The sequence below is a fragment of the Anser brachyrhynchus genome (assembly GCF_964034855.1).
Source record: "Anser brachyrhynchus genome assembly, chromosome: 3".
Classification (NCBI taxonomy): Eukaryota; Metazoa; Chordata; class Aves; order Anseriformes; family Anatidae; genus Anser; species Anser brachyrhynchus.
This window is the reverse complement of record NC_137696.1, coordinates 45,475,403-45,715,536: the sequence shown is the minus strand read 5'-3', so window position 1 is coordinate 45,715,536 and position 240,134 is coordinate 45,475,403. Positions and strand designations below refer to the sequence as shown.

Below are 240,134 nucleotides of genomic sequence, written 5' to 3'. Positions count from 1 at the left end.
GGAAACAAACAATGTGGAAGAAATGTGTATTACACTAGACATAGATTTTAATAAAGTGACTGATTTCTGTGGATGTACTGATATTTACATTTTCACCATCTGAGCAGGGATTCTAAGTTGTGAAGAATGAGCCACAGCCTTTGAACAAACAAGCTCATTGTGTTCTTCCTGAGGGAAATCTGCTGCCCTCTGCTTCTTCCATGGTAGTGAATACAATTCAGTCATTTAAGTACGCAGCACAGGACTTTGCCCATCCAAAATGTAAGCATTTTCTGCAGCTTATTCCCTGCAGCAGCACTAAAGTACAAAGCAGATTTTCATCCAGCAAGCATGGTGCAATAGTCTCGACAGAACTCCTCATTACTACGGTGTCAAGTCTCAAAACCTCTCCTGCTGACTTAAGAAACATTATTTTTCCACTTCACAGATAGAAAAATGAAAGCACCAAAGGAATACAGCTTGTCCACCTGGCAAATCAGAAGACAGGCAGGAAACTCAGTGGAGATTTCCTGACAACCAGAAGCAGCTTTCTGAAGTGGAGCAGATTGTGTTTCTTCTCAAGACAAATGCCAGTTTCAACTAATAGTAGTCTCTGTGGGTATCCAGAGAGTGAAGTTTTGTAGTTATTCTTAATGCTCAGGAGCTTCTGGAAAGCTCACCAACTTCAGATATTCAAGCGGCTACCACATGGCAGAAACGGACAAAAAAATCATAAGTAAAATTTAGAGTCAGTTTTTTTTAAGGTGAATATGTAATGAAGAATTCTGCTGGTGGCTGGCACATTCAGCCTTACTGCAGGGGTGTATGACTGGTAAGTTACAGCTCAGCAAGCACAGAAAGACACAAAGCTTTTGCAATAGCTCCCATATTATGTAGTGGAAGAATTAAAAGGTTGGTCTTAAATATCTACAAGCTGTTTCTGATCTCCATAAATTGTGACATAACTTTGAAAACAGGAAATATGCTTCAGAGTAAAGTAAAACAAACAGGCTGATTTAACACAACAGCAGCAGCAAATCACCCCTGACAGCGCAGTATTTTTCAAATACCCATCTGTCCAAAGACAGCAAAGTACAAAGATAGCAGCATTAGATTAGAGATGAACTTCTGCTTGGAACAATTCTCTCCTGAATAGCACCTCACCTTTAAAGTCTCCACGACATCAGGCCCATTTTACATGGCAAACTATGACCAAAATTAACCTTGTTGTCGTGTTTGCTAATGCTCATTTTCACATACTTGCCCGCATGCTCTACACATTTCGTGTATCTAAGTGTTCTCAAAAACTTGGAAGAATTCCTGCTTGGGCATTTGCAAACTCGGGGTTTATATTTAGCATCGTATGTATTACATGTACAGAAGAATTTAAGTACATTACTCTTATTATTTCACTGCCACTTACTCTGATAACTTTTTCTATTTACTAAGATTTTTGAACATTTCCTACAGCATACTATACAGTTTTCTCAGTTCCTGACTTAAACTGAAATCCCACCATTTTTTTCAGCCTCATCTAAGGACAGGACCTTTGCCATTTCCAAAGACCCCATTTTTACAGAACATGTTTTTCCCCTCTGGTACCAGATATAACCAGCTGTTGCATGCATTGCTTCACCAGAGTAGCTGAGCTGTTACTCCCAGCATGTGAACCAGCTGCTTTCAGCTGCTGCTAGCTGTGCTGGAGCCAGACCCAGAGCTGAGAATAAGCCTGCTGGACTTCCACTGGCCTCAGCAACCTCACTCCTTACTTTGAGGAGGATGTCTTTTTTCAATTGGGAAGGAACAAACCAGGGTAGGGACAGAATGGATTTCGAAGAGGAGTCAAATGAGGATGGAGTAAGAAGGTGGGAAAGAGAAAGAGAACCTGAGCCTTTTGAGTCAGAAGATACAAAGATAAAATCTGATATTGCCAGGGTCTGTGCACGCATATTATGCCATTCACTTTAAGAAGGCTGATCTCATACTAACAGCAAGCAGAAGAAAAAAACATGGGCTATCCAGTCCTGAAGAAAAACAAGCAGGAGGTGGAGCGTTCCCAAACAATGCATACACTCCCAGTCCTACCAAATGAAACCCAAGGTTTGCTGATCCTGCTGGTCTTCACACCCTGCACAAAAACAAACAAACAAACAGATCTCTTCTTTGACTGAAGATCTCACTTATCTCCAGCAAAGCTCAGCTAAGAAGAGTGAATTCTCAAAATGAGTGTCTGCTGAGCACGAAGGAAGAAATGCTGCCAATCAGTAATAAGCACGGATGTTTGAAAAAGGAAAAGAACAGGCATCCTTGACTCCCTAGGCACAAGTAAGGCACTGGTGCTGGTCCAAGGAGCAAATCATATAATTTCATTTAATTTCCTTCTGTCTTCAGACACCATTCAGTGAGTGTTAAACAGTTCCTGGCATTGCAGGGTTTTTCTTTAGGATATCTGGCAAACTGAAGACATAGTGAAGCAGATGCTGAGGGCTCCAGAAGGTTTTTCCCTGACAGAGGTCCAACATCTGTGAAGTCAACCAAGAAATGCTCCAAGCATATGCTATTCAATATACACAGGCTACAGTATATGATACTTTTAACACTGTGTACCTTGCAACCTCTAAAAGGTGGCTTTTCAAAGTTAGCACCAGGATTGCTTGAAAGCAGTAAAGCAGCTACAACTACCACGAGGGAAGCAAAAGCTCCCCACAAAAGATGTATCTATGCAGCCAACACGTATGCTAAAGGAGGTAAACCCCTGTTGTGCAGCTCTGCAGAAATGCTTCAAAACAGAAACAGAGCTCAGACAAATGCAAACTGCTAGCACGACAGACAGAGTCCAGTGGCCAATGAAAACCTCTCTGCTGTAGTTTCAAGCCGTCCTTTGAAAGTGAGACAAACAACTGACTCCTACCACGCAGCTTTTTGATACTGCAAATTCTTTCTCAATGGCCCCATGTACTAGACACAGATGCTCAGCTCATTGGGATAAGCTTAGCCTCCAAATCTGTACAGGGCGCAAGCTTGGTGCTTGAGAGCACAGACCCCATCTTGTCACGGTATTTGTTGTGCATAGCAGCTGCATCCTGGCTCATGTCCTCCATAAAGACCTCCAGGACTGCCTGAACTTCCTTGTACATTACACAAGATACCTTCTACACCGCCCTGGCAAGCCCTGCAGGAGGTGGCTGACTCACTTATCTTCCCATTGCTGTTTTGCAGAATCTTTTGGTGGCACTTGGCATCCCCTGTCTGAGCCCACAGGCACCCTTTCTGTCACCAGGCCAGCGTTCGGGCTAGCCTGCAGCAAGGAGCTAACAAGAGAGCTGGCAACACACTACTGCAGCAGGACCGCGGTTACTTAGCTCAGCTCCGTGCTCACAACTAAGAAAGCCATTCCCTTCCTGCTCCACCCCATCGCACCACAGCTATCACCCTGTCTTTCAGGCTGGAGATGGTGCTCACTGCCACCGGTTAGCAGTTACTTGGCAGGCTGTCGAGGCTGTGGTGGGTAGGAGTTTGCAAGGATCTGGTGGAAGGAGAAGGTCAAAACTGCACACCAGCACACCGCTTGTCCCAGCACAACGCTGCTCTCAGCTCCTTTTCAGCACGCTGCAGGACAGAGAAGTAGCAGCAGCACCCCCAGCTGGTCCCTGCCATAAAGGCACCTGCAGTAAACAGGCTGCTGGGAGCTGCCGCTAGACCTGTTACGTTAAATCGAGAGATGTATATAGCTTTTTACTAAACACAGCAATCATTCATTTCCTTTGTAAGCGGCTGCAGCTGCCTCCAGTCACTATACACATACATCATTTAGAGGCAGGAGCAGTGATGTGTAAGCTCAAGCATAGTATGAGCACATAATTATAATGTTAATAAGTACAGATTATGCTTCCATATATGAAAAAGTAAATTTCCCAAACAGGTGAATGTTAACTAGTGCTTTAATTACAGTATCAACTTTACTTGGGAGACTGTAATGAAAAATTAAATTATAGGTATTATCATCTTTTTTCTCCAAGTTTTCTGACCGATGGATATGTGTAAAATTCAAACAAAACCAGAGCAATCTAAGTGACTTCTCTCCTCACTGTGCACAAAGAAGACAGGGTGCATGACAGTTTGCATAATTTTTCTTTAATTTTATCCAGAAGTAAATAGTGACTCTCGGTGATTAAGCCCGTTGTAATTTGTTTCTTCTGTGCTGATCTCACTGAATTATTGATCTAAAAACTTGATTTTGTGTAGCAATATACGGTGGTACGCAATAATAAAGACACATGCAGATATGAAAAAAAAACAAGTCAGGAAACCTTTGCTGCTTTGTGTATTCTTAGAAGAGCTATGTAATAGTAAATGCCTACCCAAGCCTATATATATCGCCAAGTCTGGAAAAAATGTAGTAGCAAGGATGTGAAAAGATGTCACTAGGTTCTTCCTTGATACATATCATTCCACGCTCAGAGCATCTTTTAGGAATAAAGGTGTTTGTCTTCCAAAGAGGATACTTGTCAGAAGATAAACAAAATGTCCATATCAGAAATAATCGTCTATCTAAACTAGCTCCTGATCTGACTACATAGTCAATATGTATTTTCTTCTCAAAAAATCAATACTTAGCATGACATATGAAATGGACCCCTGGTGTCAGCAACCTGCTGAACAACTGCAGACAAGCAGTCCAATATGACTACCCCAGCAAGCTGTATCAGTTAGCTAAAGTCACCTTTGATTTTAGCTTTGTCAGTTATCCCACTGACGAAGGTCTCTTTAATGCGTTTCTCTCATTTAAATTGGCAAAGAAGGGGATGCATATCTCAAAATGTTTCATACAGATTCATCAGAATTAAATTTGGCTGCTCTGTTTCTTTCATTAAGGTATTTAGATTTTTTAAAATATATTTTTCTATTCATTAATCAAATGGCCGTACTACATTTGCCTGAGATTTAGTCCTTTTCTTTTTTAATCTGAGCCATCAAAACATGAAAAATAAAACAAAAGATAGAAGTTCTGATGAAACATCCTCTGCATGGCATAGTTAAGAGGAAACACAGCTGCATACAGGAACACATCTCGTAAAATATTTTAACAGCAAAAATGATTGATGCCTTCTTACTGCATGCTGTCCGTTCTATAAGAGGATTGGAAATCTGCCCTTGTATTATACTGGATTTTGCTCCAAAATAAACTACAACCAGCACAGCTGGAGGTGATAGAAGTACGTCCAGGGTAAATACCTACTCCCTGCCCTCCATCCCAGCTGTTCAATCATTCTGTCCTCCCTCCATTCACGGCATGTATGTAGCACTGGACAGCTTCTACCCTCTCTCTGCAAAGCTCCCCATCTCTCCTCATCCTGTGCTTACTAAAAGCCTCTTGATGATGCTCAGGCCAAGAATCCCAAACAGCCTGTAGTTACAAAGAGCTGAAGTGCCCTTATGCAAACCCTTATTTTACCAAATCCCAGTTCTTATATATCTTACACTCTACAAACAGCCACATTACTTTGAAACAACCCAGAACACTCGTTGCACTCTCCACTCTGTCCTTTGAATGAAGCAGGAACCTTGGGGGCAAAGAGTCGCTAAAAAACACTGAAAAACACTTGCAAAGGGGTTTGAATGAAGTTTGCAGTGACAATCTTAATTACACTCTTTCCTAAATTTTAAACAGTTAGTTTATTTTTATTCTGTAAATATGCTTATTTAATAAACTTACACGGACACAGGTATATGAAAAGAATTGAAAAAGACAAAGTTATTGCTACGTTGGTATCTTCAAGCAACTTGCTTCTGAGAGTTTTAGAGAAATCTCCCCAAAGTTAAGGGATCTGCATAGTACTTACTTTCTTCAGGCAGAGATTTTCTTTGATGTAGTTCCTGCAGTAACATCTGCAGCTCTATTTGTTTGAACTCTTTTATCTTTCTTTCACTATTCTCTCTTTCCACACTTCTACAGTTCTCTGCTCTGTTCTATCCACTAAGCCAAATTTTCCAGCTGGGGCATTTGAAGTTTAATGCATTCAAAGCTCTGTCACAGTATAAACAAACATAAACAGTCTGCACAATCGTTAAACTCATGAAGTGATCCTCTTTTCTTTTACTGTGTTAGAAGCAGAAGTAGTTCCGTTTAGAACCATATGATATATTCTTGACCTTTTCCCCAAACAAAAGCAACATTTTGTTAAATAAGCTACCGGTGACTATTTTTCACATATTTTAATGATGTTAAGGAGGATGAGATACAGCTCAATTTCTGCCCCTGAGTCAGAGCTTATGAACACATAAATTCCTTTAGAAGTAAAAAGAACAAAAAAGGGGGTTATTTTGATCACTGCTTTGCAACAAAAAGTAAATCTGGAAAAGCTGCTGGTCTAACAGGAAGCTGCCCGTCTGAAAGCAGCGAGCTTAAGGGCACGAAGCTGTGTAACGTCTTCTGTCTCTTCCAGGAGAATTTTATGCAGAAAACAGACATCTTTACAGGCAATACGAAATAATAATAAAAAGAACAGATGTCCTCGGGACACGCAAAGCCAGAGGAAAGAAGAAAGCTGTGATCTCTTTCTGGTCAGCCCGGCTGCTAAGGGGGGTGAGCAGAGCCCACGGGGCTCGGGCTCTGCCGTCATTTTTCAGCCCAAGCTGTGACGCTTGCCACGCAATGCCTGAGCACAGATTGAAAAAAAATAAACACGAGAGGAATTTAAAGCCATCGATTCGCTGCTGGTGTTCCTCGTTCTCCTCTCACGAAGCGCTGCCCAGCCTTCCGCAGAGCCCGCAGCCCGGCCCACGCCGCCCTGTCCCGCTGGGAGGCGCCATGGTGCCGCGGCGGTGGCCGGGGCGGCGCCGCCATTTTGGTGGCGGTACCAGAGAGGAGACGGCTCGCTGTGGGTTCACCGGTCTCCTTCAGTCCCCTCATGGCCATGGCTTTTCCGTACGTGGCCCTGCACCTGAGGCTTCTCCCTGAGCAGGTGGGCAGGGGGAGGCAGTGAAGGAACCTTCCCTGCCCCGTGGATAATGGAGGCTTAGCTGGTGGCCCAAGCTGAGGGGTCCCAGGCTGCCTTCACCTCCCTGCTGATGGAGATGGTGAGGGCGCAGCTTGGCCTGGGGGCTGTAGGAGCCCTCCTCACATCACCCTAGCTCTCCTCCATTCCTCTGCATTGAACCTCCCCGAGGAGCAAATGGCCAGTGGCCTGGGCAAGCCAGCTGGCAGCAGGACAGCAATAGCATAAATGCATACCTACTAACACGCAATACAGCATACAAAACATACGTGCATATGGAGGAAGGAGGGGTGCTGTTGGCCGAGTCCTCTGTGTCAGATTTTGAATGCGCATTTGTTGTGAAGGTTTGTTTACTCTTTGGTTTTAGCTTTCAAGTTACATTGGTCTCTCAGGTCCTTGCAGATGTCTTAAGTACAGATTCACTGGTAATCACAGAAACCTCATGCTTCAGGAATCCAACCCTGAGCAGTAGGTTTGACCTGTAGTTCAGGAGTTCTGTACAGAGCTACATCACCTTGAAACCCCAGACACAATCCTTGCTTCCAGACAGACTGGTTGCCCCTTCCTGCCCTGTTTTTATATCCCAGAAAGGCCAGACTGGAGTTCTGCAGGCCTCTCACCAACGAAAATGTCTTCATCACTATTCCAAGGCCAGTGCTACAGCTGAAAAGTTTCTCCTGCACACATTCAGCAAGATTCCGGACCTTTTTCTTCCACAGCTGGACTTCAGCTGTTTGAACTACCAGATAATCAGGGCTGAAGCAGGTGATTTCTAACATGTGGGTCTTTATTAGCTGTGAGCCAGATGCTTCATATTGCTTGAGTATTAGAAGCCAAGGAAAGAAAATAAATTAATTTCCTTTACTAGATGTGTCTAAAGCCATCCCTGTTTAAATGGGCTTTTCTTCTCAAGGTTCTTACGAAGAGAAGAAACATTCCCCGCCAGGATGTGTGGTAGATGATACAAAATGGCAGACACTGGAACAAGTGATCCTTAGCACTCAATCTACCTCCCTCTTTTTTCAGTCCACATACAGTCCCTTTTCCAGTCAGCTCATACCCAGCTGACTGAAATATCTAAGGGGATTCCCACTGAAGAGATACTCAGCTGCTTTAGTTCCTCTTGTAAGGGTTTTTTCCTGTGGGGGGTGGGAAGGGGTGCAAAGAATGGGATAAACCTTAAAGCAGAGGAAGCAGTGAAGGCTAGCAGAGGGGAGGATATATACTACTTGAGCTAACGTTGATTTAAAGTATCTGTCTGAGTTATCGAGGCATCCAGGAAGCTGAAGGCCATAAAGACCTATTTAAACAGTGAAAAGCAAGAAATTCTTCTCAGTGATTTATAATCTCAGATCTGCAGATTGCTGAGTCTTCTTTTAAGCTCCAAGGAACGTGCAACATGGACAGAAATTTCAGGGTTTTCAAGACTTCTTTCATGTCTGGAATGCAGACGGCATCTTCAAGCTTGGATCTGCTCTTATTGCACATTGTGCAATGGGGAAGTCTGCAGAAGAGCCTGAAATCAGTTTATAACCACCTAATAGAGCCAAAACTCCAAAATGAAACAGACTCAGAAGCTTAGAAGTTCTCATATTTCTGGTTCACAGAATCTGTCTGTTTCCGTCTTCCACTGAGTAACATTTAATTCTAGAAAATTTTCTTCTGGTCAGGTATTGACTGAAGTTATCAGACCACTTTTTTTTTTTTTTTTTTCCTATTGAGCTACTTTTATTACTCTGTTTAGTGTGTGAGGGTGAAGTCCTGCCTTTGGTAATGCATAGGCATTACTTTATTTGAAGCCAGTGGAAGCTTTGGCTGCCTTAAGGATTATAGGTTAGGGCCCTACATTTGTACTGTTGTACGCCACTATATGACCTAAATGAGATTAGAATAATAAATCCTGATTTATTATGAGGGCTTTATTTAGACATGTTTTGAATATGAGGTCTGTGTCAGGATTAATAACGATATCTAGCATGCCCCAGCATAAAGCTCAACAATGAAAGGACATTTTTTCCCTTGAGAGCACCGGTTCCCAGCCCTCTATTTGCTTTTTGTCAGAGTTGCTAAATGTTGAATGGCACAGAGATGCTGGATCCCAAAGGCAGTGACGTAGGCCATGACTTGGAGATAAGCCCACAATGAGCGAAGGACAGAATTATCCCATCAGCAGCATTTTCCATGCCTAAGTAATCATGCTTTGCAATGCAGTAGCATTCAAAAAAGCTTCCAATATAAGGTTTTTGGAATCCAGAGACAAATGATAAATTACATTTTCAGGATTTCCTGGTTAATTCATCCGTTGTGTTGAGCAGGCACTAGCTTACTTACCCTGTAGTTAAATCAGATTCCCAAACCCGTTAAAAAGAAAGGTCCATTCTTTTCAGCATCCTGGCCACCATCTCTCATCAGGAAACCCGATATCTTGTCATGTTGTGCACCAAATTGCAGTGACCTTAGTATTAGACACAGAGGGTGTGTGCTTATGCAAAACAGTTAAATTTGTCCAGCCTAATAGCCACACTACTAAAGGCTTCAGAGGAATTTGCCTTTCCAAGTAGTTATTTAACCAGAACTGGGGAAAAAATGAAGTCAGTGAACTGCAAAGATGTGGGCTGGTATTCCTGTGGGACACAGAATAAGAAAGAGGACTTTTAAGTGTTGTGGCAAATTCAGGTGAATTAAATCAACATGAAATCCACAGGATCTTTACCTTTTCTCTAAGTCCTAATACTCCCACTCTCCGTCAGCTTGTTGACTGATCTTGTTCGACAGCAGGTTTCTGTCCCACTTGTTCATGGAGTAGATTCTTTACTCAGTACTCCAGATGCAAACCACAAGAACCAGGTATTGTAAGAAACACAATCCAAGAAATCAGGAAACCCTAAAAGGATGAAAAGCCTCCCAGTATAACTGAGGACAAAATCTCTGAACTGCTGTGGTAGAGAATCAAATATGAAGATGGTTCAGGATCTAACAAAATGTAAAATTACTTTTTTTTTTTTTATTCTCTTCACTTCCTAGAAGTGCTCCTTTCTAAAACACTTCTTAAAGTATACACTAGGTAGTGAGAGTCTTTGGGTGCAGAGCGGCACATACTGATTCACTTACAGTGTTGCCAGCAAATTCTTTAAATTCAAGTGACATCAAAGATGAAAACCCTAGACTTCTCTGTTCAGGAGCAGGGCAGCACTTCAGCTTGCAGAATCCAGATACTTTATGTTATCTACTTTTGATCATTTCAGGTCAAATAGCAGTGTGACAGCCTAGCTAAGCAACTTTTTGAGCCCTCAAGCTCCACTCAAGTTTATTCCCTTGGACACTGACCCTTCGAAAGAAAACAGTAACACAAACAAATCCTCTGGAGTTGCCCAACATCCCTAGACAGCAGGAGCGTGATGAAGACCAAGCAGTAGCTGAACTTCTTAAGAGCTGGAGATCTGCGCGGGAAGTTTGGTCTGTTCAGTTTCTCATAATGCTGCGATGCAGAGTTTCCCAGCCAACCTTTGCGCACTTTTTGGCCAGGACACAAATCTGTGATGCTGTCTGTGAAACCGCTGTTCTTTGCAGTCCCTTTGAACACCCGACCAAGGGAGCAGCAGCTCTCCTTGTTTACAGCATGCTGGCCATGAGTTGTGAGTTGGCAGTCATATCCACAGGGGGAGTAAAGGAAAAAGGCACTTTGTTGGGTGGAAATGGGCTTCTGCTTCTCTGTACATTTTATACTATGTGCATGTGGCAATTAGCAAATCCTTGTGGTTTTGCTGATGTCACATCATGGAAGCCTTCACCCTCATTTAGCAGGTTAAAGTCTTATAGCACAAGCTTGAACTGTTGTTATAAGTCACTGATAAAAAGCTATAGCGGGCTCATGGCCGACACAGGTTAATGTTAGCCACAAGCATAATCAGAAAGTTTGTGCTGAGAGCAGAGAGGTGGTGTGCAACCCGCTGAATTTATTATCACTGTACTCTGGCCTCTAGATAGTGTGTGTGCACTGGGGTTGTGGAGAGCAAGGAATGTGTAAGGCAGGCCTATTAGTGGAACTGGGAAAGGCTAGGAAGAGGTTTTCCTTGTCCTCTAGAAGGAAGCATGTATCCATCTAGGGGAGACGTTTTCCTGGTCTGGGAGACAGAGCCTTCTATAGTATGTATTGAAATACTTTTTATTGTACTTATTCTGTTTGTTGTACCTATTATCTAAACTCCTGTCCAGCCATTTATCTTACCCATCTTTGCCTAATGAATGTGACAGTCTGAGTACAGACAGCTTCACTAACAAACTTCCTTCAGTAACTGCTCAGTTTTCTGTGTTCTACCCTGGTATTGAGTCAGTTTTACATTTTTTTTCTTTTTTTTTTTTTCTTTTCTGGGAAATATGCAGGATCTAGGAACAGGTGCTAATTTCAAACAAAGTCCAAGTTATGTTGAAGTCATAAAATTCTCCTTCCCTGCAAGCTATAACATATCTCTGTATATGTATATGATTCTTAGTGTTTTGACATTTCTTATCCTCACTCCTCTTTCCCATCCCTCACTGTGTCTTCTGTGTGTTTCTGTATTTAGTTCGTCCGACAGAGCCACCCGGGGCTGTGTACCACCCTGCTTCCATGGGCTGCTCATCCAGCATTCCCAAAGCTGGCTGCTCCCGGTAAGGTTCTTAATGTCATCTCCGGGCACCTTAGGAGAAGTGGCCTGAGTTACAGAAACAGTGAGAACCCACAGATCTCTTTCCAGTCAATGGGATCTGAGTTTGCTTGGCACCTTTAAAATCAAACCACTTATATTTCAGTACCTAAGCGTGGATTTTGGGGCATAGTTTTAAGTGGCCAGTGTGGGTATTTTTAGGGCAGGATGGGCTTTGCTTACAAATCTTTTGAAGGCATTATCCAAACTTATATGCACTGTATTTATATTAATAAGCACAATTATAATAATTGCCTTTTTCAACAAAATAGTAGTTTTGAACCCCTGTGATGGCAAGGCATTAATAATTTAAATAATTACCTTAGTTAGTACTCTGTGCCAGTATCAGCATCTCCCTTTTTGTCCTGAACATAGTGTTAGCCTTTCCTACATGGACTTTCACTGAAGAAACCTTTTTTTAACTGGGGTCCTCCCCGGGGATTGTTCCAGGTAACAAAGCAATTCTTGTAGTCAGCTTACTATAAATGATAGAACAGAACAGATCATGGCAGCGCTCCTGCCGCTGTATGGTTATCTCTCATGAAAACTTGTTATTCACTTGTATATGACGCTATACATGACCTAGAGATATGTTAAGCATTTCCACCATGCTGCAAAGATCTAAACCACTAAGTTTCAGTTCTCGCTTCTCACCCCATGAGTCAAACCCAGCAGGCTGCAATAGCACCTATTAATTTATAGACTTAATCCCAAGGGCACATCTGCACGCTTGGGAGAAGGCGTGTCTGGTCAGCTGTTGCCACAGCGATGGCACAAATAGGCAACAACCAAGAAGAAAAGAACCTGTAGCTGCATGTATGCTTTGGTGAATTTGGGTATTTAGGGGGTTTTATTTGTTCCCGTACACAGCATATTTGGAAGCCTTATGTGCTTTTTTTCCCATTCTAATTAAAAGTCTTTTGTTAGAAGAAAAATAAGATATTAGATGTGTTAGATATGCTGTGCAAATTTTGCATTTTGCTATAAACACAAAGGTTTCTGCAATGCAGAGCTGAACTGTTACAGGTTATTACAGTAGTTTGAATTTCATGAGGAGGTTAGGTGCTTAAACTTATTCCTAATAAAATGCAGCTAAATAAAGTACTTGTTAAATGTGAAACAAGGCAAAAAATCCTACAAAGATAGCATGTGGCTGTCACTGGGAAAATGCTCAGTACCTGCTTCTTACAGAAAATAGAACATTACTTAAATAATTTAAAATCCAGGTTATTTTCAGTAGGAAAATAAATCAGCAGCAAACCACTTAAGGACTGGTGCATTTCTTTCTTTCCTGAGGATGGTAGAGATTCGTGCACAGACATCAGCAAAGGGCAGCTTTCTGAGCTGTTCCCTGCCAATTGCTGACAAAGGCAGTCCTAATGAATCATTCTGAATTGTGATCATGTGCTACCAGCCCACAGTGAGCTGCCAAAGAGGAAGTGCAGCTTGTTTTCTTTCATTTTCTTGATTCCTATGCTGTAGGAAGATGAAAGGAGAAGGAGGAGGAGGCAACAGCGGCAGCCAAACTTAATAAATAATTCTGACGATTCCAGATATCAAATGGAGGCCCCTGAGTGGGACCCACTGAAAAATGACACCCTTCCGCCGACCCTGACGCCAGCTGTCCCTCCGTATGTGAAGTTGGGCCTGACCATTGTATATACTGTTTTTTATTCACTTCTTTTTGTGTTCATCTACGTTCAGCTCTGGCTGGTCCTGCACTACAGGCACAAGAGGTTCAGTTACCAGACTGTCTTTCTGTTTCTGTGCTTGTTTTGGGCCTCTCTTAGGACTGTGCTCTTTTCATTTTACTTCAAAGACTTTGTCACAGCAAATTCTCTCAGCCCCTTCATCTTCTGGCTTCTCTATTGCTTCCCAGTCTGCCTCCAGTTTTTCACCCTGACCCTGATGAATCTTTACTTCACGCAGGTAAGCAACAGATATTTGGTTGATTAAATCTGACAGAATGATAAAGTATTGTTTTGTAAGATTCGTGCGAAAGATGTAATTTCCTAATGTACTTTGGCAAGGCAAAAAGAATATTTCAAGTTATTTAGCTGGGAATTTTAACTTTTGATCTCGGTGCAAGTGATCAGTTTACAGTGAGACGGGAGCCTAAAGTGATCATTTCAGGAATGGCAAATAATATATCTACTGTCCATTAAATAGGTGTCATTTGATTTAAAGGTAGGAAAAAATCATATAGGAGAGCTTGAAGGCCGGATAACCAAAATGCCGTTCTGTTATTATTCTTTATTATTGTTTTTACTGCTGTTATTAAACCTCAGAAGCCTCCTGGCTTAGCAGACCTTGATCTCTGTGTGCTACCAGAATTGTAATTTGTAATTTTGCAGGCAAACACCCCCCCCCCGTTTTTTCATAAGTTGACTAAAATATTTCTCAGTGAGATTTCTGTGCTGTGTATCAACAATTGAAAGTGTAGATCGACTCCTGTCGCAGGCTTACGTTCCTATAATGATCCATATTAAAAATAGCAGTGAGTCTGGGTCCTGGTAAGTGCTGGTTGCTGTACAGAGGTACATACTCCCTCTGTTTCAAGGACACCGTGATGTAAAGGTGAATTAGCCGTGTAGAGGGGTGAAGGGAACAGTTTCTCTGTATCAGTACGGGGCCTTGAGAATATATCTGTGCTACAGACAGCTAAGAAGCCAGGTGAATTAGGGTGCACAGAGCTCCGTGTTGCTGCAGTTAGATTTGCTTGGAAGTATTTATGGTGAGCTTGGGTATCTCGTCACTGGGCTGCAGGACGGGATGTTGGCATGCTGAGGCACAGAAAGGCTGCTGGGCTTGCCTGAGATCTCACAAGAAGCTTGCAGGAGTGCAGGGGTTGTGTTCAGTATCTCCTCAATCCCACTACAGTGCCCGGAGCAGGAAGCCCAGCCTGCCCTCGGCTGACCCTTGTCAAGGGCAGCTTTCCCAGTGCAGGGGTGGCTTGGCCAGGGGAGCACCAGCCAGCCCCGGGGCACCCCCAGGCAGCGCTCGGGATGTTCTGCGTGTTGCTGTGTGCCCCTCGTGGCACCAGCTCAGTGCCTGGGTTTGGATGCTTCTGGAGTGCCTGCAGCGCTTACCGGGGCCCTGTAGTGATACAGGCCTGCGAGTCCTGAACAGCCACGCTGTAGAGGTCGGGCTGCTTGTGAGAGCTGCTCTCCCAGAGCTGAAAAAGCGGGGATTGGAAGTGTGAAAGCTGTAAGAGGATCACCTGAGCTGCAGAGGGTATTACATACTTAGAACCACGTACATAGTTGTGCGCTTAGGTTTGCTTTTCTGGATTCAGTGGCTGAAATGCCTGTAACTCACCCGCTCCGCTCCCCAGGACTTGAGATGCATTAAAGGATTACAGGAACCTTTCATCTACATGCTGCTCAAATCTGGCTCAAGCATGTAATGACCTATGCTTTATCCCACGGCATTAGAGAATGGTGCAGCTCCCCAGGGGCAAACGTCCATCATCACGCAGTCCGTCACCATCACAGCAGCCGGGACTAAACCATAGCCCTGAGTGAGATTCTTCCCTCAGACACGCAGGTAGGGCTGCGGTGGAGGTCTGGAGGCAGAGTGCAGCATCTTGGCCCTCACCCAAGAGCAGCCAAGGCTGAAGGGAGCCCAGAGCACGCATGGCAGGCTGCACTCTGTGCATTAGGGTGCCAGCTCCGAGTGGCTGATTGCTGTGAGCAACCGATTCCTCTTGTCGGTGGAAGAAGTAAGAAAGGAGCACACGGAACGCACAGATATGTCCTTTTAACTTATTTTTGGCATTGCTGCCTGATATTACTACGGAAGTATGAGACGCTAGTTGGAAACACACAGAATGCTAAGGCTATTGGTTCTGCCTTTGACACAATTTCTGCTTTGTCACCGTGAGTCCTCACAATCTTCCTCTGAGCCCCTGTATAAAAGAACCTAATAGTTACCTGTCTTGAAGAGCTGTTGTGAGGCTTTGGAAACATTATTTGCTTTGACTTTCAGAGTTTGTGCTATGTGTCATAATCTTTAAAGATTGTGAGCCACTGTAGACTGGCATATTATTAGCAGTGTTGTTTGCTTTAGAGCTGGTTGCTCCCATTGAAATCTTATCTCAAATATCTCTCTAGCCAAAACAAAGCCTGAAGAAATATAAGCACAGCCACTGTAGAAATATAATGTAGGACACAGAATCAGTGCACGTATTTTTAATTCACTGTTATTAATTCTCTATTTCTAAACATTAAAAGGTGGTTTGGCTTGAAATTCAGCATCTTCTTAAGACTATATGTTTAATGTGCATCTAGCTTTCCACAGTAGGCAAGCAAGAACTAGTGTGAAAGGGGTGGGGAGAGAGAATTTTGTTTTCAGTAATACCTTATAACTTCACAGACCTGTTCAGAAGCAACATGTACCCTTTTTTCTCTCGAAGGAAGGAAAGAAAAGTCTGCAGCTGTGTCTCGTTGCATGAAAGCCATGCTGTTTAACTGATGCTTAGCTTCAAGAAAAAAAGTGTTCTACGTGTGGTATGGGGACAGAGTATAGGGAGAGACCTCATGGGTCTCAGGAGTTTGCAGGTGTTTACCTGCTGCCCAGCAGCCAGCATTTCTAAATGTGGCACTGCTAAGAAAACCTCGAGACGCAGAGGTGAGAAGAAAAAATGATTCCAAAAAGATTGCAAGTGCTCCTGGCCCAACAGAGAAACTCATTTGGCAAGTGCCTGAGGGCATTTTTTAGAATAATGAGCACCTTTGAACTTGACAGAAAGTTAGCCACAACTATTCTCTTTTTAATAGGTATCCCAAAGCAATGAGGACACAAATTTGGACTGCTTCTTATGTGTAGGAAGACAAATAAGCCAAGATGGCGTTAGCACAGCAGGGGTTATTCCCAGCCTTGGGCATCACCATCAGCAGATACAGAGGAAGCTAATGCACTGGGCAGGTTGCTAAACCAGGGGACCTGTAGCCGAAAGAAAAGCTACAATCAAGATAGTTTTGACTCAGAACAACTCCTGAGAGTTGAGAGTTACTCTTTGGGTTGAGAGTCAAGTTCAGGGTCCTTCACCATGGTCTTGATGGCAGAATAAAAACGGTGCTGTAGAAAAGGCTTGTGTAATATTACCTGCTCTCAGAAATCACATACTGCAGCAAATACTTGTGATTGCTAATGAGAAACATAAATTTCTTAGAATTTATTGGTTTATAAAGTCTATGAATTTATAAATTCATCATCCTGTCTTCTAAAGGAGAAAAATAATGTTAACTACCCTCTCAGGATAACCCTCTGTCTCCTTAGAAATGATTAAAGTAAATCTCAAGTGAAGATGAGATCCATCCCCGACCCATCAGATAGAGCTGAAGTGTGCATTTCCACCTGCAGAGACCGAAAAGCCCACAGATACATTTGCCTCACACCTGCACCTCCCACGGATGTATTTTGGCTGCTTAATAAAGCAAAGGCTGCACATGGGCAAATAACATATTTTCCACTTCAGCTGAATTCAGACAGCGAGGATCCCAGGACTCGAGCAGTCTTTTTTTTACGTCCTGCTTAGCCAAAGCTCCCATTCTTCCCTGCTCCTGACAGGAGGAGACTGAGCGGAGTCCTCAGGCTTTACAGTCAGCGCTGAGGGCAGAAGTTTAAATAAGCTCTGGGAAATAAAAAGTTGTCTTTTTTGGTATGGAGTTTGGCAAAGAAGGGCTCTCTTCACTTTGCTCTGTTTCAGGCTTTACATTTTCCTGGGGAGCAGGATACAAACGAAGGAGGAGGCAGGCTAGCATGGAGGCTTACAGACTCAAAACACAAGGTCAAGGCTGTGAGCCATCGGTGATGCTGGAAATCCCAGTGCTCCTCTGTGGCCAGGCACAGTGAGCCACTTGGTGGGCTGCGGGTTTAACCATTAGGTTGGGAACTTCTCCAGGACCTGGAGAAGGTGGTGCTGAGTTGAAGAACTGTGGGGCTGTATAGCCGGAGGAGGGCTGGTAGGTGGTTTTACCTCTCCGTCCTCCTCCGTAACCATCTTCCCTTTTCTCTGGCACTCGGATTGAGGAGCTTACCCTGCCTCCCAGGCAGGGCTGATAACATCAGGGACTTTCAAATGAGGAGAAATTGTGCAGAGTAAGGCAGTTCAGAGAGGAGCAGGCCATGCTGGAAGTGCCTGGCAGGGTGGGGTAAAACCTGCATGAGGCTGTCAGAGAGGCTGCCTGTATCTCAGTGGAACAGGGGTACGTGTTATCTGTGAAGGAAATTAAGAGGGCTTCTTATGCTCTAATTACTCTGGACAGGATTTTAACAGTAATACCACCAGTGAGAGAACAGAGAGGGCTTTTTATTTAGGAGAAGTGTTTATTTTTTAATAAATATTAATACACTGTATTTTATAAAGCTTGCTATTTGCAGCATGCTTCAGATGTACGCAGAGCTACAAAAGAGTCCAATTAGAGATGGTGAAGCATCAGCAAATATGTTTGGCTTAAAACATTACCCTTTGGATCTGTAGGAGACAAATTGAAACTGCAGACTGGCTGGCTCTCAGCATCTGACATGGAGAACGGCATCATTTGGTTTGGATGATAATTGGATGGGAAAGTACAGATGAGAGCTTGCTGTGACCGCCAGCCCCATGATGGTCCCTGTCCCTTGTTTCTGCCAGCTCACCTCAGGCTGACTGTGGCAGGGGTCTTGTTGCTCCTGTCAGTAGGCTTTACAAAGCAGGTAGAGCTTAGGGAGTAGAGGGAGAACTTGGCATATTTGGGTGGATCTGGTCCAAATGTAGGAACATCTAACATGAAAGAACCAACATGGGAGAAAGAGAGAGAAAGCAAGATGGGCCTGGGACTGGAAAATACACGGCAGAGGAGAGGTGTACACACTGACGGTCAGGAGCTCTGGGAGGTTGTGGCCTATTTTCAGGGTGCAAAGAAGTTTGCACAGAGTGTGAGAGAGGGAGAGAGGGGCAGCGGTGAAAAGGATTGGGAAGGAAAAGAACACGCTGTGCTCCACGTATAGTTCTTTGAAACGAGGACTGGTAAATAAAGCTGAACTTCATTCCTCTGCAGAGGGCCGGCTTGAGACATATGCAAGCACTTAGCACATACCTGAGGCTTTGTGGTGAGCTGAGGCTCCTGGAAAAGTGAATTGATCAGCCAGACCTGGAGGTATGCTGGAGGTTTGTGCCAGTGTTCACATCAGCTCAGCTAAATCAGCATGAATTGAGAATGGGTCCAGTGAGATTTTATTTTAGTTTTTCTTTTGTTCTGGGAGCATGTAACTTGGCTTTGACACCTGTTTCATTGATTCTTACAGGCCCAGAGTGGTTCCTGATGTTGCTTTCATTACCCATAGCTGGAACCCCCTGAAGTTTCAGCAGCCTGGCCCTGTCTGCCTGCCCGGCAGCTCCACAGAGCTCCCTGCAGCCAAGCTGCTGAGGGACTCCTGTGCCATCCCCAGCTCTGCTGCTGGGGGCTGGTAGAATGCCTTTAAGGTCAGCTGTTTACATCACTTGTTGCAACAGAGGAATTTTCCCTGGCTGTATTAAGGGCTTTTTTGGAGTCCTTTTGTACCGCTGCCCTTTTATATGCCAGACATATACCTCAGGGGAGTAGAGGAGGGAGTGTGAGAATCTCATTTGAGGTTTCCAATCCTTCAACAAAAAAGAAAGAGTCAAAACAAGGAATTTCTCCTTAAAAAAAAGAAAATAAAAGTGAAAGGAAAAAAAAATAAGAAGAAAAAGTAGTCCTTTGGACATTGGAAAATCAGCAAGGAATTGCACTGAGTTTTCCTGGTTCCTATTCGTCCTGGGGTTCTCTGAAAGGCCTCTTTTTAAAAGTCTGCCTTCTGCTTGCTGCTTAATCTGTTCATAGGAAAAGCCTGGTTTGCTCTGGTTTGCTGGAAGACTTGCTAAGATGACTCAGATACCGACTGGAAGCTTTCTCAACACTGTTGCAGGGAGGGGCCATTGAGCAACCAGTCTTTTCTTCCAGGGTGCTCTTGAGTTAAATGAGTGCTAAACACAAAGAGCTGCACACACACATCTAAGGTATATTGAGATCAGCTTCAGACATCCCTACTGCCACTGAACAGCCCTTTATTCTGTGACAGTCATCCCGCTTCCAGTGAAGTTCCTCATGACATAAGGCACCATCAGTGTAAGCAAAGGTGGCAGAACATGGCTGCCTGTGTTTCTGTTTAGCAGTGACTTCGTACAAATGCCCGTGCCTTGTACTAAAGCTTTCTTTCTATGTAGCATCCATTTTCAGTTTAGTATCAATTTTATTTCTTAATGGTCATTTTGCTCTGATAGAATTCAGAAGCGTTTGCCTGCTGGGACAGCTCCACCAAACGCAGGATCACAATAGCACAGCTGTTCCAGCAGCCTCACATCTGGAGATGTTGCCGTGCATTTTATCAGCAGCAGGAACGTCATGCTAGGTTTTTGATAAGTTAGCCATGGAGCCTTTGCTGAGTGGGACAGCCTTGGAGTGCTTGACGTGAAAGTAGCTCTCTGTGACATTATAGGGGTGGCTGGATCCTTTTTGGGGAAGCACAGGAGATGGCATTCAGGAACTTGTGAACTTCCCAGGCTTTGTGGACCCAGCACAACTCATTGCCCACCGTGAATTGTCTCGTGCAATTCTTTGCACAGGCTCTGAACACCTCTGTTCAGTGCTCCTCCTGTCAAAATTAACGGTACAGCATGGGTGAGTAAGTGCTACTCAGCACAGGTGAGGATTGTGGAATGGCCCTAGAGACAAGTTTTACTTGTTTAATTTCAGTGAGCTCAGGAATCTGCTCCCTCCCCACTTGCCCATGGTGTTTTCCAGAATAAACAGGGTAGGTAATATACCTAGTACAAAAAGCATACGGAAAGGATTTTGAACCCCAACTCTTCTCTAAAAGCCTGACAGCTCCTCTTTGTGCACCACAGGAACACAGAACATTCACAAGCCTCTTATACCTCTCCTCTAGGTAGCAAATAAGTAAAACAACATAAAACGTGTTCCTGAATTCCTGTGAGAATTGATGATCTGGGAATTTGGAGAATGAATCCCCAAAATCTTCTATAAGGGATACTGCCAGAGATGTTAACTACTTGAAAACAGTGTCAATGGTTGCAGAATATTTTTAGAGGTTTCCCTCCCCCAGTGTTTCAATTTTATTCTCAGCTGTTATTTTTCTAAGGCCTACTGAAAGGCTCGGTCCTCTCTGCTGGTTCAGCTAGTCCTAAGCAGACTGATGTGTCATAAAAATAATTTCCAAGTCAAGGCAGCTGCTTGTGGTGAATAGCAGTTAAATGACAAGTTGTTCCAGGAGCGCTGGAACAAGCAAAGCCTGATTTTCTCCAGATCTGTGTCTCATGCTTGACTTTGAGCTGTGAGCGAGGCTGCTTCCGTAACTGGGGCACTTCTTGTGGTGCTTTGCTATGCAGCCTCTCATACCTGCATATGATGTGTGGGGTCATTAGGCAGGATTCTCCTCACATCAGATGCACTTAGAGGGGTCCCTTACTTCTGTTGGGTCATTGATTTACAGGAGGGCGATAAAAGGATTGTGTCTTTGACACTTATTTTGCTGTCTGTTCTCTGACCAGAGTATTTTGAGATTAGTGGGGGGACAGATAAACAGGTTGTCAGGCCAGACACATGCCTGTACATACCTAGTGATCATGTCATTCCTGTTTCCTTGGGAAAGCATGGTAATCATAGCAAATATTATGCAAGCTGCACTAAAGGGCATGCAAAACCAAATTAAATGGATAAGGCAGGGTGGCTTGAGAAGAAATCAATTAGGAAGCAGCCCACAGAAAGTCATGCAGCATGATTTTTGGTAATTCTAGCAACCAGTGGGCTTCAGTGTTGGTTGCTGAGCTTAAATGAACCTTTATAAAGTTTTATAAACTGACAGTGTTTAGTAACCGTATTAGCTTATGAAAAAGCAGTGGTACTTACCTACATTTGCTTTTAATAAATAAGATACAAAATATGCTAATATATTTTTGTATAATTTCTGATGGTGGTTAAACACCTGTGACTGATACCACCTACCTACATTGTGGAAAACGTGTCAGTATTTTGTCTCTTCTGTTTCAGCAAGGTAACTATTTTGCCTGAGCTTTCTCCGTAAAAATACGTACTGCTCTGTTAGTGAGCAGACGGTCAGTAGAAGCCAAATAAACCTCAGAGTAAAACAATTCCTTTGGTTCTCGATGGCATCCTTTTGGCAATGCAACGTAGGTACAACCTTACGTACCCGATTTCAGGCCAGGGCACTACGGTGAGCTTTTGATGTCATTAAAGCATCTGACCCCATAAGCCAGCATGAGCTGGTGCGTGTGAGAGACGTACTGATAGGATGTGCGAGAGCCTAATAATTACTTACCTCTTTGATTATACTGGCTCTTGTATAAAAGCTGGTATAAAACCTTATTCCCAAGCCAGAATAAGTAAAACTAATGGTGGATACAATTTGTATACAAGTACATCATAATCTCTTGCTGAGTGGTTTTAATACTTTGTTTATAGCTTGCCTGCCACAGATAAGCCATAAATGCAAATCTATTGTGTAAAGAAACCTATCATTACATTTCACGTGATGTGTGAGGCAGGATTCCTGCGGATCACAGTGTTTTTCTTTACTCATGTGTATTCTAGGTCTGATGCAATATTTTTCTGCTTTGCAGGTGATTTTCAAGGCTAAATCAAAATATTCCCCAGAGCTACTGAAATACAGGTAAGAACTGTGCAAATATTTGTTATGGTAAAGAAAAGTAGCCATGTACTTTGAGAAACGCTACATCTCTGATAATTTCGGGTGCTCATATCTCTGCTACTCATATTTAAATACCAGTGTTTATGATGATGATTCTGAGGCCATCTTCTTCCTTTGACTTTTCAAAGTCTGTGTCATTTCCCAACACAAGCACCATTTTCAGACAGTCACATATTTCAAAGGCAAATATTTCAAATACAAGCAGAAAATGTTGACCCTGGTGATTTGTCTACAAAATTTGTTTTGCCTATGTGTTCTTAAATAAAAGCTTTGTGTGTTAGGTGAATCCAGATCCAGCACTTTGGTAAAGGTAGCAGGCTGATGTATTCATTGTGATAGGAAAGAGTGAGACTGGTTATTTCTCAGCCCAGAAGTGAGGTCAGTGGTAATAAAAGACTCCAAAGTTTTGGGAAGCTGAGAGAAGTGTTATGAAGGGGAGGAGCTAGAGAGAACGAGTTCAACATGATGATGTGTTTGGGAGCTCACAGATAGCTTCCCACAACTCCATAGAGTTGAGGCTATGGTAGCTCTGCATTTAGGTGGTGAGATCTGTTTGGGGTCTTGTTTGAGCAGGAGGGATTGTCAGGAGTTCCCTGAAAGCTCCCTGAAAGGCATAAATGTCCAGAAAGCTGAGGAAGAACTCAATAAATTAATGTTTACTGTGGCAATGCCTAAAACCTTCAGACAGGGGCAATGTTGTTTAGGTAGGGTGAGAGAGCAAGGGAGGTTGTCTCCTTCCTAAACAGAAGTATACAGTTTGAAGTCAGGATAGGAAAGCAGAGTAATTTGCAACTGAAATCTGACCCCTTATTTGCTGACTGTTCAGGAGAACGTGGTGCTGTATCAACAGGTCAGACATTCATATTGTCCTTGCCCTGGACAGTGTGTTATCTGGCTGGGTTTTGACACAGCTGGAGCAGCTATCACCTGGAGCAAGTGCATGAGGGACAGAGACGTGAGAGACATGTTTGGCAGAATGGCAGGACAATGAGAGCAGGCTTGGGGTGAGTTGTGCAGCTGGTAAGCAGTGAGGGTATGAGACAGGCAAGGTGTGGAGGCTGACTGAGGGATGGGGACTCCGAGCAGCTGATGCAGAAACAGTGAGGATGAGAACAGAGAGGCTGCATCTGTTTTGGTGGCCCCAGGAATGCTTCCAAGCTAGTGGGTCTGTGCGCATACCTTGGCTGCGTCCCAAACCTCAAGGGGCAAGAGCCAGATGCTCCCTGGTGAGCGCTGCGGCATACAAATACCTTCATCCCCCTTTGGGCTCTGGTTTCTGTGGGAAGGAAATCCAGGAGTGTGGGCTGGCAGACAAGCACAGCACGCACCATCCAGCCCCCATCGCAAGTGACAGAGCGTGCCTGTCCCTGATGGTACACATAGCCAGGAGGAATAAGGAGGAAGGCTTTGCACAACACCTGAGCTGTAGGTTCTGCTGGTATAGGGAAACTCTGTGAACATGTTCCTGGCTGGCTTTAAAGGTGAGAGAGGGACTTTGAACCTTGTCTGTTAGTAGCATTTGTGGCAAGGCTTTATTTATAAAAAATGCATGAAAAGTTCTTTCTGCAAGCAAAGGGAGTTTCTAAGCTTGTGATATTTGTCCAGTGTCTATGAAGTGACCACATTACTGTGGGCAGTGTTTCTCATGTACAGACTACTCTGCTCTCAACAGATCTATGCCCGCCCGGGCTCTTGCCTACTGCATTTCTAACACAGGTCACTCTTGGATCTGGTCTAGCCTTTTGCCTCTTATTCAGCTCTCTTGGTAAAGGACTACAGTAGTATCTTGTTTTAATATCTAGAACGATTAGCATGAATGTGGTTAGCCTGTGTAAAAGAGCCTAATAAATGAAGCCGACCTCATTTCCTTTCTTATAGAGGGCAGCTGAAGTGGTGTAAATACATGCACACCTGCAGCAGAGGTCCTGTATCTTAATTATAACAGGCTAGTGAAAGATGGATGATTTGGGCCTTCATACAAGGGTGGAGTTTATACTTACTGAATTTGATCTTTCTTCTTTTCTTTTTGATTTTTTCACATTTTTTTAATAAGTGGCAGACCATATTGCCTGATGTTGTCATTTCTGTAGCATGGCAGAAATGGATAATGGCAACATACGCAGGTCAGCAGAGAGGTAGGGCTGCAGTCTGTATGTTGACAAAGGTCTCAGAAATCAGAATCATTTCAGATAAGGGAAAAATTGATGAAATCCTACCAGAGAGCTGGAATCTTAAGTAAGCTTTACTCAGCATAGCCTTCATGATATTAGTCACTGTAGCAAAAGATCTCACGGCCAAGCCTGTGCTAGCCCAGCTTCATATTTAAAGTCTCCTTCTGCATCTCCCTGGGCTTGGGGAGTTCTTACAGTCCCTGGGTTTGAATGAGGCTTGCTGTGCTGTGTGTGCATGTGTTGTAGACACGAGCCTCAGACGCTGTATGGTTTCTGAGGAAACCACATACAGAATGTAGTAGTTTCACACAGATTTTCTCATTAAACAAGGCAAAATTCACTGCATTCAGCTGAAGTTTGGTGTTAAGCTCAAAGAAAAACTTCAGAGGTGCGTCCAGCTTGACACAAAAAAAACAAAGAGAACAACCTGACATGTGCCTTCCCTGGCCAAGCCAGATTACACACAGCTCCTCTTAAGGGACTAGCCTCAGTATGGGGATTATGCACAACAGGCTGTTAGAACAGTTGCTGGTGTAATGTGGAAGCACCTCTCCTGTCCAGCTTTCTGAAAAAAAAATGCTTATTTATACCTTGTAGGTGCCCATGTAGTTGAAATGTAGGGACGCATTCTGCCTTTAAGTGAGGCTGTAATGTTTTCTGCAGCTGCACAGACCCTAAAACTGCCCGGAGAGACACAGCCTACATCTCCATCAGTGCTTATTCAGAGGTTCAGCAACAATGCTTCCTTTGTCAAAACAGGCAGCCGTTTCCCCAGCCACATCATGTTAATAAGGGGGATGGAAGCTCATTATGTGAAGAGCTGCACAACCGACTGGCCATGACAGCTCACACTGGTACATATGGGAGTGTGTGGGCATGAGAGCATGACAGTGCTTTGCTGGTGGTGTTTTTTTGGCTAAAACCTGTGAAGGAGGAGCACAGTCTGGAAGCTTCTCAGCCTTGATGGTTGTGAGCCAGCATCTGGGGCATGCAGGCTGCACTGAAGCAGAAGGTCCCTCTGACTAAGCTGAGCACAAAGACTGCGCGTACTTACTGTCCCACACATAGGCAGTGTGTAAGGGCATATCTTTCCTCCTCAGCCCCAAACCCACAAATATATTTTACTTGCACTGCAATGGGGGAACCATACGGGTGGGGGGGGAGCAAATAGGCTGTGGGAGGGCAAGGAAAGGAAGACACCTGACCATAACGTAAAGACTTTTGAAATATTAATAAAATCTGTAAAGGTTCCACCACTTCAACTAGGAGCTGCATCCTCCAAAGGAAGCAGTGTGAGAGAGGAGAAGCTTCAGGACTGTGAGGTTTAAAGGAGCTACCCCTTGTGTATCCTAAGAACAGAGCCCTGCCCTGGAAGATTAAGAATGAGCACAATCTTCCCCCCCCCAGAGGGAATTTCCATGACTGGCAAGGAAAAGACAGCAGACTTGCTCACTGCCAGATAGAGCTGGGGAGAAGGGCATTGATTCATAAACACAAGCAGAGGATTACAGGCTTTCATTTCTCCCTGTTACACATCTAAAAGGTCTCAAAGGTGTACCCCTTCCTTTCCTGCCCTCTGAAAAGAAGCCGGCTACGCTTGTGTTTTGTGGCTGGGTTGGTACTGTCCTAAAACGATATGGACGTGTGAAAGAGAATTATCATAACTGGGCAAAAGTACTTTTGAACAATACCAATTTGATTCTTCAGAGACAATCTGTATGTTTGCTATCAGCCAAATTCAAGATTCTCAGCAGGCATGAAGGGCTGTGACCAAAACCTCATGTTCTGTGACTATAGATTATAAACCTTATCAGAAATTGCCTCGGTCAACAACGATAATGAAGTAAGCAAACACTTAAAATGGAAATGTGTTTCTTTTTATTCTTTTTTTTTTTTTTTAATGAAAAACTCCGCAGCTGTGTGTAGGAGTAAAGAGAAGCAGCCTTCCTTGAGTATATGGTATACTTACATTGCAGGTATCACTGCTGGGTAGGTAGGAAAAAAAACAAATGGGGAAAACCAGTCCAACTGCTAGGCTCCTGACACATGCCTGTTCCAGCTCTGCTCCCATGGTTGTGCAAACAAACCCTTTGCCTGGCATAGATGGCAAAATACCAACCCATAATCAATGTGCATATTTAAATTTCTCTCAAGAGGCTGCCCATAACCAAGATAATTAGGAAAAGGGACAGAAAAAGATGCCGGGGATCCAATAACTCAGAGTTTTTCTACATTTCCCTAATTTAATGTGAAATCTGTCTACAAAGACTGGCAGCGATGTTTTTCATGGCAGTGATGATGTAGTAAAACCAGGATTAAAACCCCCCTTTCCAGCCAACTCGACCTTTTGTGAGGTTTCTCCTGTCAGCAAATAGTCAGAGGGTTTGTGCTGTATGTGAAGTGCATGCCTTAAGAAAGTACACGTGTATTTAAATGATTTGTAAGATGTGCCACAGTATTTCTGCTGCAAACACTTTTCCAAGTTTTGTTGCTTGACATTAGTTTCTTTACTTACTGCTTGTTCTACAACTGCCAAAAAAAAAAAAAAAGGCTTGAAACAAGCTGTGTTCATCTCTCCAGCAGTCTAGAGCACTTTGATTTTGCCTTGGGTGGCTGGTCACTCTGTCAGCCGTGGCAGCCCAAGTGTGGCTTTCAGTGCTCGGAGTGCAACTTCCATCTCATGACTGACACTTGCTGAACGATGTCGCTAAAACTGTTTTCTCCTCACTCTCCCAGGTTGCCCCTCTACCTGGCTTCTCTTTTCATAAGTCTCCTCTTCCTCTTGGTGAATTTAACATGTGCAGTGTTGGTGAGGACACAGAACTCAGAGAGAAAAGTCATTGTCTCTGTCCGGGTGGCAATTAATGACACGTTGTTTGTGCTGTGTGCTGTTTCACTCTCCATCTGCCTGTATAAGATTTCCAAGATGTCTTTAGCCAACATTTACTTGGAGTCCAAGGTAAGGTACATTTTCAGTTCCTTTTAAAGTACCTTCTGAGAGACGTGGGCAGTGCAAAGCGAAGGCACAAAACTCTGTTGATCCCCCAAGAGCTAGAGGCCTTAGACTTCACAGCTTACACTTGGTTGTCCATCCTGCTCAATAAATTGATTAAATACTAAGTGGTAGCAAGGGTGCTTTTGGCTAACACCAGAGACCCCAAAATACCTGTCGTTAGGACAGAGTTTACAGATCTACTGGCTGGAGTTTCTCACAGCTGTTCTTCAGCTGGATACTGCTTTCTCCAGAACCATGTCCGATGACCACTTCATTTCAGTACTGCTACATAGAGGTGGGCTGTACTTCAGGATCAGCTTGTCAAATTATTGACTGATTAATTTAAATGTTTAAGGTAGCAGCGTGCTGAATGTAAGCCAGAAAAAGGAATATGAATCTCCCTTTATAAATTTGCTTCCTGTCCTACAGATAGTAAGAATGTGTTTTAGAAGACTTAATGCATTAGAAATTCATCCAGGTGGGGAGAAGGAGGAAAAATCTCCTACCACTCTACAAAATGTTCTTTCAAGAATTTTCGTTAGGTTCACAGCTTTGGTCAAAGGGCTGGTTTCATAGGTGACGTGATAAAAGGTAGCAGTGTTTGTCATAAAATCAGTGATGATGTTTTGTATCTATACATAATGACACAGGGCTTTGTATTCACAGTACATGGTTACATCTTAAAGTAAATTATTAGTTTAACCAATAGAGCATTACCACTACAAACCTTCCAAAAATGTAAGTTTCAGCTGCTAGTTAGAAAATCCTACAATAAAATCCATCTCTCCATTTAGTTAATCAGATGAGAGGAATACTTTTCCTGTTTAACCAAATCTGGCGGTACTGCACAACAACTGAAAGTTCATGGCTGAACAGAAGATTTAAAAACACAGCTTAGTTTGTTTTGTTACTTTCAAGTCTGTCATTTTCTGACCAAAGGGCATGGGCAATGGATTATTTTTACTAGTAAGAAAAGTTTTTCTACTGCTGCAAATCACAGAAGCGTAAATCTCTGTAACAAAGCCGTGTTAACCTACAAGAGGCTTTGGTGGATTACTTTGTTCCATTTCCTCCTTCTGCTGGGAACCGATCTTCTTTACTTCAAGCTGTTTCACAAAAAGCAAACAAACTCTAGCATTGCTGCGAAGAGGAAAAGACAGGACACTCAGCCGATGAAAGTCTGAACGTGGAAATGAGAATTAAAGAGCACTTTGCTCTTTTCTGCTGAACTGAGATGGGAGTCCTTCTGGGGAACTCCAATAGGATTTCACTGCACATACTTCGGGATACAGAAGGCTGGAGCCAGTGGTGAAAAAACATCCTGGTTTAATCTGTGACCGCCGTGCCGAAAAAACTAGCTAAAGAAGAAGAATCCCTTCTTTGTGGTGATACGACAGAAGTATCACCGGAGATAATGTCCGGGGTGCGTGTAGATAGGGATTGGTACCGGCAGCCTTTTATTTGCATCTCCCTTCTGCCTGCACGTACCTTCTGACCACGGGTGAAATCACTGTTGGAGATGCTGCATTCACCCTCATGATGCGGCGTGGGGGTCAGACCTGGCTCTCCAGCCGTGGCCCCGCCGTGAGGTGTGAGGTGCCGACTCGGCTCGGTTCTCTGCTGGCCAGAGGCAACCTGTGCTGGGGCTCTACCAGCCTGGGGCTCCCTCTGTCTTCTACAGGGACACCTTCTGGCTCTACTCGTATCTCTGCGATCTCCCTTCCCCAAGCCACCACATATATTTGACCGGCAGTGAAAGCAGGACAATTTTATCCCTTTTTTTGCACTTGGTGGTAGAGTTTGCTAAAGCTGCAGCACATTCAGCTATTAAAGAAAGCATATTTATTTAAGAACGACAGCCATATGGGGAAACCGGTATAGGGAAATGCCGACCCCATTCTGCTCTTCACTTCTGTTTTTGAACGCCACCACCGAAGGGGATGAGGTATGCGCCCGTCAGCAGCTTCCCTCAGCTCGCTCGCCCTGGGTTTCCATGGCAGCGCCGCTGCTCGTGCAGGAGGAGAACAGAGAAGTGCCCAGCAAACGTTTCCTCTTTCTGGCATTGCCTGCTTGCTCGTCTCGCCACAGCTTTCACCGCTGCGTGCCGGGTGCCTGGGTCCCATTCCCACACAGCAGCAGGCGCCCCGCTCGCCCCCGACATCGCTGCAGGTTGTGGCCTGGTCGGCAGCACTGCCTCCCACAGCGTTTTGAGCGGGAAGTCAGGCAGAGAGATTGACTGCGCTGGGGATTTTGTAACACCCCTGAGCCTGACCGTTCTCTGAATCGGTGTTTTTTGCTGGGGAAACACACAAGCTCGTTTCCTGCACGCTTCTCTGACAAGTCCCTGAGCTCCTTTTTACTGACTCTCCTCGGGGATGACCCAGGCTGAGGAGCTTGGCTGGCGGAGCCGCAGGGACAGCAGCCGCCAGCACAGCAGAGGCGCCCTGAAGGTCAGGGATTCAGGACGTGGTGACTCGGTGACTTTCCCTGACGCTTCAGCAGCCGGTTGTGTTATGTCTGTGCTCCACCTGCCGCAGCTCTCCGGAGCTCTGCTCCTGGGCTGCAGACCTGGAAGCAGAGCGTTTGAGCGGAGGGGACAGGGTGTAGGCCCGCCTGTCTCCTGCACTGCTGTGAGAGGTCCTGTGGCAGGAGGAGCAGCCTCCCTCTTGGCTTAGCTATCCCAGATAGATGAGAGGAGCCCATTTGCATGGTGTGGGTCTCTGCCAGGAGAGGGAGGGCTAGTGAAGCAAATGGCTGCAAGGTGTTTTGCTCCCCTGAAGTGTGGTTCTCTATAGCATTCCTCTTTTGGCTGTGAAAAGCACTATTGCAGAGCTGGCTGCACAGAATTTACATCGAGTTTCTTCCTTCAGAGGCAGTCCCATTTTGGTACATCTGCTGCCTCCACAGTCAGTCTCACACTGCTCCCTGTAGCCATGGCTCCTTGATTCCTTCCTTTGGAAGTTGGTGCTGCTGCTGCAACTCCTGTGCTGATCCCTCAGCCCCCTGCATCCTGCATACAGTGGCCAGGATGTCATGTCACACTTGTTCCTCGCACTGGATGAGGCTCTGACCTTTGCTTCGACCATTTCCTTCTCTAGGGCTCCGGAGCTGTCTTGACTCCACACTTGCAGTCTCGTTCCTCCCCTTGTGCCCAGTGTCCCACTCCCAGCCTGCCCTGCCATGGTCACTCTGCCCGTAGGCTGCGCTTCCTCTTTGTCTCCTCCGTGTTGACTTTAGGTAAGGCAGGATGTTCTGTTCCTGTCTGGGCTGTGTTTTACTGCTGACTCCTACGATCTGCTCAGTACTTAGAAGGAGAAATAAATAGGTGCACAGCAAGCAGTTGTAAAAAGATGTAAGGTTGCATCATGCTAGTAGTCAGCACCTGATATAGGATGCTTGATAGCTAGTGCACAGCTGGAAGCTGATTTCTCCTGCTCCATCTGATACCAAGTGTTCTCTTGCACTGCCATTGCTGTAAAAAACAGATTCATACAACAGTCACAGGAGTTAGTCACAGCCCATCTTGGTAGGGGCTGGAATTGCTACCATTCCCTGGAAACCACCATGCTGGTAAAATATAGGAATACACATAGTATAGGATGTGCTGATCAAAGAGGGAAAGAGAAAATCAATCTCCTTAGGCAAAGTAGCGTGACAACCCCCTGAAGTCCATGCAAAGCGATGTTCCTGTCAACTTCCCATGTAAATAATAACCTATGTTTAATTCTCTTCCAGGGCTCATCTGTGTGTCAGGTGACAAGTATAGGAGTGACTGTTATACTACTTTATACCTCACGAGCCTGTTACAATTTGTTCATCTTATCATTTTCCCAAACCAAGAAAGTCAATTCTTTTGATTATGATTGGTACAACGTATCAGATCAGGCAAGTATGAAAATATTTGCTAATGAGAAAAACTCATTCTGCATGTGACGGCTGATTTCCTAAATGATATGGCAAGAGGCAATAATATATTAAAATTCTATTGCTTTTTTTCTTTTATTTGATGCACTAGGATTGTTTTGCTCTAGGAATACAAAGAAAGGAGGGAAAAAACATTACTGAAAGAAAAACTGTTAATTAAATCAATCTTTTATAGTGTGTATTTTATTTACTTTGATCTTATTCAAAAAAAATCCTTTTATTAAAAAAAAAACACAGGTATTTTGTTCATTAGAAAGAATGTACTGTGGTTGGAGGAGAAAAACAGTGCTTGATTCCACTGACATGCTAAGTTCTAAAGTAATCGTCAGTTCTCCCATTGCCATCTAGTGCTGTGGAGTTATTATTTACCATAATTCTGTCAGTACCGTGACACCTTCTGTAGGTTTAGGTTCAGACTATGATTCCTCTCAACTTTTAATTGAGACATCAATTAAAATGACAATTCAGGTTGGAAACTAGGAGTGGTAAAAAAAAATGAAGGAAATAAGCAGGTGATTCTTCTTCGAATTTTGTGAAATGTGGGCATCCAACTCCTTTCTCTACTCTGAAGCTTGTAGGTAGGTCCCAGTAGTTTTCCATCTCTGTCAAGGCTCAGCAAAATGGAAGGCCTGGGTCTGGACCATGAATAAATATTTTTTTGCCCCAGAACCCCAGACACATGGTGTCATCCCACCACCCCAGCAAGCACCTGCTGAGCAGAAGCAGTGTTCCCAGCCATTCAGGCACCTCGTAGTACCAGGCTAGCCTAGCAAACCTGGAGCCATTATCAGTTCTTTGTTGAGCAGTAGATAAAATTGTAAATAAGATGTAGGTAAACAGCAGGGGAAGATTGCCCAGAGGTTCTCATTAGGAGTTGCTTGAGCAGGGTTTGTCAGGGGATCACTAATCTCCCCTGCTGCTGTGTGGTTAAGAGGAGAGCAGCTAGGTGGTACCACTCTGTGTAATTAGAAGACACAAGTTTCGAATGGAAGGGCACTAGGCTGTGATTCACCTCCCGAATCCAGCTTTTACCTCCCTGTTACTGTGGCCTGCAGTGGCTGCTGCTGACCCCTTGCAGGGGCTGGAAATCTATGGCCAGAGTATTGGGTCCAGTTTCCCTGCTGGAGGCCATGGTTGTTACTAGGGAGCTGACGGAGATGCTTTAGGCCGTATTGTGGCACTGCCTCAGCTCACCTGTCAGAAACATTGCCCTTTTTTCATCTGTACAAAGCACACAAAAGGACAGGATTTGCCCTCTGCAACTATGGTGAACAGCAGAAGGAAATCTAGAGCGGTATTCAAAGCTAATGCTAGAGTAACAGCATGGTTATTCAAGCTAAAAACATGCACCAATTTGAAGGGATCCAAGCATGAATTTTAAAGGTCACATTGCCAGCAATGCCCTTGAAGACCTGGGCATTGAGTGTTCCTTCATGTGTTATTCCCAGCTCGGAAAGGACTAGAAAACTAGTTTCCCATTACGTCATTTTTATCACTTTCTTCCCAGTCTAAGAGCCTAGCCTGCCAAGCAGCCACTGAACTTTGATTTTCCTGAAGAAAAGATAGAGGGATGAGAAAGAGGGAGGAGAGGAGGTAGAAGGAAAGGGAAAGCATGTACCCAGCAACATAGAATATTGATTATTTTTTTTTTTTTAATATTCCTTTAATAATTAACCAGGTTAATCCAGCTTTACTGGATAGAGTTTCTGGCTACATTGCTCAGTCACTTAAGTATAGGTCTTCATAAGAAGACATGTTGCCTCTTGCACCTTCTAAGCAAGCCGCAATTTTTGTGAACATTTTTCTCTTTGACTTCTCAACAGGCAGATCTGAAATGTCAGCTGGGAGATGCAGGTTACATAGTGTTCGGAGTGATCCTTTTCATCTGGGAGCTCCTGCCTACTTCCTTGGTGGTGTATTTCTTCCGTGTCCGAAACCCTACAAAAGATCTAGTGAGTGAAATCTGTTAATACATTTGGTAGTGTGATGTCCTGGCAGGTCTGGCCTGGCAGGTCTGGAGGGCTCAGTTTCTGAAGGAACTTTTGCTTTTTTATGTTTTAACTTATCTTTTCCAAGGTGTCCTCAGCAGAATAAAAGCAACCCAATCTTACCACTTCGTTATGCCAAGTCCTCATGAGAAAATCTCATCGTATTTACCAAGAAGAAATGGTATTTCTTGGGCAATTTACCTTAAGAAACAGTAATCTTAAATTTAGGGACATCTTCCTTTTGGGTTAATATGGCACCGTACTGGAGTCAGTGAAAAAGAAGTCAGCTTGTTATTCAAACCTGGCATCTCTTGTTACATACAGAGCTGTGAAAATGATTCTGTGCTAACTGTTCAATGGCATATATGAAATAGATTGAATTCTTCAAGCTTTGTGCCTGCTGAATTGTTTCTATGTCAAAAGCCAATAGCCACAGTAAGCACTAGCTGCCATTTTTGTTTCCTATTTCAGCAGAATAGAGAATAAGGTGTGAGTTGTAAGGGTAACCCCCTCTAAGTACTCTTAATATCTAGGCAATTAATAGATGAACTATCATTTAATAGCTGTAGGCAACACTCCCAGGTTAGCATAGGATATGCTGGTTGACAGGTACATGGGGAATATCAGCCTTACACTAGGATTACCTAGGTAATGTTTCTGTAGGCCAATCCAGTCAATAGCTACTATTCCCCCAAGGAAGACATAAATGGTAAATTCACACGGAAGAGAAGCAATTCATGTTTGTTTTTTTTTTTTTTTTAGAGGAAACCATGATCCTCAAACATAGATTTCAGAGATAATGATAAAGCCAAACTGAGTGAGGAAGTAACAAACCCTCACTTCAATAAAGCCCTTGTTACTCTTCGCCTGAGATACTGATTTCACACTAGAAACCTACCTGTTAGCCAGTGTCCATCAAAGAAAAAAAGGAAAAATCCCAGACCATCTCCTGCTTAGGAGTTAGCCAGGATAACTGCAAAGAGAAGAAATGAAATGTTTTAGTTTTGGTGCTGCTCTTCTATAAAGTGACTTCAGAGAGAACTGCAAACGATGTTAGAAAGAAAAACCAAGGCGGCTCGGTAGCAAGGCAAAACTGAACTTCAATGCAAATAGGCCACAAGAGGGAGACCAAGGGCCACAGGACTTTGTCTAACATGGTCAGTAGACTATTAGAGCAGTTAAGTAGTAGAAAATGCTCCTTGGTAGAAAATACTTGCTCAGAAAGCATGGGATTTGAATTAAAACAAACTTCTTTTAGGTAAATAATAATAATAAAAAAACCTGAACTCTGATTTATCAGAAATCCAAAATGTTCTTTATTTGCGATAAGGAAGCTTACCAATGAACAGTTGTGCTTTGGTTTTATGCTTCATTCAGGACTTCAGAAACAAAGTTTGAGTAGAGGGAGCCTGCCTTCAGCACTGTTCAATGTAAAACTCCACGTGACAGATGACACAGCCTGGATTGTGCGAGTTGCCTGTGTGCTTTGGTGCTGCCATAGGGTAACTGCAGTGCTTGGTCCTCTGCCTTGCCATACCTTCACCAAGACCAATGTTGGAAATGGGGATATGACAGAAATTGACCTATTTTTAGTTCATTTCTATCAAAGATACTTAACATCTAAAATATAGCAGGAGGTTAAACTGCTCTCCTACTGAAGGCCAAGGAGAAGACATCATCCTGGCTTATCCGTGGGTGCAAGGAATCCTGTTCCCTGGAGATACAAGCAGTGGATGAGTCAAAGAGGCTCAGCTGGGTCCTAGACGTCCCTATGCACTGTTTTCAGAATCATATGGACCTTTAGAATCTCGTGCACTTTCCATTTTGATTCATAGGGAAATAAAGGCAAAATGCTTTGTAAATTAGGGTGTTGCAGGTACACCTCATTCCCTGTTTTAGCAAGGGACATTTCCTTGGTATTTGGTCCTCACAGCACTGAGTAGATAGTGAAATTGCTGAGGGCAGTCCCAGCGAGCCTTTCAGTTGCAGTTTCATGAAGCAGGGTGCCAAGGTTCAGCACGATCAGCTCCTGAGGCAAGGGAGGGAACGGTAGGAGGAGGGTTACAAACAGGGATGGGGACTAAAACCAAATCTCTTTAGATTCTTTAATGTCCTGCAGTTCCTCAGCTGCTTTCCTACTGCTCACTTCAAGCCAACCGTCTAAAAGCATAAAGCATCCAGGACAGAAAATTCAGCTGACAGGCTGAACACATCCTGGAGGGTGGCTTCAGAAATGGGTCATATCTGTTAGCTGGAAGGCAGGAAGAGGAAAAACTGTTAAGATCACAAGACTATCACTATGGTAGTAGAGAAAAAAACAGAAAATACAAAAATATTTCTATTGTCTACAGCAAATTGAAAATTACCTGTTTTATCTTGGAATCCAGGAGGTAAATTTCCAGTGACAACTTCTAGAAGAGAGGCACCAAGCAGTTTGTGTGTTGCAAATACTGACTGAGGTTTCCCTTCCCTCAGGCCAACGCAGGAATGGTCCCAAGTCATGGCTTCAATCCCAGATCTTATTTCTTTGACAACCCTCGCAGATACGACAGCGATGACGATCTGGCATGGAATATTGCACCGCAGGGAGCCCAGGGCAGGTAAGATACACCAGGTAGTATCTGGATTCCCATAGCAGAAACAGCTGGAGGAGAAGGACAGGGACTTGTTGGAGAAAGTCCAGAGGAAGCCACAAGGATGACCAGAGGGCTGGAGCACCTCTCCGATGAATAAAGGCTGAGAGAGTTGGGGTTGTTTAGCCTCATGCTACTCATGGGAGTAGAGCCAGTACACCAGAGCTGCTGACCAAATCCAGGCCCCTTGTGTGCAGACACAGGTTTAGCTCTGTCACTGATGGTCCATAGCAGCGATAGGATTTGGCATGGAGTAGAAGCACTAACAGTACAACACTAATATTGTCAACCACCTTCTGGATTAGCAAAGCAGAAAGGGTAGAATCTTCACTGAACTAGAAGAATCAGGAAACAGGTAATGAATAATGAGTCAAGAATGCTTGGGTTGAAATATTTGCCAGATAAGAAACAAACCACAGCCTGAAGTGGCTGGGGTTTTATTTTGCACTTCAGTGTGAGAAGCGCACCTGTGGAACTGCATTTTGCACACAGTAACTAGCCAGGCATTTACAGAACCACCCTGCCCATCACTAATTTCTGTTTTCTTTTTAAGCTTCTCTCCAGACTACTACGACTGGGGCCATCAGAACAACAGCTTCATGGCTTACATCGGATCCCTGCAACAAGAGGCAGCACTGGACACAGAGCGGCCAAGCCCTATATAACTTCAGTCAACTACAGCATTCCAGGACATTCCAATATTAAAACAGATGTTCTGAAAAACAAAGCTTAGCAATTCTTCGTCACGCTTTGGTTTTTAGAAGTGTTCCTATGCACAGATAAATGAAGAACTTGTCTTTGCCACAAGCTTTTCACAGGTTAAGAAAGTGTAAGCTAATGATTTAAACTTTGAAGACTGTTTAATTAATACCTTGTTCTAAGCCATGATATTTTTGGCTTTGAATAGAGTTGTTAGGGTATAATTTAATCATTTTATGCTCATTTTAAAGGAGCAAATTTCATGAAGGTAAATGGCAATTATTTTCTAAGTATTTTTATTTTTACACTGTATTAGGTTAGAAATATGTGATTATGATGAATATACTGTAAAAACATGGAAAGGTTGCTCAAATGCATGACAGTAGGGATTCTTACATGCACGTAACAGCCTGTAAGGGAAAAATGTCAACTCCATTAAATATTGTCTTTTGAAGTTATTACTACATTCTTGGAGCACAATTTACTCTGGATCATCACTGCTTTCTCAATGTGGCAAGATAGTTGGAGACTAAAAATATCTATGCACTAGTTACGATCTCAAAACACTGAATTCCTCTAAAAATAGAGAAATTTTATCTTCTCAGCAGCTGTAGAAACAGTCTTAGAATGGAAGAGAGGGTTACCTGCTCTGTGAAACAGGCTGAAAACCTCTAAGTCTGAAAAATTAAAGCTACGTGATCAGTTCTGTCAATCCGTTCTAGGTATTTTATGTAGAAGAGTGATTGAAATGCCTAGTCAATGAGCAGAGAGATGAATACATGTAATAATCCTTATTTTAATACAGTAAGTCTAGTCCTCCTTCTAGTCTTCTAGATAGGGAGAGATATCACTGGTTTGTTAAAACATGTTATTTATAAGGAATCCATCTGAACTCTATGATATTGTTAGATAAGATCTTCGTTCCGTTGGAAAAAGGAGCACTGCAAGATGCACTGACATCCTGAAGCTCATGGCCCTGTTAGAAAGCAGCTTGAGAGACAACCTGAAAACGTGGAATAAAGCTGCCAGTAGCAGCAGCTAGGGGAAGGAGAAATTACACACCACAAACATAGCAAATCTACAGCACAAGTCTTACCAACAAAGGGGAGATAATGGAAGTTTTGGGAGAAACTAGAAGGCGCAATACAATCAGTTGCAGTACCAAAGTTGAAGAGCTATTTTATAAACTTTAAGTGAGGTAATGCTAGTCTTTAGTACATTTACTAATTGAAAATGTTCATAAAGATTAAATGCTAACTTTGCAACACTCTGAACAAAGAATTTTACACAGAAGTTTACACAGAAGTGTAAGATTCTGCTCCCAAGAGGACTGTGAGAGGGGAAAAAATCCTTCCAGAGAAATCCAGGCTTGAGTTGAAGCCTCTGGATTCAAAGCCAGGACGTTTCTAACGAACAAACACCCTCCGCTTTGACACAGTGCTCAGTCCCACAGGGCACCTCCCCTCCTGTGAGGGCACTCTGCCTCACCTGCCCCAGCATCTGTGGGGACGTTCTGACTTGAAGTCACGTCTCAAACTGAAAACACAACTACTACCTCTGAGCTACGGTTCCTGTCAATGAATTAATCCCATACTGCTAAATTGAAGGACAAAACGGCTGTTCTTAAAAGCATATATGGTGCCTGCCTTCTTTCTGAGACAAACAGTAAACTGCTCCGCTGGTGGACAAGCAGGTACTGCTTCCCACCGCAGCACCTCTTCCAAGTTGGTATGAGCACGTTCTTACTGTTTTCACCCACGAATCATAAACACTCCTGGTTACATTAAAAACTTAAATTTCCCCAAAGGTGGTTGTTATGCCAGGTTGGAATGGGAGCCCTGTGGAGTTCTATCATGTTTGAACAAAACTGCTTGAAAGTCTTAGTGCAAAGAAAATCTGCAGGAATTGCATTTTCTTCACAGTAGATATAGCTGCTCTGCAAAAATTTAATTAGGAGAACTCTGCCCTTAAAGCAAGCTTAATCCCTATGCTGCTGTATGCAGAAAAGATGACTATAGCCATAGTAACAAATGAAATACTCTCAAATACAACAGGTTTAGATGAAAATTTCAAAGGTAAGTAACAGAATTATCACTGGTATAACAGGTACTTAGTCACATCAACCGAGGACGAAATGGGTGTATATCAATAACCAAACGGGTAGTAAGGTAACTCGTTAAATACATGCATGGAATGAAACGAAGCTGAGGAAGCCTTCTAGGGGTAATAATTTCACGTGAAGAACCCCACTGTGTTAACCAGCCATAAAAAAGGAATTATAGAAGTTTTTACAAGCCATACTGAGAAGGGGAAAGAACAGACCAAACTTACTTTCAAAATAAGCTTTTTGCCTCTTAATACAGTGGGACTTAGCCAGTGGCTAAATTTAGCCATATTCACACAGAAACATTTTAATTCTGCCACACGGATTTCTAATGCACTGGTATATGGCAGTGCAGCATCAATAGCAGCAGATACGCAATAGCCTTTCTATGAAAATCCAGAGGTTACATTTAGCTTTTAAACTGAATTAAAGTGATAATGGAATCTTGCTCATCATCTTATGCTTAAACGACTGACATGTAAACAATTTACATTGCGTGATTTCTAAAGCATAGTTGAAAAAATTGTACTCACAAAAAATATAGCAGAAAATACTTTAATTTGTATTTTATAGATTCAAACATAGCAAAGATTCAGAAGTGTTTAGATATCAGTAAGCAGTTCCAACATGGATTTTGATTTTAATAAATATTACATTTTAACAGGCTAGATATAGGAAGGAATTGTGAAGTGATGAATTGCCGGATTGCTAGTTTATAAACATAAGCATCTAGATTATTTACAACATATTACAGGTAATTTCCCATGAAAGCACAAAGCAAGGTCAGATAAAGGTGACCCAATCATCAAAACACAACTCTAGAAAGTGTGGCACAGTATTTCATGCATATACAATGACATATAGCACAAATCACCAGCTGAAGTAGGAACACACTTCTTATTCCAGTTTACATAATCTGTATACTTCACTGTTTTAAAACTGCATTCTCACCTTCCTTCTCTGGCACTTTGGAGCAAGTTGTTCAGCAACAGTGCCCTACATTTTGCCTATGCAGTTTGGACCAAGTCTTTTAATGTTTCACTCAAGTGCTTATGACTTCAGAATGATGAAACATTTGTCTTTGTCTTCTTGCTACCTCTGTGATTACAATCATTGTGTCATTTGTACAAGGAAATGTAATTTTACTCTGAAATGAATGGCAGACAATGTTGACAAGCTGATCTCCAATAGGCTGGAATTTAAAATAGTTTACAGCTCAGGGACAGTGTAACTAACCTTATTCTTCAGTATAAAAACAGATCTGTAATTGTATGTTACATTAAGTTTCAGAAAAAGACCTATGTCATCCAACTCACATGGCAAAACCTCATAGGCAGCATAGTCACAGAATGTACATCAAATACTGTAAAAAAAATAGGTGACAGGAAATTTGTTTCAACTAGATTTGTAAAAGGAAAAAAATCTCATATTTCTACAACAGTGAAGTGAAATGCCTTCCATATTTGATCACCAAGTGATATGTACCTTCAAATGCAACAGAACCTCTCTGTACACAGAACTACCTGTTTCAGTTGCACTCCTGTTTTTTATTACAATGCAAAGGAAAAGAAGAAAAACTTCCGATCTTTTTGTCCTCACACAATGGTAAGAACCTTGCCGGATTGTGCCAATGAAATGTCTACGGAGCAGGTGGGCAGGATCTGTATGTCTGAATCTCTCGCTTGTCCCATAAGCAAGTATATGACGCTAGCATGTGATGCTGCTTCAGTGTCCATGGATTTTAGCCAGGCACAGGTGGAAGAAAAGAATAAACTGCATACCCAGAAGGTTGGAAGCAATCCACTTTCTTCAAAAAGCAAGGTGAGGGGGAAAGGAAAAACTATTCTGAGACTCAGGTCCTTCCTGGTGCCATTGTAGACTTTTTTTAGCTAGAAAATCCTGCCTAATGCTTTAGGCACTATGATATATAATACAGTTAAAACTAAGCTGTACAGGATTCTTCACACGAGTGAGCCTACAGGTTCTAGCCCTTGCAGGTCAACCCGAAACAGAAGAAATAAATGGCCAGCTGAAAAATAATACATTCCTTCAATATATATATAACTCAGAAGACTTCGATACTCAGGGCATACATAACTCGTTTGACCAAACACGGCTGTTCACATTAAAGCAAAGACCTAGATTTTCATTTCAGTTGAATACAGAAAAGAAACTCCAGGGTGCAAATTACGGTATCCTAGAGTATACAAATACCAACCTTAGAAAAGGTCAGGCAAATCCACCTTGAAATCAGCTGCTCTCCTCCACTAACCAGAAAGGGAGCCCACGGTGACTTGCTCAGACATGGGTGCCCACAAAAGCACGAGAGGCTGCTGCGTAAGAACGTAACATCCCCAGGCTGGCGTTACCTTTCTCGTTATAACATCACATTGATTTTATCTACTGGCTTGTAGAGGAAGTACAGACTGGACAGTTGCCAATTTGTGCAACTACCATTTTTTTTCTTTCATTTATCTTACCCCAGTTTGACTCAAGAGGGTTTACTTTCTCAGGAAACAGTACTCTTATTATAAGTGCCAGCACAATAGTCTCATTTCCAGTCTGGTAGAAATTTGAGGCTTGTCTAGAAATGAAGGACATAGAGCATATTCCATCTTTCAGGAAAATCTCCGCTGTGAAGGACCACATTATGGAAGCCAGTATCGTTACAATAAATAATATAAACAGGTCACTAAAGATCTGGTAGAGTGAAAAATGTTTAAGAGCACTTTATTTGCTGAAAATTTTTAAAAAATAACAAAAAAAGGTATCTACACTGTACCAGCACTTCCTACATTCATAACTCCTAACTATACTTCGAAATACGCTGGTTTTAAAAAAACAAAATTACTTCATTTTAAATTTAAACCAACATTTGGTTACTACTAATCAGTAGTACTGCTTCTGAATTATGTCTTTGTCAATGATAAATTATCATTGACATTTGTGGACTGTGATTACACAAGTAGTTTCATATTTTATGAAAGTTACATTATTAACATACCCGTTTTATTACGTTGAATATCCTTTTTAAGAAGGTACAGTTAGGGATTGCATAGATAGAGTATGTGATATTAAATGTCAGTATGATTATGAATTTTAAAAAGCCTTTTTTAAAGTGACTATAAAAAGTTTTTTCTTTTTGCACTGACCTTTTAATGCACCACTAAAACATAAACCATTACAAGCAAATCTAATTCCACTGATCAAAGAGCAATATGTGCTATTTTTAATATCTTAGACATTAAAAGGACAATTTCTGGAGACTGAATTTGTGATTACCATCCAGAAGATCAAACGGACTAGATGCAAACCTCACTGACAGACTTAGCTAGCAATGCTCCACTAGTCATCTCTCCATGCCCTTCCCTCTGACCCCTGAAGTGAATGTAGGTAGCCAAGGGTCAAGAAGCCAAGAAGAGTCACTTACAACTGCGCTGTATCAGAGAGAAGGTGGTTATTTTAAAGAAAATAGGAACTTGCAAAAAGCAACACGTAAGGAAAAAAATTGATGTCAGCATATTTCAAAGGAGCTTGGTACAAAGTAAGATTTTCTGTTCAGTAAATTTCCTATTTTTAAAAGTTTTGTAACTACAGTAAGAATACAGAACTCAACAAGAGCCCTATCTCCTTTTCTGGCTTTACTTTTAGACAGCCAGAATCAGCATACTCAGTCCTCAGAACTTACTGAAGCTCAGTACTGGGGAGAGGTGAGGGATGAACCACCTCACTTAGGACCGGCCAAGTCAGGATCGAGGTACCTGTGTTTTCATATAAAACAACTGTCTCAAAGACAAGAAAATAAAGAAAATGTATGATGTGTCAGTACAATAGAACTGTGAGCAGAGAACTTAAAATTAAACAGATTAGCATAATTTACACATTTAAAAACTATATACTTCATTCATAAATATCTTCTCTAATTAACAACCATTCCTAGTTTAAACATAAATATTCAAGTTGGTATTTGATTTTACTTTTTATCAGTTCATGCGAGTCCTGTAAGGATCAGTTCCTTCCGCTCAATGCAGTCCTGTAAATGGTCTTCACTAATGGTTTGTGCAAAGGCCTTCATTACCTAGTTCGTTGCAATAAAACTTTAAAATTCTGCAACTCTTTTATACTTGTGGAAAGCCTGCAAAACAAAAAAAACCCTAAATGTTAGTAGGTCAACTGTGACAAGAAGTGCAAACCACCGTCTTCTGTGGGAGCTTTTTTTTTCCAATAGAAAAAACGCTACACAATTCTGTTCCAAATGTTAACACTTAGGATACTACTTTCCCCTCAAAAGATCTGTCTGTCTCTCCATTACATTTAACATGTTACAGGGATTAAAGTTTGGATATATTTTAAATAGTCCTGATTTCATTAAAGATCTAACCAGAGCTAATGTTAAGTGAATTCTTTTAAACAGAAATAATTATGTTCAAGATCAGATGAATTAGCACAATAAAGACACATTCTACAAATCCTTTAAAGCTGTTAAGTTTTACATCACCATTTGAAGAAGTAAAGTTTTTGTTGTTCCCTCCAAAATTAATCACTAGTTTTTAAACAAACAATTACATCATACCCCCAAATCCCAAAACTTAAGGGCTAAATGACAGCATTGAAAAAAGAAACCCTCAAATATTTTTCCTCCTTTTCAGGTATACATATTTAAAACAGAAATACAAAGTGTACTTCTGGAAGAGCTGTAGTTATCATTCAAGAAGCAGGAGACAGTCTAATGCTTAAGACATTTAGGAGTCTTAAGGAATTCATGAGATTAGAGACAAAGACTGAGTTAGGTCCCAACACAAAATGACAAAGGTTAATAATCAGTACTCCACATGCTGTTTGATGGCACTGGGTTTATCCGTATCACTAAGAATAATTCAGTCTTTAAGAGCTACATCTACATGCCTTTTCCACAGACCTTGAGTGTTGACACTGAAATTTTACTTTTTAAAAAAAAAACTACACAAATCACAAAATCTTACCTTCCAAAGGCATTTACAAGAGCAACTATTTCTTGACGTGTGAGTTGAAAACCTTTTGATGGACTGTTCTCAGGAAGGTTCTGTATTTCTTTCTCAGAAAATAAAATCTTCAGAGCAGTTCCTAAGCCTTGAGTCTACAAGAAAATCCAGGTGTTTTAATGCCAATAAGGTCACTCTTTTCAACTCAGAAAGAAAAACATTAAAATGTTAACTACCGATGCGTGCAAAATATATAATTCTTTTATACTGACACTGTCTCAACCCAAATAGCTATACACAATCCAGGACACCAATGCAAACACATGCCACCAATTGCATACCAAGTTCATTCCCTTATTTAAGAATATTTGTTTCCTCAGGTATACTTTAAATCCTTATGGTTTTAACTTTTCTTTCCCATCTCTTTTCTTCTTAGCCACACTAGACGCATAAAAAACCATGACTGTCACAACACCTTCAGCCCTTCCCCACTACATTAGATGCCTCAGGGTTGTGGGATTTGTCAGATCAGGCCTCCCCTTTCCTTCTCTTCCCCCCTCTTCCAGATCAAGCTAGGTTTTTGTAATGAGGTGTCACAACACTTTTTTACTTCCCCCATCTCCAGTCCCAGTGGCAGACCTTTTATGTTTTTTTTTTTTTTTTTTTTTTTTTTAATATAAAATTGGGGCTGAAACTATATCAGAAGCAGCTAATCTTGTCCCCCTTTTAATCAGTTTGAGGAAATGACTGGATTTTGACAGTGGTTGAGATTGGCCGCAACGAAAAGGAAATCCATCCCTATTTCATTTTGCACAAGAAGAAAGTGGTAATAGATCAGAAGTATCAACTGGTAGAGAATAGGCAGAACTTCAGAAATTTAGCAGAGACCACTACATTTTTGGTGTTAGGAATTTATATGAGATCTGAACCCTGATAAACTTAATGCTATACAACAGTACCATATAGTAGGCACCCGGAATTACCAACTGTTCTCAGTCTACACAATATTACCCTCAAGGGTTAAGAACTTGTTCTCAGTAAAATAAAGATACGTCTCCAGAAACGGATTGTTTTTCAGTTGTCAGCTTTACTGTGCATCTTGCAGTATTTTATAATGGTGAAAATCTGAATTACTTGTTTTTCTTATGGCTCAATTTATGGAGTTAAAAGCTCATTAAGCAAGCGGAGTATTTCGAGGAAGGCTTCCCACAGGTGATTCTACAAGATTTTACATTGAATTATCTGCTCTAAACCAAAATAATTTTTGAGAACACAAATAACAGACAGCTCTTGACCAAAAATGAACGATATTGAACAAAAACAATCAATAACTCCTTGTTTGAAAGTAAACTAAACACACGTCTATTTTTTAATATAGAGGTAAGGATATCAAAGACCTAAACTGTACCTGCAGTTTGCCCCACAACCTGCATTTGTCACATCCAACACAATCCATTATGCGAGATATGTTTTTGAAGTGCAGTCTGAACTCTTCCTAGCAGTTAAAAACAAAGGTAAAAAAGGTAAATTTAAAGTATCTCTTAGCTTTACAACGAGTCATTTAGTACCACTAGAATATCAATCCTCTGTTACTAAAATTGAGCAAACCCACTACCATACAGGGTCAGGCTATAATAGAAGTCCACATATACCCAGAATTTTGTTTCCAAGCCTTTGCTAATAGTTGATGCCTTGAAAAACAAAACTATAGGACATGCAGAATACCACTGGAAACTCAGCATACAGAACATAATCAACTTGCTCAAAAATTTCTGAGCTGTTATGTGTGTCACTGTCCAATTTTAATTCCATTAAGTTATTCAAATCCTTTTTGAACCAACCTGCATTTTGGACAACAAGGCAAAAAAGTGACAACTCACAAAAGGCATTTCCTACCCAAAACTACAGGCAGATTGTTGCTTTGCAGCGTCAGTCCGGGTGGAAGCAATTACAGTACAGAACTAATTAATGTTATCTATATCAAATATTTAAGGTCAGGAAAACGCTAGCAGGACTGATAAACTACTGGTACCACCTTTCAAAAAGCATTCTTTTTAATACTGATCATAAAAAAAATCCAATGCTACTACTGAAATAAGTATTTTAATACTTACTAATATTTTTTTTTAACAGACCTTTACTGCTATGAGCCACACTCCAGTTGTGGAATTACAGCACACAGCAACCTGAACAACAACACTGATAGTTTCTAGATAGTAACAGCATTCGCATTAGGATCGTGTGTCAGAGAACTATACTTTCGTAATGTTAAGTTCATATTCTAGTTCACCAAAATGTGCATAGATTACCCACCTGGTTTTTAACCGAACATCACTTTTTTTATTGGAGGAGATGCCTATGTGAAGCTGATACTCTATTTAAATAACAATTTGCTTGCATTACTAATACCATATCAACTCATTGACCTCACAGCACAGTCCCAATTAGAGATCTTAGTCTGCTTGAGTTAGCACAACACCTTGAATTCAAGTATTGTAAAGAAGATTAAGAGGCCTCAGATACAATTCCGTAAGATGTCATACCTGCCTTTTCTAGTCTTCCTGCCATAAGCATTATGCTGCTGAGAGAGGTTTTTCAAAAATAACACAACTTAATTCCAAAACAGATATTTTGGATGTTTATTAGAAAAGTAGCTTCACCTTTAATGACTTGGCTCCTTTTTTATCTCCAGCAAACATGGACTTTTCATCAAAGTGCATATGGAAGGACCTAATAAAGACACAATACAAAAAACTTAACAACCCCAGTGTGAACTACAGTGTACCGTCAAGCAGCTGTTACAGTTTAAGATGTTTTTCATAGTTCCTACTTGTTCCATTTCAAAGATATCCTTCAAATTTCAAATTGTTGCTATTCAAAAATTTACTAAATGGTATCGACTTTACCATTCAATCACTATAGCCTGTAAACAGTTACCATTTTCTGGAGAATGTTCTTCATCTCCATTAAGACTTCATTCTAATACAAATTGAGATTGTCTTACTATTTGCCTTTCAGTTCATCAGTTGTCTGACCACATCTCAAATACCTAACATGACTATGCCTAGAGGCAACAGATGAAGCCATGCAGCATGCAACTGACCACAAAAATTAGTGAGAAGATAAGCAAAGGAATTGGACTGAAGAGCCTTACAGAACAACCAGAAGGAAGAAGGATAAGCATAAGAGAAATGCAGACTTACTCACTAAAAATTAGAAGAATATATGTAGCATTTTCCTTTTCAAAACAGATCACGCATCTTACACTGAAGGATCAGAAATAAGCCACAAATGGGGAGTAGCTCAGGGTGGTGGTTTTTTTTTCCACCCCCTTTAAAAGATTCACATATTCAAGCCTCAGAAAACCATCTCTCATCCTGTCAAATACACAAATTTCTCTTCTTCCCCACTATTTTATTTCCTCATGTCACTCTTCCTTGTTCTATCCTGTCAAGTCATCTATTCTCACTGAAGAGCATAACTGAGAGTTTCAAGCTATTGATAAAAAAACTCATGCCTTACTTTGTATCCCTGAAGATTTCTAGTAAGAGTGCTTTAGATTCAGCATCCTCATGGCCATTTCCAGTGTAAAGGTCAACAACTGAACGCTCGAAGTATGGTGCAACCTTTGATAAAGCACGCAGCTCTATCAAATACAAGAAATATAAATTTTTAAGCCTTCTTGGTCCTTCTCCTTTTGTTTCAATAGGGTCAAAGCGGCGAGTGAACTCTTTAACATTTGGTCCCCAGCTAGGCTTCCCCCAGGTTTCTAAATAGAAGAAAAAGGAGGGGTGGAGCTTAAGATCATATTTGGAAAATAGAACAAAACAGACAAGAACCAAGTATACACAAAAAATATTTCAGAAAGAAAATAAATACATGCTACAGACATAGTAATCCATTCATCAACTTCACCCAGTCTTAAAATTACCTTCAAGAAGATAATTGGCACACAGATGCAAGTTGATGCTAGCATGAAGCCCAGAAATGAGTTTATAGAACACTCTTTTCTCAAGGCAAAGACCTGTTGAGGAAAAAGAGAAAAGCAAATCCCAAACTAAATACTGGAAACAATGTATTAAAATTAATACATCTTGACATGTCACTGAGGCATGTCTGCACCATTTAACTTTCAAGAGTTACAGTTACAGCACTTGATCATTATTTCTAGCAGCACATCCAGTAAGTTCTTATATCCGTCTTAGGAAAAGTACACCTCTTATTTTTGTACATAAAGTACCACCAAGAATGACATTTAACATTTCTTACTTGGTGTTTCAGCGTTTCTAATAAACGCAGTCAAACAACTATCTGGTCAATTAGCACAGATAAATTGGCACACAAAAATAAGATGCTTACATTGTTTGAACAATAGATTTAAAACAGTCTTTAATTTTGACAGTCTGGAAACCAGAACTATACTGTGACCCATCCTAGTGAGAATTAAATCTGTCATCAAATTAGAGTCGTGTTCTTCTAGGAAGACATCAAAACCACACAGCTTTAAGGCACTGGAAAACAGTTACACTATGAAGGTATTTGGAGATAGTAAAAATACTACTGTGTTGTTTCTAGTGAATTTAAATGATATTAACCCCACCCCAAGAGAATTACCTTCTAGCCATGTGTAGAAAGATTCTCCTGTAAATAGATAATATATAGTTTAATTAAGAGTATTCATTTTTTATCATTATAGTACCTTTACATTACGATGTGTACTAACACTAGCTGCCATCTGGACATAAAGCTAAATAATTTAACTATTAAAGTGAGGATAGACACTGAAGTGGCTAAACTTTGAGGTTAGTTTAAATCTGTTGGGGCCAGAATAAGAGAAATACAAGAATAAGCGTAACTAAGCTACTAGCGAGGGCATTCAACATCAAGTATAAGCCCAATTACATGCACTAGTGGTTGAAAATATGGCGAAGAAATATAATTGAGCAAACAGGAGTATCTGTGGAAAGGTATCTCATTTACATTCCCTGCATCCATCTATGATCACGTATTTTAAAGAAGTCACTTTAAGAACATTTATTTCCAAGAGCAAAGGAACTACTAAATCTTGGTTTCCAACAGACACCAGCCTAGATTCCCTGGGTTTAACAGAACGGGTGAGAGTCCAGAGTCAAATACCGCACTACCAAACTTAGTGTTGGTTATACCAGTTCTTTACTGGACATATTCTTAGACTAAACCTACAGAGAAATTATGCTACTACTAAGTTTCAGTAGATGCAGCTTCATGTCAGTAACAGTACCCTTTCTGCACTACTTTTCTACTTTGGACATGATTAACAACAACCAAAAAAAGGCAATCAATCCCTGTGCTCATATTCAAGCAGAGAAACACTTAAGACAAAGGTATGGAATTCTGTCATCTCACAAGACATCTAATCAATCTGTCAAACTTGGTACAAATAGTAACACAAGCTCTAAAGCCTCACAATTTAAGAAAAAAGATCTGCTGAGCAAAACCAGCTGAAAAATTTAAATTAGCACAAAAAGCAACTGTATACTAATTGATCATAAGCATTACCACCAAGGTAGTGCTTTAAAGCACTATTAGCTTTTTAACAGTTAATAGAAAAAGTGAACATTACTCATTCCATAAGACAAAAGTAAAACATTCATTACTACCTCTAAACAATGATTCTCTGGAAAGTCAGTATCAATTAAATTGAAAGCAGAAGAAAACCCTATAGTGATTTCACAATGACTTCCCAGAGTTCCTTCTCTGTTACGCACAATAATTAATTCATGTCTTTGAAACATAAGGAGGGGGAAAACATCCTACCTACTTCTTTAATCCTAGCCCATAAAGCATCTTCTCTATAAGCATTACTTCTATGGATACAAAAGACAGCTTCTTTTGCTCAACAGGTCACAGGAAATAACTAGTAATTGACATATAAACAAAAAACCACCAGAACACTTTTCTGCTTTGATATTACTGCCTCTACTATTTTTTTTTTTAAACTAGCACTTCCATCTTTCCTCTGCATCATAACTGATAACCTTTACCTTTAACTGCTACTGTCTGAAGGTTTCCAGAAGGATTAGAGCTTTTGCCTGAGAGATCTGAGTAACCAAAAAGAGTATCTCACTGTAGACAGACCCAATGCTTTCTCGCCTCAGCCTCTCCCCACCTTCCTGGCAAAAAAGCAAATGAACACCTGTCCCTCTTCTTTTAGGGGATCTGACATCAATATCAATGGGGCTCTGGAAGAGACCCAAGAATCCTTTATACATCTCCACTTGTCTTGGAAACAGCATTATCACAGCAACTGTTCGAAAGATAAGAACCAGTAACACAACTCCATTTTGCTCTTATTCACCCCTTCCCCTACTCGACCTGAAAGGATTGTACCAATAAAAACATTTTCTGAATAACCAATTATCTTCATAAAAACAAAATGTTCCTGGCCTCTAATGCTACAGCAGTAATGCAAATAAAAAGTTCAAAACTGTACAATGCTTGCTTAATTGCTGCAGGTCAAGCAAAATAAGATAACTTACCATCATCTCCTCCTGGAGGGGTGGGGGTGAGAGAAATAAAAATCCATGAGTATTAAAAACATTTTCACAGCAAAGCAGTAATGAAACACAGGCTTTACTATAAAAACTTAAGAAGTGCAAGAAACTTATTTAATCTCCCAGAAAACAATCTATTTTCCATCCTCTTCTCCCTCAAGACAACCTGAGACTAGACACTTTATTATAAATAGAGACACTAAATTTAAACACTTAGTAGCAGTTGATTTATATGCTCTTGAAAGCCACTTTTAAGCTTCAGAAAGACAGTAAAGAAATCTTGTTCTCCAGTTCACATTGCTCAATGATCTGACCACTGCTTTTCTCTGGAAATTCTAATCCATGAGTTAAGCTACTCTTGCAATTCTTTTTAGTTGTATATACCACTAATGTATTACCTCACTGTTTGTAATTACCAAAATCCCTCTTGAGTTTCTAGTGTCTGGTGTTGTTTTCTAAGTACTTTTTTTTTTTTTAAATGGGAAATGAGACACTGACAGGGGAAAGCTGATTCACTTAGAACATAGTGTTACAGTTCTCAGTTTTGATTTGAAAATTTAAAACTCAAGTCATTGGCATATTTTTTTAAGTCTACATTTTTAAGTCATATTTTTAAGTCTAGATATTGAAAGTTGACAAAGGCCTCTACATAGGAAATTTAAAAAGCAGAAAAATAATATTCTTCAGTCTGTAGGTGTGCTATCACACTGCAAAGTCACTATGTTAAAAGAATTGCATTAAAAAAATAAAATAGAGAAGACCCACCCCTACTAGGTGCCAGTGGATTTAAAGGGCGATAGACAGATCGAGGCCTAGAAAATAAATTAGAAAGTGCAAAATCAGTTTTAAGCTAAATCAAAGCACAGGTATAAAAATAGGCTTCTCCCTCCTGATTACTTGAAGCAGTTTTCTTCATAGATGCTGTTCCACACTCTCCAAGCAGAGGGCCCTTTGTAGCCAGTGTAACGTTCTGGGTTCAGCAGCAAATCCACGTACTGTGCATCTGGAGACCTCTCATCTAAGTAAGAATATGTAACAAAAGGTTTCGAACTGATCATTTAAAAATACTTAAAAAGCCACAGGACTACATATAAATAAGATGTCTGATATAATGCTATTATTTCTCCAGCTGGATTCTAAATCCTCTGTACACAGAAATACAGCAATATAGTCACTAAGCAGAAAACCCCAAAGAACATAATCTATTCCACAGTCTCTTATGCTGCCAAAATCTCCACAATGTCTGAACACTTCCAAGTGGCTTCTTCAACTCTGCCATAAACACTTGTCACGCAGTGTGTTCTCCTGCCATATACTTAGACATAAACAGTGTTTTGTTTTAAACAGGCTTCAAACTCAGGATTTAATCATTCAGCAGTATTCAGTGTGAAGAAGGGGAGAGAAGATTTGCTTTTTTGAAATGGGTATGCCGCTAAGGGGGCTCCTTAATACCTGGAAGATTTATTTATTAGCGAAATCACTCAAATAATCCTTGTATGCTGGCACAAAGTATGGATCCTACTGCTTAATCAAACAAACTCAGCATATCCCAGGACACATCGTTGGTTACAGCACAAAACAGTATTTAAACAGCATTTGAACAAGTTGCATTCTCATTTCTCATCTCGCTTCAAATTCTGGCAACATACCCAAACTAAATAGCTAAACAGCGCTCTTTCTGCTTGAAAACTCTATTATTCTTACTCTGTCCATACAAACTGGACTAAGTTTTCCAGTTACAATCAGTAAAAAGCAGGAAGCACTCCCTCCCCTTCTCTTTGAAATTCCAGGTCAGTAACAAATCATGCTTAAGACCTGCATACAATACAAGGCAGAAGTCCATGGACTCATTCATAGGAATAGCCCAAGCAGCGCAACTGCTCAGATGTTGAAAAAAACCAAAAAACAAAGAAAGAAGGGAAACTGCTCTGAAAAGAAGAGATGATCCTGCACGAGCAGTTAAGCATCGCTTCAGCAGTAGCAGCAAAAACAAAGAAAAGAGACATACAAGACACAAGAACACAGTGAGTGCCAGATGGAACAATGTCAAATTACAACTTGATTTCTTTGACAACATGGCTAACCCAAGCAGTTCCTACACTTCCTGGTCACTTCAGCTCTCCACTTCGTTCTCATTATCCACATACAGCTGAGTCTGTGGGGCAGCACAACAGAAAGATGGAAAACCAACTTAGACTAAGAATTTTTTTTCTCCAGCCATATCAATTCCCTTATCTACCCTATCCTTAAACCCAACAAAACACTAGTAAAAAGTAAAACTGAAGATGTAGCTTTGTGCTACAGCTGAGTGAAGTAAGGGCTCTGACATCACCAGGAAGAGAGGTAATGAAGAGAAAAACAGTTTCTCCCTCCTCCCTGTCACTCCCAGTGCAGTTTTCTTCTCTCTCACCTCTCCCTGCACCAGCTCAGGGACTCACCTAACAAGCCAGTTCACCCCATCAGTCTGGGAGATGGAAAGGAGATGTCAGCTTTCCTGGTATTCAACTAAACTGCAATCAGCTTACCATGCAGTGAGAAGCATGCCACAGCCAGTGCAAAAAAAAAAAAAAAAGCACTGGAAGCACACAGTTGAGGGTAGCACATCATCTTTCAGCAGGGCACAAAGTAGGGAGATAGTATCAGAACTACTTAAGCTAGTATTACTTCTAAAAGAAATGCTCCTAAACTATACCTATCCCAACTGAGTCCTCTCAAAAATGTGAGTGTGCAGCCTGAAGACAGCAGAGACGACAGCAGCTTATTGCACAGAACAGCTCAGATCTACATTAACGCTCACCAAGTATGTATTACAGAAACAGTTCGTACAGAAAGTTTCACAGATAAGATGCAGTACAAGTGCTCAAAGAGAACCGCAATTGCTAAGTCTACTACAGCTACTACTTTCTCAGGTGACACCAAGTATTAGTCTAAAGGTAGATTAAAATGTCTTGCACAATGCCTTAACAGCATAGAAAACTTACTATGGTATTTAATAAAAATGCTTTTAGCAGCCTTCCTTGAATATGACAATTCTCATGTTTATCTGAAAAATACTCCTTTAAGCTTTGAACGTTACACGCAAATAAAAAGACTCACATGTGGAGCAGAGGAAAGACAATTTAGCATCCTAATGTTTTAACAAAGTCTTTACAAATAAAGTTGAATTTAGTGCAGAGATCGTTTGAAATAGCAAGGCTGGAAGAACATTATCATCCCAAGCATAGACGACAGAACAGCAACAAAAATAGTATGGTAGTAAGAAGCTGAATCAAGTGCAAGTATTTGACTTAGATTTGTGCCAGGTACATCTCCTGTGATAAGCAGCTTTTTTCTTTTTCTTTTTTTTTAATAAAAAGGCTAAATCCCTCACATTTAAGTTATTTCTGTAAAAGTCTCCTGTCCACTTACTAGCAGGAGGTAACAATAAATGTAGACTACTAAGTGCTCCTTGTACAAACTGCATTCTCTGTATGTAAGATGATATGAACTGTCACATGCCTGCTTACCACAAAATTAAAACCTTTAAAAAATGGTTATTGGTAGAGCAGCTGTAATCTTCTGTGTTGTTAAGAGACAGTAAATAAAACAAACACTCTGAAAAAGCTTAAATATTTTACCATCAAGTTCACAAAAATGATCCTGTGAATCATCGTATCTTGCCCAGTCAATGAAAGCCTCCTTACTTTGGTTACTGAGGGGAAGAAAATACATTTCGTTTTAAACTTTTAAATAAACAAGGTCAACAAGAGCTACTCAAAGAACACAATCAACACAGTAATTAACTTGGAATTGAAATCCAAATTACTTTACCTGGCACACTAGAATACATGGCACTACCATTAGCTGCACAGAGATTCAAGCAGGCATCAACTTTTAAAAGTTAATTTCATGTCAGATACCAAGACAGATTTCACCATCATTATTTTAACAAACTACACTGGCAGTGACTTCTCTCCCTTCAGTAAAAGCTTGGTAAAATAATTCCATAGCACGTTTTTAACACTTTCTCAAGTACTTCAGCAGCTGTCTGTTCAGGAAAAAAAGATCTTATTTTCTTAACCTGTACTTTCAAAGCGATCTACAATACTTAGCCTTGCTTCTGAGTGGGAGGCTGGACTTCTAAAGGCCTGTTCCAGGCTAAACTACTCTAAGAATGATGTAAGTCTTCTAAACAACATTACTCAGCTCACCCTAGCAATTTCAAGTACTTTGAAGTTCTCTCACTATGAAACACAAGCAGTGCCACGAGCTGAATGCTTCCTTCTACGCATATGTGCAGCACAGAACTACCAATGCCACACTATTGACAGTAAAATGTAAGCAACATTAAAACGGGAACCCTGTTCCAGTAAAGTCCCTGGAAATACTGAAAACAACCTATTTCATTTGACCAGATTAGTACTAGCTCAATTCTACAGCTGCAAATCTTTAACAAGATACACCTTTAACCTTTTGCCAACTCACAATAGGAGACTATACTTAGCAATGGGCGAGGAGCCTTAAAACTTCCCTGATGTCCTTCTCTAGTAATTGTGGGCAGACAAGATTTGATAGCCACGAGAAACACAGTTTATAAAGGAAAATAACCCTAAACCATGAGGATTTTGCACTTCTAGGTATAGAATTGGAAGGTTTGCCTACAAAGCAGGATCCTTTACCTGACCTCTGCCAGCTTTAATCAACTGCCCTAATCTGATACAAGGCCTTCTCTTTAGCGTTCTGTACACGTACTCAGCCTCATTCTTTCATCCTACAGAAGTGGAAGAGTGTTAATAGCTTATTTCCCCCAAAACACCTGGACAAATGCTCTACTCAGTTTGGTTTAAGACACTACGTATCAAGCAGCAGCATTTGCCTTCCCCCTCTTCAAATTGCTGTCCCATTTTGTTTCTAGGCAGGAAAGTCTCTACATTTTCATCAGGTAGAACTGCTGAAATCTATGGCCAAAGGTGCCACACCTCTCCAACAACAGTGATCAACTGATTTTTCTATTGCTACTTCTTAAATGTGAGGTATCTAATCAACTGCAAGTTTTTCTAAGTGCTTTCTTATGTAGGGGCAGCACTATCCTGCAGAGTTCTTCCCACCCAACCATGACTGTGCCATGCAATAAGCAAGATCAGGGAATTGATGGAAGCTAAAAATAACTTTGCCAACAAAAATAACTCACAAGCTCCCTGATCTGGTTCACTGAATGATCACAAACAGGCACATCAGTGTAACAGAGGGACAGAGCAGGACAGAACTCCTTAATCCAGCACAGTCATCAAGAACAAAGAAGGTTGATACTTGTAAAATGTAGAAAAAGCACGTTCATTTGCAAACTTTCTTCATCTCTTGATGCTGTAAGATTTCAAATAAAATCACAGTATACTTTTTTTAAAAAAAAAGGAAAGAGCCTACCTAACACTTTTACCTTGAGATGTTCTTGCATCATTTCACATTTACTTTTTAATGGGCTATGGAAGAATGACGAACAAAAACCAGCACATTGCAAAAACAAGACAGACAAAAAGAAATGCCCCTTTGTTAGTATTTTTATACTACTGTTGTAAATCACAGCATACCTTAAGGTACTGTTAACTGCTCCCAGTTTGTTAGCTTGCTCACAATCTTCCAATTCTTTGGAGTGATTTGCTGCTTTTGAATACTGTAAGAAAGGTCACATTCAACATGTAAGTAAGTGAAATAAAATTTACTGAAAGCAGGTGATGTGAGAAGTATTTCTAAGCTTAGCATTGAATCTGACACTATTAGGGAAAAATCCTTACATTCTGGAAGTGGCAAGTAACTTTGGAACACTTTTTTTTTTCCACTTAATTTTGTCAGTATTTTCACCCTGTGCTTTCAACTGCCACAGAAAATTCAGCTGTGTCAGATTTTCTTTTTTTTAATAGAGTTCTGAAATATTTCTGATACTTATTTACATTCTTGTGAACTGACTTTGGAATACAAGCAATGGGATAGCTGTAAACTTAACTTGGGGTATGATTATGCTTGCTAAACACAAGGTTTGTCCATCATTCCTGTGGGAAAGATTATCAGTTTTGGCCACTTTCCCCATCATGTTTTATTTAATCTTATTCACTAGAATGATTTAGATAATGCACAGGTCTGGAAGTGAGGTCTTTTGATCTGGACTCAAACTGATTGTTTCAAAGCCAGGACTGAAGTCTTTAAGCGGAATGCCAATTTTAAGCTTTATTTTTTTAATGTAATCCAGTGAAACAGAAGCTGTTTTCCTTATCGTCTTGCTAATAGAAGAATTAAATGAAATTCCCTTATTCTACAGTAATATGCTGATGTCAGCAGGAAATCTGTTAGCTTGTCAGCTTATAGCTCAAAAAAACCCTTCTGTTTTACAACATAATACAGTATCAGCACCCTCCTAAAAGATAAACAAACCCAATTTCCTCTTTTGTTTGTTTTACAGACAGAGCCTTTGGTTTACACAGATTTTTACCTTATCACAGCCCTTAAGAAATACGGAAAGTGATTTGATGTTAGGCAACTGATAGCTTTTTATAAAGCTAAACTGCTGGCTTCTCTTACTCTGGGGCACATACTGACAGGAAGGATTACTATCCAAAATAAAAATAGAAATTAAAGACTTGAGTCAACCCTTCAGAAACAGCAAGCAATAATTGTAATAACAGAAGTTTTAAAAGAAAGAGGATAGCATTTTTTTTTGAGGATGGATTTGTGGTCCAGATGTCATACTCCAGTTATTTCCTACGTATATTTAGAAAAGCTGCAGGATTTTTACCTGCAATGCACATACCTTGATATTTCTCGAAAGAAAAATTACAATTGTTTAGATAAGTAGGCAGGACAACCTACTTTAAAATTACACTTGCACTTTTACAACCCCTAAAAATGTTAATCACAGAAATTAAACACTGGCAAGGTCTTCACACTACATTTTGTACTTAATGATAAAAGGATTTATTCAACTCTAAATGATAGTTAACGTTTTATGAAACTTAAACTAAAATATTTAATAGGTTATACACAATAGAGAAGTCTTTCACTATGCTGTTTTTCTTTTTAACATGGTCATAGTTTTAATTTTTTAATACAGTGGTAATTCTGCCCATCACAACTGGAATGCTGTTACTGAAGAGGAGCCTGAAAGGGTTATTAAGTGCCCTTTATCCTTGAGGGTTCTGTACGTGGATAACAAATGTCCATCTTCCAGGTTCAAGGCTTGTGTCATCTGAAAGAGAACAGTTAACTCCTCCCTTCCAAAAAGGGAGTATTTGTCAAAGACAAAGGCACACGGGAATAAACAGGTAGCCTCCTCCGAAAAGGCTGAGCTATCTGTGATCCACGTTCTAGATTTGACAAGGCACGCCTGCATAACCTTGCCTCAAACTTTTCAGTAAATGGTAAAGTTTGTGAGAAAGCTATGAGTAAATGTGTAGACTGGAGCCAAGCAACATGCAAGTAAGACTGCCAACAGAGGTAAGATCATTGATACGTGGATATGCAGCAGCTCAAGGATTTAAGAACAAAAGCTCTTGAATCACTTGAAAAGGTATGAAATCATTATTGAAAATGTGAGAATATTACAACTGAGCACCCCACACCAAGAAGGAAGGGAGGTTAGCACTTGCCCACCTGACAGCTACCAGGCAAGCAAAACTTATTAGATACCTCATCACACCAATATTAATGCTTAGCCTAAAAGCTTGCTAGTCCAAGCTATCCAATGTGCACATTAGCCAGTTACTTTCATGTCATCTATACAGCTTGCAGTCTCTTGGCACACTCCAGAAGTCACCTACAACCACCACGGGAAGAAGGATTATAAAAAATCTTGCATGTGATGCCCTGTATTATCCACTAACAACAGAAGGCTTACTTTGAGGAAGGAGATGAAAGCCTACTGACAACAACATTCATTTTAGAGAGTGTTTTTACAGGTTTCATATTAGCTCTTGCATCAAGCAACCACATGTTCCAACAGAGCAAAACAAACCTGTGCTTTTGTGGTAGGACAGATGAGTAACAGGCCCTTCCACTCACTTGTAAATATGGAAGATGAGTCGAAGTACACACACAGAAACATGAACGATGTTATGAAAACTTGTTGCGATGAAATTCAGAGGAATGTGGTGGGTTGACACTGGCCAGCAATTAAGCATCCACTGGTCACTTGCTCACTGCCCCTCTCAGCCCCCCCGCCAAGATGGGGGAAGAAAGAGTTGGATGAGCAAAAATGAGGACTAGTGGCTTGAGATAAAGGCGGATTACAAAGTGATAGAGCGGAAAACAAACAAATACAAAGTCATGCAAACGCAATCACTTGCCAACTCCAAGAAACAGACTGAAGTCCAGTTGGAAAGAAGCAGGTCCTTTGGACAGCCTACCTGCCTACGCCAACTAGGTTATGCTGAGCATGTTGTTGTATCTCTTCGGTTAGTTCAGGTCAGCTATCCCAGCTGCATCCCCTCCCAGCCTCTTGGCCACCCCATACCTGTTCTCTTGGGGGCCAGAGAGAAGAGCAGAGAGATCAACAGGGAAGATCTCGATGGCCTGCAAGCACTGTTCAGCAATAGCTAAAAAGTGCTTTGTTATCAACACAGCTTTAGTCATGAATCCAAAATACAGCACCATATGTGACTGCTATGAAATAAGCTACAAACAGCAAAACCTACTGAATACCAAAGGAGTGAAAGAGATTAAGAAGACATTGTTAGGGGACTTGCCTGCAACAAATATTTACCCTAGACAGAGCTTCTTGCTCAATTTTCTAGAAATTGCTAGGTGTGAGGCTCATTCTTTCACACCAATGGTTATTAAATGGAAAAATGTGAACAGAGATGCACCTGACCTAGAATGAATGAAACAGATACTGCTGATGAAATAACATACTGAGATGAACATTCAAGACTAAAGTGTTTCCAGGCTTCACTATTTTCCAGTGTTTAACAGCAGCTATGCAACCTCCTTTGCTCTTAGACCAAAGACCTGCTGCTGGCCAGAGCCGACCTAATGAGTGACACTGGTTGGGCCCCTCTGAGTGCAGATTTAAGGGCAAAAACAACTGCTTTGCAACAGCAGCTGGGAGAGTGAGGAGCAATACACAGCCCTGCAGACCCCCAGGTCAGTGCAGCAGGAGGTGCTCCAGGCAGGCAGCAGCAGTTCCCCTGCGGCCTGTGGAGAGGCCCCTGGTGGAGCAGGCTGTCCCCCTGCAGCCCATGGGTCCCACACGGAGCAGATCTCCACGCTGCAGCCCGTGGAGGAGCCCCCGGTGGAGCAGGTGGATGTGGCCTGGAGGAGGCTGCGGCCCATGGAGAGCCCCCGCAGGAGCAGGCCCCGGAGCAGCAGGAGGAGCTGCAGCCCGTGGAGAGGAGCCTGTGGCAGAGCAGCTCACGCCTGAAGAACTGCACCCTGTGGCACGGACTCGTGCTAGAGTGGTTTTTGAAGAACTGCAGCTAACAGGAAGCCCACATACGATCAGCTCAGGAAGGAGGGCATCCCATGGAAGGGATCCCATGCTGGAGTGGGGGCAGAGAGTGAGGAGGAAGAAGCAGCAACAACGAAGTGTTATGGATTGTCTGCAACCCCCACTCCCCCGTGCAGCTCAGAGGGAGGAACAAAACATTTTTAGTTTACTTTTAGTTCTCCCTCATCTGTTATCAATTGGCAATAAACTAATCTTTCCAAAGTTGAGCCTGTTTTGCCCAAAATGGTAATTCTCATGGGATTTCCCTACCCTTATCAAGAAAAAATAAAAAGACTGGTTGAGATAGTTTCTTGCCCTGTCCTCTGAGGACCAGGAACACAACAGTGGTATGCTGGTGCTTAGCTACCTCCTGGTGTTACGCCACCAGCCTATTACCCAAAAATGTTTTCACTACTCAACTGAAGTAGAACTATAGAAAGTAAAACTACTTTGTGACTTTCCAGCACCATCTGAAGAAGCTTACATTGGTGCCAAGAATTTAAAAAGAGATCCTCTGTTGCTAACTGCACTTCTGTGAAGATGCTGTAGAAGCGTAACGCTGGTCTTTGTGCCTAGATGATCTTCCAAATGCAGAACTGTTCTCCCCGCAGTAATTAAGAAACCACAAAATAAAAAACAGAAGAATAACAAAAAAACCAGACCAACCAACAACAAGAAACCCTTGGCAAAAAAAAAAAGCCTTCTGCCTAGAACAAGGCAAAAGCCACAGAAGTGTGAAATACAGCTACAAGTTTAGCAGCTCCTCTACATTAGGAGAGATGCACAATAGGAAACTGTGCAGAAGCCCAGCACTTAAGTCACAGAAGACTTCTCCACAGAATTCTACCCTGAGTTTATGTACCCCAGAGTGTAACTTGCATTATTTAAAGATGTCTTCAGATGTTTTCACCTTTCTAAGTCAGACATGATCAGGACAAAAGAGAAGAATTGGTTTTCCTCTGGGGACATACTTTTCCACTTTCTTTAAAACAGTGTTTTAAGGATAATCCACAAGATACCGGACTTTCTCAAAAGGACCAAGCACATGCACAGTATTTGCATAGTCCTTGAAACAAAATATCCGTACCAAGATGAGTTTGATGCTTCCTTAAAAAGGGATATTAAAGGAGATTCTAAAGGAGATTCCCCATTTTTAACTGGCTTCAAAAAATTTTAACTTAACCACAAGATGTATGGAAATGGCGTAATATTTCTGTCAGTCCCAATGACATCTTTCCTGCAGACAAGAAGCAGATATAAACTCCTTGGTTCTACAACTGATTAAAGTGGCAGAATTGCTGTACTTCCAGTACTGTAGCTGCTTGCAACAACCTGCAAGGCAATTCAAAGGAAACAACTGTACCACATATACAAGCAAATGATAGCTCCCTGAAGAAGTTTTCACTCTTCCTTTATTGTAGGGAAAAAAGTGGCTGATATTTCCCTTTTTAAGTCCAACTCAACATCATTATGTTAAGTAGCATCTTAAGAACACCATTCTCTTCAGTTATTAATTAACATCTTCATTATGGCTCTCAGGATTAATCAGAAGGCTCAAACACCTACTTAAAGGGTCTTTAAAGACTAAGTTTTAGAAGAGATGAAGTTAGAATGCCTGTAAGAGTCATAATGGTATTTCAGTAGTCAGTTTCTTTACTTGGAAGAAAAGAAACTTTACTTTCTTACATTTGGAAAAGAACAGTCAATGAAAAAAAACTCACAAAAGACTTGCCAGCTAAAACTCGAGATCTGTACAGAGAAAGTGCTGAAGTTTTCCCCGAACAACTACTGTGTACGCTGAAACACATTCAGTCATGTCCCTGAGACAGAAGTTTTTCTCTGACCACCGGAAGCCTTTAAGCGAAGGGGCACACTTCAGAGTGAGCTTGCCACTACATACATGTAAACAGGAAATGAGACTTCCTCTTGAGCTAAAGCTTGGACAGACTTGTTGCAATGTTCAAGACAGGACAAATTACTCCGTGATAGCTCTCAGCTACCTTCGGTGATCTTTTGTTGGATATAATTTAAACCTAATACCAACAGTCATTTATGATACAGTAAGTTACACTGAGGTGAAATATGCAGTAACTATGGCTGTCCAGTGAGGTGGAAAGTGCTGGGAAGGATGGAGATAGAGTTAAGCAAGAAACACAGTGAAGTTTTAGTTCTTGCCTTACTGTAATTGCTGCTCTGCAACGACTTTTCAGCTTCTCACACTGCCCTGCCAGCAAGGAGGCTGCAGGTGCATGAGGAGCTGGGAGGAGACAGAACCAGGACAGCTGACCCAAACCAGACAAAGGGATGTCCCATAGCATGGTGTCATGCTGAGCAATTAATATGGGGTGGCAGGGACCGCTGCTTGGGAACAGGCTGGGCATCAGTCAGGAGGTGGCAAGCAATCATGTTGCACATCGCTTGCTTTGTACATTATTATCGTCATCATCCTCTTCCTTTTCTGTCCTATTAAAGTGTCTCATCTCAACCCTCGAGGTTTTACTTTTTTCTCCCCTCCCGATTCTCTCCCCATCCCATCAGAGGTCAGTGGGGTGAGGCAACAGCTGTGTGGTGCTTAGCTGTCAGCCAGGTTAAACCACACCAGGCATTCATTTTTAAGATTTCACATTTGGGCCCCATGGGTACTATTATCCAATCAACTGCTAAAACCTTTATTCTTGGCACTGTGTTTAGGATTTGGGAATGGGAGGTTTGTCTTTTTGCTCTGACCTCTTTTCTAGGCATATATATAATCTCCTTTACTTTCTTGGCTGTGCTAAGATCACTTGATGATCTAAGAAGGTTGGCTTGGACAAAAGCAAGCGAAAACCAACAGCACAGACTACTTAAGCTTGCACAGATGACTTAAGCCTACATCAATTTAAGGCTAATGAGCTGTTCAAGATTAGATGCATCAAAACTACATATAAATGTTCACCTTGTTTGGATTATTACAGGTTGTGTTTATATACAATTCTTACAAAAAAACTGCACTGCTATTCATCCCAGCCTATAGCTTCATAGAAGGTGGCCTATACTCAGTAAGGAACAAAGAATTTTACATCAGGCATTTGGTGGCCATGTGTTGCTGTCCCTCCTGGTTATTCACTGATTCCATCTGTACCAAGTCTCATGCTGTTAAGACTCAGAATGGTGCAATGGTACCAGCAACATCAGGAACACTGTTACTCACACAACAGAAAATGCAAAGCCGCATACAGGAACTGGTCAGTTACATTAACAATTGCATCACTATGCCAAGACTGAAGATTTGCAATAAAAAGCCACACATCTACTGTAATGTTAAGATTACAACAAATGAGATAGAACTTAGAAAATAAATGACTACTTACTTTATTAGAGCTCCCAGCTTTAATTCCGACAGGTATTTTGCTCTAAAAGCAAAAATAATTCAGTTTTTATACTGCTCCTAGAAACAATTATGCTTGATGTAGAAATATTTAATTCCTAGATTTACAGGAGGCCAAACCACACTTGTTTTACATAGTTAGCTTGTTCCTTTCCTTCCTTGGATTTATTCAAAACAGTGCTACATCTTTGACAGACTTAGAATTATTTATATTAGTGGTAAAATGATTAAGACCTTAGACTACTTTGATTATATTTCTTCTTTCGAAATAGTTGTCACCCTTTTACTTAAATTTAACTAGATTCATTAGTAAAAATTCTAAACTAATATGAATTTTGTTAGCTGATGACTGATTAGAAGTATAGATCAGCCTTATAACTGAACTTTGATATAGTTAAAGAATCAGTATATTCTTCAGAATAGTTAAAAGCCTGCCAAAAACAATTTGCCATTTCTCAAAAGCCAAGGGAAGACTACCTTTTCTCTGAATATGCAGGCTTTCCAAACAGGCTAAGAACCAATCTCCCATGCCTTCTGAAAACCCAAGCCGTACATTATATACCTGCCCCGATCAGTTACTTGGGTGACAACAAAGTGCCAGTTACTGTAAGCTCTAGTGTCTGACATGAAGTGTTATAAAAGTGACACTAAACATTGGAAGTGTCTTGCAGTTTACGAAATCAGGCGTTTTTTCAAACTATTGTTTTTCATCACTACTTGTTGAATCCTTGTTGAATGTGTTAAGTCACTGCACAGAAGACTTAGTAAATCCAAGGAAACAAAGACCTAGACTCAATGCTACAAATACACTGTTGGGACTTAGTATACATGAGAACCTTAATCACACCTACCCCCAGTCTCTAAATATTAGAAAATGAGATGAGAATGACTACCTCTAGGAATCATTTTCTCCCCCACAGGTAAGTTCCCTATTTTACAGCTGTGTTTATTTTGAAAGAATGAATGTATCAGTGTCAGAGATTTTGACTAAGATAGTCTTGATTTTATAAGAGAGCTGAATCAAGCTACACATGGATGGGAATACATAGCTATAATTGCTGACATTCTAATAATTATTATAGCACTTCACTTACATTCTGTGCTACCATTTCCTTGAGGACATTATACAGCCTGGCTGGAAAAGAGATTTATTCTAAATGAGAGGAAATAACAGAACTATGTCTACTTACCATTGGAACTATGAAGTATGTATGTTTTTACATAGGTTTTAAGTTTACTATAGCAGAAAAGTACAGCATACAGTATTACTCACTGAAAATAAGCAAACTGCTTAGTCAAATGTCCCTTTTCTATGTTATTTGATCCATACCTCAGGACAAGGCTCTACATGACAATCTTTGATAGAACAATGGCCATCGTCAGCCCAGAATGGACACGGTCTCTTCAGATTGACCTAAACACACAAAAACCAAAGGATACAATCAATATGATTTACGGCAACTTTTAAAACAGAGAGCTCCCAGTATCAAGTCCTTTCAAATTAAAGAACGATACAAAGAAAAGGGTTAAATTTAGTACTGACATACATACATTGAACTACTCTCCCTCAGAATACAGAAGCTGAAGCTTGGCGCATTGGAGTTGTTAATAATGGTCTGCAAATGGACACACACACAGAATATTAAAGCCCAAATTAAATCTGTCACTGTTAATGTAACTTAAAAGCAGTAAATAAACTGCTAAAAAGGCAAATCAGACACAGCTATAAAATGGCTGTACTTAATTAGTTGTATTTGTACTAAACTGATCAAGGAAATATATTTCATGGAAGACAGGAACTAGTACAGAAGTTTATAGTTCAAATTAAATGCTTGAAGGATTTCAGATTCCAAGCAGTAAAAATGGACAAATCATTACTACACTTCATTGCTCTAGTCAAGGAATAATGGGTATCAAAATAGTAATGGATTTAAATTAAAGAGTTGATGTTGTACAAGTATAAATAACAAAGAGAAACCACTTCAGAAACATTACCAGCAAATCCTGTCATGCTTTCTTGTCAATGATCCTATTTGTCATCAAATGGCAGAACAACACTATATATACTAGTATCTACTACATAGCAAGAGACTCAAACACTTTGCGATTACATTTCATGTGGATTGTCAATATGAAAGTCAGTTTAAAAAAGTTTTGCATTAGCCATATATACACACACACATACACGTGATAACACACACTTGGACCTCATCGTTCCTACACTGAAGACTACAGACTGAACGTTTTCTTGCATGATCAACCAGAAACACTGTGGAAATACACCATCTTTGAAACCTAAAATTACAAGTAAAATACAAAACATTTACTCTCAGCAGTTATCACTATTTTTGGACAAAAATACAGAAACAGTTTTACAACTTTCAAAGTAAAAAAAAGCTATTGTTTCTCAGTTTTCCTTTAGCAAAGCCTATACTAGTTTCCTTCAGTTTATAAATATTATTCAAAGATATTAAACTGAAGTCACTACTTAACCTCAAATCATTTAAGTAAGTTATTTGATATATTACTTTATATTTGAAACTCTTCTTGCAGATATTTAAGTCTGCAGTTGCACACAGCAAGAGTTCAAATAAAACGCACTGTAAAATTAAGCCTAATACTCCAAGGACGGCATCAAGTCCTTGAACAATTTCAACACAAACTTAAGAACTAAAAACACGCTCAGAAATATTATTTAGGTCTACACATCTTAAGCCAGAAAACTAATCCATATGCTAGCTCATGGGAAAAGACACATACAAGCTGTACAACAAATGGAGTCGTACGCTGTAACACAATTCCTGTTGTAACTCATCACTACCACCACAGTAAGAGCTGCTACACAAAACATGCCCTCCCACCGATTTCTACCAAAAAAGCACACCGAAACCAGCTAATATTGTTAGGATACAACCTTCTTCAAAGTAAACCCTAACATACTTATGCAGTCATGAAGGCCAGCATGCAGTCCACCCATTGCTACACAGTATTTAGTAATTCTAGAAAAGAATTGGTCAGAAAATCAAGCTGAATAAATAATTTGGGAAGTTTTTCATCCTTTCCCTTCTGAATAAGCAGCAGTTTTTTTCTCCCCGCTCAGAATCAAGGAAGTGCTATGGAGTCAGTGCATAATTGGTATTGATTAAAGTACAAGGACTGTACAACCTCAGTTGGGCTCACAAGTGTGTTTTGTGTGTGAGCACAGATATTGCTTAGTTACTTGGACCTTGCATCTTCCTATCTGTTAGTAATATCAGTAATGCAAAAAAGCTTCAACTCCTGACTATTGCCCAGCTCTGTGTGTTAACACACCGCATTTTGCTGTCTCAATTCTCTACCCACTGGAAGAATATACCTATCCACTGAGGGTGAATCAATAATACAGATAGATTCCAACATGATTTGAAGTATTGGTTTGGCGTCTGTCATGCAGGAAAATTGTAAGCATTAACTACTGTTTGTACACTCAAGCATACACTCATTTTGATGAAATCAAAACTGCATGAAAGATGAGGTAGGATTATAACAAACCGTGATTCACAGACTGCTATTGAAATTAAGATAAAACCTGAATTTGCAGGACAAAATTACTGTTGTATAGTTTGTACAAAACCTTGTATACATGCTAGCCCTCTCTTTGAGTTCAATCTTCCTGTTGCCTCTAGAGAAACTAATTAACAGAACCAAGTAATATTTTCCCTCAGGTTGCATATACCTTACTTCTCCTGAAAACTCAAGTTAGAACTGCATCATGTAGCAGGAGGAAATTCAGGATGAAGTTACACATTATTGCTCGCTCAGACTACAAAGGGAAGACACTAGTGCTTCTCCTTTCTCACATTTATAACCCCGTCTTACATTAACTTAATACTTGTCTGATCCCAGACCAAGTAAATAAGTTGCTACATCCTGAAAAAAAACCCAAAAAATCCTGAAAAATCTACCAGGTTAAATGGAAGCGCTGGCATAACACGCAGTCAGACAAGGCCAAGATATAAAAGCAAAGAAGAAACAGGGATGGCCTGCTCTGAAGAGGAACCTCTTTTTTTTTTTTCTCTCCAGTGTCAGGTAACCATCTGATGAGCTCAGACAAAACGTAACTTCATTTTCAAGCTAAACATATCTGAAAATAAACATATCTGAAAATAAAAGTCTTATTTTGCTCAGAGTCTAACAGAGAGAAAACAATTGTTGAAAGACTTAAGTGGTATCACAGACCAATTGAAAATTTGTTCCTATTTTTCGAAGAAATAAAAGCTCTCTAGATAGCAAACAGTAACATCAGAACTAAGCTGATAAGAAAAGGAAATCATTGTAATATTTCAATTTCAAATTATACCAGTTACTTGGAAGACAAGTGCTGCATGCTGTCAGAAAGTTGCTAATATACAACCCTTTCCCAGATGTAGGTGTCTGAAGACATTGCCTTGAAAATTACCACTTATATGTTGAATGAAAACAGTAAATTTGCTGTCACTGACTCCAGGATTAACAGACCAAACACAAGACCTCTTACCAGTATAACTTCCAGGGACTGAAAACCTGCTATAACCAAACAAAAGAACTGTACATTTCTAAAAGACAATTTAATGCAGCCAAGTCGGTTGGTTTTCTCAGTAACCCTCCCTGTATTTTATGGATTTCATTTAAATTATTCAGGGAAAAAGTCACTAATTGTACCTTGTAATATCTGAAGTAATCACGTTCTTGCAGTTTCTGTATTTTGGGGAAGATCTTGAACGTATTGAAGTCATCGATGCTTTCTATGTCACATAAGCAATCATCTAGGACTCCTGTGAGCTATAAAAAAAATACATTGGATTGATTTTTAATCAAGAAATGCAGCATTAACTGTGGAAAAATCCTCTAAAAAGATGACAGTCAAAAGAAATAGTAGCAAAATGAAATTCCGCAGCAAATAATTTATTTCTCATTATGTAACATACTTTACACACCCAAAATTGGAAAATAACCGACCTTTGCACTTTTTAGCTTAAATCCACCTTCAAACACAATGCTGAATCAATGTTGGACTACCATTTTGAGCCCTGAAATTTGTTTTGACGGATTCAACGTATAGAACATTCTACAGAACGAGCAGCAAGATTTTCCAAACTACAAATACGCGTTATCTTAGCACAGAATTGCATACCAAGTATTCAACTAACGAGCATGCAATAGAAGGATTCCCCCAAAAACACAACTATGCACTGTTATCCTATCTTTTTCATTTCTTTTTAAAAGTACAAAAAATTCCAGATAGTTTCTTTAGCAGTATGGGAGAAAGGGGCATAGGTACTTTTGTGCCCAAGAAGTTAGTAACTTCACAGTTAAATTCTGCAAACAAATACAGATGTCTGCACCTGGTTTTGCTAATACTACAAGGCTGTAAACCTATCATGAAATTAAGTCGGAACTTCCCAGGCTCCATCACTCCTGTGCCAGGACCACAAGCTTGCTGGCACTGAACTAGCCCAGGACTGCCCCTGCAAAAAAGCGTGCACAAGTGCCGAGGAAGCCCAAGTGCTGCCAGCACAGGAGAGGAAGTAGCACTGTGCAAGCAGCAAAGAGAGGCCCCAACAACTGAGCAGATTAAGCTACGGCAAGAGTTTTGCTAAGAACCTCACAGTGCCTTAATGAAAGATAGGAACAGTAAAAACATGATTCTATGAACATTTGTGACATAAATTTAATGAAATCTCAACTACTCCTCAGCTTCTTCACCAAATAGAAGCACCTTTGAAAGGCCTTTCAAAGGTACATTTGAAGGCTTTGGTCCATATCTAAATGAATGGAATCAAGCACTGCTGCTAACTACTACTATTCTTCAGCCAGATGTGAAATTTGTCAGCATAACCGATGGCCTAGAAAGCAAATAAAATAGGAAAGCCTGCATATTTTGTATCTTGGGTAGGCTTAGAACTTCTCACTACTAAAAGGTTGTGTGCAAAAGGAGAAGAAAAACATTGTGTTTTTTTCTCCATAGATTTCACAGCTAGATGAGATGAGGTTATGAAATCGTCTCATCTGTTTTATGCATGATAAATCACTCCACTACTTTACAGCAAAGATACCATTATATAACCAAGCTTGATATAAAAAAAAAGTCACCAGAAACCACACTGTAGACTTCTGCTCTTACGAAGCAGAAAGGAGGCCCAGGAAGTGGATTCCCCACCACCCCAAGAGAATACAGCGAGGTTATGGCAATAAAACATTTTAGTAGGAAATTCCCCTTCTATAGATCTTACTTTCCCTGATACACTAAATAGGCTGTCACAATTCTGCAGAGTAGTTACAGTAGTGAAGTAAAACTCATTTAAGGGAAACAACTTCACCCCAAGTCTTCCATGCTGTTACGCTTGCTTTTGTTAATGTTATTTAACTTCAAACCTGCGCAAACAGCTCTGGAAGACTGTATTCATTAACAGGCTTTTAAAAAGCCTAAAGACCTCACAACCCACACGACTGCCAACTTCTACGTGAGAATACAGAGGTTATTGATATTTACAGAAGTAAAACATCCATGCATTTTAATTTATAATGATTTCATTGCAAAACTCAACTTTTCTTATCAATCACACATGCATAAAGTAATTTGGCCATCTTTACAGGTAACACCTTACCACTAACAAACGGCAGTACATTCTGCTAAAATATAAAAAGGCAAAAAAAAAGGTAACTCAACATTTTGCTCAAATATTCAGCTATATTAACAGGATAACTACCTGAAGAATAACAACACATTAAGATGAAAGCAGAGTGAGGAGGAGCTGAGAAATTTTCTTTGGACTTAAAGATGAGGAGTAGGAAATAATTCTGATGCTCGCCTCCCACTGCTTATAAAAATATTTAGACCATCCTTGCAAAACCAAAAATGCTCTAGGGGAAAATGTTCCCAATCAACACGCTGTACTTACATGCAGTATCAAATACCCACGGAAAATAAAGCTGCAGTCCTTTATTTAACTAAGTGAACTAACTGAAGTTACACCTTCGCCAGATGTCTCTGACAACACATTGATTCTAAGAACACCTTTCAAAACGCAGTGCGTTTTACTCAGAAGAATAAAAAGCGCCGAGAATAATCCACCCCCCAAACTAGAAGAGGGCTCAAATTTTTAAGAGAAAAACTAATGCAGAGTAGCAAGAACAAGCAAGCGAAACTCTATTTCCTTGTCATAAGCTTTACAAACCGGAGCAGTTGGCTCCCTGAATACATAAAATTGGAAAAAAAAAAAAAAAAAAAAAAAGCAATGTTTCCTTGGAAGGCATGTTCTAAAATTAAACTATGCTGTATACGTACCAAAATACAATTTATAAAGTCATTTGACAGCACATATGAAAAGCCAATACTGCACAGGAGCGGAGTCAGCTCATGGCACGCTAACTCCAGCCGCCCTTGTCATTAGTGCCGGTGAAGTCTTCAGTGCTCCGACCTGCTTAATGACAGATCACTAAGAAAATGCACAAAACTGCTTTGTTTGTCAGCACCTGGATCTGCCAGTGAATTTTCAGTGCGAAGGCATGAAAATAAGAACAACATATTGCACAGTTAACACTACCTATTGCACGACCTACTTTGCTATTCACACAACTCATTTTTTGCCCTTTTAAACTGAGCTGCACTAGTTAACTTAAACCACAAGTACACAGTCAAACTGTACTGGAAGTTAGCACAACTTGTCTTACCGTGGCCAAGTATCAGGCTTCCTTTTAATCTATCAATTACTTTGAACTTTACGATAAACTCTAGAAGCATTAGCCTAACATAAGTGTGATCAAAGTCAGACACAGACTAGTTTCTATTCCTTGTTTCTAATATGCTTATCAAAGTATTTCCACATATTAAAATTAGTTTAGTTTTTGTACAACTATCAGCTGTACTGGAGATGGCAAACTTCTCCAAGATAAATTGAGCTTTCACACAAAAAGGTCAGTGTTTAACCTGCATCAATGAAACACCAGCCAAGTGTACTCAGCACTTCAACGTTATCAGAAGCCTGAACAAGTGCATATACTAACAAGCAGCATATTTACACAAACAACCTTATTAGTGCTATCAGGTTGCTGCACTTTAATTGCTTCAACAATTAGAAGACCACCTGGGACACCGCTTTGTCCCTTACTGCTTTACCCTGCCGTGGCTGCAGAACAAGAGCAAAACTACAGGTAATACAACTCCAAGGACTAATGGGCAGCTTATCTTTCCTCGGCGCAAGTCGAACTGTAGCTGTTTAAACTCTCAGTACAATGTAATAACAGTCCTACGAAATAGCCGTCTCTCTGCCAAGCGCCGTGAGAAAGCCACGACACTTTAATACCTGCGTTAAGGGCTCCAATTAAGTTAGCGCTTTGTTTCGCTAGGACAGCTGTTAGGTAAGGGATTTTTTTAAGCCTCAGACAACTTCAAGTTACAACCCAAAAACGTGCAGCAAGGTTTCTGAGCTAGGCTACTCGCCGCCTTAGGCGGTCAGCCACACAGCAGCAGATGAAGCCCAGAAGACGCAGTAAGCACAGCCGAGGACCCCAGAAGCGCTCTGCTCCACGTGCTCGTTCCTCAGAGCGTTTTCGTGCGGGCTCGCCGCGACGCCCGGGGCCGAGCCGCAACCCTCCCCTCCCCGACACGGGGCTGCCCTGCCCCGCCGGCTCCCTCGGGACGGCGCTGCCCGGAGGCCGAGGGCCGAAGCCGTGACGGAGCCCCTCCCGCCGGCCCCCCCCGGCCGCCCGCTCCCCCCGCCGCGGCTCCCACCTGGGCCTCCGCCGTGAGGACGCAGCCGAGCGCCGCCAGCAGCCGCAGCGCCGCCCCGCTCCGGCCGGCCCCGCCGCCGCTCATGCTGCTCCCGCCGCTCCGCTCCGCCCGGCCGCGGCCACACGAAGCGGGCGAGGCTCGGCAAAGCGGCGGCGGCGGCGTCTCCCCCTGCCCGCCGCGCCCGCAGCCGGAGCCGTCGGGCGGGGGCGCCGCGCTCGCCTCGCCTCACCCCGCCTCAGCCCCAGCGCGCACCGTCCCCTCGCGCAGCAACCGCCGCCCGCGCGGCCGCCCGGCTGCCAGCCCGCCGCGCAGCGTGCCGGGACATGTAGGCTGCGCGCGCGCGACGCCCTCCTCCGGCTACTCCTCCTCCTGGCACTGCTCCTGCTCCTGCTCCTGCTCCTGCTCCTCCTCCCGCCGCCGTCCAATGGGAGCGGACCACGCGCGCCTCCAAAACAAGCGGCGGGCGGGCGGGCGGCGGCTGCAGCGTGTATGAGGGGGCGCGGGCGGCGGTTGGCGGCCGTTAGCCGCCGACCGGCCGCTGCGTGGCAGGAGCCAGCGGCACGACCAAGGGCAGCCCGCACGCCTGGCGTGAACGGGGGCGAGTAATCGGGGGCGAGTAATCGGGAGGGAAGGTTTGATTATTTATTTATTTATTTTTCCTCAGGTTGAACTGTTTCTCTAAGCAGAGCTTCTTGGTAAGAAGCCGTCGATATTACGAAGGGAACACTTCCCCGCATCCCCTACTGAAAGACAGGAAATAAGAATTTACCTCGTCTCATTTTTTTTACCTGTATCCTTTGAGAGCAACACCGAAAGCTGACGAAAAAGCTTTACAGTAGTCATTCACTGGCTTTAATTTTTTTTATTTTTTTTTAATTTTAATTTCAGTTGTAGACAAAAATAGAAGCACAGGCTCCTGTGTAGCAAGTGAAAGCCCGCAGGACGAGAAGGCACTTCCAGGTGCAGGTTCACCTCACAGCTGGGCTTAGGAAATCCTGAGTGGCCTTGAGAGGCAGTCCTCTAGCTCCCTCTCCTCCTTGTTCCCCACCCTATAGCAATCCTGAAGCTGCATGGTAAATTAATTCACAAGGTACTTGAACCATTTTATTTATTTATTTTTCAGGTATAGTTTTCTGCCAGAGCAGCCTGCTGAGCTGACACACGTTATGGCTGCTTCATCACTCAGTCTGATCAGGGGAAGAGGCCAGGTCACGCATCCGGAGAGGAAGAAGAGAGGGTAGGACTGTCCCTTCTGGTATCTGCTTACTGATAGATCAGTTTAGGTACACCTAATTATATTATTATATATTATTTATTAAGTATTTGCTGGTCCCTTAGGGTGTACTGGTTGGCAGTTGAGAGGTTGAAAGCTGTTATATTACATCAGCTGAATTTGTGAAGCTTTGCGTTGCCAATAGCTGTGGGAACTGATCTAAAACTTACTGCTGCTTCTTTTCAGTTCCTTTTAAGTGCTTTAAAAAAAAAAAAGCTCAGAAACAAACAGTCTTTGGTTCCCAACCGTTATCTACATGGCTGTAATTCACTTGCAGACTTGCAAAAGTTCATATTTTTGTGGAAAACCATGAGTATTGCCCTGATTTCATGTGCAAGGTTGCTGGAACTAGGATTCTGTTTTTCATCCATCCGTTAACCCAGGTTTGTCTCATATCCACTCTGTTAAAGGAGAATATTCTTTTACTGGAGTATGGAGACAGGCACTAAGGTCAGGGAAACTATTTTTGTGAGCTTAAAAGTTTTTAAATTGGGCATGATTATTTACATTTAATTACAAATTCAAGATAGTTTTCCATTATCTTTATCCTTAAGTACCAGTATGTGACAATTTTTTGCATTGCTGAAAATGGCTTAAAAAGGTGAAGGTCTGATAGCTATGAATTCCAGAGAACGTGAAATGAAGTAGGCAGTAGTTTTATAGTTTGGTCACTGAGAGAAGATGTAACCGTTCTTTCCTTTCCTTTCTGGAGTGCAGACAGTAGACATAAAATTTGGGAAGGATGAAATAATCTATGCCTACTTTCAGCAACAGTGGACCAATATATTTGCTAGATATTTGAGAAAAAATGGCAGAAGCGCTAATGCTGATGTTTACATTGCCACAACTGGCTCGCACTGTTGCTACTCCATGACTTATTGCAAGTAGTTTGTATTTCTCACAAAGATATGGTTTCTGTTTGGTAGATCCAGGTGAATTCACTGTATTTGTTTTAATTTTATAGGTTTGATTCTGGAGCACAATTTTAATAATGATTAATAAAACAAAAAAACACCTTAGAAGTACCAAGTGCTTGCAACTGCCACACACCTGCACTATATATGAGACTATGCAAATTAGATGTAAACTCCCGTATTTTCCAAGTCAGTGTTCACTCAGTTGTTAGTTCAGAACATTTTATGTGAGTTACAGAAAATATTTTTTCACCTCCAACAGTCTAATCCTGCTTGCGTTGAAAGTCAGCAACAGTTTAGTTTTTGACTGCAGTGTCAGCAGCATAAAGCGTTGGCTGTAGAAGTGTACGGAGTAATTGTAAGACAACAACAAAATGAATTCCTTACACAGTAATTTTAAGACCAAAAAAAAAAATCCTTATTTGCATATGTATTTACTGTATCAGCTGAATTTTGCTTACTACAGTTTTCTAAACTCTATTCTTATATTTTTGTGTCGATTTCAACCTATGGATGTTATTTTGGTAGAGGAATGAAGCGTGGAAAAAAATTCTAACAGAATTTCTTTGTGAAATCAGTTTCAGGGAAACATCTGCAGGAGAAATGGTATTATGGTTGCAAACAATGTTACACAATTGGGAATATGTGCTAAGCCCCTTTCCTTTAAAGAAACTTGCTGTGATGTTACAGTATTTTAGCAGGGGCTGAGGCAGGCCTTGCTGGGCAGACGGTTAATCATGTCTTCTATCCAAATAGTTTACAGCATGCTGGGTTCATGAAGAGAGCCTGGTATATATATTTAATTTTTCAAGGTATATGTGTGTTGCTTAGCATAAGAACAAGCATCTTCTATGATTTCACAACATGCATTGCTGGTAAAAATGTTTTCTTTGCAAGCTCTAATATTTTCTTTCTGTCTGCATGCAGAGAACACAGGAACTGAAAACATTATTCTGTAGTAGTAAATAAGAGTTAAATAACACACATCAGAGTCACCTCTTCTCCATCACAGCATAGTTCTCTAGAGTGGACAGAGCTCTGCGCCCACAGAGAGTAGCATGAAGCCTTATAATGGATGCAACAGATCTGCAATTACATGGACTCCCTGGCCAAACTTGCTTTTGGCTTTCAGGGAGGGCACAGTGGGAAATGGTACTGATAAAGTTCTGCCACTTTTCTTCTGTTAGTTCACTTGGTGCCTTTTGGTCAGGTCTTATTTGCCTGAATTGAGCTCATGCACTCTGGTTGTACACAGAATTTGTGTGTGGTCACCTGCCATGTAAAAATGTATCTTAGAAATTATTACACTTAAGTGAGCAAACAGACAAAATGAGGTGGCTTCACATTTCACCTTACGAGAAGCTTGGTAAATCACAGCTGCTTTGCCAAGTTCGTGAACTAGATTTCAGTAACCTGACACATGGCTTTCTGGAAATTTTTTGCCCTTGAAACTTTTGCCTTTACTTATTTATTTTTCTAAATTAACATTTGAATGACTCATTTCTAAAATTAGCAAAAGTAAACCAGAGGAATCAATACGTCACAAATTCCTGTTCAAGTCTGGCAAACACAAGCAGTGAGAGTGCAGTGTCTGTTGGGCAATGGAGTATCTTATGGTATACTAACTATGAAGATCTGAGGATGCAGCAAGGCAACAACTTTTGGTAAAACATCTGATCTAAGTACAAAAAGCAGACAAGATGTGGGGCATGTGAGTTCTGTGGTCCATTAGGACCACTACAGCTGAAGGACCTGTACACCCGAAAACCTGTTTTTTTCCAGCTGTGTCATTAGGCCTACTACAAGTTCTTAAATCTCTTTGCAGAGAAGCTGCAGATGCCCCATCCCTGGAGGTGCTTAAGGCCAGGCTGGATGGGGCTTTGGGCAGCCTGGTCTGGTGGGAGGTGTCCCTGCCCATGGCAGGGGGCTGGAACCAGGTGGTCTTTTAAGGTCCCTTCCAACCCAAGTGGTTCTGTGATTCTATATCCTGTTCTCACCTACTGGTGTCTGTTGCAAGTAATTTTTCAAAGTACCCACGGATGTCTAGATAAGCAAGAGAAATATGAGGACTACAGCCTGTAAATGGACAAAACAGTAGGTCCAATGCGATAAAGTGATAAAAAGGGAAATTGCTAATATAAAAATAGCATACAGCAACATCTTCACAATAAGAAAAAGGGAAAAAAAGAATTAAGTAAAAATAAAAAATAGCAAAGTATAAAAGGGGAGCATGCAAAAAAAAATGTTTTTGTAGGTGATGGAAAAATTAACTACACATCTTAGCTATGCACCTGTATCTTGATTCCTATGTTTCCTGTGCATGTATTACTGCTGAATGCTTACAAAGTGCTTTGTGTCGTGTATGACAGCATCACCTCAGTCAAAAGAGCAGATGTAAAGTAGTCTCTGATGGCTTACTGTCATTCCTGTAGTACCTGTCATTTCTGAAGAAGGAATATTAAAGAAATGACTCTACTGACTATGTCAAAATTCTGAATATAGCAGGTGCAGATGAACGTAAGTAATCTGTTTCCAAAAACACCCCAAGATTTGTGCACTTTGTGTGTGTGTGCTTATCTGTCAACAAACCTGATGGTGCGGTAGAGGTCTCAACTAAATTACTGTATGTTCCATGAAAACAAGCAGCCAGGCAGGAAGCTAATGCCCCTTCAGAGGCGATAAGCTGCAGCCTAAGCCAGTCATATTACACTCAGATTCAATATTTTCATCCAGAGAAAGCAAAGTTTCACTGTTTCTGTGGCTTGTGTTTGACTTGGACACAGCACAGCCCCCGGAGTGGTGGGAACATTCCCGTATCGTGCAGGCCTATAAGGCAAACAGATTATCCGTGGGCTTACATAAGGTGGTCTAGGTACGTCATTTCTTATCTTTTCTCCATATAGTGTTGTTACTGTCAAATAAATGTCTAAATTGTGACATTCCTATGCAACTGTAAAAGAACAGACCAATATAATCACTGGCAAAGAAAGTAATTTTAACTTTTTAGCTGCTGGTTAATTATTCCTACTCCAAAACAGCCTGAGAGCTTTAACAAACTGGTCTTGCAATGTATTGAAGCTGCTGACAGTTGAAAGCTATAGAAGGATACCTGGGAAAGAAAATGCCAGGATACATTTCCTAACTACTGAAATATGCTAGAGATGAAGAGTTTATGTTGAAACAGTAGTATTCTATATAATAAAAACTCCCTTAAAGATTCTTGAAATGTACAAAGCAAATGAAGAAGAATAAAAAAGGTCGCCTCACGGTACTGGCAAGCCCACAGCTAGCATCATTGTTAGCAACTCCTCTCAGTGAGGGGAAGATTATCATTTCATTATGTCAGTGGTGTGGCAAAAAAAACAGTGAGGATCAGTTAGAAGACAGTTTTATAACATTTTTTTGGGGGGAGTTAGCAGTAATATTTTACTGGACAGGAATATATTCTCCATGGGAGGGAGAAAGTTTCATCTGCAATCTTGTGCTCAGAAGACAAGAAACCCCTTTGTCAGTGTGAGTTGTTATTTCAAACACCAAGCTAACTGGCAATCTGTTATATTACCAGATAATTTGAAGACCATTGGGAAAAGTTCTGTCCTCATCAAAGTTTTGTTTGGTTTAGGGCTGGGGAAGGGATGAGAGGAGGCAAGTGTAGCCTTGGTTTGTAAAAACACAATTTAGGAACATTCATATTTGAGTGTAAATTTACAAAACCCTGAACTCTTTACGTTATCATTAGTTGCACTGAATTTAGCAGCTTACAGGGTTGCAGCAAGATAAGATATAGGTTGTCCTTAATACAAAAATTTGGTTAGAGAGCTAATCTGCTGTTTTAGAGAATGCCATTGCTTATAGTTATCTTACTGTTTTTTTAATTTTTGTGATATGGCTGTATTTGGTTTTGACAAAATATTTTCTGTTTTTCTTGACTGGTCATTTACTTAAGTAGCAAAGATCTTTGTGTATCTCATTAAAGTATGATGCAAGAACAGGCACCTAACAGCCAAATGAATCTGTACTGTTGACAGTGCACTAGAGATATTTACATGTAACTGCAGAATCTTCCTTAAGTACTAAGTAAAAAACGTTAAATTATGATGACTAACCTAGGTTTTGAGGCAGTAATGTTGTCTAGACTATTGGCCTCTATTACCAAATTCCATTATTTTAAAGAGTACTTTACAAATAACTGTAAAAAAAAAAAAAAAAAAAAGAAAAACTAATCTGGTTTACGGATACACTTAAAAACAAACACACATGATTTTTAACAGCATTAATCAGTTTTGACTGCTGGTACAAGTGTTTCTCTGATAGAATTATTCTGTTATTGTTTAATAAAATTATTTCTGAATACTAACGTGGGAAGATTTCAGGGTGTAAGTTATCATAACTGTACATGCCATGTTCTTGGTAAAACCTGGCTTAGCCCCTAACACCAATGATTAATAGGTTTTCATAGTTTACAGCCACCTGTGTAACAATAGTACCCTAGGGATATTTTGAAGGATGTTAATGGATACATTTTTATATAGCTTATACACATATTCCTGGAATGTGTTAGTAGTCACTGACCATATCTGCTTCTGGGGTTAAGACCAGTGGTCTTCAAACAGCACACAGCGACAATATATATGTGCAGGTCCTCGGGGCAGATATGGTACTCATTTTGTTGAGGCATAAGCTTGGCAAGTTTAAAGCACAGAGAATTACTAGCTCTGCTGTGGCTTTGTCACAGCTTACAATTACAGGAGCAGCTCCAATTGTTACTCCAGCATTTCTGCAGATCTCAGTTGGTAGTAATACATTTTCTCCGCAGTCTCAGCCTAATTATCCATCACCAAAAACATTGCCTCTCTAAGGAAATCCAGGGCAACCTACAGAATCAGCAATTTTATTTCTAATTGGGCTCAGGGTTACCCTTTCAACATAAGAAATGCCTCCCTTTGGGAATGAGTTTCAGTAGTAACATGGAAGCAGTCAGTCAATCCATACAGTGAACAGCAAGACTCAAATGCTAGACCTAAAAAAACAAAACAAAAAAAGTTTATCTGGTGTTTTTTTTTTTTACCTATTATGAATGAGAGAAATATTAGTGATCTGTTAGCTCTACCTTGCAATTAGGATTTCTATATGCAGAGAGAGAAAGATGTGTACGTGTTTGCGTGTGTGTAAGACTCAAAGGCAAAAACTCCATATATGTCAGGCCATAAAAGTTATGTCACCATAAAAGTTATCCTCACAAAAACTTCTTTCCTGAGAATTCACAATTTCACAATTAACAGAATTATTGAAAACACAAAAATTCCAGGTATTAGCAAAAATCCAGATAGCAGCATGAGCTGCTGTTTTAATTTATATTCTGAATATGAGTAACTTAATCATTCTCACATTTTTTTAAATTTGTAAAATGCATGAGATAGAAAATAAACTCTGCAGGAGCACTCAGTTTGTAATGTTTTCTGGACCAAGGCTACTTCTAGTTCATCCAGCGTAAGTCGGTTGCCAGAGGTGAAACTCTGCTCTGGTGAGGCCACACCTTGAGTACTGTGTTAGCTTTGGGCCCCTCACTACAAGGACATCGAGGTCCTGAAGCATGTCCAGAGGAGGGCTGCAAAGCTGGTGAAGGGCCTGGGACACAAGTCCTGTGAGGAGCGGCTGAGGGAACTGGGGGTGTTTGGTCTGGAGAAGAGGAGGCTCAGGGGAGCCCTTATTGCTCTCTACAGCTACCTGAAAGGAAGGTGCGGGGAGCTGGGGGAGCCTCTTCTCACAGGTGACTAGTGACAGGACTAGAGGGAATGGCCTCAAGTTGTGTCAGGGGAGGTTCAGGTTGGAAATGAGGAGACATTTCTTCTCAGAAAGAGCAGTCAGGCACTGGAACAGGTTGCCCAGGGAGGTGGTGGAGTCACCATCCTTGGGGGTGTTCAAGGAAAGGTTGGACGTGGTGCTTAGGGACATGGTTTAGCCGGTGACATTGGTGGTAGGGTGGTGGTTGGACCAGGTGATCTTGAAGGTCTCTTCCAACCCTAATGATTCTATGATTTGGCTATGAAGTGACCTCACTGATGACAGGAAAAGGCAGCTAATGCACAAATGTAGCCTGTGAATTGGCAAGCTGACCAAATTCAGTTCTGCTCGTTTCTTTTGTCTGTATTGTACAATAAGTAACTATCTGATCTTTCCTATTTAGAACCTGACTTTATGCATGGACCCCATTTAAGAAGTTTGCATTACTGTAAGCATAGCAAAGCCCTAAGTGAGAGAATGCGGCTGAGGTGGCAGTGGGGACCTAAAGCGATGCTACCAAAGCACTGGGCATCAGCCCGGTATCGGAGGTGCCTGTGGTGCAAGAGGCCGGCCTCCGGCTGCCTGCCAGACCCGGTGCGCTCTGTGCCGGGGCTCCTCAGCCCCGTCCCGGCGAGGGCTCGGCGAGCCGGGGTCGCCCCGCTCCTCCTCCGCGCCCCGCCGAGCGCCTCCCGGGCCGCCCGGCGCCTACCTGCGGCAGGAAGGGGGCGGCGCGGCGCGGGGCGGCGGTTCCGGGCACGTCGGCGGGCGCCGCTCGCTCCTCGTGCTGCGCCCCCATGGCCGCGCCGCGGGACCCGCTGCCCCCGGGTGAGGACGCGGCGCGGACGGGACGGGAGCGGGGCGGGGCGGGGTGGGATGGGGCGGGCGGCGGCGGCCCCCCCGCGGCCGCTCCCTGCCCCTGCGGCCGCTCCCGGCCGCCGCGGGGTCGCCACGGGCGCTGCGGCCCGCGGAGCGCGGCTCGGTCCGTGCCGCGAGCCGGGCACCGCCGCCCTCCGGAGCCCCGAGGGGAGCCCGGCCCGGCAGGGATTAAAAAAACAAAAACTCGAGGGGCTGTCGGCTGCTCCCTTCCCCCCCCGCACGCTAATTAAGCTCGGGAATAATTTATCATGGGTCGCGCTGGTGTGATTTAGTGCAACTTGTCTTGTCAAGCCTGCTCCGGCGTTTAGGGTGTTAGTCGGGCTTGCTAGCAGCGCCTTAAAAAGCCTTTCGTTATCTTTCTTTTTTTTTTTTTGAGATCCCAGACTCTGCGTGGTTAGCAAGGCAACACTTCTTAACTGGCGTGGCTAATGCCACTTGCAACTTCGGAGTGCCTTTTCTCAGGTGTCTCATGCTTTTTCTCAGGCCTGCCAGTTTTAACTTACCTGTCTGCTCATGCAGCGACAGAGATTTGAGTAGTGAAGAGTAAACAAAAACGCTCAAGCTTAGAAGCTTGCTGCTCAAGCTTTAGATTTTTTTCAGAGAACTGAATATTCCAATGTAACTTGCTGTCTTTCCTCGTCTTACTCAAATCTGAAATTAATGTGCTTCCTGTCAAAACACGGTTGTTGATTTGTGTTTGATCAAGGGGTTCATCTCAAGTTGGGGTGATCACTTTGAGTTGTACTTTGAATGCGTATGTCCTGTGTTGGTGTGAAAGAAGTCTTCTGCGGGTGTGGTTGGGTTACAGAAGACGGTAGGCCTTACATTCTTCACTCACTGCTGGTGGTGTCCAGGTTACATTGCAGGGAAAAAAACGTAGCAGGGGAATGCTGTATCCACTACGTGGTGCTTTGTGAACCTCTGCCTGCTTAAAGGTCAGAATTCTAGGGTCTCAGAAACTCGCCTTCAGGCTTCCTTCCCATACACAGACAAAGAGCAGAGGTAGGGCTGGAAATTTGCAGGTGTGTGAGTAAAACTGACGCTGTTCACACCGCTCTCGGTGCACAGCGCAGCATCCCTGTTAGGGTAGCAGTACCAAACAAACTGTGCTGACGGGCACGAGCTGGCTGCTCCCTCATAGGCTGCTTGTGCTGGACAGGCTCGGGCAGAAGAGCCTCGAAAGCTGCTGGGCAGCTGGCTTCAGGTGCTGGGAGCAGAAGGGAGCCTTGGGAGCAACCACTGAACCTGACCTATGTGGGTCTGGGTCGATTCACATGAGAATTGTGGGGGAGGTAAATGCACACCAGTGGCTGAATGCTGTCAGTGGGGAGAATGGTGATAGTGAGTTTTTTGAAGGATCCCAGAAAATGATGTTATTAAGTTGTCTGTCAAGGTAACTGAAATCAGGTGGCCTGCACTGAGTAGTCAGATGATATCTGTATTTCCTGTCAGCCTTTCAACATGCAAAACTGTGGATGAGATAAACAGAGAACTTTCCTCCCTGCAGTTCTATGCACCTGTATCCAGCTGTATGAAATGAATTGCAGACTACTGTTGGAGATAAGTGTGGGAAGGAGAGAGGGGACATGGCATTTTAATTGCCTTATTCACAATTAAGCATTAAGTCTGTGGTTCTCTAATTATCCACCAACTACCAGTGGTCAACGAGACCGTGGTGACTCATCTGCAGCCAGCATACAGAGCATTCATTCGTAGGTACAAATCCTCATACGTGTTCATGCTACCTGTAGAAAACGTTGGAAACTGGTCGTGCTCTGCAGCCTAAAAAAAAACAGAGAATTGGAGTTCTTCATAAAGAACTAGAAAAACAAGCGGGAAGGAATTTAGGCATAGGGAAAGCAATACAGTTTTTAAATAATATTTTCTGGGATGGATAAGAAAGAAAGGTGCAAGTCAGTTTGCAGTTGGTGTGTTTCTGTGTGAGACCTAGAAAGCAGGAGTCAGTTAAAGCCACCACCCAGTACCCTGTCACCTCTTGTAGGGTCACCCTGGGGTCTGCCAAGGCTTCATTCCAAATCCCCGTATTTTCAGACCTTCACCCATTCGCTCAGTGCTTCCCTCTGGATCGTGGAAAGTAAATAATTGCTGGTGTCGCAATCTACCTTGGAGGTGTAACGGCAATAGGGGAGGAAGCTTTCTGTAGTTACAGTAGCCACAGAGGTTCACCAGGGCATTGATCTTTTGGGGAGTCTGCTTTCATCTACATTAAGGTTCCCCTTAAATTATGAGGGCAAAAGAAAGTGTTTTTTGATTTTTTTTTTTTAATTGCAGCCAAAAACTTGTAAGGAATAGTTGTAAGCCTCCAGAATAAACAGAGTAATCTCTTTGCTAAGGGATTTGTTGGGTCTTCACTGACAGTAGAAGGAACAGTGAGACTTTGGATGTCTTTGGCTTTGCTTGGCTCCCTGTGCCTCCTCATTTTTCTGCTCTCCTTTGCAGGGTGGGTCCTCTCTTTGCCTCAGCTTCGTCTGCAGCTCCACAGCACACAGTTCCCACCTGAATCCTCTGCTTTTGGCCCAACTCTAGCAGCACCTTACTCCAGCTTATTGTCAGACTCCTATCCCAGTCTGACTCTCACCCTCTCTGCATTCAAGTTGGGAAGCTTATGGCCATTTGTGCTGGCCCCTGCCGTCAGGGCAGGCTCCATGCAGAGCGACCATGTTTCTGGATGCCATGTTTCTGGAGCAGGGATTTAATTCTGAACAGGGCGTGTGCGACTGCAGTATGGCGTTTTGGATTGGTTTCCTCTTTTGGATGTGTCTTCCTAAACTTTGTGCTGCAGTGTGCTCATAGGAAATTTAATAGAGCTTTGCCTTTTAAAAATGTTTAACACACCTGTGTGCAGAGGATGTGCTCTAGCCTCGTGGAACTGCTAAATTTGAGTTAAAATAGGGTCGGTGTAACTTCAGTGCTGTTTGGGGGCTCAGTGTTTATACTGTGCATTTTTATTTCTGTATTTGTGAGGAGAAAAAGATAGTCACTGAATACTGATTTGAAGCACATCTTTCTGGTTGAGGCTGAAAGCATTGTGGTGAGTATAGGAGTGAGAGTGACAAAAATGGAGTGAAAATCCTATCACATCACTTAAAATGCTTTTCATAGTTTTTGAAAACATGATACTTAGCAACGGAACAGATCTTCTGTGAGGGATGGAGATGAAGGCGCTAAATGAAGGAGCACTGTTGTGAATCCTGGCTTGTATATGAGATTTGTTTCAGGTTCTCTCTACACTTTTGGTCACTATTCCACTATTATTTGTCAATTTAGACATCAGTGTAGAGGGGTTGACAGTTAACGATTCACCTGCAAGTGCTTTGAAGATTTATTTTTGTATGCTTTTGATGTTAATATAATTGAAGTTTATGATTCAATTGTATAAAAATAATTGATGTTTACCTCAAATGGGGCAGTGGATATGTTTACTGTTTGAATTATTCTTTTAAGGAAAAAATGGAGTGCTGCCACTTGGAGAACAAAACTTACCTTTTAGCAGATGTGTTGGATTTTACTCTTTACTGCTGAATCGCCTTATGATTTATTTATTTATTTTTACTAAAAATAATTCAGAATTTTCATTTCAGTCCATCTTTTGTTAGCTTAGAGTTGGATTTCCCTGTTGCACATAGTTTCTCATCCTTGTGGTAGTATCTTGGACGTTTTCTAGCTTGTCATGTTTTCTTGTGTAAATGAAGCTTGACATAATGCATGTAATGGCAGTGTAGCTATGGTTTGCCTTGGTCAGACAAATATTCAAAATGTGAATTCCCAGACAGAAATATTTTGAGGATTATGCATCGATAAAACTTACTTATTTCCAGCAGATCACGGAGCAAAAGAGCCAGTAGAGGATACAGATCCAAGCACTCTTTCCTTAACAATGGTACGTGTTTTTGCTCTAACAAAGTTAAAATCATTATAGTTCTCTACAGTTTTGCAATGCAGAAATGAGTAAAATATTTAAGAAACTCAAACCATGTGTGTATATATATAGGGTTTTGCTTATCTGTATAATTGTGTTAACTTACTAACCCTGTACATTTAAAATGTGAATAAAAAAAAATGGCAATAGGTGTATGAGCTGAGTTGGGTGGTATCAGCTGAGCTGTCCATTGGTTAGCCTTTAGAGAAGCTATGACTACCATTTTTTTTCATTTAATAGAAAAAAAGAGATTGGTGCAGACCTTCTTCTGTCTGTATGGGTTGGAAGAAAACCCAGCTAAGGCTTAAAATGTAGATTGTATTAAGTTGTTATTCCTTCCTGTACCTATTTTGTCTGATGAGTTCAGGTGATGGAAAGATACAACCAAAAGCCGGTGACTTACAGCTGACATGGGTAAACCTAGGGAGAGACCAAACAGTGCTCTCTAGTGCTTGCTGACAGAGTAACACCATTTATGACAAACCTTTGTGTTGTACTATAAGCATGCCAATGTTATGCTGGAACAAGGCCTGTATCAGGTAAAGGGAATATGAAATTCTGAAAAGATTTGTAAGGGGAGTTCTTTTTAAAGTTGCTATGGATTACTTCCTGTGGGGAGAAGTAACAGTGCTGTGTAGCCAAGAGAAGACCATTCTCTAATGCAGTTATATAAACAGATTCAAATGCTCTGGTTTATTTTGTGGATGGTGTCTGAACAAGCTATTGCTTTCCCTTGGTGCTTTCTTCTCATTTTGAAGCTTTGCAACAGGGAATCAGCAAGAAACTTGGAAAATGTCACTTTAAATGCTGATCCTTCCCTAGGATCCATTATTGCAGCCTGCGTTAGCAGGCTTTTATAAAATATACAGGCTTCTGTGACTGGTTTTGTTAATAGACTAAGTTAGAAGCTGTTCTTTTTTGCTAAGGGGGATGTTTAAAAGGTGTGGAAAAGTTTGAAAACAGATGCAAGTTTGCTTATCCCTACCACCTTAAATTAATATGTCTTTAATCTGTGTGCTTGGTTATCAACTTGTACAAAATGTTTCACCTATTTTTATGTAAAGATAGGGGTCATAGGGAAGGAGGTGGATTTTAGGTTTAGTAGCAAGTTATAACAGGTGCCTGAAAATGAGTAGCTATCTTTTGATAAAGGTATAATATCATTTTAATAAAGGTTTATGTCTGTTAAAAGAGCTTTTGAAATCATCTCTGTTACTCTTCATTTGCATTACCTTTTCTAGATTGCTATCTCGCTTTTTAAATGCAAAATTTCTTTTCCAATCTCTGCTTCTTCACTGAACTGTAATACCTTTAAAAATACTGTAGCAAACCCAAAAGCTATTACTTTTGCATGCAGTGATCAGTAGCAGTGGTGGTGTCTCAATTTCTGCATAAGAAGCACAGTACTCTATCTGACAGTAGATAGATCAACTAGTAGCAATTTTAGAGATACAACTATAATTATGCAGTTTTTATATACTCTTTCTCCAGCAGAATTACACTCAAGATAACAAACATTTGTCTCTTGCCTTTTTGTGACAGACTGAAAAATATCCCGTTCAAGATACAGGAGTACCTAAAGGTAAGCACTGTGAATTTTGTCTTTTAGGTTGTGTGTCATAAATCTGTGTTGTTATACACAGTAAGATCATCCGTGTTATCCAGGAGATTGAAATACTCTTATTTTTTCCTAGACGTTTATATTCTAAATGTAATGTGTCATCTTCTATGTTTTAAGGTCAGTAGAGGTTAGTAGAGTATTATAGGTTCTGAATTTTTCTGCCCAGGTTTAGTTCCGATCTGAAAGTCACAGCTATCTTAAGAAGATCTTGACTCAACATGCAAGGAAAATATAGTGGTGCCGCCAAAAAAACAGTGTTCAGAGAACAGAGGATAGAGATAAAATAATGTTAAAACGTGGCTTTGAAGAGATTACTGGTGCCTTCAGATTATCAGAAATATAATCCAGAAATACCTTGTAGTTCTCTTGCCTCCAATTGCATTCCCAGCCCTATAACCAGTTAACTCTTTATGCCATCTTTACCTTGAGCAGCAGGTACGAATACCACTCAGTTTGGAACCTGTCACGTCCTGTGCAGGTTCTGTATTGCACTCAAGTCAAATACTTTAGGCTGTGTCAATATCCTTTTTATGGATTCCTTGACACATGTAGTGTTGTTTTTTGTTATCCCTGTCTTTGCCATTGGCCGGATCTCCTTTGATAAGTACTGTGCAGCTGAAGTGTTCTGCACACTGCATTGCACAGCAAGCCAGCACTGGGGCAGACACAAGAAACAAGGCAGAAGCTAGTCACAATGGAAACTTTGCTGAGGAGTGTGGGCAATACACCACTAGGGTTAAAGAAAGGTTAGAGGGTTATTTTGGGGGCTTAAGGGATCCAGCCAGAGAAAATGAGCATCTTCTCAGAAGTGCTCAGTGGAGAAGTAGAATGTGGGATGAAAACTAATTTGAAATTATTAATTGCGTTCTGTTTCATTGCAATCAGGTGGTTTGTTCCTTCAGAACTGTTCACTAATATTAAAGAAATTTCTCTGCAATGTTCTTTTCTTCTTCATATTCTTAATTCCACCCATGACATTAGGTCTCCCTCAGAATTAATTAGATAAATTCCTACATTTCTAATATTGCCAAACTTGTTTGAAATCCACTATTGTGTGTTTTAAATGCATTTAATTTAAAAAGGAAAGCTGAAAGGGAGTGGAAATCAGTGCTTTTTGTAGAAAGGAGATGGACTTGGTGTACTTTTAATTTTTTAATTTACACTCTTGCCAAGTGTGAAGAGATGTAAATAGTAACATAGCTTGAAAAGATATAAGTACTAATATAGCTTGACATTTCCTCTTTAGAGTAGGAAGTGTTAAAAATACCTCTTAATTCTCTGTTCATTTCCGGAATCTCATTTTTTTTTAATTATTACTCTTGTTTTTTATGTTTCTTGACTTTATTTTTCAAAGTATGTCTTCCTTACTATGGATTTAGAAACTTGCATGATATCAGTGCTAGATAGTTCCTTATGTGATAACTTCTCAGTTTGCTCAATGAGAATGTATTTTCATAACTCTTTCTATAAAAATATAGACTGAGAAATACGAGCCTGTGAGCTAAAAAAAATGTCACAGATGTGCAGGCCTGATTGCGTGTAATGCAAAATTCTGTTTGCTTCAGATTTAATGGTTGAATAAACAGTACATTGGCCTTGAGGAGTGGGGGGAAAGTTTTGTTCCTTTTTTGCTCAATTAATTAAGGGACCATTTGGGGACCTAACTTACCCAAGGTCTTAGCACCCTCTACTGATGATGAATTAAAGGTGAGTTGAGTGAGCTTCTCATCTTGCAGGATTAGGCTTAATGTTTGCATCATGCTTTGACTATAATTCTGCTTCCACTCAAATCCTGAACAAATTCGGCACGTAGTGTTTTCACACAAATAAAGTGGAATTTTGATGCCAATAGGTACCTTTTTCAACCAGACTTTTGGGGGATTTTTTTCCTTGTCTCTGGACCTATGGTTGTAAAGAAAAAAGATGATGCGTATTAAACATTTACCCTGCTGGCAGTGGAATGCTATTTGGCTTTTAATTTCAGCAGTCTTATAAAAGAAGAAAAAGAGGAGAACCATGGTTTCTTTATTTTTTTTTCTTCACAAGTGTAAGGTTGAATTCTTTGATTCAGATGAATTTCTTGAGTGAGATAAGGAAATACGTCGTCTTTCTGTTACCTGACAATTCATAAAAGTAATAGCAGTTCTTCTATGAGATCATACCTCTTAAACAGCAAGAAGAAATGTACTTGTACTACAGATGCAGTCTCCACCATGGAGTGTTTAGATATGTGTAGAATATAACCTCTTTTAAGCTCCTGTTAACGGTTAGTCAGCACCTGACCCATGGGATTTGTGCAGATGGTTTGATAATGAGGCCCTTATTAATCATGCAGAGTGAAAATTTCTGTTTGCATGGGGTTCACAGAGGGTTTATGCATTCCTTGTATCCCATTTTGAGGGCTGAAGTGAATCTTGAAAGGTAATCAGTTTGTGTAGTATTGGGGAATGTTGTGCTTTTCAATGGATTACCAAGGCAGGTGATAAATTCACTTTGAAACAGATTATTTTAGTGTTTCAGGAAATTCCTGTGTAGTAGGGATAAGTAGGATGAGCCTAATTCACAAAGAGGCAGAAGAAAAAGTACACATTTATGTAGTACATATTTCAACAGTGATCATTATAATTGTGATGAGAAAAGCAAAGCAAAAAGGATTATACTGACTTGTAACAGTCTTCTTGAGTCTGCTTTGATGTATTGGCTCAGTTAATATTCTCTTGGTACTATTCCTGGTCAGCTTTCTGAAAGAATATAACTCTTGCCTCAAAAACAGCATGACGGTTGTTTCTTAAACACTAATACACTAATATTTGATCTCTGCAAGGGTTGTTTTTCTTCACACAATCATGGACTGCATGACTGTTGTGGTCACTACCAGTTTATTGGTTTGGGCTTTTTAATCCTGCATCTCCCAGTGACTGATCATGATGTGGAGTTACAGGTGTCCAGCATACAAAATTTAATGCATGTTTGATAGTCTTTAAGTTTGTATTTGGGTGGAAGACCAGTTTCTCACAATCTTTGTCTTAGATGAGGAATACCTAACAGATCAAGTAACATTGGAAATTGCATCTGTGAACATCCGGAGTCTTACGTCAGATACTGGCCTAGTCCAACAGGTAAGAAAAAATGATATCTGTATGTAAATTAAGTTATTGTTGCTAATTAAATGTTAACAACTGAGTATGTTTTCAGACTGTATGTAGAGAGCACAGAATTACTCAATAAAATTGACCAGAAATAGGCTCCCTTTTCCAGAGTTCAATGAAGTGAGCTTTTGAGGAGAAAAGTAAAAGAAAGGCTAAATAATTATTAATGTTTGCTTTGTAGTTTAACTAGGCTTTCATTAGCAGTAGATGCTTTGAAGAAGAGCCAATGCAGAGTTAAGGCTTTGTCATGCATGCTCTCCCTCTTCCCTGCTGAAAATAGAGCCAGAGCAGAGAATAAGTAAAGGAGGCTGAATCCCAGGTTTTGGACTCCTTGTGTCTTGTCCTAGGGAGGCATTTGATTGTTCTGCTTTGACTTTGGGACACTGCTCTATCCATAGTGGAAATACTCCCCACTGAGTGTTAAGTCTTAGGTTGCCATAGGGTGGGCCGTGCTGAGTGACCGCCATGGTTACCGTGATGCTCCATGGTTACCATCTTTCAGGTGAATGTTATTTCCTGAATTTCAAATTGATTCTCTTTGCGTTGAGCAGAAAACTTGGATAAGAGAAATGAATGAGCAATGTCCAGCGAGAAGAAGAATTAAAAGGAGTTCCTTATGCCAGAGTCCCAGCTGACTTTCATCAAACAAACATGGGTTTGGTATGCATTTCACAGATGATGGAGGTAACTGTCTCATTCCCATCATCAAGAAGAGAGCATTTGTTGCCCAATTAGAGTTACTATAAAGATACTTCAGCATACTAGGCTGTTAATAGTACTACGGAGCTGGAAAAATTTCTGCTTATTTTCAGACTGTGCATAGGCTTATAGCTTTGATTAAACCTGTAGAAGTTGATTGAGTTTTAACTGTAGGCAAAAAGTGCTCTTACCTAATACCTTCATTTTATGGACAGTGACAGTACATTGTCTTATTGCAATTACATTACAAGAAAATAATCTTGACTAAACCTGAGTGCATTTGGCTTGACAAAAGTGAATAATAACTGATCAGTACCAATACCAATTTTGGAAACATATGAATGGCACAGGTAAGTATCCGAAGTATTTCTTTGTACTTGTTGCAGTACTAGTCACTCCTGTTATTTTTGTTGTGAGACATGAGTATAATGGCATCTCTAAGAGGCATTTAGGTATTAGCTTTCACCATGAACCTGGAACTTTCATGAATTCACAAAGTCTGGAAAAAGTTATTGAAGCTCAGGACAACAACTGAGCTATTGTAAACTAAGTGAAAAATACCTACCACTTTTCCTTTTCTTTTTTTTTCTTCCCTTCTCTTTTGTTTTGTTTGTTTGTTCCTCTTTAAACAGAGACCTGAGAAGGCTGATCTGTGATGGGCAACTGCTTGTTCTCCCAATAGCTTACCTTTCTGGGGATTTGTTCCTCAAGACTCAATACTGTTCTACTTTGAAAGAATTAGAGGAAATGGAGACAATGGCTATAATTGGGATTTCCATATCTAATTTTTCTTGAACTTTGGGTGCTCACGTGGCAAAAAGGCCAAGATCATAAATTTAAAAACCTCTGTCCAAGGAAAGCTCGTGTGGTGTCACTGGAAAAGCAGACTACTAGAAGATAATGGCAAGGATGATTCTGTTACAAGCGGCATGTGCAACCTCAGATCTCTTCTGAGCAGAGATCAGTCGTTGTGGGATGATTTGAAGTTGTACACATGTCCTTGCGGTTTCCAGGGAAGAAAGAGATGCTGAAAACAACATGCACATTTTTCCTTTCCTGACGAAGTGTTTAAATATTTTGGGGATAACGTGCCTTATTGATCATTGGACTCTGCATGTATGTATGTTCACTACATCAGCTGAAATTACCTATTTTTAGTGGATTTCCTAATACAAAAGGTTTAGTAGGTAGGAATAGACTGGTGGTCTTGTGTTTGCATGCACAGCTTGCAAAATGCTAAGAAGCTTGCTGTGATATTTTTGAAAGAATAACGCAATACAAAAATCAACAATGCTTTATTGCAGTTATCTAAGGGGAAAATCCCCTTCTGCTTTCATCTTTAAATCCTCAATAGAAGAAAGCTATTTCATCTGGTTCCACACCCGCATAGATTAAGTACGGGCAGCTGCAGTTTCCTACAGTCCTAGGATCAAGGTGCTGTACTTCCAGTTTTTAGATGTTGCTTTCTAAATAGTAGAATTGAAGTGTTAAAACGTGTGTTGTAGTCTCAAGCTGCTGAATATTTTTGCTGTGTTTAATTTGTGGACAAAAAGCCCCGGAGGGAATGTTTGGTTCAAACAGGAGGATGGTTAGATGTGAGCCAGCAGAAATGTTCAAGCCCACCTGCTGTCCAGAAAAAATCTCTATGTATGTGAAGAAGTTTGTAAAAGAGCGCCTGCACTTTCACTAGATCAATGAAGCATTCCCTTACTGTTGCATGTTACAGGCAAAGATCTCAGGTTTCTCATTATAAAACTTTTAAATCTTCTTAATCAAACCATATGAATTATTGAACAGCTTTGTACATGTCAGCAAAAAAAAACCAAAAGCTATTTTTCAAGTGTACAGTATGAACAGTATTTCATGACTGTGTACAGTGAGGTCACCTTGTAAGAATTGGTAAGTGCCCAGACTATAATTTTTCAAACAGTGAGGGCTGTAATTGGTGTTAACAACAGTCAAATAAGGAAAACTAAACAAAAGTGAAAAATGTGGACAGGAGGAAGGAGGGAATAAGAGCATATTATTCAAAAGATGTAACCCCATAGCATATGATTAATAAGGATGACATTCTTCAGTAGATAAAACCATCCAGGCTGTTTTGTGAACCAAAAACATAAAAATGCTGCCTGAAAAGTCTGCATATTGTCAGTAATTTCTCATACCACGTATGTTCCCTGTCTGACAGGTAGCTTGGGATTCTTCTAAGTAATCTCCTGCCACTTATAAATTAGTCAAATAGTTATTCTGGTGTTCAAATACATTGTTTTGATTTATATTTATTCTCTGCTTTGTAGCCAGAAAACAAAGACACGCAAAACCATACTGATGAATCACTTTCAGGTAATATATCAGCTTTACTCTTCTACATATTTTATTCCTATATTTTCTTTGAGAGGACTTTATTAAAAACTGCTATTCATCGTAACCTAGAACTTCCTGGATAATCAATGCTTGTGCTCATTTCATTACCAGTGTCATTTACAGCTACCTCTGTTTTAAAGGGGCTGGTGATCAATAATGCAAACCATACAAAATACGTAAGTTAGGCTGTCCAAATGCATCTAGTACATCCACTTCTGAAAGAAATCTGTAAACAGCTATTTGGAGAGAGCAGAAGCTGGCTGTGCGGGCTTATCCCGTAGTGGTTTGAGCTCAGCCGGAGGCAGGCTGAGGGGTGGTGGCCAGTATACAGCCCAGTTGATTTAACAGCGAAGAACTGTAAATCAACATTTAGTAAAGAAGCTTGTCGTGTCATGTAACGTTAAGATAATGCAATTAGGTAGGTAGGTCATCATTTTATCCAATGCAAGGCATCTTAGAAAACCAGAATTCTGTATAACCCTATTGATAATCTAGTACAGCAAGTACCAGAAGCAGGTATCTACAAGAAGCAGGTCGGTTTAGTTTTGTTTACCGGTAGTTGAGCCCTTTGCTTTCTTTACCCTTTCTTCCCTACTTCTGTTGGAGGATAAAACATACTCTGGCATCCTTGCAAAGCAAAATAAGATGAAATTAGATAGGGCGTTCTCCTGCCCTTTGAGCTCAGCCAGAACTTTGATAGGTTTACATTCATTTTGCCTTGTCAGTGTAAGTAAATCCTACTATGACTGAAGCGAGCAAGTTTTGTCTCACTTCAGTAAGAGTTTAGAGTGCACAAGAAGAGCAGAATACCTAATATATACATTTCTTAGGGGACAGCTGTGAGGCCTCTGGAATACCTGAGAGCAAAGATGTTACCAGAACATGCTTCCCTTTAAAAGGGAATCTTAAGCATTTGTATGAAGTTATTTGTCTGCAGCAGCGTTGTTGCGGCACGTCCGAACTTGTTGAAAACTTAAGAAGTTTGCTTTGGCCTACTTCAAAAAGCAAGCTGATGAGCAAGCATTACAAAAATAACAATAGCCTGTTCTTCCCGTAAAAACAAACAAACAAACAAAAAACCAAAGCGCACGCAGAAGCTATGTTCAGCTCAGCTGCTTTCATCAGCATCAATATTCAGCATAAAAAGTCACTTTCTGAAGGTCTTTCTGGAATTTTCACACAATCTTACAATAATTACTGCGAATGGAAAAAAAAAGAAACTAACACATGATGTTATCTGTAAGAGTAGGCGGCACTGACTGCCAGATTTGCCCTTTCCTAGGGATACAGTTCAGGTCTCTTGACCTGGCACTGATCCAGCACTTATACATCAGAGTCACTGATTTATTTATTCACAGTCATTTGACACCAAAACACTCTCATTGTTTTTAACCAATCTTTTGATCTATATCAGTTTTCTTATTGTAGCATTCCTTTTTCAGTGAGTTTCATCCCAAGTAAGATTATAGTTACTTCCCTATTTCATGCTCTACAATGAGGCCAGAGGGCAGAGGTTTTAGGAAGTGCTTCTAGGCTGCATCCATTATCTACTTCTCTTTGGACATATCAAATTCTCCCTGCCTTCAAAAAGTGCTATTTAGGGTCATATCTGCAGCTGAAATGCTGAAACAATGCCCTAGACTACTGCAGTGCTAAAGGTCTTAGTATTTAACTAGAACCATGGCTAGAACTGTTTTCTGTATGCTTTTACAGGTTATTAATACATAGTATATAGTATAGTCTGATAGCACGGCATTGTTCTCGGCACTGGGCAGATACTGTGTGGAGGAAACCTCTAAATGGCAATTTTTGATATTTCATGTAGAATTTGGAACATATCACCACCTACTTCCAGCAACTCGATATTCTTATTTTTCTACATGTGGAGGAGTACGCTCTTTATTTCCTTCTATAGTGTACATTTAAAATAGGCTTGCTTGACATAACAGTGACAATGTTTATTCTAAGAGCCCTTACAAAACAAAGGAAAACAAAATATTTCTACTTTGTCATCATGTAAAGATTCTCCTGGTGCACATATTTCATATTGTTATGAAAGCAGCAGCTCCGAAGTGTAAAACCTTTGCCTTGATCCTGCAACATATTTATACAAGACGCATGTAATGTGCACATACTCCTGTTGGTGATGTGTGTAGGGGTTATGGCAGATTGAAGGACGCGAGGTAGTTCCCAAAAAAGAAAAATGGAATATCCCAGCTTACACTGGAAGGAACTGCACATCTTTTCTGTAAGAGGATAAATATGATGCTTTCAAAAATACTGTCCTTTTGATTATAGCCCATGAACATAGCCAAGAGAAGTTTTAGAAAGTTAATTTCATGAGTACTTCATAAGGAAAGGCATTAATATGCCACTATTATGACTTCTTCAGAAACGATTCTGAGAAATATAATGCTCTTCAAGCATTTGTGCTTTTACATTTGTTTTTGGTAAAGCCACAGCAACAGATCCTAACTTATCTTCATGTAATGGTTTTAACTGCAGATCTCAAGAAAAGCTGCAAAGAAAATGGCACCTGCTCCTTGTGCTTATTTCGTGCACCGACCATCAGTGACATGCTCAATGATGAAGACTTGTTGTACACAGTGAGGCTAAAGCTGGATCCCTGCCATCCAACTGTGAAAAACTGGAGAAACTTAGCAAGCAAGTGGGGGATGACTTATGATGAATTGTGTTTCCTTGAACAGAAGCCCCAGAGTCCTACCTTGGAGTTCTTGCTACGGAATAGCGACAGGACTGTGGAGCAGCTGATTGAGCTCTGTAAATTTTATAAGAGAATTGATGTTGTGAAAGTGCTGCTGAAATGGGTGGAGGAGGAATGGCCCAAGAGAGGAAACAGAAATTACCAGAATGACTTGTAGGTCAAAGAAGGTTTAGTCATTGCTTGTTAAATGTTGGGACTAGCTGCCACTAGTAGATGGGAAGCTTCCCTTGTGAGAGGCAGAATCTGTACGGACAGATTGACAGTTCGTATACTGTGTAAGCTTTATGTACTGTATACACATATATATGGTCTGTGCCCTCAGGGTTGCAAAGATAACCTTTCAGAAGTGGATGGAATAATGCAGGTTGCGTTCTTGAGTCTGCAAATGCTTCCTAAGCAGCAGAAGAATGAAAAACCTAGACCTCTGGTTTTACTGCAGCAGTTGCAAACCATGTCAGTTGTGTGTTGTTGCTGTTGGGGAAGCCCCAATTAGAAGGCAAGTCTGCCTTTCTGGCAGCCCTTCCACAACTTTTGTGTGTTTTACCTGTTAGAAGATGAGAGGGTGTTTTTTTTTTTTGTCTGTTTGCCTTTTTTTTTGTTCTGTTTGTTTTTGTTTTTTGTTCTTTTTTTTTTTTAAGCTTTATGACACTGTTTTTGGCACAGGAACACCTCAGTGTTCCAAGTAGCAGTTTGGATTTGCATATTTGAATTAATTCAATGTTTGAACATCACATTCAAGTGGCAAAATTAAGTTTTGAATCTCTTTTACAAACAAGACTAGACACTGAAGTAATTGTATACTTATACATCATAGGGCGTATATTTGCTGTGAAGAAATCATGCAATTCAGAGAGACTTTCCAGACCATAACTTTAGGGATTAAAAAGAAAAAAACAACACAGGAGAAGAAAACAAAACACAATTAAAATGTTTGATATTTAAAATTAGTTTTCATAGTTTTGAAGAAACTTCACTACGAGTATTCTTATCTGTTTGTCTCAAATGTCTCTCATTTTGCAGTGTGAGGTGACAGCAAATGCCTCACCAACAGTATATCCTTAGTTTTGAGTATAACTTTCCTGTTTGTGAACTGTGGTTTTCTTCAGAGTCCTTCTGTGGGCTGACCTACTTTCTGTCCTATACCAAAGTAGTTGCACACTTGCATGAAACTAGCACAAGTTTATGTATTGATTAAAGCCACTCTAGTGGGAAATTCACAGGTGGATTCACCTACAGCCTATGTGGATGGTTATTAAAGCACTCTATGGGTTTAGACTGATGTATCTCAAGGGATTTTGATACTCTGAATTACACTGTTTACATTCAAAATATTTTTAGAAATTGTTTGTCTTCCTTCCGTTCTTCTGTTTTCTAATGTCATTTTAAAAAACCAAAAAACTCCTGAAAAATCAATTATATCATAGGCTGTATAAAGTAGACAATACTAATATGTAAATAGGTGTAGATACCAAAGCAATGGTGAACAGTGTTTCAGGATGTTTGGCAAAACTAGAATGAGGTACAGGTTGATGCACTTCTTACTTCTCTCAAGTAGAAATGACCAATTAAGAATTAGTAGCAAAGCTGAGGGAAGTCTAAGTAAGGTTGCATTCTGAGTTTCTTTCAGAGAACGAAAAGGGACTTCTAGTAATATTTATACCATAGATACTGAGGGATGTGGTTACAGAAGAGCTAAATGTAAAGACTAACATTTTCAATTTCAGGCACTAGCTCTGGGGATGATATAAATTAGCTTTGCTGCAATGACTTCAAGAAACTGAAGATCTAGTTTCAAAGTGAAATAAGTGCCCTAAATTTGAGTTTGATTATTTATTATTTTTTTTTAAACCTTGTAGAAGACTGGAGTTTTGTCAACTTTGTTTTTTAATCTTTCCTCAGAAAAGTTGCAGCTCTTCAGAACAGCAAGTTTTCTAGACATATTTTAAAGCGGAAGTTGTATTGCTCATTTTTGTAGGAGCTGCAGTTCAAATGTCTCACATTCCTCTTCTGTGAACAGAGGTTTCCTGATAGAGGTGTGTGAACTCTTAACTTTTGTAACTTTTTTTCTGTCTTTAGTTAGGGGCTTTCAAATCAGCTTTGAAGGGTGCTGCTGTGGCTGGGCTCTCTGCTATTTTCAGCTCATACAGAGGCATCCACTGTGTACGTGCAAATAGCTCGTGCAGCTTGTCCAGCATAATCCCCATAGCTTGGGCCTACCACAACTACCAGAAGTTGTTCTTCTGAGTGATGAGTGCTGGCATGTGTGCCAACAGCTTTTCTCTACTGTTACACACCATAGCTGTATGTGTGTGGTAGTGTAGTATGCTTTGCTGTGGTAAATCCAGTCCAGCAAGAAGTCTGGCTGGAGCCCTTGCATGACGACTCGCAATGGGAACACAAAATGATGCAGTGGCATTTCTGAATCAAGATGTCCTGCTGAAATACCCCTTTTCCTGTTTTCTGGCTAAAATTTGTAAGGTTTTGAACCAACACTGTTGTTTAATGGAAAAGAATTCTGATTCTGTGAAGCTCTTGAAAAATCAACATCAGTTCCAATGATTCATCATAAAAACAAAGCTGCTTTTGAGAGTTCATATGTGGATTCCATGTAAATTCAGCACTGAAGGTTGAAAATGTTAACCTTAATCTTCATTACACACTGGATTACTAATTTGTATACTTGAAATATTTTTTTCCTTTTTGTATGGCATGAGTTGAGGTGTACACATTTTTTTTTTTAGTTTTGTATCTATTTACAAGATACTGGGTCTGAGTGTTCAATTTAAGTATTCTTATATCTTCTGATGTAATGTATACTATATTTAGAAGAAATATAGATTATCCATTTTCAATTTTATTGTATTTGTTTTTATTTCTTGCAGCTAGGAAAACAGCTGTTTTCCTTCTCACCAGCCACCTTGGAACTACTTATCTACTTATAGCTCTACTACATAGGACAACTAATTATCAATTAGTTGTGCTGTGTAAGAATATCTTATATGCAAGATCCATAGCTTCTTAGATTACCGATGATTGCAGCAGATACTGCTGTTGAAGAAAGGAAGATGCACTTATTTTTCATATGGGAAAAAGAAGAATATATTGTGATAAGACAATGAACAAGGCCGTTTATCTAGAAAACATGCAATAGAGTTACGAACTACAGAGAGGTGTAGAACCTACACTGGGTGGACTCTTCCTGAGTTAATAATTAATCTGATAACAAAGGTTAGAGAATCATGTGGACATTGTAAAGGCTCTGCTAGACTACCGATTTTGTTCCATTATGTTTCTTCTATTCCCACACTGGCCCTGCTCTTCCTTTATGGATTGCCATTTTTTGGCTGCCATCCCTGTGCCTGCAGGATAATCAGTGGCCTTTTCCACCCATTTTAGCTTCATGAAGATGTCCAAACTACTCTATTCTTTAGTTTTTGCAGCTTTATCTAAGAGATAGTCAGCTTACTGACCGTTCTTCAGCAGCATTGGTACAGTCCTGTGCTCCATGAGCATTTAATTTTGCTGTGAGGCCAACTGTGTATGGGGCATCCCTGAAAAATCGGACTGACAGTATCCAGTTGCCTTTTGCGGGTTTTGGGCTGTACTTTGGAAGCCCACCATAAAGGATAGGGTAATCAGTGTGGCCCAGGGCGCTTGCATGGAAGCATTTGTATGGAAACTCAAAACTCACTTATTCCTGAAGCACTACTGAGTAGCAGAGCTGCAGTTCAGGCTGGGAACTGAGTGCAAGAGACTGCTTATTTTTCACTCTCGAGCTGACTGCCTCCCACAGATCCAAGTCAAGCTGTAAGCAAGTGGAAAAAATGTAAATTTGGCCTTATAGTAGTGTAAGTTAGGGTAACACTATTGATGTGTGGTCAGACATAGTTTAAAGTTACCAGACAGCAGGATTGTGTAAACAAGGTCCAAGAAAGTTCATGACATTTGTACTAATTTAAAGATCAGCCTACTAATGTATTTTTTTTTACAGCATGTCACGGTCTTCTGCCCTTGAAGCAGAAGTGAATAGTTATTCACAACATTTCAGACATCTTTTAAGTCGTCAGTTTTGGACAGTAAAAAAAGCAGGCTTTTTGCTACCATCCGATTACAGACAGTACTCGAAGCCCAGTGTGACTGAAAGGCATCCTTCCCCAAGCAATCTTTTACGTCAGCCCTTTATGCGAACGAGTCCTTCGGCTCTGATACGGCCTGATGTGTCCTCCCAGCAGCGGTCCTGCAGCTCCTAGCAGGTGGGTGTGCTACGGTATGGGTTGCTGTGCCCGAGTACCCTCCTGACCGCCACACCGGGCGCTGCGCCGCCCCCGGAGCCGCCCCAGCCCCGCCGCGGCCGGGCGCTGGCAGCGGGCGGAAGCCGTTGGGCCGGGCCGCCGGCCGGTGACGCCGCGGGGCGGGCGCGAAATGGCGGCCGCGGCCGGTGTCAGCCCGGCGGCGTCAGCTCGCTGCTAGGTGCCGGGTGAGTCGGGCGCCAGGGTGGGCTGCGGGCAGGGGGTGAGGGGTGGGCGTCCCCCCGCGTCTGTCTGTCTGTCTGTCTGTCTGTCTGTCCGTCCGTCCGTGGTGAGAGGACGGGGCTCCCCGGGGCGCCCCGAGGCGGAAGCGACCCGGGGTTGGGGCTTCGGTCCCGGGGAGGCTGCTGCCGGTCGCCCCGCGGCTCCGGGGGCTGGAGCCTTGGGTTGCTGGCCGGGGGTGGGACGGTGGCACTGCTGGTTAGGGTTTGACTGTCTGCAAACGCCAGGCGGTAGCTTGCTCGCTTTTTTCCTCCCTCCCCTCCAGAAGCCATGTCTGCCTTAGTATGGGATCCAGCCCGAATTATCAAGCCCCGCCGGACTTTTCTAGAGGAAGAAATTTTCTGTGGGTCATAGGGCGATAGCGTAATAGCAGTTGTCCTTGCTGTTTCCTTTTTTTTTATTTTTTCCCTTCTGAACTGTGCAGTGTGTGAGATATCAGGGCAGTATACATAGCTGTTTCAATTCTGAACGTGTAGTTGGGGAACCTTATCTTAGTGTTGCAGAATTGGAGGGGACCCACAAGGATCATCGAGTCCAACTCCTGGGTCCCCAGAGGACAACCCAAAAAATCAGACCCCCTCATGTTCACTGACAGCAGTTCTGTGATAGAAGGTTACAGCAGGACCCCGCATTTCCTTACCCAAAACCTGCGTGGCCAAACACAGCCTGACTCGCAGCTTCCCCTCGTCACTGTGACCCTTTCCATAAAACATACAAACAAATCGCTTTGCCACACTGCCCCTCGTCTGCCAGGATCAACAAGGGTGGGCAGAAGAGCTCAGGCATGTGCTGCTAGATCCTAGAGGCCGTCCTGTCGGTCCTCTTTCGGTAAGGTGTCGATCGCAGTCGCACACCAAGGGAAGCTCAGTAAGCAGGCTGCTGGGCACAGGGTTTAGGTCTGGGTTTTGTTTCTTTGGTCTGCTCTTAGACTTGTCAATGTTGTAGTCAGAATTCTTGCTTGCTTTGGTCTTGAGTTCCTAATTTTAAAAATGAAAATGCTGGAATTTGCTTGCCTTGGCACATTCCTGTTGTGAATTGATGGTGGTATCCCAAGGGGCATATCAAAAGGGGCAAAACATTTGCATGGTGTAAGCTGGGCATATAACACCTTGTGTTCTCTGAAATGCGCTCTAGACCCTGATCATAAGGAGAATTACTGGCCCAAGTCTCCCACAGGATTAGCCAGATGTTGCAGTGGTCTGCACTGCTGAATCATTGCAGAAGGTTAATCCCAGGTCTCTGTGGAATCGGTCACAGACTTTTTATTTACTTACTTTTTATGTGGCTAGCAATTTTCACACAACAACAATACTAAAACCGTCTCCTTTGTCTTTTTCCCTGCCTGCCACTTTTCACCACCCCATTGGCTTGCTACCATAAGATATTTCTCCAGAATATGCAAGAAATAATTGCCTAGCAGTTTTGAAGTTGGCCCATGATTTTTGGTCACTTTGTTAGAAGATTTGATGAAATCAGATTTGAAGAAATTAAATTTGAAGAAATTACAGTGTAGCTGGATATACTCATAAGGTGTTTTTTTCTTTCCTTATTAGGTCTGTGCATTTAATGCAGGTTTTACAGACTCCTGTAGTTATTTGTGGAGTTCAGGGATCGTGTGTGGTGGAGGAAGAAGCAGAAAACACTCTGTGCTTCCCTGCTGTGTCTTTGGCTGGTGTCTCTTATCTGTATGTAAGATAAAACTGGAAAAAGCAAGTTCAGCCCCTAGGGCTTGTTGCCCTTGAGCAACCTTGGAATAGCACAGGAATTGGTAAAAGAAAGAGAAACGGCTGTTTACTTCAGAAAAACGTGTTTGTGCTTTGTGTCTTTTCACAGTCTACAGGCAGGTGTCAGCTGCAAATGGACAGTTGATGGTCATCGAGTTATCAGTGTTGACCTGTGCAATAATGGTATTTATGTGGGATTCTGCCTCAGTATACATGATCTCAGGAAGCAGCTGATAAAATTGTGTATTTATGTGCACTGTCCCTTCCTAGGGTGGCATGTTTTGTCTTTAACCAAGCTTCTAACTTTGATATTTCAAAACTCCATCAAATTTGTTGGAAATATGGTTGCATTTTTTCTTGTAGGTTTTAAAATTATACCTTGGAGGGTTTCACTTCCTGTAGTGTCACTTTGTTTCTTTCTGATTAAAAGTTTTGGCTTTTCAAAGGGATCCCTGCTTTGGTGCAGCCAGATCAGCGAACCTCTAAATACGCTCTACAGTGATCACTGCAGGACTGACAGACTTAAACTGGAGGAGGGAAGATGATGTCCTTGGATGGGCCGCAGAAGAAAATCATTAACCCGGTAACTTTTCAACTATGTCAACAACTTCTCCCTCAGGAAATGGGATTTTGCTATTTTATGCCAGTAGTTAGCAAAGCACTCCTGCTGTTTTGTACAGTGAAGGGTGTTACTGAGAGATCTTGGCGTTGCTCAGATATTTGAGGAAGAACCTCAGGGATTGCTCTGGTATTCTCTAGTATTTCTCTAGTATTCTCATGCTCAGGGACAGTGGCCTCATGTCAGCATGAGGAATGGACCGGAGCTGTACTTTTCATTGTCTATTTAAAAATGTAGTTCTTTTGAGTCTGCAGGAGATGGTATTTTAATGTTCTGCCAAAAATACCAAAGTCTGTAAAGAAACTGTGGAGGGTACAATACCACATACCTGCACAGGACTTCCTTGTCTATTATAGCTTGTCATTGATACAGTCCAGTGCCCTCAGAGTGTCTGATTGTTCAGTCCTGCTGCTTGCTCGTTGCTTGCAAAGTGGATAGACTTATTGGATGATGGGGGAGTAGATTCAGCTTTCTTTACAAGAATCACAGAATCATTTATGTTGTAAAAGGCCATCATCAAGTCCAACCGTAATCCAGTTTGGAGAGGAGGGAAGGCTGTGTGGAGATCAACTAGAAGCTGGAAGGACTGAATTGCAAAAGGAATAGTAGGATGGAAGTTATAGGTAGGGATTTTGGAGCCTAATTTTGGTGGGGGAGGAGAGGAGGTGTGAAGAGGAGGTAGAGGAGGTGTATAGGTGAAATTCTCTGTGTAAGGAAAAGAGGAAGACTTCAGCAGAACTGCATGGCTGCAAGGGGACTGATGAGTGCGGTGGGTAACAAGACCAGGCTGGAGAATACAGAGGGATAAAACTAGGGCTTAGTGCTCAAGAGCCTAGGATGGAAATAAGAGTGATTATTTGGGATTGGAATGTGGAGAGAGAGGTGGGACAGATTGCGCAGATGATCTCAGGACAGCCTTTGGGCAAGGTCCTGAACAGCCCTCTGTAGCTGACCTTGCTTTGAGGAAGGCATTGAGCTAGAGATGCCAGAGGTATTTCCAAACCTCTGCTGCTTCTTCTGAACAAGCTGAAGGGAAAGAATTGGGGTTTGTAGTGCAAGTGGGGAGATCAGCAAAGCGGACTGTGCCCGTGACAGCAAACTTGAAACAGGAGCTAATTGTCTGTTCTTCGTATATGCGTCATACTGCTTTGCTGTTTGTACAAAGTCTCTTTAACTGGCTGGTTCAGTCATTGATGGACTATGTGAGCTGTTGCATGTGTGATGCTCATTGAGCTATAGCTTCAGACTTGCTGTTCAGCTGTATGTGTACCTGTGTGAAGCCACCATATGAGTTCAGTAGCTCTGTGAATATTTCAGTGTTTGAACGAATCATTCCTTAAGTTGCAAAACTGAAGAGCTTTTTAAATAAACTTTTATCTTAGGTGTATTTCTTCACTAATGGACTGTTTTGAATCATGCAGAAAATCCTGCTTTCCCCTTTATGTCCTTTACTCAACCCTGTTGCATTAAAGGGTAAGGAAGTTTGGCAGGACCTAAACCCCTTTGCATTCCAGCTTGCGCTCAGATATCAGAGGGGCTGGGGGCGGCTGGGCTTAGGTTCTGAGCGATGCCCAATTCAGCACTATAAGTCTGGTGACATTCAGTATACTGAATTACCACGATCATGGATGCCAAAATAGCATGATACACCTTCAGTCTGGTAGATTAATGACTGGTGGCATTTACTGAAGCAACAGGAGTACAGGTTCTTTTCTGATGGGACAGCTGTCAGCTACCCAGCAAGGTGGATGAAAGTTGTGTTATCACAGCCCTCTTCTCTGTAAGACCATTATCTGTCGTCTCATTTATGAAAACTGGCAGATATTGGAAGCAACGTGATCTTTGAGATAGCTCAAACTGGGCTGATGTTGTCCAGTTGGCTTCAAAGGAAACTTTAGGAGGTTTTTAAGAGAGCTGGGATGATGATGGATCCTGTGGTATCACATGCGTTGCTCTTAACGGGTGAGGAAAAACTAGCAAGAGTCTTGAGATGTGAAGAAATGACAGGCACGTCCCATGATGACAGAACCTCATTAAGTCTGTAGTATTACACCCAGGAAGTGCTCTGTTATGGCCACGCAGATTCCATGTCTGAGCTTCTGAAGAACAGGTGGCCAACATTCCTTTCTATTACATGCTTCCTTCTGGATGTAAAGAATGCAGTCTTAGATCTTTCCTCACAGAAGAGTCTCATCATCTTCCAGTTTTCTGTTATGGTGCTCCCTTTTGTCCCTGAAATTCTGGGTGCTTCAGCTGGTGGTCAAGGTAGGGCTCCCATCAGCATGTCTGAACCTTTGCTGTGGAGCCATTTTGGGGTGTTTGAGGCTTTTATTTTAGCTGACATGTCCCCATATCTGGTTTAACAACACCTACCATGTTGCCATTTCAGTTCAGCATAATGTACATGCGTGACCTTCCCAAGCTGTTGATAAGGATGAGAAAATAGGGTAGGCTTGGAGATAGACTGCATGCTGCTGTTATCCTAAAGACTAAGACCCCTGAGCAGGGCTAGTTCAGTGCACCTTGCCGTTCCCAGCTCATTAGGATATTTTGTAGTGTATGTTGTGCTGTTCATATTAAGATGCAACTCTGCTCTCTGCCATAGTCGCTTCTTTTCCCATTGCTGTTTTTCACAAGGGAGCAAGAACAAGCAAAAACGCAGCTGCTCTAGTCCGGTGTTAAAAAGCTTGTGGAAGGTGCCTCCTGCTACCGGCAAAGGACTGACTGTTGTCAGACCTTGGCAATGACCTAGTTTGAAGTGAATCTTCTTTTATTAAAAATGAGGCAATAAAATATTGCCATTATTCTTTTCAGAGCTAGAATGAAGGCCGTAACTGTTTATTTTAATGTTGTCTGAGAAGCTTGGTCTACAGTGACAAAAATCTGTTTTTTATCTTTCTGTTGTGGCAGGTATTTAATGCGTTTCTAGTGTTTCTTTTAAATGAGATGCTAGTTGTCTTTCTTTTAATATGCTAGAGCACCACTTAATTGAGTATTAGAATATGATTTTAAAAACTATGTATTTTGCTTCCATCACAAAATGTTATTTCTATCTTTTTTTTCCCTCCTTCTTCTAGGTCATTCCGTATATTGGGACAATTCTTGGTGGCCTTGTTCCTGGAGAGCTGATTGTGATACACGGGAGTGTTCCTGATGATGCAGACAGGTAGTTACTACAGTGTCACTTCTTGAAATGTCAACAGGTGAACAAGCATGTAATGAACAAACTTTTTTTAGGGAACCTATTTGGGATAGTAAACAAAGGCTTGATTTAAATCCTTGTGATCGTGTCACAGTGAATACAGTGAATTAAGTGCTTAATGAAAGTTTTATGATGAACACTGGAGGATAAACTGATTTTTGCTTTCTGCTGATCCTCTCTCCTCTGTTTTTGCTTTGCCTGCTTTGGCATTTTTTCCCTGTCATAGCATATATCTGTTTGTCTGAAGAGGTTATCTGAGACTAACAAAAGTGGTAACTGGATGTGTCGCTTGAAGGAATTAGCTTACAGCTGGGATGAGGAGGTGTGAGCTAGTGCTCACACCAAGTATGGAGGTTCTGTTCCCTGACTTCCTGACATGGCCCAAGGTGCATTCGGTTATTCTGCTGAAGCAGATGGGAGGGAAGGTGGTGAATGCAGTGAGGTGATATGAGTGATGAGCATTGAGTAAATGCTTAAATATTGTAATTCATTGCAATAAATCACGAGAAAACCTTTCATAAATATACAGAAGTTGGATGGATATATTTTTTCGTTATCCAATAACTCATTCCATCTGCATGTTCTGGGGTTCATCAGTAAAACACAAGTGTATTGAACTTGTAGGTCATTTCTTGACAGACTGAGCTGAGTGTGGTTTGTCTTATTTTTATGTTTAGGTTCCAGGTGGATTTACAGTGTGGCAGTAGTATAAAGCCTCGAGCTGATGTGGCCTTTCATTTCAACCCTCGCTTCAAAAGGTCTGGCTGCATTGTTTGCAACACACTGGAGAGGGAAAAATGGGGCTGGGAAGAGATCACCTATGAGATGCCTTTTCAAAAAGGGAAGTCATTTGAGGTTGCCATCATGATTTTAAAGGATAAATTCCAGGTGAGTTTGCGTTGACCCTTGTTCAACTCGAGGGGCCTTATTGGCCGGTTGTCAGGCCAATAAACGAGAGGCATTTTGCATACAAACAGTATAACTGGAAGCCGTGGTTTCTGTTTCGTAGGTACAGTCTGATTACAGAAAAGTTTACAAGCTTTTTTTTAAAGAGGTGCTAAGCAGATCAGACCTCTCAGTTTGCATGGTTCCCTTCAAAGCCGCATGAGTAGACAAGTACCTGTCTGGCACAGCTAATGGCTATTCCACCCTCCCATTCTTACCTGCAAGGGCTGACCGTAACAGTAAACCTGTTTTGTGAATAGTGTAGGACAGTATTTCCTCCCTCTTGGAGGAAACAAGTGCGACACAGTTCTCTTGCTCTGTTAGACTGCAATAATAGATTCTATTAGGTTGGTAAAACCACATTCATAAGCGGTCAGGGAATAAAAACAAAGGGTGTGAAAGGTAAATAAATCGAATAAATCTCCCTCACAGTAATGGAAAGAGAGGCTGTTTCATAGATGATCTGAACTTAGTTGCTCTGAAGTTTCCAGGACACTCCCAGCTCCTGTACCAAAGCACCGTAAAACAGCTGCATGCATACAATTTGATACCTGGATGGTGTTTAATGTGATTCTCCTATTTTTTCCCTATCCCTTTAGGTGACTGTAAACAAGAAGCACTTGCTGCTCTACAATCACAGAATTAGCCTTCAAAGAATAGATACTCTGGGAATATCTGGCAAAGTGCACATCAAAAGTATAGAGTTTGTTTCCAATGTAAGTGTTATTGACAGGTGACTGTCAAGATTCAGTTTCTTTGTCTTGCTAAACTACAGAGTAAAAAAAAAAGCATCTACACAGTCTAATTTCAGTAACAAGGGATTTCCTCCCCACTCCTTCCTCTCAGCTCCTAGCTCTGCTGGAGAAAGTAAGCCAATGGAGTGGAATTGAACAGTTTGTTTTCTCCCCATGCAGAGGGTGAGAGCCTTCTGATGGGAAAAGGTGAGAGAGCAGAAACGGAAGGTGGTAATTAACCGGGGAGGTACAGAATTCAAATGACTTGTCCCTCTCTTCTTCCTTCCTGCCACTCACTGAGGCAGCCTACCTGCTTCTGTGTAACATTCTGTCTCCTCTGTGCGGTTATCACTACGTCGTGGGCAGAGCTTGGGTCTCTTGCTGCCAAACATCAGGTCTGACTCGGAGCAGCAGACTAATAAACTGTTTTGAAGGAAGGTGGAGATTTGGGCCTGGACAAAATAGGGTCCAAGCTTTAAAGATATGTCTACTCACTGATTGTTTGTAAAGCATGTGTGCAGACTTTTTTATGGGCCCTGTCACTTGGCCTTGGATATGTTGCTGCAGAAATGGTGCTTCAAAGCTATTTGAGTCCCGTTGTGGAGGACTGACTTCAAGAATTGCTTGGAGGCAAGGAGGTGCCGTAGGTTGGTTTCTGTCCCAAGCACAAAACAGAGTTGCTTTACTCTGTGGATGCAGGTGCTGAATCCTCTGGGGAAGAAAGGAGGGGAGCAGGGTGGTTGTTTCCTTTTTGTCTGTACTTCCAGTGTGTACTCTTCTGAGGAGGAAGACGGAGGTTATATTGAAATAAACAAGATGAAGATACAGTCTGCCAGGGCTAGGCAGGAATTTTATCTGTGCATGGCCACGTTGTTCATATGATACACAGTGGGAAGGGACAGGGATGCAGGCGGCTGCCTAGAATCCCAAGGCCCCCCTCTGCCCCATCTCTGGGTGACCTGCACTGCTGATACTCCTACCCTGGTGAGGAAAGCTGAGTGGATATCCTCAGATGCTAAGGGTTAAGAGTGCTCCAACTGTAAAATAAGGATTCAAACTATAATGAGGTAGCCTTTGGAAAACTCGATTTGTCTTTCAGCAATTGATTTTCAGGACTTTTCCCTGGTTTGTAGGGCTTTGGCTATCTTTTTCTTCACCATAGTCCTAGGTTTCCACGTTAACAATTTACACTTCAAAGCAGCACAGATCCGTTACGTTTCTAACACACCTTTATGTTCTGTGGTGCTAGCAATGACATCTAAATATCTCTTTTTCTGCAGTCTGTACAAGGCTCACAGCCATCATCTCTAGGAGTAACAAAGATAAGCACAGAAAATGTACGTATGTTTGTAGAAGACTGAGTCTCCCAGTTGTCTGAAAAACTAGTTAATTATGTTTGTTTTCTTTTCTAGGGGGAAATGCCAGATGGTTCACAATTCGTAAGTGTCTCAGGTAGACTTATAGCAAATGTGGATAAAAAAAAGAAATAAAAACTTCTCAATTATTCAAGAAAAAATATGCACAGTACAAAGGACTTGAGAATCTACTGGGAAATGATCAGCAGTGAGGTTTTGTAGAGATCAGCCCTCTTTCCTGCTGCTAGTAAGCGTGAGGCTATTTCTTAAGAGATACAGAAAACCCAAAGAGATAAGCACGGCATCCACAGCCATGAACAGAGGAATAAAAAGTGGGGTACCTGAAGCTTTAAAGGACCAAATCACATCAAAATAAGATGTGATGCTTATTTGTTCAAATAAGCATGCTTAGTTTTCATGACTTTAGGGAATACCTGCAAAACAAGCTTGTGTTAAAAGCATTCTGCAGTTGTATTAAGCCAGGCGGCCTTACGTTAATGCGTGTATCTCAGACCTTGTCTGGCTACATCTTCCTCCTGGTGACTGAGCCATGCTTACCCTGCGCGTACTTCATCTAGTGTGAGTCTTATTTTCTAAAGCATAGCAAGCTATCAGAGAGGAGAGGTCAGTGTGTCTGTACCTGAACGACTGTGTGATGCAAATTTAAATCAGTGCAGAGTTTCATGCTGCTTATAGTATGTTTACTCAAACCAGTTGGCAACTCTCAAATGCATTAAGTTGTGCATTGGAATGTCTGGTGCCAGATCAAGCTTCGGTTTCCTCAAGACACTTTTTTGGTGCTTACAAGCGGCATGACTCTGGATTAAGGCCTGTATAGTGGTGGCAGAAATAGCAGTAAGTGATGTTTATTTTGAACACAAGTTTCTAGTTAAAAAAAAAAATTAAAAAATGACTTTGATACATTCATCTCTATGCAACTTTTTCACTACAGTTTCAGTATCCCAGATTGTATTGGTAGAAAAAATTTGAGCTGTGAGTGCGAATTTGAAACTGTAGGCCAAATTTCTTCTTGCCATAGTAAAGCTCAGCTTGTATGTTGAAAAAAGTAAGTCACAGTCAAATTTTTCACTGCTGATGAACTTCCAGGGAGTTCCTTACACTGGGAAACTTGATTCTGCACTTCGTCCGGGATGCACAATCGCTATTAAAGGAGAAATGAATAAAAGCCCAAAGAGGTAGGTTTTACTGTTTTTTTTTTTTATTATTATGTTTTGTTTTATTTTGCTATTAACTGAGCTGCTTTTGAGAATGTGTAGGCTTTTCCATTGCCTCAGGGTATCCTTACTCACTTGCAACTTTTCATCTGGAATCATCTGAAATTGGTGTGGTTTTCTCAGGAACCTGCAGGATGCTGTTTTAGAAAGGGCTTAAAAGAACAGCTCCACTGAGAAAAATCAAGATAAAACCTGATTGTCTTTTCTGCTTAATCTGCATCATTCGCACGGTTGCATGTCTATTCTGGATTTCCATTGTGCATGGCATGCAAGCACGATTGGCTAAAGTCTTGGTAAATAGCACGGAATACTTTATCATGTTTACAAACTGTTGGTGTAGTAAAGTTTTTAAAAATGTCTTCCAGCTTTGCAATAAATCTGAAATCAAGTGAGTCGAAGGACATAGCACTACATCTGAATCCCCGAATGAAGAATAAAGTTTTTGTGAGAAACTCTTACCTTCATGACAGCTGGGGAGAAGAAGAAAGGGAAGTTACCAATTTCCCTTTCAGTCCAGGGATGTACTTTGAGGTAAGATTAAATGAAACACAGCATCAGATTTACAATTCTGCCAAAATAAGAGTTTGCGTTAGCACTTAAAAGTTACGCTGCTAATGCTATTTAAGTAAGAGTGCTGTTCTTGCATTTCCATGTCTTGAGAATGTTAGGGTTAAATAGGACCATAGGAAGCAAAGATCTGACGTGGTTTTAATGACAGCCATCTATTCCTGTTTCCTTGTAAGTAGTTGCAAGATTTCAGCATAGGACGAGGTTCCACTTTTTTTTTTTAATGTTTCTTTTGCACGAAGGACTTTTTGTAACAGAAGCAGGGCTCACCCAAGTTCAAGCTAGGAACTTAACTGTTCCTCTTCTCTTTTTTCAGCTGATCATATTCTGTGATGCCCACCAGTTCAAAGTTGCTGTTAATGGTGTTCACATTCTGGAATACAAGCATCGCTTTAAACAACTGGAAAAGATCGACCTGCTGGAAGTCACAGGAGATGTTCAATTGTTAGATGTGAGGAGCTGGTAGTGCTTTTCTAATTAGTACTAAAAGAATTAAATATATTCCAATGACAGTTTTTCTGTCAAGTACAAACTGGTGCTGACTCATGCTGAGCCTGCCTTTATCTATGTAGGCTTCTGTATCAGCCTCTCCTGAGTTGGGTGAGTACCAGAGCTGCTGTGAGATTAACTCCTCCAATAGTTTACAGTATCCTGGCAAACTAAATCAGTGTGCTCAGATAAATCACATGTATTACTGAACCTAGCAATATGAAAATACTGCATCATACTGTCTTAACAATTGTGCTCAGTATGATTATGATTAACTACTACTAGTCATTCCTTAATAGCATACATTCAGTAAAGTAGAAACTAGAGTGAAGTAGGATATGAAGATATGATTATCCACCCCTAAAGGGATATTAATCAGTCCTAGAAAATAGAATTATGAAGTCCTCTGTTCTGCTTCTTAATTTATATTAGTGCTAACAACCTTTTTACCAGGGCTGGATTAAGCAGACAGTTGAGCCATCAGTTCTGGTGAAAGGCAAGGAGGAAATGGATTCTACTTCTTAGCCCGCTCCTGCAATCATACCTTCTGTGACACTCATAGTTATGTCAACTCCTGCTTATAGATGGCTTAAATCAAACATATGGCAGCATTTCTAGCTTTTAGTTCTCCAAAGTAAAACAAATGAAAGTGATTTAGCTAGTTCTGATTGGGTGAACTTTTGAAAGCTTATTTGATCTGAACTGGCTCCCAGCTGTGATGAGATTGCTCGGGGACTGAAGCAGATGTGTCTGGCTTTTGTTTTAAAACATGTAAACCCAGGTACTCCAGGCAGGCATCGTTTCAGCTGAGCTGAGACTTGGCTGCTTGTGAATAGAATAGTGAATGAGTTCTTCTTCAGTCTTGTATTCAAATGCTATTTGAAAAAAAAAGCTGTTTATATTTCATCAGTTTTCTTTACAACTGTCAGTCTTAATTTTTATGTACTCTTATTTTTAAAAAATAAGTTGCTACTGGCTATTAATGCCTGCCCAAGGGCTGTTCCTATTTACCTTAACAGCTGCTAAAAGAGTGAAGCAGTTTCAAGGATAAGATGTACCCTAAAAGCCTGTTTAACTACCAGGTTAAACATATAAAAAGCATAAATAAAAATAATATTTATGAACTGTGCTTTTCTCCAAGTGTAGCTAAGTTGCTTTTTTGGCCTATTTTGTCTCATTTTACTTACTGTCTTGCCAGCATCTGCAAGGTGAACCTGATTAGAGGACCATTTCCCCATTAAGGAGTTAGCGAACTGCAGTTAAACTGGGTAGGCCTAGGCCTTGGCCATGCCATGTGTGCGGCATGGCCTTCCAGCCACTGTTGTGCTGTGTATATCCCCTAAAGATAAATGCAGCTGGCTGATTCTTTTTAAGAGAGGAGCCTGGAGGCAGCTTCCACTTAGTTATGGCAATTTTAGCACCTGTGCATCCTTGCCTTTACCTAAAAGTTGAGCAAGATGTTCTCATGTGGACATTGTTTTTGTTTGACCTGAATATAGTTTCTTTCTTTCAAGACCGTCTTGTAGCTACTTTCGTTTCAGAATCTTCAGTGGGTACATTTTTCACTTCCGTAAAAATAACAGAAAAATGCATTCTCAGGATTGCAGTACACAGGTCCAGTAAGTATTATGTTTATGTTGTAGCAGCACAGCCCCTACACTGAGATAGGAACTGCAGACCCCCAATGCAGCAGGGTTCGTGGACAGTCTTGCATGTTATCACTCTGCTCAGCTATCAGAATTTGAGTATAGCTTGCTTCAGTTGTAATGTTCAGGGAAAAGTAAGTTAAGGAAAGGTTTATGCCATCATGTAATGGCATATAATGAGCCCCACTCTCCAGATGATCCAGAAATGATAAAGCCAGATTCTTACAATATTTTTATTAAAAAAAAATTAAGATCTTAGATCTGATAAAAATTGGTATGACAATTTGCCTGTAACACATGGCATCTATGTAGTTAAAACAATTCAGACAAAATATGAAAACAAAGGGGATAAACTTAGAAGTAGCTTTGGAGTGGTTCTCCCAAAATGACTTCCAGTTGCTGAATTGTTTTCTGACACTGCTGCTCAACTTCTTCACATTCATCTAGAAAAAGAAATAAAGCAGGAAGTAAATAGAACAGTTATGACAAAGATACCCTCAAGGCTAGAACTGTCTTCAAACGCCAGGTATGAAATCATTGTTCAAAAATATTTTGTCATCAACTCAGGACTTAGGCAAGTTATTTATACTGTACCACTGATCTAAAATACGCAGCCTGGGAGGATGCGCACAGGATGGAACAGTGAAGAAGCTACCGTCATTTAGGTGAACATTAGGAGGGTTTTGGATACAACCCATTTCAGTTTCCAGCCGGCACAGTTGAAGCTACCATATATGAATTCTTATGATTTATAGCAATTATATTTATCTGAATCTTTAAATTATGTGGCCTTTGTTCTTTTAGCTCATAGGCCATTTGTCTGCCTTCACTAAGACCATTTTAGAGTATTACCTTCCATAAGCTCAGCTAAGAATGGAATAGATTCTGGTAGCAGGACCAGGTAGTTCTCCTTCAGTTTCTCTGCAACTTCTAGCAAAGCAAGCAGAGCTGCAAAGCGGACCTAAAACAGAAGAAGAAAAACAAAAGGAGTCTCTGTAAGGAAACAGTTAAATGTCCCAAACTTCTTTCTATCTCCTAAAACACACTTAGCTTTTAAACTAGTTTTCCTTACTGAAGGAAACTATTTTTAAAGTAACTTAAGTCTCAACATCTGGATTAAGATAGAGTAAAATAAAAAGTTAGTTGCAAGAAGCAGGTACGTTGCTAGCAGTTAGCTGATAGAACAGTCTTTAACGTCCCTTTCCAATGCCACTCTGTTCCACTGTTTCAGCAGGACTTAACCCAGTACAGTTAAAAAAAAAAAAAAACAACAAGAACTCCCCCTGAATACTCGTAACCAGTCAAATAGGTCATGACAAAGCTCTATACATTAAACAGGTCTGAAGGTTGATAAGTAACTATCTTACACTTTCCAAAGCACCCATTTCTTTAGGTACAAACAGGTTAGCTCTTACTCAAACAGCTACCAAAATTAAAAAAATAAAAATAAATAAAACCAACAGTATGGAAGACATCTACTTGCAGAAAATTAACTGCTTAGGGAAAAAACAGAAGGATGCATTGCATGCATCTCGGGAACTTGGTGGTAGAACAGTAAAACATCAGTGTTCTAGTAGCCTAACTTTAGAAGCTAGTATTTTAACAGTGAGTTGGCCAATCCACTTCTGGTTTGGGGGCACTTAACATTTTCTAAAGCAATAGAAAAAAACAGTTCAAATTCTGGTAGCTCCCAACCTTAGAAGAGGCGTGCCTCATTTTCAGCAGGATGTGGTAGTTCAGTGGTTTCCAAAGAGAATCATCTGCCATGGCCACTGAAAACTGCGCTATGCAGGGTACCAGGTGTTCTGTCACTCTTTCCTGGAACTTCTCATCTCCTCCAAGCATGTTTTCTAGCTGTGGAAACAAAATGCTTGTCAGACAGATCCAGGATCAGATGAACTCAGCCAAAAATGCTGCTTCTAGCATAGGCTTTCAGGCAGTCAGGAGATGGGTCAAAGAGCATTAGTGGGAGGGCAGTGGTCTGCATGAGCTGAGCAATGTGCATGAACCTTGTGAAGAAGTTCAGAAAGATGATAGAAGAATTAGTAAACTAAAGCTTTAAGTGAAGCAGTTAATACTGTCTGTAGCTGAAAGAATGAATTAATTCCTCCCTTTTTGTGAAGGGAGATGATTGATAGTTTTAAAAGAAATCCTCATATGGAAAAAATATTTGATATGAATTGCTTTTCTATGTTTGTCAGTACCTGATCAACCAGGGGCATCATCAAGGTTTCTGCTCTTTCCTTACTCAGGAACTTCTGGGTGTCATACAGGAAGAGCTTATGCAGACAGTCCATAGTAAACTGCAACAGTAAACAGCTCTTTTCGGTGCTGTTCTCAGAATCAAAGAAAGCTTCATCTGTATATCAGTACAGGAGGGAAAAAAGAAAGTTTACAAAAAATGAGAAATACTCAACTTCTCTACAAGCCAGAAATGCTGTTAGTTATGAATACAGCTAAAGGATGTACTGCACATTAATTATGTAGTCATCAATCAGAGTAATAAAGTAGATGCTGTTTGTTATCTGACTTTTAGCTAATGCCCTAGCTGGTCTGCCTCTGCAATTCACAATCAGCTGGGGGTAAAAGGGAAGACTCACAGGCTATCAGAAAGTTCACGGCTATACCTGTGGCTGTGGAGAATTTGTGCAGGTCACTACAAATACAACGAGGAATTAGTTCCCCATATAAAAGCAGCAGAATATGTTTTTGCCAAGAAAGCAGAGGAGTCTGAATGTATCAGGTAATAGTAGGTTGGCATGTAAGGTAAGTCAACAAATGAAAAAAAAAAAAAAGGACAGGCAACTGCCAGAAGCAAGTCACCCTATTTACACGCAATTTCATTCCCATGGAACTCACAGGGACTGACATGGAAAATTTTCGTGTGGTCTCAACTTTGTACTGGCAGTCCAGAGCCCATATATGAAAAGTGTCCCTTGGTTCCATCAGAATAAGAAAGACGTCGTATTTATGAGAGAAAGAAGAAAGAGAGAAGTGAGGGGTATGTGCTGTGAAATACACTGCTGTAAGACGAGACATTCAGCAGTTGTAATTAGCCTGTCAATACTTTCCTGTAGCTAGTAACTTAAAACTTACCAGTTTTTGAAACGTTGAGCTGGTTCAGTGTCTCAGCAAATGGCTTCACTAAGTGACCAGCAAACAAGGTGAAGAGACCCTTGAGCTTGTCTGCAATGCAATCTGCTAACCGATGGAACGTCAGGAGCCTATCTTTTAGGGTACTCTCTGTTTTGGACCAGTCAAAGAGCTGAAAGTGAAATGCAAATTAGCTTGTTCCTGTGTGCACACACTGGAGAATACAAAGATGCTGATGCAGATGAATTATCATTAAATTCCTTACCTTGAAGAAGAGGGGTCTGAAGGAAGCCTCAGAAAGTTTCATAACCATACTTATTAGACAATCAATAATGTATGTCTCTGTCTTACCAACTTCCTCCAAATCATCCTAGGAAAATTAAAAAACGTAATTCTAAGTTTGAAATAAGAATCTGAGCTTCCAAGCAAGTTTTAATTCTCTCTGTTTCAAGCTAAGTACCTGACCATAGTACTTTCTACCCCCTTGAACAATTTCAGAACAGAATATTTGATAGCAAAAAAATAACTGATAGAATTAGCATGAGAAGTTGAGCTGCCTCTGCTTGTTCCCCTAAACAAGCTACCTGGGCATGCTCTGTGCGGAAGTCCAGGGCTGTCATGAAAAATGCTGTCAGCTCAGACTGATGGGAAATAAGGTGATCCTTCTCCATAACAACAATGTGCTCCTTCAGAATGTTCATCAGGGGACCCACGCAGTTCTGCCAGAACAAAAGCAAAGCAATACAAAGACAACTGTGACACTGACAGTAACCGAGAAACTTGGCAAGGGAATCTGATTTTGCACTTCTCACATTTACTCATGAAAATACTAACAATAACTGACCTTTTCGCATTATGTTTTCCTGACTCACTTTTGCGGTATAAAAGAAAACAGAGATAGCTGAAGACTGTACTGGTCGTGGCTGGGATGGAGTTAATGGACAGCAGTCCATATGGTGCTGTGTTTTAGATTTGTGATCAAAACAGTGCTGATAATGCACTGGCGTTTTAGCTATTGCTAAACAGTGATTGTACAGTGTCAAGATGTTCTCTGTTTCTCACTCTGCTGCCCCAGTAATAGGCTGGAGGTGGCCAAGAGGTTGGGAGGGGACACAGCTGCGTCAGTTGACCCAAACTGACCAAAATGGTATTTTGTACCATGTAATGTCATGCTCAGCAATAAAACGAGCGGAGAGTTTCTCTAAGGCAGCTATTTCTTGGATCCTGACCAGATTATCTGTCTGCTGGGGGCAAGCGACTGCTTTTGTACTGCTCCTTTTTTTTTTTCTTCTTCCTTCTCTAGTAAAACTCCTGTATGTCCACCCCCTTTTTTTTTTTTTTTCTTCTCACTTCCAATTTTTTCCCCCATCCCACAACAGGAAGGTGAGCAAGTGACTGGTTGGAGGCTTACCTGCCAGACAGGGTCAACCCACCACAAAAAAAAAAAAAAAAGCATATTTTTAGTTACAATGCAAACAAATGGAAAAAATCTCACCTTTCGGTTATTTGCCACTTCACTGTAGCACTTAGTAACTGCAGGCAGGAGTATTCTGGGAGCAAGTTTTGTAGCTAGGATACTTTTCAATGATGTTACGCGTACATTTATCTGGGAAGAAGGACCAAATTCAACCACAATCCTCTCCAAGCGGACAACCTATCAGGAAATCCAGAAAAAGTTAAGTTATTTAAGTTGTTTTAGTTACCTAACTCAAGAATTGATCTTACAAATTTTACCATAGTTGTCTGTTACAAATGTCAGACTGGAATTTTGCTGTATGTACCACTTGGAACACATTACAGGAGGATGTCTGTGTACAGAGCTTCCCTGTCTTCAGAAGGCAAACACCAAAAAAATGCCTGCATCAGTGGCACAAGGTCAGAATTGCCCTCCTGGAGCTGCTGAACTGGGCAGATTCTGTAGGAGTCCGTCCTATCTGCAGGAGTCAGATGGCTCACCTGCAGCAAACAATCCATGAGATAAGGACTGAGGAAGTGTGGTAATGTTTCTGCAACCTTCAGCAGAGCAGTCACGGCACTTAACAAGTAAATCTCATTGGAGATGAGCTCCTTCTTATTTTTTAAAGTCTTCAACAGTGCTGGCATCAGCCTGTGAATAACCAAGCAAAAACACAGAAAGGTGAAACCACTGATCATTTGGAGGAACATTTGCAATCACATAAAATCCAGCCTTTAATCCCGCAGGGACAGTTTTCACATCAACTTTTACATGTTTAATTGGGAAAACTCTGTATTCTGGGCTCTTCTGCTGTATTTTTTTCCAGAGATAATGAAGAATAGTAGATTTAGTTGAAAGATTTAATAACAGTAAGAAATTTATATTTGTAATTAGATAAAACAGTCTTAAAAGCAACAGGTTAGATGCATGAATTCTTCCTGAATAGGTAGAATAAAAGAATGTAGCATGCAGTGTTTCCAACAGTACTGGTTCTCGTGTTTTTAACTACAGTCTATTCTACAGTAAAAAGAAAAAAAAATACAGTCTGACTTCTCTATAGCCCTAAGGACTGCATCTCCCTTCAGGGCAGCACACAGTTCCATAATGAACTGTACCAATTATAAAAGTCTCCTGCAATTTGCCGACTAGCTTCTTAGTTCAATAGCACTTCAAGCACTATGAACACCTTTATTCTCGTCTGCACAAAACACACATGGGCAGACTGCCCACTTGGCCTTCATCAGCATTCCTTCTTTCAGTAATGCCTTTCATTATAACTAATTTCTCCTGCCGCTGATTCTATTAAAAAGAACCCAACGATACCTTGGAAGCTGAGGGATTGTTTGGGCCTTCAGCGTACAGGTGACCTCAGCTATGCAGAGGAAAGCACTTCCCATCACATTCTTTTCCTCCTTCTCTGAAGAAATCAGATCAATGGCAGTTTTCAAAACGGGTACAAATGGCATGGGATTTTCTGTGCCAAAACCTTTGCAGAGTAGTTTGAGGCTGAACAAAGCAGTTTGCCTGTTGATGGCTTGCTCCTCCTCCTCTTCCTTTCTTTTGCACTGCACAATTGCGATGAGCTCAGGAACTAGCTCCAAGAGCTGCCGGATCTGGGAGGACAAAAGAACAAACGCTTGAAGAACACAATTAGAAACCCAGACCCTGCAAGGTAACTGGGCAGGCAGCCTACATCTCACCACCTCTCAAAAGCTGCCTGACAGACAACACTGATACTTGATGTTCCTACACAGAGCAAACCACTTCTACATCAATCTCTCTCTTTTATTTCTGCTAAAGGAACGGAGTTTAATGACTTAACCTCACCTGGCTCTTCTGCCACCTCGTGCGCTGCTGTACCTTATTGTTCAAAAGGTCCATTGCCTTACGTCTCACAGATGGGAGCTGATTTGTCATAAGTCCCCTAATTACAGGGATGAAGGTTTCTGTTGGCAATAAGGCATTGACCTGTAAGAGAGCACAAACAAAACAATATGAGAAATGCTTTCCTGTGTGCTGTGACACAGCCTCCAAGACAGGCAAACTCTTTTCAGCTTTCCACATGGGTTTCAGGGTCAAAGAAGAGGGGATAGGCCAGCCATGTTGTATCTGAGGCAGGCAAAAAAATCCAAAGGAGGTTCCAGTTACAGTACTTAATGTATGTTTACTGGCTACTAACCAGCCAATACCCACTAGTTTCAATATTTTCTCAGCAATTTCCTCTTTCTCACGTCTACACTGGTTTGTTATCCTTCCTTCCCTTAAAATACTTATAATGGTGCCTTGTGCAAAAACAACATGAAAACTGGAACATGCTTCACAGGCAAAAGAAATACAAGCTGTTCACACAGAGACTGAAAAGACTTATAGTTCACAACACCACTGAAGTTACTAGACAGTCAATCCAATTCTGCAAATACACTTCTGATCAGAAAAAGATTAGAAAGAAAAGCATAATGATTTTTCTCCATCTAAATTCCATATAGAAATACATAGCAGCTCCATAAGCATTAGTGAACTCATAAAATGATTTAACATGGAACGCTGCCAAAAGCCACTGTTCTCCACCAAATAGTTACTGAAACGACTGCTTCCAGCCAGTAGAACACAAACAAGAGGAAATAAGCATTCCAGATTTTTTTTTCTGCTTGTTCTGTCTAAACTGTTAGATGTAGTTGTTGAAAGTGCTAGAAGAACTCAAACAATGAGACAGCAGGTAAAGATTAATTAATAAAGATTAATTAATCAATAAAGATTAATTCAGAAAAAAAAAATCCTACATTGGTTATTAATTGCATCAATAAATAAAAGCAGGAACGTCCCACTGCTAACAAGAGGGCTAATGAGACATACTTTATCCATCATTTCATAGGACTTGCTAAGCAGAACCCTCCAAAATTTGGCTGTTGGCTTGTCTGCATTTCCTTCCACCGAGGATGCCACAGTGTTTATATAGTGAAGAACATCTTCTAATAGCCTAGACAGAAAGGAAGAATCTTTTAGTATGTAACAAGGACACTAAAGTAGTCAGCTTGGTTCCTACAATGCCTAACATTTCACAAACAGAACAGCAACAACAAAGGAAAATGAAACACCTACTAGAGAGACTATATATATGTATGTATATATACTTATATATATATTTCCCCACAATTGAAGCAATATATTTTGCTAAGAAATCTGGAATAATTTTAAAGATTTCATCATCAACAGCAAAATATTTATGACCAAGTACGTAAATAAGCACAATCAGAAATACAGAAATAGTGTAGATACTGGACAGAGCAATCTTTCAATAAATACTCCATGTCAAACTAAAAAAAAAAAAAGTAACTTGCATATAATAAATACTGCTCATTGCTGAGGACATTAAAAGTATCCTTGGAAAACATTTGGGGAAAAAAAAAACACTCTGATGGGACTACACTTACAAAAAAATATTCCCAGGTTACAATAAAGGCTAGAAATAGGAGTGGAGCAGATATAAAGCATACCTCTGTTCCAACTTCTGTAGCTCTTCTGTTTCTTCGCATTCAACTATCTGGTTTATAAGGAGAATGAAAATGCTAATTGTGAAAATTTTCAGTTCCCCACATTTGCACTTTATCATTGTTCTAGAAGAAAATCTGAGACCCTTAGGCAATACAGTCACAGTAGCAAACAAACTTTTCATGTTGGTGGATGATGCTCAGTCAAAATATTGGAAACCACTTCCAGCTAGATCCACAGCCAGATTATTAACATTAATTTTTTTTTTTTTTTTTTTTGAGTTAATACTATGAGTCTCACTCCAAACTTGGATTATACAGACTGAGTGAAATCCCAGACTCCATAAAGCCAGTGGGAATTCATTGGGGCCTGAATTTCTCTTTTTAACCTATTCATCAATTGCACAAACTGAGTCCATCTGGAAAGGCACTATTATAAAGTAATGAACATTACTGGGAGGTTTCAAAGCTGTGTAAATAAAGGTGTCAGCAAGATACACTGGATGGCATATTCTTTTATCCTCTTTGAGTATAAAATCATACTAAAAAGCACATTAAACCTCATCTGTTACATATGGCACAGTTACTTAATCTGATCAGTTTAAGAGTAATTACCTTTTTCACCAAACTCTGAGAAGTTAAAAGTTGTGACATGAAGGAGACTGACAAGAACTTGAAATGTCGAAGTTGTTTGCCTGAGTGAGACTCCACATTAAAAAGCTGCCCATCCTGATTTTTTAGCTTTGTCTTGCATGTTCTTGATTTTTTTGGGCCAGGATCATCTGTTGAAAACATTCCCAAAACAAATTCGCAGACATGAAAAAAAGACATTTGATTTCTGATTACAGAAAAAGTTTAATTACAGTGAAGTGGCTATCGAGGACAATCATTCTGCTGTATCCAAAATAATGTCAAAGTTCAAAAAAAAAAAAAAAAGGTTACCACAAAGATAATTTTTCTGTTTCAATAGCCTCAAAAACAGCAGTGCCATTTCACTGCCCTTGCTTCTGATCATTTTTTATGTTAAGAATCTTCATGAAGCTAAAGCTATAGCACACTGGCTACAAACATGAAAGACTTGTGAGGAAGGACCACAGACACTGTGTGTCACATATTTGGAAAAACTGCTTTCACTGTCACTACCAGGCCCTTCCTGGCTGAGAAAACTTATTCAAACACCAAATCCACCACGTCCTTACTTAAAAAGAAAGGACCAACCATGCCCTCCCCCTCAATGCTCTTTGAAATAACAGACTGGAAAAGTATTAAAATATATTATTTACTATATTGTAGAAGAAAAAAAAAAGAAACCTTAAAAAACAAAAAACAATCAAAATACAAACTCCCCCAACAGATAGTCCCTGTCATCTCATGTGCTATGAGTAACAGCTATTTATTTCAACTAAATGATTCAATGGACCTTCTAAATGAGAAGTGCTGTTTGATTCTAAGCACTCCAATCTATAATTAATGTACATCAAAAAAGTAATCACATATCTTAACCATTTTATAAAAAAAAAAGGGGGGGGGGAGGGAAGAAATCATTAGGGCAATTCTGTATGCCCTAGTTCCTACCGAGATAAATAAAGGGAGGTTCATGTACTTTTGCCGTTTTGTTTTGCAGTTACCTTCTTTGTTCTCTGGCAGCTCTGTCAAGTAGTGGATTATTTTCATCATGCTCTGGAACTGTGAATGTATATTAAATTCGCAACAGATGGAAATCCAAAATTCAGTGTCTGCTTCCAGCACAGCATCCTGTTTATAGTTTAAAAGGAGAGAAACGTTTATTTCAAGAATTAAAAAAAGATAAAAAGACCCCAAACTCCTCAGTCAATTTGTGAACATGCCATGGGGAGCTGCATACTGCCAGGGTTAGCACCAGGGTAACAGCAGCAAGGCTCAGAGAGAATCTCAGAGTTCCTGAGGGTGGGGAGAGAAAATACCATCTCACTCCATCTACTAAACAGCATCAGAAATAACCTCACCTGGTGGCATAGGCTATTTGTCCTATACCTCTGCTAGTGACTAATGGTGAAATAATCCATATTTCATCAGGGGTGTCTCTAGCCATTTCATACCCTGATGAAAAATTACTTAAAGCAGAGAGAAAAGTTACCTTTTCCCACTGTTCTTGATCAAGCCCCTGTTTCTTTAAACTAATCAAAACCTAATCTTTTCTAGGCAAAGATTTATTTTCTAAGAATAACTCAAGATCTCATCCTACAGGATGGCCAGGATTGGCACACCTGAATAGTATCCCATACAAAGTTTGTCAAATAAGATGGAAGTAACAGAGTGCTCAAAAATACTTTTCCATATCATAAAAGTAGCTCTTCTCCGCATCTTTAGCAGCTTTCATACATTTAATATAAAAATGCCCTCTAATCAATCAGAATAGTAATCTATGAAGAGTTTGGGGGGATCTTTCCATACATAGAATCATTCAGATTGGAAAACACCTCTAGTCAGAGTCAAAGATCATCTAGTCCAACCTTTAACCCAGTAGTGACAAGTCCACCACTAAACCATGCTACCAAGTTCTACATCTACATATTCCTTGAAGACCTCCGGGGATGGTGACTCAACCAATTCCCTGGGCAGCCTGTTCAGCAGGAAGACCATATCTTCTCACCTGTGTTTTTAGTAAACCCTTTTGTTTTACCTATAAGCAATGTTTTCACCTAATGCTAGGGTCTGCCAACGCTAAAGCAGCAAGAACTTCCACATATTTCTGACATAAGAGAGTTCTTACCTTGATAGTGGGAAGACCAAAATTGTTTCAACAGTGTTTTTTTTTTTTAAAAGTACTACATATCTATCAGATTTTCAAGTCAAGTACTGGTGTACAATATGATCTGACAATATGTCCAGGCTCAAGGACAAAAACATTTTATATCTGCCACACAAAATGTAGTCAACATCACCATCAGGTTCTGCTAAAGCACAAGCTCAGAGCTCACTACTTCTTTTAGCATAAAGTAAGGCCTCATCTTGCACCTTCTTAAAGGCGTGACTACGAACAGAAAGGAGGAGATCAGTCTTTGAGGAAAAGGTCAACTGCACTAGTCTAACCTTGTCTGTGCTTGATGTCGCAGTCACAGTTTTGGTGACGTACTGCTCAAACAGCAGCACCAGGAGAACCCAGAGGAACCTCTCTCCTCCCACTGTAGTGATCAGCTGGGTCAGGATGGGCAGGCGGCGGTGCTCTGGCACATGGGGCAAGGCATCCACGAACACACGAATGATTTTTATCACCACCTCTTCCACACTTCCTGAGGACTCTGACAAATCACTGTCTTCAGCCTATTTAAATACAGGTACAGCAGTTCAAACAGATTATCACAAACAAGTTCTTTCTTGTAAATCCAGCAGGTGAAAGAAAGCACTGTGTGGCTGATAGCTGTATTGCCAAAAGTATAAACTGAAAGAAATTTTGTTATAGTAATTTGCAATGGTTGCAATGAAAGACTTAAAACAAAAACAAAAAACCACACCAAATCCCCAAAACTTCCAAGCCCTTCCAAGCTAACTTGTTAGCAGTGGAAATTTTATTGTTTTTTTTTTTTTTACTAATTTACTTTTACATAAGAAACTCCTGTGTCGTCTTTCATGTTTAAATCTATGAATGACTTTACGATATACTAGGTCCAAGTGAAATCTGATTGAAGAAAAAAAGATTTCTTTTTGCTTGTTTATAACCATTTGTCTATCAAAGATGTCCGGACAAACAAACAACAAGAATACGCACACAAATATCACCTGTGCAAAAAAACAGCCTTTGCCAAATATTTTACCTTTCCACTTAATTCAGACTAGTTCTCTTACTGTCGTGTTCACAATGTATTATTAACCATGACACATTACCATGTGACTATTATAACCTTTTTCTCATTTCTAGCAGCTCCTGTATTGAACTTGCCAGCTGTTTCTACGGTGAAAAACTAGAACACAAAGTACGTTTTAGATCCTCTTTAGGTACAACTGTGGTACTATTTTCCTAAACCTTTTATGAAGTGCAGTTGCTTGTACGATTAAAAAAAGCAGCAGTTTTGATGAACTCAGTTGACTGGATGAGTAGTTTGTTAACATATTTATTACATATAATTCATTATCTAGCTACTTAAAAGTAATCCTAGAATTGGATACAAACATATTCTATTACCAATATTCCAAACTATTTATTCTACTTAATTAATAAACTTACTGTTTACATTTTTCCTACTCCTTTCCATTGTATAGACAAATTTACCTGTATAAGAGCAGGAATAACCATCTGCACTGTCTTATTTATTACTTGAAATGTGTAAGTATCATCCAGACGCAAGACGTTTGCTCCCATGAATGTAAAAATAGGCATAATGTTATGGAGAACTTTATCCTGGAATAAAAAGACAGATGAGATTAGTTTGTTTTTTTTTAAACTGAGCTGCTCAGTACAGTGTACTTTAAGGTATCTCTCATTGCCACAAACATCACTAGATTCCTATATAAGAAAATGAGAATCATTGCTATGTTCCCAAAATCGCCACTAAACTAATTTTAAACATATAGTGTCCCTTAAGACTACTTAATATGTGATTGTCACAGTTCTAAATACTATTTAGAGAACAAGATTGACTTCCAAGCAAATAATTGAAGAGTGGAAATTGACAGTTGAGTTTCATCATATGCTCTGAACTCTTCAACCCAGTGCTACAGTAGTATGACAAGCAAAATCAGCCTTCGGGAGATTTCCAGCTCTTACACAGCCCCCCTCCTTTATATTTCTAAAATATGTACAGCGATACAATAGAAAGCAGCAGTGCTGATATTAACATTTTGGCCTTTTTTGGCTAGATTGTAATCACAATATTACTTTGAGAGTGCTGAATTAGTGGTGTCACTTAGCTCAAGAATTAGATTCCTAGATTTTGTCCCAGATATGGCTACGTTTGTCATTTAGGTTTAGTGAGCTAAAGCAGCGTTATAGATTTAAAGAGAAGGATAAGACTTTTACCAAATATTTGTCTTTATACTGAAATTGAAAATCCTGTCACAGTCAATATTAATGTGTAATAAAAGCTTAGCTCTATAGTAGGTGATAGTAGCAAGATGGTGACAAAGAAAAATAATCCCCAAAATAAAAAAAGCCAAACTCAAATCCTCCAAAAGTTTGATTGTCAAGAACATCTCTTGACTCTGGGGTAAGAAGTAGCATTCCAAACGTGTGGAGAAAGCACTCAGTTAAAGATAAAGATGCAAACTGAGTTTGATACATTTGTGTACATTTTGCTGCTTTTACAGTTCCAGAGCACAAGAACTGTACTTCAAAGAGTACTGTCAAATTTCAATCCATAGAAGAGAAGACCTGCTTGTGGTCAATTAAAATCAGACCAAACCTGGTTGTATCATCAACTACATTTCTCATTGTACAAGATACAAACTTGTAAGAATACACATATTATTGGGTTGGATGCTCTCTCCTCCATAAAAAAGCAGGAGAAAGAAGAAACAATGTACCAGAACTTTGAGAATGTAGAGGTGAGGCAGAGCTGCTGTTAGAAAGCTCTTGCCACTTCTAACCCTCTTCATTGCAAATCATAAATGATGCATGACCAAACTATCAATACAGAGGTTTGTTTTAAAACGAAGTAGAAGACCCTAAAACAGTAGAGAACTTGTAAATTTTGCCTCTTGCTCCTTTTAGAAAAGTTCTTCCAATAGAAAAGCTCTGCATCTTCAGGCACTACTTACAGGAAACATGCCAGCAACAGCACCAAGGAGAAGCAGTGCATGATGATGTGTCTGGGGCATTTTAGATACCCTGATGCACTGAACTATCAGTTCCACATTGAATTTTTCTTTATCAAGGACATCTGCAAGCAAAAAAAAAAATTAATATACACCCTAATAGTAAACTATGTAGGAATAAACTTGAGTACACTCAAACAATGGCTTCAATTTGCAGACCATACCTAAAGGATCTAACAAAAAAACCAAACAACAACAAAATCCCACAATTAGTAGGACGAGCTTGTATACACTACGGGGAACCTATCTCTCTACAACACAATGTAGGCTCAAAAAAGAAAAAAGCTAGAGATTGTTGCTTTAATGATGTACTGGTGAGAGTATCAAGAAATAAGTCTGCAATTTTTACCTGCTGGTACTTTGCTACCATCTGAAGACAATTTCTGACAGATGTTTAGCAGGCAGCTGAGGATCAATTGCTTTGTATATTCCATATTTTCTTCTTCTGATGCCTGAGGTTCCAGACACCTATACATTCAGGAAGAAATTTAGAGATTGGAAAAAGAAGGTAAGTACTTTCCTTTATAAGTCTCTCTTCTTTGTTAGTTTCAAACACAGCAGCTTGCCTAATAAAAGACATTTATCAAAGTGCTGTAAGGAGTATCAGATGATTCCCTGACATATGATTGCCAGTCTACACAAAGGCATAAGAAAAAAAAAAAAACAACAAAAAACACACAAAACAATCTTTAGTAACTGCCTGGATATAGGGCTGGCATGAAGAGCAATACTTTTCTTAGGTTCCACTGGTTGAAAGCAGTTCCACAATGTTTTGGGAGGAATTTTAAAGTTTAAAATATTTTATAATAGTTCTGCAAAAGTTAAGTCCTGTAATTTGTGCCAGTTTTAGCACAGGTGTCATCCTTCTTAACACTCCCAAGAACCTGAGAAACAAAGTCTTCACATAAAAAGCTAGATATCAGATAACCATCTTAAAAAGCTCATCACATTGTTTTATAAGGCAAACAACTCTTAAAAACCTCCCATTCCCTTTAGCTGATTTACCTAAAAGCAGTTTAAGTAAAAAAATACAAGCTACTGAACCTGGCAATAAAGCAGAGAGAAAGCAGCCCACATTTTAATGCTTTACAATGTCTGTTGCAGAAGAGCATGCTCATAGACTCATGTTTTATAGAGGCATCATTACCGGCTCAGCAGGTTAAAAAGTGCAGGCACAAGTGCCTGTGGACGTTTAAGTTTCTTCTTATGCTGCAGTAATTCCAGAATAAGCATAACCCTCTGCCAGCTGAAGTGGCTCGTTTCTGGTGCCAATTCTGCCTCTTGCGGCTTTCTAAAAACGTAAGACAAGCGATCAGGATATACAATTGCAAATAAAATACTACAATAAATATTACAGTGTTTCAGGGAACAGATACATAAGTAAAAAAGAAAAAAAAAAGTATTTCTTTCAAATAATATCCTTTACTGCTTCTCCTGGGAGAGGTGGCAATATGTGGACTTTTGACTGAAGCAGCAAAACATTTTAAACAACTAAATTAAAAACAGGCTGAACTTGAAAAAATAAGCAAGTATAGCACACCTTCTGTGTATACAGAAAGTCTACGTGATGAAGCAGACTTCTGTGAGGAAAAAGACAAATGAACAACTATTATTAAATAATTGTCCAAATTCCAATCTGCTTGTCATACAGGAAACTTACACCTTCTGAACTACTATTTGTCTAACCACTGAGTATGAGGGCAATGGGCATGTGTCTATGTACACATGTACATAAACTCTGATGGATCAATGAGTCAAGATCATTAAAAAAGGTCCAGTGAACTAAAGCAAGAACATAAGAACAGTTATTCTAGGTCATGCCAAGAAAACCAACCCAAAATCCTGTTTCAACAGTGTCCAACAGCTGATGATTAAAAAAAAAAAAAAGTGTACAAAACAGCTTCTTCCTTATGAGAATGGGGAGAAGAAACAAGGTGAAGACTTGAAAAATCACTTGTATTTCTATTTTAACTAAAAGAAAATACTGTCTTTCAGCTGACTAACAGTAACACTTTGAAGCACATCGTTAGGTTAGCCATGTGTACAGTAATCTGTCCATACAACGTTTTTACCAATAAAGTTTAATACCTACAAAACCAAAAGCAAATGCCAACATCAGAAGTTTTATAAGAGGATTTTTTTTTTTTAATTAGGACTAATCTATTCTAAAACAGCAAAATGGGTTAGTTTTCTGCTGCTGAAAATAGCTCACAGTTATTTTATCACACAGGGAAAATGAAAAAGATAGTCATGCTTTCAAATACCAATTATGAAATGTACTAAATGAAAGGTGTTTTCAAACTGTATGGAAAACATTTTTCTATTTCTAGTTATTTTACTTCTGTTGCTGCATTTTCTGCCTTCTAGTTTGCTGAACAGTGGTCAGACTTCTGGTTTTCTCAGGTGGCTCCAGTTCTGTGACAATCTGCTCCGCACACACTGAAATCTGAAACAAAAAGCAATACTTCAATTATACACGAACAATGTGTCACACCACACACCTATGACCCCTCCTCCTGTTTTTTTTTTTTTTAAACACATCCCTTTCACGCACATATGGGTATATAATTCACCTATTTAAGTCTTATCACCTTAATTTCTGAATGCCTGTCCTAAATGTAGTTCTTGCAGCAAATAAAATGAGGAAGTGATTTCAAGTGCAAGTAAAATAATAAATTGCTATATGACAGCTACAATGAATGTATTTCAGGAAAAGTCTTCTAGTAACAGTTAAAAAAAAAAAAAACCACACACAAAAAAAGCAGTTTTTACCCCGAAAAATGAAATCACTGCAGCAGAAAGAAGTGACTTTTACTGAATTCGTTAAAAGAATAACAAATGACTGATGTATGGCTTCTACAGAAACACCTTCTAAAAGCAGCCATTTAACTTTTTATGCCACTAATGCAACTATGTAACAAATAGTTTCTAATTCCTTACATGCTGTAAGTGATATAAACAATGAACATTAATAATCAATGTAGCAGCATGGTACCACTGCAAAACATTTAAACATAATTTTGTGTTCTGGAGTTTGCCACTTACCCCTTTAAACACACTGCTAATTGTCTGGGCACAAAGTGGGTTCTTACAGTTTAGCAGTAAGTCAAACAGTACTTTTAATAGCTTCTGTTGCACCATCCCATCTGACACAGCTGCAAAGAATGGTTTAGTAATCTACAAAGGGGAAAAAGAAAGGACAGAGGTTTACTGTAAGAAGGTAACAAAATCACAAGAAATGAAACTTGGGTATGTTAGATTATGTATTATACACCCAGACAAACATACTAATGTGTATGAACATACATAATAAAAATGTACATACTAACTAGCTATTTGCATACACCTAAAAATCCCTATATACAAAGCACATACTTCTGAAATATCCATCAGACATATTGGTTCCTAAAATTTTTCTAAATGCCTTTGTGAGAGCATACCTCCTGTTGCTAGACTTTTTTTTTTTTTTTTTTTAAAGTATTGGACTATTAGCCTGAATTTGTAGCCTCCTTCAAATTAGATTATTTCTCACCGACTGTATTTTCTTAACATCTTTTCCTCAGAAGAAAAGCAAAGATCCTGAACAACTTACAAAAAACAAACAAACAAACACACAAACCAAAAAAAAACCAACAGTGGAACGGCAGTATCTGCAGGCAATCATACAGGTATTCACCTGCATGCAAATACAATGATATGAAGCAAGCAGCAATTTCTTCCAGGAAGTTTAAGAAGTTTAAGAGAGCTTTGCAGCCTGTTTAGCTGTTTCAAAGCTTTTGTGGAGACCTTGAAAACTTGTAATGAAAGAAAGGGCAAAAACTACGGACTCCTTGCAAATACAATTCTAAACACTGCTATTTGCTGTAAGCACAAAAGCAAATTAAAAACCTTTCTGAAAGCTATACCTGCCCAAGTGCTGTAATTTGGAAAGGTGGAATTTCTTCATAGATTTTCTTGGCAGCATGTAGACTTTTGATAAATAAATCCAGACTCTGCTGATTCTTGCACAAGAGGGTTGCTGAATGTTCATTAAACTTCCCAAGTATGAGATGCAGGAAAACTGCTTCATCTTTTAACATTGTCTCAGGTTCCTTCGAGACCTTCTCAAGTAACCGGTCTAGTGCAGGCAAGAGGTGAGAAAGAATCATCTGCAAACAGAGAAAAATTGTAAGAACAGTTTGCTTTTTATTCATTCTTGTTTTAACAAGCTTCCAATAGTGCAGCTTCATTTTAATGCATCATCTGTTCCCTCTCTAGTACCACATTTCCTACTGTACTTTACGCAACAGCTATTAAAGAGGAAAAATACAATATTTATTGTCACGTTACCACAAGTACCTCCTTATCAGCTCTATTTCTCCTTTGATGGGTAGGTAGTATTTCATGTTTTTAAAGTACAGAAGGCTTTTTTTTTTTTAAACAATTTATGACTACTGTCTCCTACAAAACCTGAGTGTGGGGCAAGAACACTCATCTTCTATGCAGTGTACAATCCCTTCAAGAAACATACAACTGAACAGAACACAAAAACTCAGAACTTCATTCATTTTTTGAACAGTAAACTCACGTATTTTCCAACACTTAGAGAATAGGAATTCTGAATAAACTAGGATAAAATGAGGTTAATATGTACATATAAAACTAATTAAATGAATAGTACTTTCTATTATGTTACAATTCCGTACAGAAAACTCTATTCACAGACACCTAGCCAAGATAATCAATTTCTTCTGCAAGAACTTTCTTCTGAAACTTTTCAGTAACTTCAAGAGAGTTTCCTTAACAACTCCAGCACAATATTCTGCATCCCACACATTCCTGGATAGAGTATGACAATATTTTGTGTTTCATTAGATCATATTTTGCAGTGTAACTGCGTACTATTGAAGGTGTCAACTTAATGCCTAACAATCTATAAATTATGAAGTTGCTTAACAGCATTACTATTAAATGACGTGATTTCTGCTTTTCAGTTAAATGCAATACTGACAGAACAAGTGTGAAAATATAAAGGCTGGACTCACCTCACCATGGACTTCGTGAAGAATTTTCATTAAGCTTCTTGCGACATATGATGGGCAAATAGGGTTTTGTACACAATCGAGTATGCTTTCCAAAGCTTCTGACAATTTTTTCTTCTGGGATTTCTGTTTTGGTTGTGTCTGGAGCTCCTCAAATAGGGTTGCCATGATCTAGTTCAGTAACAAAGTGAAAATAAATTTCTTTCCCTGCCGTAAAAGTGCCTTAAAACAACATTTATTCAATGCTTTTGTAATAATGCAATCCAGATATAAACTGAATTGTTCACCTGCAAATAAACCATGAGTTAGTATCTCAAATTTGCTGTGGGTGCACTCTTTTCCACCATCCAGATCGTTAATGATGGCACTGAACAGTACTGGCCCCAGTATTGACACCTGGGGAATCCTGCTAGGGACCTGCCTCCCAGGGGGCATTGTGCCACAGATCGCAACACTCTGTGCTGGCCGGTCAGCCAGTTTTCAGTGCACCTCCCTTGTCTATGAGAATGTTGTCTGAGACAGTGTCAAAAGCCTTTCTAAAATCAAGGTAAACATCCACTGTTTTCCCTTTGTCTACTAAGCTCTTCTCTTTATCATAAAAGGCTATCAGGTTGGTCAAACACAACTTCCCCCTTCATAATTCAATGCCGACTGCTCCCCATCACCTTCCCAGGGATCAATGTGAGGCTGACCATCCTGCAGTTCTCTGCCTTTTCGTTCTCACATTTCCTGAACACAGGAGTGATGTTTGCTTGCTTTCAGTTTTGAGGAACATCTAATTGCCGTGACTTTTTTTTTTCTTCTTACGATGACTAAGAATGGCTTTGCAGTGCCATAAGCAAGCTCCCTCAGCGCTGTAGGTCAACCCGTTTGGCCCCATGGACATAAGTATGTCCAGTTTGTTTAAGTACTCCCTAACCCAATTATGTTACATCACAGCTTGCAGCAGCCGACGAAACTTGTACCAAAGCACAATTTAACAGCACAAATACCTGTGTGATGTATGTAGGGTCAGATATGATCTCCTCTGTCTTTTGCCCCAGATACTGAAAAATAGGGTGAAATAAAGACTCCTTCACCCCGCTTAAGGAACGGAAGCAATTGAGAGCAGCCCTTCGAACTTCGCTCACAGGACTACCCAAATTAATGAGCAGAGATATCACCACTGTAAAAAGAATGAAGGAAAGCAGAAAAAGACAACAGAATTCCATGGTCAGAATTTTACTGTATCTGTCTCTGAGGAGGCATCAACATTAATTTAGAATTTAAAAGTAATCTCTTTTCACTATAAACATCTAGACTACACAAAGACAACATAAACCTCACAGATTGATGGTTCTGAATTTCTTCGCCATGGTCCTTCCCATGCTTATACTGCACAGAAAGTAAGGTGCTATAACTGACTTATTCAGCGTAGGACCTTGTTTTCTAAGGCCTTTAAGATTAAAAAAGAAAACAACAACAATAAAAGCTGTTTCAACTACTTTCAAAATTGGGCTACCAACTGCAGCAGTGACTCAGCAAGAAAGACAGCTATCTCAGCATAGTGCAGCTGAACATAAATGATTAGAGATACCCCTCCATGGTATGAAATATAGGAAAATGACATGAAATTAAAATACACTGTCATTAAGCCTCAAGTTGAGAGATGGAGAGATTGTATTTTACCGGGAGACGATGGTGATAGTAGCTGTTTCTTCTTTTGGTATGTCTGAGATACAAGCACTGCATAGCCAATATATAAAGCTCGAGTCTGCAGCATTGCATTGACTTCATAATTCAGATGATTTGAAAGGTTAAAGCTGTAAGTCCATAAAATCGAAAGGAATTTGAAGAGAACTTCTGAATCTTTTACATGTACCTTACATGTAAATAAAAGAGAAAAAAAAAAAAAGAACAGTTGGTCAGGACAGCCTTGATTTGGCAAACTAATACTCACATCAGATAAACCACCCAAACCAAAGGAGCACACAGGAGAAAACTAAAGAGTCAGAAACAGTGTTCTTTTGGGAAGAAAACATTCCCAAGATGACGATGTCTGATGACAATACTTGCATATGTAAAAAAAGTCCATGTCTTTCTTGACAAACTGCTTATTTAGTTTAACAGACAACATGTAGTCTATAGGTACATAAATAAAGTATACGTTTCCTTATCATTGCAGACCAAATCCACATCCATATGAACGTTTTTATAATGTGTTAACTGAGCATGAAAATGGTTATATGCAAAATAGAGCAAAATTAATAACTTTCATCTTCTCTTTTGAGTGGCAGTAATGTTTACATTAGAAGTGTTCTAAGGAAGTAATGCCTGGCTTTTTCATCAGTTGTACAAACTGAAAGATTTTTCAGAATTCTATCAGCTACTGTCTTAGGACTGGGCATTTAACTTCTCTGTGTGGCACAGCTTTCTGTGTTGAATATTCACACTAAATGTTACTTTTAGAATTTGTCCTGGATTTGATGTATAGACATTACAATAATAGAGCATCAACCAAAATAAACAAACCCTGAATCATACACATATCACAGGCCATCTCAGATACAGGTCAGAGCATCTCCCACTCCTGTCTCCATCCCCCCACCTCTTCAACAGGTAGCTGCTCCACAAGATTCATTTTAGTTTTTCACAAATCTACATCCAATTATCTCAGCTTTGCTCCTGTCTAAAGTTTAATGAGGAGAATTTCTGATTTTGAAGCAGTTACATTGTCTCCTAATAGTCTTCCAAATCAATTAACAATCACTTGTTTACTATATGGTCTGGCAATAGCTACCACTTTTTCTGTCTGCAAAATGCTCTTTGGAATCCTAAGAGATCTCTATTCATCAAACAGGAGTGCCCACTCAGCATCCTGAAGACTGTATATAGCTTGCAGGAACAAATGATAAAGCTTCTAATACACTCTAGCCTATTGTCTTTTCTAGGATTCCACCAAGATCTAGTTTCTAGTTATATTAGCTATTCTGGAGCAAGCAAAAATAATTTTCTTATCTTTTTCAAACTAAACATCCTCAAAATCAGAGATCAGCAGTACTTCAAAAGCGAAAGAAGCAAATTATTACTGCAGCTATTGCCTTCACTAAATACTAAAGACATGACTAACCCCATCCCACAAACTTTCTGTAGTCTCTCCTACCATCTTTTCATTCATCTCTCTTCTAAACATGCACTGTGTTCTACCAGTTCTTTATTTTTTTTTATTTTAAAAGCTAACAAATTTCAGAGAAACTGTTTGCTCTGCTCTTACGTAGTACCAGAAGCTCTAGCTCTTGAACCTTTGTCCTGCAAATCAGCATTGCATATTCACCTTTGCCTCAACTGGTACATTTATTGATTTTTACTTGAGTTTCCTACCACGTTCAGTTAAGGTCAACTAACCAGTTGAAGCTTAGACTCATGTTTCCTCATAGCACTAGCATGCCACAAGCAGTGTTGCATGATCAATACTCAATTTTTCTCACCTTTCTCTAAAATTTTGTATTTCTGCATAACATTTGATGAATAGTAACTCAGAACAGTAATTAAGAAAGTAAGTATGAAAATAATACCTTAAGTAAGAGATTCATCAGTGCTCTGTACTGAACAACATTGCCTCCCTCACTAGCTCCACAAACAAGAAGGTCAAACAGCCCCAAAAGGAGGTGCAGATAGTTTTGGCTATCTTGATTCAAAGATTCAGGATTCCACCAAGTTCCTTCTAAAAAATAAAAGTTACAAATCAGTCATGGTGGATACATATGAAAAACTTCAGGGACAAATTGAAAATAAACACCTTTATTCAAAGTAAGACAATACATTTTGCTGATTTCATGTTCACAAGACATGTTTACAGATCTCCACACAATATCAACAGTGGAAGAAGACTGGGAAAGCAAGGTTTGCTTTTTTCCAAAACCTCTAAAGCAAGCAAACAAACACACGAAAACTCCTCACTTTCCTTAACTTCAAATTGTTGTATAAAAGATGACATTCGAAACTTTAACACTTACCTTTTGGAAAGGATGAAGGAGGTTTAAGGTGATGAATAAAACTTTTCAATAAAAACACAAACATGGCAGACTCCTCTGCATCAACAGTCTGGTCACTATCGAGCTTTTCTATATATGCAGTTAACAAGTCCATTGGCACCAAACTTTCCTGTGTTGTTTCAACAGACCAATTTGAGGGAGTTTCCTGCGAATGAAGATTTATTGAAACATACATTGTCATAATCTCATCCAACTGAAGACAGAATCTAGCACTAAAGTTCAGCAATATTACATTTCTAACCTCAAAACAGGTATCATTATGAAGTGAATTACAATTCTGATTTTACATTTAAACTTGCATCTGAGGTTTAAAAATTTATACCTGCTCTTACTACCATGATTAAGAGTATACATAAGCAAAGTAACAAAAGGGTACAATAAAACTCCACCTAAAATATCGCTTCAAAGAGATGAGCAGTTAGAGCATTCTGTGGACATTCAGTTTCATCCTTTCATCTAGCTCTGTTTGGGAAACATAATCCATATCTTTCAGATACTTTTATATATAAAAACCCTTTGATGGAATCATCTGAAGTAAGAAAAGCTAATTACCATGTATTGCTACAGATGCATGTGAAGAGGTGCACACGAATAAATACGGCCCTGCTCACCTAGGTTTCTTACACAAGAAAAGAAATGAACTCTTAACATTTTTAAATAAACAAACAACAATAAGGACAACAAACCCATATGGGAAATATGCATGAAAATAAAGAAAAAAAAAAAGCCGAAAGATGCAGCAATACTCTTCTGAATATCATTCCTGCCTGATGGCTCCTCCTTATACCTGTGTCATCTCCCAACAAATGTCAATACAACTGCTTATGGAACTGTGCAATATACCAAAACCCAACAACCCAGGAGCAACACTTTCAATATTGTTCCAAAGACTTGCATGAAGCTGAAATTAATATATGCTCTTTTTTATACTCAGTTGTATGTCCTTCTTTCCCATATTGAACAAGTCATCAAACCTTTTACTCAACAACTGAAAAAAATGGTATTCCTAAGCTCAACAATAACACCTGATACCACAAGGTAGCTGGCAAAAATGCCCCAAACTTGGTGCCAAGCTCAAAGCACTGACACACTGAATCACTTGGTGGGGTGTTAGGCTAACGCACTGGAGTTCTTATTTTTTTTAACATGGACTCACCAAAGCGGTAAAATATAAGAGAAATTCTTAATGGCAACTTCAATTACTCTTGCCAACTGTGCGGCTTCTCTTTGAAAAGAAACAACGGCAATATTTTCAGTCCTCCTCAAGGCTACTAAGCTGCCTCTTCCTCTGATGGAAGACATTTCTCCATTACAAAGAAAACACCTTCTCCTAACTGTTTATATCTCACCTCTGCAGGATGACAAGCTTTGAGATTTCGTATTTTTTCATCCAAGAAGCGGAAGACTCTGATAGCCACTGAAAAATAACTTTCCTTCATCTGTGAATCACAGCAGCACTGAACAAGCACGGAACCAATTATATGAGCAGTTACTTTCTGTTTCACGTTGTCAGATTCTGTTTCAGCAACACATATCAGATCATCAACCTTGGAAATGGAAGGGCAGGAATAACAACAAAAAGTCTGTGAGATAGTGGGACTTCGCTATGACTTTACAGAGTGTTTCATCTGCATGTCTAATTAAATCCTTATTACCTTCTATCATTGGTAACAAATTACTGTCTGCTGTAATGGTACCCTTTGGAACCTGGGAACACACACACATCTGTGTCTATGAACTATCCACAGGTATATTTATTTCTTTATTTTTTTTACCCAGGAAACTTAAAATTCCTGCAATTTGGTTACAGCAATAAGTTCTCCAAATAGGTAATGGCTTCACTTCTTCTTTTCCTATGTTAAAACAGAAATGTCTTTTATCTCTCTTGTACTGTTTTTTTCTTAAATGCAACATGCATACATTTCCATAGCAGCTTGATAATGACATAATAATGCTATGAACAGCACATATAAAGTTTGACATCTTTTCTACTAGTTACCACCTGTAAATTAAGGTTAGAGAAACATGGCGCACATACCATTTGCAATAATAAGGAAGGGTCCCCTGAAGTCATATTTTTAGAAAACAACAGAATCATTTCCTTGTTGACCGCTCCAATCAGTTCTGCAGGCTTGCTAGATTTAATTGCTGCTTGAAGAGCTATTCCAATGGAAAAAAATGAATAAATCAGAGAACAGAGGTATACAAATCTCACTGGCAGCTCAGTAATATTTATAAACAGTCAGGAAAATACTATACAACTTCATTCTTTCAAAGAGCTTTTTAAACAATTCTATTCATGCTCTTAGTATAATACCTTATTAATGACAGCCAGTCTCTCTCAATTACTGTTAAGGTTCAGTAAGCATGAAGTGCTACATTGTCATAATTTTTCTTTCATCAAATTAGGTACAATTAATACACTACCTTCTGGCCAGCCTTTCAGTAAAGGGTGTAAGGAGCAGAGATCAGATTCTGACAGACAAATGGCCATTTTCCATTCTGAAGATTTTGAATTTGCGTTAGTGATTACCATAAACGGCAACAACTGCATTACCGCTTCATCCAGTAGTTCCTTTTTCTCTTTCAAAATCTTCTCTTTGACTAAAATTTCTACTGCTCGCTCCAGAACCTTGTACCTAAAAAAGAAAAAAAGTGATCTTCATAAACCATTGCTCTAGCATGTCTGCTACATGTCTTTGGTTTCTTCTCCATTTTCCATGTTTTTTTTTTTTTTTCCCCTCCAGAATTCAAGTAGCAGTGAGAACAAATAGGGAACTCACTGGAAATGGTACACAAATAATGAAAATTTCTCTTATAATTCAGCATATATATACACAGCGTAGGAAGAAGTATTCAAAGTGAAAAAATAGTTTTTAAAGTATTCTTTAGAGTTACTTTTTAATTTCATTTATGCAGAGACAAAGTAGCCTGAAAAAAGAGACAGAAACATACCACTTTCCATCCTTTGAGAGATCAGCTCTCTGGAAGATATTCAAAAGACTTGATACCACTACTTCTGGATTGACTTGTTTCCTGAAAATCTGGAAAGTAATTAAGAGAGAGAAATGTAAGTATAATAAGCTAAAAAATAATTTACTCTTCACAATGGAAAATGCATCTATTACATCAAGCTGAATCATGGACCAAACAACACTAATTGAACTCTTAATAATAACTAAAAAGTCATCATTTTGTTGATGATCACATGATAAAAATATCCTGGGGATAAACAGATGTTATAAGACTGCCCAGTATGTTCTCTTGAAATCTAAAGTACAAAGACTTTAACGAATGCAGAAATATTTCGTAAAACTGATAAACACACAAAAAGCAAAACACTTGGTAATTGAGTAAGAATTGCTTTCACTTTATGCAACATCTGTATTACAAAAATAAAAGGCACATCAACAAAAGACACTGAAGTTTAAAGATAATCACTCAAATGCTTCTATTCCTATCTTTTAGTGATTGAGAATGAATGAACACACAAGACCAATTATATTACTGCTAATAATATTCTCCACTACTACTAGCAGAAGCAATGAAGACAGACTGTTACCCTAGTTGGAAACAATCAGTACAATGCATACCAGAGTCCCATCCAATAAACCCGAGCTGGCGTTTAGAACTTGGCTACTATCAACTGATCAAATGACTCCCATATGGAAAAACTCAGCTGAGCACTTCTCACTAGCGTAATGACTTGTCATTGCACCATTTTCCATACAAAAGGCAGATGACACGGCTATCATTTTTACAGAGATATACACAGGATAAGCAGAAGGCACACTTTATAATCAAAGCTTAAAATATGCTTTAGTATCTACACAACAAAATATAAATAAAATCTGGCTAACTACAGACACTTTGGGAAAGATGAGGAAACAGAAAGTTGCAGGAGAGGGGTACCTGTAACAGGTAAACAACAATAGCCTACTAGTTTGTGCTGCTTCATCCTGTTAAAGGACAAAAGCCATACAACAAAGAGAGGAGTACAAGACAAACAATAAAGGACAAAAGCTATATATCAAAGAGATAAGTAGAAAAGCGATTATAAAGAATACATTCCAGACACACACTCAGAACCAGCTAAAACCTCACCTGACTTATTGAAAGAAACACACCTACCTCCAAAGCACTGAAAGCAGACATTACAACATCTCTGTTGTCATCCTTGAGGCGCTCAAAAATTGCTTCTTCTATGAAAGACTGATCAAAGCCTTCCTGAAGAAAATAAGGGAAAAAACAAACAGAACAAAAAAATAAATAAGGTTGGTAGCACAATTTATAGGCTATAATGAAATATTTGAATCCTAGTACAAGTGGTAACATCATTGAAATTGAACCACAAATAACAGTCTGACTAACTTTCAACAATAAAAGAAAAATAAAAATAACCATTAACTTAGATTTGATTTTAGTCTACAAGCAGCTTAATAAAAAAGAACTACATCCAGACTCCAGGCTGACAGGAGCCTCCTGAAATCACCATGAAAAACTGTCAGAATGACATTTCTGAATAATTTAACGTATCACTTATCTTCAACTGATATTTCCGTCAAACAGCTTTTAGAAGATTTTATATGCTAAGCACATTCTGTAAGTGAGAGATTCAGGACACAAACCTTTGATGTTTCGATAACATCTTTCAAATGCTGAAGAGCCAGGACTCGCACAGCTGGCTGAGGATGATTCAAACTAAGCAGAAGGGAGGTATCAGAGTCTTCCAGAAACTGAAATACAGATTTCAGAGTCACTCACCACATGTTAAAAATACTTTAGGAGTATGTCAGGGTACCGGAAGAGTTTCTTTCATTATTTTTTCAGATGAGAAACCTTGACCAAAAAGTGTCAACAGCAGGACAAAGATGTTGTATAACAGTTCCAAATTTGGTCTTCCTCATTTTGGCAGACAGTTTTTGGAACGCAACTTGAAAAGTACAGTAAACCACAGATACCTTTCTGTCCTAGAGAAACATTACACTTATCTAAGGATTCTGAGAAAGCTCTAGTGACAATGTCAATGGGACAGACCACAGATAGAAACTGTTAAAAAGGTATCCCTGCCAGTACAATTGCCTGCACTTATCTTTTGAACCTTAAGGGCTAGAAGAGTCACATGGCTTCATTCTGCATGCCTTTTTTCTGTTTCTCTCTTAACCCACTTGCTATTCAGTCACAGAATCCATGCCTTCAGGAAATCAGTACAAAAATTCACAAAGTTCTTCATTATATAGGTTACCATCTTTTCCTAAGCGATTTCAGTCTTGGAATCATTGCAAACAGCACTCACAATACTAACCATCTCTTAATGATTAAAAATAACTCAAAAAATCCTTAAACTAACATGTTGCTCTAGTGGTTATTCTGTTTCTCTCAGTTTGACTTACTCTTCAGAAACTGCACAGAAGAACTTTGAACACTATGTTCTTCCACCTTACTGACTGTAAGCATTCATAAAACCAACACAACAAATGGATTGAGCCACCTTCTCTTAACTCTGATAACATTGTTTGTCAGCTTACCCCAAACGTACTTGCATGACACCGACAAAATCTTTAAGTAAGATCAGACCTTGCTGGGCAGCACCATGCTGTTATCAAACAGTACAGTATTTGCACTGGTCATGTTCATAAGGAAAAAAAGTTACCACAAGAGCAATCAGGTGCAGGCAGAAACGTGTAAATTTTAATGATGACAAAAACTCACACCCATGACTGATCATAATAAACATGAACTTAAAAGATCTGATAGCTTTTATCAAATTTTTGATCAACTCATCACCTCACTTAAGTGTTTTTTTTTTTGTTTTGTTTTTTTTTTGGGGGGTGGGGGGGAAGGGGGTAGAGGGAGGGGAAGGAACAGAGAGCAGACCTTTGGCACAACATCAACCTTCTGTTAGTATAACCTGGTAAGAGCTAGGATCAGGAATTAAGCTTCTACCTACCTTGTATTTGCCACAGCTTTGTGACAGAGAAATAAATTGATGAAAAAGATTTTGGTCAGCCTGATCTGTAGCACCTTCCAGATGCTCCTCCAGCACAGCATCTAAGGCTTTAGGATACCTGTCAACAGACAAAACTCCAACATTTTCCACAGAGCATTACAGAAGAGCAAGTATTTTCTAGAGAAATAAAAGGAAATGCAAGGAAGCTGAATGCACTTTTCTGAACCAGCTATTTTAAGAAGCTTTGCAAAGACAATCCATCTTTGTCTTAACTCAGATGATATGCAGCCCACTAGGGTAACTAACGAGCAGAAAAGGTAAGGTCACACAGCAAGAAGCCATTCAAAGCCAGTAGGTCTGTGCCCAGGTATGACGGTGATGACAAAATGTAAGGTTAGATCAGCAAAATAAAATTCAGACAAAAATTAAGAGAGTCAGTTACTTCTACTGTATTTTTTCAGCAAGATTATTGCGCTTGTGACACCCAATAAACCAAGATCATAGCTGACCTCATCAGCCTACAGGCTGTATATATGTCATAGAAAAATGGAACTTACTTTCTCTCAAGAAGTCTGATAAGAGGAAGCAGCTTTTGATTGATTGCAGCCATTTTAGTGGGATTAGATTCAATCTCTGTACCATAGGAGATAAACCCTTCAAGAAATTTGCTAAAATTACAAATAAAAGAAAAAGCCACCATTTTTAGGTCAAACCAGTTTTCATTAATGTTATAAAACATACTGCTGAACAGGTTATAATTAATATGCATTACTTATTGCAGATTTACTCCTGGCCTTATGTTTTACTCTGTCCCATAAGTATTTCCACAAGTGCTAAAATCGCGACTCTTCTGGATTAGTGAACATTTCAGTTTCAATATCTAAGTTTGGAGTTCACTTGTAAACCCAAATAAACATGACACTAAAAGGGATGCTCATATAATGGTAACAGCATTGTCAGCAATTCATTGTTATTAAACCAGAAATGACTGTAGTACCGCAGAAAAAAACAAAAACAGATCTATGTTAACTCACGAAGCCAATAGGTGATCTAAATCCTCTTCCAGTGGTATAGTCTGAAGAATAGCTTCAAGATGGCTAATGTAAATATGATCCTCTCTCTCCTCAGGTTCTTCTTGTTCCTCTAAGGAGAACGAGTAATAATAGCAGACGAACAATAGCTTGAACATAACCTCCCCACCCTGACTAAAACGAGTAGCTGGTATAGGCAGTATCATCTGGTGAACCAAGCACACAAGTTGAAGACCACAACGTCCACTGATAACTCCCACGCACTCTCAGTGTGCTGCTAGCAATGCTTCACACCAATGTCATTGAAGTGCTAAAGGCTGTACTGCTATCAATAAACTCAAGTATGCTAGGGGGTGTTCCAGATCTGCTACCACAACCTATGCCAGCAACTTGCTAGAGCACTCCTTGGTGTCAAGCTCGACGTTTTCAACTGAAGAGCTTTCCCAACCATGATTTGGCAGTTCAAACAGTCCACAGCACAAGCAGACTTGCTGGTACAGACATGGGCTGCTGCATACCAGTCAGCCTCATTATCCAGGAACATTTCCAGGCACGTTTAATTTACTGGGTAAACACAGATCTCTACCACTTAAACTACATATGCAGTACAAGTAATCTACCTAAAATTGATTTATGTATGGGACTCAAATCATGGATTTTGCAATATTAAAATACTTCTCTAAGAGTAAGAAATTTAGTATATGAAAATTAAGTTACTGCTGCACATTGAAAATCAACATCTAAATCAAAGTGACATAGATATAACAATGCCTAAAATAGCATTCTCTGTAGGACCTGGAAAAACAAAAAGCAACACACACCGAAGCTCAACCACATCTTCATGTGTATTGGTACAGTTTTAGGGGCAGAAACAAAATGAAAACGGCACAGCTACGACATTTAGCATAGCTCTCTGTCTATAAGACTGAAAGTTTTAAATATATGTGCTAACTTACCTGCATCATATTTCATGATACTGCAAACAAGGTGAGGCAACAAGTAACGCAGAAGTGGAGAGATATCATAGCCTTCTGAAAGGCCTTGCAAAAGTGTTACCAGTTCTGGGTTGTTGCACAGATAATTAAATGGCCTGCACAACAGAACAGGGGAAAAAAAGAACAAAAAAAACAAATATAAGCTTATCTGTGTTACCAATACTTGCAAAACATCCCAAGGATTCAATTTTCAGTACTGGGTAACAGCCTCATTGTAAATGCTCAAAAGACTGAAAGGGTACCACTTTCTTGTTGCCAGTTTTACTGGTGCATTTAATGCCCAACAAGAAAACGGAGTACTGCCAGTCATACTGAGCACAGCTGCTGCAAAGGCACAGTGAATATCTCTACGCTTTTGAGAAGTTGGTTGTATGAGAAAAAATAATTGTATGGATTGCATGAAGAGATATCCTCACATTGCATAGAGTGAAAAGAAGGGAAGAGAAATAACAGCTTAATGACAGGAGATCCTCAGAGAGAAGTAAATCTCTTCCTACTAATAAAAAGTTCCTCTCATCTTGTCTCCCTTTAATATCCACGTCTGGATGCTGCATGATACATGAAGCATGGCTGTTCTTAGCTTCCTGCAGCTTTGTTTTTAACCTGTTTTCCTCTTCAAAGACTGCTTCCAAATATCTGGAAGGTAATCGCTGCGTTTATTCCCAGTAGAGACTATTGGAATACCAATGCTAATTTCTCTACCAGAAAACTGAACTCCTTGTAGCGTGCAGGACTTCAATCACCATGTTCAGCTGCACACAACAGCGCTAACTAACTGTTGCAGGGCAGACAAGACTGAAAGAAATGAAATATCACATGGGCATCCAGAAGAACACAAGACTTCTGGGACCAAACCAGTAGTGGTACAGAAGCACTTCAGGTGTAAAATGATATGAACTTAAAGTTCTTCCATGGAAGGGGCAAAACCACTTTTTTTCCAAGCTGTTTAAATAACCCAAAATTTGCACTACCATTATTATGCTAATTTCTCTTCCAAGACTCACACTTTCAAGAAAATCTCTTTCTGACAGGCTTCAGTTTCGCACATTGACAGCAACCCTTTACTGAGGGAAGTGGCAGGAGAGGAACCTAATGATGACAAACTCGTACCACTGAGACTCCTCAGCTGTAGCAACCACAAAAAAATTCAAAGCAAGCCAAATAAACCTCCAAACCCTTTGACACGCTGACTATCAACACTTCTGATAGGGAGGTTTCCCTTTAATGAGCAGGATGAAAACATTCAAATTATCCAAGTGCAGCTGGAGCTTTTAAAAGGAGGAAACTCAATTCACGTAGACTTACTTTTTCCCAAGATTGTCTCCTTTCTGAGTTTGTAGAAGTAGGTTCAAACACGCTACCCCTTCCCTGGCTAATGAGGGCACTTTAGATAATGTTTTGCTTATCTGCAACATCAAGGAATGCACCAAGGAGACCTCCACTGTCACTTTTACTGTCATCTGGCAGATTATCATGTATGTTGCAGCTCTGTAATCCTGTATAGAGGATTTCAAGCCCTAGGAAAAGAGAAAGAGATAAAGTTGTAATTTTGACATACGCCAATAATAATAATAGTAGTAGTAATAACAATAATAATAAAGTAAATTAACATACAAATCATTTCCATCCTGACGTCCATGCAACTACACTAGCTTTTTCTCCAGGTGTTAACTTTTAAGGAATTATAAACCTAACTTTGAACACGAAAAAGCTGTCACACAGGGTCCACATGTAAAGGAAGAGACATACGTTCTTTAACTGCTGCTCTGCTTTTAAACAGAGCAGCAATCCCACACGCTGGAGCAAACAAGTAATATTAAAGCAGGTTGACTACTCTGACTCCAATTTTTCATTGTTAGCACACTAAGTTTCTAAGCCAAAGAGGTTCAGTCAAACTGTATACCCATTTCTCACAGTTCCATTCTTCATGCAGAGTAGGAAATAAAGTTCTTAAAAATGCTCTTCTAAGGCGTGAGAAAGCATTATTAGTCATGGACCTTCACATGCCTAATGCTTCAAACCCTCCTGAACGTTAGCTGCAGAAATCATGTTGGTAGAACACAAGACAGTTCGTCACACAGGAAGGAAAACAAAACTTCAGGTACCTTTTGGATGTAAGGGAGCAGCATGGAGACTATGCTGTCTGTTATATTCTCTGCGGCTCCAAGAGCTGATACAATGGTGGAGGCATAAAATGCAAGAAGAACTCTCAATTGAGCAGAGTTGCCAGGTAACTCGGAAAAGACCTGGACAATAGAAGAATAAGTTGTTCAGACATCAGGAAAAGTGGAAACACTCATATGGTTTCCCAAAAAAGACTAAGATCTCAGAACTCCAGCTTGCAAGTTCTACAAACTCCTGCTGATGCAACCAAAAGCATCACCTCCCCCTAGCAGAAAACTTTGCCAGAGGTTACTGCCCCCCCTTTTCAATTTTATGTTCTCACTAATATTTGAAAGCATACATTTAAAACATCCATGACAATCCCCAAAAGAAATATCCAAATTCAAAGTTACAAACCAGTAGCATGAATAAGTTTATAAAAGCAATTAAGAAAATGAAGTACTTCTAAGCAGCACAGTATCTTTAAGTAATACAGCATTGCCAAACTGTTTTGTCCTGGCTTACTGGTTCTCTGCCACTTCCTCATCTGAATTTCTAGAAACTGTAATCTATATAAGTAATAACACATGTTCATATTGCTTGCTAGTAAATGAGTCCTTTTACTACATGATATACAAATCGAAATATTAATAAATAGCATAACACCATACATACAAAACAACGGGAACAAACAAGTGACAACACACAAATGTTGTTTTAGAATAAAAGGAAAACAACCTTCACGGATTTCGCCACCAGCCTGCAGATGAAATCCATGAAATCCAGATCTTTGTAGCAGTGTGTAATGAGAGTACCCCTTGCCAGTGGGACGCCAGGTTTCTTTCCATAGTGAAAAAAGTAATATTAGAACACTCTAGAGTAAAATGAAGCACCCGAAGTAAAAATTAATAATAACCTCTTTAAATTAAGCCTACTGATCGGTTAACACCATTGAAATTGAAAATAAGTAACAGAAACCCATGCATCTCTCTGGAATTTTTTGTATCTACATTAAGACAGATGCTGAACAGCATTATGTATAATGTATATTCAATTAATCACATATTTTAGTAATTGACATACTTCCTAGCTGCAAATACTTACACCTTAGAAGCACACTCTAACTTTGTCAAAACAAAGAGTAATTATGACTGAAGCTTTTTATCATTGTATTTAAAGAAAGATAGCAGAAACAACAGGTGGGTATTAGGCTCCATTCTTGCAATTAGATCTTTCAGTACTATCCTACAAGTAACCACACAAACAGGTGGACCATATTCACAAATCTAGTAACAGAGTCAGGATATTATTAATAAAGTTCCTCATGTTGCTCCCAACTGGCATCTGTTAAGTACTTTACCCTTATTGGATCCAGCCAATGCCATTTATGAGTTGGGCTTTTTATATTTAAAAGCTGAATAACTCTCACGAATAGTTTAGTCTCATGATACGGCAGAACACAACCAATCAAACTATCTTGATTGTAGAGGTGGATGTGAAATCTAAGAAGAAACAAATAAATACATACAGTTAAAAATTTACTTGAAGGTCAAAACAAAGACTCAGCCATGTTCTTCTCAGAACACGTGGTTTGCTTCCTTTTAAGCAAGACCAGAGAAGATCACACTGAGGCAGACATATGGTCCGCTTTCCATCCAGAATCCAAAAAATGGCCACTAGCCATATGTAGGAAGTCAAGATAGAAACAATTTCTTGCCCTTCAGTCAATGATTTTAGGTCCCTAGTTGACATAAACTAGAACCTTAGTTTATTCTGTACAGATTGTTAACATTAAATCAAAATCTACAATAATGTAGTATAAATTTTTGTACAATATATTAAAAAGAAATCATGATCAAAAGGTTATATCAACAGCAACCACCTGCTCACTGTTTCATGATATGAAACATCACACTTTCTGCATCTGGATCGGTCAATTTATATAAAGACAAGAGCACTTCTTAAAAATACTTGGTTCATTTTTTCTTCACACCTTCTTACATTACCTTGTAATGAGGCTACTTAGCTCTTGTTATAAAACAAGGGCATGTTTCACAGTTCACAGTTTATACTGAAAGTTTGCTATTTTACTCAGCATATTATCTCAAAATATATTACATAAATGCCTCTCTAGATCCTCTGTAAGATGGTTAGAGCTGCACAAATTTGGTGAAATCCAGGCAAATAAATAATTGCTTTTATACAGATCATCATGGTATACTGAAATTTTCCACAGAAATTTATCAAAAACCAAAATCTAATTGGCAAAAAATAACACACAGCCCCATAAAAACCAAGCCCAAATGGATACATATTTTTTTAATATATTTTAACCTTTCAACCTGTAGCTCCACAAAGCTGAGGTATAATTGTTCAAAATTATTAGGAAAGAAATTTCTTGCATTTCTAGAAGCCTTATCTATACGTGTACGACATTCAGTGCATTACCTGTGAATAAGCCATTCAAGGCACTTCTGTGCTGGCTTAAGCATAAAGTAGGGGGACAGGTGAATGAGGAACAATGAAATATTCTGATTCAGCTGCTGATTTACTGCTTTACTCTGAACGCTGCGTTCCAGGCCTTTGGACATGGAACTAAACAGGCTGGATTGGAACACTTCAAAGGAAGGATCGATCCCCATCAGCTCTTCTAATCCAGTGCATCCTGCGGAAAAAAACAGAAGAATGCTTTAAATGCAACAGCTGTAATCACCAGTCCTATCCAGCTACATCCTCACTGGCATACCCAACCTCTCAGCTATACTGGTGTGTCATCCTTATTTAACAAGCCCAACCAAATTGTAAACAGGTCTAAGACCAAAACTTTTACTACACTTAAACTATTTCTTAACTGATAAAGGCAAAAAAACGTCAGCAATGTGCTCTTGCAGCAATGAAGGCCAACAGCATCCTGGGTTTCATTCGCAAAAGCGCAACCAACAGGTTAGGGGTGATGAACTTCACTTTCCATTTTGCATGTGTGAGACTGCATCTGAAGTACTGGGTACAATTTTGAGCTCCTCACTAAAAGAAAAACATTGATGTACAGATATCAATCCAGCAGAGGACCACGAGGATGGTCTGGGAACTAAAAAATGTCATCCAAAGTAAAGGCTGAGAACTGGGTTGAAATGAGATCACCAAAAGGAAATCTTCCTGCTGTCTGCATCTACTTAATGGCATAGCACAGGTTATCAAGGAGATGGAGCCAGACTCTGAGATGCACAATGGAAGGACAGGATAGGATGACAGTAATTCCAATTGGAGGGACCTACGAAGATCATCAAAGTCAGTAGACTGACTACTTTGGAGCTAACTCAGAGTTAAAACTTTTCATTAAGACTGCTACCCTCTTAAATAAGGACAGGTATCAACCACCTCGTCAGAGAGGCTGTTCCAGTGTCTAACTACTCACTTGGTAAAGAAATTCAGATAGGAGGGAACGGATGCATGCTGGAACACAAGAAAGTCCACGTCAATATAGAGATTTTTTTTTTTTTTTTAAACACAGTGATGGTCACAGATCAGAGGCCCAACACTGCATCAGAGATCACAGAACCTCAGTCCCCAAACTCAGCCAAACACAAGCCTGAGCAACCTGAGCTAACTGACCCCCTGATCAGCCAGAATAGTACCAAATGACCTTCAGGGGTCCCTTCCAGGCAAAATTATTCTATGATTTTTATATAGCTGAAGTAAGCAAAGGTAACTCTTTGAATAAATTAAAATACAATATTCCATAGAGAGTGGTAAGAATTGTTTCATTATTTTGCACAAGTTTATACAGATCAAAGGCTAGGCAAAAAGCACATTCTTGGGTAAATATATATTCAAAAAGGGAAACTGATGTGCACAAGGAACCTGACATGTGCCAACACAGAAAAGGTTTTTTCCATTCTTCATTATTTGTGGTCGTAACATTACCAAAGAGTAGGGTGTCAGTACATTTTCATGAAATCACAGAATAATTCAGGTTGGAAGGGACCTTGGGAGATCTCTAGTCTAAGGCCCTGCTCAAAGCAATATTAGCTCTGATATCAGATCAGGTAGCCTACAGAATTATCCAGTTGTGATTTTCAGAAGGATGGATGGCAGTTTACTGTTTAAGTGCTTGACGTGATGAAAAGGCTTTTTGTTACATCCAGACTAATTCTCTGCTGTTGTAACTTATGCTTATTGTTTTCTGTTTTCCTGCCATGCATTTCTCTGAAGAACATAACCCATCTTACTAACATCTCCTCATAGATATTTGCAGCCTGCTAGTAGACCCATGAAAATCTTCTCTTCTCCACACTTAAGCCAGATCTTCCTGCCTCCCCTTTTCAGGCAAGTTCTCCAGCCCTTTACTATGTTGTGTCCTCTGCAATGAGCTCACCCCAGTTTGATGAGTTTCTTATGCTGGGGATGGAGATAAAACTGGACAGTCTTCTAGAATTGACCTAACAAGCACTGAGTAAAGAGAGATATCATGTCCCTCAATCCTCCAGTTGTGCCTGTGGTAGCACAGCTCAGAATGCTGCTGGCCATCTTTTCCAGCAGGACACAGCTTGCTGCCCACCAGCGCTCCCCCGAGTCCTTCTGCAGAACACAGCCCAGCAGCGACCACCCCTGAGCCTGATCACCCAACCAGTTTTTCACCCATCTGGCTGCCCCGTCTAGGCTGGAATGTCTGAAACTTGTCACAAAAATGTTGTGGGAGGCAGCGTGAAAAGCCTTGCTAACTCTAGATAAATGGCGTGCACTGCTCCCTCCTTGCTGTACCACCCCAGCAGGCAATCGCATCGGGCAGGCGTGATTTATCTGCGGTAACACCACGCTGACTGTCCCCAGTCACCTTGCTCTTCACGTGCCCAGAGTTGTGCTCCAGGATGACCTGTCCGACAATTCTGCCGCTGACTGGAGGATCACAGAAACATTAAGGTTGGAAAAGACCCTCAAGATCGTCTGCTCCAGCCATCCCCCTAACCCAACCGGTCTGTAGCACCCTCAGTTATTCCTTTGGCCATTCCTATGGCTGAGGACATGCCCTTACCGTTCACCTTTGTCCAGACACAGTTCGGATAAGCGATTTCTAAGACGACGGACGCGCAAAGACCCCAACTCACCGATGGCGAAGAAGGTGTCCCTGTCGACGGCAGCCGCCTCCTTGCAGTCAAACAGCAGCGACGCCGCCTCGGCGCGGCTCAGGAGGCTGGGGTCGCTCTGCGGGAGGGCGAGCCGCCGCAGCTGCTCGGCCAGGGACGTCATGGCTCGGCCGCTTTCCTCCACGGACACCTAACGGGAAGCAGCAGCGGCAGCAGGCCGCGGCTCAGACCGGCGCCCCGGCCCCGTAATGGCCGCCGGGCCGCGGTTACCATGGAGACGCCCCCCCCCCCCGGCCCCGCCGCCCCGCGCCCACCTGGCCGCGCGCCGCGCCGGGCCCCCCACGTGCGCCGCAACGCGCGCCGCTAACCCGGAAACAGCGGCGGCAGCGGAAGAGGAAGCCCCGCCCCCCCGGCGGGGCCACGCCCCTCGCCCTTCTGCCCTCCAGCGGGAGGGGGGGAGCGGCCCCGCCCCCTGCGCGCGCCGGGAGCGGCCGTTGGTGGCCGTTGGGGGCGCGTGCGCGTGTTTGAGCGGCGCCGTGCGCCCCCGGTGGGGGGATGCTGCTGGCGGTTGGGGGTGTGAGGCCCTCTGGGCAGGGCTGGCCTGCCCGCGTCGTAGGGGTGCGCAGAGCTTGGGCTGCTCCACGTCCAGGTTCTAACGTATCCGGAGCGAGTGGCGCTAGGGAGGGCACAGGCAGCCTGAGCTTTTACCAGGTGCTGGAAGCTGCTGTGCTGTGTGTGGGTGAGGTCCCAGGGGCGGAACCCCAGGGGAACGTGGGTTGGAAGGGCTCTCTGAAAATCACCTAGTCTAGCCCCAGAGGAGGGCCAGCTTAGGGCAAGTTGGGATTGAGTGAGTTGGCACTGGAATGGGCTGCCCAGGGAGGTGGTGGGGTCACCGTTCCTGGGGGTGCTCAAGGAGAAGTTGGAGGTGGTGCTTAGGGACGTGGTTTAGTGGGTGATATTGGTGGTAGGGGGGTGGTTGGACTGGATGATCTTGGAGGGCTTTTCCAACCCTAATCGTTCTATGATTCTATCAGTTGCTCAGAGGTTTGTCTGGACAGATTTAGTGCGTCTGTGAGGGTGTAAGTTCCACAGGTTTGGCTGCCCCCAGGTTACAAACAAATTCCTAAGATGAAAAAAGCATGGTGTCGCCCACCTGTCTGCGTTTAGGGCTGCGGTGTTTTGTACCTTGAAGCAAATGAATGAAGCCAGAAAGACAACATAGGTTTTGGCAGTCTGGGAGAAACCCATAAAAAAGCAGAGATACAACTAATTTCACTTGATGTGAGCTGATGGACAAGATGATGTCAAATATAACAATTCCACTACCAGATGTGTACAAGTATTCCATATATTGTCAAGAAGCTTTATAGCTACAGCAGAAATAACAAATTTGTTTCCAGTAAAACTGCATTGTTTGGCAGTGATTTAGCGTGCAGCAGAAATACAAAATAAAATGGATGTAGATTTAGCTTTGTAGAGAATTATTTATGTGCTTAAATTTATCCATTACAAGTGTCTACTGATCTCAGCAGGACTGTATGCTTTTATTAAATAAAATGTGTGTACACCTTTGTAGGAGTGGGAGCAGGGAGAGAAAACAAAGTTGGATATCTGAGTTTGTGCCTGGTTATATTTACTGGTGCTTTGTCAGTGAGCGTGTATTAACTATATATTTTTGTGTTACTTCTGACAGTATTTGATTGTAAAGGTAATTGCTTAGCTGTTCAAGGTTGATAACATTGCTATTAAAATAGTGTTAAGGTATTTGGAGGATTTTACTGATTTAGGGGATTACTATTATTTGTCTGATTGTTCTAATGCCTTCATTCTAACCATTTAGCAAATGAGCTGGCTAGGGGTGAAGCAAACCAAGATGCCAATTTATTGCACTTGTTCAAATTCCTCATGAATTTTGTGCATCTTTTTCCTTTATGAAGCCTTTTGCAACCTTATTTTTAGTATAGTTCAAACTGCTATAAATATGCATGTTTCTATGTCTAAGAATATCAAACATTAAAATATATAAACTTTGCAAAGGCCAGAAATCAGTTTCTAAAAAAGTACTATATTATAGTTACCTAATTAAAAGCAGTCATTATATAGCAAAATAATTGCTAATAACTCTCTAGCCAGAGAGATAAACTAGAAGTTGCAAATACTGATCTGTGTTTGGGTTTCCAGAGCTCCTATCCCGCTGTATTCTTCCTGTAGAGAGCTGCAAGAAGTATCTTTATAGAGAAGGAAAAATACTTGGTTTTGATTTAATTTCAGAAAAGTGTTCCATAGGAAAAATACAAGAACAGAAAGTCTGTTAAGAACTATGTTTAGCTAGCACTGTAATTCCTCAGTGGTGAAGCTGACTATCTCAGAGGCTTGTTCCAATTTCTATTTATGTGCATTAAGCTCTGGAGACGTACACTGAACTGCAAAGTGATGCTTTTCTGAACTTAAAATCAAGCCTGTTTCAACCAGTCCTTTTAGATTCCCAGTGCCTGCATTATCACATAGCGAGTCTATGTGGGTGGAGTTCTTGTGGCCATACTACATCTAGGGTTGCCTCTGTTGATGGTTGCTTTTAAACTGCATTTGACACATTGAACTGTCTGCTAAACATTTTTGAGTCTTCGAATGTAACTTTTCACATGCTAATTTATATTTGAAAAAAATGATTTGCTTCAAGCATTTTTTGTGAGCCCATTCACTTCAAAGTGCTGGTGTGTTTGAAAACATTTGATTGAGAGAGAGCTATATCTACCTTAGTAAGTAGTGCAACCCAGTAGGAGGAAATTTGTGGAAAGAAATGGTGCAGAGGAACCGCTGTCCACACTGTATACACGTCAGAGGTGTTACGCCGACTGGATCTTGTTCTGCCCTGTAGGCTAAATTCCTGCTAGGTGTGTTTCTGGAACGCATCTGCTGGTTTGGTTTCTTATGTAGGCCATAGACAGGGAGGAGTTTGAGCTAAAGTGGAGAAGAGAATCACTTCTGATGCAAAACAAGGACTGTTCAGTAGAATACAATAGTAATGTATCAAAATGAAGATAAGGAATTGAGTATTGCCTGTACAGTTTACATGCAAAGTTATGGGCTTGGCCAGTGTTTGTATTATTCTCAAGAGTTTATTAATACGTTTCCTAAGATGATTCTTCTTCCTTCTTACACCACCTCCTGTAATCTAGTGATCCACCATGATTTTGGATTATTAAAACAGTTTTGAAGGAGTTGGAAGAAAGACACCTTTCATACGCTTCGCTATTGCTTGCTAATAATCTTGGTAAGTTTACTGACATTTCCCCATGCCATTGCTAATAGGGAATGTGAGAGTGCTTGACATCCAAAATATGGTCTGATTACAACATGAAGTAATATTAAAACTTTTCTAGAGTATTCACAGGAGTCTTTAATGTCCTTAGAGTAAGTATTAAGTTCTCCAGCTTTTGAAGCAGAAGTAGGTGTTAACAAATATGTGTGGTTAGTGGGGGTATATCTATGCAGAGCTGTAAACGAATCCATAGTCTAGAACAGTGGATTGAACATATTTGAAGCTAAGGTAAGCTTGTCAAGAGATGCATTTTGTTTTGCTGTGGGTTGCAGGAGGCATGCTAATGTTTTGTGGTTTTGGAGGCTGTGCAGTTAAACTTGCTACTCCAAACGTATATATGTGTAATGTTTTTAATTCATATACATCTCTGCTACTTATTGGAAGATTATCATTTATAAGCGAGTATCTGCAGTCTCTGATTTTATGGAGTTTCTGTAATTGTCAGGAAGAAGGGAAGAACAGTACTTTATTGTATACTTTAGGGCTGCAGTAATTTATTTTTCTCTATTTTCGGTTCTTTGTGCTCTCTGTAAAAATGTAGCAGTCACCCTTCACATCTGGACTTTGTTATGCAATGATCAGACAGTACCTTTCTGCAGGGTATACCTTAATAGGCCTCGAGGCCATTATTTTCTTGGCTTGACTTACGTTAGAAGCAAAGAAATTGGAGTTATTGTATCATCTAGATATTCAAATACATGAAACTAGAAAGTTGTGATTTATCTTCCCTATCTTATACTACTCAGCTACAGACTTACCTTTTATGCTTACTTTAGGGAAACTCAGGAGTAACTCTCATGAGGACAGTGGAGTTCTGCAAGCGTGCAGCTGGTGTAACTGGAGGCAGAAACAATCATAATTCAATGGTGCTTGAGGTTGCAGAAAATGGCAGTACTCATAGCTGAAACGGGACTGAAAGGAAAATAATTTTTCAGTTGAACTGAATGGCTGGGAGAAACTTGCTTGCTAGGCACTATATCAAGCACATCATCGACTTACTGACCACTGTGGCAGTCAGTATCATGTTTCCCTGGCTTTTCTTGGAAAATGTATTGCAGCTTCCCCCAGCCATAGATTCTCATGTGTAGCTGCATTCCAGATCTAAAAATAAATAGAAACCCTCTGGATGGGTTGGAGAAGGGGCTATTTTGGGGACTCTACTGTATTAAAGGTTTTATGATACGGTACTACAAACTCCGGGCTTCTAATCAAAAATTATTGTAAAGGAAGCTTTTAAATATTTATTCTAGAGAAGAAGAAATAACCCCTAAATAAAAAAACAAGATGCTTCAGCTAGGCACATGCAGTGAAAGCATTGGCTTGAAAACAGTAGGCAATGGCTGTCTTCATAACTCTGTATTCCTACAAGATAGGCCTAGTTTGTTCCTAAAACATCAGGGGTAGTAGAGATCACAAAAACTGAAGGGAAAAAACAGTTCTTCTATTGCTGAGCTACAGATGGATTATGATATTTTTGATGTTTGTGTATTGTAAAAAAATCAGCTAGAAAGTTGGATTTCCATGAATGCTCAATTGTTGCAATGAAAAATAGGCAACTGTCTCATGGTTGCTGTGACTGCGATTGTTCTTTGTCATGATTTGATATTTATTAGGCTGAGAAAAAGTATTCTTTGTGTATATGTTAGCTGCTTACTGTTAAGAAAAGATACCTTTGCTAGACAATCTACGGAGAAAGTAGGTGCCATGGATCTACTGTGGTACTTGTGAGTTGTGGTGTTTAATGTGTTGGGAGAACTTGGGAACGGGAGTGTGGCTATTTGGGACTTGGATGTAATAGGCAATAAGAGGACTGTTGGGTACTAGACATGCCTCATCTTTCATAGCAGGGCTGTAAATGATGAAAGAGAAACTTAACTGAAGGTTGGAAGAAGGAAAAGTGATCAATAAGAAGCATGCTTCTTAACGCAGCATGCTTTTCTTACTGCAGTATACTGTCTTGCTATCACCTCTCTGCTGCCTCTGTTATTCAAGCAAATGGCAAGTGTTGGAATAACAGCAGATCTCATATGGTGCAGCTACCCATTCCTGACCTGCAGCTGTTCAAATCGCTATTTACTTGGCAGGCCAGCCAGTTGCTGTTTTTTTGGTTGTGTGGTTTTATTTTTTTTAAATGCTGAGATGAATCACATCTTTCTCTCTGAAGGAGAAAGTGTCGTTCCTGTCCAGATGCACTAAATACCTTTAAGCTTGTTCTCAGGCTGGCCCTTGAAGCCAGTGCCACTTTCATTTCTTCATTTACCTCAGTCACTGCCAGTCACACCTTTTCCATACCTGGTGGAATATGTGGTTTAAACTAGAATGAGCTTGTGACTTTAGATGATAATGTCTAAAGGCAATATGATTGACATTCAGTGGCAGAAGGTGGAAGATGCACCTGCTGATTTTGCTGTGTGCTTATGTTCAATTACATATTTTTTATTTATCTATTTTCTAAAATTTATTTTGCACATCTTTACATAGGAATGAATTACATGTTCATGTAATGCCTAGCACAGTGGCACTATGAACACTGGCAATGACTGAACAAGTTCCTTTAAACATATGTATGCATATATATGAGATATTAATCCTGTAATATCTAGAGAATATTAAGAAGTGCATTCTTGTGATATTGCATGATACAAAGTATCTGCAATCCCCCCCCCCCCCCCCCCCCCAAAGAAAAAACTTAGAATTTCTTTGCGTTTCAGTACAGTTTTAAAAAATGTTTGGGTTTTGTATTTGCTTTCGTTGTGCCTTGGAAACTGTTCATACTGGTATGTACTTTGGGGATTCCTGGTGGAGAGAAAACTAACTGTTCTTAGAAGAAATAACGTGTTTGATTTAGGTGGCAAGGGTATGCAACTGAGTTTTACAGATAAGCCCAGATCTCTAAATCTGTTAACTTGCTAGAGATACCATGTTGTCAGACCTAAAATAGTGGCCTTGCTGTCTCGAGATGATGTAAAGGCTTGGTGCTCCCTTTCATAAAATAGACTTGACAAATGGAAATGTTCTTGGTAACAGCTAGTAACTGTTACTGGCAGAAGGTTATGTCGGTGTTTTCTGTGATGCATTTCTTGCTCTCTGGCATTCTGCATGTATTGTGTATGCCACTGAAGAGAGCTCTTTGCAGAGGAACTACTTGAGAGAGACTTGGAGATCCAGTGGCATCAGAGGCAGTTCCTTGGACACACTGAGAAGAGGGTCCTATTTCTGCAGAAGGCTTGAGAGGCACTTAGGGGGTAGGAAGGCAGCCTGGCATTGAACATCTCATGAAGGGGAGTGTGTGGCTCTGAGAATCAGGTGATTCTGACACTGTTGCTGATACACCTCCTTTAATTAAGCCTGGAGGCTGGAGGCAAAGCAGTTCCTGTGGCGATGCTCTCAAATACTGCATAGAAGAGGTTCCACTTAAGAATCTTACCTTCATACTTTACCTGTGATAGGACCCTTTTGGTTTGTAATACCTACTAATTGTAACAGTTTGGTGATGTATGTGTCTTGTTTCAGTCTATAGAGGGGGAACAAAGCATTTTAAACAATTTATGACTAATTTCAACTTCAGAATGTGTCTAGTCTGTCTGTGTCAACATAAAAGATTTCAAGACTGTTGTGAGTGAATCTGCAACAGACAGACCTAAGATCCAAAGAAACAGAATGACTCTTGTTGTTGGCCTATTGTAGTAAATCTGGATTAACTTCCACTGCCATCGGGGAATGTAAACAGAAAGCTTTTACCTTTTAGTGTGCGGAACATGATGTTTCTTGAGCAGAAGCTGTAATGGTTTTATTATTGTTAAGGTGCACTGGAAACCTTTATTACTTTTGTTAACATTTTTTATGAGCTGTCTTCCAATTCAGAATTTATTTTTAATTTCTTAATTTATAAAGTATTTATAATCAGTTATAGAACAGATATCTTAAAAAAAAAATATAATTAAGATTACAAGTCAATTAATTGTGGGCTATGCCAGAGTTGAAGTTTTCCAAGCAATCTTAAGTCATATGCTTTGTAGGTTTCACAATGCAAACTTTAACTGCATAGTCACAATCTCCTTTTCTCCAGAAATCAGAAATCCTTCTTTGTTTAGTGTATTGCATAAGTAGAGTTCCACAGCATTATGATTTCTTTCTTCTTTTTTTTTTTTTTTTATTCAGTGGAGGTCTGTTGCATGCAGTTGAAGCATGTTCCCCAAATATAAAATAAATTATATTCATCTCTGGTTGTCACTGTATTTCTACTTGTCTTTGAGTATTCCAAATCTATAGGGTATTCAATTTTCATATGTATCCTTACACTTTGTTGTTATTATTGGCCTACAGAAAGAAAACTGAGGCACATGCTCCCAATTGACAATAGATCCATTTCCCCATCCAGTGGATAGTTTTAGGATAGTGAATGTTGGTCCTGCAGATTTTGTCTCTTCTCTAAGTGCTCTACAGAGTACAGTTATTTTTTTTTTCTTTCCCACTGAATGGGCATTGCAGTTTGTACATTTAGGTCGAGCAGAGTCCTATATTTGCTTGATATTTCCATCATGCATTGTTTTAAACATTTTCTCCTGCAATTGAAAGTGCTTTCTGTGACTCTTGACTTCCACCACTTAACAGTACAAAATTAGCCCCCGTATTTGCAGGGCCCGTCCTGGCCCATCAGTCTCATTTTCCATAGATCATCTGTGTGGCAGGGTGACCTATGAAGGAGGTGTAAGGGGGTTGCCTAGCCATGAGGAATGAGTCGAAAAGTTTCTTGGTGTTCTAGAAGCTCATTCATGACTCAGTGGTTTCCCTTACAGAAGCCCCAGGTATATCTGAATCCATCCATTTCATGGATGAACTTTGATCCATGCAGTTCAATCCATCCATGAAGTGCAAAACCAGCTTTTTGCTGAATGCTTTCATCAGGGGAAAAAAGGCCAGGGAAGATGTGTTCAGCCTGTCTCAACTAAAACAATGAATTCCAGAGTTCATACTATAAATACATGTGGAGCCTTACAGCCTATAGGGCTCATCTTTGTTCTAGTTCCTGACTCTATGTGTATGAACTGTTATCATATGAACTGGAAAAATACCCAGAACAGCATCTGACTTGGAAAAAAAGCAGTTTCAGTTCAGTTAAGAAATTCAGGAAGTTAACAGCTATTTTAGATCTAACTATGGGGCATAACAGAGATCTAGATTGCATATTATCGCAACTCTGCTACATTTATCCTGTAAATGAACTGTCTTCAAAGTGAAGAAGCGTGCAAATAATTTTTCTGCACATACGCTGATCTGAACTTTCACAGAGAGAGAGATGAGCCAATTAAGAAACAAATGACTCATCCACATCCAGACATTGAGAATAGACAAGAGTCATCAGCATGAGTGGATTGTTGTTGGTAGCTTTCAAGAACAACCAGTCTTGTACTGGAAAGTATGTTGTCCAAAACTGATACCCATTGCTCCTGAGATGAGAATATGGCCAAAGTTAGTGAGGGAGGTCATAGCTGGAAAAAGAACAATTGTCTTCAGAACCGGAATTGGAAAATACAGGCCTTGCTTTAACGTCAGGCACAGCAGGAACACTGCTCATTTTCTCCGTGCTGATTCTTAATATACCTAAGTGTCAGAGTAAAGCTTTGTTGGACAGGATGCAAGGACAGGAGTTCTGGAAAAGAAAAACTTGCACAATGTGTTGCAGAAAGAACATGTCTGTGTTTGGCAGTAATTCAGGTTGAGCCCAATGTTGCCTTATACAGGGATGAATTTGCCTGTTTTACTGATCTTTGTGTCACTCCTGTAGAATGAACAATAAGTAGTTAGTATTCCTTTTTACAGACTAGCAATTTGTTCAAACAGGTTGTCTTCTTGGGTGTATTATTTTAATTTCGTTGACGTTAATGAAATTACGTTGGTGTATCTGGAAGGAGAAATGAGGGCACAGAGACGGCAACTTCTCTAAGGTCATTCGGTGAATCTGTACAAATGCTGAGATTAGAACACAGCAGTGTCTGATATCCTGTGCCCATAATCTCTACCTCATACCTCAGTGATTTAAAACCTGCCAGGTCTCCTCTGTGCCCCCTAGATAACTGTTGTCTGGAAACTCTGACTTAGTTGACATCCTTTGGTTCTAGATAAATAAAGGCATGTTGTCTCTGTATTCCTTATCTCATACACACATCTGTGTTCTCTTTTCTCACTGTGACCAAAGCTATTGCTGAATAATGTTGTGTTTAGAAAAAAGAGAAATGTCTCAAGTAAATCAGTCACGGATCACACACAGGCTGGCTGGCTAAGGGGTTTTTTTTGAGCTGGTTCTATTCATGAAGTACAAACTGTGTAGCCAGTTGCAGGCTTCAGCATTGCCTTAGGCCCCCAGTTTCTTCCTTGCTTTGTATCTTTGTGTGATAAGGCTAAGCCAACATAAAACAGGAGCACAGCCAGGGTTCTCAGAACACATGATGGCTGTTCTGAAGGGTTGTAATAGGCCATGCTATACTCCCAGTCCTGCTCCTTACACTCTCATCACTGAACCATTTTTAAAATCCTGGCTCCATCTCACCATTTTTTCCAATCCTATGCCAGCACTATTTGTAGTTTCCACACCTGTTACTGTGTGTATTACGTTGTAACTGCATATTGCTCTACAAGTTCAGTCTGCTAACAGGCTGACTGCAGTGTTGCTTATAAATTACCATATACATTTTCCAGTTTTTATTTGATGTTACATTTCTAATCTCTGCAAAGTGTCTATCAAAACTTCTGATTTTGTTTAGTTCACGATTTATTCTGTTTTTGTGAGTTGCATCTACTCAGACAAGAACCATTAAACAACAGAAGTGTCCTCAGGAAGCTAGCTCAAATGATTAGGGAGTTCTGGTATCATGTTATTTTCTGAAATATTTAATAGAGATGTGGTGGAATTTAAGGGCTGAGGGCTCTTCTCATTCACAAAATGTGTGATCTTGCGTAGTGCAGCATGGCAGCAGCCATGGCTAGAGGGTGTGCCCACTGCTCTGCTGTATCTTTCTGTGCTCACATCCCAGTTTGTGATTGGTATTATGTAGCACATGCTACTACATACTAGTGTAGTGATACTGTGGCAGAGACCAGATTTTGAACGTTTCCTGCTAATGTTTGCCTTGAAGCCTTTCTGAGAACCAGGACCACCTGCTCTGCAGGCTACACGGCTGCAGGCGTGGCTCCAGGGACGATAGGGACGTGCCCTCCAGTGTATGAGGGACCCTGAATGCTGGAGCAAGCCTGGCATACTAGTGTACCGCCAGGCATGTTTGCAGGCTATACACAGGCCTATGAGACAGATGGAGGTGCAGTAGGTAAAGCACACTGTAATTTTAATTGTTCTGTGGGTTGATCAGGGCTTTTAGAGATAAAACGCCTCTGCTCCAAACAATTTGTGTTCTAGGTGGACATTAAAAACCGAAGGAAGCTTTGCTGACTCTATTTTAGAGATGGGAGAGTGCAGCACAATAAGCTTGTTTATCTCAGAGGGAACGGTCTAATGGGTCAACACTTAGCTTTTTAGGATAAATTTACTTGAAGTGACTTGCTGAAGGTTACAGAGGGCATCTTCAGCTGGTGCGGATCACCCAGTGTCTCAGCCCCGTGATTTTCCTTCCGCACAAAGGGTTGGCAACAGCCAGTGATCTCAGTGCAGTCAGCATTTTCTCCATACTCCTGAAGCCCAAGCTATGCTTTGGTAGTATTTGTCTGTCCTATAAATGTTTCTTGCTACACTTCATCCATGGCTGAATTTCAGGGGCAGAGTAAGTTGTTTCTATATATAGTTGATGAAGCACTTTGAGATCTTTTGACGATGGCAGTTGTTTCTATGAAGTCAGCAATGCATTTTTTTCATCTCTTTCTCCATTTGTATTTCTAAACCTGTCACTTGAAGGAGCATACTTTTAAAATACATATATATAGTGCATACTTACTGTTTGTATAGTTAATATTGGAGTTTTTCAGAGTCAAAGCCTGTGTCTCCTGGTACAAGATGTGGGAGAGCTAATAAGCTCTGTGTTCACAGTGCTGCTTTGCCTTAACTCAGAATTATGATATATAACAATCAGAATTTTGGTTCCTGTATGTATGTGTCTTTGCTCTCTTCCCTCCCTTCCTTCTGTATGTGTTAATTCCAGGAATATGAAGTGAGTTTTACATTTATTCATATTTCTTTACATATTTAACACCTTTTTTTTTTTTTTTCCTGAAATGAAAGAGGCCTGTGTTTATTGCAATGGGGGGAAAAAAAAAAGGCTTGTTTCTCTCAAACTCCCATAAATAAACACATAACACTTGTCCTTTTCTGTTTAGGTTTATTTGGGAAATTCATATGTCATTTTTAACAGAATCCAACATTTTGGCCCAATCTTAATGATCTTTAATTCATTTTTTTTTGCTGGTTAAGCTTTAAAGTAGTAGATACCTGCTGCAAGCAAAGGGAGATTCTGAGGGAGTTATGACATGCTTTGAAAATAAAAGGGCTTTTTGATCACTCTTAAGATTCTGTTAGCAGTTTAAGTAAGTGAACAGTCACTTTGAATTTTTTGGTTTCATTGACTTCTTTCCTGAAAAATCATCCTACTGTTCTTTTTCACAGATAAACAAGCTGTGCATATGGAAAGATGCTTGCTTAAAGGCTTCTGATTTATGGAGCTCTCATAAGGTCCTCTATCTTCCTGTGGCCTTTCTGAGAAGATTTTGGCAGATGGTGGTCTGTTGTGTTCCTATACAGAAATGTTAAAAGTGAAAACTAATGGTGATCACTTTCACATCAGCTGATTATTTCACAGGTGATTATTTAAGTAGAGAAATCTGGCTTATTTCTTATTCTAAATCTCATTAAGTTCAAATAGAAGAATAAACTGGAGAAACATCACTGAAATTTTAAGCATTTTTAAAGTTCTATTAAGAAGTTGGATTTTCTGAGAGTTTAAGAGGGAAGAATAAGAAATAGGTCAGAGGAATTGAAAGTCTGGTGAACAGTAAAGATATGGAGGAGTGATTTCTCGAAAGAATGATATGACAGGTTATTGGGGAGCAAATGGATGTTAAAAATAAACCGTGAGATAATTTCTGTTTAATTAAAAAAGGCAATAAAGGCTGACACAGGAAGTGAAAACAGTGGTAACTAAAGGTAGTTAGAAAAGCCCTTTGTCTCTCAAGGAACTTAAAGCAATATGTGCCAAGAGGCTTTTGCTTAGATGATATTAGTTTCAAAGATCCTTCGTAGGTCGTAACTGTGATAAGAAATACTGAATGAGTTCACTCACAGACCTGCTCCTCCTGTTTGGAAAGTTCTGGCTTTCTTGGTGCTCCTCTTGCATGGAAAGTGAAAATCATATCTTGTGGTCATGGTGTTCTTTGGGGGGTAAAGGCATTCTCCTGGGTAAGCCTTTACTGGCATTTATGTTAGTGTGAACTACAACTGCATATCTCTCATCAAATAAAATATAAAAATAGTTGACAATTCTGCACTGCTATCTCCACTTTTGATCTCCCAGAGCCACCTTATTTCTTTTAATACGTTTAGAAAACATGAATATTCTTTTTGCCTTAAAAAATTATAAATGATCGGTGTTATTTCTTGCTCAAATACACGTGCGGGATCTCAAGTGCCATGTCAGCTTAAAGTTCTATATATACGTGAGTCACCTTGTTTCTTCTTCTTTCTGTTCTTAGGACTTCTGTCCTTCCTCTCCTGCTCAGCTTGTATATTTCTGTTTTCATTTGATTTCCTGTCTTCTTAGGGACCCACAGTTTCTAGCTGTGCAACTCTGCCAGCTTTAGTGAGGTTAGTCTTAACCTACCTCTGATGTGGAAATAAGCTGATTGAGCACACTGCTGCCTCTCAATGCCTGCTTGACTCGTACTACTCTGCTGGGCTCAGCTTTCCTTTTCTCTAGGTGATCTGGAAGAGGCAGCTCTCTTTGCACTTCAGATTTGGCGTCACAATTCCATTTTGGCTCTCTTTCCACTATAGCCCTCCATTCATATGCTTCTTATTACCATCTGCACAGTTCGTTTATAAAATTAAATTAAAGTAGTAAACAAAATACCAGATACTCCTCCTAATGCTTCATCTATAAATATCTTCCCTGCCTACTCATGCTGTCTGATTAAGGGTCAGTAAACAGTTATTTAGAGAACCTGAAACAGGTCAGATACCATCAAAATAAACAGTTCTTTTAAAATCAGGATATTGCAGTTAGCTTCCTGTTTCATAGTTAAAAAGCTCATCTCTCTCAAAATGCACATTGGTAAAGTTGAAGCCTCTTATTTTGACATTTCCAAAATGAAAAATATTAACATTTTTCATTCTGAAATATTTTTTCATCTAAAGTGAGCTAACATAACCTACCCAAAGTGGATTTTGAAATATTTGCCCCTTACATAAAAATGTGAGTTTATTCCTGTTTGGAATGAACTTGAGGTATTTTTTTTTTTGTTGATGTTGTTCTCTCAGAATGTCTCAGAGGTTCTGTGGTTCTAGGTGTTAGTTCCTTGGAACAATGACGACAATTTGGTTGGCTTTGTTATTAAAGTGCTAAGTTTACCTACTTGAAACATGAAAAAATGGACATACCTTTTCAGAAGTGACCAGCTCTGTTTTGAGTAAATTCAGTTATAATTTTTTTAAGAAAAAAAAAATATATCATTCATTCAGAATTCTACAAAGTGAGGGTAGATTTTCCTTTGATTTCCAGAAATCTAGGTATGGATCTGATTCCAACATTAATATGCAGTGTCATCAGATATTGTCATCACAATGCCTCAGTTTTTATTTCATGACCCAGGCACTCTGGCCCGTGTTATATGATGAGGGCCAGCAAATAGATAAAACACACAAATTACATCAGCATAGACATAATGTGTTCCTACAAGCACATTTTTTTTATAATTGCTATTTTAGACATGAGCTGAGATTTTCCTAAGAGAGTATTTATCTGTGCACAGCATTCATCACCATTTGCATCATTTGAAATGGAAATACTATAGCAACCCTGAGAATATTTGTATTGAGCAGGTGAAAAGTATGTGTTTCTGACTTTGCTTCTTAGTCCTGGAATTTTATTTTTAGACTATTTATCTTGTGGTAGGTACATCAAACTTAAGAAGTTAAGCTCGATTTGACTGCATGAAACATTTGTGTTAGAAACCTCTCTGAATTCAAATTTGTAATCTTAGTGTTACATTTATGAATTTTTTTTTGAAAATTGATGGGTAGATATGAACTGTTCATATGTGTATGGTCATCTAAATTTCAGGGACTTGCAGGATAGAAGACAACTTGGTAGAAAGCAGAGCTTTAATTAGTAGAACTGAGTGCAGGACATATGCTCTCTAGCTGCTGCTTATCCTAGTTATTCGTTCACATTGGTTTAGGCACCTGTAGTTGCCTTTACTGAACACAGTTCTCTCTTGTGTTTGGCTTTGCCATGGCTTCTGAAAGCTCAGCTTTGGTGAGCATTTTTTCTTTGTAAGGTTGAAATATTATCCAGTATGGACACCCGTAGAGAGGATGACCTTGGCCGATAGGTGCAGGCATTGCTGACAGCCTAGCTGAACACAGTAAACTTGCCAATTCCTCGGGAAACGTCGCTAGGACAACTGACGTGATGTGACACAGGAGATAGGGAATATGGTTGCCAATATGCTTGATCTCAGTGCTATCTTGTCAGATTTTACCTTGTGGAGAACACAGGTGGGTGGTTGCTGTCACACATTTTGAAGTCACTGGTTCTGCAGACCTTGTTGTGCCCTCCTAGGTGTCTGCTTTTGGGGTGCACCGGGCGTGTTTCCTGGACAAAAAAGAGCCACGTTGCTTTTCTCAGTTGTGATGCATACTTTCTCGTTTAACTCCAGACCTGATCTCCATGGCCATTGTTTCATCTCCCGGGTGTCCTTTTCTGCGTTGGCTCTGGTGCCCCTTAATCTGAAGAGGACAGTGACAAGTGACTGAAGGGTCCCCATGGACGGATGACAAACCATGTTGTGCTACGTTATCAAACCGTACACGAGCCTTGAGAAATACAAGGAAGTAGATTTAAAAAAAAAAAAAAAGAAAAAGGTCTCATTCGGCGGGCGGGCGGGCGGTAGGTTTTTGGTCAGAGCGGCAGCGCTGGCGGGTCCCGCGGCCCGCCCTCCCCTCCCCTCCCCTCAGCGGCGGCGGCCCCAGCGCGAACCGCGCGGCGCCGGCGGGGGGCGGCCGGCAGGCCACGTGACGGCCCCGCGGCGATAATAAGCCGCGGGCACGGGCAGCGCCGGGCTTCTCCGGGGGGTCAGCCGCAGGGACCTGCAGCAGCGCGGAGAGAGAGAGAGAGCGAGGGAGGGAGGGAAGGAGGAGAGGGAGAAAGAGGGAAGGAAGGGCACCACCGGTCAGTGCCTACCTGTCAGTTTCAGCCTCTGCTCTCGGCAAGACTCGTCGCTATTCACACCCTCTCTCCTTGGAAAAGAAAAAGGAAAAAAAAAAATCAACACTGCTACCTACGGCCCATCAGCAACTAAACTGAACTTTAACGTATATATATATATATATAACTGTAGTAGAAGCCACAGCAGTTGAAGCTGATCCCTGGGTAGAATGAACAGCATGAACCAGATAGAAACAAACATGCAGTACACCTACAACTATGAAGAAGATGAGTACATGACCCAAGAAGAAGAATGGGACAGGGACCTGCTCCTGGACCCAGCATGGGAGAAACAACAAAGGAAGGTCTGGAAATAAAGTCATGTGTGTCTGTATATGTGCATCTTTGTGGAATTATGGCCTCTCTTGTAGCCATGCTACACCTGGAATTGCAGGGTTGTGCAGTAAGGGGTTCTTATTTTGGGAGAGAGTGTGTATTTTCCATTATATAAAGCATGTATGTTATGTATATCATATTTTGAGGAAAAAGCACAAAATTTTTGGATTCTGAATTGAAACCTATGTAAGATGACACTTATTAATGAGAGTCAGATGTGTCTTTTTATATTTTACTGGCAATATTTTGTCGGTACCTCTACATTTATATATTAGTTGTTGATAGAGATTCCAGTGATTTTTAACTTCACTTCCTGGGTCTTCCTTTTCAGAAAGCAGTTTCTGAATTGACGTATGTGCCTGATTGCTTCTCAAAAGGAGTAAATTGCAATTGTAGACAGGGTGATGCATGAAATTGTTCAAATTTGTGCAAAAAAAAAAAAAAAGAAGTTTGCTTGCAGTATTTCTGAGAGAGACTGAGAGATCACTTTCAAAACTGTGATCTGGCTGCTCAGCTCGTATTATAATTTAGTCTTGAATGCAACTGACTGTTACAAAGAAAATATTGCCTAGAAATATATTCAGGATAGGTATGGATAAGTGTATTTAATGAGCTAGGTTCCCACATGCCATTCACTGTCTGGGTAAAAACAGATCTGTAAACTCCTTGGAATATATTATTGTAGAGGAAATATTTCTCTTAGGTATAGGAAAACTATTGTGTCACCAAGCACTACCTATGCCCTGTTTCTGAACATAGGCACAGATTATAACTCTATCACTATTCTTGTCAATGGTTTGGTACTTTAGTAATTTAAGAAAGATCTAATTTCAGAAGACTGAGTTTTAAACAGCACATAGAAGAGAGATGTGAAATATAATAAAGGGTTTGGTACTTCCTAATGTAAAAGGTGATGTTGAAGTCACAGTCAACAGATCTGGGATTAAAAGGTTATCTGCTGGTTGCAAGAAGGAAAAAAAGGGAAGGAAGGAGAGAGAGAATCAGAGCTCTAAACTAAGGTGGTATGTGTTTTTGCTATAGGTGAGCAGCTCACTCCAAAAACTTAAGTAGAAGTTAACAAGTTCTGTGGAATTTGGTTACGGTAATATTTAGCCCATGTCAAATCAAGAAATTGAGAAAATATAGTTGCAAAAATTATATCTGAAGACAATCTGGCCCACTGTTACAGTCATGGCTTCTATGTGACCGTAGAAGTAAGAGCTATTAGAATTGTTGGTCGCCAATGTGTTTGCTTTTCCATTAAAATTGGTAGAGCCAGTGTTTTCCTCACAGTTTTTACTTGTAGCCTTCCTCCTGCTTTGAGTCTGTGCATTTCATTTTCCTGTATTCACATCTGTTTAGATTCTGGTGTAGTGTGATAGTGTGAAAAGTTCAGGGCTAGGTTGAAGTTTATTTTTCTTGATCAGCTTTTCTTGACCAGCTGCTGCAACTCGTAACCAATTATTACACATGAACAATGATGTCCGTTTTACTTTTACACTCTTTAAATGGTGAATTTATATTTATTTTTATGTTTTATAATTGCGGATGAAAGTGATATCAGAATTAAGGATTTGAAATTGCTCAGCTGTAACGCATTGTGATTACATATGATGAGGATTAAGTGTCCAGCATTTCAGACAATGCTGTGTTTTCAAAATAAAGAAATAATGGACATGGTAGTCGATATTCTAATGTAGTTTTCCTAGAATGCAGATAAATAAGAAGAGAATTTGAATTCTGTAGGCTTTCTTTTGTTGCAGTAAATTGCAGTAAATCTCTTGACTTTTACAGAAGAGCAGGGAGTAGTTGATATAAGACCCCACTGCAAAGTCTTTGTCTCCATTCCTCCAAACAGACAGTGCTTCAGCAGAGTCTGCTTTCCCCATTGACAAATGAAAGCTTACTTCCATAGAACAGAGAGACAGTACCTTTGCTACTTTGTTTCCTGTCCCCAGTGCTTGTTTTTAATATTTAAGTGTTACCGCATTTAAGTAAAATTTAGGAAGGGGATCCTCATTCCTTGCCTTGGAAAGGAGTCTGAATTTACTATGATGTGGAAAATAAGTAGTCTCATGTAAAGGTCCTGATGAACTTTTTTAAGATTTCAAGGCTTTTATCTTTTTCTAAAGACAGTTGCAGAAAGTACGTTCTTTATTACCTTATTTATTAGAAAAAGATTGCAGATACATGGGCACTGATCTCTGTTCAAACTGGTAATATAATATAGAAAAGTGATCTCAGTGGAGCCCTGGCAGTTGGCAGCGTATATTTTCTGTTAGACAGTCTTGGATCACACCAAAAATAAATGCCATTGTTTCTATTGTGGGCTGCCCTCTCCAGACTTGCCATTTCAGTGATATGCCTGGTATGAGATCTGTCAACAGATGCTGGTAACACATGATGACGTCCATAGGATTACAATGGATGTGACACCTAATTATAACCATGGTTCATAGAGTATTATGGTCTGCTGTAATCCAGTCTCCTTGGTGGCTGCAGGTGTCAGAATAAATATGAAGTATACTATATGAAAGGAGGCTCACTAGTAGCTTAGCTGTGTCTCTCTGAATGTTAACACCAATTTAAATACTTTGGTTAGGGTAATATTTAGCCCGTGTCAAATCAAGAAATGAAGCAAATACAGCAATTTGACCATTTGGTGCATTAGACGCTATTAGTAAAAACTTAAGATCGTATGGTTGGAAACTTCAGATAGCAAATTTAAAGAAAGACTAAACAAGAAAATAGTTTGTCTTCATCGTATTTTGGATGGATGTGCTATATTCAGTAGGAACTAATTAGAGAACGACAGCCTTTTGAGCATGTTGGTGGAAACCATGAGACTGGAAGCTTCTGAAGTCTACTGCTTAACCCAGTACACTTCCACTGGCCGTGTGTGCATAGACAGCAGTTGAAAGATCTTTGGCAGTGGCCCCTTGTTTCTTCATTACTACACGGAAATCAGAAAGTTAAGTCTGACTGGCCAGAGGTGGTGGGATTGTCTTCTTGACTCTGTAACCTTAGGCTAAGTCAGTTAACCTCCTTATACCTTTTTAACCAGTTTTCCTACTGGTTAAGAAGAGGACAAGAGTGGTGATTTCTAAACAACTGATAGAAGTAGTTGGTTTTATGGTATGTCAGACTGGTCATTAGCCCTTTTTCAGTCACTACTGTGCTGGACTGGAATGGAATTAAAAATCGTGTTAGCTCCTAGTGGAAGACTTAAAATATGCTCTCTCTTCTCTCCATGTTATATTTCTGTCTTAACTTGCAAAAGAAGTTTGACAAATTCTGCAAGCCTTTTAATTTTCACTAGCCTGTATTTCAGTATAACTTTAACATAGGAAAATACAATATCCCTTAGCTTAGGAAACCTAGAACAACTTTACTTAAAATGCAAATATACTGTATTGTTTGCAGCATGTCTGAACTGCCAACACTGTTTAGCAAGTTGTTAAACAGTACTTTTTCTTTCATTTACATTTCCAATGTGACCTATAAGGATTTATCTGCTTTACCTCCTTTGGCTGGTAATACAACTCCGGTTGTCCTTGAAAAAAAAAAACACCAAACAAAAAAACAACAAACTAAAAAACTAAATATATAAATTTAGAAGCCACAACTATGGCAAATTCTTTGGAAGAAGAGACCAGGACTATATATTATGGATAAAATGCTTCTTTTCCTTGTGTTGGCACAACTTCATTAAGTTCAGCAGATTAGAGAGGTTCACTGCAGCCTGAAAGAGAAATTGACCTTGTGTTCAGTCTGACTTCAGGGTCTATAAATACAGTTACAGTCAGTGTCCCGGATTCACTCTGAAGTCTGTGTGGTCTTCTATGGATGGAATCTAAATACATTTCTTATCAGAAACCTCTTCCTGGAAGAAAGTCTACTGGTGAATGAGAAGACAGATAACTAGTAGAGGCATATGTCTTCATTCTTCAAACAGGAATAGGAGAGAAATGATCAAGCTTGAATTAATGAAAAATAAATGTGAGGCAGAAAAATATTGGCAGGAGAGGCTGGATGCCACCAGGAAAGTTCAGTACTGTAGAACCACATCCTCATGGATTTACAGGCTCTGGGCTGAAGTAATTGGCATGGAGAATATGGCAATATCTATTTTTCATACATATATATATTTTTTAGATTCTATGGAAATAATCAGTGGTGGGTTTTTATTGTTTGCCTTTTTTTTTTCAGACTGTACAAAATTCTTTCCTCAAATAATTAGCCTTGGGATTAAAGTCTCACAAAACATACAGAAACAGTCCATCTCTTGAGGTTTTTCAGTGAGGTGACACTTTTTACCTATGTGGAATCCCAGTGGGATTGTTGAGAAGCTACAGAGATTCCCCTCTGTAAGTGAGCACCAAGAACACGATCTACACAAACCAGCAGTGAACGTAGGATTGTGAGGGAGGGAAGAGGTACACTTCTCTTCCCTCCCTCACAAAGTTGTAGTGTCTCTAGTCCTATGGAGAGTTGCAGTGAGGGTAGATGAACTCTGTATAGAAATATGGATGAGTTTACCCCTTGCTCTGTATGATTGGTCTCTTAGAGATTAGTGCTAGTTAAAATAGTAACATGTTAAATTCCTCTTGCTGATGTTAGTTGCATGGAATGGTGTTCGAGAAGAGCATGCTGAAAGGATAGTGGAATGATCATATTTTGTCAAGGTGCTTCGTATTCTATCTTGGAAACTATCAATGAAGCATGCAGCTGAGAGGGCTCTGAATAAGGTGGTGCTTATATATGAAGGAAAATGCAAGTAAAGCTATCATGAAATTCACACATTAGGAAATGATTATGGAAGTAGATTTTTAGAAAGGAAAGGTTTTCTCTATCAATACCAAATGTGAGGAATCAAGATACTACTAAGCATTATTTTTTTCTATTTAAACTCAAACAGCCCCCTCAATGATGACCCATTGCAGGCTCTATGCTTTTGTCAAATGAAGAATTTCTACAATTCCAGTTTAACTGTTAATTGCCACCCATTCCCAAATATCTGCCAGAAACAAAACTGTATGGTTCTGAAAAGAAGCTGTAGAATCATAGAATCACAAAACGGTTTGAGTTGGAAGGGACCTTAAAGATCACCCAGTTCCAGCCCCCTGCCATGGGCAGGGACACCTCCCACCAGGTTGCCCAAAGCCCCAGCCAACCTGGCCTTGAACACCTCCAGGGATGGGGCACCCACAGCTTCTCTGGGCAGCCTGTTCCAGGGCCTTACCACCCTCATAGTAAAGAATTTCTTCCTAATGTCTAATCTAAATCTACCCTTTTTCATTTTAAAGCCATTCCCCCTTGTCCTATTGCTACAATCCCTGATAAAGAGTCCCTCCCCATCTTTGCCGTAGGGGAGGGCTTTTATAAGGTCTCCCCAGAGCCTTCTCTTCTCTAGGCTGAGCAACCCCAACTCTTTTCCTGTCTGATAAGAAACATTTTGTAATATGAAACAAAGCCTACCAGCTTCATACATACACTCAGATATGCAGCACAGCTTCCCCTGAAATTTGTATGGTGAAAGGTCTTCAGATACCCTGATCCTATTAGTAAGACAATAAGGACTGGAAGAAAGTGTGGATCTAAGTGGGTTTCCATAAGCTGCAACCAAGGTGCTTAAGGGCTAGAGGAAAGCTGTGTGTTAAGCAGTAGACTTTGCTATAATCTCTTGGGGAAGGAAGGTCTGCATCTTTTGCTGTGTTTGGGTCTGTGTTTGGGTCGTTGGAGAGCTGACTAGAGAAATATGGGAGGTATTTGCTAGCAAGAGCACTGAGGGTCCTCAACCCTCAAACTAAGACAGCTTTGCAAGCTGAACTTTGTCTGCTTTTTGCTAATGGGGCAACACAGTTCAAAATCTTCCACCAAAGCATATCCACTGTCTTACAAGTAAGACAAAGGGGTTTCATCGCTGTGATGGACAAATCAGATACCAAGTGCCTAACATAAATTCAATCACTGTTGCACAAATTCAGACCTGTGTACTGATGTTTCGTTTAGGTAGTCATTTCTGTATTGTACTGATTAAATTTCAGTGAGACTGAGCAAAAGGATTTTCTTTACTTGTGAGTACTACGTAGATATTGGTAGTATTTCAGAAATTGTACTACAGAGTCTGCTCATGGGAGAATGCATTTGATTATGCATCTGAAATGCAGGTGGACGTTATCAGTGAAATTTCACTTGTGAAAGTGATATAGAATTAGGTAAGAATTTGTGCTGCTTAGCTTTGTCCAAGTAAACAGAGGTCTCTCCTGAATGTTATTTTATATCCTTGCAAGCAAACAAATATAAAAGCGTTTATATAGTTGGCAAAGTTGAGTCATTTTGGATGGTTTTACTGCTGAATAAAATATTTTCTGAGCCCTGATTGCCCAGATGAACAATGTATAACTGATGTGCTCTTCCTCTGTTGTGAGTGGTGAATTGTTGCTGAGTGAGTGAATACATCTTATGTGGCTATATATTTTTCCTCTCAGTTGATACCAATAGGAAAATGTACTCCCATTGGGCACTCCATTTCACTCTCATAAGAGTGTGTGACGTTTGTTCTTGTAATATTACTGGATTTGGTGGGTTTAAATATGCCTCATGTTGAGAGACTGAAGCATGGAGGTGATCATAATCTTCACCAGTGCTATACAATGCCCTTTTTTCTATCTAATAAAATTAGACAGCTCTTTAAAGAATAGAAGTCAGCTCTTTCCACATCATTTAACCAGCAAATACAATGTAATGATTATCCTCTGTGACTGTTTCTGTACATATTCTTTAGAAGCTCTTCCTGCAGGCACTACAAGTACCTCTTCAATACAAACTGAGATAGCATGGTCCTCGTAATCCTCAAACTACTGCTGTGAAAAGATAACAGAGCAGGTGCTATTGCAGTAATGATTTTCCTCTGTTATTGTAAATGCTGCAACAAAAATAGAGGTGGAAGACTTTGAAATACAATGTTCACCTTTTATGAAAGTGATTACTTGAAATAGTAGCTTGTAGAAATACATTTCATTCTTCAGAAGGCCCATCCAGAGGGAAGCAGAAGCTACCAGTTGTCTGGCTAATGACGTTTAGTTTGTTTTTACACTTGGACCTTGAATTCCCACACATGTACTCAGGTGACAAAAGTAGTCCTGAATTTATGTTCTTAGTGCAAAAGTGGGTGCTGCCGCATCCAATTTTCCCTGCTTCTGAGTTATAAGGGCATATTGCTTGGTCCATGTATCTCCAAAATAAGGTTGTGTTACTTGTGCAGAGGCTTTAAAGACATAAAGTACTAAGTGTTAATTGTACTAGGTGTGAATAAGATACTCTCTGTTTGCTTCAAATGCTTCTTCCCACCTGCTCTTAACTGTCAGAATCTCTTCAACTTGAAATGTAATAGCTGTTGTGTTTTTTTCTTTAAAAAACAAAACAAACAAAAACTGTAAGCAAAAGCAGTCCAGCCATCCATTACGTTGATAACAACTATCAGAACCTAACTCAGAGCACATGGCTTCTACTCTGAACTGCTCCCTGGAACATCGTTGTTCCTCTCCACTACCATAGCAGGAGCCTGCGGAAAGTGACTACCCTAGTCTAAAAATAACACCCCTGATTACTCCTTAAGCATCTAAGGAAATGCTCATATTTTTATAGGTGTTGAACACCCAGGCATTTCCAATGACGTCAGAAGGAACTGCAGTCTTATTTTGCACCTCTGAAAATCATACCGCTATTTTGGCACTCACCGAAAGGCCTAGCCATCTAACATTAAGTGATTTTTCTTTTTTAAACTCAAGTGTAGTCTCGGTTGCAAATTTGCTTTTCACTGCTGCAAGAATTACGACATTGCATGCTTGCATATGAGCTAGAAGAAAACAGGTGCTCAGTTGCACTGAATGCAAATAAAAAATTACATGAGTGATTGTGTACCTTTGGCGTGTTATTTCACCTAGATGGGTTTCTTTAGCCTACAGACAATATCTGTAGTCCAAATCTGTTTCCAGCTTTACTCTGGGGTGTAGTTCCACTGTGCATTTTCTTTGGTGAAGCAGCTGTCCACCTTTGACTCTACTCTTCCGTGGACTTACAGTCCCTTTTGTTTGTGGGTACAATGATCTGCTGTATACCACATCACTGAAATAATCTGAAGTAACCCTGTTCCCCTGGTTCTTACCACTATTTAAATACAAATCATTTCAGTAATGTAGTTTGCAGGGCAGCCTCACAAGCAGTTGTAGGCATACATGTATATATTATGTATAATGCACATATCATGTAGCTGGCGTAGGTATTAAAAGAAAAATAAAACACCATATGAGGCTGAAGATTGCTTGCTTGCCTGTGGCCTTCACTTCCATGACCAAGCACAAGTCCCAGTGTGGTTCTAGTGTCTAGTAACTTGGCATATAGGCTAGAGAGGAACTTTTCATTGTGTGACTGGGAATTAAAGCACAAGTTTTTTTTTTTTTTTTTTTTTTTTCTCTGTAAGAGTGTCACCTGAGACTTTGGTGTAGACTAAAAGTGAAATTAGATCTGGTGGTCTTCAAATCTGCCACATAACACAGTGCAGAGACATAATTTACTGGGTAAATATCTTGGGGTCTGACTGTGACTTTTCTCTATCATATATTGGTGTCAGGGCCTTAAAACAAAGATGTGTGTGCAATTGAGAACCTTTCAGAATCTGTTTTAATTTTATCAAAAAATACGGAAGACATTTTTATGTTTACGGAAATGCTCTAAAGAACGCAGATAAATTGTTGAAGAACATACTTTCATCCCCCTCAAATTGACTGTGTTGACCAATTTATGATGGATTTACTTACAATTTACTTACTCACCTGGCAATGTGGTATATAATTAGTGGATAAAGATAGCACAGTGAAGAAAATCAACAGAGAAAGCAAGGGAAAGACATTTGGAAATCCAGTCAACTAAATCCTGGATTAGCCTACTTTAATTAATCCTTCTATTTCCAGAGGACATACCTTTACTTCCTTCCATACTACAATGTGAGAATGTTTCTTTCATCTCATTCTAGATTGCATTTGATCATTTAAATATCTATCTGCTGAAACAAAAATGTTAGCCAGCACTATCTGTGATAGTTCAGGAACTCTTAAGAAAGCAGGAGGACAATAGGGCACAGATGGTGGAAGAAAGACCTGAGACTTGAATGGAGAATGGGAAATACAGTCTCATAAGAAGGCTCATTTGGCACTGATAGGGCAGTGGTAATGCATTTTCATTGCTTAATATACTTGAGAGAAAGCTTCAAGCAATGTAAAAGGCATGTGCTTCACCTGCAGTTTTGTCCCTTGCAGATCTATCACAGTAGTTGTGATGCTTTTTGGATTACCTATATTCTGTTTTTTAACTCTGTTGGTAGTGGCAAATATAACAGAGATTATGCTTTTATTCTCTAATAGTAAAGATGTGGCCAGTCATACAGCTGGAAAGAATACAGAGGAAGATAAACCCCAGAAAATTGGCTGTCCTCAACCTTTTTATCATTGCTGAAACACTTCCCTTCAAGCCTGTTGGCATTTTCACTGTGAATTCCTTTTCTCCTGATGGACAGCAGTTTTTGAGATATAAATATATATTTTTTTGTATAAATTCAAAGTTGCAATCTTTATTGCATGGGTGATAGTCTATTAAAGCTTTTATAAAAAATTGGCACAGTATTTCTTTGCTGAACTCAACTTTTTGCAGTGTACTGATAAATATAGTGCTCTGACAGTTGGGTATGAACTGGTTGTTTGGAGGTATGGGTTGCAAAGAGCTTCATGGTGTAAAGCACTTTGTGATCAGGAGTACTGTGTAAGATACTAGCTACTAAAGCTGTACTACTCCAAGTTGCAACGTAGAATTACTTGTTTTTGTACTGTAAATTCAAGCTCTGCAAAGTGCAGTGTATTGGAACAGGGACTGTTTGGTTTGCATGCTCTAAGGTTAGACTACCGTATTACAGAAAAATACTGTCCTCAGGTTCAGCTGGGATTCTGAACACTCCTGGTCAGGCTGTGAGCGAGTACTGTGTCTCTATCAAGGCGTAGGTCCTTGTGGGTAATGCTTCTCTGTTTCTGCTAATTTCATTAGGAGACATTTTGAAGTGAAAAATTTGGTTGTGTTGCATATAAAAAAAATCTACCATGTTTTGTTGATTATTAAATGCTAGAAAGAACAATATGGACTACTGAAAGAGATCATGTATGTAAATTTTTTCTCCAACGGGAATACAATATCAACATATGAAAATAAAAGAAAAGCCAGTAGCCAAAAGTATATCATACAAATCTTTCCACTTGTACTCTTCCGTTAGTCCTTTTTTGTCTTGTTTTTAAAGCTTTACTCCTGGCTAATTCTGTGGTTCAGAATGTGCTTGATTCACAGCTATTTTTTCACTGGGGTTTGTTTTTTGAGGCTTTTGAAGTAAAATTTCTTTCTTTTACTACAGTATTTTATTTCTTCCTTTTACTACAGTATTTTAAATTTGGAAAATGTACATAGGACTGTAAGACATTGCACAATCAATTGTAGGGATGAACAGAGCCCTCTTAATGCTGCAACTGGAGCTCTCAGTCTGTGGGGATGTTTATATTTTACCTCTACTGTCAGGTAAGGATTTTGTACAGAGGAATAGAGGTTTGACTACTTGAAAGAAGTTGTACACAAAACTTTGGATGAATAAGGACTCAAATGCTGAATTTTTCAATGTCTTTACTCACTGACTTTCACTCTCATTAGAGAAAGCAAGTTAATATGGAACAATGTAACTCAGAAATCTGTTAGTAATTTGATAACTTCACAGATTATACCATTTATTTTCTATTCTGTAGTGCTAATCTTGTACCTCGAGCATTTTAATGCATCAAATAATGGTATGTAATCCAAAAAATACTGAGGTATTAATTCTGTTTGACAAAGGTCACGAGGAGATATTATCTTATATTAACATACCTGTTGCTTTACATAGAAGGCAGAGAGAATAGAGTCATTAGGAAAGTAGTATACAACTGTAAATTACACGATACGTATTGTTAATGAAGTAGGAGGGAAGATGGAAAGATGGAAAACTAAGATCATTGCAAAACACTAAGGGATTTGCTCCCTGTTACTCTATCTCGCAAGAATAAATTATATAGAGCTGCTATATGACAGCTGGATGTGACTTGTGGACAAAGGCTTATCAAAGAGGGTGTCACCTGGATGCTGGCTGTGACCAGCTTTTTTCAAGGATTCATGCATATGATGTGAATAAACAAACTAAATTGCAAAAACAGTTGTTCCAAGAGAAAGCTGCCGTGCAAAACCCCTGCCCTTTGTCAGTATTTAGCAAGGTGGTGAAAACATTAATTAAAAGTCTTTCAGTATTGCAAAGCTGTCTACATACAATATTCTATTAGCTCCAACACCCCAACACATGATGAAAAATAGTCTTGACCTGAAGATGGACTTTTAATTTATTGGTTGCAATTGCAAGGCTGGGGGGAACCTTTCACTTTTAGGTCACTGTTTTGAAACCAGGCCAGGTGAATAAGTGACAAGGTTGCTAACACATGCATAGTGTCTATGAGATGAGTTGTAGTCCCAGTTTAGCTCTCGAGCAGACAGGTGTCCCCATCACTTAAACCACCAGAAATGGCAGCTTCATTGGAGATGTCCAAAACTGGTCTTATTAGTGAGAGACAGCGGCAGTGACTTTTCGTTCTAGAGGTGAAAGCTAAAACAATTTCTATTTGTAAAAATGTGTTCTCAAATTGCATCTTTGAGGTTATTCACAGTCATTGCTATTCTTAACAATTCCCTGAGCATTTTATTTTCTCCTTACCTAAACGGCTGGCACATTTCATAATTCACTATGAATTTAAGGAGGGAAAAATAACTGGCATGGAACTAGATTTACAGTAGCAGGTAATTAGTTTATGCAAAACAGCTGGCTTTGATTTTTTTTAAATACATAATTAAATTTGGATGACTGAGAACAGATGCTGAAGTTGTTGGTAACTATTTTGTGTTGTTTTCCATGTGTTCATGGTAGGTTCTGATCTTGCTTAACTCACAGTTCTTTATTTACAAGACATTTGTAGCTTTTTCAACTTTCTAACTTTTCTTACTATTATTTCTTTATTGGACCTTTTTTTTTTTTTTCTTTTCAGGGTAGTATTTGAGCACCTCAAACGCTATAGTGAATTTTCCCCAGAACAGTGTTGTGGGATATGGAGGGTATATTATTCCCATTATCCTTGAATACAGGTGTGGGATACTTAAAAGTACCCAGCTATGGCTAACATCTGTTCCTATTGTTGTTAAGTGGTCTTTGGTCCCACATGAGGAATCATGGATCATAAAATGCTCTCTATTTTGGCCAATACGTGTTTTTCAAAATTCCTGTCTTAAATGAATTAAAGGGTGTGGCAAGGCTGGGAAGAAAGCACAAGTGTCAAAATTTCTTCCCCAGGATTATAATATGGACCTTGGGAAATGTATGTACACATTTGCAATGACGTAGAACATGCCATTGCATCCACTTTCATTTTGATTTGCACTGTGTTTAACTTTCCGTGAACACTTTCCTGCCTACTGAATTTGAATCTTCTTTCTCTCTATCCTGTTACATTTCTTCAGCTTTGTTTCTTTATTATTCTCTGTCTTCATCCTTCTACTTTCTTTTCTTCCAATATCCCTGCCAAAGCTTCCCCAGTGTTCTATTTCTCTTTCCTGAGGGAAATTGCAGGGTCATAAAGTAGGAGAGGGAAGGGAGGATCACGGCAGAAAGAACACCCTGACAGAAACAAGGTTTACAGCTATCTGTTGAATGCCAAGTGCTTGGATTACTAAGAGATAATTGTCTTCTGCTAAATGAGTTATGTTGCAGTCTTTGGGTAACGTGTGTATATATAAGTTTTAGGGCCTCTCTATCACAGAATCTGGAAGGAAAAATAGTCTTGCCAATTACTTCTTTTTAAGGCTGTAGTGTAGATGTCAGTTATGATGGGAATCTTCCATGAACACCATAGAAAATATAACTGGGAGAATTTGGGAAGGCATTTAGTCCATTCCTCTACTTTCAGACAGAAGCAAATATGTTCATACTGTTATTGACATGTTTATTCAACTCGTTCTTGATGATCTCCAAGAAGAAGGATTACACGTTTCCCCAGCCAGTCTCTTCCAGTGCTTTTCTGCTCATAGAGTTAAAAATTGATCTAAATGTTCCTCATTCTTGTTTAAGCTCATAGCTCCTTGCTACCTTCAGTGAACACAGAGAACTGATCTTTTATCTGTTCTGATTTCGTAAGTGGTTGAGACAAGTATTAGTCTCATTACAAAGTTATCATGATTAAACTATCCCAATGGTTCTATATTTCTCATAGGTTAGGCTTTCTAGAATTTGATGACTTTCATGACTGTTTGGTGGCTTCTCTCCAGCTGGACCATGTTCTTCTTGAGTTTTGTGCCCAAAAGAGAGGACAGTATTCTAGCTAATCCCTTTCCAGCACTGAACAGAGTGGAAGAAATACTGCAGATATCACAGAATCATAGAATCATTTAGGTTGGGAACCTAAATACATATAAACCTAAATATAATATATTGATACACCATTCCCCTGTTTAGACATTCCAGTATTGCATTTGCCTTTTGTAACATTATGACACTTTTGATTGGGTTTGCTAGTGATCCACTTTTATTCCCAGATCATTTTCTTCAGTGTTACTGTCCTGCCAGTAGTTCTCCATCCTGTTTTTTGCAATTATTTATTACTGGAGAAGAAGACTATTTCAGACTTCTTGCTAATCTGCATCCAGCTTTCTTCAAGTCATTTCACGTATTTGTTGATTAGTTTGAATTGTAGTCCTGTCGTAAGGCATGCTAACAGACCCAGCATTTTGCTGTCATATTCAAACATTATAAGCATACACTCTCTTCTGTCATCTAAATGAGCAAATAAAGTGTGGAAGAGGGATGGTTCAGGACAGCTTAATAGTGAGCCATTACTCACCACTAGTAGTAGTAAACTTCTCTCTGACTCGCTAAAAATAAAAATACATAAGTGGGCAACTCTATGGCGTTGTGTGTAGTTTGAAAAGTCACATGCTTGGAACGTTTAGGTGCCTGCTGCTGTAAAACTTAAATAAATGGTTTCATCAACAGTAATTAAAAAGGAAGGAGCTTCCTGCAGGAAATAGAGCATCAGTAGCATTATACCAATGGTCTGGTGAAGTCCTGAATTCTCTGAAGACTTATCTAAATTTTCATGTTTAAGACTAATGCTTCTGTCTCGCATGTTAGGCTTATGTGCCTCAAAGCTCTGTCTTTTCCAGCCATCTCAGGTAATCTAATAGAGATATTATCTGCCTGTTCCTATTAAACCTTGCAATATTTTAGCTGTTTTGCCCTCTGCAGAGGCCTTACGAAACCTCGTCTTCTTTACTTTCATCCTTCCTGTTTTTCCATTCAGAAAAAAAGGATGATATGAGGACAGTGCATGAAGTGACCCATACTGAATTTCCCTTACATCTTGCTACCTCATGAGTTTTCTTCTGTTTGTACCACTGGGGCAACTTAACCTTTCTCTGTTGTCCCCTCTGAAAGAAAGATGTAGTATGTTTTTGTAACAAAAAGCTCAATAATCTTCTGAACACTTCTCAGGGTTCAGCCTTGCCAAATTATTCTTGAAGGGATATTTACTTGCTCTGTTTGTTTGTTTATTTGTTTTTATTTTTTAATAACGAGCACTGTAAAACAGACATGCAATCATTCAGTGCTGGGAGGGGGTCACATATTTTACAGGAAACCCTAGACTCACACAGGATTAGGCCACCTGCTTTGTAAGGACTGAGGTTTCCCCAGGCTGTTCCATGCAAACAAAATGCTGAAGAATACCCTCATGTCTTGTGCTGTGTTCTTTGTGATGAAGGCATCCCTTTGACAATGTCTGCTATGAATGATAAAATTAAGGAGCTGGGGCCCTTCTAGTAACTGGAGCTGATCCACTGGTAGTGGAGAGTACACCAGCATATCATTTCTAGTGCCATCTGTTCAGCTGTACAGAGGGAGGTGCTGAAGCAGGGAGGGCTTTCCCCAACTTTGGATTTGGGTGCCTAGTGGTGAAGCTTCTATTATATTCCCTTGTGAGATGGTTCCATGATATGCACTCTGTTGTTTCTGGGAATTTGGTTTTGACATACCACCTATGGCTTAAGGGTTTCCTTTTAATGAACTTTTGGAACATGCTAAACATTTCCCCCACCTTAGCCTTGATGTTGTTCTTCAACACGATTTCACTGTACTTCATTTGGGTAGTTGCTGTGCTCTGGTGTGCTTAGTGCTAAAACCACCCTTTGCCTACTAAGCGTAGTGTGATTGACTGGTTTGGTGAACCACCTCTCCTGGTGTAGCCACTCTGGTTATTTTACTAACATGCACCAATACATTTGGGCTTCTGTTGCGGTGGGAAATAAAAATAAGGGGACAGTTAATAATAATTCAAACCAGTAAGAAAGATGTAAGATTTTATTTTCAATTCATAAAAATACACTCATGCACTAAATATAAGAATAGTGCAGCTGTTCTAGATGTTTTAGGAACATACAACAGATGCCATATGTAGTCATTGGTTTACATCACGCTAGTATATCAAGGCTGTACGATTCTCTGCTGTTTTGCACCTTCATGCTCCTTTTTTTGGGAGCAGAATTAAATAGTTAACAGAATGAGGGCCAGCACAGACTATCCCAAGCCCAGGGATCCCTGATCCTGAAGTCATTAGAATGCTGTGTGGACACAGGAGCTAGGAGATCATGTTGCAGGATCATGACTTATATTTTAAAACATGGGTGACAGACAGATGGGCAGTTCTTCAAGGGGAAACCTCAGTCTTGTCTGAAGGAATGTTCTGGCAGAGCTCTCTTTAACACCCTTGCCATGTACTCAGAGGACAGTAATGTTCCATATAACTACAGGGTGAATCACTACATCCCATTTAGGCTGGAAGTAATGAAGACTCCCAGCTAGCACAAGAAGAGAGGAAAAATACCTTAGAAGAAGGGCTGTAGAACAGAGTTTTAAGAAACAACCCTATTAGACTGAGATAATTCAGGACAGCGCACACACACACACACACATATACACACACAAATATGTTGAATGCTTATAATTGAAATTAATTTTCGTCAGATGTGGTCTGCTTTGTGTGGGAAAGGAATTCGCAGGGAGCTTTGTGCTGTTTCACACGTCCCTGAGTTCGAGATAATGAGGAAAACAGCGGCAGAACCAAAAACTTGAGCAAGGTCGAGATAAAGTAAATTAGCTACAGTGTTAAAGATGAGCTTTGGGCAGTGGCCAATTGCTGGCTGGCTCAAGGCGCGTGTCTGAGGGTCTCTAACCAATTGTAAGACAGATTTGGGCACGTGGACAGTGCGTGGGGCTATAGGGAAAGTATATGTAGTAGTGGAAAAGGGCAATAAACGTCTCCTGTTCAAGAGCCATCAGGAGTCCGTGTCGTGCATCCCTTCAGCTTTGGGTATTAGAATTTAAGGTTCACTTAAAATGAGTTGTGCTTTTTCTTTATTTAACAGATACAGGAATTATTATATTTCCTATTGATTCAGTATTTTTCATAAGTTTCATAGGTTAAAGTTGGATTTTTCTGTATATTCTTATGGAAATGTTGCAGAAAGGCTAGACACACAAAACCCAAATGACTTATGCAGGCTAGTAGCCTTTCTGGTAGGGGAACAGACAAGCAGACATGAAGAAATCATTATTAGTTGTAAAACGTGTAAATATTAGAGCAGACAAATTTATTTGAGTTGAAAAGAGTGAAAGGTAGTATTAACCTTTTTTATGAGATACATGTACTAAATATGACAAGAGCCTCCAACCCTTTTTTGGGCCAGATTCACTTTGCAATTTTGCTTTTGAGTGCAAGTAAATAAATCTTCCTGAACTTGTGGAGGGCACCTCCTGTGCACATCCCCGTGAAAGTTGTATGGTTGTTTTGGTGATGTACATTTTAGACTCACTGTCAGTGCCAAACTAGAAATTCACCTTTTACCTTCAGCATATGCAACACACTGTCTTATGCACCATCCATGGGTAACTGGAGAGGGTGGTAAGCGGTGCTGGCTCAGTACTCTTTATCCCTATTATCACTGGCACATACGAAACTTGTTGTTATTGTATCTTCCTGATTTCCTGGTTTTGAAGCAGTATCAAACATAATTGTCATTATGCCCACATAAAAAGGATGTGTGGACTTTCTCAGGAGTGTAGTACTGTTGAGCTTTCAGAGGTATCACTTTTTCTGTCAAAGCATGTCCTTCATTGTGCATGTATAGAAATAGTTGTATTGCAGAGCAGGCATGCCCTGTTATTTCTTGTCATTAGCTATAGTCAACTGATAGATAATTAGGGCTATCTTGTTTTACTGTCCTTGATTACAATTCTAGTTGTCAAGGGCTTGTAAAATTAAGTGGCTTGAGGAAATTAACAGGTAAGTTTATTTTTCTCAAATACATTCTTATAGTCACAGATCTATGAATCCAAATTACGGAGAACATGATATTGGTGGTCTTCACAGTGAGGATAGTTGGGCATAGAACATAAACTGTGCTCCCTTTTCTAGAGTTAGTTTTTCCAAAATATGCCCATGACAGAGTTATAGTGCATTAAGAGAAAATATACCTGTGGGATTGAATTGTTTGACTTCCTGCCCTGCATCTCTTCCTCTGTAGTCTTCTATAAAAGAATGTCAGCCAAATTTCTCTAGTAATAGATCTGGAAAGGAGAGGGTTTGTTTATTTGTTTGTTTGTCTTTTGTAGAGTCACCTATGGTAAATAAATTCTAAAAAGAAATGTCTAGCTTTCTAGGTACTTATCACTCCTGGTATTCAGCTTGGTGCCTTCAGTCCTGCCTTATTTCTCTGAGCAATCTGATACTCTGAAATGTGCTGTACAGTTCACCACAAAAAGGAATTTGCTTTGTCTAAGTCATTTAATAGCTTTTAAATCCCAATGGATTACAAATTTACAGGGTACTGTATACTGGCTGTATCTTGATCTCCAGAACTTACACATGCTTTGAATTGTTTCTTAATGACTATTAATAGAAATGTTAGTTAAAACCAAACAGTGAGAATTTAGGCTTTAAACAAGTGGTATCACAACGAGAATGGAAGGATGGGGTGTTAAATAAAACGTGAGTTGTGGAAAGTGTTAAAATTTCCAAGTGAAATTTTGCAGCAGCTTTTACATATCAGTAAGTCCACTGAAACAAATAGTAAACAATTCCTTAAGTAGTATTCCTATAACCATGTTTAGTCCTAGGAAAGTAAGCCAATTTGGAAGGCTCCAAACTATGAAGCTACATTTGGAGGAGTATGTCCTGAAGTTAAACTTTGTGTGGGGCACAAGACAGCTCTCAGAAAGGGACAGCAGCATTTCATGAACAGAAGTGCACTGGTAAAACAGAAAACTAGGAGAAACTGTCTTTTAGACCTAAATAAAGATCTAAAGACCTAAAGATCTAAATCTCTTATTCTACATATAGAAGATAAAATTTAGACTACCTAGACACAAGAAGTCTTAATAAAGAATCCATGCAGAGCTTCAGCAGAATTTAATTTTCCTCATGATTGGAGGCATGGCAGGTAACTCCAAGTTTATCATTCAGAATGCTGCAGTTCCAATGGCAAACCCCAGTATTGCTGGAAACAATTGTAAATAACCTGCAGATATAAAAAGGCAGCCCATAAAACAAGTGACTGACATCAAACTATTTTTTGAGATTAGCTTGACTCAGCAATAGTAGCATCTTGTTTGTATCATAGCAACGTTGGTTGCTTAGTGTCTTCATAAAATTAACAATATTGAGGAAAGAAGGTGTGCAGATCAGGAGGGAAGAGGTGTTATCTAGCAATTAGAGAACAGCACTGAGTGTTGGAATATCAAGGATGTTTTTAGTTTTTCCACCAAGATTCAGTGAGCTTTTGTAACTCACTTTGTCTCTCAGCAAATTCAGTGCCATAAAAATGTCTGTCTTCAAGAGAAAGTATTTAAATTATTGAAAAACCTTGGGATTTTCGTATAAAACTCATGTTCTGTATCTACCAGTGTGGCATCCAGGAAGTTGAATTGTCTGCTGTAGTAGCAAAGTAGAGGACTGCAGTGAGATTAGAGGTGGACAAGATTCTACTTTGCTTTTATGTATATATTTATATATGCATATATGAGCTAAGAATTGCCATGTTCCATTTCTTCGTAAGAAAGTGAGAAGTAAGTCTTTCACAGTAGGAATCAGATTCATATTTTAAGACCACTTTACTGGTGGGATCATTGCCATTAAACTCTGAATGAAATGAAGAACAGGGAAAACTCATTTACTTGAGTGGTACAAGTTCAAAATGTTCACTATAAATGTCTCAAAGAAGAGATGGAAATGTCTGTGGTTTTCTTCCAAATTCCCCATTCAGTTTAGCACTGTGTGCTTGGAACAGTTCTACAAACTGCAATAGCATCTGGGGATAAGTGCATGTCCATCACTTAAGCAACTCATGAAAGGCTCATTCATTTACTGGTTCAGCTTTCTAATATTTATTGCCAAATTGCTCTTTAAAGCTCATGTACATTTGCCCTTGAGTGCTTTCAGCTCTTTTTCACATATTACCATAATATTGTTCCTTCGAAGAATGCTTGTTGTAATTTATAGTATTTGCAAATGACTTAGTGTGTTAAGCCTTTTAGATACGTATCAGTAGAACAAGATACAGCTCAGGGCAGACAAATTAGTCTTAGAAACTAGATCCTAGCCCTATAATGATCCAAACCGAATACCATCCTAAGACTCCATCATATCCAGCCCTGAGGGTAGAAGTGCCTAGTATCTCTGTTGTGATGCATAACACGCTTCAGTTTCAGATGTCCCATGAGCTCAGGGAAGCTAGTTATCTTAAGATGAGCTATGTTTTACCTTCCTGAATGACTGCTTTTCAAGCTAACATCCCTTTATTAAAATAATTTTATTTGCAGAGGTGCTGCAGCTGAACTTATCTATGTCTGCACACAGCAACTTTCTTATGCCACTGCCTGCAACTCATCCTTTGCAGGTCAACAGGACCACTGCTTAGAACCACTTCCAGTAGTCTCTCTCCTCCTTTCTTTCAGTATCTAGAATTAGCTATTTCACTGCACAACTTCCCCAGATCTATAGAGCTTCTTGCTTCCTTCTTTCAGTTGGACAGGAAAAGTTGATAAAAACAAAGTTTAATGAAGTTAAAAAGAAAGTGAAAATTTGCTGCTATTTTCCAGGACGAGAGGAAGTGCTTCTTTTTAACTTCTAGCTTCTGATAAATACACTTATTTTTCTGCACCAACTGTGACAATCAATTCTTTCCCTCCTGCTGTTAGATATGTTCATTCTTCTGTCATGGTGATACCAAAAGGCTTACTGGGGATATTTCGAAGTGGCACTCTGCAGCCACCCCTCTGTTATGACTGGCCACATCCGCGGGATATTCAGTATGCCCTGTATTATGTCCATAACTCAGTGCCACATGAAGTGACCATATTTTCCATCACACTGGGGGAAAAAAATCTGCATTTTGGTCACATGGTTGGTACCCAACTGATCCTCTAAGTGGCGTAAGGATAAGGATACTGAAGAAAAAAAAAATCAGAGATGAAGCTGCAGATACCAGAACAATGCACATGTCCTGCAAGCTGTTCTTTATCACTGTAGGAGCTCTGAGACAAGATCCCAGTAAGATGCAGAAATTCTTTACATAAATTGAATCAAAGCCTACAATAATCAAAATGTTATTCTCTGACAGAATGTTGCATTTTTAAGAATAGACCATTTCTGAAAATTTAGTCTGTATCTTCTGAAAGTATGAGATCTGTCCAGCATTTACATGACATAGTTCTGAGGAAAGTTTATGCCTTCACCTGTTGTCCTTTCTTATTCTGTTACTGAGAGATCAAAAATTAAATAATCTAAACAGCAGGTGAGAAAAAATAAGGCCAAAGGAAATTTTGCAATGAAAATTGGGATTTATTTTAGTTTTTAAACTAGTTACATTAAAAGTTCTTAAAACTATTACACATTAGAAATAGCAAAAGAAAGGGAATTCTAAATATCTGACAGTTTTAAGTATCTGAAGTCTAACTTACTAAAATATGCGGCCTTATTTTATACCTAGAGTTAAATACCTAGTAAATACAAACTTGCTTTATATATCTTAACAGTCACTGAAAAGCAAGGAGATCTTTTCAGAAGGTTGAGGTATAACAAATATTTGAAAACAGATGAATTTTAAGCACTAAATTTTATAATGATCCCTGTTATGATTTCATTTATGCAAAAGTTTATGTGTATATTGTCTCTATAGATCAATGAATTTACTTCTGCTTTTCATCTTTACAAGTAAAAGCAGACTTGGTTGTTCTCCACTGGGAGAGAAATGCTCGTGGTTGCTTTTATGACCATTTTTACCCTGCAAACTTAAGTATCTTCATTTGTCTGTTTCAAAAAGTTGTAGTAATTTTCTGAAAACTATATAACACAATTTAAAAATTAAATCCTTAATAAGGCAGACCATATATTCAGGGTCTGAATGTAAAATTACCGCACTTCAATTATTGTAAACTTCCAAAATCAGTTTTAATTATCTGTGTCTTCAGAAGGCATTCTGTTTCTTACTGTAGTTAAAGTAGAAGCGGATGCAATTTTGCTGGTATCCTTGCTGTATAAACTCTCTCTCTTCTTCAGTTACTTCATCCTGGAAAGTGTTCTTACATGCATGTTACCTATCCCTGCAACAGATAATCTGTATAAGAACAGTTCATCCTGCCATGAATTAAAGTAGTAGAAGTTTCTGCCTCTGTACATGATATTGTCTATATTTTGCTGTCACACAGCTTCCATGATAACATACCGATATTTATTTTCAGGAAGAATTTCTAAAGGATATGTCCCAACACAAAATTATATGATCACAAAATGTTAAATGTAGTAATGACAAATTTTACCTTCTTGTGTAGATCTCTGGGGGAAGCATTCGCAAATGGAATCTAGCACAAGATTACTTCTGATTAAGCAATTATATGATCTTCATGAGCTAACAATTTTGAACTCAGTGACATGTATAAAATGAATGAGAGTTGAACACCCAGATTTCTTAGCCAGCTGTGGAAGTCTCTGATGCAGCGTTTGCTCAGATGGCTTAGCAGTTTTTTTTTTTAAAAAAAACATGTTGATAAGGTTTTTTTTGTTTGTTTAATTGCTATTACAGACATTTACAGCCTGGTGCAATTCCCACCTCAGGAAAGCAGGCACACAGATTGAGAACATTGAGGAGGACTTCAGGAATGGCCTCAAACTGATGCTGCTCTTGGAAGTTATCTCAGGTTGGTTAAAGTTTGCTATGTGTTTACAGCATGCTTACTGAAATGTTCTTAAAAGAACAATATTTGTTAACAATTCGCAATAGTGAACATTATAAGTGGGTTTAAAAGTGAGAGATGAGACACACTAAAACAAAAGGGAGAAAAAAACTCTGCTTTTTCCTTATCTACAAAGTATTCTGTTCCAGGGTTCTGTGCTTGTGTTCTAGGGCTTCACAGCGTATTGGCATATCACTGATATCACAGTGCTGTTGGACAAACCATAAACCATGAGGACCTAGTCTCAGTCCTCTAACAATTAAAATAGGTTACAGATCTATTTTATTCCACTTTTAGAATAAAAGTTTTGCTTTACTTTTTTTTTTTTCTCTGTTGTTCAGAGGGGCAGTCCCCAAGGTACCCTCAGAATGCCCCTGAATGGGAAGGGGCATTCAAGCATTCAGCTCGAGTTGAAGACACACAATAAAGGTGAAAAAGGGAAAAAAGATTTCTTATGGAGAATAGTTTACATTTTTGCAGGAGATTTCAGTGGGGAAGAAGATCTTAAAATGATTATTTTTCATGGAATGGAGATTATGTTTCCTGAAATTCTTTTTCATAATCATTTGAGAAGGTAAATTTATCCAAACTCATCAGCCTTTGCTCTGAAATTAGCTGCTCTGCTGTACTGTATAAGGTGTTAAAAGCCACCAATCTTGGTCAGATTTGGAAGGATGCCATGGCTGATTTGCTGGATAACATCCAGCTTCTCATTACAGTTCAGCAGGTAATGGTGATGAGAATATCCCACCTTCTTAATATTCAGGTACTCTAAAGCAGACAATAGCAGTGAACCAGAAGTCTAGAAGCAGGAAGCACTCACATATCTTCTAAGTGTTTAGGCCAAGCATAAAAATTTTACTCTGGTTTTACTATTTTATCAGAAAGATGTAAGTAAGGTGCTTTGATATTTGAATTTTCCCTTCAGGGTTTTGTTCAAAGCCATTTGACATTCTTTCAGAAAAATACCTGCTAAAATAAATGCTAACTTTTAGACAGTGTTCAGGGCATGTTCACTCTTGAGTTATGATCACTTGAGTGTCTGTAGTCAGGTGTATATAACAATAAACATAATAAATTTGTTATCCTGTAGGGGAAAGACTACCGAAACCGGACAGAGGGAAGATGCGCTTCCATAAAATTGCTAATGTCAACAAAGCTCTGGATTATATTGCCAGCAAAGGAGTGAAACTTGTGTCAATTGGTGCAGAAGGTATGTAACAGAGCTTATTACAACGTACCCTCAGAGATGGTGCACCTGACTTAAGTTCTAGGTATTAAAAATAAATGTTAGAAATCAGGTTGCATTCTAGGGTATGCTTTATCCAATCTGGGATCTTTTTTTTACCTTTAGGAGATATTTTTCAGACAAGATGAAGGCTGATATCACTGCCAGGTGGCTGGGACCTACCTCTATTTTGTTATGAGACTGACCGTGCATGGCAGCTCTGCTTCTAAAATTCAGATGCAGAGTTAAGGGAGTGATCAAAAGAAATTATGCCAGCTGGGGAGAGACTGAACACTTGAAGAAAGTGGCTTGGGATGTTATTTAATAAGGTTATTACTTTGTTATTGTTGTTCAGTTTTTCAGGCAGTAAAATAAAAACATGTATTTGGCTAACTAAATGCTGATAAATGTAGACTGAGCAAAAGAAAGCAGGCTCTCACTGCAAGTAAACCTATGTTTCCCATGAGATTCGAATGATGGTATAAAAAGGGCAAAAGTCTGTCTAGAACTATCTGGTTTATTGAGATATTTGTACAATGCTTTGCACATCCATTGCCATACAAAGGAGTGATGGGGCTAGCACAATATTCAACTACTTTTGACTTCATAGCTTCAATGATTTTCCGTCCATTCTGGGGGCAACCTCTTATGTGACCTTAGAGCAAAACACTGGCTGTAACCTCAATATCACAGTGAGAAGCACTAGCTGTGTTCTATTCACATTGCTAGGCCTTTTTAGATAAATTTATGAGTCTTTTCTTCCTGCTGTCTGATTTCCCCAGGCTTATTCTGGCTTTCAAACCTTCATCTCAGGAAGCTGATTGTGGCTGGAGGAGGGTTTATTAGATGGGATAGGGGTATCTGTAGAAGTAATGGAAAAATACATCAGCTTTTGGTGATTCTACAGCAGCTTAACCTAGTCTAGTTGCTTCCTCAAGTATCATTCATCAAATACATTATGGCTCTAGATCGAGAACTCCAAACTCCAAAAGAAATCAATATTCTCTGGGCAGAACGTGTTTGGACTCATTCTTAATTCGAGACTGAAGTGGATGGGCCATCTGAGTCCAAATCCATCCATCTATCTATAGGCACGTAACGGGGACCTTTATTTTTTTTTTTTTTTTAATGTATCATCAGCGGGTGTTGTGGTTTAAACCCTGTAGGTAGCCAAGCCCCACACTCATTCACTCCCAACTAGTGGGATGGGAAAGAGAATAAAAAAGATAGAAGTAAGAAAACTTGTGAGGTGCGATAAAGACAGTTTAAAAGGTAAAATAAAAGCTGCACGTGAAAACAAAGCAAGACAAGGAATTCATTCACTAATTCCTGTCGGCAGGCAGACGTTTAGCCATTTCCAGGAAATCAGGACTTCATCACTCAAAAGGGTTAGTTGGGAAGACAAACACCGTAACTCTGAAAGTCCTCCCTTCCTCTGCTTTTCCCCCTAGCTTTTATTGCTGAGCATGGTACCATATGGTATAGGATATCCCTTTGGTCACTTGGGGTCAGCTGTCCTGGCTGTGTCTCCTCCCAGTTTCTTGTGCATCCTCAGCTTACTTGCTTGCTGGGCAGTATGAGGATCAGAGAAGACCTTGATTCTGTGTAAGCGCTGATCAGCAACGACTAAAACATCAGTGTGTTATCAACACTATTTTCATCACAAATCCAGAACGTAACACCATACAAGCCACTGTGAAGAAAATTAACTGTGTCCCAGCAGAAATTAGTACAGGGGAGGGGAGATAAGGTGATTCCCAAAGGCACTTCAGATCTCAGAAGAGCTCTACTGCTTTTCAGAGGTCCCTGGCCCCTCCATCAGTTGTATGGGCAGTGAGGGGCAGCTGGGCCCATTGTTCAATTAAATGAAGCAGGATGGAAAAATATGCCACTGCCCTAAAACCCTCTGCAAGTAAAGGGTATTCTGACAGCGACATGGCATTAGGCAGACAGCAGAGGGTACTGGAGAGACAGTTTATGTGTGGAAATAAAGATCAAACATACGGGAGCCTGTCTGATAGCTGGTGCAGAAATACTGAGAGTACACAGTCTAGAGCAAATGAATGGTAGTTTCTGTCCTGTCATGCTGGGACTCCAACCCTTCCTGTCAGAAAACAAGAGTGTAGCAAAAGGAGGATCTTGTGGGACAGAGAGGGCATTCTCTCTGATCTCAATTTGCACAATGGTCAAATGTTTTCACTCCTAGGTTTTTCAGGCAAGGTTGGAGCATTTAAACTGAGATACAATGGGTCATATCTGCTGCTGAAAGGAGCAGGTCAACCCTCTGCACTTCCATCTCCCTCATTTTGCCCAGTTTATTGCCGTTTATTACTGGTAGGGAGCTCAAGTAGAGGGCAGCATGTGAGCACTTCCTGTATCATCTGAAGGCAAAGCACCTGGGGTATCTCAGATCAGCTATTAAAACAGTTTAAGCTAACCCTGCTGCTCCCCTTGGAAGCAACTGCAGTGAACTTAGATGCTCTGTCAAAATAGGTAATTCCCTCTGGAAGGGAGGCAGTGACAAGAGGCAGTAACCTATTACAGGTGCTCAGCCTGTTGCTGTAAGGTAATGCCCGTCCATGCCTTCAATATTGCTTGCTGCATATAACAACAGGAGATAGTAAGTGAGAAGACTAAGGGGATGTTCTTGGCTGGGCTGCAGGCTTTTATTGCCTGTTTCTGGAATTCTCGATCTGTAAAATGGGCGGATTAAGAGTAAACCTTCCTTCATTAGCATTTAAAAACTGTTTTAAATTCTTGGATGGAAGCACAGGAGAAAAACACCCAGTTACTATCATAGTTTACAAGTATAGAGGAACCTGTCATTGTAAGACATAGCACTATCTCAAGTATGGCTACTAACACACATTAGATTACATCCATGTGGGCAGGAGCAGATAGATTCGTGTGCCTTCCCCTCCTACTCTAAACAGGCTGAACAGAAGTCCAGCTATGCCCAGACATGCTTAGTGCCCTGTTAAGTTTACCACGTTCCCTCTACTACAGTTATCTAAGGCACAATGCTGTGCTGATGCAGCAATGTAATATTACATCTGACTGGATATAATTTCACAGTGTAGGACCTCTGGCACCAGTACCTGTTTAAAAAGTCCCTGTGCCCCTTTGTCCTGCATACTTCCTCCCACACTTATCAGCCCTACCCTACCACCACTTGGGCTGACAACTGTTACTGTAGCGGTCCTGGGGCCTGGAACAGCAACCTGATCTGGATTTAAAACACGCTTCATCTCTTCTTAATTTTGTTGCATTTTTCAGCATTGTTGACCGGATAGTCATTATTGTATGAAGACAGAAATGTGTGCCAGCAAGGAGGGAGAGAGCAGGCTTCTTAAGAGTGTATTGTTATCAACATCCTTAACCCCTTAACTTTCTGTCTGTATGTGTTAGGATGGGCCATGTGGGCTTGTCTGCACCCATCTGTTTTGGCATTCTCTGAGTTACATGGATACTTGGAATACTTTTTAATTTCCAAAGCATGAAAGTTTTGTATCTAAACCTGGTGAAGATCACGTGTTATTATCTGACATACTGTGTGGTGAAGAGCATGTAGTCTCAAAGGGACCAATTGCCATTTAAAATGGGGCCTCGAAACAAAGATGAAATAGTGATTCCTGTGGGGCATCAGCACAAAGTTCAATTTAATATTTTTAAGGCACCAGTAATATTCTTTATAAGCCATTATTAGTGTTCTGAAGGCTGACTTCCTTGGGTAGTTTGTGAAATGGATACGGAGAGGTGACCACCTTTAACTGTGATATTGAGCAGAAGCCCAATTTAACTACTCTGATCTGCACTGTGGAAGAGCATCTCTCTCCATTGGTGATAGAAATGGGGCTAGAGAGTCAAGAAGCTAAAGCTAAAGACATGAAAGTAATCCTTATGAGCCTTTCATAGTCCACAAGTTAGATGTTTTCCCATTAAAAAAATAAAAATGCAATGACTCCATTTGCAAGGTAATTGCATACTGAATGCAAAGAACTAAGATATGCAATACCATAAAAGATAAATATGCTGTTAGTAGGAAACAGTTCTGCCTTGCTTTTTTGGGGATGGAGAGAGATACTGAAGACCAAATGATCTGTAAATCTGCTACAAGAAGGTTAGAATAAATAAATAAATAAATAAAGCACACCCTAACATCAAAGAAGAATTAAAAAAAAAAAAATCACAACCAAAACACTGGGGCCTTGCCACACTGCTTTGCTTAGCTTTATTCCTTGGCAGTTTTTTATTGTGTTGTCTTGTCCTCTTCTCTCCTTTCCTGTTTTCATAGGTCAGCTGTAGCTTTGCCTATGTGACGTGTAGGAACTATTTTTCTGCTAGATTAAACAGGCAATGTGAAGAAAATAATCAAGAAGTTTTTTATTGGCCTGTAGAGGAAAATGATAGGAATGAATCAGTATTTTTTCACCACCGATATTTTTCAGCATTTAGAAACTTTGTTTTCCTTCTGTTTAGATGTTTTTCCTTGTCTTCTATACTTTTTTTTTTTTGGTATCTTATTTTAGCGGTAGATGATGAGAGATCAAAGCTGGCAAAGAGCTTGAAAAGTCTTTTCATGCACAACATTGAAAGTTCCCTCTCTTGCTTTTTCACTGTGTGTGTGTAAATTTGGATATGTATATCAAAACAACAACGTAGTGATTATGCAAATCCATGAATTGATTGTCTGACAATCAGCAATGCCTACTGTGTATTTAAATTCATCTATTTTACATTTCAAAAAATTCTTCTGTACTGTATATACTTATGAGACATCTACAGCTGATCAAAATGCAATGAAATACATGACTGTGAAGGTGAGAGGGGAAAGAAGTAGCTACATGCCCTAATTGCCACTTGATGGTCTTTGGCTAAAAAATGTAAGTTGGGGTATTTAAAGACACTTGAAATATTTCAGGGCAAATGAGATAGTAATAATGCATGGAAGACAAAGTGAGGTAAGAATTCTGGAAAATGGATGTAGAATACAAAGGGGAATGCAGAAAAATAGCCATTCATATATAAAGTTGGGTTATCACACTAACGATGTTAGTATAGACTAGCAATGGGTGAGATATCTCGTACCACATTTGTTAATTCCATAGGTTCAAGTGACAGCTTGTGTCACATACTGCTGCAAATTAGCATGTATCTCAGGTCCTGGGGCCAGCAGCTGCCTTGTTCTGTAAAAGTTGCCCCTGGATTCAGGCAACTTTAAAGTAGCAGAGTGACCGCATTTCCTGCTGGCACCTCCTTTGGCATTTGATGTTAAATTGAGGAAATTCTTTCTGCTCCCTCCCTTTCTGTTCTCCCCAGGAGAACACCAGTGGGCCCACAGGCAGCCACAGCTGCTCCATTTCTTGAGGGGGGCTGGAGGTGACTTTCAAGTGGGAGAGCAGCTGGTGCCTTCCCTGCCCCCCTGCTCATTTGGTGTGAGGTGACTGGAAAGGCAGTCTGCAGTTCCCCTCGCCCCTCCTCCCACCTCCTCCCCTTCTAGTGCTGGACCTGCTTTATAGTCTCACAATGTTCTTCTGAGTCTCTCACCATACTTTGCAGATTGATTTAACATTATCACCACACCCAAGTCTTCTGGCAGTACATTTTCTGGTGTTGAAGTGGTATCACTGTTAGTATTACAGACAATGTAGGAGCACTGGATTGGCTTTGGAAGAGGCTCGCCTGTATATGTGAAAAGGGTTGGTAAAAGCATGTTCCTAGCACTTTGTGTTGTATGTAGACTCTAGTCTACCATAGTACAGTCTACCTAGTGTAGAACTCTCTAAAGGGAAAAGGGACTTTTGAATGTTTTTTTATTAAAAAAAAAAAAGTAGTCTGTGTTGTAGATTTCCAAGTCATTTAAAAATTCCTACATCTCCTTGATAAATTCTCAATTCCTACTTAAAACTGCTAATATCCTGTAGTTTCTTACAATTTAGTATAAAAGTATTTTTTCCCCAGTTCTTTCATATTTAAGAGCAGCAATGCTGATATTATTCAAACTTTAAATATGTAGTTGCCCTCAGGCAATGTCAACAAAAGTCAGTCTAGAAGGTAAATTTCTGAGACAGTTACAACTAGCTGGAGAATAGCCTTTTAGCATGGAAGAGCTAAACAGACCTTAAACTCAGTAATCTTCACTTCTACTGCCAGGGTAGCAGAAGCATCAATTTGTTGAAAAATGGACCCAGGTAAACTCTGTGTAAATAATGAATTATTGTAAATAACAAATTATTGTAGAAATGTAATGTATTTATTTGATACAGTGTATAATTTATACAAATATATGATAAGAATGTGTTTTCTGTTTTTCTCTTAAAATACTGTTATGTCTTTTTTCACCTTAGAAATTGTTGATGGCAATGTGAAAATGACACTGGGTATGATCTGGACTATCATCCTTCGCTTTGCTATTCAGGATATTTCAGTGGAAGGTAAGAGTAATTCAACTAATGTTAAGTAATTAAGAAATTTGTTTAAAACGTTTTTATATAGATTGTATGCAAGTGAGGTGAATGTTTTAAGAAGTAATTATTTTTTCACAGAAAGCAATACTGCAAGTTCCCTACCTTGTGCCAAAATCCATTTCTGGAGGGAAAATCTAATTCCTGACAGAGACCTTGAGACAGCTTTATAAACGGAGAAGTTCTAGGCACGTCCCTCAGTTATACAAATAGAAACATGTCTATGTTCCTGAGTGTCAGTAGCCTGAAACTATGCTGTACCCTGTATGGTTGTCCTATTTCCAACATACTTTTCTAGTCTTGTCCATTTCTATCCTTCTTCTCAAATATTATCCGATTACATGCCTCTTCTTTCTATCACTTCTCTTTTCTCACTGCTTCAGATTTTTTTTTCCTTAATTTTCACTTGGAAACTGGCTCCAAAAAGTGCATTGCAGTTACAATACTCTTTAAATCTAGTCTAGGCTGAGAAAAGTCTAGAATTCTAGAAACTAATCTCAATTTGCAACAAAAATAGAGCCAATTCAAGGTCTGCATGCTGTCCTGCCCATGATCTGTGAAACATTAACTGTGGACCTAGTGGTTTGGTCTTTTTGATCTTTTCAGTCCTTTACTTATGCACTCAGATGCCCACAGGGTGCAAATAACGAAGGCATTTCTTCAGCATTTATACCTCTCTATAAGCAAATGGACTGAGACCACAAGTGTATTCCATGTAGGCACCAACAAAATCTTTTATGTTTAGTTCTGTTTCATTTGTATTCAGTATTATTCCCCAAGTATACATTCTGCTGTCCAACTAATGTAATTTCTTAAACTTCTAATGTCCCAGAAATACTGTGCAGAATGGGACTCCATCTGAGTTGTTCCAGTTGAGCTGATATCTGTGTCCTAATGGAGCCCCATTACTTCACTTGGCTATTTCTTAGGATTAAATGTTAGCTTATGCTAACCAGTTTCAGATGGCTGACCACATTTAAGATGACAAGAAAAGAATTACTTGAGCACTTTTAACATTTTTCTTTTTAACTCCTTGGTGTCTTACAGAGACCTCTGCCAAGGAAGGGCTGCTGCTGTGGTGTCAAAGAAAAACTGCTCCTTACAGAAATGTGAACATTCAGAACTTCCATCTTAGGTAAACTTCCATTATTTCACAGGGTAGAAGCTTTCCAAAGTATCTTAGGTCAAAATTTTTCCCACAGTTGTGTAGGTAGATTTGACAGCAGAATTTCCCTCTTCACTGCTAACCTAGGCTTTTTTCAAATTCTTATGATCTGTCTTGAGAGTCTTACTTTGGTTAGCCTTCTGCATTATTTACCATTGTTTACATAGTTACTACTTAAAAGAAAAAAATCCCTACTCCACACAGAATTAACATATACTATTAGAGGTCCTTGGTATATGGGAATATCTAAGCATAGGGCAAAAAATTGCTTTCAGTTGAGAGGCACTGTAGTTACAGACTGTTCTTGGCAAAATACCAATGTGTTGAGCTTGCAGATATCTCACTATAATGAATCAGTCTTTATTATTTTGTAACATAATTATAAATAAAGAGCCAAAAATATACTCAGTACACCGCAGTAGCACTTTAAACATGTTCATTTTCAGAATCAGGATCATCACCTAAGCTGGAAAATTTAGTGAAGCTCTTGCCCTGTGGTTCTGTGCCTTTAGTAAAACCTATAAAGGATGCTCCAGGCCATATGCAGGCTGCCCGCTTTTGGCATTTCTCCCAGCTACTTCCTATAGCTCTGTGGGTGATCAGTCTAATTAAACTACATGACTTGCCATTTGCACTGTTCAGCCATGGGATTTTGCCTTCCCTGAAGCCCTTGTAGTACTTACAGGAGCTCTGTATTGCAATGTTTTGATGTTTTGAATTCATTCTTTATGTGAAACATCTAAAGCACATATAGCAGTAGAGAAGATGCAGTTCACACATACATCCACAGATAAAAAGAATTGTTTGACTTACGGTCCCTTTATTGCCTGTAAGTGATCTGAAATTTGTAATGTGTTACTTTCCTTAAATATAGCATATATATATAATGTAGCTGGTGTATTTCAGGACAGTTTTATATGGACACAGGGAATATCATAAATTGCAGTATCAGAATTTTAATGTTTATCAGTACATATGCTGACTCTGATACATGGTATGGGAAGAACATCTTGAACAGAAACACCTTGATTGATGTTAGGGTTTATTGGCTTTTATAGATCTACTTTAAAATGGGCTGTCCAGACCATTTTAGTCTATACCTTTTGGAAAATGCTTCTTGTTATTTTGGTGTTCATTTTGATTCAGTTTTACATTCTGAATGAATATTACACAATGTATGTCAATTCTGCTTAGTTACATTTGTTATTGGAGATGGTTCTGTTATTTGAATGATTTACCCAGACATCTCAATGACAGGGATTCTAACAGTCTAACACCCTTATTATCATTCAATTACTGCACAGGATACGACCTCAAACCCAATGATCTCTTTGCGTAAAGTATCTTTAAGAATAATTGCTTCTGGCTGAAAGGAACCTCTCATAATCTTTCCAAATAGATGATATTCACAGATCCATTCATTTCCTGTTCTTGCCTTGAAAGGTAGTGGACAAGAAGTCACACTGAAGTGTCAGAACTCAGGTCTGACCTGTCATATGTATGAAGTGTTCTAAGTAAACTAAGTTGATTTATGACTTCATACTTCTATGAGCATGACATAGTTGTGTCATTAGAATTGTCTGAAATAACAAAGAAAAAGTCAATTACTTAAGTAAACTCAAGTATTGCAGGTTTATTCTTTTAGTATTTTCGCAAATATGGTATAATAGGAAATTACGCACTTTCTTGAATGGATGATTCAAGCTATCCTGGAGCATTGCACAAATTAAGCAATTGAAATCAGGGTCTGTTGTACATAATGTACATTGCCTAGAAAGTATTATGGAATCCTTAAACATGTATGTACCTTAGAATAAGTTATGTACTACAGGAGAAAGAGTGTAGTAACAAAAGCTTAGAGGGATGAAAGTTGACAGAACATAATTGTCAGGATTTAACAGGAGGGTTCCTGCTTGATTTTAAGCCTTGAGCAAGAACCAAACTATAAAATGCCGTGACTTTATTAATTACTTTTTTCCATTCTATTTTTTGTTGTAAAGCTGGAAAGATGGCCTTGGATTATGTGCACTTATCCACAGACACCGACCTGATCTTATTGACTACTCCAAGCTAAATAAGGTCATCAGTCTGGATGGTACAGCATGCTGTCCTGCAGTGATTTGGCTCACTTGTGGTTTGCTTAGCATGTTTTCTATAAGACAAGCTGAGGAGTGCATACTAATTCTAACAGGCTTTCTATGCTCCCTCTAAAAAATGTTATGTGGAGGAAAGGACTCTGTGACTGCCCTGTGTCCTTCTTTCCTTCCTACTACAATGACTTAAGCATTTAATTGCAAATAACCTATTCCTCAGCTGCCAGACAGTTGATGAAGTCTTTTATGCTGCACAATATGGATGTAAAATCAAATGCAATGGAATTTTCCATTCACAGATGATACATAGTATGGTCCATCCTGTTTTATGTCTGGTGTAAAGGACTACATAGACTGCAGAGCAGTAAACAATGACAAGATTATTCATCCTAAGATTTTTTAAAACAAAGACTGCACTTGGTAATCAGGAGTATGTAATTATTAGGCTTACATAGAAAGTATTTACCAATTCTTACTTTGATATTTCATTATATTTCTACCAATACTTGTGGTCAAGTGCCAATCAAATTGATATCCTAACTCCTTAGATAGCACCACATGGGGATTACAAAACCATTTTTGTACCTGGTAAAATGTATGTGTTCTAAAAGATACCAGCTGCTTGGATTTCAGGGGAAATAATGAGGAACATGTAATAATCTTAGAATTTCTGGGTACTGTTACTGAAGAATAAAACCTAGAAAGAAAGTGGAATGTTGTCATTTTCATCTCTCTCTCAATACAGGCATACCATGCATTTTTTATTCCTCTGGAATGAGTGTATCTTGAGGTCTCTCGTAAACCCCAGTGAAACTTAATCATGGTTTTAATTTGTTAAGTGACACTTTTCATTGATGAGAGAGACTGGTAAATCATGGACAGTACTTTCCACTCCATTTTCCTCCATTACAAATTGATTTTACTAGTGGAATCGACTGTTATCAAAAAGCCACTGGTGAAGGAAAAGATGATAGAATGAAATGAGAAGATTTGAAAACTTTGTCTGCTTTATATATATGTTAAATTTATACTGGCGACCCCCAAGGTGCGATGAAAATTAAATGAACTTATTCCTAAACCAACAGAGTTTAACTTAGGCTGTTCTTAAGACATCTGCAGATATGAACAAAAGGACAAAATATGAACTGTCAACACCAGGTTATTCTCTATATACATCCTTTCCTATGGATGAACAGATTCATGGAATAACTAACATACCTGTCTCTGTGTATGTGTGCTCAAGTATGGCCCAAACAGAAGTTAGTCTGATTGAGTTTGCACTTTGAAAAGTGGCACGCTACTAAAAAAAAAAAACAACACAAAAACCAAAACCCTTCATGGTATAACCAGTCTATACGTGAGCGCTAAGAGAAGGGAAAAGCACGTAAGCAAATCTGCTTCAGCATTACTATTTCCCTCTTAGAGGTTTCCAAAATAAGAACAGGTCAGGTTTCAAATTGAGGCTGAGCTGTGGCACGTAAAGCACATGCAGAAAAGTCCTAAAATAGATCAAGCTTTTCTGACCTGGCTGTGTTTGATTGACTATTCATTTTGGTTACATTAACAGCTGTCTTGGTGTCTTGTTTCTTGGTTTCTTATCTCATGCATGGTGTCTTTTCTTTTTCTCACCAATGTGCTCTGTGTGAATTTGTAGCTGGAAAGATGGCCTTGCTTTCAGCGCCCTTATTCATAGACACAGGCCTGATCTTCTTGATTATGACAAGTTAGATGAGGTATTTCTCTAGCCGTAGCAGACATTTTTAGTTACTGTGGCTTGTAGTTTTGTTTAAAAGGATGGGTGATGGGGATCTCCAGAAGATGTTGTAAATAATGCCTATTTAAATACTGATTTAAATAATATCCTTTACCAGTGGAGCACTGTTACTTATGGACTTAGTACCAAGCAAACAAATAGGAAGTCCGCATCACTCATTCGTAAGCAAAGGGATTTAACCAAGTCACTAGATCTTGCTTAGATTTAGTGTATTTTTCTCCCATTTAATTTAAGTAGGAGTTTTTGTGTACACATTTAGTAAATGTTGTATTACACATGGTGTAATGGTAGAAAAAATAAATTAATGGCTTTCAAGTACTGTCCACGTTTTAAGTTCCTCTTAATGTCAACGATGCACAAAACTGCTAAAGGATGATAAAGTGAGAACTTAAGTTTAGAGACATTGGATTCTATTTTAACCAAATTGTGAGGGTATTAATACTTATGATACCTCGCATATATATGCACGTGGAGAACAGTCTTCTGTGAAATTTAAGCACTTGCTCTCATTCCATAGAAAGTAATCTTACTAAGTTCATTTCAAAGTAACAAAAGAAGCATGTCTGAGACAATGAGCATGTCTGAACATGTCTTTGTATTCAAACGGAAGCCCTGGAAGTTCCCTCGAGAAAACCTGGTAACTTTTTTCAGTCCCCTCTTGCTTCTCCAAATTTTCTCTTCTACCCTGTTTTCCTAGACAGTCTCTGTACACATTGGCATTGTTCATAATGGCTACCATCATTTAGCAGTTTGTGAATACTTGAAAATAAGAAGCATTAATGGCACGCACAGCCATTTCCCATAAGGTGTTTTCATTCCAAGCTGATATTAGAAGGCTGACTTAAGAGCAGCCCTAATCTGACATGCTCTTCCATTGTCAGCAACAGTTGTCTGTGGCATATGAAATGAAATATGTGCTGCTTGTCTGAATTTTGTGTACTGCTTCCTTTCTTTTTCCTTCAAAAAACAAAATCCAAAATCTCAAAACAAGAGGAAACTCTTAATTTTCAACAGCTCTAAATTTCACCAAACAGAAGTCTTACACATTTGGCTGTCCAAGTCAAAAGTGGGAGGTTTTGAGCCTTCTGGGTAACTGTTCTGTCTGGGCTTCCCTCTCCTCATGCATTCACCTGACCAACAGAGAACTTGTTAGCTCAGTGAATTCGTATCACTGTAATACAATGTTTTCTAAGTATAAAAGTGTGCAGGACTAACTTTGTGATGAATGGTCTAGTATAGCCTACTGAATCAGTGGCCTTGACTGTATGTATTACTGCAGTACTTCATTCAGAATTAGCTTTTTATGAGTGTACACTGCATATTTTATCTATGTTCCCCTCCAGAATGTGTTTGCAGTAGAGTCCTAGTGGCTTATTGTTTTTATTTGAAAGCAGAGCACTAGGTAGACCCCACATACCCCACTCTGCTATTTGAACAACAGTAGTTGTGACTCCAGTTTATAGTTGGGAAAATCAGAGTAAGTTTTAGTGTACTTACTGTAGTAGTCTTGCTTCAAAGAAAAAAATATATCTTTGACTAGTTATATTTTCTTCTTTAATTCAGGATGACCCCATAGGAAATATCAACCTTGCCATGGAAATCGCTGAAAAACATTTGGATATCCCAAAGATGTTGGATGCAGAAGGTGAGAGTTATATTATACTGAAGTTTGTATCACTCGTCATCAGGAGACAGTAAAAATTCTGTTGTTTTGTGTCTAGCAAATTTTCAACATTCCTTCCACATGAATCGTCATGGAGTAACTTCTTTCCACTTTGTTTTCAAACAATTTTTTCCTTCTTGTTTCCCATGTATTGGATAATTCCACTCTATCTTCATTCCTTATTACTGTTTGTTACTGTTTGTATTTACTATAACACTTTGGACCCTAACCTTAGCACATGGTCCCAGTGTGACAACTGAAGTTCAAATAGGTGATCAGAACATAATCTTTTGCCTATAAAAACTAAGTTTAATGAAGTAAAATACATCTGTTAGCAGCTTAAAGCATCTTCACTTTTTAAAATGTTAAAATGAGAGGGCCAGAAAGAAATAGAGGTACAGTTCAAAATATTCTACTAATAACATGCCTTCTATGAAAGAGCTAGGTTGAGGGAAGCATTTTGTTTGTTTAATTATAAACCTTTTGCAGGGATCCATTTTAACAAATGATTTCATGTTTGGTTTCTCCAATAATCTTTAGAGTGTGTTCACAAATCAGAAGGAAATATTTCTTCAAGATAACCAACCTTTTTTACTTCAGGGAAAACTGATGCCAAAATACTGGAATTTACATACCCTAGTTCAAGGTATTCTTCTCCACGTATACAGACTCAGGTCTGGTGGCACGTCAGTAGAGCACTGGTAACACAGGAACTATCCAAAGCACGCAAACTCATCTTGTCCACTTCCCTTGAGTACCCTTCTTTGGTAGGAAGGTTAGACCAATACAGGATGATTTTGAAAATCCAGGTTGTAACCTCTTAATTGAATGTTTTTCTTGGTTTCACCTTTATGTTTCAAAACTACCTGTTTTAATTTTTTCAATTGCAATTACCCTTTCAAGCACCATTTAATTGTTTTACTATGAAACACTGTGCAAGGAATAAACAGACATGCTTTCTCCTCACTATTGAACATGTACCATTCTTCTTTCACTCATTTTTCTCTTCATATACCATGCAACATCCCCCCCCCCCCCCCCCCCCCGCCCCGTTAAGCTTTCCTGCGTATTCTAGCGCTCATCTTTCTATTCTTGTCTTAGCAGGAGAGGGGGAATGAAATCTTGCTTCTTCTAACATACTCTGTATATTTGCCATCACTTTTTTATTCTTGTGTTTTCAGTGGAAATGCCAAGTTTCGTTCAGAACTATATGATGGAGATTCAAAATCAGTAAATATATCGGTCCTGAAGTTAGAAAATCTCACTGTTAATATTAAAAATCGTCATCTAATTCCCAGGTCTTTTCACACCAATATCTTCCCACTTCCATGTTGGCAGGCATCTTTTCAGCTTGTGCTAGTGTTATTCATCACTCAACCATGACTGCTGTGAAAACAACTTTTTCTGCTTTTGTCTGTCAAGTATTCAGAAATATCTGTTTACAACAATACACTCGCACTTCAATCATACTCTCTCTGTACTTTTAATCTTTCCTAATGTAATAGGGACAAACCTATTAGTCAACCAACTCAAACTGTTCTGTGATTTATACTATTAACAAAATGGACTGGCTCAGGGATTGCAGAACTGTTACTGTCCGAATTATTCTTAGCACAAAATGTATTTCTGGACTACAGGAGTTTTACGGTTTTCCAGTATTTGTCAGTACTCTGACAATCAAAAGGACCTTCTGCTAATATAAGCAGTAAATACTCTTATTTTGTGATTGTCAGTGACTGTGTTTAACTCTGGATTGATTGTAGTGATTTAGATGAAGTTGTTCTGGACTAACAGTAAAACTGAACCCAGTAGATCTGCCAGCCGCACCATCTGCTCTGGAAGTTTCTACCAACCAGAACATGGTAATACCCTTCTGTACAGTCTCCATCTTCAGATGTTTTACCATTGTGGGAGACTATTATCTTCTCAATTTGATTCCTGAAGCTTATGTATCTTTGCACTGATATCAGTAAACTGATGCAAACTGAATGGTGGTATATTTATTTTTAATCCTTGCAGCACTGAGGTGACATCATCAGCATAATCTGATGGAAGTACCTTATGAGAATTGCTGAGCAGTAAACCCTCTTCTCTCTACACAGATGTAGTAAACACTACCAGACCTGATGAAAGAACCATTATGACTTATGTTTCCTGTTACTACCATGCATTTGCTGGTGCTCAGAAGGTGAGGTTGTAGATGGATCAGATCTCACCCTTCACCTTCTGTGTTGTTGTTTCTTTCAGCATTTTTCCTCTTCTGATCTTTTCCTCACTAGTTACTAGAACAGCATCTTAGAGCTGAGCTCATTTCCTGTAGCCTGATTTTCTCTTTGAGGCACTGTCTCTGTAGAGCCAGTAGTAGTAGTCTATCCAGTTGTTTTGTAGAAACAAAACTTCCTGTCTCATTTCTGTGTGTTTACTAATAATATCCAGTAGGTTTTTGACAACTGGTTACTGATCTTCGTAGGACATTGTTGAATGTCCTTTGATTGAACTTCTGTGCATTGATTAGAAGCACCTTTAAAAATGCAAGATGAAACGTAGCTCATAGTGAAAAAGCAATTTCAATAGCAGAATATCATCTTTTTCTCCCTGCTGGATATTATTCCTGTTACAGATGTCAAAATCGTCAAAACAGATGCTCAGAAAATGAATCCTTCTCTTATGCTTTCAGGATTGTTTTTTAAAATGTTAAATGCTTACTGGTAAGTACAATCAGTGACATAAAACATTGCTACTGTGCAAAGTAGGAAAATATACAGGCATCTCAGAAGAGCTCTGGAATCATGTTCCAATGAAAAGAAGCAGTAGTAGAAAAAGCAAGGCAGTTCATAGACATGGACATACTTTAGGCATTAGTAATATAAAGAGTATTGATATATAATGTTAAAGTTGAAAATTGATACATGTGCAGCTTCCAGAGGATCTCCCCAGATCAAAATCTAGCCTGCCTTTCCTGTGTGTAAATAAAAGAAGTGAATTCTAAATCATCAGAGATGTGCATGCTAGTTCTTATACAGATAGTCTGTTTAAAATTAAGGTAATTCTCTGCATGACAGTGCAAGATCAGACTTATTAAAAGAAATTCACATCTTTGTAAGAGCTTATGTTGAATTTCTAGTGTACGGATTTTTTTTTTCTGTCAGCACCCATCAATCTAACACTATTTATTTCAGCTTTGTATAGTTCCTAGAGTACAGAGACAAGAAAACATGAACAAGAAAACGATCGCAGTGACAACTATGTTGTGCTTTTATTTATTTATCCTGTTTTCTACTCCTCGTATCTCTTTTTTTTTTTTTTATTTTCATTTCTCCCTGACCTTGTAGATATTGTGAACACTCCCAAACCTGATGAGAGAGCTATCATGACATATGTGTCCTGCTTCTACCATGCTTTTGCTGGAGCAGAGCAGGTATTAATCAACTGTCCCTTCAGGTTGCTGTGTTTTTGGTTGTTTCACATTTCTGCTAGTTTATATTACAAAACAAACAAACACTAATTTAGTACTTTGCTGTTTTAATTAACAATTGCAAGTATTACTTGAGTACTAATACTTGTTTTCAATCAACACTTGAACCTATTTTAGTTAAATGTTGTGTAGCGAGTTGAACTTGTTTATTCTAATAGGATTTCATGATTCTAATGTTGGGTGTCTATTTGGTGATTGTAAAGACTATTTCAGAAAAATTGTATTTGAAGATACTGTGAAAAGGAATTGTTTGTTGCTACACCAACACCTTACGCTTTTGCTGCATAAAAGAATGACTGACTTTTGGAGATGGAGGCTATTCTAGGCTTACTAATGCTGATTGGTAATTTAGGGCTGGATTTTCAAAGTTGCTTAAAGATGTAGAGAGGCACAGAAGTCATCCAAAGTAGTATTTGCACCTGGCTCCCACTGAAGCCAGCAGAATTATTTGTGGATCAAAGTATTAGTATAAGAGGCAATAACATCAGCAGGAGATCTGTCACACAGGATGGTATTCTCACAAACAAGGCACTTTCTACTGCTTTGCTTCTTACATTTCTAGCCTCCAAATGGACACAACCCAACTTTTGTGGAGAAGAAAAAATGCCTTAAAGTAGTTGATTTTTCCTTCATCCTCAGAATTCAATTTTCCTTCCCATCTAGTAGGCCCCATACACCTTATCACAACACAGCTATGCTGTTGTGCACTCTTCCTTCTGGGTGTGCAAGTTTTGCTATTTATGCAAAAGAAGGGAGTTCCAAATACTATTTGTAACATGAGTTTTTAGTTGACTGGATGTATTTCAGACTCACATTTGTAGGGAAATATAGATCTATCATGTCAAACTATTAATATCAATTTCAAATATGCAGAGCTACAGTGCCTTCACAAATAAATTTGGCAGGATCCAAGAAAAGATTTGCTATGAGTGGTTAAACTGTATATATTTTCAAGAATGTATGTGCATGTGATGTGCAGATACAGAGTGGTCTAGGACTCCTGAATCACTGAGTATCTTTACAGTGTGGCTAACAAACCTAATACCTTTTTAGTGTGATTAAAAAAACTAATCTAATAAGATAACTTTAAGAATGGTCTAAATTGCTTTTGAAAATAAAAGATTTATTAGACCATTACAATGGCATTGTGAAATTACCCCTTGTAAGGTTTAATTGTTTGACAAAGTGATTTCTGTGCCAACCTATGCCTCATTGAGGCCATTGGAATCTGTGAGAACAGGAGGGTAAAGGTGTATCTAAGTAACCTAGGAGCACAAATCAACAACTATAAAACGTGACTTTTATTTGCAGCAGACGCGTTCCTTCTTTCTCCAAACTTGTACCTTTCTCAGAATGTTTATGAGTACATCCTGTTTATTTGCTCTGTTTTATAGGCTGAGACTGCAGCAAACCGGATCTGTAAGGTGCTTGCTGTGAATCAAGAAAATGAGAGGTTGATGGAAGAGTATGAGAGGCTAGCAAGTGAGGTAAAGACAGCTTTGTCTGTAACTTGGTGATAATTTTGTTCGTGAAATACTGAAAGCTGTAAGATTCATGCACTGTCTGCAAGACTGAAGTGAAAATACCACGAGGATGAATCTCACAGTGGTAGTGCACAATGCCCAGTTGCCCAAGGTGCAAGGTTCAGGTCACTCCTTTGCCACAGACTTCCTGTATAACCTCTAGCAAGTCATTCAGTCTTGTTAATGTTAGGGGGTGTTCTGAGGACTTTCATCAGTCTGCCTTAGAACTAGGCTTGCTGTCTCTGTAATGTCCAAGGGTAGCTCATCCTTGACCACATATAGAAAACACAGGATCCTCTTATTCCAAACAAGCCCTCCGAATGTGTACGGAAAACTGTGTCTGGACAGGGTGTCTCAGGGTGTTCACAAAGTACCTGTGAACACAGGCATCAGATTAATGAAGAAAGGGGCACACTGCTTGCATTATTCCTGATTATTACCAGAAAATTGTTGTTTTTTCAAAACATAGGTGATATGACTTTGCTTCACAAAGTATACTGCAGGCTTTCTGAATCAGGTCTTCCTTATCTTTTCTTGGTATATGGCGAATTTGTTGAGTCAGAACTGCAGATATCTAATGTGCAAGTGAGAGCCTCTTTGTCTTTATAATGCACAACCTGCAAAACATACTGAGATCATAGACACAAAGACAGTAGTGCTGGATTGGTATTAACGGAATTCTGTGTAAAGATTTTTATATGACCTGAGTTGCTTGTCTGGTGTCCATGCTGATCTCCATTCTCAACTGTGACTACTTGAGACATCAAGGCTAATTAATACTTTCTGGAAGTGGCCAGGGATATTGGGTAACTTGGGTCTTAATTAGCTAGAGTCATCTTACATTTATGTTCATCTTTGTGAAAATAAGGGCATTTCCAGGAATATTTATAATATCTGAGAAAATTAGGTTTGGAGTTTGTTTTGTTTTTAAGAAGTTATCTCACATTATTGTTCAGTTTTGCAAATCTTGTGATTACTTGCCATTAAGGCACTGATACCAACTGAAGCCAATAATAATAAGATGGAGCAAACACAATTGGGATTTGTGCATTCAATGTTATCTTGTTTTGGTTGCTCTTCCATTACCTTTATTTCAATTGTTTGTGTTGGTTTGAAAGCTTTTAGAATGGATTCGCCGGACAATTCCTTGGCTGGAAAACAGGACCCCAGAAAAAACAATGCAGGCAATGCAGAAGAAACTAGAGGATTTCCGGGACTACCGCCGCAAACACAAACCTCCCAAAGTCCAAGAGAAATGTCAACTGGAGATCAACTTCAACACCCTGCAGACAAAATTGAGAATCAGTAATCGACCAGCTTTCATGCCATCAGAAGGAAAAATGGTTTCAGTAAGTAAAAGAGGCATTAATATTCCATTCTCCTTTTTATCAATATTCTCACAAAAATTTCAATATGAAGGTTGAATTGCTATTTTAAGTCATCCGCAGAAACTTCGGTTTGTTGCACTTTCTCAATATCAAACCACTCTTTAACACATTCCCTTTCATTCTGAAATCGTCCTTTCCCTTAAGCATGCTCCTCCTCACTCTTTGAATTGTCTTGAGACAAGGAACAATACAGAGCTTTCTTTGGGAATGTTTGTTTACTTAAACAAAACTAACACTGGTTTCACAGATATTTTTCTTACCAGACTTATAGAAACAGCCGTGGCTCAATAAACATTTCATTTTTTTCCTACTTTTTAAAATTTGATTTTATATTTTTGTAATGTCTGTGAAGACAAGAATAGTCTGACTGTGGGTCAGAATTTTTCCTGTGGAATACAGTAAACCTGTTCATGTACTGTGTTCTAACACTGTGTTTTGGTTGGTCACATTCGATAAACAGATGGTTGTATGACCTGCAAAGGGTGACTGCCATTGTCCACACCCCTTACTCAGAAAATAAGAGGCCTGTCACTTCAGTTTCCTACTCATGCCGTTGGGTTTCTAAGAAAGCTCACAAAACTTTGTGCAGCACAGAAAGTGAAATGAATTTGTATTCCAGATAAAATACGCATCAAATCCTCATGATACTAAATGTTTTGCTATTGTCAGCTTCTGAGAGTAAAGCATGTTTATTTTGATAACCGATTAGGTACCTCAAAAAAGAACAAGTACTTTGTAAAATTGGAGGTAAAGGCAATGTGTCGTGAAGACACTGAACAAACAGTTATACTTGAAAGCCATTTGTATAGAGGGTCCTTCCATGAACCTATTTGACCAGGATGCTTTGTGAGGAGCAGTTGTTTGGAAAACCTGATTTCCAGAGCTGCCTGACAACTAATATTTTCTATGATTCTGTGATTCGGCAAAATCTGGCCATAGAAACTTCTCTTTTTGGAGCAAAATTGTGAATCAGAAATCTGGAAATTTGTTTAAAAATGGAGAATAGTTTCATTCCATCTCTCCCATGTATTCTCTGTACAGGATATTGCCGGCGCTTGGCAGAGACTTGAACAAGCTGAGAAAGGCTATGAAGAGTGGCTGCTGAATGAAATACGAAGACTGGAAAGACTTGAACACTTGGCTGAGAAATTTAGACAGAAGGCTTCCACTCATGAACAATGGGCATATGGTGAGCAGATATGGCTTTTAACATTTTTAATATTTTAATGTTCAAGGTTGAACTGCCAATACTAGATATTTGCCAGCTAAAAACTGGCATAAGTTTTTATGTTTTAAGTTTTTTATAAGTTTTAGTTTAGAAAACTAGAATAATAACAGATGAAATTGCAGGTTCTGTTACATTCAGTCATGGTCCTAATTTGTAGGCATGTTGCTAATGAAATGTGAGTATAAAAATCATGTTATATTCCACCAAGGTAATCAGTCGAACTTAATAAAAATATCCAGAGTTGAATCAAGGCCATGACTGTTAATGCGTTCCTATGTATTTGTGCACCAGTGATCCAGTCAGGAGTGCAGTGAGGACGTGAGGACAGAAATTCAGTTTTCCAGTTTAAACTCAAAAATAAATTGGTATCTATGGCTTGTTAAATGTGAAATTATTAAGAGAGTTGTTATGAGTTGGTTATCATTTGGCCATCATGATGGTTTTGAATATCCGACATGAACTACATGATAATGGACTCATTTTTTCTTTGCTCCATACCCCAGATTATACCCTGTTTATAGTTCTGTTTTTTAACGGTAGCCTAACTTGCAGTTAGGAACAGCTATAGGACCATCTATTTTGCAACACCGGTGTAAAGTTTTGTGAAGACCATTACAAGTAGATATACTCTACCATCCTGTTGTTTGCCCTGACAACAGTTTTCCTGCTTCTGCCATGCTTCTGACTTTTTCCAGCTAGAATCTTTTCACACTGTGAAAATAAAACAGAGACCATCCAACAACACAGTGGCTGGGAGCATACACAGCAGTATCTGCTACCGAGCAGATACTAGAAAGGAAACTACAGTGTTTGTCAGCCCTGAGAGCCTATTTTCTGATCATCTGCTCCTCATGGTGACATGTTATCGTTGTTACACAGGGAAAACTTCACATAAGCTGGTACATAGCATGTGAAACAGTAGCTCCTTCTGACTCTAGAATCTGCAGAGCTGTGTAATGTTGTGTGGTGAGCTGCAATTGTAGAGGCTGTATAGATTCAGTTGTCCAATCCAGGAGCTACTGAAGAACAATAATTAATTTTTTCTAGCTTTTTGTAACTAGGCTGGCATTTTCCATTTAAAATTCTATAACTGATTTGAAAGACAGCCACACATCTTAATCTTAATTTGGTGGGAAAGTGCTGAAATGAATAATGAATTGAAAGCAGAACACAAAAAAAGAATTGAAAAGCAGAACACAAAAAAGAATAACACTTCATTGGTAAGAGTGAAGCTGAACATAGCAGTGTGATTTTTGGTCTCGTAGGTCAGTAACACACTTCAAAAGACTTATCAAAATAGTTTAGAGCCCTGTTTTTTTGCTAATATACCATTTTATGCCAGTTTCTCGAGTAATGTAGTACTAACTATTTTAGATAAGCATAATCATCCTGTGCAAGAATCAAGGAATTAGTGAGAGATCTTTAAAAATATTAATTCCTAATTAAAACCATTCTGCTGAAGAGTTGCCACTCATTTGTGTTGGGCTGGGATTTCATCTTATACATGTGATTTTGATGATCCTCAGTGAAAAAAGTTGACTAAATTTGCAATTGTTCTAACCAATAAATTCTTAAAAAAGAAAAAAAAAAGACTAATATTTTAATTTTCTCTTTCAGGCAAAGAGCAGATCTTACTTCAGAAGGATTATGAATCTGCTTCTCTGACAGAAGTCCGTGCCATGTTAAGGAAACATGAAGCTTTTGAGAGTGATTTGGCTGCTCACCAGGACAGGGTGGAACAGATCGCTGCCATTGCCCAGGAGCTGAAGTATGTTCCATTTAAAGGCTTGCAGCTGCTGACATTTAACTTTGCGATAAACTCTTTCCAATGAATTTGATAGTGTCATAGGTACCAACGTAAGAATTCCAGAGATAGCTTCATAAGTATATTATCTGTGCTGGTCCCTGAGACCTTTCCCTCTTCTCTCCCCTACCCCCAACCAAATATAGATATTCAACTGACCAAAGCATTTGAAAACAGTCATTTTCAAATTGACTTAACGGTAATTTTTTAGCATTAGCTCTACTGATGAGTCCATTGTGTGTTGATGGGAATGCTGGAGCTGTCTATTTTGCAGTTCATATGGTTTGCTGAGAGGTACTGGTTATGAGTTTTTTAGCTTAGAAAATAATTTCATTTTACCTAAATTACAGATCAGGCATCTTCACTTTGAGATCTGATATTTTCCCACAGGTATATTGGTCCTTTAAAAAGGCTTCACATCCCTAAATTATCTTTTCTATAGCAGTAGTGGGTCATGCACTGAGTTTTCTGAAGATTCATTGTGTCTAGTATGCTCCAGGGTCATACAAGCAACCAAGCACACAACCTCTTCTGTACAAGTGCAGTTTTCACCCACAGTTCCAGCAGCTTAGCTACAGGACCAATACTTGCGCACTCAGTATACTATGCCCCAAGAAAACATAAAGCTGAGAACAACACATTTAATTATGTCTGTATTGTTGACTTCAGCTAGGTAGGTCAGGGGCCTGCCTGACAGACACCTGCCTGTCAGCCCCTGCCTGACAGACACCCTTATGGCAGCAGAAGTCTTGAGTGTTGGTGTAGTTACTCTGGCTAGACTCCATCTTTACTGGCAGAGTTTGCTTTTCTTTGTGGGAAGGCTGTTAATTCACCTAAGTGAAGCAGTTTTGTCAGCAAAGATCTGCCCATACTGACAGTACTGTAGTGTTATATACAGACGTCCCTGTTCTGGTAAAGTCATTTTGGTGTATACACCAACATGTGTACATTTGATTTTTATAATCTTACGCAGTTAATTGCAGTGGTTTTGTACTGTAAAACAGTGGCACTACTCCTGATCTCAGCGTTTGGCACATAATTAAATTCATTGCTCACCCACAGTATAAATCTGCAAAGCCAACGGGAACAAATGTGTGTTAGCTGTTGAAAGAGGAGCCAGCATAAAAATTCCCAAATTCCTGCTCTTGGCTTCAAGCCTCCAAGTTTCAGTTTCTCGACTTCTTGAACAGGCAAAACAGCTACTACTCAAAAAGCCAAGTGTTAAAAACATGTCCTCTTTTTACTTTGTAAAGGACCATAACTCATAAACAGCTCCACATTCATTAACAATTAAAAAATCAAAGTGCTATCTAAAAATGTAGTTCATACCTGGTAGCAGCAGCACTTTCACTAACTGTATAATTAAAATGGATTTAGAGAAAAAAAGGCTATTTTTCAAGATTGTTTAAGGGAGGAAGAGTAAGTACAGGGGGTAGAGGAAATGCTGTCTTTTAGTTGGTATGAAAGAAGTCTGAAAAACGCAGAGGATGCTGATTTCACTGAGTATGTCAGTTTATGAAACACCTTCTGACACGCCCTGATCTCTGTTGTAGTTATTTGTTCTTTCTATACTACAGAATGTAATGTCCTTCTGCACTGGAGAAGTGCCTAATCATTGTTAATTCAGCATCAACTTTGCAAGTGATAAGAAACCTTGGGAATGTAGTATACATAGCACAGCATCTGCTTACTAGCATTTTGAACCCTGTGTCCTTTACCTCTGTTGAGGCCAGTGAACACTGTATCCTGTCTATTTTAGGGTTGTCTCTTCTCAGTTGTTTCAGTAATTTGCTGTGTGAAGTTAAACAAGATATTTGTGGCCTGGGCTGCAAAGGTGCTGAAAATCCACTGCTTTTAGAGATTGTCTACTTCGAATTCTCCTATTATCTGTACAATGGGGCTATCAGTGCCTGGTTTTTCACCGAAACTCAGTAGCTCAGTAAGTCTTAGTGCCCCTGGAGAGCAGTGCATGAAAGGTTATGAATGTCACATTTTATTATTAGCTGCAAGCAAATGGGAAGCTTCTGTTTAAATGTTGATTTTAAGTATTTATCTGTCGTTCTTCAGACAGACATTGAAATGAAGGAGCAAAACACTTATTTCTTTCTCCAGTCATATTTTTTCATTGAAAGATTAAGCAGTGCTTGAATGCTAAGAAACATTCATTGGCTCATGATCCAAAGCTTATTGAAGTCAATGTGGTATCTCTTTTTTTTTTGTTGTTCACTGGATCCACTGATGAGAAATCCTCATCATCCGTGTCTAAATTCCAAGTCAATACACCTCCATGTTTTGTTTTAGACATCTCTTGGCTGCCTAACATTGCTATTTCCAAGTAGAACAATTGCTGTGTGACCTTGAACTGTACCAGTTACAGTTTCCTGGCCGGTATTTTCTGTGGCAGCAACAAAGTCCACCATGAGCTAAAGTTGCTAAAAGATTGTTGATTGGTGTGATAAAGCATCTGTGTGTGTACAAGCAGGAGATTGCAGCCAGGAAGCTGCTGCAGGACTGTAGTATTCCAGACTGTATAGATGTGGAAATCCCTGGCAGTGAAGCATGACGAGACTTGGTTGGCACTAAATACGAAACTGGAAAAAGAGTCAGGGATTTCTAAAATGGGATTTCCCATTTATGACATAGCGAATGCTAAATAGAACTGGAGTAAGCTATAATATGAAGTGCTGAATTCACTTATGGTCTTGTGTGCTCATTTCAACATTTTCAATCATCAAGATAAAATTTTTGGAATGTAGTTTCTTGCATATCCAGGACTTCTAGTATAGCCACTTATTTTCAGCCAAGAAGACCACTGTCTGTAGTGCATACTGATTTGGAGTGTCTTTTTGCTTCTGGAAACCTGGGCTCAAATTATGCTTACGTGCATGATTAACATGAGCCTGGTTCTAAAGCAGTGCTAAAGCGTGTTGCTCAGCAGGTTATTTTTGTGACACTATCACTATTCCTAAAGTGAGCTCATACTTAAATGCTTCTCTGGATCAGGACGAAATCTGACTAAATTTTTAATTCTTTAAATATAAGACTGAATTATGTGTAAGTTAAATAAGAACAGCTTCAGGATTTTTAAATTCCAAAGACTGTAGATTTCAAATGGCCAAACAAACAGAAAAGACTGTTTTCTCAGCAGCTCTGTAACACGTGCAGCAGTGCTTTGTTTATGCTTGATAAGCAAAACTTCTTTTTACAGAATTTGAAATCCAGTCTCTTCATAGCTTCGACGTTGAGACACAAAAATTAATATGACAAGAAATGGTAACCTGTGTCATATTTCCATGTAAACAATCTTCTACAAGTTATTTCTTCCTCTGCTCCTGCATCAAACAGAACAGTGTTTTTTGATGCATATAATAATACACTTATTGGAAGTAAACTACAGCATGCCCAGAAAGGCAGTGGAGCTAAACTGATTAATGCCGCTCAGTGGCATTATGTAGCTTATGATTTTTTTTACCCACTGGTGCCCTTTTTAAAAGTTGTTTTGATAATGTTATTCTCCTACCTATTTGTCCACAGCACATATCCCAGGAAGAAATAGGATAGCAGAAATCTTATGGGGAATGACTGAACCTCCCTGGCAGAGCTGGTGGAGGAACGTTGCACATTACCTTCCAGGACTTTGAACAGAGCTGGTACAATCAGTCCCTCACTTGCATGGAAGGACACCTGCCCTTATCCTAATCGACAAAAGGAGTTAAGTTATCCATTGAAGCAAAAATAAAACTTGCAGTACTCTCAGTAATGTGACTGGGAGTATCAAGAAAAACATCCTGTCCGTTTTCTGGTATATTAGGTTAAGTATGCCAGAAGAGACCAGAATACAAATCTCCACATCCCATCCACTTAGTGTGCTACCAGTGACCTCACAGCTCACACAGGAACATCATCTAATAGTCTCAATATTCTGTAATGCAAAAAAATTAGGTCCAGCCAAAAGGTCTTAGCAATAAAATATGTCTTAGCCTTTTTCATCCAAATCTCCATGCACCTGACTTAAAATTTCTTAACAAATAGATGGCTTTTGTTGCATCCCTTAAAGGCTAACAAAAAGGCTTGCTCCAAAGGAAGAATCAAGTTTTCAAATTAAGGAGTCATTGTGTTTTATGGTTTTCTGGCAGCTTTCTCCTTATACGTAACAGTTCTTTTACTTTACAATTTTAGTTCTTCTTCTTCTTCTTTTTTTTTTGTTATATCATTTTATTTTTACTTGTTTTACCATTTTTCAGTTTCAACAGTCAACTGATAGCAGCACATCTGAAGCCTCTTTTAAACAGAATGGTTTAGATACTTCTCAGCTTTATCCCTAAGCATATTGTTCCTACTGAGCTTAGAGGAGGGAGGATGAGTGCTGCCCCTGGTCTACAGTGTATCTTCACAGAGGAAAACTACGTCTGTTCTCATTTTGTCCTCTGTGGTTCCCAAAGCTACTGGAGGGAAGTGATCTGTACATTCCTCTTGCCAATTGCCTAGAGAAAGATGTTCAAAAGGAGGGAACAAATTATATCTGCATTTAATGTCTTGTTCAAGCCTTAGAGTAAATCTTAGCTTCATATTGCCATGCTGTCACATAATCATGATCTTTGCAATGCTCAGTACTGTGCAAAATGTCCTCAAGGAGCAGCCAAGAGCTAAATTCAGTGAATGATGATAGGCTGAAAAAAGTGAGCTTCCGAAGTGCCAAACACATGTATTTTATTATGGCTGCAGCAGAACCAAGGGGATTATCTGTCATCGAGATCCAAAACTCAGTTTGAAACAGGCTTGGTGCAGAATCTCAGGACAGAGCTTAAAAAGTTACTCCAGGCAGTATAGTAATTCATTTTCTGTCAGGATAATACAAGCATATTAAACCAGTGAAAAAGCAATGCTAACTGCTACATTCCTTTTGGGTGAATTGATTTGCACTGCCGGTACACCTGGGTCTGGAGATTCCTGTTCTCTGAACCATCCAATTCTAGGGCGTAACTCTGTGAGGAATTTCTGGAGAGAAGGAAGAGAACTGTTCGCAGTGCCCCAGGTCTGGGTAGCCCCTGTTAGAGATGGATTATGCCTTGAACACAACCTGAAGTCTGTTTCTCAGTTAAATAATTTCACAGTGTATTAGTATGGATGGTTTTCAGATGAAACTAATATATTTCAGGCCATTTAGCTTAACACTGTACCAACCTTCAGGAACTTGGTAAAGCCTCAGTCTGAAACATTCTGGTCTTCAGGAGATCAAGGTGCTTGTGCAACAAGAAAAGCTGAAACAATGATCGTTACAAACCTTAATTGTCTTTAATACCCAGACATCACAAATGGATACTTGATTTTTCTCACAGCAAAGGAAGTCAATCCTGTTTCTGTGCTGTGCTTCTTGAAATGCTGAATGTCTAGATCACACTTGTCTATACCGCATCAATTGCTTTCCCGGAGGAGAAATATTGCAAAAAAAGGGGATTAAATTACTGAGGGCCAGTGGAAGACTGCATATTGCAACTGCTCCTGTCTCTCAGAAAGTTGCACAGACTTTTGTCTTTGCTCTTTCTTAGTGAACTGGACTACCATGATGCTGCAAGTGTCAATGATCGATGCCAAAAGATATGTGACCAATGGGACAGCTTGGGAACACTTACTCAGAAACGGAGAGAGGCACTGGAGGTAAACCATATAGCAATTAGGAGTTCAGCTGAGGGAGTGGGGCAAGGAACCATTTGTTTGTGACCTGGACTCAGTACCATTGAGCATCCACTTTGTAATCCAAACAGCAGTAAACCCTTTCATCAGATCTCCATTTCAATTTGCTGTGGTTTCATTTGCAAATAGATTTGAAATGCTCAAACCATATTGACAGTGCTTAGCTGACAAGGACAGTTCTAAAGCAGCAACAAATGGCATGTGGTTTATAGTACCACTCTTTGGGAATTTGATGTCCAGCAAGGATAACAAAACACATTAGGCACTTACCTTTTCGTGCTTGTCAGAGCTTCATCAGGTGAGATACGGGATAGTGGTCAGCACTCAGTGAGTTTTTTGGTAGTGGGTATTTGAAAGCACTGAGATATATTTCCAAAACTTTTTTGCTTAAGAAAAGGGGAAGTCACACATATGCATGGAAGGGTGGAAAACCTATGTCTAACTCTTCCTTTCTGTATTTACAAGAAATTACTAAAGCAAGATTAGCAGATTTTAATTGATTTGCAGATAGAGTCCAATAACAAAACACTTAAAATAGTAGGGGTGGGAAAAAACAAGTCATCTAATGTTACTCTTGAAAGGCATACATCCCTTTTTAATGTTTGATATGAAAGTATCCTTAATGTAATTAGTTCTATTACTTTCAAATAGGTGGTGAAATCAGTCAACAATATAGTCAATTGCTTTTGAAAAGATGGGACATGACTTAGTGTGTGTATGTGTTAGGTCTTGGCCCTAGTAACAAAGGAATGTATCTTTCCCAACCTATACAGAGGACGGAGAAATTGCTTGAAACAATTGATCAGCTTCACCTGGAATTTGCCAAAAGAGCTGCTCCTTTCAACAACTGGATGGAAGGTGCTATGGAAGACCTACAGGACATGTTTATTGTTCATAGCATAGAGGAAATACAGGTAAAAGATTGTCTAGTTTGTGGCTTACAGTCATAGGGAAGATAAGAAAGGAAGCTTTTCTTTCTTGGAGAGTAGAACAAAAATATTCTGTCTGGACATTTTCTTTGTGATGGGCGACATCTGCTCTACTATAAGTTCTTTCTTGATTGGTATGAAAGTACTGTAGAGATCATGAAAGAAACAATAGTCTTGATAAAGTCAATGAAGGCTTTTTCATGAATGTATCTACATGTATTATTTCATGTATCTACAGATACATGCAGACAGGGTGTTTGGGAGTCAAAGAGAAGAGATGTGCTTGTTTACAACTGATCCTCCTGATGTTGGAAGAAACATTACCGTTTTCATGCTCTCCCTCTCTGTTTCTGATTTTAGAGTTTAATCTCTGCACATGATCAATTTAAAGCTACTTTGCCAGAGGCAGATGGTGAAAGACAGGCCATACTGTCAATCCAGAATGAAGTTGAAAAAGTTATTCAGAGTTACAGCATGAGAATAAGCGCAAGCAATCCTTACAGCACTGTTACTGTGGAAGAGATTCGTACCAAGTGGGAAAAGGTAATGTATGCTAAATGCATAAAGGACGTTGTAACATAGTATTTTGGTTTATGAATACTGAGAAAATTCAGAGGACTTAATAAATCTGTATTTTTTTTCTAGCTCATCAGATGCCAGAATGAGCCAATCACTGGTTAAAAACTGGTGGAACTGGCACAAATTAAAAATTTCTTCATAAATATATTTAATAATATGGAGAGCAGTAAGAGGTGGTAGCATAAAATTCAGTTATCTAATACACTAGAAGCATATTAAATGCAATTAAACACAATTTGCATCTATTAGATACAGTAAAATGAATAGATCATTTGAAAAGCTGATGTTGAGATGGAAGTAGTAGAGGGTTATGTTAGCTTTCATAATATAAAATATTTCAAAATATTTCACTGATTTCGTATTAATTATGACACAGAATTACAGTTCTTTTCTTCAATCATATGGGCATATAGTTACACTGAGAACAAGAGCCCAGCTCTGGAGACCATTTCTATTCTATACTAAGTCAACAATGGAACTTTAAGAGGTTTCATTTTGAAATTGTCACAGACTGGATCTGCATTTAAATAAACTATTTTCTCTGTGATCAGTAATGTTAATGAAGCTATCTTTCTATAAATTCTATCCTATACCTCACTCCTACTCCAATGCCACTTAGATTTTCCTACTGCCTTGTGACTATTCATATTCTCTATGTCCCTTTACTATACCCTTTTAATTTCCATTACTACTCCACTCTAAAATTCTTTGGAACTTTCTACAGTATCTTATGCTCTCTCATGTTTGGTAGGCTCACTTCACAATATGCCCTGCTCCGTTCACTCAGTATTACCTATGACTTATTTTGGCTTCTTGGTGAGGCAAGAAAAGCACATGTGGCTTGTACAGAGCTGGTGGCTGGCTAGTGGGTGGGTAGGCCAGTGGGTGCCCTCCAGAACAGAATATGATTGCATTCTTTTTCTTAGTATAAGCAGTAGTTTGTGTGTCTTTTCTACTCAGCTCCTGCTTCTCACAAAAGTTGTAAAAATCTAGCATCTTTGGGACCATGCTCTGTCCAGTTAGATTGAAACCGGCTATTATCTTAAAAATACTAGAGAGGGATTAAAGAGAGGCTCTTAGAGCAATCACTTAAGCTTTATTTTCTTTGGAATGAAGACAAATAATATGCTGAAGGTGAAGGAATGTTTAGAATATATGACTTTACCAATTACGTAAGCTTACATGGACAAGGACACAGTCTCAGTGGGTTATAAAAAACAGCGATATTGACTAAATTCAGAATGTCCCAGGGAAATCCAGGATAAGCCAAAAAAAATTTGCAGTGTATTAGATACCTTCAGGTATCCATGAGGGACAGAGCATGTGTTGTGTTAACCTATCCTAATGGCTCTGCTTGAATGAAATATTTTTCACTGATCATTCTTAGAGCTATTACTTAGAAATTGAATATTACCTCTGTTTCCAGAGAAAATCAAAATAACTGCTCTAGTGACAGTTCAAATTGAATGATCACCTTGAACTTGAATCCAGTCAGAGGTGAGAATTTCTTCTCTCTACATGCTAGTCTCTCTGGTCAGGCTGCCCAAGACCATAGTAGCAATTTCTTATGTTAGCACAAAATTGGTAAATAGAACAGTAATATTTTTTCTGGCTTGTCCTGATATCAACCTTCAGACCAATGAGAAAAATTAATAACTGTGGGCTTGTTTGTTCTATTTGTTTTAAAAGGATTCAAATCATGCCTACTCACACTTAGTGCTTTCCCATTGTAACAGGTGAAGCAGCTGGTGCCTCAGAGGGATCAATCCTTGCAGGAGGAACTAGCCCGCCAGCATGCCAACGAGCGCCTGCGTCGCCAGTTTGCTGCTCAGGCCAATGTCATTGGGCCATGGATCCAGACCAAGATGGAGGTGAGCGTCAGATGCTCATGCAAAAGCTGATGAATAAAGTGTTTTATCATTTATTATCTTTGTTGTATGCACAGGACATCAGCCATATCCATGACAGTTTACCAGCATGAAGAATTTAGCACCTGTTAAGATGATTTTTAAAACTGTAAGGTTGTACAAGTGGTATCCTGATGGTTAGTAGGACATGTAGCTTTGAAAAATTTATCACTTATCAACTATTTTGCTTCTGCTCTTAAAAGAAAGATACTGGGATCACTGGAACTTCAGTACTGATTTCAGAAATAAATGTATCACATTTCAGAAGAAAAAGTAAAGTTTATCATCTCTGTATGAAGATTTTATTACTATTGCTTCTTAGTCTGATAATATTACATACTTATGTGAATGTGAGTCAAATCAGAAAATCTGAAACTTATATTTTGTGGGGTGTGGGGGGGTGTCTCTCTTTCAACAGGAAATTGCCCGCAGCTCTATTGAAATGACAGGGCCTTTGGAGGACCAGATGAATCAGCTGAAGCAATATGAGCAAAATATCATTAACTATAAACACAACATTGACAAACTGGAAGGAGATCATCAGCTTATACAAGAAGCCTTGGTGTTTGACAATAAGCACACCAACTATACTATGGAGGTAGGCATTTACTCCATTTTGTACTTGTTAGTTTGTTTCGGCCTCTTCTATCTTATAACGACCTTCCCTGATTTGAAGAGACTACAATGGAAGATGGAAGATTTGGCAGACTTTCTGATGATCTTATAAGACTTATTTTAAAAAACACTGTTTTTTTGTCACTTGCTCATACATTACTGAGAATGACCTAGTGCTGAGTGACAGCTGTTTCCATGACTGAGGCATAAGATATTTTCAAGAGCCCTTCCTAGGTCTAAGAAAGGTGGAACATAGAGACTTATTGGCTTGATTTCTCTTCTAAGTTAATGTAAGCAAAAAGTTAAAAATGAAAATTTAGCTCATCATGACTTGTCTTGTTTTTCTTCAGATAAACACCAGAAGTTTTTTTGTTGTTGTTGTTTTTGTTATGTTTTGTTTTTCTATGATAAAACAATGTTTCTTCTGTATGACAAACTCATAAAGGGTTTGAGAATTTACAGATTATCAGTGAAGGTCCCAATGCTGATAATGTGTAGGATGACAACTGTTGAACGCACGAGAGACTCCTCAGTTTTAAAGAAAACTTTTCATATTTGTAAAGTGACCTGTGAGTTTACTAATTTACAGAATGTAGTAATATAGCTGAAACCGGTAATACTGGAAACAGTGTTGTCTGAATACCTACCTCTGACTAACTCAGGTTATGGAAAATAACAGTGTAAGTCCAAGTCTTGTGGTCCAGAATAAACTCACTTTTAGTAAAGAAGTACCCATTTAGAAACCAGTTACATATTTTCCTGAAGGCCATTTTTATTTTTAATGGTCCTTGGTCGTAATGTACAGTTAGTGGTATGGAAAAGGTATCACAGAAATATTTAGAGCTGTTTGTTTTGTTTTGTTTTGCTTACTGTACTTTTCATAGCTTTAGAAAAATATATTTTATTCTTTAATAAACCAGTATTTTCTCTATTGTAGCACATCCGTGTTGGATGGGAGCTCCTACTTACCACCATTGCTCGAACTATCAATGAGGTTGAGACTCAGATCCTCACAAGAGATGCCAAGGGTATCACCCAAGAACAAATGAATGACTTCAGAGCATCATTCAATCATTTTGACAGGGTACAGTACTCCTGCTTTTTCTCATTTAGCAATAGTCATTGTTCTCAAAAGCAAGTTTCTTTCCATTCCATATGTAAGCCTCTTAAAAATCTGCAAACGCAGTAAAAGTTTTTTTTTTTTTTTAAACAGCAGTGAAGATCAGTTAACAAATAATTTACAGTCTTATGAAATTATAGCATTGTACAGACACTTTAAAGATTGATTTATACTCTTTAAATGTAATGCAAAATTATAGTTCTGGTAGTATTGTTGAATATCTGTTCAAATAACAGGCAAGACTGGATGCACTGTTGTGGAAAATTATGTGCCCTTTTATTTTAAGGCAGTGCAGCACGTTCTATGCACTTGCCAATGGCTTCCACCTCATTAAATTTAGCTGTAATCTTGATTACAGTATTTTTTTTCTTTGAATTGCAATTTGTCACCGTAGAAGTATATTTGTGGGGAATACAGTTAGGGCACTGATAGCAGTCAAAGAAAACCCTTTATTTTCCTGGCTATAAGTGGGAAGTAAGAGGCTGTGCATTTCATTTATTTAATCAGGGATGAATAAGAAAGTAGGAATTAAAACACTTCTGTGAAGAAATTTAGCTTCTTCCATGATTTATGTAGTACTCATGGATAGAGGATTAAAAAGAACTACTTATAGAAACAGTAGCAATATACATGCAGACAGGGTTCTCACATTCCTGGTTGGAGAACCATCTGTACATGAATTAGCTCTGCTGGCTCTGTACTCACAGGAACCCATCTTCAAAACTGAATTCACATTTCAAATTCTGAAAAAAAAAGATTACTGCAGTGCAGGACTAGGCTGTTGTCTTTATGTCAGTATAGATCCCTGTAGTTATCAGACTCTGCTTATACCCTAACTTTTATTCTGTTATCATATGTGTCAGATCTTTCAAATTATTTCAGGCTCTAGCAAAGTGCTACTTTATTTTCACTAACCTCTTGTTTGTCCAGCTCTATCCAGAATGATTACCCATACCTGGAATTATACTGGATGTGTATTGGATGCTGACAGTTATAGTTTGCTAAGTATTCTTTAGAATATACTTAACTGTTTAGGATGAAAAGCAGAATTCTCAAGCCTCTGCTTTTTGAAGGAACACACAAGTATAGAAAAGGCTAGCTGGACAGGAATCAGGAAGAGATTTTATGGAAAATATTACTTTCCATATAATGTTATTCTACTGCAGCATAATTTCTTTTTGTATTTACTGAGGAAGCAGAAGATACCACTACAGAAGCAGAAAGAACTTTCTTGGGTTGGAAGGAAGTAGCATACTAAATGGCTTTCCCAGTGCACAAGAGCAGATGACTGAGCAATTAGAGCTATTAAAAGCGAATTTATCCAGGCTTGGATAAATTACATGGCGGTATTTCAGAGTATTTAAGATATGATAGCTTCCTAAAGATAAGGAAGTGAGGTGACTGAATCCTAGTATATGTTACACTGGATAGCCATTTGTAGCATCCTTGTATCTTTGTAGTTCATAGGTAAGTTGTCTGCCATGCTGGCAGCAAGGCTGGTTCAGTCAATGAGGAGCCACTCTTAGCATCTCTTGGTGCCTCAGAAGGTCTTGAAGGAAGAAGCTAATTCCTACAGCAACCAGCCCTAGTGTTAGGGATCTTCAGGCTTTGCAGAAATAGAAGGACTTTGAGATACCAAAGGGTTCAATAGAGCAAGGACATAGGAAGGTCCTATGTGTCACGTAGCCACAGGCAAGCTGGAGATGGCCCTTGACAATAACGTACAACACAGAAGGGCTTCTCAGCTCCTAGATCATTGCCTACCCCCATCTCTCCACTTCTCCAGGTTATAATGAGACATAGCTTCATGCAGTGCTCCTTCTGCCCTTGCTTCTGTTGCAGGAAGCCTGAGCAGCTGAGTCAGAAGTGCAAGGAGATGGATTCTCCAGTAGCTTCTAGGGCCTCAACATCCTGGGCCTGGACTGCAAGTTTAGCTGCACACCCTACCTGTCTCCATATCAGATATAATTCAAAGGCCTTAAAAATAGGCCTGGAAGGATCACATTAAGAGAAAAACAATTTTGCGAATACCCCCTTTAGCACACTCCTTCCATCAGAGATGGGAAATCAGTCTAGGAGGACTTCAGTATAGTCACAGTACAGCAATTACATTCTTAGAAGCATAATGCAAGTTTAAGAAAGGAGAAAGGTAAGATCTAAAACCACTCAGCCCTCAAGCCAGGCTTTCTGCAGGGGACAGATAGCAGAAACACTGATAAAAGAGAAGCTTATACTGATTAAATTGCCCTGTAATTTAAAGGGCAGATGCGACTTGATCTACACAGACTAGAAGGAGACATTGAACAAAAATGTTTGAGAGAGGCAGGCTTGTTTTTCATTTTTATATCTTCCCTGTCCTTGCACACTTGAATACTTAGCATCAGTGAACAAAGACAGCCCAGGGTACTTCAGGGATACTTCTGGCTACACTAAATAATGAAGACTCTAAATTTGGAATTTAGATAGAGAGGGCAGTAATGTATTATTTTATGGTCTTGATTATCTTAAATAGAAATGAAGAGGAAACTGGATCATCTGAACATAGGCACTAACACGAAAGTACTGACTTCTTCATGTAAGAAGGAAAAATCATTTAGCAATATATGTAATAATTCTGTTGCTCATAGGAGCATTTCTGAATGCCTGACATAGTTTAAAAAATACACTGGAAGAATTAGTCTGCAATTCAGTGATGAATAGCCAAAAAAGATATGAAAAATTAATGCTGCCCTTGACCAGTAGGCTTTAAATGCATAAGCACAACGGAATCATTTATGCCTGCTATAGCTCTGACTTCTGTGGTATTTCTTCAGTTTAAGAAACATCTTAATGTTTAACTCTTAGGCTGTGCTGAGGATGTCAGCAGAGTACTAATGTACAGAGTAGCTCCCTTCTCCATTTTAAAGAATGTATCTTGGTACACATAAATCTAACAACTTTCTTCCACTCCAGGAAGAATATATATATGTGTGTGTATACATACACACATATATATATGTTTATATATATATATAAACACACATACATAAATAATATAGTTTATAATCAATTATGAGGCTTAATTCTGCCATTGTTAGCTCTTTGAAAGAGAGCTAAGTTATTATTTTAAATGGCTTCTCCACCGTGAATATTTGAAAGAAAACAATTCCGTACTTTCCAAGCTTTTGTTTGAGGCTACATGTCTCAGACTCCCAAATTGCACCGAGTAAGTGGGCACAGTGCATATAAGAATTACAAGGGCAGGAAGAGTTTGCATTTCTTTCAGTGCATCCACCAGCACATCTGTGCTAACACAAAAAGCATTACAAGTCATCGTTGTTAAAGGGAGGTGGTAAATACACTGTCTCCCTTGGAGCAAGGGGCAGCCTACCAGGGACTTCTCTTCCCATCAGACATGTATGCATGCTGGTACCCAAGACATTATTCCTGACGATGTTGCTCCTTACCCAGTATTCCTTGCTGGAGGCTATGCCTAAAGGCACAGTCTAGTTGTAGATATAAATGTGAATCTTTACCAAAGCTGGTATATTTCCTTCTTCACTGTGATTGCATAGAGGAAAAAAGAGAAAGTGGGACACCATGTCTGAATCATAGCAGTTTAGAAGTGTTTAAAATGGTGAATAGCTGAATTATGGTATGCAGACAAACTGGGACATTGACATAGACATGTTGCCAGTCACTGGCTTTCAAATCTTTTCATGCAGATTCCTTTTTCAGATTCAGTATATTTAGTACATTCTAAGTAAGATCATGAAGTATGGGATAAAAGATCTGCAGCTGCTTTGCAAGCAATATCCTACTGGCTGTTAATGTATGCTATTGTTGATTTTTGTGCAAACTACAGATTTTAAGAAGGAGCTTTGCATGCAGAACGAGAGCATCCTGCCATGGTATATTTCACTAACAGAAAAACAACAGCACCCTATTAAATGAACCCTATGATCAGCCTTATGCAGGTCAATTAGCACTCAGGAAACCAAGGCATATATTTGAGAATGTATTTCTTTGACTCAGAAGCACACTTTTTTATATAAGGCCACATAAAAGTCATATAGGGGAAGGAAAATTTTTCTGGAGACTAATAATGAAACAAGGAGAGGTTTCAGTGTTTTACTTCATATCTGTAGGAAAAGATAAATGAGCCAATTATTTATATGCTTAAAAAAACTAATTTCAGTGCTGGTGTGTAAACAATGCAAAGAACCATTTTCCATTGAGCAAGCCATTACATGGATTTGATTTATGACTTAATTGCAAAATATCATTGTATCCGATGCAACTCCAATATTTGGCGAAGATGTTTTGTTATGCTGTAGATGATACAGATTAAAAAAAATTAGCTACAAGAAAGTGAGAGCCTGCTATAGCACATGGCACAACTACTTGAACCTTCTATTGGGAAATCCCAAAGGCAGATGCTGTATGTGAGCTTCAGTGCAACCATTGCACTCCTAGAGAAAAGGGTTGCTTTGGTAGATATGCTAGTCTCCCTTTCACTCCTGGCTGCCCTCTGCTACTTGTTGCATGACTACAGCTGCCATGTATGGCTGGTTAGGATGCTTACACATACAGAGAACACCCCCAGTGTACTTAAATATTTAATATTCCTCTACCAAATCCTGTAGGGGGAGGAGGAAGAGGAACAGGATTTGGCTCTTAGTCCCCATTTTTATATTATTTTGTTTGTAGTTACACAGTAATTTCTTTGGCTTTAGAAAGAAGATAAAATGAGCTGACTTCATTCATGGTGTGACTTGCTCCCATTGCCTGTCCTCAGGATGGTTTTGCAGAGTTTCAAGTCAGCGTAGATTAACATTTTCAGTGAATGATAAAACAAACCATTTTGAATGCTTTGTAGCAGGAATTATTCCATAAAATAGAGATGTTAAAAAAAAAATCACTGTGGTTGTGGCTTTCAACTAAATGCTGCTCCAAATGTGTAGCTTTGCTTTATCTTTCATCATTGACTTCCCACTGTTATTTTTCATCTTCCCTTCATGGAGCTGGTGGATATTAATGTAGAGGGAGTCAGTATAATCACAGCATGATATGTCAAAAATGCATGGTGTCATGAAGTTAACCATCACTTAATCCTATTCATTGGTTAAATAAACTCAGTACATTTGTTAAAACTCTTAAAATTTCAGTTATGCATAACTACATAGAAATTTTCAAAAGTAAGTTATTCATCCACCAGGCAAACCAAATCCCTGTAAAAAGCAGACAGAAAACCTTGGATCTTCTGCAAACTGTCAATCTGTCAAATCAATAAAGGCAAAAATTTTTTAGTTTAGGAACATCTCTGTAGTAATATAAATGTTAACTCAATCTGAAGTATATGGCAGATAGGGCACATTTTGTATGAGCAAGAAGGAAGAGAAGAACCAGTCTGTTTTTAAGAATTAGTGTAGATTTCTTGACCTGCAAAATGGAAAAATTAATTGGTTCAAAACAATGATCCAGATAGATGTGATGAAATTAGGAGCCATTTAACCTAGAATTTAATGGGGCTCCTTTAAAGTCAGTTTTCAAACCAAAACCTTACTGTATAGATCGTTAAAGAACAGAAAACAAGATATATAATTTCTAAATTTCTTTTGGATCTAGGGAAAACTCAATTGTTTTGTAGTTCTCTCTTTCATTTGAAATGTGCATGTTCAGTTAAGAAATATCAGATCAAGAGAGAAGTAACAGTGATTGTGCGGGGAAAAAGGTTTTGCACAGATTCAGTGATCTGTTTACTGAATCTCGGATACACTGTTGTACAGCAATAGAAAATGAAGATAGCAAATGATAGTACAATAGAATAAAAACCATTGTATCAGCATAAATGTTAAAAAAAAAAAAAGCCTGTAGAGGAATGAGTGTGAATACTGTGGTTGAAATAAGGACCTCTTGTACCAAGTGAAAAACTAAAACACGAAACTAAAAATGTTGTACACGTTTTAGGTAATTCATTGCAATAAATTGACATTATGTTTCCATGAATTTATATAAACATATGGTTATTCATAAAAGAATAGAATGTTCTTTACTAACCAACTAACCTGATCTGTGATTTTTTCCTTTTTCCTTTCACCTTCCAAATGCATGACCTTGATGGGATGCTAGGATGAATCTGGCAATCTACACTCTGATGAATTTAAAGCCTGCCTCATCAGTCTAGGACAGGTTGGAAATGACCTGCAGGTAGAGGAAACTGATATTGTTTTGTTTTCAGATAGGCCAATATAATAGTTGCCAATCGTGGATTTAAACACCAGTGTATTCAGCACAATGCTGTAAAAAGATTCTGCCTCTGGGAAAGCAGCTGGATTAGATGGACTCTCAGCATACATTGGAGCCACATTTCTTGGGCTGTGCATTTTTTCAAAGATTTTTCAGGTTGCTTCTTTCACTTGATGAGACAACTGTGGGGAACTCCTATGCTTCTTGCACCCAGACTTCTCATTTTCTTTTCCTCAGACTCAACACAAGCTCTCTACTGCTCTCTCCTTATTTAGAATGATACAGTCTTCTCAAAACCACTGTATTATACCACAAAACAGAGGAAACATTTCTTTACCTTATTACTGTCATACCATTTATTCACCTCTGACCCAGGAATAACACGTTATTGCCTGTAAAATAAGCAACCTCCTTTTATACAAGGTCTTTCAGTGACCTTCTTCTAAGTTTTGCAGGTCCCATCCTTTAAGTCAGCGTGCTCATCTCTTTGTTGTAGTCTAGAGCTTGATAGTCTGTAGTCAGAAGAAGGAAAATCCATGTATTTATTTCCAATATATCAGCAGGCAGCTCTTACCATGTACCTTGGAGGTGGAGTGTTTTAAATAGTCAGTGATACACTATTTTCTGTCTGTTTTTAATACACTTCTAGTCACTACTCTGTCCCTTGCAGAGAATTGAAAAGACTTGGAATATCAGGGAGGCAGCTTGTGCATCTCCTCATTTTGACTAGTTTAGTAACAAACTTTTCTCCTTGCTCTTTTCTTTGTCTTCTCTGGTTGTCTCCTCTGTATTTTTGTCTTCTCCCTTATCTCTCCCCTGACCTTTCACCTTGTGGTGAAAATGTCTGTTTCCTGTGTGTAATATGTTAGCTACTTCTTCCTCCTCTAAAACTGATGATGGTTCTGGTGATCTGCTTGGGCAATATCAATGAATACTGATCATATACTGGATCCAATTTCCCTATGGTCTAAACTCATCACCTGAAAATGACCTTGGATGCTTCACACCTTTCCTTCCATATGTTCCTTACATTGTTTTGATCAATAGAGGAAGAATGGACTGATGGACCACGATGATTTCAGAGCTTGCCTGATTTCAATGGGTTATGATTTGGTATGAATTTTATGAAACAATGGCAATTGATTTTGCTTACAGCTTGTGACATTAACCCAGCAACATTAAACCTTATTTAGATTGACAGAATACTAATAATATAATTTACACTAGAGATATTAGTTCCTTGTTTGTTTGCTTTTTCTGTGTTTTCAAATGGTTAAAAAGGAAGTTAAAAGTAAAACTAGACACTTGAGAACCATATTCTATGGTCAGCTGTATTGCTCTTTGAATTATAAGAAAATTTTCAAAGTTGAATTTAACAGTCATTAAATCTTTATTTTTTCTTTCTTTTCTGTATAAAATTAAAATTTTTATCTGCATGAGGAAGGACAAGTTTGATGTTTTTTACTTCTTATTATTCTCATGAACTAGGTTTGGGCATTGCACTCTTTTCCCTCATTTTTTAAAAAATTCCCCCCACCCATCCATGCCAGTTCATTCTTTTTAGTGGAAAAAAAAGATGAGCTGAAGTTGAACTGTCCTGTATGTGGCGTGAAATTTTTAGAATTGTTTCCCTCAGTTCTTTGTTCAGTGAGTCTGCATATACCTTCTTGGGGTATTTTTCCAAGTTCCTGTGCAGTACCTAAATAATAATGGGATTATTATTGGTTTTAGGAGGTGGTGAAAAATGAAGGGTTAAAACAAGGTTAACAGGCATTGAGAGAGAATGGGACAGGGGGGAAGTTACAGAAAGTTAATTCAAAGGTATGTGCTATATATTTGGGACAAAGAATATCTTTTCCAAAAGCACCATGGCTGTTTTACAAAAGAGAGGTAGTTATTTAAGATCCCAGATTTCATCGACTGTGACACTTCTGTTCCTAAGTCGGTAATATGCTTTAAAGACTCTGACCACTGGTACCTAGTGGTTCATGACATGAAGACGTGGGTTTCATGGGCTTTCAGAGACTGATATTACGGTGACCTTTTTTTTTTATTATTATTTTTTAATTCTCTGAAAGGGTGAAGCTGAGTTTGCCCGGATCATGACTCTGGTTGACCCCAATGGACAAGGAACTGTTACTTTCCAGTCCTTCATTGACTTCATGACCAGAGAAACAGCAGATACAGACACGGCTGAGCAAGTGATAGCTTCCTTCAGAATCCTGGCTTCAGATAAGGTCAGTCATCATGCTGCTGGCTGTAAGGATTAAATGGCTCTCCTGTTTAGCTCTTATTTACTGAAAGTCTTGTACAAGCTTTTTAGTAATTATGAAGCTTTGTTTTCAGTTCATAAGAGTTCAGAGAAGGCACTTGCCTTTTTTTTTGTATGGAACCAACACTCTTAGCTGAAATGTGTGCAGAATTCAAGGCTTGTATCGTCACACAGAGATAACAAAATTAGACATCTTAGACAAACAGTTTGTCCATATAATGGATATATTGTACATCAATCAAGCTGTTTCCACACAGCAGCCTTCATTAAAGGGGAACTCATTCTGCCTTTCATGATGTTGTCTGGATGTTTCAATGCAGAATTTGGCCCTCTGGAACGCAGCCTGGGTCAATTGCACAAGATTACACCCAGTTGTGAGCCAGGTTGTGACCTGACATCTCATGCAACAGGGTGATGCAATGTGGCATTGCCCCATCCTAGGAGGAACAAGAGGAAGCCTCCTCTGTTCCTCCATGGGTACATGGAGGAAGCTCCTGAGTTTGGCATGCTCTCCTCCCCACAGCCAGATCCACTGGTGATTGAGCTGTGTTAAGAAGATTAAAGGGAGGATGATGGCAACACAGTAGCCTCTGGAGGAGGCAGGGCCTCATCTGCCAGGAAACCAATCCTGTGCTATTGAGAAAGAAGAGATCACAGCAGTACGGGTCTATTTGCCCAAGCTCGCTCTATTGATTTTCTCATTCTGGCTGTTTGTATTGATTTTGTGATCTCAGTTATTAAGGACCACATTCTGAACTCAGGACATGTTTACGGTAGTCATCACAGTTACTGTGGACCTCATTTTGAATTCCAGACATGTTCTCAGTAGGAATTCATGTGGAAGATGAAAACCAAGGTCTCAGGAAAATACAATTTTCTTTATGTTGTTATTTTAAACAATGCCAAGTCTATTAGTGGTTTCAGAGTGTATCCTTCATATCATAAATGCAAACCATTAATAGCAATAGTGCATCTTTCATTATAAATATATTAGGATGTTGAAACTACCATGAGCTAACTGACAGTGTGTCTGCCCTGTCACTGCAGAAGGGACAGTGAGGCACTCTAGGGATACTGAACTAGCTACCCATGGATGGGCTCCTGTAGTAGTAGCAGTCTACCCATTGCTGCACAGTGATCAGTGGCTAACACACACAGGTACATTTCCTGACACTGGATTTTAATCTGATCAGTTTGTTGGTGTAGGATTGTCTCCTTCATCATTAAGGGTGGAGTTTATCAAGCGGAACATTTGGTTTCAGGAAAATGAGCAGGACATCCAAGCGTATTAGCTGCAGTTACAGAAAATGAATGTATTTTATGTCTTTGAAGAATACATACTGAATTTGTCAATTGTTTCCCCCCTCACAGCCTTATATCCTCGCAGATGAGTTACGTCGAGAGCTGCCTCCTGAGCAGGCTCAGTACTGCATCAAGAGAATGCCTCCGTACACTGGCCCAGGTTCTGTTCCTGGGGCTCTGGATTACACCTCATTTTCATCAGCACTGTATGGAGAGAGTGACCTCTGATTCTGTAATTGGCTGTATTCATAGTAAACACAAAAAATACCCACCTGATTGCCCAGATTGCTTCTCAAAAGGTTTGACAAGCTGATTTAAAAATGAGTTTTACAAATGCAGTAGGTATCTTCAGTGTAAAGTGCTATTACTAAAGCAACTAGTGTATATTAATGTGTGCAGCGCGCTAGATTACTGCATTGTTGGTTTTAGGTTGTCTGTCCTATACAATGCTAGAAAATATTAAAAAAAAAAAAAAAAAGGAAAAAAAAAGGCAAGATACTGACTTTGGAAATGTCCCTTAAGAAGATAGAATGTAAGGCCTAAGAACATTGAAACTTTCAATTGTTTAGACTCACAAAATACTTCTCTATTTTCAGAATGTTTCAATGCCATATGTGCTTCTTTTACAATGTTCATAAAACTATGTTAAAGTCATGCTTTTTTCTTTCATAGAGCAATGTTATTTTCCTCTTATGATTTCTGATTTTATGTGCTTCTACTGGTGAAATTTAATAACATATTAAAATGAAGTTTTTCAGGGAAGAAATATATCAAAGAAGTAAACTACTTAATTACTAGAACAATCCAGAATCCTATGTTTTTGTCTCTTAAAGATGGTTTTCCAATATCACAAAGAATTGTAATATAGGGGAAAAAAAGCTGAAAAGCTAATTAAATTGCAGGTTTAGAGTTATGTTAGCAGTACTTTTAAGCCTTTAACTTTTACAGATGAGGGAGTACAACTTTTATAATCAGAAATAACAAGGAAGCTAATTTCATGTGAGCTGTTTTGTTTTGAAACCCTCTTTCTTGTCTGTGTTGGACAATGTTTGTTTCTCAGTATAAGAAAGCCAGTCCCTTATTGCATTAGTGGGCAACATTCATCTCCATCCTGCATAATGCAAAATCCCATCTGAGCAAATGTAGCATGGTTGTCTTGCAGCTTTAACTGTCCAATGCTCAAATTACAATTTGTCTTGACTTCTGCTGGTTCACAGGCAGTTTGGTCTGTATTATGCTCTTGTGAACTGTTTGTTCTACTGTTTTTTTTCCATCTTGAGAAATAAAATAAAAAAGCAGTAACTTTTTTACTTGAACCTACTGTCACTGAGGAAATGCAATGTAATCAAACAAAACCATTTACAAATGGTGAAGTGAGCTCTGCAGCCCAGTGCTATTAAAGCAATGATGTGCCTATTAAATAAAGTCTGCTTTTCAAAACCTTATGAGACGTCTGTCATTGACAATCATCTAGTGTTTCCCTCTAAGAATTTGAAATATATCTGAACATTAAAGGAGGTTTGTCTACGGAAAGTTCAAAAAATGTCATGCATTTCTGTACACTATATTTGCATGAACAACAGGTGCTATGTGCTGGAGGGACAGGTATGGACTCATGAAGTGACATGGAGCTCAGAGTGAGTGGGACAGTGTTTCCACTCGAGTCACCTGGGCACATGTCCATAGCTTATCGGACTCTTAGTTTAGATTGTTTTCAATGAGATGTGGGCACGAATACTTTTGAAGATGTTGGCCTTAACCTTTCTATATCTCTCTTTTTCCTTGTATGCAAAAAAGCAGGTGTTAAGTACACAATAACACTTTCATTGGCCTTTGCTTCCTGCAAGGTAAGGTGCGTGTGGTGTGAGCAATTTCAAAACAATCCCAGAGGAGATGGGTAACAATCAAATAACTCTTCCTCCTCCACCTTGTGTACAGAGCAATGTTGCTTCCAGACAAATGACTGCTGGGTAGGCTGAATCCTATTAAATAAATCTGTATCTCTCTCATTGTTACAGTTTAATGCAACCAGAAGAATAAGACATCGAACTTCCAAGCAGAGCACAAAAGCAAAATCTCAGTGCTACAGGCAAGATTATGCTAAAAATTGGCACAAAGGCAGACCATTTATGGTCTCTATCTGCTAAATTTTACTGGCAGGAGTCCAATTGTGATATCCTTTCTATTTCTGATAATATGAAAAAGACTTTAAAACTCATCCTTTAACTAAATGTTCTGTTGATCAAAGCAAATGAGAGATAATGTTCTTAGCACCATGAGAAGAAGACTTCTGTAAAGTACTTTTTCCGTTCCCATATCAGGTTTCTAATTTCTAGAGCAAACAAAACCAGTGGCAGACATCTGAAAGGATTAATTACCCATCCATACTTGCCTAAAATGTTATTCCATATTTATTAATTTCTTTCATGTAAAAATAATAAAAAAAAACACAATCAAGTTCTTTCTGCCAGCATTACCTATTACTAGGGTAACTAGGTAAATAGGTAAACTGTTATTTTACCCTGAAGTAGGTAAACTTAAAGGTCTTTAAAATATTATGTAATCAAATTATAGGGCAATGGGCCTGCTAGAGACATTTCCTTTTCCTCTAAGGCTCCATTTTTAGTAACTGGCACTTTCATTTCTCTGTATAATCACTCTGTTCACATTGGAAATTGGCGGTTTCAATGATGTTTTCTGTCTACGCCATTCTGGCAGCAAACTAGTTTTATTATGACAACGTGTAGTAACTGGGCCCAAGGTAATGAATACACCTATCACTGGGGTCAGATCAAGGTTCAACAGGAGAAGGTACGGCATTATTTTGACAATCATGTGAATGAAGGTTATAGGATAAGGTAAAATTCAGAAAGAAAGTAAGGTTTTAAGTTTCTTTAATGACTGTAAAACTGAAGTCTTCTGTGACTTCAGATGGATACAACAGATCTTTGAAAATCTTCCTGCCAGGATTATTTTGATTTTCCGGTGATCATTTTCAGCCAGTCTTTCTGTTCTTCAGAAAGGTGCTGATGCAGGTTGAGAACAGTGTTGTCAGCTCTGTGCTATCTTCATATCTCCTTTCTTCATAAATAGAATTTCCAGAACTTTATTTCTTACCTACTGGCCACAAAAGGCTTAAATGAGAGCAGCAGCTAGTGGCTTGTATTTCCATCAGAACATACTCCATTCTTGGAGAAGGCCATGCTCTTTCATTCAGGTTGTTCCTGGTGTCTGTAGAAGTTATCCAAAACACTAGCAGTCTCAATAAAGGAGGAAAATACTTTATATTAGCAGCTGAATTTGGATGGTAAGCACAGGTGTTTTTTTTTTGTTTGTTTGACTTAAATGACTTGTAGTTTGGAGTAATTCTGTAAGGCAGTAATTGCTTGATAGTTGCTAGTACATGAACAGTGCCTTAGGAGCATGCCTCCAACATTGATATAGTGGTGTCAATATTTTTTGCTGTGCTTTTACAAACAGCTCTAGTAATACTCAGATGAGAGAATATTACTTAGATATCAGGTGACACTGCTTTGAAGAACATTCATCGCTTAATATTGCCAAATTCAATTCCTCATCTTCTTCAGTGAGACTGTACATCTTGGTGCAAGACGGAGTTCTAGACTTCGAAGACAGGAACCAGGCCTGAGGTCATTCTTCAAAAGACGTAAGGAACAAAGTCAATGAAGGTTCAATATACACCGAAAGCAGGGAATCATCTGTATAACAAATACTTAGAAAGAAGGATGAGCTCAGTCAGACAAGAAGGCACATGTATCATTTCCATATATTAAGCACAAAGTAAGAACGATTAAATAGAAGATCTGGCTCTCAGGTTGTGTTCTAACAGAAAATGACTTTAAAGCAGCTGTAAATTTTTCACGGTAAAAGTTTAGTACAATATGCCTTGGCTTTGAATTCCTGACTAACATTTCTAACCAGGAAAAACTATTCAGCAGTCTGAACTATTGTATTTTGTCAGAATTTATATCTGAAAAATCTTCCCATTGGCTACTTCTGGAGAGAGTGCCAGAGTAGGGAGTGCTGTTGTAGTGGAAACATTTCAGTACATTGCACAAAAAGCACCCCAAAAACTCTTTTCAGAAACAGAAAAATATCCCCTGAGGTGCCAAAAATACTCAGATATGCAAAACCTACTATAATTTTACAGTATGATCATTACTAGTGTTTTTTTAACCTTACTGGTCCCTAAGGTGTTTCTCTCTTTGTAAACATTGACTAGGTTTCAGAATAACTGAAATATCTGTTCCTTCCCTGTGTCCTCTTCCCCAGGTTTTACGTTTAACAACCTGTGCACTTACTTGCTTGTGTGTCAGTCTACCTTCTGCTTCACGAAGGAATTTATCTGTGGAGCTGCTTCATTGGGGTAAAGTCTGTGCCACAGACAGCTGTTGGCATATTCTGATAGGAGTCGACTTGTTTCAGACCAAATATTTTAGTATAGGAAAGCTGATTGTTCTAAACTGGATTTCGTTTATTTTGCACTCTCTTTTTAAAACATGTGATTCCTTTCTAATTTTAAGCCAAGGTGTGGGCTGCCACCACAAAGGACAAGTCAATCTCCACTTTTTCCATGATCCCATTTATTTATAAATAGAACAGTTCCCTGTTCTGGTTACCGTGCTGGCTGGGAATGTATTCAGTGTACTAAGAAGGAGAGATTATCCCTTCCAACAGCAGCCTGTATTTACATTATCTTAAAGTGATTGTAGTCCAGTGGAATTAGGGACCCAACCACATGCTTTCACTAGAAGTCCTTTATTATTCCAACAAATGAATGTTTACGTACACACCACAAATACTGAGGCAGTACTAGGAATACCACTCACTTCCCTCATGAAGTAGGAGAACTACATTAACAGACAAGCCCAGTCATTTCCATATGTGAGCTTGACTAGGATTTCATATTCCAATCTTCAAAATAAATTGCCAGTTTGCTAGGTGTTTGGAAATTTCATTAGCATCTGTAATAGTGTGTTGCACAAACATGATTATTGGTGTATTGCTATAATTACTTGGAAATGAAATATATTGGATGACTGTCCTGAGGCTATTTTAACACCCATCCATCCCTCATCTGCTTACTCTTCTCTGTTTTGTTTTAAAAACCTGGCTGTTCTATTTGGCTCCAATTCATGGAAACTTTCTTCCATTCAAGATATCTTTTAACACTTAAATTGAAAGATGCTCTCAAGTGCTGTCCTCAGGAGGAGTGGTTCTTAAATGTGCTTTCCCGAGCTTGAGCCTTCAAACTGAGTAAATGCTCCTTGTGTCGGGAGCTCAGGTATAGAAGAGCTCTAGTGGCAGACCACAATCGCAGGGTGTCCTCTTTCAGGTTTTAGCTAGTCTGTCAGCAAGATGGCAAGAAAAAAATGTTTGCATAAATTGCCAGCAAGTCTTGCCTTGACTGGAACTTAACCGTCAATACAGACAGATTAAATTAATATAATTAAAAACCAACCAACCAAACCCAGACCAATAAAACGTAGCATAACTCTATCATCTAACATCTTGTTTAGACTATTATCCCAGCTCCAACCATTACCGATAGCAGGCACAATGGAAGTGTGTAGAAGCAAGGCAGCACGGTGCCATGTGTGCCCAGAGCATTCTCCCAGCTGCCAGTAATTTGTGGGTCAGGAACTTGTGGAACATTGCACACCAATGGCAAAGATTTATTCTGGTTTTCTGCTATAGCAGTATCTTTGAGAGCTCTTCTGTATTTTCTCTCAGGAAGGACCTGCTATTCCTCCTATAAATTCTCAGCAGGCTATTGGATATGTTTCTTTGAAAAAAAGAAAAAAAAAAAAAGAAAAAAAAAAGAAAAAGGTTTACTGTTTGTGCTTTTATCTTTTACAAAGTCTTTGTTTTCCCTTATTATCTCGTTACATTTACCCTGTCAGAATTTATAATCCTATTTTCTTCACGTAATCTAAGAAATCCTGTCTCCTGTGAGATAAAATTCACTACCATCACCACCAAAAAATACAAAAACTTAGTCCAGTCAAGCCTGATTATTTAACTGAAAACCAGACACCCCATGGTGGCTGGTGGATGCCTGGGTGACCATCACGACTAGGTATGGCAGACACAGCGCTGTCAGACATGAAATGCCTGAGGTCCTATTTACTGATAATGTGATTAAACCAAAGATACTGAATTTAATGTCATGCAGCATGTTGCATAACAGTCTTGCTGTTGGTTGTTCCTCATCTAAGGACAACAGTCCGTGGCAGTTCTAACTTTTAGCTTTGTTATTTGCTAACTGAAGGTGACAAAGCCTGATGTCCACAGCAAGCTGGAGAGCACCTGTGCAGGCCAGCAAACAGTCCCGCCGCTTGGAAACAAAACTGTGTAATTATCTGAAGTGACTTGCGGAAGAAGGGGCTGAAACATTAATAGTTTGATATACATATATATATATATAAATGTACAGGTATTGTTACATTATTTAGCCATTGTATTATGTTTCATTTTTTTCCATTTTTCATTTGAATATAGTTGCACATGCATTTGTAAGAAGTTGAACTTATACTTGTGGAAAACACAAATATAAACAGAAATTAATGAAAACACATTTTTTTATAGTTTTAATTCTTCCTCATAACAATCTACATTTCTGTCATCCACCCACACTGGCCTTGTGAACACTCCAAATTAAATATATTGATTATGCTTATGTCACACATTTCCTTCCATCAATAATAA

At 39.5% G+C, this 240,134-nt stretch overlaps 6 protein-coding genes and 1 long non-coding RNA gene across 33 annotated transcripts; 4 read left to right on the top strand and 3 right to left on the bottom strand.

Annotated features, from left to right (window-relative positions):
• Positions 1-13,049: 13,049 nt before the first annotated feature.
• GPR137B (G protein-coupled receptor 137B) lies at positions 13,050-37,285 on the top strand. Its single transcript, XM_080588319.1, is given in 9 exon segments — positions 13,050-13,121; positions 13,123-13,143; positions 13,145-13,591; positions 22,326-22,375; positions 27,322-27,544; positions 31,316-31,469; positions 33,332-33,456; positions 35,968-36,092; positions 36,679-37,285. Coding segments are annotated over 9 exon segments (1,314 nt in total). The 5' UTR covers positions 13,050-13,064; the 3' UTR covers positions 36,791-37,285.
• A 2,184-nt stretch (positions 37,286-39,469) lies between these two features.
• ERO1B (endoplasmic reticulum oxidoreductase 1 beta) lies at positions 39,470-72,289 on the bottom strand. Of its 3 annotated transcripts, XM_080588316.1 has the most exons (16): positions 71,993-72,273; positions 67,921-68,040; positions 64,571-64,654; positions 63,224-63,265; positions 55,990-56,072; positions 54,040-54,113; positions 51,320-51,440; positions 51,188-51,234; positions 50,408-50,419; positions 48,504-48,530; positions 47,821-47,913; positions 47,412-47,658; positions 46,550-46,619; positions 45,298-45,384; positions 43,911-44,044; positions 39,470-43,063 (listed from the first exon to the last, which is right to left on the bottom strand). In XM_080588316.1, exons 1-16 carry the CDS (start codon positions 72,074-72,076, stop codon positions 43,003-43,005), a joined length of 1,386 nt encoding a protein of 461 aa, XP_080444442.1. In that variant the 5' UTR covers positions 72,077-72,273; the 3' UTR covers positions 39,470-43,002. The 3 variants fall into 3 exon arrangements, with proteins under 3 accessions (XP_080444442.1, XP_080444444.1, XP_080444443.1); XM_080588318.1 differs by lacking the exon at positions 50,408-50,419 and having other exon boundaries at positions 71,993-72,289; XM_080588317.1 differs by lacking the exons at positions 48,504-48,530; positions 50,408-50,419 and having other exon boundaries at positions 47,821-47,946.
• A 962-nt stretch (positions 72,290-73,251) lies between these two features.
• On the top strand, positions 73,252-98,189 carry EDARADD (EDAR associated via death domain). Of its 3 annotated transcripts, none has more exons than XM_080588326.1 (6): positions 73,252-73,275; positions 84,682-84,740; positions 86,322-86,361; positions 89,431-89,519; positions 92,546-92,591; positions 95,118-98,189. In XM_080588326.1, exons 2-6 carry the CDS (start codon positions 84,738-84,740, stop codon positions 95,492-95,494), a joined length of 555 nt encoding a protein of 184 aa, XP_080444452.1. In that variant the 5' UTR covers positions 73,252-73,275; positions 84,682-84,737; the 3' UTR covers positions 95,495-98,189. The 3 variants fall into 3 exon arrangements, with proteins under 3 accessions (XP_080444452.1, XP_080444451.1, XP_080444453.1); XM_080588325.1 differs by lacking the exon at positions 73,252-73,275 and adding an exon at positions 80,109-80,788; XM_080588327.1 differs by lacking the exons at positions 73,252-73,275; positions 84,682-84,740 and adding an exon at positions 90,101-90,233.
• A 1,380-nt stretch (positions 98,190-99,569) lies between these two features.
• Positions 99,570-111,860, top strand: LGALS8 (galectin 8). Of its 5 annotated transcripts, none has more exons than XM_080588322.1 (10): positions 99,570-99,590; positions 102,037-102,173; positions 105,287-105,375; positions 106,089-106,299; positions 106,956-107,072; positions 108,371-108,427; positions 108,503-108,529; positions 109,553-109,641; positions 110,046-110,211; positions 110,564-111,860. In XM_080588322.1, the coding sequence occupies exons 2-10, from the start codon at positions 102,132-102,134 to the stop codon at positions 110,711-110,713; spliced, it is 948 nt and encodes a 315-aa protein (XP_080444448.1). In that variant the 5' UTR covers positions 99,570-99,590; positions 102,037-102,131; the 3' UTR covers positions 110,714-111,860. The 5 variants fall into 5 exon arrangements, with proteins under 5 accessions (XP_080444448.1, XP_080444446.1, XP_080444449.1 ...); XM_080588320.1 differs by lacking the exon at positions 99,570-99,590 and adding an exon at positions 99,657-99,814; XM_080588323.1 differs by lacking the exons at positions 99,570-99,590; positions 108,371-108,427 and adding an exon at positions 99,657-99,814.
• Positions 111,861-112,601: 741 nt separating this feature from the next.
• On the bottom strand, positions 112,602-150,858 carry HEATR1 (HEAT repeat containing 1). Its single transcript, XM_080588288.1, has 45 exons — positions 150,742-150,858; positions 150,449-150,617; positions 147,792-148,008; positions 146,704-146,845; positions 146,082-146,183; positions 145,346-145,486; positions 144,546-144,757; positions 143,202-143,335; positions 142,249-142,357; positions 141,772-141,882; positions 141,215-141,332; positions 139,893-140,000; positions 139,396-139,491; positions 138,220-138,308; positions 137,692-137,903; positions 137,303-137,424; positions 136,614-136,811; positions 135,226-135,409; positions 134,785-134,933; positions 132,899-133,091; positions 132,223-132,395; positions 131,234-131,401; positions 130,115-130,357; positions 129,255-129,386; positions 128,549-128,655; positions 127,357-127,500; positions 126,559-126,677; positions 126,153-126,274; positions 124,669-124,797; positions 123,492-123,722; positions 122,048-122,174; positions 121,035-121,201; positions 120,426-120,472; positions 119,785-119,908; positions 118,759-118,899; positions 118,255-118,544; positions 117,432-117,582; positions 116,971-117,129; positions 116,060-116,194; positions 115,741-115,845; positions 115,479-115,647; positions 114,587-114,741; positions 114,078-114,236; positions 113,235-113,343; positions 112,602-112,825 (listed from the first exon to the last, which is right to left on the bottom strand). Exons 2-45 carry the CDS (start codon positions 150,588-150,590, stop codon positions 112,737-112,739), a joined length of 6,474 nt encoding a protein of 2,157 aa, XP_080444414.1. The 5' UTR covers positions 150,591-150,617; positions 150,742-150,858; the 3' UTR covers positions 112,602-112,736.
• On the top strand, positions 150,838-234,850 carry ACTN2 (actinin alpha 2). 19 transcript variants are annotated; one of them, XM_080588298.1, is made up of 22 exons: positions 150,999-151,138; positions 153,607-153,701; positions 188,804-188,918; positions 190,048-190,167; positions 196,530-196,616; positions 197,694-197,781; positions 199,812-199,890; positions 203,242-203,323; positions 206,674-206,759; positions 208,211-208,303; positions 209,458-209,688; positions 210,769-210,916; positions 212,573-212,723; positions 218,309-218,417; positions 219,227-219,367; positions 219,743-219,925; positions 221,698-221,832; positions 222,287-222,466; positions 223,421-223,567; positions 229,715-229,792; positions 231,910-232,068; positions 233,475-234,850. In XM_080588298.1, exons 3-22 carry the CDS (start codon positions 188,894-188,896, stop codon positions 233,631-233,633), a joined length of 2,481 nt encoding a protein of 826 aa, XP_080444424.1. In that variant the 5' UTR covers positions 150,999-151,138; positions 153,607-153,701; positions 188,804-188,893; the 3' UTR covers positions 233,634-234,850. The 19 variants fall into 19 exon arrangements, with proteins under 19 accessions (XP_080444434.1, XP_080444435.1, XP_080444440.1 ...); XM_080588308.1 differs by lacking the exon at positions 153,607-153,701 and having other exon boundaries at positions 150,838-151,138; XM_080588309.1 differs by lacking the exons at positions 153,607-153,701; positions 206,674-206,759 and adding an exon at positions 205,444-205,529 and having other exon boundaries at positions 150,838-151,138.
• LOC308193509 lies at positions 164,524-165,833 on the bottom strand. The gene is made up of 2 exons (XR_013949697.1): positions 165,778-165,833; positions 164,524-165,696 (listed from the first exon to the last, which is right to left on the bottom strand). It is a non-coding gene; the product is annotated as an uncharacterized lncRNA (long non-coding RNA).
• Positions 234,851-240,134: the final 5,284 nt, after the last annotated feature.

Bases quoted from the DNA above. Each gene is read 5' to 3' on its own strand.
- ERO1B (XM_080588316.1), bottom strand. From the start codon at position 72,076: ATGAGCGGCGGCGGGGCCGGCCGGAGCGGGGCGGCGCTGCGGCTGCTG. The intron at 64,655-67,920 runs GTACAATTAGTG...TTGTGTGTTTAG, and splicing joins ATTACTTCAGATATTACAAG to GTCAATCTGAAGAGACCGTG. The intron at 44,045-45,297 runs GTACAGTTTAGG...ATTTTCTTGTAG, and splicing joins GGTTGTGGGGCAAACTGCAG to ACTCAAGGCTTAGGAACTGC.
- EDARADD (XM_080588325.1), top strand. From the start codon at position 80,758: ATGGCCGCGCCGCGGGACCCGCTGCCCCCGG. The intron at 80,789-84,681 runs GTGAGGACGCGG...TATTTCCAGCAG, and splicing joins GCGGGACCCGCTGCCCCCGG to ATCACGGAGCAAAAGAGCCA. The intron at 84,741-86,321 runs GTACGTGTTTTT...TTTTTGTGACAG, and splicing joins GCACTCTTTCCTTAACAATG to ACTGAAAAATATCCCGTTCA.
- LGALS8 (XM_080588322.1), top strand. From the start codon at position 102,132: ATGATGTCCTTGGATGGGCCGCAGAAGAAAATCATTAACCCG. The intron at 105,376-106,088 runs GTAGTTACTACA...TTTTATGTTTAG, and splicing joins GTTCCTGATGATGCAGACAG to GTTCCAGGTGGATTTACAGT. The intron at 109,642-110,045 runs GTAGGTTTTACT...AATGTCTTCCAG, and splicing joins ATGAATAAAAGCCCAAAGAG to CTTTGCAATAAATCTGAAAT.
- HEATR1 (XM_080588288.1), bottom strand. From the start codon at position 150,590: ATGACGTCCCTGGCCGAGCAGCTGCGGCGGCTCGCCCTCCCGCAGAGC. The intron at 132,396-132,898 runs GTAAAATACAAT...TTCTTTTTACAG, and splicing joins ACTATCACCATCGTCTCCCG to TGGTGATATCTCTGCTCATT. The intron at 126,275-126,558 runs GTAAAAATTGCA...TTTTGCTTGCAG, and splicing joins TGGTAGCAAAGTACCAGCAG to ATGTCCTTGATAAAGAAAAA.
- ACTN2 (XM_080588297.1), top strand. From the start codon at position 166,345: ATGAACAGCATGAACCAGATAGAAACAAACATGCAGTACACCTACAAC. The intron at 219,368-219,742 runs GTAAAAGATTGT...TTCTGATTTTAG, and splicing joins ATAGCATAGAGGAAATACAG to AGTTTAATCTCTGCACATGA. The intron at 222,467-223,420 runs GTAGGCATTTAC...TCTCTATTGTAG, and splicing joins ACACCAACTATACTATGGAG to CACATCCGTGTTGGATGGGA.